Genomic DNA, 255645 nt, shown 5'->3' with positions numbered 1-255645 from the left:
GAGAGAGAATCCACGCTCTCAGGTGGATTGAACCAATGAACTGTGAGATCATGACCTGAGCCAAAATCAAGAGTCAAAGGCTCAACCAACTGAGCCACCCAGGCAGGCGTCTTTGTAAATTGTGTTTTTTAAAGTTTTTATGCTGATACATAAAAATACAATAGATTTTTGTTTAGTATTATATTCTGCACCTCTCTTAGTTCTAATATTTTTTCTATTGATTTAGATTCTCTTGGGCTTTCTATATCTTCTCTGAATAATGACAACTTCTCTTTTAGTAATCTTTCTATTGTGTCTTCTGGCCTTCCCTTCCCTTCTTCCTCTCTTCCCTTCTTCCTTTTATATTTTATTTGCTTTGCTAGAACCTCAGTATAATGGTGAATAGAAGTAGTATTGCTAGATATCCTTGTCTTATTTTGAATTTTTAAGGAAAAATAATTCTAATATGTTACACTTTAAGTATGATGTTTACTGTAGGTTTTTAAAGATAGATATCCTTTATCAGATTAAGAAATTTACACTCTTTCTGGTTTAATTTAAAAAAACAAGAACAGTTTTGAACTCCAACGAATATTTTTTTCTGAGATTCTTAATATGGTTTTTACTCTTTAAGTCTGTTAACAGATTTTTCTAATGTTAAGCTAGCCTTGCATTCCTAGGACAGACCACCTTGGTTGTAATGTGTGTATATATGTGTACAAAAGCCATATTTAGGGGCGCCTGGTGGCCTAGTAGGTTAAGCATCTGATTTCAGCTCAGGTCATGATCTCATGGTTTGTGAGTTCGAGCCCCACATCGGGCTCTGTGTTGACAGCCTGGAGCCTGCTTCAGATTCTGAGTCTCCCTCTTTCTCTCTCCCTTCCTTGCTCTGTCTCTGTCTCTGCCAAAAATAAGTCAACATAAAAAAATTTTTTTAAGCCATACTTATTTTCTAATATTTGGCTATTATTTTTGACTTTATAATCATATGACTGATATTTAATTTTCCTTTACTTTTCTCCCCATTTTTGCCTTTATGGTATTATTGGTTTTATACAGTGAATTAGCTGATGGGCATTTACTCCTATTCTTTGGAAATTTTGGAACATAAATGTAATTATTTGTTTTTTGAAAGCTTGGGGAAACTCAACAGTAAAACTGTTTGGCCTGATGTTTCTTTTTGGAGGTGTTAAAGTAGTTTTTCAAATTCTTTATTATCTATTTAAATGTTCTATTTTTTGTAGCTTTGGGAAGTTATTTTTCTGAGAAATTTTTCATAACAACTATATTTTCCAACTTATTAGCATGGAATTTTTCATATATTCTCTTATTTTGTGTATCTCTACAGCATCTCTTGTTGTGTCCCTACTTTTACTCCTAAAAATATTTGTAGCTTTGTTCTAGTTTTTAAAAACCCTGTCAACATATCTTACATAGTTGACCCTTGAACAACACAGGAGTTAGGAATGCCAACCCCTCTGTGTAGAAAGAAATCTGTGTATAACTTTTGACTCTCCAAAAACTTAATTATTAATAGCCTACTACTAACCAGAAGACTTACTCATAACATAATCAACTAACATTATTTTTTTGTAATATTTAAAAAAAAATTTAATGTTTATTTTTTGAGAGAGAGCACAAGCAGGGGACAGGCAGAGAAAGAGGGAGACACAGAATCTGAAGCAGGCTCCAGGCTCTGAGCTGTCAGCACAGAGCCCCATGCAGGGCTGGAGGTGGAGATGATGACCTGAGCTGAAGTCGGACACTCAACCAACTGAGCCACCCAGGCGCCCTTCAACTAACATATTTTTTATGTTATATGTATTACATAGCATATTCTTACAATAAAGTAAGCTAAAGAAAATTTATTTATTTCTGAGAGAGTGCATGCACGTGAGTGGGGGAGGGACAGAGAGACAGGGAGAGAGAGAATCCCAAATACGCTTCATGCTGACAGCGTAGGACTCAAACTCATGAACCGTGAGATGATGACCTGAGCTGACATCACGAGTTGGATGCTCTACTGACTGAGCCACCCACGTGCCCCAAGAAAAGAAGAAAATCATAAGGAAGAGAAAATATTTTAACAGTACTTTACCCTAGTTATTGAAAAGATCTGTGTATAAGTGGACCCATACAGTTCAAACCCATTTTGTACAAGGGTCACTATGCTTCAATAGTCTCTTAATTAAAAAGCTTTTGTCTGTATCGGTCCATTCTTGTAGCTATACTTTCTAGTTCATTAATTTTTAAACTTACTTTTATTTTCTTTCTCCTATTTTTAGTTTTCTTTAACTCTTTGGGAAGAGACACTTCTGTCAATTCTGAGTGGGCTGCTATCTATATCTAAGTGTGTTTGTGAACAGATACATACACTGAGGTCAGCAGGCCAGGATACACTTGCTGTGCTTTCCAAATTAATCCTTCCCTTGATTTTGGATTTAGCCACCTCCTACTTCAGCTTCCACTCATTCTGGTTATGGGATACTCTTCAGGGCCTGCCTTTTGTGGTGTTAATATAGTATGATGGAAGATAGTCTGAGCGGCCATTTACCTCTTTAATTTTATACACATTTTTAAAGTTTATTTATTTATTTTGAGAGAGACAGAGACCGCATGAGTGGGGGAGGGATAGAGAGAGTGAGAGAGAGAGAATCCCAAGCAGGCTCTGCACTGCCAGCACAGAGCCCAATGCAAGGCTTGAACCCACGAAATCATGAGATCATGACCTGAGCCAAAGCCAAGAGTCGGATGCTTAACCAACTGAGCCACCCAGGCACCCCTTTCTTTAATATCATTTTATATTCATTCAATCTCTCAAAGATTTCTCAGTTTTGTGAGTGGTGATACTTTGTCTTCTTGTTTTTGAGCATGACTATATTTCTAACACACTGGCCTTTACTTTCTCAAAAAAAAAAAAAAGTTTTATTTTCTGACCAGTTATTATTCCCACTGTTTTTCTAACTAGTTATTATTCCACTATTTATTATGCATATTTCTTTCCTCCAGAGCACTTCAAAAGTTGTATTTTAAATATATTTATTTGTTTATGAGGAACCTGGTCTGAAATTGAAGCTTTCTCCCTCACTCTTTCTTTCTCTTACATGGAAAAAGAACTTTGTGTATTCATTAGGCCCATAGTCTTCTCACTCCATGGTGATTTTTATATATTGAATATGGGTAAATCACGTTTAAAAACCTCCAGTAAATGACTATCAATATCTGTCTCCTGATCTGAGTAGATTCTCATGAAGAACCCATACACTGAAAATCATCCATACTCTAACACAGAGACAAATACATAGGAGGTATTAATGCTGATTAACCTGTGCAGCAAGGGAAGTGATGTGCCATTACCAGTCTGATTCCTGAATTTCAACACGTTGGTGCTGTGGAGAAGAGATAAGCAAATGCATATTCTCATTTAGTGTTTATAATAATGCTGTGAGAAAGGGATTTCATTCACATCCCTATTATACAAAGAAAAATCTGAGGCTCAAAGCTGTTCCTAAAACTTTAATACCAATTTTCAAAATGAAATACTAGAAGTCTGATGGAAAATACAAGAACAAAATTATTTTACTGCTACCATTATCTTTTGTGAATGTGATGGGATCATGTCAAGGATATGAGAGGATATTGGAATAAGGAGAAAGGATTATATAATTCTTTGAGCTGTGTTTTTGTAGATAGATAATTAGTAAACTGCTGTAAGACTTTTTAAAAATGTTTTTATTGGGGCGCCTGGGTGGCGCAGTCGGTTAAGCGTCCGACTTCAGCCAGGTCATGATCTCGCGGTCCGTGAGTTCGAGCCCCACGTCAGGCTCTGGGCTGATGGCTCAGAGCCTGGAGCCTGTTTCCGATTCTGTGTCTCCCTCTCTCTCTGCCCCTCCCCCGTTCATGCTCTGTCTCTCTCTGTCCCAAAAATAAATAAACGTTGAAAAAAAAAATTAAAAAAAAAAGTTTTTATTTATTTTTGAGAAAGAGAGAGAGACAGAGCATGAGTAGGGGAGGGTCAGAGAGAGAAAGGGAGACATAAAACCTGAAGCAGGCTCCAGGCTCTGAGTTGTCAGCACAGAGCATGACACAGAGCTCGAACTCATGAACTGCAAGATCATGACCCGAGCCAAAGAGAGACTTAACTGACTGAGCCACCCAGGCGCCTGCTGAATTGTACTTTTTAAAGGGTGAATTTTATTGTGTGTGGATTATATCTTAATAAAAGTAGATTAGAAGAAAACAATGTGCCTCATTTAAAAGTCTTACATTGGGGCGCCTAGGTGGCTCAGTTGTTAAGGGTCCAACTTTGGGACCAGGTCATGATCTCAGGGTTCATGAGTTCAAGCTCTGCTTGGGGCTCTCTGCTGTCAGCATGGGGCCCACTTTGGATCCTCTATCTCCCTCTCTCTGCCCCTACCCCATGCTCTCTCTCTCTCAAAAATACACACTAAAAAAAAAAAAAAATACAATCCAGCATTTTAAACACACACACACACATGCACACACACACACACACACACACACACACACACACACACACAGTACGGCAGCCAGGCTCTGGCAACCACTAATCTACTTTCTGAGTCTATGAATTTGCCTATTCTGGATATAAATGGAATCACAGAATATGTCGTCTTTTATGATTGGCTTCTTTCCACTAGCATAATATATTCAAAATCCATCCATGTTGTAGCATGTAACATGCAGCATTTAAATTCATTTTCCTTTGGGGCGCCTGGGTGGCGCAGTCAGTTGAGCGTCCGACTTCAGCCAGGTCACGATCTCGCGGTCCGGGAGTTCGAGCCCCGCGTCGGGCTCTGGGCTGATGGCTCGGAGCTTGGAGCCTGTTTCCGATTCTGTGTCTCCCTCTCTCTCTGCCCCTCCCCCGTTCATGCTCTGTCTCTCTCTGTCCCAAAAATAAATAAACGTTGAAAAAAAAATTTAAAAAAAAATAAATTCATTTTCCTTTTTATACAAAAATACTTTATGCTTTAGAGAAGTTTTAGGTTCAGAGCAAAATTGATTGAAAGGTACAAAGATATCCCATATATCCCCTGTCCCCATACACATGTACCTGCCCCATTATCAACATCCCCCACTAGAGTGGTACATTTGTTATAGTTTATGAATCTTCATTGACATATCATTATCATCCCAAGTACATAATTTACATTAGGGTTCATTTTTGGTATTGTTTATTCTATGTGTTTGAATAAATTTATGATGACATGTTTTTACCATTACATTATACAGAGTAGTTTCACTGCCCTAAAACTTCCCTGTGTTCCTTTTATTTATCCATCCCTGTCCAACTGACCACTGGCAACCACAGATCTTTTTACTGTCTCCAAAGTTTTGCCTTTTCCAAAATGTTATATAGTTGGAATAATATAGTGTTTTTTTTTTCAGACTGATTTCTTTCACTTAGTAACATGCATTTAAGTTGCCTCCATGTCTTTTCAAGGCTTGATATGTCATTTCTGTTTAGCATTGAATAATATTCCATTGTTGGATGCATGACAGTTTATTTATTCATTTTGCTGCTGAAGGACATCTCGATCACTTCCAAGTCTTGGCAATAATGAATAAAGCTCATATAAACACTGTAAGCAGGTTTTTGGGTGTACATAAGTTTTCAACTCCTTTGAGTAAATACTACCATATGATGATTGCTGCATCATATGGTAAAAGCTTCATACCTTTTTATTGCTAAAAAAATATTCCATTGTATGGCTATGACACATTTTATCTATCCATTCATCAATAGATGGACATTTGAATTAATTCCACATTTTGACTTACATGAATATTGCTGCTGTGAACATTTGTGTATGAGGCTCTGCATGGACATATGTTTTCATTTCTTTTGTATATATAACATAGAGTAGAACTGCTAGGTCATATGGTAATTCCATGTCTAATTTTTTGAGGAACTGCCAAGTGTTTTCCAAAGTGACCACATCATTCTCAACACCAGCGTATAATGGTTCCAACTTCCCCATATCTTCACCAACACTTGTTATTGTACATCCTTTAGAGTATAACCATCCCAGTGGGTATGAAGTGCTACTTATGATTTTGATTTGCATTTCCTTAATGACTAATGATGGTGATCATCTTTTCATGTGATCTTTTAATCATTTTTCTTATTGGCAAAAAAAGGGGGATGCCTGGATGGCTAGGTTGGTTGAGTGTCTGACTCTTTATTTCAGCTCAGGTATGATCCAAGGGTCATGGGATCCAGCCCCACATTGGACTCTGCACTGAGCATGGACCCAGCTTAAGATTCTCTCTCTCCTTCCCTCTCCTTCTCTCTCTTTCCCTCTGTGTGGGGCTCTCTGCCGTCAGCATGGAGCCCACTTTGGATCCTCTGTCTCTCTCTCTCTCTCTGCCCCCCCCAACTCCTCTCTCCTGATTGCACACGCTTTTTCTCTCAAATAAACAAAAATAAATAAATCACATGTTTATTGGCCATTTGTATATCTTTGAAGAAATGTCTATTCAAATCTTTTTTCCAATTTTTAAATTGATGTCTCAGTTCAGGCTGATATAACAGAATACCATAGATTGGGTGACTTAAACACATATTTACACAGTTATGGATATTAGAAGTCCAAGACCAAGGCCCTAGTTTGTAGATGGCCATCTTCTTGTTGTAGTCTCACATGGTCAAGAAAGAAATCATCTCCATGTTTCTTTTTATAAAAGCACTATTACATTCATGAGAGCTCTACCTTCATGATCTAGCTACCTCACAAGTGCTGTACCTCCCAATACCATCACATTGGAGGTTAGGATTTCAACATATGAATTTGGGGAGAACACAAATATTCAGTCTATAATGATTGGGTTCTCATTTTGTTGAGCTTAATATATTCATTCTTTATATATTCTGAACATACCTTCTGCTATGGTTTGAAGTTTGTGTTGCCCCCCCTCATCCCAGCCCACCCAAATTCATACATCGAATCCTAAAGCCCAATGTGATGGTAACTGGATGATGGGAGGCTTTGGGAAATGATTAGGTCATGAGGACGATCTTTCATAAATGAAATTAATGCCCTTATAAAAGAGGCCCCAGAGTGACCCCTTGCCTCTAACTATGAACCAGAAAGCAGGTCCTACTAGACATGCAATCTGCTGACATCTTGATCTTAGACCTCCTAACCTCCAGAACTACAATAAATTTCTGTTGTTTATAAGCCACCCAGCTATGGTAATTATTTTTTATTTTTTAATTTTAAGTGGACTCCACACCCAGCATGGAGCCCAACAGGGGGCTTGAACTCATGACCCTGAGATCAAGACATTGAGCTGAGATTAAGAGTTGGATGTTTAACCAACTGAGACACCTAGGTGCCCCTACTACAGTAATTTTTATAGTAGCCAGAAGGACTAAGACAAGTCCCTTATCAGATATGTTATTTGCAGACATTTTCTCCCATTTTGTAGGTTGTCTCTTGTAAACAAAAAATTTCAAAAATTTCTAATGTATCTATTTTATCTTTTGTTGCTTATGCTTTTGGTATCAGATCTAAGAAAACATTACTCAAAGGTCACAAAGATTTACACTTATATTTTGTCCTAAGAGATTTAGTTTTTGTTCTGACATATTTCTGTAGAAATTGATATGATCATATAGTTTTTCTCTTCATTCTATTAATGTAGCACATTACATTGATTTTCATAGGTTGAATGAACCACCCTCAAAGGACTGGGATAGATTCCATTTGATCATAGTATGTAATTCTTTTACTAGGCTGCTGAGTTCACTAGAATATTATTATTGCTAGTGTTATGTTGAGGATCTTTGCATCTATATTCATCTATATTCACAAAGGATACTGGCCTATAGTTATTTCCTTACAGTCATTTTTTTGTTTGTTTTTGTTTTTGTTTTTTAATTTATTTTTTGGCTTTAGTAGCAAGGTAATGTTGACCTCACAGAATGAGTTTGGAAGTGATCCCTCTAATAAAAGTTTTGGGAAGAGTTTGAGGAGTATTGGTGTTAATTCTTTAAATTTTTGTAAGAATTCACCATGAAACCATTTGAACCTGGGCTTTCCTTTGTTAGGAGGCTTTTGCTTACTGATTTAATTTCCTTTTTTGGTTATAGGTCTGTTCAAATTTCCTATTTCTTCTTGGGTTGTTTATGTAGTTTGTGTATTTCTAGGAGTATATTTCTAGGAGTTTGCCCATTTCATCAAGGTTATCAGATTGTTTAGCCTACAATTGTTTATAATATTATAATCCTTTTTATTTCTATAAAATTGGTAATGTCCTACTTTCATTTCTGATTTTAGTAATTTGAGTCTTCTCTCTCTTGTCTGTTTTCATAGTCAACCTAGCCAAAAGTTTGTCAATTTTGCTGTTATTATCAAGGAACTGACTTCTGGGTTTGCTGATCTTTATTTTATATTGTTTAGTTTGTCTGTGCTCTAATCTTTATTATTTCTATTCTTCTTACAGCTTTGGGTTTAGATTATTCTTTATTCTAATATCATATGGAGTAAAGTTAGGTTATTGTTTTGAGATCTTTCCTTTTTTTAATGTAAATATTTACAGCTATAAATTTCTCTTAGCCTGATTTGGATGCATTCTGTAAGTTTTGGTGCATTGTGTTTTTCAGTTTGTCTGAAGATATTTTGTGATTTCCTTTGTGATTTATTCTTTGATGCATTGATTAAAAGTCTGTTTAATTTCCACATATTTGTGGATTTTCCACTTCTGCTATTGATTTCTAGTTTCATTCCACTGGGTCCACTATATCCTATAAGTTTTGGTATGTTGTGTTTTCATCTTCATTCATCTCAAGCTATTTTATAATTTTAATTTTTAGAATTCTTATATAATCCAGTGTTCTTTAAAGAGTGTGTTGTTTAAAAAAAAAAAGACTCTTAAATACAGAGAAGGAACTTGTGGTTGCTACAGTAGAGGTTGGTGTGGGGATGGGCGTGGACAAAATAAAGGGAATTAAAAAGTATAAACTTCCAGTAATAAAATAAGTAAGTCACAGAGATGAAAAGTATAACATAAGGAATACAGCCAATACTATTACAATAATGTTGTATGGTTACTACACTTACCATGGTGGGCACTGAGAAATGTATATAGAATTGCTGAATCCATGTTGTACACCTGAAACTAACAAAACTAACTGCATATTAATTACACTTCAAAAGAAGTGTGTTGTTTAATTTCCACATATTTGTGGACTTTCCCTCTGTCCTACTGTTATTTCTAGTTTCTTTCCATTGTGACTGGTAAAGATATATGGCATATTTTCATTCTCTCAAAATGTATTAAGACTTACTTTGTGGTTTATGATCTATCCTGGAGGATGTTCCATGGGCACTTAAGAAAAAAATCTGTGTTCTGCTGTCAGGGGTGGAGTATTCTGTATGTCTGTTGACTCAGTGTTGTTCAAGTCATCTATTTCCTTATTGATCTTCTATTTCATTGTTTTATTCATTATTTTGTTTTGTTTTCAAGTTTTCATTTACATTCCAGTTAGTTAACATACACTGTAATATTAGCTTCGGGTATAGAATTTAGGGACTCATTGTTTTATTCATTATTGAAAGTGGAGTATTCAAGGCTGTAGGTATGATTGTATAACTATTTCTAATGTTCAATGTTGTCACTTCTTGCTTCATAATATTTGGCAGCTCTGTTGTTAGATGCATATTATAGACTGTGTGCCCCCAAAATTCATATGTTGAAGCCCCAACCCCTAATGTGATGGTATTGGGAGATGCAGCCTTTGGAAGATAATTTGGGTTAGAAAAAGGCATGAGGGACAAACCTTGATGATGGGATTAGTGGTCTGATTGTAAGAGACACCAGAGAGCTTATTCACTATTTCTCTGCACTTGGACAAAGAAGTGGTCATGTGAGCACACAGCAAGATCGCAGCCATCTGCAATCCAATAAAAGAGCTCTCATTACAAAAAAGAGCTCTCACCAGAAATTGACCATGTTGGGACCCTGATCTCCAAATTCCAGCCTCTAGAACTTTTAAGAAAAATAAATTTCTCTTGCTTAAGACAGTCTATGGTATTGTTTTATAGAAGCCCAATCTAAGACACTGTATATGATTATAATTGTTTTATTAATAATTATTATATTTACTTAGATTGAAGTTCTTTTTTTTGACTATGGGAAGTGGATTTATTTTTTTTCATTTAAATTTTAGCCAATATACAGTGCATTATTGGTTTCAGGAGTAGAATTCAGTGATTCATCACTTACATACAATACCGAGTACTCATCACAAGTGCCCTCCTTAATTCCCATCACCTATCTAGCCCATCTCCCACCCATCTCCCACCCATCTCCTTCTATCCATGCTCAGTTTGTTCTCTATTGCTAAGACTTTCTTGTGGTTTGTTTCTTTCTTTTCTCTTCTCTCACATTTCCTTATGTTCATCTATTTTGTTTCTCAAGTTTGGATGGAAAAAAAAATTTTTTTTTGAGAGAGAGAGAGAGAGAGAGAGAGAGAGAGAGAGAGAGAAGCAAGGCTCACCCAAAGTGGGGCTTGAGTGCACCCAAAGGGGGGCTCATGCTCACCTGAAGTGGAGCTTGTGCTCACCCAATGCGGGGCACAAGCTCACCCAAAGCGAGGCTTGAGCTTGCCTGAAGCAGGGGTTGAGTTCACCCAATATGGGACTCAAACTCACAAACCATGAGATCATGACCTGAGTCAAAGTCAGATGCTTAATGAGTGAGCCACCGAGGCACCCCTAGATTGAAGTTTTAATCAATATCTCTGCCTGACCTCAGAGATAATGTAACAGAAACTTTGGTGACAACATGCAACATGGGAAATACACTTTGCAAAATAAATAAATAATAAACTTTCACTAAATAAATGGATGGCTTCAGTCTGCAACATACAAAAATCAGCAATCCCCAAGGAGGGAAAAATCTGACTTCCAGAGTTACATTATACTACTCAAAATGTCTAGATCTCAGTAACAAATTACAAAGCACTAAAAAAGGAAAGCATGTTCCATTCATATATAAAAAGAATAATTTTATAAAAAATGTTTTATTTTTGAGAGAGAGAGAGAGCATGGAAGGGGCAGAGAGAGGTGGGGACAGAGGATCTGAAGTGGGCTCCGTGCTGACAGGAACAAGCCTGATGTGGGGCTCAAACTCAGGAACCAAGAGATCATTACCTGAGCCGAAGGTGGATGCTCAACTAAGCCACCCAGTGCCCCAATAAAAAAGAATTTCATAGAAACTATCACTGAGGAAACCCAGACATTGAAATTACTAGTCAAATACATTAAAGCAGCTATCCAAAATATGCTAAATGAGCTAAGTAAAACACTGGAGAAAAGACTAAAGGAAATCAAGATAATAATATATGAACAAAAATGAAGGTTTTTAAAAAATGTTTATATTTCTTTATTTTTGAGAGAAAGTGCACATGCAAGTGGGGGAGGGGCAGAGAGAGAGGGAGAGAGAGAGAATCTGAAGTAGGCTCTGTGCTGATAGCACACAGCCTGACATGGAGCTCGATCTCACAAACTGACCTGAGCCAAAATCAAGAGTCAGATGCTTAACGACTGAGTCACTCAGGTGCCTCCAAAAATGAATGTTGATCAAAAAATAGAAATTATAAAAAGGAACGAAAAAGAAATTCTGAGGCTGAACAGTATGATAGCTGAAATGAAAAACTTATTAGAGGAGTTTAATGGCAGGTATGAGGAGGCAGAAAACTTCATGGACTAAAAGGTAAGGCAATTGAAATGATCTAGCCTGAAGAGTAGAAGCAAAAAGAATGGAAAAAAAAGGGCCTGAGAGGGCTATATGACACCATCAATCATATCATTATATGCATAACAGGAGCCCAGAAGGAGGAAGAAGCAGAAAAAATATTTGAAGAAATGACTGCCAAAACCTTCCCAAACTTAAAGACATGAAATATATACTTTCAAGACCCTCAATCAACTGCAAGCATGATAAACTCAAAGAGATCAACATTGAGACATGTTACACAATTAAATCATTGAAGAGCAAATACAAGGAATCTTGAAAGCAGTAGGAGGTAATCAATTTGCTACATACAAAGGTACTTCAATAAAATTAACAGCCGACTACTCATCAGAAACGAGGGAAGACAGAAAAAAATTAGATTACATATTTAATGTTCTGAAAAAAATCCTGACAGCTATTCTGTATCTAGCCAAACTCACCTTCAAAAATGAAAGAGAAATTATGATATTCCGGTAAATAAAAGCTGGGAAAGTTACTAGCACACCTCTGTTTTAACTTTGCTAAATTAGTATTTGTAAAGTAGAGCACCGCAGTGTTGGATGGTGAGTGGGAGTTCAACAAAAGGTCAAAAAAGAATTGAAATAGAGTTTATTACTCACAGGTCCAGGAAGAGTTACACAGCATGTGTCCAGGGGCCACGAGGGAGGTCCAGGCAGAATGCAGACAGTGCAGCAGGACCTAGGGCACATGCTTTTATTAGGGGCTGCAGGTGGTGTGTTTTAGGGTCCTAATGCTAAGGGAAGATTGGTTAATTCAAATCAAAAGGGTGAGGCTTGCATAAAATTCATGGGGGTCTTATAGAAGGGTAACCCAAGGGAAGGCTCTGGGGAGCAGGGGAAACTGTTTATTACAAGGACCATTAGGGAAGTCCTATCAAGAACTTATTTGTGAAGCTATAGGCTATATTCTATGGTATGTACCAATGGAGGGACTAGTGTTTTAAGCCCTGGTTTCATTGATCTTTTCTATTTTTGTTTCTATTTACTTCTGCTCTATTATATCCTTCCTTCTGCTGGTTTGGGGTTTTGTTTTTCTAGCTCCTTTAGGTGGAAGGTTAGGCTGTTTTGAGATTTTTCTTGCTTCTTGAAGTAGGCCTGTATTGCTATAACCTTCTGCCTTAGAACAGCTTTTGCTGCATCTCAAAGATTTGTGGCTGTTGTATTTTCATTTTCACTTGTCTCCATGTATTTTTTTTTTATTTCCTCTTTGATTTCTTGGTTGACCCATTCATTGTTTAGTATCATGTTATTTAACCTCCATATATTTGTGGCCTTTTATTTTTTCTTGTGGTTGATATCTAATACCATAGTGTTGTAGCCAGAAAAGATGCATGGTAATGACTTCAATGTTTTTGAATTTGTTGAGACTTGTTTTGTAGCCTAATATGTGATGTATTCTGGAGAATATTCCTAGTGCACTTGAAAAGAATGTGTATTCTATTTTAGGATGGAATGTTCTGAATATATCTGTAGCTCCATCTGGTCCAATGTGTTTTTCAAAGCCATTGTTTCCTTGTTGATTTTCTGTTTGGATGATCTATCCATTGACAGAAGAGGTATATTAAGGTCCCCTACTATTATTGTTGTAACTCATTTGTGTTTCAAAGATTTGCCTCCTGCTTGCTCAACAAGTATAGATAGCTCTAGCCCTGGCACTCCCACCAAGATTCACCATTCAGTGGGGCTGAAACCATGCCTTCTATGATGAAATCTGAACCCCAGACTTACAGATGGGGCCCACTTTCAAAATTTATCCTTTCTTGGATACTCTCCTTCAGTCTTTGGGTACTCTTCAGAGTTCTCTTACCATAACTCTTTTACCACAGCTTCATATTTCTTTATACTCCATCTTGGTCCAGAACTGGAAGTAAAATATATCCTTTAATAGCCACATTAAATATTTATACTAACTGTAAATAATAGTATACTGGGAGTTATTTCTATACTCCTATGGAAATTGTTGAGCCTATGAGAGGGAAGTTATGTATCACTTCTGATGTTTCACTTAGTCACAGAGCCATGACTGTCAAGGGAGAATGGGAGATTTGGTACATATCAGGGCAGCTAAGCACTTAAAAAAAAAAAAAAAGAAAGAAAGAAAGAGAGAGAGAGAGAGAGAAAATTCTGGCAGTCTACCAAAATTATGGCATATCACTAAAAGAATATATAGCTGTAACAATAATATGCCACCATAAAAACAAGGCAACTTCACATAGGAGAGGATCTCTGGGACAGAATATATTTCCCCAAAAGTCCCACCAAAATATAGCCTACCCCATATGCTCTACTTACAATATGACACTCTCCCATCAAAATGTAGCTGCCTAGGGCACCTGGGTGGCTCAGTCAGTTGAGCGTCCAACTTCGGCTCAGGTCATAATCTTGCAGCCCATGAGTTCATGGCCTGCATTGAGTTCTGTGCTGACAGCTCAGAGTCTGGGCCTGCTTCAGATTCTCTGTCTCCCTCTCTCCCTGCTCCTCTCCTGCCCATGTTCTGTCTCTTTCTCAAAAATAAATAAAGATTAAAAAAAAAAAAGATGGGGCATCTTCTGAAGTCAGTTGAGCATCCAACTTCAGCTCAGGTCGTGATCTCGCAGCTCCGGAGTTCGAGCCCCGCGTCAGGCTCTGTGCTGACAGCTCAGAGCCTGGATCCTGCTCCAGATTCTGTCTCCCTCTCTCTCTGCCCCAACCCACTCGCATTCTGTCTCTGTCTCTCTCAAAAATAAATAAACATTCAAAAAAAAAAGAGAAAGATGTAGCTGCCTAAACAAGTAGAGAATGGCAGAAGCAAGATTATGTAACTTCCCAGGCTAGGTATGGAAGCATCTTTATGGCATACTGCATTTTCCAAACATGGTCACAATATATCCTATCCTGCAACCTCTTCTTAAAATGTGACACTTCTTTCATAGAGCTGTAATTGCCTCAGCTAATGGTGTATGACACAAGTGAGGTTATATGATTTCCAAGGCTAGATCATTAAAATTACATGCACTTCTACCTTGTTCTTTGGGACACACTCTTGGAACCCAAGATACCATGCTAAGCAGCCACAAAGAGATATCACATGTAGCTATTCTCGCTACCCACACTAAGGTCCAGCAAACTGCCAGACATCTGAGCTTTTGAGTCTTCACATGATTCCGGCCTTCAGCCATCAAGTGACCCCCTACCTTTCACACCACCCCATCTGAAGCTGTGTAGATCAGAGATAAGCTATTGCTGCCAGGCCCTGTCCAAATTTTTATAGATGTGTGAGCTAAATAAATTGTATCTTAAGCCAAGTTTTGGAGTGACTGTTACACAGCAATACCAACTGGAATGATTGCCAAAACATGTAAGTGAAAAAAAACCCTGCCTTACTTTTTTATTTACATATATTGGCAATCATTCCAGTCTCTATTGCTGCATAACAATCACTCCAAAACTTGGCTTAATATACATATTTTTAAAAAGCAAATGAAAAGAGAAACTATACTCTAGCTATATAGATATGTGTATATAGATACATATGTACATAGATCTATATATGTACATAGGCATACGAACATATACAGTTTTATATATATAGCCGTGGAAAAATTACATTAATGGGTCATTTCCTGATGGATTTGTTCCAACTTGGGAATTGTTTGGGGGATTTGAGTTGTAGGCTGTTGCAGGCTAGGATTGGGTTTCATTAGCGGTAGTACATTTCCTTTAAAAACTATAGGGGCTTTCAAAATATTTGTTACTGTTTAATTACAATGTCAAAGATTTTGTGGGAATAGTTTTAAGCCTAATTTCTTTTGCTTTCTGACCCCTTTGTGCTTTCATTTTTCTGTCCCTTTAATGTTGCCAGGCAATCATATTTTACATTAAATGTCTCACTTTGGTGACTATTTCTTATCTCTTTTCTTCTGAACGCCAAACTTCTCGTCCCCCATATTTTCAGCTAACCTTGTCTGTCACTCATGGAATCACTGAAGTAATCAGAACAATTCCCAAAACTTTTCCCACCTTACTTCCCAGCAGCCCATATTCTGCTGTACTATTGCCAGGAATAAACTTTTCATATCTCCCAAAACAAATCTGTCCATCTGCTAAATCTTATATCCTCTCTCACTGACATAAGGTCATTGCTCCAGTAATTCTCACTTCTTTGTAATGAACTATTCCCCCCACCCGGATTATTCCAACCAGTATACACAATTCGTATTACTTCTCTTATTCTGGAAATAAACACACTCCTTACTGCCACACTAATTATTAACCTTTTTTTTTTTTTGCTTCATTTTTCAGCAAAACACTTCCAAGTAGTTGTCTCTATATTCATGGTCTCCAATTTCTATTTTTTAAAAAAGGTTTTTTAATTCAACCACTCCAAAAAAACCAAAAATAGCCCTGCTCTACTCAAGATCAACAATAACATTGATATTGCTACGTTCAATAGCCAATTCTCAAGTCTAGTATTATGTAAACTGCTAATGGTATCTGCAACCATTGATCATCCTTCCTTTGACTTTCATTTAGCTTCTTCAATGCCACACTATCTTGGTTTTCCTTCCATATCACTGTCCTTCTTAGCATCCTTTGCTAGCCTGTCCTTTTATCTGTGGATTCTTAATATTAGAAGGCACTGTGGATCAGTCTTTGTGTTCTTCTTTCCTTTATCTATACTCAGGTCCCTGATGATCTTATCCTGCCTCATGGTTTTATTATGTAAGTATAGGAAATACCCACCAAATTAATATAATCTCTAGAACAGTACAAGCTAAAACATCCAAGTACCTAATCATTTTGTCTAAAAGACATTTCAAACTCAACATGTTCAAAATTGAATTCCCAACCTTCCCCAACAAACCTGATGGAATTGCAGCTTTTCCCATCTCAAGTGATGGGAATACCATCTTTCCAGTTAAGACCAAAACCTTTGAGTCAAAGTCATTCCAGACCCACCCCCCCACACACACCTGACATCTAAATCTTAAACAAAACTTGCTTGCTCACATTTGCCATATATCTCAAGTCCAACCACTTCTCACCACTGTTACCACTGTAATGTGAGCCACCATCCTCTTTCATCTGAATTAAGACCATAACCTCTTATCCACTTGGATGTTATTGTTTTTAACAATTGCTGTTTTTATCTAACATTATTGTTAGATAATATCCTCTGCTCAAAACACTCCAGTGGCTAAACATTTCCCTCAGAATAAAATACAGAATTCTTACAATGATTTGCAAGGCCTTACAAGATATGGCCCTGTTATCTCTCCAACTACTCTGTTAATCATCCCCTTGCAGAGACCTCAACAATAGCTTCCTTGATGTTCCTCAAGTACCACTGTCCCATTGTAGGGCCTTTGGTCTACTTTCTTCCTGTCTGGAATGTTCTTGCCTTAGATAACCACTGACTTACTCCTTCACATTTTCAAATCTTGATTCAAATCTTTCCTTATCCATGGTCTACTTCATAAACTTTCATATCCTGTTCAAGTACTTTTGAATGACCATTCTTCCATAACACTTATGTTCTAACACATATTCTACATTTTTTATCATTCTACCTCTTCCTGCTAGAATTGCTCATTACTATTATCACAAACCCCTAAGACAGTGGCTGGAATACAGCAATATATGAACTTACAGTAACCAGGATTGAATGCCTGTAGGCAGAGATAGCACCCTTTAACAAAACAATATCACTTTCAATCTATGCTAGTAGCCTCTGCAGCTAACTCTACACCAAATTCATCTTTTGCAGGACATTACCAAAAGGAGCAAGAAACACCCAATACATTCTGAATCACTCATACCATTTCTACAAATATTATACCCTTAACGGGTAAAAGATCTGCCTTTTAAGACAGACTGGAGGAGTCTGACCAAATGTCCTGTCTATAAAAGCAAAAATCTTTAGATTTCTAGCCTTAACTGGGTTCTCATTCATGATGGCACCAAATCAATGCCATACTTGAGATTTCTTTTACCCATAGGACTCCACTGCCAGATAAAAAAATTTTATGCCCTTAATACATTTTAGTGCCAGTAACAGAATGACAACAGCATGAACAAATAAGTTTATTTTAATTTTATATAAAGAAATACAGGAGGCAGGCAGACCAGAATTGGTACAGCTATTCCATAAAATCAGTATAGGTGTAGACTCATTCTGTATTTCTGCTCAATTATCCTTAGATAGCATTCTCAAATTCCCCCAAAAATCATCAGAGATGTAAATTAAATGTCCACATCATAGGCAGGAAAACAGAAATGCAGAGAGGAAAAAGGTATTCTTAAATGTCCTATATGTACAAACAAATACCACTTTTATCTTGTTGACCTGCAAGAGAGACTGAGATAATTTTTCAGCCAAGAATTCTAAAGAAGGGGAAATGGATACTGGGTAGGGAAATAGTCTCTGACAGACTGTCATCATGTTTCACTGCAAAATACTGTCAGTTTATTTTTAGTTTAATTCAAAAGCTGTACATTCAAGTTTTTAGAAATTTCATAGTAGAAAATTTTGACTATCTACTTTTTTCACTTCTAAGTAACATTCTTAAATTGTGGTCAAAAATTATAGAAAATATGAGTTTTTGGACTTTGTTACAATTCACCTCATCCCTCTTCAACAATCCACTGATTAAATCTATGACTTTTTTAACTATGAATTTCTTCTTCTAGCATATAGGATGAAATGTGAATGAAAGCTTTCTCATATTCATTACAGCATACAGTGCTCCCCAAACAGTCGGGGCCAAGGGTTAATGAAAAATATCTCCATATTCATTAGTTGTCCTCTTCTCATGCAAATTCTCTAAAATCATACTAGTAATAATGATAGCTAATACTTGTGATATAATATGTTCAAGGCACTAAGAGCTTTACATGAAATGTTTCACATAATACTTCCAAGAATCTTACAAGGAAGGTATTATTCTTAGGCTTATCTTACAAATGATTAAACAAAAGCAGAGGTTAATTATGATAAATATCACAAAGAAAAGTAGCTGGAAGAGTCAAGATAATGTTGAAAAAGATATTCTACAGCTAAAGGCCTTCCTATATTTTACTATATTAACAGAACTCTATTATAATTTGCTGAAGTTTAATAGGTTTCCAGTAACTATAGGTTTTTCTACATAGATTCCATTAACAGTATCTTTCTCCCATTAGAATTCACTGATGCTGAACTTGAAGAGGAAAATATGCTCCCATATTCACATTTTAGGAATTCTTTGATGATAATGGATTAATGACCAGAGAAGGCTCTCTATTTTAATCACAAAGAATCAGATAATTCATATATAAACTTGTGAGCTATGACTGAAGTCTATCCCACATTCTTTATATTCAAAAGTTTTCTCACTGATATGAATTCTCTGATGTTGCGTTAGCTGTGAACCACGAGTAAAGGCCTTCCCACATTCCTTACATTGATATGGTTTCTCACCAGTATGGATTCTTTGATGTCGAGAAAGATGTGAGCTCTGAGTAAATGCTTTTCTGCATTCTTTGCATTCATAGGGCTTCTCACCAGTATGAATTCTCTGATGTAGAGTAAGTTGAGAGCCATGACTAAAGGCCTTCCCACATTCCTTGCATTCATAGGGCTTTTCTCCAGTGTGAATTCGCTGATGTTGAGTAAGTTGTGAACCACGAATAAAGGCCTTCCCACATTCCTTACACTGATATGGTTTCTCACCTGTATGAATTCTCTGATGCTGTATAAGTAGTAAACCACGGGCAAAGGCCTTCCCACATTCATTACATACATAGGGTTTCTCACCAGTATGAAGTCTCTGATGTTGAGAAAGATGTGAACTCTGAGTGAATGCCATTCTACATTCTTTACATTCATACGGTTTCTCACCAGTATGAATTCTCTGATGTTGAGTAAGCTGTGAGCCACGAATAAAAGACTTCCCACATTCCTTACATTCGTATGGTTTCTCACCAGTATGAATCCTTTCATGTTGAGTAAGTTCTGAGCCGCGACTAAAAGTCTTTCCACATTCTTTACATTCATAGGGTTTTTCACCAGTATGAATCCTCTGATGTCGGGTAAGGAGTGAGCCACGATTAAAAGCCTTTCCACATTCCTTACACTGATAGGGTTTCTCACCAGTATGAATTCTCTGATGTTGAGTAAGTTGTGAGCCATGACTAAAGGTCTTTCCACATTCTTTACATTCATAGGGCTTCTCATTGGTATGAATTCTCTGGTGTTGAGTAAGTTGTGAGCCACGGATAAAGGCTTTTCCACATTCTTCACATTTATAGGGTTTTTCACCAGTATGTATCCTCTGATGTTGCATAAGTAACGAGCCACGAATAAAGGCCTTTCCACATTCCTTACATTCATATGGCTTTTCCCCATTATGAATTTTCTGATGTTGAGAAAGCTGAGAGCCACAAATAAAAGCTTTCCCACATTCCTTACATTCGTAGGGTTTTTCACCAGTGTGAATTCTCTTATGCAGAATAAGTTGTGAGAGCTGAGTAAAGACCTTTCTACATTCTTTACATTCATAAAGTTTCTCACCAGTATGAAGTCTCTGGTGCAGAGTAAGTTGTGAGTTCTGAGTAAAGGCCTTCCCACATTCTTTACATTCATAAGGTTTCTCACCAGTGTGGACTTTTTGATGTCGGGTGAGTTGTGAGCTACGAATAAAGGCTTTCCCACATTCTTCACATTTATACGGTTTTTCACCAGTATGAATTCTATGATGTAAAATAAGTTGTGAGCTCTGAGTAAAGGCCTTCCCGCATTCCTTGCATGCATAGGGCTTCTCACCAGTATGAAGTCTCTGATGAAGAATAAGCTGTGAATCACGACTAAAGGCCTTCCCACACTGCTTGCATTCATAGGGTTTTTCACCAGTATGAATACTATGATGTTGAGTTAGGTGTGAGGCTCGTCTAAAGGCCTTCCCACATTCCTTACATTTATAGGGTTTCTCAGTAGAATGACACCTAGGATGTTGAGATAAGTAAGTATGCTGATTGAATATGGACATTTTTTCATATATGATCATCCCTTGCCTGAAATATTCCTCCTGATTTTCTTGTTGCTTTTCCAATGTGCCTCTGACTTCCAAATAATCTCTGGAATTCGATTCCTCAAGATCACAGTTTTCAAGCCTGGCACTCATTTCCCATTGGGATAATTCTGTTTCATAAGTATCCTTTTTTGGAGATAAGTCTTTATTTGCACTCCTTGAAGGTAAGTCTGAAAGATAAGAGAATATCAACAATTTCTGTTGTCATTTCAGACGGAGAGTTTCCATAGTAGAAAAGACTATATATGGAAAAGATATACAGATGATAACCGACTAATGATGATTCATTCCACTTAAAATTTTTGGATCTTATGATAGTACAAAAGCAATATACATTCAGTAGAAATTATACTTCAAATTTTGAATTTTGATAATTTCTTGGGCTAGCAATATGCAGTAATATAGTACTCCTGTGATCCTGTAGCGGCAAGCTACAGTTCCCGGTAAGCCACATGATTATGAGGGTAAACTGATATATGGAAAACCATTTTGTACCCATACAACCATTCTGTTTCTTGGTTTCAGTATTCAACAAATTACATGACGTATTTGACACTTTATTATAAAATAGGCTTTATGTTAGATAATTTTGAACTGTAGACTAACATAAGTGTTATGAACATGTTTAAGACAGGATAGACTAAGCTATGATGTTTGATAAGTGTATTATAGGCATTTTCAACTTATGACTTTTTTTTTTTAATTTTTTTTTTTCAACGTTTATTTATTTTTGGGACAGAGAGACAGAGCATGAATGGGGGAGGGGCAGAGAGAGAGGGAGACACAGAATCAGAAACAGGCTCCAGGCTCTGAGCCATCAGCCCAGAGCCTGACGCGGGGCTCGAACTCACGGACCGCGAGATCGTGACCTGGCTGAAGTTGGATGCTTAACCGACTGCGCCACCCAGGCGCCCACAACTTATGACATTTTTAATTTACAATGAGTTTACTGGGACAGGAGCTATAAGGTGAGGAAGATTTGGTATAGGGAACCAATACCCATGAGAAATAACTGGCCTACATCAGTGTTTTTCAGATATTATTTAACCATGACTTATAGTAATACCTACTTACATTTCACATCATAACCTGACACATATAATTTCATTAAACAGTATCTACACTGTTTCATTTTTTCTATGTTATTCTAGTCTCTTCTCTGTCACACATACACAGACACTACACATACACACTCACAGCCAAAACCCACTAAACTGATTTCATGCTGCAGTAATATGTTGCTGCCTAGGGTTTCAAAAAATATTAGTGTAGAATGACCTTACATACTAACATGTAAAAGGAACACTAGAGATCAGAGAATAATAAAAATCTAGTGGGAAAGTAAGGGAAGAAAAAACTTTTTTAAGCTAGTGGTTCTCAAATTGGTAGGGCTCAAAACCACCTGGGGACCTTGGTAAAATTAAAGATGCCCAGATACTGCACCAGACTAACTGAAACCGAATCTAGTTCATCAGAAAAAAAGCATGGAGATCTTTAGGTTTAATACTTCCTAAAACCTGACTCTGATTCAGATCATGATTTGTTATCTCTGCCTAAACTTTTAAATACCTTCCTAATTAAACACAGAATAAAATCCAAATCCTTCCCATGACTTGATAAAGCACTCCATGGTCTGGTCCCAATTTATTTATGATTTCTCCATGAGCCTTCTTGGCTTTACTGATTATTTGCCAAACATACTAATTACTTTTAGCTCTGAAAAACTCATAGAACCAATTTCAACTTACAACTAACAGGGCTTGTCAGACATCTCTGAACCTGTCTGCATGAGATATTGCATACTTTTTCTCATTCTTCAGGTTTCAGTTTAAGTACTAGTTCATAAATCTTAAATATACATTTCTGCTAACAGAAGACTAGGTAATTTATTTATTTATTTTTAAATTTTTTTTTCAATGTTTATTTATTTTGGGGACAGAGAGAGACAGAGCATGAACGGGGGAGGGGCAGAGAGAGAGGGAGACACAGAATCTGAAACAGGCTCCAGGCTCTGAGCCATCAGCCCAGAACCTGACGCGGGGCTCGAACTCACGGACCGCGAGATCGTGACCTGGCTGAAGTCGGATGCTTAACCGACTGCGCCACCCAGGCGCCCCAAGACTAGGTAATTTAAATCAACCTTCCTGATGAGAGCAATCACACAAAACATTACAGGCATCTGACTGAAGAAGGCATTGGAGAATTACAACTGGAATAAAGAGTTGGTTGGCTAAAAGTTAAAAAACATACAAATTCACAGAAATAAGCTTATCATTTCAAGCCACTTTTCCACTTGCAGAGGTCCTACAGGTCAAGACAACTGAGATGTGGAGAAACTAAGCAGTGTTTTGGACCATTTCATAAGGCTTAGGCAATAACTGGAGAACAGGGCCCACTATAAAGTTATATTTAGGGTTGGGAACCCTAAATTGGCAAAATTGTGGGGATAGAAAATAGGTCACAAGTTGTCAAAGGTTAGAAATGGGGAAAGAGTTGACAACAAAGGGACAGCATGAGGGTGTAATGGCACTGTTGTACATTGTAACTGTGACAGTGGAGTAAAGGTTGAATAAAACATGAGAAACAACCTTCTAAAAGTATGCCAAGCTTAAAAGAAAGTAAAGAAGTTCCACAGAGTCCACAATGAAAAACCAGAAACTAGAAAGGTAAACATACTTTGAAGCCACAGCTACCCTTGGGACATCTGCTATCTTCAACTCCCTACATATGAAACTTAACGGTCTAAAAAAAATATCTGAGATAAGGCCCTGGACTTACAGTATGTCAGGAATTAGAAATAAACCTCTTCACAAAACTGTAACCATCCAAAGCCTGCAGTTCAGAGGGAGAGAAAAAATATTCCCTGGCTTCAAAGAAAATGACAAGGAAATCTTAAGTCTTAGCCATGTAAAAAATTCTGACTTTTATTCTGAGGATGAGTAGCCATTGGAGGGTTGTGAGAAGCAGCATGATAGTATCTGACTTTTGTTTAAAAATCAATCATTCTGGTTGTTTTAAAACATCAGAGAATCAATGGGAAAGTACAAAAGCTGGGTGGATAGAAGCTAGGAGGCTAAGGCAATAATCTACATGGCTTGGACCAGATGATTCTGGAGGAAGGGGTGGAGAAAATAAGATGGATTCTGGATATATTTTGAAGGTGTGATGAAGAGGATTTGATGATGAACTGGGCATGTAACAGGAGAGAAGTCTAAGAGAACTCCAAGTATTTTGCCTGGGCATCCAGAACAATACCAGTGCCATTTACTGAGAACTTCTCATTGTAGTAGGAGCAGGTTTGAGAGAGAATATCAAGAGTTTGGTTTTGAACTATTAGATATTATAAAGATGTTGAGTAGGCAGGTATATGTAAAAGTATGGGGTTCTGAGGAGATATTTAGATGAGATATGTGAATTTGAGAATTATCAATAAGTAGATGACTTTTAATTTTTTTTTCAACGTTTATTTATTTTTGGGACAGAGAGAGACAGAGCATGAACGGGGGAGGGGCAGAGAGAGAGGGAGACACAGAATCGGAAACAGGCTCCAGGCTCTGAGCCATCAGCCCAGAGCCCGACGCGGGGCTCGAACTCACGGACCGCGAGATCGTGACCTGGCTGAAGTAGTACGCTTAACCGACTATGCCACCCAGGCGCCCCAAATGATGATGACTTTTAAAGCTATGGAATTTGATAAGATCACCCAGATAGAGTTTTGGATACAAAAGGTACAGGAAAGGAAGAGAAGAAAAGAAAAAGGAAGTTTGAGGATTGAGACCTGGGACACTTGAACAGTTAGAGGTCAGGTAGATGAGAAGGAACCAGCAAAGGGAGACTAAAAAGGAAGAAAAAAAAATTAGGAGAATGTGGAATCCCAGAAGTCAAGCAAAGAAAGTGTTTTGAGGAGAAATAATTCTGTCAAATGTTGAGAGAGGTGACTTCTAATTTAACAAAGGCTTTAACAATACGGAGGTTACTTCTGATCTTCACAAGATAGTTTTGGTGGAATAATGGGGATAAGTTATTTTTTTTTGTTTTTAATGTTTATTTATTCTAAGGGAGAGACAGAGTGTGAGTGGGGGAGGGGCAGAGAGCGGGAGATACAGAATTCGAAGCAGGATCCAGGCTCTGAGCTGTCAGCACAGAACCTGACATGGGGCTCGAACTCATGAGCTATGAGATTATGACCTGAGCTGAAGTTGGATGTTTAACTGAGTCACCCAGGCACCCCATAATGGGAATAAGTTTTGATTGAAGCAGATTTAAAAGATGACCTGGAGATATGAAGCATGGAAAACTCTTTTGAGTTTTGTTGTAAAAAGTAGCAGAGAAATAGGGCCATATCCCTATTTGCTTGTTTATCAGATTTGTTTATCAATTTAAGATGGGAGAAATTACAGGTGTACAGATGCAAATGACTGTACCAGACACTGACAAATTGATGTTGCACAAGACTAACAGAACATTGCTCCAAGAATGTTACTAAACAGATGAAAAACGAGTGGAGTACAAAACGAGTACTAACGAGTACTAAACGAGTTTAGTACAAAAGTGGAGATACTAGCCTTAGATAAAGGCACATGAAGTTTATCTATCATAATAGGAAAAGAGGCCCAGTGAGTATAAAGCTGAGAGACAGACTGATGAAGCAGCAGAAGCTTGTATAAGTTCTCCTCTGATTACTCCCATTACCTCAGTGAATTTATGAATTCAGCTCAGGGCAATCATCTTAGAGTCAGATAAGAGAAATTACAAGTCATGACTATGCAACTGAAAACTTAGCTCTGAAGTAAATAAACAAAAATTGATAGACATAAAAAAAGGAACTAATAAATCCAAAGTCATAGTAGAGAACCTATGATATTGTGATACAATAAGAAATATATATTTAATTTTTGTTCCTGATTTCTCGTACAGAACTCCTAAAACTCTTGGAAACAAGTACCTTTCAACCACACCTAAATTTATGCTAAGGAAGTGACTTTTGGAAAGCCCCTAAAGAGGGTGGGCTGGTTGCCAGGGGAATCAACCATGTGATCAGTGGGTTGGAACTTTTTTTTAAATGTTTATTTATTTTTGAGAGAGAGACAGAGTGAGAGAGAGAGAGAGAGCACGAGCGTGAGCACGCAAGCAGGGGAGGGGCAGAGAGGAAGACACAGAATCTGAAGCAGGCTCCAGGCTCAGGGCTGTCAGCACAGTGCCTGACGCGGGGCCCAAACTCAGAAACGGTGAGATCATGACCTGAGCTGAAGTTGAACATTTAACCAACTGAGTCACCCATGTGCCCCTCAGTGGGTTGGAACTTTTAGCCCCACCTCTGGAGAGGGCAAAGATGCTGGACATCGAATAAATTACTCATGTCCAATGATTTTATCAATCATGCCCACCTAATGAAGCCTCCAGCAAAAACCCTGACTGAAGGGGTTCAGAGAGTTTCTGGATTAGTGAACACAGTGCTGGGAGGGTATGCTGAGAGACAGCATGGAAGCTCCATACCCCTTCTCCATACCTTGCTAGAGTATAAGTCTTGATAGTTTTTTGTTTTTGTTTGTAAGGCACGTGCCTGACTTAAGCTTTGATTGCTGAGGCATCCACTTCAAAGAGGCATCCATCAAAGATGACTATATTACAAGCCACACTAAATAAAGGAGCCAGGCTGCCTCCCCCATCTGAGATTCCTTTGTTGATTTCAGTAACTAATCATTTGGACCACTTACTAAATTTTTTCTTGCTGCCCTCTTAAGTTCCCGCTTTCATTTTAAATTCAACAATACAGAGCCCAGAAACCCTAGGCCCTCCTTCTCAACCTCAACAGAGGCAAAACCCTAGGTCTGTGCACTCTCTATACCCATGCCATCACTGTAGGGCCCAGGGTATGTTGTATCATTTCTAGGTCCTCTAAGTCATAAATCTTTACTTTTTCAAAGTCTCCCAATGGTTATTACTAAAGGGCATCTTGCAATCATAGTAAGAACCATAAAAGCTGGTCCAGCCACAGCACTGGTGGTTGCTGATAGGCTAAGACCAGCACAAAAACACTTTCCCTGTGCATCTCTTCCATTGGGCTGTCCCTGAGTTGTATGTTTTATAATAAACTGGTAAATGTAAATGTTGCTCTAAGTTCTCTGAGCTCTTCTAGCAAATTATTAAACCTGAGAAGGGTACTGTGGGAACCTCTGATTTATAGCCAGTCAGTCATAAGTACGGGGACAACTTGAGAGTTACAATTGGCCTCTGGGGTAGTAGGCTGTGGGATTGAGCCCTTAAACAGTGGGGTCTGTGCTAACTCTGGGCAGTTAGTATCAGAATTAAGTTAAATTGTAAGACACCCTACTGGTGTCTACCAGGAACTGGAGAACTGCCTCGTATGGGAAAATCCACACATCTGGTGTCAGAAGTACTGTGTGAATAAAAGGAAATAGTTTTTTCCTTTTCTGTTTTAGGACAGTTATATAAACAGACTAAGAAGAAAGTACAGACTTAGAAGACTGGAACATAATTAATAAGATAGGTATTAACTATATAGATAGATAAAACTAATAATAAAACTAGAAATTGCAAAAACATAGAAAACAAATATAGAATCCTAGAATTAAGTAATTAAGATACTTCTATATAATGTTTGATATAAAAGGAAAATAAAAATTAAACTTAAAATTTAGAGCAAAATACCAAGAGGAACTTGATGTGAAATCCCAAGACTCAACTAATGAATCCTCAGAAAACTCACAGCTTTAAATGTACTTATTAGAAAACAAGAAATAATTAAAAACAAGAGAATTAAGATGTCAACTCAAGAAGAGGGAGGAAAAAACAAAACAAACAAAAGAATTAGCTAGCTAAATGAGAAAGCGAGTAAACCAGAATTTCGAAGGAATAGAAATGGCCAGAAGTCCATTCATTTTTTCCAAAGCAAATAAATGGTACAAAAATATGACACGCTGGGGAAAAAAATCAGATTGGGCACAAATCCAAAACATTGGAAAGGATAAAGAATAGAAGAACATAAATCTAAGACAAGTGCTTATGAGAAAAACCTATACATAACTGAACAGTAAATTAGAAAAACTAGTTGAAATGGATGAAAATAATAAAAGTGATCCATGAATAAAGAAAATCTGAGAATACATCAATAACTACATAAGAATTTTAAATTTGAGTTTAATGTCTATGCTCCTAAAAGGCCACAGACACTGATGATTGATGGTATGACTGGCAAGGTTATCCAAACCATTAAAGAATACACAATTCAATTCCTATGTAATTGTTGTTGAACATACAAAAACATGGAAATCCACCCAAGTCATTTTACATAGTTAACTAAGATAACAAACCTGGACAATGAGAGCTCAGGAAAACGAAGTCAATCCTATGAACCAACATAGGTCAAATTTTTAAATAAACATTAGCAATGTAGAATATAGCTGTATTAAGGACTGAAACATCATGATTAAATACAATTTATCCCACAAATGGAGGAGTGATTCAGCATCAGAAAATCTACTTGAGACCTTGTATTAAAAATTCTCTAGGGACGCCTGGGTGGCTCAGTTGGTTAAACGTCCAACTTTGGCTCAGGTCATGATCTCATGGTTTGTGAGTTTGAGCCCCGCATCGGGTTCTGTGCTGACAGCTCAGAGCCTGGAACGTGTTTCAGATTCTGTGTCTCCCTCTCACTCTGCCCCTCCCATGCTTGTGCTCTTTATCTCTCTCTCAAAGATAAACATTCTTTAAAAATGTAAAAAAATTCTCTAAAGCCAGAATGCTCTTCTTTAACCTAATTAAGAGTATCAGAAATCTAAAGAAACATATTCAGTAAACATTAGAAATACTTCCAATAAAGTTTGGAAAAAGACAAGAATTGTTTTTCAAATTGTGAAATATTCAAATACTCAGCTCCTACTGATTACAGTTTTAAAAAACTGGCACAAATAGAAAAGAAATAATAATACATTATATATAAAATGCAAAAGTATCTACCTAGAAATCCACTATTATCCCCTGGACAATTATTAGATGTTTCTATAAGATTATTATCAACTTACAGATATCAACATTTTGCTAACCATATATAGATGTGTATTATGTGTGTGTGTGTGTGTGTCTATATATATGTATTAGCCATTCAGAAAATATCATACAATAAAACAGTCCTATACATAATATCAACATTTATAAAGTACTGAGAAAATTGCTTTAGAAGAAATGCAAAAGACCATTTAAGAAAAAACTATGAAATTTACCTAAGGACATCAAATGTAGATATAGAAGGTTCAAAGACAAAAGGATTCACAATTGTAAATATGTGAATGATGCATCAGATTTCTTGAAATCCTGTATAAAATATGACCTATATTCTTTTAAAAGCATGCCATACTTTTTTTAAAAAAGTAAAGAAGATCCAAAGGAGGTACAATGAAGTAAGAACCACAAACTAGAGGTAAACATGCTCAAAAGTCACAACTACCCTCAGGATATTTGTTGATTTCAATTGCCAAACAGTTTGTATCTATCTTAATGGTCTGATATAACCCAAGACACAAGGCCATAGGCCCACAAAATTTCAGGGATAAATACTGAACCTCTTCACAAAATCAGAATTATCCAAGGCCCACAGTTCAGATAAAGGAAAAAAAAGTCCATGTGATCTCAAAGGAAATGACAAGAAACACTGCAGTCTTGTCCTAGACTCTCAATGAAAAGGAGGGAAAAAAAATCATACTTCATCATTACACAAGAGCCCACATGAATGTAAGAAGTTGCAGAATTAGGCCTGTTCTCTACAAACTGAATTTTTTATATATAGAGCATTTATAAATGCTTGAAATATATGAAAATTAAAATATGAATTCAAAACCATGATAAAGGAACTAAATAGAAGTAAAAAAAAAATAAGATCTAGGAGAGGAAGAGAATATCAAAATTCTAGAAATAAAACGATATAATCAATTATATTAAAATCTTAAGAAAAAAATCTTAAAGGCAGCCAGAGAGAAAATACCAATTACTTACAAAAGGAATAATAATGAGACAGAAGGCAGACTTCTCAAGAGCAACAATAGAAGCCAGAAGACAGTGGAATAATATCTTCAGAGTGCTGAGAAAAAAATAATTGTCAGTATAGAATTCTATACCAAGTGAAATCATCAGGCAGAAATGAAAGTGAAGCAAGGTTACTTTACTAAAAGAACAAAAATAAAAACAGAACATTTACTAACAATAAGCCTTGCTTAATGTATTTCATGACAAATAAAATCATCTCAATGGAAGGTATAATGAAGAGGAATAGAGTGCAAATAAAAGGATAATCATATGAATAAATCTACAAGCAAACACTGTCATTATAAAACAAAAATAATGCCCATTTGGAGGGTTTAAAAGAAAACAATTAAAACATCAGACAGTAACATAATAGATGGGAAAGATGAACCATAGTTAAAGGCACTTTCAGATCCTTCATATATCTTTTATATTGTTCTGGGGAAAAAGGAAACATTAACTTTAACCATTGTTAAGTATTTAAGTGACACAAACAATAATGATAATGATTAAAGGACCAAAACAGGCAGAAATACTCCCAAAATATTTAAACTCACCAGCAATCACAGGTATGTAGTGTTGGTAAAGGTACAGAAAAAGAGTATAGTCATATACTGCTGGTATGCTCCTGATTTTTGACAGTGAAATACATTTGACACAGAGAGGTCAGTGTTTCATCTGGCTATAGAAGCTCAACTCACTGTCACAACAGCTTCCAACTTATTTCAAGGTAGACCCAATCCTTTCTGTTTCTCAGCTGGTTGCCTTGAAATCCCAGGTGTGAGGGTGGGGCATATAGTTTACTCCGGACTTTTGAAGCTTCTTGTGTTAATTGTAGTCAGTTCGGTGTGAAGTGATATCTCACTGCAGTTTTGATTTGTATTTTATTGATGTTGAGCACCTTTTCATAACTGTTAGTCATCTCTATGTCTTCTTTGGAAATATGTCTATTCATGTCTTCTGCCCATTTCTTAACTGGATTATTTGTTTTTTGGGTGTTGAGTTTGGTAAGTTCTTTTGTATACTAGCCCCTTATCAGATATGTGATTTACAAATATCTTCTCCCGTTCTGTATGTTGCCTTTTCAGTTTGTTGTTTCCTTCACTGTGAGGATTTTTATTTTTATGTAGTACCAATAGTTTATTTTTGCTCGTTTCCCTAGCCTCAGGAGACCTATCTAGTGAGAAGTTGCTACGACCAACGTCAAAGACGTTACTGCCTGTGTTCTCCTCTAGGATTTTGATAGTTTCCTGTCTCACAATTAGGTCTTCAACCCATTGAACTTATTTTTGTGTATTGTGTAAGAGAGTGGTCCAGTTTCATTCTTTTGCATGTTGCTGTCCAGTTTTCCCAACAACAGATGTTGGTCAGGATGCAGAGAAAGGGGAATCCTCTTACATTGTTGGTGGGAATGCAAACTGGTACAGCCACTCTGGAAACCAATATGGAGGTTCCTCAAAACGTTAAAAGTAGAACTATCCTATGAGCCAGCAATTGTACTACTAGATATTTACCCATATGATACAAAAGTACTGATTCAAAGGGATACATGTACCCGAATGCTTATAGCAGCATAGCCAAATAGCAACAACAGCCAAATTACAGAAACAACCCAAATGTCCATCGACTGACGAATGGATCAAGAAGGTATATATATATATATATATATATATATATATATATATATGTGTATATATATATATATATATATATATACACAATGCACTATTACTCAGCCATAAAAAAAAAAATGAAATCTTGCCATTTGCAACAACATGGATGGAACTAGAATGTATTATGCTAAGCGAAGTCAGTCAGAGAAAGACAACTGCTATATGATTTCATTCATATGTGCATTAAAAAAAATTTTTTTAAATGTTGATTTACTTTTGAGAGAGACAGAGTGAGTGCCAGCAGGGGAGGGGTAGAGAGAGCGGGAGACACAGAACCTGAACCAGGCTCTAGGCTCAGCTGTCAGCACAGAACCCAAGGCGGGGCTTGAACTCACAAACTGCGAGATCATGACCTGAGCCCAAGTTGGACACTTAACCGACAGCCACTCAGGCACCCCAAATATGTGGCATTTGAGAGACAAAATAAAAGAACATAGGGAGAGAAAAAGAAAAAGGCAAACCAAGAAACAGACTCTTTAATTATACAGTACAGATAGTTGCTGGAGGGGAGGTAGGTGGAGTAATGTGTTAAATAGGTGATGGGTATTAAGGAGGGCACTTGTGATGAGCACAGTGTTGTATGTAGGTGATAAATCACTAAATTCTACAGCTGAAACTAGTGTTGTACTGTATGGTAATTGGAATTTAAATAAAAACTTTAAAAAAAGAAAAGACTTCTGCAAAGCAGTGTGCAAACACTGTATGTGGATTGAATGAGTGCCTTAATATTAAAACATTTAATAATTAATAAAATATTTAATTTTCATTAAATGTGTATATTTTTCAAACATCATTACAATTAATAAAAAACTACAAAACTATATTTGCATTAAAAGAAATAAAGTACATGTGACAAAACATTAAAGATAACCACTAAGGATAAAAAATAGTATACATCTTCCAAATTAAACAAGGGGGAAAATGGAGTTTAAAAAAAACAAAACAAAACAGGGATGCCTGGGTGGCTCAGTCAGTTAAGCGTCTAACTTCAGCTCAGGTCATGATCTCACGGTTCGTGAGTTCAAGCCCCACATCAAGCTCTCTGCTGTCAGTGCAGAGCCCACTTCAGATCCTCTCTCCCCATCTCTCTCTAGCCTACGTCGGCTCATGTGTGTGCTCTCTCTCTTAAAAATAAATAAACATAAATAAAAAAAAAGAGATGTATCCATCCTGATTATTAGGAAAGAAATAAAAGAAGGAAGCACAGAAGATTAAGAGTAGACAAAAAACATAAAATAGGGAAGAAATAAATCCAAGCATACTGGCAATAGCAACTAAATGGAGTGAACCCTCAAATAAAAAAATAAGGGCATCTGGGTGGCTCAGTTGGTTAATTGACCAACTGTTGATTTTGGCTCAGGTCATGATCTCATGGTTCCTGAGTTCAAGCCCCCCATCAGGTTCTGCACTGAGAGTGCAGAGCCTGCTTGGGATTCTGTCTCCCTCTCTCTCTCTGCCCTTTCCCTGCTCTCTCTCAAAAATAAACAAACATTAATAAAAACACTTATTTTTGAGAGAGAGAGAGAGAGAGACACACACACACACACACACACACACACACACACACACACACACAAAGCGTGAGCGGGGGAGGGGCAGAGAAAGAGGGAGACAGAATCAGAAGCACACTCCAGGCTCAGAACTGTCAGCACAGAGCCCAACACAGGGCTCAAACCCACAAACCACAAGGTCATGACCTAAGCCAAAGTCAGACACAACGCTTAACCTGACTGAGCCACCCAGGTGCCCCAAAATAAACAAAAATTTAAAACAAAAATAAATTTTGGGGCGCCTGGGTGGCTCAGCTGGTTGAGCAGCCAACTCTTTGATTTCGGCTCAGGACATGATTCCAGGGTCATGAGATTGAGCCCTGCCTCGGGCTCCATGCTGAGAGTGGAACCTGCTTAAGATTCTCTTTCTCTCTTTCTCCCTCCCTCCTTCTTCCCCTCTCTCCCACTCACATGTATTCTCTGTCTAAAAATATATCTAAAATAAAATAATAAAATAAATACATAAACTTATTCTTAGGTAATATATTGTAGTGGTTACCAAACATGTCTGAACATTTGAACAACCTAAGTAGCTTCAAAACATAATATTTGTATCCCATGCTAAGAGATTGTGATTTAATTGGTCTGAGGTGTGGCCAGGGATCTGGAATTTTTAAATGAACTCCAGCTATGCATACAAATTTAGAAATTATTTCCATATTTTTTCCCAAAGTGTTCAAATATAATTCACATACCTACAGTTTATTCATTTAAAGTATATAATTCAATGATTTTTTTTCCAATTCAATGATTTTTAGTATTCACAGAATTGTGCAACAATGACCACAATCTAGAGATTGTATTCTTATCACCTCAAAAAGAAACCTGTGTCTATTAGCAGTCATTTCCAATTTCTCTATTTCCATTCTCCAATTCACCTTCATCTCCCACCCCCAGCACTTGGCAACCACTAATCTACTTTCTGTCCCTATAGTTGTCTATTGTAGACATTTCATATAAATGAAATAATGTAATATACAGTCTTTGCATCTGGCTTCTTTCACTCAGCATGTTTTCAAGGCTCATCCATGTTGTAGTATGTATCAGAACTCCTTTTTATTGCTAAATAATACTCCATTTAAAGATATAACAAATTTTATTCATCCATTCATCAGCTGCTAGACATCTGAGTCATTTCCACGTTTTGGCTGTTGTATTGCTAAATAGTAATCCCTTGTAAAATTTTATTTATTTATTCAGTCAATAGCACTTCATGTCTGTTGGCTATTTGTATTTCCTTTCCCTTTTTTTTAAACAAAATAGTGATATTAACCCCTTATCAGACATATCATTTGTAAATATCTTCTCCCATTCAGTAGGTTGTCTTTTCATTTTATTCATGGGTTTCCTTTGGTGTACAAAAGCTTTTTATTTTCATGTAGTCCCAAGAGTTTATTAAAAGATTAGTGCCTATGTATTCTTTTAGTTTAATGATGTCAGGTCTCAAATTTAGGTTTTAAACCCATTTTGAGTTTATTTTTGTGTATGGTGTAAGAAAGTAGTGTAGTTTCATTCCTTTGCATGTAGCTCTCCAGTTTTTCCAGAACAAAGAAAAACATTTATTCAAAAGACTCTCTTTCCCCCAACTGGCTATTGTTGCCTCCTTTGTTGTAGATTAATTATTTTAGCTTTAGTTTTATGAAAAATACTATTGGCATCTTGTTAGGTATTGCACTGAATCTGTGGTTTGCTTTGGGTAGTATGGACATTTTAACAATTACTAATTCTTCCAATCCATGAGCAGTGTATATCTTTCCAACTGTATTATCTTGAATTTCTTTCATCAATGTTTCATAGTTTTCAGAGTATAGGTCTTTTACCTCCTTGATTTGTTATTTCCTTTTCCTTGAACTGCCTATGAATGTCTTTTACCCACTTTTTAAAAACAAAATATTTCCTTTTCCTTAATCTATAAAAGCTTTTTATATTCTAGGTATTAATTTCATTGTTGTCAATATGAATTGCAAATATATTCACCCAATTCAAGGCCTTTTATTTTCTTTATGTCTTTTTATAAAGAAAACAATTTTCATTCAAACTTCTCAATCTATTGATGATTATTTTTAAAAAGATCTAAACAGAACCTTTAGAAATGTTCTTAGTTCTCTTTCAAATCTGACCCTCTATGAAAATCTCTTATTGCTTGTTATTTTTGTGATTTAGCTTATTTCTTTAAACATTTCACCAACATTTTATATTTATATCTAAAAATACCAATATGTGAAATCATTTGCCATGTAATCTGTTGTTTCTTTAGATTATCTATCACTCACCTATGACCTGTTTCCTTGGGGGTTGGATGATCTTTGTGAGCTCATCTTTTGTTGATCTTAATTTGTGAGAATTCTAAAACCCTCTTACTTTCCTTCAGAGAGGATGTGCATTTTCTTTCACCAGAAGTCAGAGGGCACCACCTCAAAGCATAAAATTTGAACTCCTTTTCTGGAGTTGCCAAATTATATTTATTTCTTAATTACTCTACCATTCACTCTTCTTTAATTATGCTTTTCTGTTCCTCCTACTAAGTTAACACCCACCCTAAACTCTCTACGTTTACTACTCCATCTGTCTGCAATACTGTTCCTGCACAGACTGGCAGGACTGGCCTGACTCCTGCCCTTACTTCAGTCAAGTCTTTGTTCAAATATTACCTCCTTAGAGATGTTTTTTAAAAATCTACCTATCTAAAATAGCCCATCCATACTCCCCAGTTAATTTGCCTACTCTCCTTTACTTTCAAATTCCTTATTGTTGCCTGCAAACTATTATATTTATTAAATAAATGTATATATGTAAATATATACACACAAACACATATATTTTTATTTCTCCCAGAGAATGTAGCAGAACACAAACTTTATCTAGATCATCATTTCTCCAATACCTACTATAGTCCTTGGTAAAGAATAGGCTCTTAATAAATATATTTTGAATGAATGAATACATTTTAAAGGGAGACAATATAAATCTAAATACAAAAAAAAAAAAATCTAGAAAGGAATTGACTCCCAAGTTTACATACCACTGGAGAAAAGGAAGAGCTCCTCCTTTGAGAGTGGGAAGGACTATCATAAGAGACCAAAAGGGAGAAGAGTAGGGATTAGGTGGGATTCCTTAGAGAGATTGTGCTGAAAAGCCATTGCTTTTCTTCTCAAGTCAGAAGTCTTTTTTCCACATGACTTGGGTCTCAAAGGCAGTGTACCAACCAGTAACTTCATAAAGCCTTCAGAGAAAAGAGGAGTGAATGGGTAAAAGACAGGGACTTCAAGAGTCTAAAGAATAAAGTGATCATTTAGGTTGGAAAATCACTTGTTAAAAGTTTTAACTGATATAGGATGTCTCTTATTTTGTTATAGGAAAAGTCCAACAAACTTTCTTAGACAATCACATGTTCTTCCTGAGCTATTTTCCAATAGAAGGTGGTTCTAGCACATTCATTCAAAGAACAGTACAAAGTTCTTAAAATGTAATATTCAACTACAAAACACAAATAGGAGCAAAAGTATTTGTTGTAATGGATTGTTTACCTGACCTAATCTACCCTATTACTATGTAAATAATATAAGCTTTTCTATTGTCTGAAAAACAATATATTTCTGGATCTAATTTTCAAAATATTTTTAACTCCTTTAGCATATCTAAATTGTAACAATGCATAGCCTGTTTTTCCTGACAATATTGTAAGTGTCCCAGAATTCAAATCTAGCCCCTTGCTTATCAAATAAGAGAGAAAGAAGAGCGATAATTACACTGGAAGATGGAGAAAGCAAATATGCCCTATGAAATATTACTATTTCCAGTAATTGAAATATTCTCATTCCTTTGAGAATAATAAGAGGCAATTCAGTTACTTAAAAACAATCGAAGAAAGCAGCCATTCCAAAGGTAGATCCTGAAATACTAGGGGTACATTTCCTTACCTACTAGTGACACCAAGTTACTATAGTTCTCCAACATCACATCTCTATACAAATCCCTTTGAGCAGAGTCCAGGCATTCCCACTCTTCCTGAGAGAAGTCAATGGCAACATCCCTGAACATCACTGATCTCTGAAACAACAAATATAATACCAGTTGTGGAAATAAAGAAAATATTTTTTTCAACAGAGGGGAAATGACAGGGTACTCTCCACAAAGGAGGTAAAAAACAGCAGAAAGCCACTGACATAAATGAGACACTAAAGAAATCAATTCTTCTGAAGTACCAACATATTCCTGTTGCTATAGGTAATTCCTGCATATAGAACATCTCATTATGCAGATAAGTCTGGAAATTAAAGATGTAAAGTCACAACTAGAAGAAACAGCACACAAAGGCAACCTGTACAATACTCTATCATTCACTCTTCTTTAATTACACTTATATCTTGTGTATCATACGTTCTCAATAAATTCAAGTTTCTCTTCCTTATTCTTTAAGAAATAAGAAAAATAACTGGGGAAGTTTTTTTGTAAAATCTCATAAAATCTGCTTCTTATAAATTTTGTGTAAAATTAAGGAATTTATTGAAACCTCAATCCATCATTGTATCAGGATATTATCTCATAAGCATTTTCCTTCTTACCAATAATTTAGTACATATTTTAATAGGCTGCAAAATAGCTCCATATAATGAATGTCTGACTTACTAAGTGTGCATTATTTACACATTTAGCTTACATAATAATCTCATAAGCATTTCTTACTTTTGGGAGTCTACAATTCTCAACAACTTTTGCGTGTGAATGATGATCTTTCTTGTACTATTTATCACTTATAAAATGTACATTTTTCCTTGTTCTAAGCAACAGAAAGGTAGAAAAGATCATCTAAACTTATATGTACAAGATTAACACATAACTTTGACTCTCAAAATTATCCGTATTATTGCTTTATGTCAATTATGGATTACCAGGGAAGATCCCTGATCTCTTTCAGGCTCTAATCATGTTCTAATGGATCTTAAAAGCTCACAAAGCATGAGCTCTGAGGCCAGTCAAAACTAATGATCTTGTCTAACCAGGAAACTTAGGTATAAAGAGAAGTTCAAAGTTTTCTCATGTGTGGTACAATTAACAACCTTCTCTATCTTATAAAATCAGGGAATCTGCTTTTGTTAAATCAGTGCTTCTAGTCAAAGATGCTCCAAGTATTTTTGAATAATTATGTGAATATAGGTTGATTAGAAAGACAAACTTAGGAAAGATCCTCATCACTTATAAGCCTGGAATGCTGGGGAGCACATTGCTGAGTGGGGTCAGTTAGGAAGGACATTTCAGAAATAAGGAATGCAAATGTGCACATACTCTGTAAAAAAAGTGACTACTTAAACAGAGCATGAAAAAACACCAATTTACCTGAGCCATGGTTTTTAGTGCTCCAAGAAATGATCAATCCTCCTCTGGATTCCTATCTTAGAGAAGCACAGAGTCTGAAAAAGGCAGAGCTAGAGACAAGAAAACCGAACCATGAGACCATGCTTTTTGCAAAGTTCCAAATGAGTAAGTTAGAATTATCTTTGTTGCTCTCTTCTTCCTGTCTCTTGCTCCCATCACCAAAAAAATACTAACTGGGACACGTACAGGTGATGGTTGTTACTCTGATCAAACTTAATGCTCTCTATATACAAAAAGACAATATTTACAACAATTTCTCTACTGTTTCTGAAAAAAAATTATAGATAATACATTTATATCCTTTATGCCAAAAATAGAGATAATGACCAACAGTTATACACATTAAAAGGCACAATTAAATGCTTGCTTGCAACTACTTAAAATAAACAAATCAGATTTATAAGATGACAATATTCAACTAAGCATATTTTTAAGTTCCATTTTAAAAATTTTAATTCCAGTATAGTTAACATACAACGTTATATTGTTTTCAGGTGTACAATATACTGATTAAACAATTCTATACATTACTCAGTGCTTATCATGTTAAGTGTACTCTTTTTTTTTTTTAATAAATTTTTAAAAAATTTTTTTTTTTTTAACGTTTTTATTTATTTTGGGGACAGAGAGAGACAGAGCATGAACGGGGGAGGGGCAGAGAGAGAGGGAGACACAGAATCCGAAACAGGCTCCAGGCTCTGAGCCATCAGCCCAAAACCCGACGCGGGGCTCGAACTCACGGACCGCGAGATCGTGACCTGGCTGAAGTCGGAGGCTTAATCGACTGCGCCACCCAGGCGCCCCTTAAGTGTACTCTTAATCCCCTTCACCTTTCATATACAACCCCACCCAACTGCCCCTCTGGTAACCATCAGTTTGTTCTCTATAGTTAAGAGCCTATTTCTTGGTTTGTCTTCTTCCTTTCTTTGCTTGCTTTCTTAAATTTCACATCAGTGAAATCATACAGTATTTGTCTTCCTCTAATTTCATTTAGCATTATACTCTCTAGATCCATTCATGTTGTTGTAAATGGCAATATTTCATTCTTTCTTATGACTAGGTAATATTCCATTGTGTGTGTGTATATGTATGTATGTGTGTGTGTGTATGTATATATATATATATGTATATATGTATGTATGTATATATATATGTATATATATATGTATATATATATATGTGTATATATATATATATATACATATATATATATATATATATATACACTACTTCTTTATCCACTCATCTATAAATGGACACTTGGGCTGTTTCTACAATTTAGATATTATTAATAATGCTGCAGTAAACATAGGGGTACCTGTATCTTTTTAAATTCGTGTTCTCATAGTCTTTGGGTAAATATCAATAGTGCAATTACTAGATAATATGGTAATATCTTGGCTATTGTAAATAATGCTGCTACAAACATAGGGATGTATGTATCCCTTTGAATTAGTGTTTTGGTATTCTTTGGGTAAATACTGGTTGTACAATTGCTGGATCATAGGGTAGTTCTATTTATAATTTTTTGAGGAACCTGCACACTTTCCCAGAGTGGCTACACCAGTTTGCATTTCCACCAATTGTGCACCAGGGTTCCTTTTTCTCTACATCATTACCAATACTTATTGTTTCTTGTGTTTTTGATTTTAGCCATTCTGACAGGTGTGAGGTAATTCTCAATGTGGTTTTGACTTGCATTTCCCTGATGACGAGCGATATGGAGCCTCTCTTTATGTTTGTTGGCCATCTGTGGGTCTTCCTTGAAAAAAATGTTCATGTCTTCTGCCCATTTTTTAATTGATTAGGGGTTTTTGTTGATTTACATAGCTTTTTTTTAAATATATATTTTGGATTCTACCCCTTTATCAGATATGTCATTTGCAAATATCTTCTCCCATTCAATAAGCTGTCTTTTAGTTTTGCTGAATGTTTCTTTTGCTGTGCAAAGCTTTTTATTTTGAAGTAATCCCAATAGTTTATTTTTGTTTTTGTTCCCCCTGCCTCAAGAGACATATCTAGAAAAGTGTTGCTATGGCTGATCAGAGTAATTACTGTGTTTTCTTTTAGAATTTTTATGGTTTCAGATCTCACATTTAGATTCTTAACTGACTTTTAACTTTTTATATATGGTATAAGACAGTGATCCAGTTTCATTCTTTTGTATGTAGCTGTTCGGTTTTCCAAACACCATTTGTTGAAGAGACTTCTTCCCATTGCATATCCTTGCCTCCTTTGTGAAAGACTAACCATATAATCGTGGGTTTATGCCTGAGCACTCTATTCTGTTGCACCAATCTGTTTTTGTGCCAGTACCACACTATATTGATTACTATAGCTTTTTAGTATACCTTGAAATCTGGAATTGTTATACCTCCAGCTTTGTTCTTCTTTCTCAAGATGGCTAATGGGGGTCTTTTGTGGTTCCATATGAATTTTAGGGTTACTGCTCTAGTTCTGTGAAAAATGCTGTTGGTATTTTGATAGAGATTTCATTAAATCTATAGATTGCTTTGGGAAGTATGGACATTTTAACAGTATTTGTTCTTCCAACCCATGAGCATGGAATATCTTTACATTTGTGTTGTCTTAAATTTCTTTCTTTTTTCAATTTCATCAATTTCAATTTCTTTAATCTTTCATTTATTTTAAAGTTTTCCGAGTATAGATCTGTCACCTCCTTGGTTAAGTTTATTCCTAAGTATTTTATTCTTTTTGGTACAATTGTAAATGGGATTATTTTCTATTATTTATTTATTTTGAGAGAGTGAGCATGTGAGCAGGAGAGGGCAGAGAGAGAGAGAATCCTAAGGAGGTTCTGCACTGTCAACATGGAGCCTGAGGCAGGGGCCCAAACCCATGAACTATGAGATCATGACCTGAGCCAAAATCAAGAGTCAGACGCTTAGCTGACTGAGCCACCAAGGTACCCCCTCCCCAGGATTGTTTTAACTTTTCTTTCTGTGTGTTTTTTTTAATGTTAATTTATTTTTGAGTGGGGGAGGGATAGAGAGAGGAGAAGACAGAGGATCTGAAGCAGGCTCTGTGCTGACAGCAGACAGCCTGATGCAGGGCTTGAACCCACAAACCATGAGTTCATGACTTGAGCCAAAGTCGGACTCTTAACTAAGACTGAGCCACCCAGGCGCCCCTTGTTCTGCTGTTTAATGGATTTCTGTATATTGATTTTGTATCCTGTGAACTTAGTGAATTCATTTATCACTTCTAGTAGTTTTTTGGTAGAATCTTTTGGGTTTTAAATATATAATATTATGTCATCTGCAAATAGTGAAAGTTTCACTGCTTCCTTACTGATTTAGATGCCTTTTACTTCTTTTTGTTGTCTGATTACTATGACTAGGCCTTGCAGTACTATGTTGAAAAAAGTGGTAAGAGTGGGGGCGCCTGATGACTCAGCAGGTCAAGCTTCTGACTCTGGATTTCAGCTCAGGTCATGATCTCATGGTTCATGAGACCTGTCCCATGTCAGGCTGTGCACTGACAGCATGGAGGCTGCTTGGGATTCTCTCTCTGCCTCTTCCCCATGTACCCGCACACCTCTCAAAATGGATAAACATTTAAAACAAAACAAAACATTGTGAGAGTGGACGTCCTTGTCTTGTTCCTGGTCTTAGGGTTTCCCAGTTTTTCCCATTAAGTACGATGTTAGGTATGGGTTTTTCATAGATGGCCTTTACTATCTTGAGGACTGTTCTCTCTAAGTCTACTTTGTTGAGGGTTTTTATCATAAATGGATATACTTTGTCAAGTGCTTTTTCTGCATCTACTGAAATGCATGAAATGATCATATGGTATTTATCCTTTCTCTTGTTGATGTGATGTATGACACTGATTAATTTGTGAATACTGAACAAGCCTTGCATCTCAGGAATAAATCCCATGTGATCATGGTGAATAATTTTTTTTAATGTATTGTTGGATGCGGTTTGGTAGTATTTTATTGAAGAATTTTGCATCTATGTTCAACAGAGATATTGGCCTGTATTTCTTTTTTTTAATTAAATGTTTATTTATTTTTGAAAGAGAGAGACACAGAGCATGAACAGGGGAGGGGCAGAGAGAGGGAGACACAGAATCTGAAGCAGGCTCCAGGCTCTGAGCTGTCAGCACAGAGCCTGATGCAGGGCTTGAACTCACAAACTGGGAGATCATGACCTGAGCTGAAGTCGGATGCTTAACCGACTGAGCCACCCAGACGCCCCTGTATTTCTCTTTTTTACTGGTGTCTTTATCTGGTTTTGGTCTCAGGGTAATGCTGGCCTCATAGAATGAAAGAAGAAGTTTTCCTTCCTCCTCTGTTTTTTGCAACAGTTTGAGACTAGGCATTAACTCTTTAATAAATGTTTGGTAGAATTCACCTGTGAAGCCATCTGGTCCTGGAATTTCGTTTATTGGGAGTTTTTTGATTACTGATTCAATTTCATTGCTAGTAACCAGGCTATTCAAATTTTCTATTTTTTCCAGTTCAATTTTGGTAGTTTACATGTTTCTAGAAATTCCTTAATTTCTTCTAGGTTATCCAGTTTGTTAGCATATAATTTTTCATAATATTCTCTTATAATCTTTTGTATTTCTGTAGTGTCAGTTATTTCTCCTTCATTTATGATTTTGTTTAGATTCCTCTTTTTTTTTTGTCTTTTTGATTAGTCTGCCTAAATGTTTATTAATTTTGTTGATCTTTTCAAAGAACCAGCTATTTCTTTTTCAAGTTTCTATTTCATTTACTTGGGCTCTAATCTTTATTATTTCCTTCCTTCTACTGGTTTGGGGTTTTGTTAGTTCTCTTTCTAGCTGCTTTAGGTGTAAGTTTAAGTTGTTTATTTAAGATTTTTCTTGCTCCTTGAGGTAGGCCTGTATTGCTACAAACTTCCCTCTTAGAACAGCTTTTGCTGCATCCCAAAGGTTTTGGATCATTGTGTTTTCATTTTCATTTATCTCTATGCATTTTTTGATTTCTTCTTTTCTTGCTTGGCCCATTCATTGTTTAGTATCATGTTACTTAACCTCCATGTATTTTGTGTTCTTTCCAGATTTTTTTCTTATGGTTGATCTAGCTTAATAGTGTTGTGTTTGGAAAAGTTGCATAATAGGACTTTAATCTTTTGAATTTGTTGAAACTTGTATTTTTTTATTTTTTTAATGTTTATTCATTTTTGAGAGACAACAGCATGAGTGGGGGAGGGACAGAGAGAGAGGGAGACACAGAATCTGAAGAAGGCTCCAGGCTCTGAGCTACCAGCATAGAGCCCAACACGAGGCATAAACTCACAGATGGCAAATCATGACCTGAGCTGAAGTTGGACACTTAACCAACTGAGCCACCGAGGTGCCACTGTTGAGACTTGTTTTATTGCCTAATATGTGATCTATTCTGGAGAACATTCCATTTGCACTTGAATAGAATGTATATTCTGTTTTAGGATGGAATGTTCTGAATATATCATTTGATCCATCTGGTTGAATGTGTCTTTCAAAGCCATGGTTTCCCTATTGATTTTCTTTTGGATGATTTGTCTATTGATGTAAGTAGGATGGTAAAGTCTCCTATTATATTACTATCAATTACTTCCTCCCTTTATGTTTGTTATTAGATGCTTTATTTATTTGGGTGTCCCATGTTTGGTGCGTAAGTATTTACAATTGATATATATTCTTGTTGGGTTGTTCCTTTTATCATTAGATAGTGTGCTTTGTCTATTTTTATAATTTTTGTTGCTTTAATGTCTTATTTTGTCCAATATAAGTATTGCTACCCCAACGTTCTTTTCACTTACATTTACATGACAACTGTTCTTCTATCCCTTCACTTTCAATCTGCATGTGTCTTCAGATCTGAAATGAGCCTCCTGTATGCAACACAGAGATGGGTCTTGCTTTTTTCCCCATTCTGTCACCCTATGCCTTTTGATTGCAGTGTTTAGTCCATGTACATTCAAAGTAATTATTGATAAGTGTGTCCCTATTGCCATTTTGTTTACTTGTTTTACATTTTGTTACGGTTGTTTTTGTAGGTCTTCTCTATTCCTTTCTTCTCTCATTAGGTTTCTTTAGTGATATCCTTGGATTCCTTCCTCTTTATTTTTTGCATATCTATTTCTGGTTTTCTATTTTGGTTACAATTAGGTTTGTGTATAACATCTTCTGCATATAGTGGTCTATATTAAGTTGGTGGTTGCTTAAGTTTCAACCCATTCTTTACTCCTCCCCCCTCTGCATTTTAGGTACATGGTGTCATACTTTACATCCTTCTCTTTTGTGAATCCCTTGACTGATTTTTATAAATATACTTAATTTTATTGCTTTTGTTCTTCCGACTTTTTTTTTTAACGTTTATTTATTTTTGAGACAGAGAGAGACAGAGCATGAACAGGGGAGGGTCAGAGAGAGGGAGACACAGAATCTGAAACAGGCTCCAGGCTCTGAGCTGTCAGCACACAGCCCAATGCAGGGCTCGAACTCACGGACTGCGAGATCATGACCTGAGCCAAAGTTGGCCGCTTAACCGACTGAGCCACCCAGGCGCCCGTATTCTTCCTACTTTATTATTACTACTTATGGTCTTTCCTTTCCACTCAGAGTCTCCTTTAACGTTCTATGTAGGGCTGGTTTAGTGGTCATGAATTTTTTTAACTTTTTTCTGGGAAACTCTTTGTCTCTTCTTCTATTCTGAATGATAGTTCTGCCAGAGTATTCTTAACTGCAGGGTATCTTTCAGCACTCTATGTATATCTTAACTGCAGGGTTTTCTTTCAGCACTCTATGGCATTCCCTTCTGGCCTGCAAAGCTTCTGCCAAAAAATAAGCTGATAGCCTTATGGGTTTTTCCCTTGTATGTAACTGTTTTGTCTTCTCTTGCTTTTAGAATTTTCTCTTTATCACTCCTTTTTGCCATTTGAATTACTGTGTGTCTTGGTGTGGACCTCCATGTGCTGATTTTGTTGGGGGTTCTCTGTGCCTCCGGATCTGGATTTGTTTCCTTTCCCAAATTTGGGAAGTTTCTGCTATTATTTCTTCAAAAAAGGTTTCTACCTTCTTTGCTCTCTCTTCTCCTTCTGGGATCCTTATAAAGTCAATGTGATTACACTTGATGGTTTCAGTTTTCTGAGACTACTCTCATTTTTTAAATTATTTTTTCTCTTTCTTATTCAGCATGATTGCTTTCCATTACTCTGCCCTCCTGTTTTTTCTGCTTTCTCTAGCCTACTACTGATTCCATCTAGTGTATTTTTAATTTCAGTTATTGAGTTCTTCATCTCTGATTGGTTCTTTTTTATGTTTTCTCTTTGTTAAGTGTCTCACTGAGGTCCTCCACTCTTTTCTCAAGTCTAGTGAGTATCTTTATGACCATTACTTTAAATTCTCTATCAGGCATATATTACTCATCTCTATTTTGCTTAGGTCTCCTGCTGTGATTTTGTTTTGTTCTTCCATTTGAGACACATTCCTTTGTCTCTTCATTTTGTCTCTTTATGTCTGTTTCCATGCGTTAGGAAAGTCAGCTATGCCTACTGCTCTTAAAAGTAGCCTTATGAAGAAGAGGTCCTATAGTGCCCTGCAGTGCAATGTCCCCTGTTCACCAGAACCTGGCACTTCAGGAGTGTCTTTTATGTGTGTCGCATGCGGTCTCCTGTTGTGGCTGAGCCATTTGTGGACAGATTTTGGTCCCTGTGTTGTTTCTGGGCCAGTCAGGGGCTGCACTGGGCTTAAGGTGAGTCACACCGGGTGTTTGCCAGAGATGCAGTGGCACCAAACTGCAGGGCACATTCCATGCACTGTCCCCTGAGAAGCTTTCATTGGTGGGCAGGGACTGCAGTCAGACCAGAGATCTGCCCCCAGCTCACTGCTGGGGCTACAGGTAGACTGGTATATGTGGTTATCTTCGCTTCTCCCCCAGGCAGGAGTCACACTGGAGTGACTGCTGGCTCATGTCAGGGCTGCTTGCACACTGCCAAGCTTGTGGCACCACTTTTGGAAAAGCTTCAGCCTAGCATATTGGAGGGGCAGGTCCTCAGGAGAATGCAGGTGTTGGGTGTAGGGTATTCACAAAGTTTGCACAGGTCTGCTGTGGGAAGGGACCTGGAGCAGAGGCCTGGCTGGAAGGGGCAGATCCACAGAAATATTCAGGGGCAGGGACATTGTTAGCAAATTATGTAACAAATATTAGTGCTGTACTGGCTCTCATAGGTGTCTGTGTGTGTAGGCTGGGGGCTGGGGAAGGAAAACTGGTACCTGTCAGCCCTTTTGTTCTTGGAGATGTCTCCCAGTGATTCCTGACCCTCCAGCCCAAGTTCTGAGATTAGTAAACAAATCCCCCCAACATACTCCAAGCATTTTTTAAACTACTGCTTTTATCTTGTATCTCTGTGGGGCTGTTTATTGTGCTATCTCTCTAAGAGCAGAGACTGTTTCCTCTCACCTCCCAACTCTCCCAGAGCCAAGCCTAGTGATTTTTAAAGTTCCAGGTGTTAAGCCCCACTGTTTCCAAGAACTTATGAAATTCAGCCACTCTGATTTTCTAAAGTTTTGGGGTTTTTTAAAGAGAGAGAAAGAAAGAGAGACAGCACATGCATGCAAGTGGGGGAGGGGCAGAGAGGGGGGGGGAGAGAGAGAATCTCAAGCAGGCTCCACACTGTCAGCGAGATCATGACCTGAGCCAAAGTTGGATGCTTAACCAACCGACAGAGCCTCCCAGGTACCCCAGCCCCTCTTATTTTCAAAGACAAATGTTAAGGGGGTTCATCTCCCCATGTGGAAGTGCTTGGTGTGAGGGTCTCTCTTTTTTTTTTCCCCCTTTCCATGCCTACAGCAGTGTCCTTCTCTCCCATAGTACTGTGGGTCTACTGAGCTCCCAACTGCATCTCTACCCTCCTACCCTCTACAATGTGGCCTATTCTCTACATTTAGCTGTGGAGAGTCTGTTCTGCCAGTCTTCAGGTTGTTTTGTGAATTATTCACACTGATGTGGGTTTTTTCTACTTGTATCCATGGTACGAGGTGAGCTTAGGTTCCTCCTACTCTAGCATCTTCCCCAGAAGTCTTCAACTAAGTAATGTTGACAACTTTTATTTATATTTGACATTTTGAAATAAGGTCTATATATGTGTATTTATGTATGTGTATATATGTATGTGTGTGATATGTTCATGTGTGTGTACAAAATCAATGAAATTTGTTATCTACAAATGCAAGCTTCTACAAGTATGTGATACTGGTAAGGAAAATATCACAAGTGGTGTTGCGATCAGTGCTGTAACTTTTTCATGTGTTTAAAAAAATCTTGATAAATTTCTGAATAAAACAAAGTATAATCTTTTCTCAATCATTCCTGGAAGATTTAGCTAATAGTAAAACCATGCAATAACAGCAACATGATGAATTCAAAAGTTTGTAAAAATCATGTAAAAATAATGTGTTATGTGAGAAGTTCTAGACCCAGTTAATTATAAACACATTCTTTTCCATAGCAATGGTCTTCATTTTACAGGTCATAGAATAATTATTTGCTGTGTACTGCAGAACATCTAGATTAGAAGTTAGCAGGGGCGCCTGGGTGGCTCAGTTGGTTAAGCCTCCGACTTCAGCTCAGGTCGTGATCTCGTGGTTTGTGAGTTTGAACCCCGCGTCGGGCTCTGTCCTGACAGCTCAGAGCCTGGAGCCTGCTTCAGATTCTGTGTCTCCCTCTCTCTCTGCCCCTCCCCTGCTCACGCTCTGTCTCTGTCTTTCAATAATAAATAAACATTTAAAAAAAAAAGAAGTTAGCAAACTACTGCCCACAAACTATTTTTGTAAATAAATTTTACTGGAACACATCTACACTCGTTTGTTTATAAACTGTCTTTGACTACTTTCACACTACAGTAGCAGAACTGATTAACTGCAACAGAGACCATCTGGCCCATAAAGCTTAAAGTATTTACTGTCTACCCCTTTATAGAAAAGTTCTCTGTCCTATAATTAAGATCCATGGCTTCAATCCTTCAAAAAGCCAGAAGATTTCACATTCAACTCAGTTATTTTAACATTCAAAAGCATCCAGATATTTCTAAAACACTTTCTAGGGAGAACCACTGCCCCTATAGAAAGTCAATCATGTAGGTATTTGATAAACATTCCATTATAAGTTCTACTTCTTCCACATGTGGAAAGCTCAATAGATAACTGACCATGTTAACAACCAAAAATACTTCAGATAAGATGAAAAATCATAACTTCAGCACAAAGCTAAAGACACAAGGAAATTTAAGGGTACTAACTGTAAAAAGTGCCAAGCACTTCTTAAGAGATATTTAGGGGAGCTCCTGTCCCCAGCAGGGATTAAACTAAATTGTAATTTCCTTAAAGGTCAATAGTCCAACCACTCCAATTAAAAGACAACGTCAAGACAAGGAAAAAAGCAAATTGCAACTATATGCTCTTTATAAGAAATGTACTTTAAGTTTAAAGATATAAATGGGTTGAAAGTAAAATTGTGGAGGAAGATACACCATATAAATACTAAGCATAAGAAAACCTACATACCTATATTAATATAAGACAACAAACACATGAAAAGATGCTCAAATCACTAATCATCAGGGAAATACAAATCAAAACCACAATGAGATATCACCTCACATCTGTCAGAATGGCTAAAATCAACAATATAAGAAACAACAGGTCGTGGCAAGGATGTGGTGAAAGGGGAACCCCTGTGCACTGTTGGCAGGAATGCAAACTGGTGCAGCCACTCTAGAAAATAGAATGGAGATTCCTCAAAAAGTTAAAAATAGAACTACCCCACAATCCAGCAATTGCACTATTGGACATTTATCCAAAGAATACAAAAATACAAATTTGGAAAAAAAAATATTAATTCAAAGGGATTCATGCACACTAATGTTTATACCAGCACTGTCAACAATAGCCAAACTATAGAAACAGCCCAAGTATCCACTGACTGATGAATGGATAAAGAAGATGTAGTGTATATGTGGGTTTACACACACACACACACACACACACACACACACACACACACACACACTGGAATATTACTCAGCCATAAAAAGAATGAAATCTTGTAATTTGCAACAACATGGATGGAGCTAGAGAGTATTACATTAAGCAAAATACCTCAGTCCAAGAAAGACAAATACCATAAGATTTCACTATATGTAGAATTTAAGAAACAAAAGAAATGAACAAAGGGAAAAGAAAAGAATGTCAAACCAAGAAACAGACTCTTAACTATAGAGAACAAACTGATGGTTACCAGAGGTGAAGTAGCTGGGAGGACTGGTAACATAGGTGATAGAGATTAAGGAGTGCACTTGCTGAGATGAGCATTGGGTCTTGTATGGAAGTGCTGAATCACTATATCATACACCGGAAAGTAATATTACACTGTATCTTAACTAACTGAAATTTAAATAAAAACTTAAAAAAAAAGAGAGAGAGAGGCAGAAAAGATATACCTCCACCATTTTGTATTGTAAGCATACGAAAGCCTGTGTAGCTGTATTAATATAAGACAAAACAGAGATCAAGACAAAGAGTAATATAAGAGAAAAAGAGGACAAATTCATCAAGAAGACAGAAATCCACAGATTTAATAAAGCATAAAAATATCTGAAGCAAAAACTAACAGAACTAAAGGAAGAAATGGACAGATCAACAATCAGTTTTAGAAATTTTAACATCTTTCTCTCAGTAACTAACAGAACAAGTAGATGAAAATGTCAGTAACAATATAGAGGATTTATATACACTATCAAGAACCTTGACAAAATTGATACCACACTCACTATCAACAAAGGAGCTGAAAATAGTTGAGCTGCTAGTTGTCAGAAAAACTAAGACAATAAGCCAAAATGAAAGTAACAGTCAAGCTTTTAATTACTTACTAGTCAAGTAAAGCACCCAAAGAAAGCACTAGCTCTCACACTGTTCTATTTTCCCCCATGGAACAGCCCCTACAGAGGGTCAGATGGATCAGCACAGATGTAGAGAATCGTTTCACTGCCAACGGAGTACCAAACAAAAGCCTTCTCCCATTTCAGGGACCAGGGCCACAGAATCCAAAAGGAACCAAATCAGAGGGGATAAAGAGGATCCCATAGGCCAAAGATGAACAATCGGAGTATGAAAAAGAACAGTAATTGCTATAGAGTGACACATGTCAAATATAATTAAATCCACAAGTCCATAAAAATAATTCTTTTAAAGTTTATTTATTTTGAGAGAGAGAGAGAAAATGAGCGGGGGGAGCAGAGAGAGGGAGAGAGAGAGAATCTCAAGCAGGCTCTGCACTGTTGGCATGGAACTTGATGCAGGGCTTGAACTCACGAATCATGAGATCATGAGCTGAGCCAAAATCAAGAGTCAGACACTTGACTGAGCCACCTAGGCGTCCCATATAATAATAATTTAAAAGGAAAACACAGGATGAACTTTCAAAGATGCTGAAAAATAATGAGAAAAATCAAGCTTTTATCCTAATATTTTTTTACATAAGTTATACTTCAGAGTAACCAAGACACTGATGACAGGATGGTTCCCTTTACAGAAGTATTCTAGCTAATAACTGCAGAAGAAATGACAGAATTACAGTATCATTTTATGACTCCTGATAAAATAATAAATTCCAAGAAAAAACAACCTGTGGCTGCTAATATCACATAAAGGAAAACAACCAAATGTTATGCACCATGTCATAGATATACGCACCATTATGTACAAAGGATTAGTACAAAGCAAACAAGCAAAACCACAAAAAAACCTCATCAAGCCTCTAGAATTAAATACCAGTTTAGAAGAAATACAAAACATGTTAAATGACACAACACATAAGCAAGCAACAAAATCCAGAATATGGGTAACTTTATAAGAAAACTCTGTTTCTGGAACAAATAAACTGTAAGAAAAGAGAAAGAAAGATCAAGAAACATATCACACTATTACACTAAATAGACTAAACAGGCATTGTTGGATCTCAATTCTAATGCATATTTATGGACAACAGGAGAAATCTTAATACTGACTGGCTATTTCATAACATTAAGACAGTAGCAAGGATTTTTTTTTTAAGTAGTAATGATATTGTGCTTATGTTCTTTAAATAAAAAGCTCTTATCTTTTAGAAACACGTATTAAAATATTTGTGGATGAAATTTCATATCTGCAATTTACTTCAAAATAATCCTTTTTTTTGTGAGGAGAGGGATCTAGAGATGAAACATGTTTAGCTATAAACTGATATTTGCTGAAGGTGAGTGATGGGTAGGGTACATGGGGATGCACTACACCATACTTTTTTCTTTCATATATGCTTGAAATTTTCTATAAACTTGAAGGATAGATTCCAAATATGAACCAAGATTCATTCTAAAGGTTTTTTTGAGTAACTGTTATTTTCTTCCTCATTTCTTTTTGTATTTTCTAAGTCATACCAACAAACATATACTACCTTGATATCAGAAAACAAGAAAATAACAGCCTCATGAAATTGTAAAAAAGGACATACAATGGTTAAAAAAAGTCTCAATAAATTGAGAAAAAAGTACAAAGATAAGACTTTTTTTAAACTTAGGTAATGAAGAAAAAGATGGGGAAGGGGAAAAATAAGGATGTGTTTCCATTTTATTATTGCTCAAGAGTTGTAATTCAGGTAGAATCTATGTCAAAAACCATAACATAAGCTAAAAGTAGGCCACTTCTAGAAATCTGAAAGATAAACCTTTACAAATAGAAACCATACATACTGTTATTGATTGCTATATTATACAATGGAAAAATATTGGGGCAAAAACCAAATGCCCACTCAGAAGACTGGGTGAATAGGGGCACCTGGGTGGCTCAGTTGGTTAAGCATCCAACATCAGCTCAGGCCATGGTCTCATGGTTTGTGGGTTTGAGCCCTACATTGGGCTCTGTGTAACAGCTCAGAGCCTGGAGACTGCTTTGGATTCTGTGTCTCCCTCTCTCTCTCTCTGCGCCCCCCCCCCCCACCACTCACACCCTCTTTCTGTCTCTCAAAAATGAATAAGTGTTAAAAAATTTTTTTTAATAAAAATTAAAAGACTGGGTGAATAAACTATTACTGCCAATCAAGAAATAGATAATTATAAAATAGAATAAGAAAGATCTCTCTGGGCTGCTAAAAATGATCTCCAGAATACATTAAACATATGAGAAAGAAAAAGATATAGTGTAGTATACATACAATACTCCCTTTTAACTACATACATATACATACAAACATATATACATAAACATGTACCATTTAAAAGAAAAATAGAAGAACAAACCAAAGAGAAGTACAGGTAGTTATCTATAGAAGGAAAAAGGGAACAGGGTGGAAAGGACAGGAATGGACACCAGACTTCTCTGAATTTACCTTGTCTGTAGTTTTTATTTTGGAAATAAATATTTTATATAATTTTAAAATAAAATTAAATCAAAGGGGGGGGGGGGAATCACTAAAAGTATAAGATGAAACAAATGAGCCTAACTGTAGGACAGGTTTTATCCTATTGAACTCCAGGAAATCTTGATTGTTTTTCTGTATTCAGATGGTTAGTAAAAATATTGGTATTGTTAGTTTGAAACTCTCTCCCCCAATCCAAAAGAAGGCAGAAAAGGAAAAGAGAATAGGGAACAGATGGAACAAGATGATGGATTTGACCCAAACCACATCAATAATCACACTAAATATAAATGGTATAAATACTTTAATTATAAGACAGAAATTGTCAAACTGTATAAAAACTATGGCCGACAAAAAATGCCCCCTAATACCAGAACACAAACAGGTTAAAAAAAAAAAGGATAGAAAAAGATATTGCATGCTAACACAAATGAAAAGAAAGCTGGAGTGGCAACATTAAATATCAGACAAAGTAGATGCTCAGAGCAAAGACTACTACCAGGAATAAAGAAGAGCATTTCATAAGGATAAAGGGATCAATTCACCATTAGGACATACTATCTAAAACATTTATGATCTAATAACAGAGTTTCAAAATACATGAAACAGAAACCCATAGAAACTACAAGGAGAAAGAAATAAACCCAAGACAGAAAATCAGTAAAGTTACAGAGGATTTAAGCAATGCTATCAACCTACCTTACCTAGCTGACATTTATGGAACATTCCACTCAACAATAGCAGAATAGTATTTCCAAGTGCACACCAAACATTTACTAAGATAGACCACACATTTTGGGGTCACAAAACCAATCTTAATGAATTTTAAAGAATTCAAGTCATACAATGTATTTCTCTGAACACAATGGAATGAAATCAGTAACAAAAAGATCTCTGGAAGATCCTCATAATACCCAAAAACTAAATAACATATTTCTAAATAACCCATAAATCAAAGAAGAAATCAAGAGGCTAATTAGAAAGGAGTTTGAACTGAAGGCAGAATAAATAAGATTGGCAAGTGATACCTTTTGAGCTGGGCCTATGATGATTCATTATACTTTCGTGTATGTTTGAAAATTAATAAATAGGAAAAGTTAAAAAAAACCCCATAATACTGCTATGTCAGAAATAACACAATATAAGGCTGCCTGGGTGGCTCAGTCGGTTAAGCGTCCGACTTCAGCTCAGGTCATGATCTCACAGCTGTGGGTTCGAGCCCCATGTGGGGTTCTGTGCTGACAGCTCAGAGCCTGGAGTCGGCTTCAGATTGTGTCTCCCTCTCTCAGCCCCTCCCCCACTTGTGCTGTCTCTCTCTCTCTCTCTCAAAAATAAACATTTAAAAAAATTAAAAAAAAAAAACACAATATTATCTCCTTTTAAAATGTAGGAATCTCAAATCCATACTTCCTCAATTTAACCACTATTGGGAAGTATCTATCATAATTAACTACACATATTCCATGCTCCCAATCTACAGAAAATTGCCTTGCCACCTCCATCATTTGAGAAAGCTTAACTAGGAAATTTCAAAAAGAAAACAAAGATTCCTATATCCTGAAAAAATAAAAGCATTTCCGGAAACTAAGAGGTAACATCTACTCACCTTAGACTTTGGTTTTGAATGTGTAACGGCCATTTTTTCCTCTTCTGGGCTCTACTCTCAGGAAAAGAAAAACCAATCATGAGATACTTGGCCTTTCTTAGGATATACTCTAAATCAGAATACACTCTCTTTCCCCTCCCCCATCTACCCTTCATTTAATGTGGAGGAAAATCAGAAGACTAGAACTTTCTGTATGGGAAAGAAGGTCCAAGATCACAGCTGTCTTGGGCTAGAATTTATTTCCGGATTCAAAACTGTCCACTGAAGATAGAGCCCTGCAGTGAAGTGCCACAGGCTCTAAAGTGTGTGACTGACTGGCTCCTCTAGCACATTCTCTGGAACCCCATTACATTTCCAAATGGCCTGTTTTGAAGGTGCTATCTGCTGTGGTTTAGAAGTAACTCATAGTCTTCATTCAGAGGCTCAAATTTCTGACTTCCTTCCTGTCATTTTTCTCCATTCAGTATCCTTAAGGCTATAAGGTGAGAGGACACCTGGAAGCCGCAGGGAACCTACATCTACAATCCCACTGTGAACTAAGGATGAATACAGAAATGAAGCAATATAGGCCATGTGTGAAGGAGAGGTGGGGATGGGGGGAGTCACTGAGGTCAGAAGAGAAAGAGGTCAAGTTCTTTAAGGACAAAGTCACAAGAGACTCATGATACAAAGGCAGACAGCCCCAGAATGAACCCCCAAAATACAAACGCCCAAATTTATCTGTGTATCTCACTAAACTCCCATAAGGTCACAGGCTATAAAATATATAAATGACTAGACAAAGTCACGCACAATCACATTTCCATAGTCACACAGCCAGAGTCACAATTGCCAAATTAATGTTATATCCTCAGACCACCTTTTGTCTTTAAAATCCAATCATATACAGAGCATGTACACACTCCAGCATATCCAAGCACCCTATCAGAGATACCCATGGCCCAAAACCCACTTTCACAACACTTTTACTCTCTTCACACAGTCATGAAAAAGTGGCACACTCACAGTCCCACAGTCACACATATGGCACGCACTCAAAGAGAAAAATACAACCGTACCAGGTCAAGGAAAACAAGTGGACACAAACACCGTTGTCACAGTATCACTCTCATAACACCTCAAAATCGCAAGGAAGCCCCAGTAATACACAAAATACACAATCGTATTAATAACCTCAAAATGACCCAAGTCCATCTAAACACCCTGTCACAGCAGTCCTGTCGCACAGCTCACGGTCACAAGCAAACCACCAGTCACACAAGAGGTACACACACAATCACACTGTCACATGGCACATTCCCCGTCAGGTAAGCACGCGGTCACAAATACACTGTGACAGCAGTTATTACTCAGAGCTGCAACTCTCACTCACGCAAACGCTTACACACAAAACCAGAGCCGCATACGTCCATTCGCCCATACCAGTATCAGGCACAAAACGGCAAGAAACCGCCACTCACACAATTCCAGTGACGCTTCCGCCCCAGCATTCCGGACATCCTCACCTCGACAGAAGCTGCAGTTCAGGATCCAGGATCTGGCGCCTGGGGTCCAAGCCCCGATTTCGGGTTCGCCCGCCCAACGGGAGCCGGGCCAAGCTCCTCCAGACGCTGCCCTCCCCACGCGAGGCCCCCAAATCGCACGAACAAACGGAAATGAAGCCGCATTGGGGACGCGGCGGCTCTGGGAAATGTAGTCCAACACCAGGAAGCTTGCGGCTCACCGGCCGGGACGCTGGGAGGCCCAGTCTACTAACCCTCCCCTCGGTTCGTGGATTCCGCCGCTCGAACCCGCTCGCCCAAAGGCCGCGCCGCGGGTGTTTCTGGGAGTGCCCGCCTGAGCTCAATGCGCAGGCGTCGGGCGCGCCCTAGTGGAGTGATTGGGCCAGGAGACTGCTAGGGTGTGGAGCAGTCTAGGGTCTTACTGGATTTGCAGAAGGCGGGACCCTCAGGCGGGCAGTTGCCGGGGGTGGGGAGCTGGAACTGAGGCGGGGACAAGCCGGAGCCTCAGACTCGCAGAGACCCTCGGGGTATCTTGACAGGCCCTTCGGTGTGTACGTGTGTGAGACCACACCGGACCCAGTCGGGCGGACTGGGAGTTCCTCGGCGGCTGGGTGTGTGGTTGTATGCTTCATGCTTTTGGGTGAGGTGGTTCGTGCTTGAAGCTGCATGGTAATGACATTTTCTAACTGTGGGATTGGCTGACAGAAGAAGGGACCTCTGCTGTTGTGGTTTGTTTTTGTCCATAATTAACAATGGTTGCGTGACTGATGATGATTTGTGTTATGCAAATATGCTTTTCTCCTGCCTTTATTTTAGTGTCTGTAGGACTCACAGAAGAGCATGTGTGTGACTGAAAAAACGACAGATGGTCAAGTTATTTCTTTCTTGAACACTAATTTGATCTGGTAAAAAAAAAAAGTTATCAATTTATCTGACAAACAATTTAGACATGATCTTTCTGTTGGATCCAATATACGTGTTATGGGGAAGAACGCAAAATCAACAGTTTTGTTTGTTTGCGAGAAACATGATTTCAAAGCCAGTCCTAGCATAACTGCCTTTTCCTCTGACACAGTCCCACGAAGTAGGCATCCATTCTTTTCTAATATTATGGGGACATTACTGGTTAAGGTTGAGAGGCTATGGACTAATAAAATAACTTTATACATAGAAAGATGTTACCGTGGTTCACGGAGAGAGAGAAACTTAAAGTTGTACGTTTTTTTGGTAAGCCTAACTTGTCTCATGGCTTTTTTTTTTTTTTTTTTTAATAAGGACAAAAGTTTGAACTTCCAGTACAGAGGCGGATAGAATTGTAAATGCACCACTCTTCCGGGGTTGGGGGAGTAGAATAATAAAACTTCCTCTTTCAGGACCTTATACTGAACACTTTGATCTCTTCCCAGTAGTGTGACTGTATTAGCAAATTTGGTGCCCAGGATTGTTGAGTGAATGAACCTGTGCACAGTAATCCACTATAAATGTGAAATAAAGATTGTCAAATTGCACTGACTTAGAGTGGGTCAAAGTGACCAAAAAATTGGTCCAAATACAAATCAAGGTTGTACATTGCACTGGATGGACCTATCTTTACACAGACACACACCCCACACAAATACTTTTATTTCTTACATTTCTAGAAGCTGGGAAGTTCAAGATCATATACAGATGGATTTGGTGCCTGGTGAGAGCCCCTTCCTTGTTTGTAAACCTTCCTATCATGTCCCTGTTTCCTTACATGGTGGAGAGAAAACATACCTTTTTAGTTTCTTTAAATGGGAGCAGTGTTCCTTTCACCTGCTTTCATGTTTCACAATGACATTTCTGATGAATCTAGAATGTTTATCTTGTAGAACAGCTATCATTCTGAATATATTTTGTCATGAACAGGTTAAGTTTAAATATATTTGGCAAGAATACTATGGGTGGTGGTGTGTTCTTCCTATTGCATGACATCAAGAAGCAGACAATTGGGGGCGCCTGGGTGGCGCAGTCGGTTAAGCGTCCGACTTCAGCCAGGTCACGATCTCGCGGTCCGTGAGTTCGAGCCCCGCGTCAGGCTCTGGGCTGGCTGATGGCTCAGAGCCTGGAGCCTGTTTCCGATTCTGTGTCTCCCTCTCTCTCTGCCCCTCCCCCGTTCATGCTCTGTCTCTCTCTGTCCCAAAAATAAATAAACGTTGAAAAAAAATTTAAAAAAAAAAAAAGAAGCAGACAATTGGAGTTTGATCCATTTTGGTGATACTAAATTTGATCCATTTGGTTCAAGTAGTGTGTGGACCTGATCTCTTTCTGGTAAGTCAAGAAGCCAGTCAAGAAGTAATTTGTCTTTGTAAGTCAAGAAGTAATCTGATGGGGATATTTTGAGACCATTTTACACATAGCCTTTTAACTAATGGTTTTAGGATTTATTGATGATCCTTGCCTAAATAAGTTCTTAAATTTGGGGCTACAATGGTGATTTTTTCATGTTATCATTCCTTCTTTTGTGTATTAGAGCTTTGCTTCCTCCTCCCCCTCTCCCTCTTCTGTTTTTTCTGTTTTAAGTATCACTATGATTCATGGATTTTTTTTTTCCATTCAGAGTATTTTAGCTCTTCGTTATCATCATTCTTTATGTTGCTCATATTGTCTCAAATTTGGCCTCTCAAGCTGGCTCGTCTATCCTCATTTGTCTTTGAGCACTTCCTTACTTTTTGACACAGATATTCCAGACTCACATTGTACAGACCTGGAATTAGCCACTTTCTTAGAATTTTTAAGGTGATATTTTCAAATGTATGTCCTTAATAAAGTTAAGTAATTTGTGGTAAACATGCAGTGGAATGTTATACACCTGATGAACTTGAGTTTATAAAGATTATAAATTTTAAATTAACAAAAATTAATCTTAAAGCTTTACTCAGCATTATATCAGTGACATATGTCAATATTATTAATGTTTTATGTCATAAATGTGAATGGCTAGATAGATACTATTCCATTGTTCAGATTTATCACAATTTATTTGAATCATTTCTCTCTGGTGAATATGTTGAAACCATTAGCTAACAAAGCCCAGGTGTTTGATTAACAAGAATCATATTTGACAATTTTACTTGAGAAGTTGCCTTAAAAGTTCCAGTACAAGGGTGCTTGGCTGGAGTGCTTGGGTGGCTCAGTCAGTTAAGTGTCCAACTGTGCCTCAGGTCATGATCTCACAGTTCCTGAGTTCGAGCCCTGCATCAGACTCACTGCTGTCAGTGCAGAGCCTGCTTAGAATTCTCTGTCCCTCTATCTCTGTCAAAAATAAATAGGGGCGCCTGGTGGCATCCGACAGGTCATGATTTCACGTCAGGCCCTGTGCTGACAGCTCAGAGCCTGGAACCTGCTTGGGATTCTGTGTCTCCCTCTCTCTCTGTCCCTCTCCTGCTTGTGCTCTGTCTCTCTCTGCCTCAAAAATAAATAAAAACATTTTTAAAAAAATAAAAATAAATAAATAAAAACACATAAAAAATTTTTTTTAAAACAAGGGTGCTTCTCTGTCTCAATTGGTGGAGTATGTGACTCTTCATCTTGGGCTGTAAGCTCGGACCCACATTAGGTATAGAGATTACTTAAAAATAAAATCTAAAAAAAAAAAAAACCACAACCCTCCATATTGTTTAAAAAAAAAAGTTACAGTACAGTGGGGAAAATTGAGTCCACTTCAGGATGACTTACCAAAAGAATTTCGCTTCCCTCCCTCTTTTGATCTGTAGCATTCAAAGGTAGTTTCTATTAAATATTGAGTAGATACAAAAAGAACACTAATGAAATGCATGTAAGGTATAATGATTCACAATACAGCAAAAAACTGTATACCAACTACCTATTTTAAGAAAGAGAATGTTACTGTTAACTTTGAAGATCTTATTCCTTTTCCTTTCTCCTCAAATACAACAATTATCTACAATTTTGTGTTAAAATTCTGTTGCTTTTCTTTATAATTTCAACTATTCAACCCCAAAATATGTTGTTTAGCTATGCATATTTTTGAGTTTTGTATAAATATTTTTATACATTCTGTGACTTGCTTTTTTTTTGTCACTATAAGATCCTGAGATTTAGCTATATAGCTATAATTCATTTTCCTTGCTGTATGGTGGTCCGTTGTATGTCTTTATCACAGTTTTTAACTGATTCTCTATTGATAGAAATGTAGGTTGTTTCAAAATTTGATATTATACAGCTGCTATAAACATTCTTGTACATATTTACTAATGGATATGCAGAGATTTCTCTAGGGCAGAGGCTGGAAAACTTTTTCTGTAAAAGGAAATATAGGAAATATATTAGGCTTTGTAGGTCATATGGTCTCTGTCACAGCCACTCAATTTTGCCATTGTAGCATGAAAGCAGCCACGGACAGTAGGCAAGAGAATGGGTGTGGCTGTATTCCAATAAAACTTTATTTACAAAGACAGGCAGTAGTAGGATTAGCTTATGAGCTATAATTTGCCAACCACTGTTCTAGGATATCTATTAGGAATATGGTATTACTGAACATAGGATATTTGGAGCATGCAAATATCTTCAACTTTACTAGGAAATATGCAATATTTTCCAAGGGAAATTTTCCAAAAAGCCTCTCACACTCTGTCTCTCAAAAATAAATAAACATTAAAAAAATTTTTTTAGGGGCACCTGGGTGGCTCAGTTGGTTGAGCGGCTGACTTCAGCTCAGGTCATGATCTCACAGTTCATGAGTTTGAGCCCTGCATTGGGCTCTGTGATGACAGCTCAGAGCCTGAGCCTGCTTCAGATTCTGTGTCTCCCTCTCTGTCCCTCCCCTGCTCATGCTCTGTCTCTGTCTCAAAAATAAATAAACATTAAAATTTTTTTTTTAATTTTTTAAATTATTTGGGATATTTATGTTTCTTAATTTTTTTAAACATTTATTTATTTTTGAGAGACAGAGCATGAGTAGGGGAAGGGCAGAGAGAGGGAGACAGAATCTGAAGCAGGCTCCAGGCTCTGAGTTGTCAGCACAGAGCCTAAGGTGGCGCTCAAACTCACAAACCATGAGATCATGACCTGAGCTGAAGTTGGACACTTTACCGACTAAGCAGCCCAGGTGCCCTGGGGATGTTTATATTTCATATGTGCCAAACATCTAGTTTATAGCTTGTTTTTTCATTATTTAGTGATCTTTTAATAAATAGAAGCAGTCTGTTTTGGGTCACCTGGGTGGCTCACTCAGGTAAGTGGCTGACTCTTGACTTTGGCTCAGGTCATGATCCCATGGTTGTGAGATCAAGCCCCATATCCAGCTCCATGCTGGGCATGGAGCCTGCTTGAGATTCTCTCTCCCTCTGCCCCTGTCCTGCTCTTGTGCATGCATTCTCTCTCTCTCTCAAAAACAAAAACAAAAAAAATTAAAACTACTCTGTTTTAATGTCCAATTTAATTTTTCTTTATGTCTTGTAATTTTTTATGTTTTGTTTAAGAAGCTCTGCTCTAGGGGCCCCTGGGTGGCTCAGTCGGTTAAGTGTGGGACTTTGCCTCAGGTCATGATCTTGCAGTTCATGGGTTCAAGCCCTACGTTGGGCTCTGTGCTGACAGCTCAGAGCCTGGAGCTTGCTTCAGATTCTGTGTCTCCCTCTCTCTCTGCCCCTCCACCGCTCACGCTCTGTCTTATCTCTCAAAACTAAACAAACATTAAAGAAAAAAAATTATCCTCTATACCAAGGTCATAATTTCAGTTTTCTACATTATCTTCCTAAAGCTTTATAGTTTTGCCTTACACAATTTTTTTTTGTTGTAAAATCTCTTAGAATGGGGGCGCCTGGGTTGCTCAGTTGAGTGTCCAACTCTTGATTTTGGTTCAGGTCATGATTTCAGGGTAGTGAGATAAAGCCCCGTGTCAGATAGCATGGAGCTTGTTTAAGATTCTCTCTCTCTCTCTCTGCCCTTCTCCCATGCACTTCCATGCTAAAAAATAAAAATAAATAAATAATAATACAAAGATAAAAGCTCTTGGAATCAAACTCTTTCTGTAAGATAAAGAAGGGGTACAACGTGTGTGTGTATGTGTATGTGTATGTGTATGTGTACCAATTGTCTTACATTATGAAAAGGCTATCCTTTCCCCTCTTACTGACAGTAATAAACTGGTCTGTTGGGGGCACTTTTTATTCAATTCTGTGGTCAATTTATTATTCCCAGCACTATATATATGCTCTTAATTAACATAGTGTTATAATAATTTTTGGTGTATGATAATACAAAGACCTATTTGGGACCTTATTAATCCTCTTCATTATATAGCTCTTTTACTGTTCGCTTTATTTCTTATTCTTATTTCTTTGCTTTCTTTCAGTTTATTCTACAAATTTTTCTCACATTTTAAGTTGGATACTTAGGTAATTAATCTTTATACTTCTAACATAAATTCTTAAGGTTGTAACTTTTCCTTTATGTACTACTTTGGCTGCATCCTACAAATTTTGGTATGTAGTAGTCTCATCATGCACTTTTAAATTCTTCTTTTTAAATTTATGATATGATTTTTTCACCCATAAATAATTTGGAAGGATATTTCTTAAGCATATGGATTTTTTTCTAATTATTCTTTGATGGCTTATTATCTAACATAACTTTTGTGAGCACTGAAGTTGGTCTATATGAAATGAGTCTGTTGAAGGGTGTCTGGGTGGCTCAGTGGGTTGAGCATCCAACTCTTGATTTAGGCTCAGGGCATGATCCCAGGGTCATGGGACTGAGCCCTGCTTCGGCCTCCACACTGAGCGTGGAGCCTGCTTAACACTCTCTCTCTTCCTCTGCCCCTCTCCCCCACTCATACTCTTTCTCTAAAGTTAAAAAAAAATAAAATTAGTCCATTGAAATTTTTTCAGATTTGCTTTGTGGCCTAATATATGTCTGTTTTTTCTGAATATTCAATATATCTTTAAAAATAATTTGTCTTCTGCAGTTATTGTGTATATATAGTATTTTTAAAAATGTATCCATTAGGGGCGCCTGGGTGGCGCAGTAGGTTAAGCGTCCGACTTCAGCCAGGTCAGGATCTCACGGTCTGGGAGTTTGAGCCCCGCGTCGGGCTCTGGGCTGATGATGGCTCAGAGCCTGGAGCCTGTTTCCGATTCTGTGTCTCCCTCTCTCTCTGCCCCTCCCCCGTTCATGCTCTGTCTCTCTCTGTCCCCAAAATAAATAAACGTTGAAAAAAAAATGTATCCATTAGATAAAGCTTATAAGTTTTTGGTCTAAATCCTCTATAATCTTACTGATTTTTGTCTCTCATAAATCAATTAGTAAAAGAAATATGCAAAATCTCCTACTATGGTTTTGATTTTATTTTTTCCTTGTAGTTTTACTAATTTTCGTTTAAATGTGTATATTTGGTAACATAAGTTTAGAATTTATATATTCTTGGAGATGTAATCATTTCATCATTATGTACTGATCTTTTTATAATAATGCTACTATTTAAGTCTATTTTATCCAATATTAACATAGCTACATCAACTTTCTTTTATATATATTTAACGTAGGTGCCCCTACATCAACTTTCTTTTCATTAGTATTTTGACTGATGTTTTTTCAGGAGTTCCCTCATTTTCAGCCTTTCTGTGTGATTCTCTTAACGTGTCTCTTGACAATAGCATATAATTAGATTTTATTTATCCAATCAGACATTTACTGACATATTTGTATTTATTTCTACCATTTTATCACATCACTATATATGTCATATGTAACCCTTTAATGTTTCCATTTTCCCCCTTTATTCCTTCTTTTGATTGTTCCCCTCTCCCTTTATTTCCTCCTCTTTTGGAAGGTATATATTCTATTTTGGTGCCTTTGCTAAAACTTTAATTTAACAGGACATACCTGGGGCACCTAGGTGGCTCAGTCGGTTAAGCATCCAGCTTCAGCTCAGGTCATGATCTCACTGTTCATGGTTTCGAGCCCCACGTCAGGCTCTATGCTGAACAGTTCAGAGCCTGGAGACTGCTTCAGATTCTGTGTGTGTGTCTCTCTCTTTGCCCCTTCCCCCCTCGTGTTCTCTCTCTCTCTCTCAAAAATAAACATTAAAAAAAAAAAAAGAAAATAAAATTGGAGACATTCTCCAAAGACGGACTTATAGTCAGTCATCAAAAGTGTCAAGATTATAAAAGGGCAAGACTGAGAAACTTTCAGACTAAAGAAGATTAAAGAGACATGACATTTCAACACAATGTGTGATTCTGAACTGAATCCTTTAGTGCAAATGACATTATTGGCATACCTGGTGAAACTTGGATGGAATCTAATATAGATGGTAGTAATGTATTAATATTAATTTCTTGATTTTGATAATATATTGTGGTTATGTAGGGACATCTTCAGGGGTGATGTGGCATTAGGTCAGCAATTTAGTCTCAAATGGTTCAGGGAAAAAAAGCTCTTTGCACTATATTTGCAACTTTTCTGTGATTTTGAGATTTGATAGATGGATTTTTTTTTTAAGTATGGTGCAGTCTTTAAAAATATCTTGTGAGTTATACTTCTAATCTTAAAATAATTTTTAAAATTCAAATTGAAGCTCCATAGGCCATATATTGGTGCTTCCAAACAGTGAGGTTATTCTTGGCTTTTGATGGATCATAAAATCTTAAGATTGTTCCCCCATAAGGTGATTGACCTTATTTACCTGGAGATTTCTAGTGTGACTTGTCTGGAGCTACTAAGTAAGCCTGATAGTTCATGGCTTCTTTTTCACCCAGGTTGGCCATTTCAAGATTCTACTTCTCTCCCAGGAAGAAATGATCAAGTCTCAAATGAGTTTTAAATAATGTGTTTCTTTTACTTTTTTATTCTGCACTGCAGATAAAGTAGGTCACAATAATCTCAACAATAAGATGAGAAACTAAATGGATACAAATATGTCAGGAAAAAATATAAATTAGTAAGACCATGCAAAAATTGCAATTAGACTATACAGAAATAAGTTAATTTAGAATTGAGCTTTAAATTTGAATCTGACCTTCAAAGGGAAAACAAATTAGGACATAAAATTAGCAAGATTGATTACATAGTTTATGTTGTCTTCCATTTATAAAGCTAATTAATATCTCAGAGGAAAATAAACAATTTTCATGGATACAAAGTAAAGTGCTTTGCATAATTTTGAAGTTGTGGCCCATAGTTAGTCTTTCCTAAGCCTTCTTTACTTTGGTCTCAAAAAATGAAGTGTTTCTCCTCTCAAAAATATTGTATTATCTTTTCCATTCTTGATCCCATTTTTTCCTGTGTCTTCTAGGACATTTCTTCATCTGTTAATACTTAAATATATGAAATAGTTCTTTCTTTACACATTCCCCTTTCTTTACTTATGTCATTTTCCATATCCTAGGAGAAAAACAATTCTTCTATGTGTCCCTATTAGTTAATTCTGATAATAATAGAGGTTAAGTGCATAGACTTTAGAGATAAAAAGGTTTCAATCCTGGCTCCATCACTTTATGTGTGACCATGAGCAAGTTACTTAAACTGTCACTACCTTAGTTTTATCACCTAAAGATGAGTCTAAATTTTTGGATGGTGTTTTTTTTTTTTTTTTTGAGAATTAATGAGTTGTTACATATAACTTGTTTAGAGCAGTGATTGGTACTATTAAGTGTTTAATGTTTGTCAGATTTTTTCTGTCAGGAATAGTACTAACTTAGATCTTGGTGATACCTTTCTATCTCATCCCATTTGTATTATTTTTGTAAGAAAGTCCTCAAAGTATAGGATGTATGAAAGTAAGGATGCCTCACTTTCTTATTTCCATTACAAATGATTTTTTTCTTATTCTGTACTCTTTTGGAAGTTAGGTTTTTGGTTTTTTGTTATTTTGTTAGTTTTATAAGAAGGAAAGTTAAAATCTGGTCTTCATGACTTTTTTTTTTTTTTTAAGAAATTTGAAATCTCAGGGTGCCTGGGTGGCTCAGTCAGTTAAGTGTCCGACTCTTGGTTTCAGCTCAGGTCACGATCCTGCAGTTCATAAGTTCGAGCCCCATGTCAGTCTCTGTGCTGACAGCTCAGAGCCTGGAGCTTGTTTTGGTTTCTGTGTCTCCCTCTCTCTGCCCTTCCCCTGCTCACTCTGTCTCCCTCTCTCTCTCAAAAATAAATAAACATTAAAAAAATTAAAGAAAAGAAATCTGAAATCTCTTCTTTAGCTTCATAAATCCTAATAGGGATCCTTCATAGATCCTAATGGGGTTGCGGGGGAGGGGCTCGATCCCATGAACAGAGAGATCATGACCTGAGCCAAAATCAAGAGTAGGATGCTATTTTGGGATGAACACTGGGTGTTGTATGGAAACCAATTGGACAATAAATTTCATATATTGAAAAAAAAAAAAAGAGTAGGATGCTAAACTGACTGAGCTAGCCAGGCACCCCAATATATGTTAATGAATAGACTATCAACTCACCAATCCAGATTTCATTTTCAAGCTGGAGCAGAAAGAAAAGCCTTGGATTGTAGAGAAAGAAATGTTAAGATGTTCAGATAAGTGACTGACACATGTGTGAATGGTACAAAGTCACATAACAGTTGTTTAGAAGATAACACCTCTGAAATGTTTTCCAATGTTATTGTCTTAAAAGTCCCAGTCTTTTGAGTGGTAGTTGCTATAACTTCTCAGATACCTAGATGGCACTTCAATATATTTCTTATACATCAGGTCTTTCTTTTTATTGAAATTTAGGGGATTATATTCTGGATACCAAATATCCCCACTTTCTTTGCACTTTGTTTTCATGATTATTTTCCTTTTTACTTGCATTTTTATTCTTTACCTCACCTGCTTTCTTATAGTTATTTGTTTATGTATTCAGTCCTTCAGAATTCTGGTCTTACCAAAACTATTTGACACACAGTTTCATTTTTCATTTCTTTCTCATTTAACTCTTTTCATACATTGTGAAATGGCTCAGAATCATAAATTTAGAGCCATAGGCATAACTTTCATTGCCCTTTTAATGCCTATACCATACTTTAAAAAACTCTCCCATTCCACTCCCATTTTGTTATATAAGTTGCTGCCTTCCTGCCAGCCCAACTCTAGCCTTACTACCCTGTGGGGTTTTTGGTTCTTTTTTTTCTACCAGTTATCTTGTGAAATATAACAAACTATCAAAAATGCATAAAACATAAATGTATGACTTTTTTTCAAGTTTTTCAATTACAGTTAGTTAACATATAGTGTAATATTAGCTTCAGAAGTAGAATTCAGTGATAAATCACTTCTATACAACACCCAGTGCTTATCGCAACAACTGCCCTCCTTAATACCCATCACCCATTTAATCCATCCCCCCCCCACCTCCCCTCCAGCAACCCTAAGTTTGTTCTCTATAGTTAAGAGTCTGTTTTATGGTTGCTTATCTCTCTTTTTTCCCCTCTATTCATCTGTTTCATTTCTTAAATTTTACATATGAGTGAAACCATGTGGTATTTGTCTTTCTCTGACTTATTTCACTTAGCATAATACACTCTAGCTCCATTCATGCCATTGCAAATGGAACATTTCATTCTTTTTATGGCTGAGTAATATTCTGAATGTATGTATATATACATACATTCATTCATCACTCAGTGGACATTTGAGCTCTTTCCATAGTTTGGCTATTGTTGGTAATGCCGCTATAAACGTTGAGGTGCATGTGTCCGTTCAAATCAGTATTTTTGTATTCTTTGGGTAAATACTTAGTAATGCAATGGCCGGATCATAGAGCGTGGGGGATAAGCTTAGGAATCCCCCGGGGCTTACACCAATGAGTTAACAAGGCATAAAGAAATACAAAGTCATAAAATGCTCACACCCGAGTTTGGGTAAATCAGATTGGCACCCCAAGAATAGGGAGGCACAAAGGTGCCAGGATTAGGGAGGTGCAGATGCACCCCAAAATAGAGAGGGGGGTGCAGAGCCCCCAAAATAGGGAGAGGCAAAGGCCTGAAATAGAAATGTTGCAAAGGTGCCCAACACATAGGTATATGAAATAAACAAGATTAGATATTCAGGATGGAAGCACCCCCAATTTAGTACTATAGCAGAAAAGCTGCTTTCACGGGAGAATAGAGCCAAGTTAGGTAAATTGGTGAATTGGACTATGGACCGCTGCGCAGCAGGCAAAGCAGCCGGAGTGGAGATGGTTAACAAAAGAAAAGGTGCCTTGTCAACCCTGAGGTTATTCCCCCTATCTGTCTCATCCCCAGGCTAGCCAAGATAAACCAAGGTGCTGCCTCATGTCCGCTGTAAACAACCTTTCTCCTGACTGCCCAGCACCTGGATTTTGTTTTGTATTAACCTAAACCCCTAACCACGGGTATCTTCAAGACTCCTTTTTCCTCATGTCCACAGGTAAATGTTCACAGATTCATTGCCTTTTGTACACGTCCATCACCATGTTTGTAAGCCTTCTGATCCTAATAAAAATGGGGTAAGGACCCTTATTCGGGGTTCATGTCTTTTCCCAGACATTAGCCGTCTCTTGCTTTCAATCCTGCGTCCCGCTGTTTTGCTAGACTTTAGACCCAGAGTCTACGACAATAGAGTAGGTTTATTTTTAACTTTTTGAGGAACCTCCATACTGTTTTCCAGAGTGGCTGCACTAGTTTGCATTCCCACTATCAGTATAAGAGTATAACATAACAAATTATTATTAAACATCCATGTAAGCAGTATCCTGGTTAAGATACAGAACATTGCCAATTCCCCAAAAGCCCTTCAACAATGCCTTGCAATCACTATTCCAACCCTTTATCCTAAATATAACAATATCCTGATCTTTATGATCATAACTTTTTCTTTTTAGTTTCCATAGAGTGTTTTTAATTTTTCCAAATCAATTTTATTGAGGAGTAATATGCTATATTAGTTTTCCAGGAGTGCCATAACAAGGCACCACAAACTGTGTGGCTTAAACAACATAAATCATTGTCTCATAATTCTGGAGGCTACAAGTCTGATATCAAGATGTTGGCAAGGCTGGTTCCTTTTGAGGGCCATGAGGGAAGGATCAGTCCCAGTTCATGCTCCTTGGCTTGTAGATGGCTATTTTCTTCCTGTGTGTTCACATCATCTTCCCACTGTACATGTGTGTCCTAATCTATGTTTTTTGTTTTTTTTTTAAGTAAGCTCTGCACTCAATGTGGGGTCTGAACTCATGACCCCGAGATCAAGAGTTGTATGCTTTACTGACTGAGCCAGCCAGATGCCCCTGTCCTAATCTATTATTTTTTCTTTTCCTTTTTCTTTTTTAAAATAATTTATTATTTTTTTAAAATTTATATCCAAGTTAGCATATAGTGCAACAATGATTTCAGGAGTAGATTCCTTAATGCCCCTCACCCATTTACCCCATTCCCCTTCCCACAACCCCTCCAGCAACCCTCTTTCTCTATATTTGTCTCTTATGTTTTGTCCCCTTCCCGGTTTTTATATTATTCTTGCTTCCCTTCCCTTATGTTCATCTGTTTTGTATCTTAAATGTCTTAATCTATTCTTATAACAATACCAGTCACATTGAATTAGGGGCCTACCCTAATCCAGTATGATCTCATCTTAACTAATTATGTCTGCAATGACCCTATTTCCAAATAAAGTCATATTCTAAGGTGACTGGGATTACGACTTCAACCTATGGGGGTGTCTAGGTGGCTCAGTCAGTTGAGTGTCTGACTCTTGATTTTAGCTCACTACAACCTGAGACCAAAGTGGAATGTTGTTTGACTTCCTGGAGAAATCTAAATCCCAAGGGAAGGGTTGACTAGTGCTGCTTTTCCATCAGCCAACAATCTCAGAGTGTATCCAGAATAAGAATGCATGAATGTTTCCCAAGGACCAGATGTGGCCCTAGGTCTAATAAAGGAAAGCCACTTAGAGAATTGAATAAACTTTAGCATAGAGAATCTAGAAGTATTATTAAAATCCTAAGGGCTGGAGATACATTTGTCTGAATCAAAGGAACTGTAGGGGCACCTGGGTGACTCAGTGGTTGAGCGTCCTACCCTTGACTTCGGGTTGTGGTCCTGGGGTTGTGGGATCAAGCCCCGTGTCGGGCTCTGTACTGAGCATGGAACCTACATGAGATTCTCTCCCTCTGCCCCCCATCTCTAAAATAAAAAATAATAAAACAATTTTTAAAAGGAACTGCAAGTTCCCAACTGCTGGCTGTTCTCCAACGAATGCACAAAAGCATTCCATTAGGTAGTCATCTATAAATATCTGCCAATTGCAGATAATCACAATGTTGAATCACAGTTTCAGTCAAGTAAGAAATTACCTGAACCCTTTTGCTTATTTTAGGTCTAATCTTGAAGAGATCAGAAATTAACACCATTTGCAACATGATAGATCTAGAGAGTGTTATGCTAAGCGAAATAAGTCAGTCAGAGAAGGGCAAAAACCATATGATTACACTCATATGTGGAATTTAAGAAACAAAATAAACAGTCATGGGGGAAAAAGAGAGGAAAACCAAGAAACCAACTTTTAGTAACTATAGAGAACAAACTGATGGTTGCCAGAGGGGAGGTGGAGGGGGTAATGGGCTAAATAGGTGGTGGGGATTAAGGAGTGCACTTGATGATAAGCATCACATGTTGTATATAAATGTTGAATCACGAAAGTGTACACCTGAAACTAATACTCCACTGTATGCTAACCAACTGGAATTTAAACAAAAACCTAAAAAAAAAAACAACTAGTTAGCCAACTAAGTGATGAGTAAAAGTACTACCATGGTAAAGACAAGTTATTTCTATCACTCTCCTTCCCTGATGGAGACTGCAACAGACTGAAATATAATTAAGGAGAAGCCTCAAAAGATAAAGTTTTGAAGTCTTCATATACTGGATTGCCTAAGAATGACTGAAACCAATGAGTTCCCATGTTTCATCTGTTGGAAGAACCAACCTCAGTGAATTCACTGAATAAATTTAAGTGGGCACCAGGCAATAAAAACAGTTGCCAAGGATCCAACCTATTAATTAGCTGCACACAGTAAAGAGGCAGTACAGAAAAGTGGTTAAGTGTACAGACTTGAAGCAGACTACTCCAAGTTGAACTATAAAAACTTCTATTTTCTCAGATCCAGTAAGACAGTACTATATGTGGAAAAGTATTGCCAGCAATATTGTGCTTCATTACGAAAACAGAGTTGCTATCATTTTCATAAGTATCTCCACAGTTTGGTCTGAATCATGGCTCTGCCACTGTAGCTTTGCAAACTTGGCCAAGTTATTTTATTTCCTTGTGCCTCACTTTCCTCACCTAAAATGGAGATAACAATTTCTACATACAGGTGGTGTGAGGATTCAGTAAGTTTATATACAAATGGTAAGTAGACATGTTCTAAGGAATATTGTCTGGCACTATAAACATTCTATAAATGATAACCATTATACATTCCAGGATATCTTGTGGTAAGAATTCCATACATGATCTCTTTTTAACCAGATTCAACTACCCAAAACAGGAAACTAGTGTGCACTGTGAGTCACACGTAGGGAGATTACACCTATCAACACAGTGGCAACAGTCTCTGATTCTCATTGGCTGAAACCCTGGTAGAGCCAGTTCTCAGAATCATGGGGACTGAGTGGCAGGGGTAGAGACAATGGTTTTTCCACTAGCCCAATGATATGTTCCAAGATTTCTCTTGGTTTTACTGTCCTTGATCCTTTGCCCTCACCTTCACACCTGAGATTCTGAAAACTATCCTTTAATAAACCCCTTTCTACTTAAACTAGCTATAACTCTGCTGTGGATTAAAAACTTTGACAGGAGAAACAGATAAACTGTAACACATATGTAATGGAATATTAGTCCAGACACAAAAATAAAGTTTATTTGTATATCTCAGCCTGAATAGGTCTCAAAAATAAATAAGGAAATTTATGGAAAGGTAGTATCATTTGAGGAAATTATAAACTATGCAAAATAACATGTTGATAGGTACACATACATTATCTCTCATGATTTGAACATGTATTATCCAAATATTCAGTGTTTAAAATTTTTTACCCCACATGCACCATCTGAATAAAAAACCTCTCAATAATTAATCTTAATTCTCATACTATGTAAAAAGTTTAAATTGAAGCAAGTCTGGGTGATAGGATGGAGAGTATTGTGGTCACATCTCGGCCAACCTAATTGATTTTGTTTGTTTCAGACTTCTATTTCTGTTTAAACTTGTTCACTATCACTATCATTTCTCCAAGCATGTAGCCCTTTATAGGTTTCAATTCACTTCCACTATGTGTTCAGGAGCACTACCAACATTTAATTTAGAGTATTTTTTACATTATATCTTTGTTGGGTTTCATTAGAGAACATGCCCCTTGTGTTATAAAAGAAAAACATGATTGAATTTCTTTTGTTAAAGAATTATATGTTTAGGGGCACCTGGGTGGCTCAGTTGGTCAAGCGTCCGACTTCGGCTTTTGTCATGATCTCAGTTTGTGAGTTCGAGCCCTGCATTGGGCTCTGTGCTAACAGCTCAGAGCCTGGAGGCTGCTTCAGATTCTGTGTCTCCTCCTCTCTCTGCCCCTCCCATGCTCATGCTCTGTCTCTGTCTCTCAATAAGAAATAAATGTTAAAAAAAAAAAAAAAAAGAATCACGTGTTTAAATGCTTTATGTTCATGAGAAGTTTTTAGTGGATTATTTTATAGATGATAAAGAGTATCTTAGTTGCATTAAGAAAAGTGGAGTTTGGGAATGAGATAAATACACAGTACTAAGAAATGGCTCCTACCACTTCAAAATTACCCATCCAGAGGCACCTAGGTGGCTCAGTTGAGCATCTCTCTCTCTCTTTTTTAAAAGTGTTTATTTATTTTGAGAGAGAGACAAAGTGTGAGCAGGGAAGGGAAGAGAGAGAGGGAGACACAGAACCCAAAGCAGCATTCAGGCTCTGAGCTATTAGCACAGAGCCCAATGCAGGGCTCAAACCCACATACTGTGAGACCACGACCTGAGCTGAAGTCAGAGGCTTAACCATCTGAGCCACCCAGGCGCCCCAAACATCTGATTCTTACTTTTGGCTCAGGTCATGATCCCAGGGTTGTGGATTGAGCCCCACTTTGGGCTCTGCACTGAGCATGGAGCCTGTTTAAGATTCTCCCTCTCTCTCTCTCTCCCCCTTCCTCATGTGCTCTCTAAAATAAAATAGTTTGAAAAAATAAAAATTAGCCATCCAACACATTTAGGGAATAAATTAGATCTGGAAAAGTGATAGATACCTGTATATGGGCTAGAATTATACACACTAAATCTATAGGGGTACCTGGGTGGCTCAGTCCGTTGAGCATCTGACTTTGGCTCTGGTCATTATTTTGCAGTTGGTGGGTTGGAGACCCACATGGGGCTCACTGCTGTCAGCATGGAGCCTGCTCTGGATCCTCTGTCTCTCTTTGCACCTCCTCCACTCATCCTCTCTCAAAAATGAATAAACATACATACATACATACATACATAAATAAATAAATAGATAAATCTATAATAGGGCTGCCTCAGGAAAAGGTTTGAGAAACAATGGGTCTTTGACATTCGTAGTTAATGTTTCATATATTTACTATAAAAATATGAAGCAAACATATATGTTAACATGTATTAATTTTACATAATACATGAGAACCTTGTCGCATTTTCTTAACTATTCAAAAGAATTTATCCATCCCATTCATTGCATACTAATCAGAAAGTTAAAAATTATTATATATACCATGGAAAGGTCTAGTAGTCACTACCTTAATCAGTGAACAAATTTAGCAGTACCAATACTAGGACAACTTATTTTACTTATATAATTATATTTAATACTTTATATTCTACACAGTGTATCTTCTGCTATAGTAAGTACATATCATCATTCTATTTATTTTTTACCAAAACTGCTTCTCCTGCATTTATTCATGAGGAAATAGACAAATTTTGAAAGTTGGACATTCTGCTAAGCCTAGATTCTAAAAATGGTAGTGTCTAAAAGAATGAGATGAGATGAGAGCCTCGATCAGATCCTTGTTTGGAAAAACATTTCATAAGCCAGTTTTGAGATAATTTGGGAACTTATGGAATTATTTTTAATTTTCTAATATAGTGCTCTTATAATTAAGACAATCTCCTTATTTTTAGATTATGCATGAAGTATTTAGGAGTGAAATGTAACTCCTAATAAAGTAGGAGTAATAAAATAAAAATAACTCCATATAAAATTAATAAAGATGTGGCAGGATGTTAACAACTAAGTCAACCTAGGATGTGATGGATAGTCATTGCACTATTATTTTAGCTTTCCTGTAGTTTTATAAACCTTCAATAGAAAAATTTGGGGGGAAATTTAGCTTAAAAAGGCTTTAAAATACAAAAAATATTAGAAGATATTTAGGAAAATGTGAATAATCTTGGGGTATATGTAGGAAACACTCTATGTAGATTATATTTCATTCCATAAAAGTAAAAATAAAATCTATTACAAAGGATATATTAAAAAACAAGACAGACTGAAAAATTATTTTTACAACACATATAATAAAGATAATAGTCATAAACACAAAAAACTTCTACAAATTAATGAAAGAAAAAAATACAATAGAAATTGCGCAGACTATCAATAGGTAATTTACAGAAAATTCATATGGCTCGTAAGCAGATGATATCATGCTCAATCTACCCAATATTTAAATAAATTCAAATTAAAGCAATGACATATTTTTCATCAGAAAGACTGACAAAGAGCACCAAATGCTGTTAAATTGTGGGAAAATGAAAATGGGCAACTCAAACAGTGTTGATGGACTGAATGTACTATATCTGGAAAGTAATGTTACTAGCTATTGTAATAAAAAAAAATACACATACTACCTGATGTAAGAATCTATCTTACAGAAATAAAAACATATATATGCAAGTATTTATGTATAAAGGTATTTATTGACAATTGTCTAACGCAACAAGGAAGTGGAAACAATATAAACATTCATCAATAAACAATATGAACATATAATACTTCTACATACGTAGTATTCTGTAGCTACTAACACTAAAATGAGTAAGTTAGATTTATATGTACCTGGAAAGATGTCCATGATGTATTTTATAGGAAAAGTCACAGTTTGATGTCCATATAGTGATCCTTTTTAAATATATAAATATCCACAAACAACCATGAAAAAAAGAACCATATATAAACATGTACATTTCAGCATACAGAAAGCTACAGAAAAGTATTAATGAGGCTTCTAACATGTTAGTTTAGGAAGCCATATTTTCTTTTTCCTTTATGTATATTTGCTATAATTTCTCATTTTGGAGGTAATTGCATTATGTAATTTCAGAAGGCAATTCAGTCCAATATGATAAGAAAAACTACATAAAAATATAAGTTTAATTTCTAACATTTCCTTTGAGAATAAGTAAAAAAGCATTAGAAGTAGAGAACAAAGTAATGGCACCATGGTCCACTTGACCATCTTTATTCTTCTATTTGTTATACCATTTACCTCAAAAAAAAACCCTCTAATTCTGAAAGCTTGATTTATGGACTAGATATATCAGTGATAAAGCCATTTATTTTATTACCATGCTTCTAAAATCCCACAAACCTGTTTTCTTGTTTTTTGTTTTCAATATCTCATTAAGTTGAACTAAGAAGTGGGGTATAGGGAAGAGTAAGAAAGGACTGTGAAGGAAGATCATTACATAGAGGGATTTCCCTTTTTTAAAAGGACAAGGGTCCCATATGTAGAAGAAGAATGTGACTGGTTTACCGAGAAAGCAACTTGCTCTCTCATAAACTTAGTGGGCCTCAAGCTATAATGTTTTAGAATTTCCACCCCTGAGATTATTTCTTTCAGCTAGAGCAGTGTTTACAAAAATAGTTCACATGCAAAAGATATTAATAGGCATTATAAGAAGGGACTTATGGTCAAGTAAGTTTGGCACATGATGAGTTGAAGTTTTAAAAAGCTGCTTTACTACAATATTTATTACAGCCCTGATGAAATAAAATGAACTTATTGCTTCAAAAAGACCTTGAGAAACTTAACAGAAGACCATGGGGGAAGGGAAGGAGAAAAAAATAGTTACAAACAGAGAGGGAGGGAGGCAAACTACAAGAAACTCTTAAATACAGGGAACAAACTGAGGATGGACAGGGGTGGGGGGAGAGGGAAAATGGGTGATAGGCATTGAGGAGGGCACTTGTTGGGATGAGCATTGGGTGTTGTATATAAGTCAATCTGACAATAAATTATATTTTAAAAAAGTGATGTGAAATATGCCATGATTTACAGGCTTGTTTGATCACACAGTCTTTCTTTCTAATATCATCTGAGTTCTAGCATTACTTGAAATGACTACAGGAAATTTTAGGCTAACATATTATCTGTGGAATTAAATTAACATAGAGATATGGTCCTTAGTAAAAGGATTCAAAACAAATCGTTTTAAAGTAGCACATGCTATATTACTTTTACATCATTATAAAAATATTTTTCATGAGACATCCTATAGAGGCACCTGGGTGGCTCAGCTGGTTAAGCTTCTGATTCTTGATTTCGGCTCAGGTCATGATCCCAGGTCATAGGATCAAGCCCCATGTTGGGCTCCACACTGAGCACGGAGCCTGCTTAAGATTCACTCTCTCTCCATCTGCTCTCCACCCTGCTCATACACTCTCTAAAATAAAAAAGAAAACACATCCTATAAAATGACAATAATCAAGGTAGTGTAATATTGGCAGAGGGATAGATACATAGATCAATGGAATAGAAGAGAAAACCCAGAGGTAAGATATACACAAATACACTCAATAGATTTTTGACAGAGGCACAACGGCAATTTAATGGAGGAAACACAGACTTTTCAGCAAATGGTGCTAAAGTAAATGGACATCCATAAGCCAAAACAAACTAAGAAAGAACACCTAGCTAAAGCATACAATATACATGAAAAGTTAACTCAAAATGTATCACAGACTTATGTGTAAAACATAAAATCATGAAAAATTTATGCAAAAACATAGGAAAAAAGTCTTCAGGATCTGGGCTAGGCAAAGAATCCTTAGATTTGACAGCAAAGCAAGATCCATAAAAGGAAAAACTGGTAAAGCAGACCTTATCAAAATTGACAACTTTTGCTCTCCAAAAGACCCTCTTAAAGGGGTGCCTGAGTGGCTCAGTCGGTTAAGTGTCTGACTCTTGACATTGGCTCAGGTCATGATCTCATGGTTTGCAGGATCAAGCCCCACGTGGGGCTCTGCACTGATAGTGCTGAGCCTGCTTAGGATTCTGTGTCTCCCCTCTCTCTGTTCCTCCCCTGCTTGCACACACACACACTCTCTCTGTCTCTCTCAAAACAAATAAACAAACAAAAACCCTTAAAAAAAAAAGGAAAAAAAGATAAGCTACGCACCTGGAAAAATATTTGCAAACCACATAACAAAGGACTACTATCATCTAGAATACAGAAAATACTCTTTCAAAACCTAGGAGTGAAAAATAAAACAATTCAAAAATGACTAAAAGACACAAACAGGCATTTCACCAAAACAGATATACAGATGCCAAGCACATGAAAAGGTGTTCACCATCATTAGCCATTAGGGAAATTCATATTAAGACCACAAAGAGACATCACCATACCTAACATGAGGGCTAAAACAAAAAGTGATGACAACACCAAATGCTGAAACACTGGGTTACTCATATGCTCCTGGTGTAAATGTAAAATGGTAAAGCAATTTTAGAAAATACTTTGTCCATTTCTTGTATGAGAAAACGTGACTTTTGTGTAAGGCCAAGAAATTGTACTCTTAGGCATTTATACCAGAGAAATGGAAATTTACATTCACATAAAAATCTATACACAAATGTTCATAAATAGCTTCATTTGTAACACCTAAAAAGTTATTTTTTTCCTTAAGGTTTCCTTCTAGTAAGAATTTTAATGTTCAGAATGAGGTACAACCTCACATTAATTATATGAGGAAGTTCTGCTCCAAAATCATTTATCTGATGATTAGTAAGAATGATAAAAGATTTACCTTATGTACTGTATTTGAAAAGTCTTCCTCTCATTTGAATTCTATAATAGTATACAATTAAAATACTGAAAAAAGGAAACCTCCCTGCACTGTCGGTGGGAATGTAAATTGATGCAACCACTGTGGAAAATATATGAAGTTTCCTCAAAAAATTAAAAATAGAAATACCATACTATCTAGTAATTCCACTACTTCAGTATTTACCCAAAGGAAATGAAAACACTGATTTGAAAAGATATATGCACCCCAATGTTTATTGCATTATTTACAATAGCTAAGATATGGAAGCAACCTAAATATCCATCAACAGGTGAATAAAGAAGATGTAGTATGTATATACAATGTAATATTACTCAGCTATAAAAAAAATGAGATCTTGCCATTTGCAACAATATGGATAGACTTAAAGGACATTATGCTGAGTGAAATAAGTCAGAGAAAGACAAATACCATCTGATTTCACTTAATCTGGGATCTAAAACACAAAAATAGAAATATAATCATAAATACAGAGAACTGGTGGTTGCCAGAGGGGAGGGGGTTTGGAAGATGGATGAAATAGGTGAAGGGGATTAAGAGGTACAAACTTCCAGTTATAAAATCAATCTATCAATAAATTAATTAAATAAACAAATCATAGGGATGAAAAGTACAGCATATGGAGTATAGTCAATAATACTGCAATAATGTGGTATTGTGACAGATGGTAATGACACTTATTTTGGTCAGTATTGAGTAAAGTACAGAATTGTCAAATCACTATGATATATACCTGAAATTAAAATAACATTGTATGTCAACTATACTTCAATTAAAAAAAAAAATAAAATGATTCTTGAGCCCAGAAGGAAACAATTTTAAAATACTGAAAAAACACAATTACAGTAATAACTAATATTTATTTAATATAAACTATGTATTACACATTGCTTTAAGTCTTTTTATGTATTTGCATCTTTAAATCATTATAATGAGAGTGATTTTAATGTTTTATAAATGAAAAAACTAAAGCAAACAGGGGTTAACTAGCTTTTTCCAAAGGAATACATGTGTAGTAAATGGTGGAGTTCAGATCATGCTGAACAAGAGAATGATGCCAAACAAGAAAACCCTACATTTTATGGTTGTGCTCTTGTATAAATTCACCAATGTCTAACAAAGATTGAAAAATGATGGAAACTGATTCTCCATTATATTACACTAGCCTCTCTCTGTTTGAATTTTCTGATAGAGTTACCTATGGATGAAAGTAAAAAAGGATTCCCACTTTCATAATCTGAATTTTCTGATATTCCAAAGCTGAGTATCAATGAGCAATCAAAGGATTTAATAAATTTATATTTTCATAAAGTTTTTCTCAATTATGAAGTTTATGATGTTGAGTGAGGTGTGAATTACGTCTGAAGTCCTTACCACATTCGTTACATTTATAAGGCTTCTCACCAGAATGAATTCTCTGATGTTGAGTAAGTTGTGAGCCACGATTAAAGGCCTTCCCACATTCATTACATTTGTATGGTTTCTCACCAGTATGAATTCTCTGATGCTGAGTAAGATGTGAACCACGAATAAAGGCTTTCCCACATTCATTACACTCATAGGGCTTCTCACCAGTATGAACTCTCTGATGGTAAGTCAGCTGTGAGCCACGAATAAAAGCCTTACCACATTCTTTACATTCATATGGCTTCTTACCAGAATGAGAAATCTGATGTAAAGTAAGTTGTGAGGCACAAATAAAGATCTTCCCACACTGCTTACATTCATAGGGATTCTCACCTGTATGAATTCTCTGATGCTGAGTCAGTTGTGAGCTATAAATAAAGGCCTTCCCACACTCTTTACATTCATAGGGTTTTTGACCAGTATGAATCCTCTGATGCTGAGTAAGATGTGAGCCACGAATAAAGGCTTTCCCACATTCCTTACATTCAAAAGGTTTTTCACCAGTGTGAATTTTTTGATGTTCAGTAAGTTGTGAGCCACGAATAAATGACTTCCCACATTCTTGACATTCATAGGGTTTCTCTCCAGTGTGAATCCTCTGGTGTCGAATAAGCTGTGAGCCATAGTTAAAAGCCTTCCCACACTGCTTACATTCATGTGGTTTCTTACCTGTATGAATCCTCTGATGTTCGGTAAGTTGTGAGCCACAAATAAAGGACATTTCACAGTCTTTACATTTATAGGGCTTTTCACCAGTATGAAGTCTGTGATGCAGGGTAAGCTGTGATCCATAACTAAAGGCTTTCCCACATTTCTTACATTCATAGGGTTTCTCACCCGTATGAATTCTCTGATGTTCAGTAAGTTGGGAGCCACGAATAAAGGCCTTTCCACATTCTTTACATTGATAGGGTTTCTCTGCAGTATGAACTCTCTGGTGGTAAGTAAGTTGAGAACCACGAAAAAAGGCCTTACCACATTCATTACATTCATAGGGTCGTTCACCAGTATGAATTCTTTGATGCTGGGTAAGGTGAGAGCCACGTATAAAGGCCTTCCCACACTCTTTACATTTATAAGGTTTCTCCCCAGTATGAATTCTTTGATGATAAGTAAGCTGTGAGGCACAAATAAAGGCTTTTCCACATTCCTTACATTCATAGGGTTTCTTAACAACATGAACTCTCTGATGGTAAGTAAGTTCTGAACCCCGAATAAAGGCCTGTCCACATTCTTTACATTCATAGAATTTTTCATCAGAATGAGCTTTCTGATGTTCAGTCAGTTGAAAGCCATGGATAAAGTATTTTCTGCATGCTTCACATTCATAGGACTTCTCAGGAAAATTAATTCTTTGTTTTAACATAAGGGATGCAGTCTGGCTAAAATTGGGGATTCCTTTACAAGTGATTAGTAGTTGCTTGAAAAATCCCTCTTTATTTCCCAATTGGCTTTCAAACTGGTCTTTGCATTCCCTATCATCTTGAAGACTTTTACAATCACACTTAAGTCTTGTAAGCTGTTCTATGATCTCCCACTGAGATGATTCTATTTCATAAATTCCTTTTGTTGAGAACAGCTTTTTGGTCTCACATCTGGATTCCCAGGCTATAAGGTAAAAAGAAAGAAAATGTTATTTTCATATTCCTTGAAAAATGAAATTTCTAAGGTAGAAACAGTAGACTCAAATTGAGTATCATAGTCATAAGATGTCAATGGAACCAATGGAACAGAAAAGAAAAATCCAGAAACAATTATAAGTGCAAATTTAGTACATAATAAAAGCTGGCAGCTCAAATCAGTAGGAAAAACATGAACTCTTTTTAATAAATGAAATTGGTAAACATACAGATAAACACATCAAAAAAAGAAAACTGGATTAATTCTGCATATCTTACAGCTGGATAAATTCCAAATGGATCAGACATCCATATTTACAGGAATGAAAACATACATATATTGGAATAAAATTTGGGGGACTTCTTCTATAAACTAGGAATGGGGAAGACTTTCCTAGTCATAATTTGATAAAAATGACTGCACTATGGTTAAAGAAAAAAGAAAGGTTGGCATGTCAAAAACACGGTTAAGGTTAGGTTAAGTAAAATGACAAACTTGGAAAAAATATTTGCCAGGTTGCAATATCCCTAATATATAAACAGTTTCTAAAATTAGACTAGAAAAAAAAGACTACCATATAAAACTGGGCACCAACACTATGTAAAAATAGTCTAAGAAAATGGGACAGTTGATAGAAAAGTAATGTAAGTAGCTTTTAACCATATGAAAATATACTCAACTTTGCTCATAAGATAAATGCAAATTAAAGCTAAACAGAGGTGAAGATATGAAGAAATTGGAATCCTCACAGCTTGCTGATGGGAATGTAAAATGGTACAGCTGCTTTGTAAAACAATTTTGTACTTCCTCAAAAAGTTAACATAGTTTCCATATTACCATGCAATTTTACTCCCAGTTATATGCCCAAGAGAAGTGTCCAACATAGAGTTCCCACATAACCCAAAAATCCACTCATAAGTATAGAGCCAAGAGAATTGAAAACATATCTATATAAAAACACAAAAACAATGTCCATAACAGCATTAATCATAATAAGCATAAGGTGGAAACAAGTCACTCATTAATTGATGAATGGGTAAAAATGTGGTGTATCCTTACAATAGAATATTTGGCAATAAAAATATTGACACATGCTACAATATGAATAAACTTTGAAAATATTATGCTTAGTTAAAAAAGCTAGTCACAAAAGACCACATATTGTATGACTTCTTTTATATGAATTATCCAAAGTAGGCGAATCCACATAGACAGAAACATCAGTAGCTGAACAGGGCTGGGGGATGGACAGAGACACAGAGTATCTTGCTACTACAAGATATTGGATTTCTTGCTGGAGTGATAAAAATGTCCTCAAATTGTGATGGCTATATGAGACTGTTAATATAATAAAAGTCATCACTGTTTACAGAAATGGGTAAACTGTACAGTATGTGAAATATATCTTAATAACGTACTTTTAAAAAACTACAGAGATGCTATTTCTTACCTCTTGGAATAGGGCATTTCCAAATGTGACATCAAATACTATTAGCAAGACTGTAAGGAAATTGGTACTTATAGACATTACTAGTAAGAATATGAATGGTACAAAGGAACCTATGAAAGGAAATACAGCAGTATTTAGCATAATTACATATATCTTTTGATCTAACAACTCCACTTCTGTGAAATCAATCCCAAAATTGCCCTAACAAAATGTCAAAAACATGATGCACAAAAACTGAAGCACAATGTGTTAAAGCAAGAGATAAAAAATAATCTAATTGGGGGTGCCCGGGTGGCTCAGTTAGTTGAGCATCCAACTTTGGCTCAGGTCATGATCTCACAGTTTGTGAGCTCAAGCCCCACGTCGGTTCCGGTGACAGCTCAGAGCCTGGAGCCTGCTTTGGATTCTATGTCTCCCCCTCTCTCTGTCCCTTCCCCACTTGTGCGCACGCTCTCTCTCTCTCTATCTCAAAAATAAATAAACATTAAAACAATTTAAAAACTATAACCCAATTGTCTATTAGATGACTGATGGAAGTAATTCATGGTATACCCACATCACAAAGTACTATGCAGCAGTTAAAAAAGGGGAATATATTAATATGAAATGCTGTTTACATACATTATTAATTGCGAGAAAATGTGTATGCGAGAAAAGCATGTATAGTTATGCCTTTTCTCTTAGGAAGAAAGGGAGAAGAGTAAGTATGCATGTATAAAGTACATTTGCTTTTATTTTTTTAAAGGGGGGATGGATTGCAGGGTGAAGAAGGAATAAGTGGGGGGGGGCAAGGATAGAAGACCTCTTTCAATACAACTTGTTTTGTAAATTTCATTTTGGAGCTACATAAATATTTTCTGTTATTATAAAACAAATTATAACAACCACAGCGTAAAAGTGGAAAATACTGAATTAAGAAAACAACACTATTTACAATTGTTGGAATAACCAAAGAAATTATTTCAAAGAACTTTCAAATATAGTAATTTGACTGAAATATACATGGGGGAAAAAAAAGAATTGCCAAAACAATTGACTCAAACTGTTTTGAGTAACCATACTATTGGTAGTAATGCTGATCTTCTTTTAGAGACTTATATTTATAAGGTAGGATAAAATAAGTAATTATATGATATTCCAATCCTATAATTTTTAGTGTTCACGATAACTGGGAGTCTTAGCATGGGAGAAAATGGATACAGATATAAGATCATTAAAAGGGTTAAATAAAAACCCTATAATTAAGAATCTGAGGGGTGCCTGGGTGGCGCAGTCGGTTAGGCGTCCGACTTCAGCCAGGTCACGATCTCGCGGTCCGTGAGTTCGAGCCCCGCGTCGGGCTCTGGGCTGATGGCTCAGAGCCTGGAGCCTGTTTCAGATTCTGTGTCCCCCTCTCTCTCTGCCCCTCCCCCGTTCATGCTCTGTCTCTCTCTGTCCCAAAAATAAATAAATGTTGAAAAAAAAATTTAAAAAGAATCTGAATTGGAAATACTGGTATGAACTCATGCTATAGTTTACTTTGTTTTTTTTTTTTTAATTAATGCATTTTCTTAGAGCAGTCTTAGGTTTTAGGTTTATAGAAAAACTGACCAAAAGTCAGAGTTCTCTCTTTCCTTGCCACTCTCTTATTATTAATATCTTAATACTTTGCACTGGTGTAGTACATTTGTTATAACTGATGAAGCTTTATTGATATATTATTAACTGAATCCAATAGTTTACATTAGGGTTCACTCTTTGTGTTATAAAGTTATATGGGTGTTGCCAAATGCATAATGTCATGTAGTCACCATTACAGTATCGCACAGAATAGTTTACTTAAAAATCCCCTGTACTCCACCTAGTTATTCCTCCTCCCTCCCCAAATCCAGGCAACCACTGATTGCTTTCCCAACTCTAATATTTGCCTTTTCCAGAATGTGATGTAGTTAGAATCATAATATATGTAAACTCTTCAAACTGGCTCCTTTCACTTAACAAGACACTAAGCATTTTCATGGTCTCATGGTTTGATAGTTATTTTTCATTTCTGAATAATATTCCTTTGTATGGATTAACTACATTGTTTATCCAATTACTAAATGAAGGGCATCTTGGTTGCTTTCAAGTTTTGGCAATTATGAACAAGCTTCTATAAACTTATGTGCAGGTTTTTGTATGAACAAAAGTTTTCAATTTATTTGGGTAAATATCTAGGAGCACAATTGCAGGATCATATACCAAAACTATGTTTATTTTGTTTTGTTTTGTTTTTTTCAAGTTAGTTAACATACAGTGTAGTTGGCTTCAAGAGTAGAACCCAGTGATTCATCTCTTACATATGACACCCAATGCTCATCCCAAAAAGTGCCCTCCTTAATGCCTGTCACTCACTTAACCCACTCCCATCATCCCACAGTTTATTCTCTGTCTTTAAGAGTCTCTTATGTTTTGACTCCCTCTCTGTTTTTATCTTATTTTCCCTTCCCTTCCTCTATGTTCATCTGTTAAGTTTCTCAAATTCCACATGAGTGAAATCACATGTCTTTCTCTGACTGACTTGTTTCGCTTAGTATAATACCCTCCAGTTCTATCCACATTGTTGCAGATGGCAAGATTTCATGATTTTTCATCACCGCGTAGTATTCCATTGTGTGTGTGTGTGTGTGTGTGTGTGTATGTATGTATGTATGTATGTATGTATATATCACTATTCCATTGTATGTGGGTATGTATGTATGTATGTATGTATGTATTATGTATTACATCTTCTTAATACATTCATCGGTTGATGGGACATTTGGGCTCTTTCCATAATTTGGCAATTGTTGATAGCGCTGCATGTGCTCCTTCGAATCAGCATTTTTGTATCCTTTGGATAAATTCCTAATAGTGCAATTGCTGGGTCATAGGGTAGCTCTATCTTTAGTTTTTTTGAAGAACCTTCACACTGTTTTCCAGAGTCGCTGTACCAGTTTACTTTCTCACCAACAGTGTAAGAGGGCTTCCTTTTCTCCACACCCTTGCCAACATCTGTTGTTTCCTGAGTTGTCAATTTTAGCCATTCTGACTGGTGTGAAGTGATATCTCCTTATGATTTTGATTTGTATTTCCCTGATGATAAGCGATGCTTTACTTTTGTGTATGGTGTAAGAAAGTGGTCCAGTTTCCTTCTTCTGTATGTTGCTATGCAGTTCTCCTAGCACCATTTGCTAAAGAGACTGTTTTTTCCATTGGGTAATCTTTCCTGTTTTGTTGAAGATTGGTTGGCCATATATTTTGGGGTCCACTTCAGGGTTTTCTATTCTATTCCATTGATCCAGGTGTCTGTTTTTGTGCCAATACCATAGTGTCTTGATGATTATAGCTTTGTAGTACAGGTTAAAGTCCGGGATTGAGATGCCTCCAGCTTTGGTTTTTTCAACACTACTTTGGCTATTCAGGGTCTTTTGTGGTTCCATACAAATTTTAGGATTGTTTGTTCTAGCTCTGTGAAGAATGCTGGTGTTATTTTGATAGGGATTGCATTGAATGTATAGATTGCTTTGCGTAGTTATCGACATTTTAACAGTATTTATTCTTCCGTTCCATGAACATGGAATGTTTTTCCACTTGTGTCTTCTTCAATTTCTTTCATAAGTTTTCTACAGTTTTTGGTGTACAGATCTTTCACCTTGTTGGTTAGATTTATTCCTAGGTATCTTGTGGGTTTTGGTGCAATTGTAAATGCGACTTATTCCTTACTATCTTTCTGTTGCTTCATTATTGGTGTACAGAAATGAAACCGATTTCTGTACACTGATTTTATATCCTGTGAATTTACTGAGTTCCCATATCAGCTCTAGTAGTTTTTTGGTGGCATCTTTCAGGTTTTCCATGTAAAGTATCATGTCATCTGCAAAAAGTGAAAGTCTGACTTCTTTGCCAATTTGGATGCCTTTTATTTGTGTTATCTGATTCCAACACTAGTTGAACAATAGTGGTAAGAGTAGACATCCCTGTCATGTTCCTGATCTCAGGGGAAAAGCTCTCAGTTGTTCCCCATTGAGGATGATACTGGCTGTGGACCTTTCATATATGGCTTTTATATTAAGGTATGTTCCTTCTATCCAGACTTTCTTGAGGGTTTTTATCAAGAAAGGATGCTGTATTTTGTCAAATGCTTTTTTCTGCATCTACTGACAGGATCATAAGGTTCTTATACTCTTTTTCATCGTTGTGATGTATCACACTGACTGATTTGCAAAATTGAACCTGCCCTGCAGCCCAGGAATGAATCCCACTTGATCATGGTGAATAATTTTTTTTTAAGTACTGTTGAATTCAATTCATCCAGATTCATCAGGGATATTGGCCTGTAATTGTCCTTTTTAGTGGGGTCTTTGTCTGGTTTGGGAATCAAGGTAATGCAGGCTTCATAGAATGAGTTTGGAGGCTTTCCTTCGATTTCTATTTTTTGGAACAGTTTGAGAAGAATAGGTATCACCTCTGCTTTAAATGTCTGGTAGAATTCCCCTGGGGAGTCATCTGGCCCAGGACTCTTATTTGTTGGGGGATTTTTGATAACCAATTCAATTTCTTTGCTGGTTGGACTACATTTAGTTTTGTAAGAATGTGTCAAACTGTCTTCCAAAGGGGCTGTACTATTTTGCATTCCCATCAACAATGAAAGAGAGTTTCTGTTGCCCTACATTCTTGACACTATTTGGAGCTGTCAGTGTCTTGGATTTTAGTCATTCTAAGAGACCTGTAGTTACATCCCATGGTTCTTTAAAAATGTGATACCCTGGGGTGCCTGGGTGGCTCGGTCGGTTAAGCGGCCGACTTCGGCTCAGGTCATGATCTCACGGTCCGTGAGTTCAAGCCCTGCTTCGGGCTCTGTGCTGACTGCTCAGAGCCTGGAGCCTGTTTCAGATTCTGTGTCTCCCTCTCTCTCTGTCCCTCCCCTGTTCATGCTCTGTCTATCTCTGTCTCAAAAATAAATGAACGTTAAAATAAATAAATAAATAAATAAATAAATAAATAAATAAATAAATAAATAAAAAAAAATGTGATACCCTGATGACATGATATCTGAATATCTTTTCATATACTTATTTGCCATGAGTTTATCTTCTCTAGTGAGGCATCAGTTCAGATCTCTTGGCCACATTTAAACTGGGTTCTTTTGTTATTGAGTTTCAAGAATTCTTTGTATATTTTATATATAAGTCCTTTACCAGGTACTGTCTTGCAAAGATTTTTCTCCCATTCTGTGATTTGCCTTTTCATTCTCATAACTGTCATTCACTCAGAAGTTTTTAATTTTAATGAAAACCAACTGTATCTTTTGTGTTCATGATTATAGTTTTAGGTGTTTATATAAAAACTCATTCTGAGCCCCAAATCACCTAGATTTTCCCCTCTGTTCTGAAGTTTTATAATTTTCATTTTACATTAAGGACTATGATCTATTTTGAGTTAATTTCTGTGAAAACGTATGACATCAATATTGAGATTTTTTTTTAAGTGTGTATGTTCAGTTGTTCCAGTAACATTTGTGAAAAAGACTATCCTTTCTCCATTGGATTGCCTTTACTCCTTTGTCAAGGATCAGCTGAGTATATTTGTATAAGTCTGTTTCCGGGCTTTCTATTCAGTTCCAAGGATGCATTTATTCTTTCACCAATAATACAATGCCATCCTGATTCCTATAGCTTTATGGGAATTCTTGAAGTCAGGAAGTTAAGTTTGTCTCTCATTTCCTGCATACTACAGTCTTCTTTTTATTCTTTTCACTTCTTTTAGTTGACTTTTGTAGAGAAATATTTATATTCCTTTCTCATTCCTTTTATGTACAGTTGACCCTTGCACAATAAAGGGGTTTAAAGGTAACAAATGCCCAGTCAAAAATCTGCATATGACTTTTCACACCCTCAAAACTTAACTAATAGCTCACTGTTAACCAAAAGCTTTAATGATAACATAAGCAGTTAATTAACACATATTTCATGTTATATGTATTATATACTCTATTCTTTGTTGTTTATTTATTTATTCTCAGAGAGAGAGGGAGAGAGAGCAAGAGCGGGTGAGGGGCAAAGAGAGACGGGGAGAGAGAATCCCAAGCAGGCTCCATGCTGTCAGTATGGAGCCCGACATGGGGCTTGATCCAACGAACGGTGAGATCATGACCTAAGCTGAAATCAAGAGCTGGACGCTCAACTGACTGAGGCACCCAGGGGCCCCAATATACTCTATTCTTACAATAAAGTAAGCTAGTGAAAAAAAAATTATTAAGAAAATCATAAGGAAAAGAAAATACATTTATGGTACTATACTTTAAAAACTACACATATAAATGGACCTGCACAGTTTAAACCCATGTTGTTCAAGCGCCAACTGGATCTTCTTTTGTGTATGGCTATTTTCGTTGTTATTACTGGGGGAGGGTTACATTTAATGTCCTAAAGTTATAACTCTTTTTTTTTTTAATTTTTTTTTAACATTTATTTATTTTTGAGACAGAGAGAGACAAAGCATGAACGGGGGAGGGGCAGAGAGAGAGGGAGACACAGAATCGGAAGCAGGCTCCAGGCTCTGAGCCATCAGCCCAGAGCCCGACGCGGGCTTGAACCCACGGACCGCGAGATCATGACCTGAGCCGAAGTCCGACGCTCAACCGACTGAGCCACCCAGGCGCCCCAAGTTATAACTCTTTAATTTGAATTTATACCAGCTTAATTTCAATAACATACACTTAATTTCAATAACACTACTCCTTTATGTCTCAGTCCCCACCCCCTGTGATTGTCAATGTCACAAAATTACATCTTTATACATTTGTGCCAAAAAACAAACTCAGTCTCTTAAAGTATTAGTTACTCCAATTAAGTAGAAAACAAGATTTGGAGCTACAAACCAAAGTTACCAATAATACTAGCTTTTAGACTAACATTGTGGGGTTTTGTTTGTTAACTTTATCAGTCTCTTAAATGACGCAGAAGAGAAAAAGTAGTTACAAGCTATTGTTACAATAATAGCTTTTATAATTGCTCATCTATTTACCTTTATTGAATTCTGTATTTCTCTATATGGCTTCTAGTTACTGTCTAGTGTCCTTTTATTTCACCTTGCAAGAATCCCTTAAACATTTCTTGCAGAGGAGGTAAGGTAAAGTGGTCACAAACTCTCTTGGCTTTTATCTAAAAATGTCTTATTTTATCCCTTTTGAAACACAGTTTTCTTGGATATAGGATTCTTGGTTCACAGTTTTTGTCTTTTAGCACACTGTATATATATATATATATATATATATATATATATATATATATATATAGGCCCACTACCTTCTGATCCCTAGTGTTTCTGATGAGAAATCTGATCATCTTACTGAGGATCACTGTGTATAATTATTTGCTACTCTCTTGTTGCTTTCAAGATTGTCTTTGACTTTTGAAAGTTTGATTATAATGCATCTTGGTACAGATGTCTGAGTTCATCCTACTTTAGTTTGTTGAGCCTGTATGTTTATATTTACATCTTTCATAAAATTTGGGAAGTTTTTCAGCTATTGTTACTTCAAATGTTGTCTCTTTCTGCTCTTTCTGCGACTCCCAAAATACATATGTTTAGCTGCTTGATGCTGTCCCACAGGTCCTATAGGCTCTGTTCACTTTCCTTCTACTTTTTTTTTCTTTCTAATCCGCAGACTAGATACTTTCTATTGTCCTATCTTCAAGTGCACTGATTCTTTCTGCCTTCTCAAACCTGTCTTTGAATCCCTCTAGTGAATTTTTCATTTGGGTTCTTGTACTTTTTAGTTCCAGAACTACTTCTTGGCATCTGCTTAGGTTTTCTAGTTCTTTATTGGTTTTTGTTTTGTTCATATACAGTTTTAGTGACTTTATCCACATCTTCCTTTAGTTGTCTATCTTTAAGACGGTTGTTTTACAGTCTGTCTGGTATATATGCCATCAGGTCTTTTTCCAGAACAGTTTCTGTTGGTTTATTTTTTTCCTTTGAATGGGCCATATTTTCCTGTTTCTTTGTATGCCTTGCGATTTTTTGCCACAATACTGGACATTTTATACAATTCTTTCTTTTTTACGTTTATTTATTTATTTTGAGAGAAATAGAGAGAGAGAGAGGGAGAGAGAGAGAGGGAGAGAGAGAATGGGTGGGGTAGGGACAGAGAGAGAAGGAGAGAGAGAACTCTAAGCTTAGTACAGAGCCTGACACAGAGCTCAAACTCACAAACTGTGAGATCACGACCTGAGCCAAGATCAAGAGTTGAATTCTTACCCACCTGAACCACCCAGGTGCACCCATTTTATACAATTCTAAGTAACTCTAGAAATCAGATTCTCTCCCTCCCTCAGGGTTTGACAATTTATGTTACTATTGTTGTTTTGATTGTTGTAGGCTTCTGTGCTGAGGACCACACGCAGGTATAAACTTAAGGTCTTCTCCAGTCTTTTCTGGGCTTTTCTCTGGGTATGCATGGTCACTTTCTAATTTTCTCTAGATATGCCACTGTTTTTGAATGTCCTAGTCTTTAATATCTGGCTCCCAAATGGGAAAGAAAAAAATGAACAAGGTGAAAAAATGGTGCCAGCCCTTCAAGCCGTCCCCTGGAAGTCACTTCAGCCAGAAGGGGAGGGACTTAGAGCAAATGGGGAGGTGCAACAATGGCCACTTCCACTTTGTCTACAACTCTGTGATCAGGACATTGTTAGGAAACATGTTGGGGAAAGTCAATATTGTAGACTTGTCAATTTTCTCCCAAAATGATTTGTAGAGTCAATGCAATCTTAATCAAAATCCCAACACATTTGAAGGGAGAAGGCTGTCAACCTAATTAGAAAGACATAAGACCATGAATGGTCATACCATTCTTAAAGAGAAGATGAAAATATTTTAAAAGCAACTATAATTAAAAGCAACTATAATTAAAACTATGTGGTATTATCACAGGGCTTAAATATACGAAGTCCAGAAATATGCCCACATAAAAAAGGAAATTATATTTGATAAAAGTAGCATTTCGTGGGGAGAGAAAATAAACTTTACAATCAATCTTGCCAAGACAACTAGAAAAACTAGACCCCTATTTCACACACCATGAGAGAAGTCAACTATAGGTAGGATGAAAACCTCAATGTGAAAGGAAACATTAAAAATCTTTTTAAGGGGTGCCTGGGTGGCTCAGTCGGTTGAGGGTCCGACTTCGGCTCAGGTCACGATCTCACAGTTCATGAGTTCAAGCCCTGCATTGGGCTATGTGCTGACAGCTCAGAGCCTGGAGCCTGCTTCGGATTCTGTGTCTCCCTCTCTCTCTCTGCTCCTCCCCTGCTCACACACTGTCTCTCTCTCAAAAATAAATAAAGGTTAAATTTTTTTTTAAATCTTTTTAAAAATAATTATATAGAAGAATATATTAATGAATTAAAGGTATAGAAGGATATTTTTTAATAGCTCACAAAAAATATCCATCATAAAGGAAAAGATTGATAAATTCTACTACTTTAAAATTAGGAACTTTTATTCATTGAAAGATTCTAGAAAAAGGGTGAAAAGTCAAGGCACACAGCAGAAGATACCTAAAACACAAATATACTACCTATAAAAATAAAAAACCCATCTAATCAGTAACAGAAAGATTAACAATCCAGTAGAAGAATAAGCCAAAAATACGAACAGGAATCTACAAAAGAAAAGTTCCAAATGGCCAATAAATATATTAAAAAACAGCCCATTAGCAATCATTAGTAATCAGGGAGATGGAAATAAAATTCTAATGACAGATACAAGCTGAGTAGATAGGCAGATATTTTTAAATCTGACAACATTATGTGTGGTCAAGGATGTGGTACAGACTCTCATATACTATTGATAGGGACTGGGCACTGGTACAATTACTTCAGAACACAGTTTGGCAGTAAAATCAAAGATACACATATCTTTTGACCCAGCACTTTCACTCTTAGAATATCTATCTAAGATAGAGATTCCAGAGAACCTCATGCTCAGGTATATGAGTAAACATACCAAGTGACATTTATAGCATCAATATTTATAAACAGCCCAAATTAGAAATGACCTACATTTTAGCCAAGAATATACTAAAAATTAATAACCAAGAGTTAATTCTGGTATATTCAAACAATGGAATTCTTATAAAAATGAATGAACTAGAGCTACCTTTGGATGACTCTCACAAATACAGTATTGAATAAAAGGAGCCTGACACAAAAGAATATGTACAATATGACCCCACTCACCTAAATCCTAAAATGGGCAAAACTAAACAATACATTTTAGACCTGTATACCTAAGTCACAAATATATATACTCCTAGGGTGTTTCTGGAGTGATGGCAATGTTCTGTTTCTTGTCATGGGTGGTTGTTAATCAAACTGTACATATGTTTTATGTACTTTCCCATATATTTCACTATAAAAATAGGTTTTTTAAAGTTTATTTATTTATTTTGAGAGAGAGAGAGAGAGAGAGAGAGAGAGAGAGAGAGAGAGCGTGCACATGCATGCAAGCAGGGAAGGGACAGAGAAAGGGGGAGAGAGAAAATCCCAAGCAGGGCTCTATCTCATGAACTGTGGTATCATGACCTGAGCCCAAATCAAGAGTTGGATGCTTAACCAACTGAACCACTCAGGCACCCTTAAAAATAGATTTAAAAAAATCATATGGCTGATAGTGTTACTTGTTCTAAATGTTAGCAATATTCCCTAAATAAAAATTCTATAAGTAAGAACACTGGATTCCCCTAATGCTCCCTGTGAGGGTCCAGGGCAAATTTGGAACCTGACGCTTATATTCTTCTCCTTTCAACTAAAACAGTTTGAGTTGGCCCAGTGTGGTAGAACAATAAGTGAAGGGATGCTAATCCATACAAAGAATTAGACTAAGAGATAACAAGACTATTAAATGAATCTGGCACCAATTAGAGATCAAAGGGATTATTCTATGTCTAAAGTATGAAATGTGTTATAATCTAATTTTTTTTTAATTTTTTTAATGTTTACTTATTTTTGAGACAGAGAGAGACAGAGCATGAACGGGGAGGGTCAGAGAGAGAGGAAGACACAGAATCTGAAACAGGCTCCAGGCTCTGAGCTGTCAGCACAGAGCCCAATGCAGGGCTTGAACTCATGGACCTCGAGATCATGACCTGAGCCGAAGTCGGACGCTTAACCAACTGAGCCACCCAGGTGCCCCACGATCTAATTTTTTAAAATAAGACATTTCTGGTTCACATGGCCTGGGGGTTGGACTGCAGGTCTCCTTGCAGTGGCGGCATCTCCAGAGCAGAGTAGGAACTGCGGCAGCTGGAGTCATGGCAGGACAAGTGTTTAGAAAGTTTCTTCCCCTTTTGACCGAGTTTTAGTTGAAAAGAGTTGCAGCCAAAACTGTAATCAAAGGTGGTATTATGCTTCCAGAAAAATCTCAAGGAAAAGTTTTGCAAGCAACAGTAGTAGCTATTGGATCAGGCTCTAAAGAAAGGGTGGAGAGATTCAACCAGTCAGTGTGAAAGTTGGAGATAAAGTTCTTCTCCCAGAATATGAAGCACCAAAGTAGTTCTAGATGACAAGGATTATTTCTTATTTAGAGATGGTGACATTCTTGGAAAGTATGTGAACTGAAATAAATCATTATTGAAATGGCATAAAGTGAAGGCACCCATTCCAGTGAAGCTGTGAAATCTTTCATCATGTAAATAATTTTCATGTCTCTTTTTTATAATAAACTAATGGTGTCCAAAAATAAATAAAATAAGCAATTTCTGGGGCATGCTATAAAACTATCCAGGGAGGAAGAGAAAAGGCACTCAGCAATGGCTATAACTGTAGCTGAAGAGGCAAGGGAGAATGGGAGGTAAGGAAGTATAGGTAATTCATGGCCATCAAGGAGAGCAGAGTAAAGGAATGGAAAATGTAACATCAAGCACAATTTTTTAAAAATATGGAAGACATTACACTATGTGGGTTGAAGTGGTAGTATAAGAATAAGTCAGTTGAAAAGTTTAAAAAAAGCTGTCAGAGAGAGTGAATGTTTGAAACAGATTTTGGGCTGGTTTATGTATCAAGGTTTGTATACAAGGTTTATGTATCAGGGTGTGAATAAATGAAGGAATTTGGAAGAGAAAGATAATTTGAAATGAGATTAACGAATTGAGAATTAAGATGTATTATTATAAGGATGCTGAGATCACCAACAATGGTGACCGGTGTAGTGGAGGAGAGAAAGTTAGTGGGCAAAGTGTTTTGATCTTTAGTCTACTCAAGGAGAGGAAATTGGTAAATAATAGAACAAGAATACCTGGTGGGTGGTTCAGTCTTTAAAGTGCTTTAAAGGAGCTGGGGGCTTTGATAATGGAAAATAATGGACTGTGAGGGAAGAAAAAACAAGAACCATTAGCAAGTGCTTTAAGGGAAAGCTGTATATTCATGGCATGGCTAAAGTGTTCATTTGAAGACAAAAGGTGAAAGGAATATTAAAACATGCTGAGGATAATATGGGATATTTCTTATAAAGTTTCAAACAGTAAGGTGGAAAAGATTTGGGTGTTAAGAAAAGAGTGGGGAATGAAATCCAATTGGGAGACATATAGATCTGGATGAGATAAGAGTTCAGCTGATGATTGATGCCCTGGAAAGACTGGACTTCTGGACCTGAGTGAAGTAACTGAAGATGTAAGACAAATTGGAATTGGTCCTAAATAACCTCTTAGGAGAAGGTGGATAATTTTGCTAATGGAAATTGGTTTCTATGAAGACAGTTCTAGTGGTAAGAAAAATATTGCCATGTGAGTACAGGAAGTGATCTTGTTTCTCTTAAATTCTGCTGGAGGCCTGTATGGAGGGGATAATTTTCTTAAAAGCACATGAGATTTTTTTTAATATGAAATTTATTGTCAAATTGGTTTCCATACAACACCCAGAACAGCACATGAAATTTTGAAGGTTCACTTAAGTCAGAGGCACATAGAGCTCTGCAGATCTCCTTTACAGACAACAATGTATGGTGTTGCAGCCAAAGAGTTATGATCTTACTAGGATTACTATATTATAGAATTATAGCTTGGAAATTACCGTAAGAAAATCTGAAAGATCATTACTGAGAATGAGGTCAGGAAAGAATTCTCAGGATATAATGATATATAGGTTGAGCTCTAAAGAAGCATAGGAGTTAGGTGAGCAGAGTGAGTGATGTAAAGAGGTAGAGCACAGACACTAGATACATAGATACTAGATGTATCTGAGATAATGAATGAAGGCTACTGTGGCTGGAGTCTAATGAGAAAGGGGACAGGTAGCTAAGGAAGGGTTGTAAAACCTTTCAGGAGCTAGACTAGGTAGGGCTTTCTAGTTTTGATTTTATTGTTATGTGATCTGATTTATATTTTTTAAAAACATTACTCTCGGGGCGCCTGGGTGGCTCCGTCGGTTGAGCGGCCGACTTCGGCTCAGGTCACGATCTTGCGGTCCGTGAGTTCGAGCCCCGCGTCGGGCTCTGTGTTGACAGCTCAGAGCCTGGAGCCTGTTTCAGATTCTGTGTCTCCCTCTCTCTGACCCTCCCCCGTTCATGCTCTGTCTCTCTCTGTCTCAAAAATAAATAAACGTTAAAAAAAAAATTAAAAAAAAATAAAATAAAATAAAAACATTACTCTCTTGTGTCAAAACCATTTAGAAGGGTAGTGTAATACCCCAAATTAGAGACACTATAGGTTTAAAGTGTTGCTAGTGGATATTGTGAGAGCACACAGAATCAAGAGATATTTAGTTAGAAGAAATCTTCAGGAAAAACTTGATTGTATGGTAGTCACAGCATAGAGTAGCCCCTAGAATGTTTTCTAGCCTTCTGACTGGAGCTATTCACAAGCTTCTACTTTGAAATCTTCTGTCTGCACTTCAAAATGCAGCAGTGTAGTTTTTTCATTTCTCCTAATTTTCCTTCCATAAAAATGATCTCTTATTGAGAACTTAGTATAATGTAATTGTATTCAGTATTCCAAATCTTCTCAACAATCTTATCAGTCTGGTAAAGTAATGTGCTTAAGACAAAAGCTGGCATTAAAACTGTGGTCTAAGTGATTCCAGTTCTTCCAATCATTCCGTATACTAAATTCCCTCCCATTTCCCTTCTCTTCCCTTCTATCTGAACCAATCTACAGCTTTCTTTTCCCTCATTACCAAATCCAGTGATCAATTCTGAGTCCTCAACTTACTCATGTTCCCTGATATGAAAGATGCTGCCCTTTCGTAAATACCTTTTTCCACTTGGCTTCTGAGATACTACATTGTCTTTATTTTCCTATTAGCTCACTAGCTATTCCTTCTCAGTCTCCTTTGCAGAATCTTCCCCTTCTTTCTAACTAAAATACAGAGTGGATTAGGGTTTTTCTCTTTTTTAACTATTATATAACTTCATAAATTATTTCTCCTAAGTTTTAAATTCTATTTATATGTATATTATTTCTTTCCAGGTCATTTCTTGATTTCTTCCGATTTCTAATAGATATCCCTAAAGTATCATGAACAAAACAGAACTCTTGAATACCTGTCTTTCCTAACAAAGAAAAAGATGTTCAGTTGCTCAGGCATAAATCTAAGAAGTTATTCTGGATTTCTCTTTCATCATATACCACTTCCAATTAATTAGCAAGAGGTACTACCTTTAAAATCTGATCAGAATCTGGGGTGCCTGGGTGGCCCAGTCGGTTAAGCGTCCGACTTTGGGTCAGGTCATGATGTTGCAGTTCTTGGGTTCAAGCCCCATGTCAGCTCTGTACTCACGGCTCAGAGCCTGGAGCTTCCTTCCGATTCTGTGTCTCCCTCTTTCTCTGCCCCTCTCAGCTAACTCGCTCTCTCTCTCTCTCTCAAAAATGAATGAACATTAAAGAAAACTTTTTTAAAAATCTGATCTGAATCTGACTCTTTCATGTCACCTTTACTTATAAGCTACTGCCCTCATCTAAACCACCATAATTTCTAATGTGGACTAAAAATGGCTTTCCAACTGGTCTTCCTGCTTCACTCTTGCTCCCATTTTATTTTCTATACAGTATCCAGAGTAGTCTTTGAAAATAACAAGTTCAGTCACATAACTCCCCTGCTCGAAATAATTCTTACCGTACTTTCAACATAATCCCAATTCTCCATCATGGCATACAAGTCGCTGCATGACCCAGCCCCACCTCCTCTCTCAGCTCATTTTCAATGTTTATGCTCCCTCACTCATCCCAGCCACACCTGTTTATCTGCTGATCCTTAAAAGCATCAAACTCATTCCTACCTCAGTTCCTTTGCAATTGCTAGTCTCTCTGCCTTACACACTCTTCTCTCAGAATTTGCACGACTTACTCCAGCACTTTAGTCATTTCTCTCCTCAAATGTCAGCATCTCAGAGGGCCATCCCTGACCACCCTCTACAAAACACCTCCTCCCATTACACCATTATTCTCCTCTGCTTGTTGTTTTACTTCATAACACTTATCACTCCTTCCTTCTACATTCTTATTTGTAACTATCTCTTCTGCTAGGAAAGAACAGATCTTTCCTAGGGATGGGGATAGGGAGTTTTTCTTGTTCACTCAAAACTTAGACCATAGAGGGTATTTTTAAAAAAATATTTGTTAGATAAAGGCGCATACAGGTTTCACTGGATCAAAAATACAGGTAAAATTGTTATCACAGGAGAAGAAGGAAGGCTTTTCCCTGTTTGAAAATATAGGTGAATATGAAAGAAAAGCAAGGAAGTGGTAATTCGGGTAAAAAAGGGGTTTCCTTTGGTAACTGATGCTAAAACAGTTTTACCTTCCAGCGTTCAAGCTTTTACTCCACATGCCTTGGTTTGATCTTTGAGGAGAACTGTTCAGCTAATATCTCAAAGTTGTAGCCAATGAATTAAGCGATTTGACTGTTCTCCACAATGGCCTCCCCTTGTTTGACCATCTCTTACTCACCTGAACTCTGACTTCTTGTCACATCCTGTACAACCTTCCAGGGCTCTTTCCCTTGTTTCAATAAGGAAAGTACATCTGTCTTAGAAATGGAAAATCCTGCTTATAAGAATGGAAATAGATATGGTTATACTCTGCTCATCCAAAATAAAATTGAACCCCTGTTCATAAAGGAAGAACATCTGAAGAATACAGAAAGATTCACAGGAAGATTATCTGAAGAATAGAGATGATTAAGGTACTCAATGGAGCTGCCCATTTTAAAGTCTACAAGCAATAAATTACTTAGTTGGGAACAGGGATCTGAAATTCATCTAGGTACTTAAGACATTTCCTGAATTTCACAAAGATTGAAGTTGAATTATTGGGACCAAACTTACCCAGTGAGACCAGATTGTTATAGTTTTCCAACATCACATCTCTGTACAAATCCTTCTGTTCCAAGTCCAGGCATTCCCACTCCTCCTGAGAGAAGTCTATGGCCACATCCTTGAACAACACCAACCTCTGAAATGACAAGTCCAAGTGTTAATGGCAAAATAAAGAAAGTTTTTTTAGAAGTAATTGAGAGGAACACACACACACACACACACACACACACACACACACACACAAGTAATGAGAGGAAGAGAAAAGTATCACATAAAGGGGCCAAAACAGTGAGCAAATATATTACAGTTGGAAGCTTTCAGTGTGGGTAAGTAATAGAAAGGAAGTGAGTGTGAAATACAGAGTATTTAAACAATTCTGAACATTCCTATTACTTACTCTTATTCATAGCCTCTTGGGAATAGCAATGGGAATGAACAAAACCCAGGTAAGTACAGTTTTCTGATTAAATAGAATAATGTATGCTAGCACATAACACATGCAAATCCTCAAATAAACTCAAAGTTCCTTCCTCCCCTTTCCCTTTAAAGAATGAAAACAGAAAGAAAAGAAGAGAGGGAAAAAGAGAGGGCTGGAAGGAGAGGAGGAGGAAGACAAAAGAAAAAATAAATCTGATGGGCACATTCCAAAATGTCTTTTAAAATGTTTACCTTAGAAAATAAGATTTATATATAATTTCAGAATTTCTTTCCAAGTCAAGTTTCAGAATAATTTCGTAATAATATTCTTTCTTCCTAGCCCTGGAAAATCCTTTCATAGATAACATTTTTAGACTATGTAATATTCCATATTAAGATTGTCATCATTTTCATATTTTGCGGTAGTTTGCACTCTTCCTCTAATGATCTTCACAGCTATGTTTCTGAAATTCTCAATCATTTAATCATCTGGCTGATCATATTTACCACTTATCATTGCTCACTGTACACTTCTGCTTATTATAAGCAACAGAAAGCTAATGAAAGATGAGCTACACTCACACAGATGTGGCCCTTGGCTTCTACATACTATTTAATTCAAAATGGACCCTGTCAATGGTATTAATCACTGAGGTATTCCCTTACACAATTCTCTCTCTGTCCTCAATCCTACATTTGATCACATTACCAATCTTAAAATCACAGATTAGAACTCACCACATTCTGAGACTAACACCAATTTCCGTCTTAATCAATAAGAACATTCAGGTCAATGAGAAAGACCAAATTTTTCATGTGTAGTACCATCTCATCAAACCACATCCTGACTGGAGAGGTTCTATGCTTTCCTCAAATACATTTCCTGATTTGCAAATGTATCCCTAAAATATTGTTAGAGAAGTGGGGGGCAGTTGAGAAACACCTGGGACCCATTCTCATCATTCACTAGAAGGGGAGTGAGCAGGAGAGCACTCAGTAAAGCAGAAAGTCTGGAGATAAGGATACTGAATATTCATATCCCAAAAAACAGTGATTGTTTGAAATAAAGGGGAAGAAGAAACATGAACTCACACAAGGCATGACTTAGAATTTCAATTTATGAGTCCTCCTCTGGCTTCTTCTCATGGAGAAGTGCAGTCCTGAGAAGACAGGGGAGGGGAAAGGAAACCATGAAAAGAGGCCTACTTCTAAATGACTAAGTGAAGTATTTCTTCCCCTTTTCATGGCACCTGGTCCCTTCCACACCCCAACTTATATACTGAGAAGATCTTCAGAAGTTTTTTTTTGTTTTTTTATAAATATGAAATTTATTGTCAAATTGGTTTCCATGCAACACCCAGTGCTCATCCCAACAGGTGCCCTCCTCAATGCCCATCACTCACCCTCCCCTGCATCCCACTCCCCATCAACCCTCAGTTTGTTCTCAGTTTTTAAGAGTCTCTTATGTTTTGGCTCCCTCCTTCTCTAACCTCTTTTTTTTTTTCGTCCCCTCCCCCATGGTCTTCTGTTAAGATTCTCAGGATCCACATAATAGTGAAAACATATGGTATCTTTCTCCGTATGACGTATTTCACTTAGCCTAACACTCTCCAGTTCCATCCACGTTGCTACAAGAGGCCATATTTCATTCTTTCTCATTGCCATGTAGTATTCCATTGTGTATATAAACCACAATTTCTTCATCCATTCATCAGTTGATGGACATTTAGGCTCTTTCCATAAAAAGATCTTCAGAAGTTTAAACAATCTCATCCCTTCCCTAATTCCAGATAACAGAAATGTAGAAGAATTAATTTATGCTAAAGCAGTATCCAATCCCCATGATGTTGTTAGGGTTCTCTGACCTGGCCTGAATGGCTCATCTTTTACAGCCTAGGGAACCCTGATGCAAATTTATCTAAGTAGTACCCACCTGAAGGACACTGATGGGGCCCTCAGGCCTGGAAATGGTTATCTTTGTAGGCCAATTCCTTGAAAAAACACTTTCCACGACTAAGATCTGCCTCTTCCTCCCAGGTCTCAACACAGTAAATACCTCAGGTGCTTCCCTGGCACATTCTCACATTCATGTGCAAGAAGCATTCTGAATCCAAAGCATAGGTTTCATCCAGGCCACAGAAAGTGACATTACCCTCACCCAGTAACCAAGGAACAAATCCAAAGCATTCTCTAGCAGAAAACAACAGCCTGTTGCATGGAATCATGGCCTTAGCTGAAGTCAGGAATTCTGGAGGCAGCAGCTCTCTGTTATCTTGCCTAACATCATCCTGTCTCCCAATGTCAGACTAAAGATGGTTTGAAAAAGTACCTGTACAACAAATAATTTCATCAAGTGAAAAGTATGTGCTCAATGCCTTATACACATTAACACTTAATTGATCAGCAAACAGGTCTGTGAATTTAACCACCACTACAACCATTCTCCACCCCTATTAGGTCTAACATCTTTCTTGTATTCGTTTCTTTTTCTAACAGCTTTATTGATATATAATTCACATTTCATAAACTCATCCCTTTTTTTAAAAAATTTATTTGTTTTGAGAGAGAGCAAGTGGGAAAGGGGCAGAGAGAAGGAGAGAGAGATTGCCAAGCAGGCTCTGCTCTGACAGCATGCTCGAACCCACTAACTGTGAGATCATGACCTGAGTTGAAATCAAGAGTTGGACACTTAACTGAATGAGCCATCCAGGTGCCCCATAAATTCATCCTTTTAAAAATACAAGCTATAGGGGCGCCTGGGTGGCGCAGTCGGTTAAGCGTCCGACTTCAGCCAGGTCACGATCTCGCGGTCCGGGAGTTCGAGCCCGGCGTCAGGCTCTGGGCTGATGGCTCAGAGTCTGGAGCCTGTTTCTGATTCTGTGTCTCTCTCTCTGCCCCTCCCCTATTCATGCTCTGTCTCTCTCTGTCCCAAAAATAAATAAACGTTGAAAAAAAAATACAAGCTATAGGTTTTTATTATATTCACAGAGATGTGCAATCATTACCATTATCTAATTTTAGAGTATTTCATTATCCAAAAACAAAACCCATATGCATTAGCAATTACTTCCATTCTCATTTCCCCAGACCCTGACAACAACTAATCTATTCTGTCTATAAAATTGCCTACTCTAGATAGACATTTTGTATAAATTAAATTATATAATATGTGGTCTATTCTGGCTGGCTTCTTTCATATTATACATAGTATAATGTTTCAAGGTTCATCTATGTTTAGCATGGATGGGTACTTCATACCTGTATATTGCCAAACATTCCGTTGTATGGATACAACATCTTTTTTCCCCATTCATTAGTTGATGGACATTGCATTGTTTTCACTTTTGTTACTATAAATAATGTTATTAAAAACATTCAGGTACATGTTTCTGTGTGGAACACATTTCATTTCTCTTAGATATATACACTTAGGAGATTTGCTGGGTCATATTGTAACTGGTAACTCTATGTTTAACATCTTCAGGAACTGCTAAACTCTGTTCCAAAACAACTGCATCATCTTTCAATTCTGACAAAAATATGTCAAGTTTCCAATTTTTCCACATCCTCACCACTATTTGAGGTTATAGCCATTCTTATGAATTTGAAACAGTATGTCATTTTGATTTTGATTTGCATTTCCCGAATGATAATGAACACATTTATGTGTATATTGACCATTTCTATTCCTTCTTCAGAAAAATATGTATTCAAATTCTATGCTCATTTAAAAAATCTGATTGTCTTTTTATTGTTGCTCTGTAATAATTTCTCATATATTTTAAGATACAATGTTTTAATGAACATATAATGTGCACATTTTGGGCACCTTTTGTGGGCTATATTTTCACTTATTTCATGGTGTCTTTTGAAGATCAAAAGTTTTTAACTTTGATTAAGTCCAATTTATGTTATTTTTTCTCCTTTGGTTGTTTGTGCTTTTAGTGTCACATGAAAGAAACCATTGTCTAACCCAAGCAACAGAGATCTCCTTTGTTTTCTTCTAAGAGTTTTAAGGTTTTAGCTTATTGTTTTCTTTTTAAGCTTTTATTTAAATTCCAGTTAGGTAACACACAGGGTAGTATCAGTTTCAGATACAGAATTCAGTCATTCATAACTTATATACAACAGCCGGTGTGCATCACAACAAGTGCCCAAAACACCCATCACCCATTTACCCATCCCCCAATCTACCACCCCTATAGTAACCCTCAGTTTGTTCTCTATTGTTAACAGTCTGTTTTCTGATTAGCCTTTTTTCTTTTATACCCTATGTTCATCTGTTTTCTTAAATTCCACACATAAGTCAAATCGTATGGTATTTGTCTTTCTCAGACTTATTTCGCTTAGTATGATACATTCTAGCTGAATCCATGTTGTTGCAAAAGGAAACATCCCATACTTTTTTATGGCTGAGTAATATTCCATTGTATACATACACCACTTCTTTATCCATTCATCAGTGAATAGTCATTTGGGCTCTTTCCATAATTTGGTTAACGTTGATAATGCTGCTATAGACATTAGGATGCATGCATCCCTTCGAATCAGTATTTTTCTATACTTTGAGTAAATATCTAGTAGTGTACTGCTGGATGATGGTAGGGTAGTTCTATTTTTAACTTTTTGAGGAACCTCTACACTGTTTTCCAGAGTGGCTGCACCAGTTTGCATTCTCACCAACGAGAGTTCCCCTTTCTCTGCATCCTCGCCAACACCTGTTGTTTCCTGTGTTGTTGACTTTAGCCATTATGACAGATGTGAGGTGATATCTCATTATACTTCAGGTTTGTATTTCCTTAATGATCAGTGATGTTGAGCACCTTTACACGTGTCCCGCTAGCCATTTGTATCTCTTCTTTGGAAAAACGTCTATTCATGTCTTCTGCCCATTTCTTAACAGGATTTTTTTTTGGGGGGGGGGGAGGTGTTGAGTTTGGTAAGTTCTTCATGGATTTTGGATACTAAACCTTTATGAAATATGTCATTTATAAGTATCATCTCCCATTCCTAAGCTTGCCTTTCAATTTTGTTAATTGTTTCCTTCACTGTGTAGAAGCTTCTTATTTTGATGAAGTCCCGATAGTTTATTTTTGTTTCCCTTGCCTCAGCAGACATATCTAAGTAAGAAGTCGCCATGGTCAACATCAAAGAGGTTTCTGCCTGTATTCTCCTCCAGGATTTTGATGCTTTCCTGTTCCACATTTATGTCTTCCATTCACTTGAATTTATTTTTGTGTATGGTATAAAAAGTGGTCTGGTTTCATTCTTCTGCATGTTGGCATCCAGTTTTTCCAAAACCATTTGGTGAAGAGACTTTTTTCCATTGGATATTCTTTCTTGCTTTGTTAAAGGTTAATTGACCATATAGTTGTGGGTTCATTTCTGGTTTTTCTACTCTGTTCCATTGATCTACGTGTCTGTTTTTGTGCCAATATCATACTGTCTTGATCACTACAGCTTAGTGACAGGGTTTTCTTAGTTTATTTATTTAAGACAGAGTGAGCAACAGAGTGAGCAACAAAGAGAGCGCACATGAGCATGAGTAGGGGAGAGGCAGACACACACACACACACACAGAGAGAGAGAGAGAGAGAGAGAGAGAGAGAGAGAGAGAGAGGAGAATCCCAAGCAGGGTCCACACTGTCAGTGCAGAGCCTGATGCAGGGCTTGAACTCACATTCAAGAGTCAGACGCTTAATTGACTGAGCCACCCAGGCACCCCTGTAATATAATTTGAAGTCTTGAGTTGTGATGCCTCCAGCTTTGCTTTTCTTTTTCAAGATTGCTTTGGCTATTTGGGATCTTTTGTGGTTCCACACAAATTTTAGGATTGTTTGTTCTAGCTCTGTGAAAAATGCTGGTGATATTTTAATAGGGATTGCATTAAAGGTGTAGATTGCTTTGGGTATTATGGTGATTTTAACAATATTTGTTCTTCCAATACATGAATATGGCATATTTTTCCATTTCTTTGCATCATCTTCAATTTCTTTCATCAGTGTTCTATAGTTTTCAGAGTATAGACCATTTACTTCGTTTAGGTTTATTCCTAGGTATCTTATGGGTTTTGGTCCAATTATAAATTGGATCAATTTAATGATATCTCTCTCTGCTACTTCATTATTGGTATGAAAATGCAACAGATTTCTGTACATTGATTTTGTATCCTGCAACTTTGCTGAATTCGTATAACAGTTCTAGCAATTTTGTGTGTGTGGAATCTTTTGGGTGTTCTACATAGAGTATCATGTCATCTGCAAATAGGGAAAGTTTTACTTCTTCCTTGCTCATATGGATGCCTTTTATTTCCTTTTGTTGTCTGATTTCTGGGGTTAGGACTTCCAGTACTATGTTAAATAACAGTAGTGAGAGTGGACATCCCTATCTTGTTCACGACCATAGAGGAAAAGCTCTCAGTTTTTCCCCATTGAGGATGAGGACTCTGTGTCCCGCACATAGTGTAAAACCCTGACACCTGGGTTAAATTACTGAAAGTTACTAGTAAAACAGGGCAGTTTTATCCTTGACACTGTCAAGAAACCACAGTTAGGGGTTCCAGTCCAAGATGGCAAGGTAGGAAGAAGACCCTGAACTCATCCCTTCCACAGAATACATCCAATTACACCTATCATAGAGCAATTCCTCCTGAAGAAGACCTGACAAACAACTAAACAGATTCTGTACAACAAAATGCAGAGAGAACAGCACAAGAGAATAAGATAGATAGAGACATGGTGACAAAGGGAACTCCCACCCCTGATGCTGTGAACTGCAGTGGGAAGGGATAACACTGAAGGGCCAGGGAACAGATCCATCTGACGTTGCGCACAGGATAATCCAACTGCAGTTTAAGGGAAATGCTGTACTTGTTTTGGCAGCACATATACTAAAATTGGAATGATATAGAGAAGATTCAAATGGCCCCCACACAAGGATGATGTGAAGTTTCCATATTTTTAGTCTTGTTTCCTCTACTAAATTTACTGCAGTGAGAAAGAAGAGCTACATCAATAAATGCCATCTGGTCACTGTGAAAAAAAATAATAAAAAATAAAAGAGTAATGGGGCACCTGGGTGACTCAGTCGGTTGAGCGTCCGATTTCGGCTCAGGTCGTGATCTTGCGGCTTGTGAGTTCAAGCCCCGCGTTGGGCTCTGTGCTGGAAGTTCAGAGCCTGGAGCCTGCTTTGGATTCTGTGTCTCCCTCTCTCTGCCCCTCCCCTGCTTACACTCCGTCTCTCTCTCTCTCAAAAATAAATAAACTTAGGGGCGCCTGGGTGGCGCAGTCGGTTAAGCGTCCGACTTCAGCCAGGTCACGATCTCGCGGACCGTGAGTTCGAGCCCCGCGTCGGGCTCTGGGCTGATGGCTCAGAGCCTGGAGCCTGTTTCCGATTCTGTGTCTCCCTCTCTCTCTGCCCCTCCCCCGTTCATGCTCTGTCTCTCTCTGTCCCAAAAATAAATAAACGTTGAAAAAAAAAATTATAAAAAAAAAAAAACTTAAAAATAATAATAAAAAAATAAAAATAAAAGAGTAACTACTTTATAAAAGTAAGACCCAGAACACCAACAAATGGTAGAAAATCTTCTGGAACTCTCTCTGGGTCAAAGGGACTGGAAAGCAATAGGGTTTACACTCCCCTACGCACCTTGAAAAACTGGAGGAGGGTCCAGACACCAGAGCCAGCCTCCTTCAGTGAGCCCTGGGTGCCCTAGTCCACACCAGCCCCAGTTGTACTGGGGCACAGGGGGAAAAAAGCCTGGTTTAAAAGAACTAGCAAATAAAAAGTCCAGCCTTAAAATTCTGCCAAAAGGCAAGGATGCTGCTGGAACTGTCCCCACGTGGGAGGAGCTAATGGACAGTCTAAGTGCCCTACCTGTCTGCCACCTCAGTAAGCCCTAGGTCCCTAGCCCACACCAGCCCCAGCCATTCCACCAAGGTGGCCACAGAGTAATGCACACTAGGACACCAGTTAGTGCTCCCTACAGCTCCAGCCTTCATGCCAAGGTGACACAGGCACAAAGTACCCCAGAACACTGCAGGCCCACACCACTTTTGCCTCGGATGGCTTACCTACAGCATCCCCAGGGCAGAGAGCTCTGGAAACTCCTACCTGAGTTCGCTTTAGATTCAGCCAACCTGCCAGGGTGCCCCCTGCATAGTGTACCCTGGGAACTCCTGGCCCATGCCTGCATTGGTTCCCACCACTGTGCCAGGGCAAACCCTATGCTGCATACAGTGAGACACCCTAGCTTGCACCTAATTCAGGTTCAGTTATCCTGCCAGGTTGTCCTTAGTATGGAGAACCCTGGGACACTCCAACTTGTGGCCACGTCAGCTTCAACTGTTCTACCAGGACACATTTTGCATGGAAAGCCCAAGGACCCCATTGGGCTATGACTTGCCTTAACTCCAGCTACCCCTCTGGGGCACAGTCTGTACAGATTCCTGGAACACCCTGGTTTACACCCACATCAGCTTCAGCTATCCTGCCAGTATACCCTCTGCACAGAGCCCAGGGACCTCCCAGCCCACACACTGTCTCAGCTCCAGCTGCCCCACCAGGGCACCCCCAGCCCAGAGCACACTGGGATTTACTAGCCTGAACCCATTTCAGTTTTAGTTGCCCTGCCAGGACGCCCTCAGTGCTTAGAACCCTGGGAACATCTGGGCTGCACCCACTTTAGCCTTAACTGTCCTGCCAGGGTGCCCTCAGTTCTTAGAACCCTGAGACCCACCCCCACCCAGCCTGTACCCACTTCAGCTTTAGCTATTCTGCCAGAATGCCTGCTGCACAGAAAGCCCCAGGACCTTCCAGCCTGCACCCTGCCTCAGTTCTAGCCACCCTGCCAAGACACCCTCCCCACAGAGAGCCTTGTGACACCCTAGCTTGCACCCACGTTAGCCTTAACTGTCCTGCCTGGACAAGAGCTGTGTGGAGCATCCAGGGACCACACTGATCTGCACCCACTTCAGCCTTAGCTGTTCAGCCAGAATGCTCACTGCATGGAGGGGACTCCCAAGCCCATGCAAGCCACAATTCCAACCAGCCAGCAAAAGTCACCAAGCACACACAATCTATAAAGGGGACAACCATACACAAGACCATTCCTTCAAGTTTAAGTAGCTGTTCTGCCTAATCCATAGAAACAAACACAGAAAGTCAAGCAACATGGGGAGATAGACGAATATGCTCCAAAAGAAAGAACAAAACAAAACCTCATACAAGGAACTAAATGAATTGGAGATAAGCAATATGCCTGAAAAAGAATTTAAAGTAATGATCAAAAAGATGCTCACCCGGCTGGAGAGAAGAGTGGAAGAACTCAGTGAGATCTTCAATAAAAAGACAGGAAATATAAATAAGAACTAATCAGAGTTAAAGAATAGAATAAGTGAAATGAAAAACACACTAGAGGGAATCAACAGATTGGCAGATGCAGAAGAATCTACCAGCAATCTGGAAGACAGGCTAACAGAAAGCACTCAACTGAACAGCAAAAAAAGAATGGGGGAAAAATGAGGAAGTTTAAGGAATCTCTTGGATAACATCAAGCAAACAAACATTCACATTATAGGGGTCCCAGAAGAAGAGAGAAAGCTTATTTGAAGAAATAATAACTGAAAACTTCCCTAACACAAGGAAGGACAGCCACTCAGGCATCAAAATTAGCAAAGATGAAGTCAAGCTTTCACTTTTTGCAGATGACATGATAATATACATGGAAAATCCAATAGACGCCACCAAAAGTCTGCTAGAACTGATACATGAATTCAGCAAAGTTGCAGGATACAAAATCAATGTACAGAAATCAGTTGCATTCTTATACACTAATAATGAAGCAACACAAAGACAAATAAAGTAACTGATCCCATTCACAATTGCACCAAGAAGCATAAAATACCTAGGAATAAATCTAACCAAAGATGTACAAGATCTGTATGCTGAAAACTATAGAAAGCTTATGAAGGAAAATTGAAGAAGATATAAAGAAATGGAAAAACATTCCGTGCTCATGGGTTGGAAGAATAAATATTGTCAAAATGTCAATACTACCCAAAGCTATCTACACATTCAATGCAATCCCAATCAAAATTGCACCAGCATTCTTCTCGAAGCTAGAACAAGCAATCCTAAAATTCATATGCAACCATAAAAGGCCCCGAATAGCCAAAGTAATTTTGAAGAAGAAGACCAAAGCAGGAGGCATCACAATCCCAGACTTTAGCCTCTACTACAAAGCTGTCATCATCAAGACAGCATGGTATTGGCACAAAAACAGACACATAGACCAATGGAATAGAATAGAAACCCCAGAACTAGACCCACAAAAGTATGGCCAACCAATCTTTGACAAAGCAGGAAAGAATATCCAATAGAAAAAAGACAGTCTCTTTAACAAATGGTGCTGGGAGAACTGGACAGCAACATGCAGAAGGTTGGAACTAGACCACTTTCTCACACCATTCACAAAAATAAACTCAAAATGGATAAAGGACCTGAATGTGAGACAGGAAACCATCAAAACTCTAGAGGAGAAAACAGGAAAAGACCTCTCTGACCTCAGCCGTAGCAATTTCTTACTTGACACATCCCCAAAGGCAAGGGAACCAAAAGCAAAAATGAACTATTGGGACGTCATGAAGATAAAAAGCTTCTGCACAGCAAAGGAAACAATCAACAAACCAAAAGGCAACCAACGGAATGGGAAAAGATATTTGCAAATGACATATCGGACAAAGGGCTAGTATCCAAAATCTATAAAGAGCTCACCAAACTCCACACCCGAAAAACAAATAATCCAGTGAAGAAATGGGCAGAAAACATGAATAGACATTTCTCTAAAGGAGACATCTGGATGGCTAACAGGCACATGAAAAGATGCTCAATGTCGCTCCTCATCAGGGAAATACAAATCAAAACCACACTCAGACATCACCTCACGCCAGTCAGAGTGGCCAAAATGAACAAATCAGGAGACTATAGATGCAGGAGAGGATGTGGAGAAATGGGAACCCTCTTGCACTGTTGGTGGGAATGCAAACTGGTGCAACCACTCTGGAAAACAGTGTGGAGGTTCCTCAAAACATTAAAAATAGACCTACCCTATGACCCAGCAGTAGCACTGCTAGGAATTTACCCAAGGGATACAGGAGTACTGATGACAGGGCCACTTGAACCCCAATGTTTATAGCAGGACTCTCAACAATAGCCAAATTATGGAAAGAGCCTAAATGTCCATCAACTGATGAATGGATAAAGAAACTGTGGTTTATATACACAATGGAGTACTATGTGGCAATGAGAAAGAATGAAATATGGCCCTTTGTAGCAACATGAATGGAACTGGAGAGTGTGATGCTAAGTGAAATAAGCCATACAGAGAAAGACAGATACCATATGTTTTCACTCTTATGTGGATCCTGAGAAACTTTACAGGAACCCATGGGGGAGGGGAAGGAAAAATAAACAAAAAGAGAGGTTAGAGTGGGAGAGAGCCGAAGCATAAGAGACTCTTAAAAACTGAGAACAAACTGAGGGTTGATGGGGGGTGGGAGGGAGGGGAGGGTGGTGATGGGTATTGAGTAGGGCACCTTTCGGGATGAGCACTGGGTGTTGTATGGAAACCAATTTGACAATAAATTTCATACATTGAAAAAAATAAAAAATTAAAAAAATAAAAATAAAAAAAAAAAAAAAAAAAGAACTAGAACAAACAATCCTACAATTTGTATGGGAACACAAAAGACCCTGAATAATCAAAGCAACCTTGCAAGAGAAAAGCAAAGCTGGAGGCATCATAATCCTGGACTTCAAGTTATGTTACAAAGTAATCAAAACAGTATGCTACTGGCACAGAAACAGACACATAGATCAATGGAACAGAATAGAAAGCCCCCCAACTATATGGTCACTTCATCTTTGACAAAGCAGGAAAGAATATCCAATGGGCAAAGAACAGTCTCTTCAACAATGGTGTTGGGGAAATTGGACAGCTACACATGCAAAAGAAAGAAACAGGACCACTTTCTTACACCATAGACAAAGCTAAACTCAAAATGGCTTGAAGACCTCAATGTGAGACCTAAAACCATAAATATCCTAGAAGAGAACACAGGCAGTAATTTCTCTGACACTAATAACTGTAGCAACTTCTTTCTAGCTACATTTCCTGAGGCAAGGGAAACAAAAGCAAAAATAAACTTGGGACTACATCAAAATAAAAAGCTTCTTTCTGCACAGCAAAGGAAACAATCAACAAAACTAAAAGATAACCTACAGAATTGGAGAAGATATTTACAAATGACATATCTGATAAAGGGTTAGTGCCCAAAATATATAAAGAACTTATACAACTCAACACCTCAAAAAATAACCCAATTAAAAAATGGGTAGAAGACATGAACAGACATTTTGTCAAAGAAGACATCCAGATGGCCAATAGACACATGAAAGAATGCTCAACATCACTCATCATCAGGAAAACGCAAATCAAAACTACAATGCAATATCACCTCATACCTGTCAGAAAGGCTAAAATCAGCAAGACAAGAAACAACAGGCGTTGGTGAGGATGTGGAGAAAAGAAAGCCTTGTGCACTGTTGGTGGGGATGCAAACTAGTGTAGCCACTGTGGAAGACAATATGGAGGTTCCTCATAAAGTTAAAAATAGAACTATTCTACAATCCAGCAATCACAGTTCTGATATTTACTCAAAGAATAAAAAGACAATAATTCAAAGGGATAAAAGCTTTTTAAAAGAATGTTCGTTTTTTAGTTTTTTTTTAGAGAGAGAGGACATGTGTGCGCATGAGTCAGGGAGGGGCAGAGAGAGAGAGGGAGAGAGAATCCTAAGCAAGCACCTTGTTGTCAGCTCAGAGCTGGACTCGATCTTTGTAAGATCATGACCTGAGCCAAAATCAAGAGTCAGATGTTTAACCAACTGAGCCACCCAGGCATCCCAAAATAAGCTTTTGCACAACAAAGGAAACCATCAACAAAACCAAAAGGCAACCTACTGCATAGAAGATATTTGCAAATAATATATCCTGTAAGGAGTTAATATCCAAAAACAACCTACACAACTCAACACCAAAAAACACAAACAACCTAATTATAAAATAGGCAGGAATGCCTAAGTGGCTCAGTTAGCTAAGTGTCCAATTCTTGATTTCAGCTCAGGTCATGAGCTCATGATTTGTGAGATTGAGCCATCGTCGAGTTGTGCTGATAGCGTGGAGCCTACTTAGGATTCTCTCTCTCCCTCTCTCTGCCCCCACCTTGAAATAAATAAAACATTATAAACACTTTTAACGTTTTTTTATTTTTTAGAGAGACAGAGACAGAGTGCGAGTGGGGAAGGGGCAGAGAGATAGGGAGACACAGAATCCAAAGCAGGCTCCAGGCTCTGAGCTGTCAGCACAGAACCCAATGCGGGGTTTGAACCCACGAAACACAAGATCATGACCTGGCCGAAGTCAGACGCTTAACCAACTGAGCCACCCAGGCACCCCAAAATAAATAAACATTTTAAAAACAATTAAATGAGCAGAGGATCTGAATAGACATTTCTCCAAAGAAGACATAGAGATGGCCAAGAAACACAGGAAAAGATACTCAGCATCACTAATCATCTAGGAAGCAAATATAAACTACAAAGAAGATGTGGTATATACACACAATAGATTATTACTCAGCCATCAAAAGTAATGGACAGGAGGAGGTCAAACTTTCACTCTTTGCAGATGTCATGATACTCTATATGGAAAACCCAAAAGATTCCACCGATAGAATTGATTCGTGAATTCAGCAAAGTTTCAGGATATAAAATCAATGCACAGAAATCAGTTGCATTCCTATATACCAACAATGAAGCAACAGAAAGAGAAATCAAGGAATAGATCCCATTTACAGTTGCACAAAAAAAACGTAAAATACCTAGGAATAAATCTAACCAAAGAGGTGAAAAATCTATACACTGAAAACTATAGAAGGCTTACGAAAGAAATTGAAGAAGACGCAAAAAAATGAAAAAAGATTCCATGCTCCTGGGTAGGAAGAACAAATATTATTAAAATGTCAATGGGGCGCTTGGGTGGCGCAGTCGGTTAAGCGTCCGACTTCAGCCAGGTCACGATCTCACGATCCGGGAGTTCAAGCCCCGCGTCAGGCTCTGGGCTGATGGCTCAGAGCCTGGAGCCTGTTTCCAATTCTGTGTCTCCCTCTCTCTCTGCCCCTCCCCCGTTCATGCTCTGTCTCTCTCTGTCCCAAAAATAAATTAAAAATGTTGAAAAAAAAAATTAAAAAAAAAAATAAATAAAATGTCAATACTACCTAAAGCAATCTACACTGACAATGCAATCCCTATCAAAATAACACTAGCGTTCTTCACAGAGCTAGAACAAATAATCCTTAAATTTGTATGGAACCAGAAAAGACTCCAAATAGCCAAAGCAATCTTGAAAAATAAAACCAAAGCAGGAGGCAACACAATCCCAGACTTCAAGCAATACTACAAAGCTGTAATCATCAAGACAGTATGGTACCGCACAAGAACAGACACTCAGATCAATGGAACAGAATAGAGAACCCAGAAATGGACCCACAAACGTATGGCCAACTAATCTTTGACAAAGCAGGAAAGAATATACAATGGAATAAACACAGTCTCTTCAGCAAAGGGTGCTGGGAAAACTGGACAGCAACATGCTGTCCAGAATGAACCTGGACCACTTTCTTAAAACACCACACACAAAAATAAACTCAAAATGGGTGAAAGACCTAAATGTAAGACAGGAATCCATAAAAATCCTCAAGGAGAAAGCAGGCTAAAACCTCTTTGATCTTGCCCGCAGCAACTTCTTACTCAACACATCTCTGGAGGCAAGGGAAACAAAAGCAAAAATGAACTACGGGGACCTCATCAAAATAAAAAGCTTATGCACAGCGAAGGAAACAATCAGCAAAACTAAAAGGCAACCAACAGAATGGGAGAAGATATTTGCAAATGACATATCAGATAGAGGGTTAGTATCCAAAATCTATAAAGAACTTATCAAACTCAACACCCAAAAAACAAATAATCCAGTGAAGAAATGGGCAAAAGACATGAATAGACACTTCTCCAAGGAAGACATCCAGATGGCCAACTGACACATGAAAAAATGCTCAACATAACTCATTATCAGGGAAATACAGATCAAAACCACAATGAGATACCATCTCACACCTGTCAAAATGGCTAACATTAACAACTCAGGCAACAACAGATGTTGGCGAGGATGTGGAGAAAGAGGATCTCTTTTGCACTGCTGGTGGGAATGCAAACTGGTGCAGTCACTTTGGAAAACAGTATGGAGGTTCCTCAAAAAACTAAAAATAGAACTACCCTACGACCCAGCAATTGCACTGCTAGGTATTTATCCAAGGGATACAGGTATGCTGTTTCAAAGGGGCACCCAATGTTTATAGCAGTACTATCAGCAATAGCCAAAGTATGGAAAGAGCCCAAATGTCCATCAATGGATGAATGGATAAAGAAGATGTGGTATGTATATACAATGGAGTATTACTCGGCAATCAAAAAGAATGAAATCTTGCCATTTGCAACTACATGGATGGAACTGGAGGGTACTATGCGAAGTGAAATTAGTCAGAGAAAGACAAAAATCATATGACTTCACTCAAATGAGGACTTTAAGAGACAAAACAGATGAACATAAGGGAAGGGAAGCAAAAAGAACATAAAAACAGGGAGGGGGACAAAACAGAAGAAACTCATAAATATGGAGAACAAACTGAGGTTACTGGAGAGGTTGTGGGAGGGGGGGATGGGCTAAATGGGTAAGGGGCACTAAGGAATCTACTCCTGAAATCATTGTTGCACTATATACTAATTTGGATGTAAATTTTAAAAAATAATAAAAAATAAAACAAGTTAAAAATAAATAAATAATAAAAATTTTAACAAATAAAATAAATAAAATGTAAAGTGGTACGTGGTACTAGATACATGTGTTAAACTCTTATCAATAGGACTAATTAACAGAAAAGACATTTTAAGTTAGTGAAAACTCTATATTGGAGTTTTTTCAAAAGAAACTCAACTTCTTTAAAATATACAAAATAAATATCTGGAGTCTGATAATAATAATATACATTTAGGAAGTAATGCCTTTGAAGGGCTTAAACAGTTAGCTTGTGTATTTTATAGATTAAAGTGTTTCCGTACAAATGTGAATGGAGCTAGAATGTATTATGCTAAACAAAATAAGTCAGTCCAAGAAAGACAAATACCATATGACTTCACATGTGGAATTTAAGAAACCAAACAAATGAACATTGAGAAGAGAAAAGGCAAAGAGAAAAAGAGAGAGAGGCAAACCATAAGAAACTCTTAACTATAGAGAACAAACTGAAGATTGATGGTGGGGCAGTGGGTGAGGGATGTGCTAAATGAGTATTAAAGAGAGCACTTGTTTTGATGAGTGCTGGGTGTTCTATGTAAGTGATGACTCACTAATCTCTATTCCTGAAAGCAGTATCATACTATTTGTTAAGTAACTATAATTTAAATAAAAACAAACAAAATAAAAATAAATAAATTTATTTTAAAAACTACAGTGAGATATCATCCTACACCTGTCAGAATGGCTAAAATCAAAAAGAGAATAACAAGCACTGAGGATGTGGAGAAAAAGGAACTCTCATGCACTGTTGGCAATGCAAACTGGTGCAGCCACTGTGGAAAACAGTATGGAAGTTCCACAAAAAAATTCAAAAGAGAGATATCATATGATCTAATAATTTCACTACTGGGTATCTGACCAAAGAAAATGAAAACACTAATTCAAAAATATATTATGTACCCTTATCTTTGTTGCAGCCTTATTTACAATAGCCAAGATATGGAATCAACCTAAATGTCTGTCGATAGATGAATGGGTAAGGAAGATGTGGTGTACACACACACACACACACACACACACACACACACAGAGGAATATTATGCAGCCATAAAAATCAATGAGCTCGTACTATAGATGGACCTTAAGCATATTATCCTCAGTGAAATCAATCAGACTGAGAAAGATAAATACCATATGATTTCACTCATATTTGAAATCTAAAAATTAAAATGAATAAACAAACAAAAAGCAGAATCAGACTATGAATACAGAGAACAAACTGATGGTTGCCAGAGGGGAGGGGGGTGAGGCTGGGCAAAATGGGTAAAAGAGAATGGCAGATACAGACTTCCAGTTATAGAATGAATAAGTAATGGGAATAAAAGGCACAGCATAGGGAATATAGTCAGTGATATTGTAATAGTGTTGTGTGGTGACAGATAGTCATTATACATGTGGTGAACATAGCATAACCCAGAGAAATTAAACCACTAAGTTGTACACCTGAAAACATGTGTGTCAACTATACTCAAAACATTTTTTTTTTATTCAAAAACTAAAATTAAATCTCTCAGTACCATAATGTCTTTTAGGCTTATTTGGGTTCTGGAGGCAACATATCCTCATTTACAAATTCTACTTAATCTCACGGATGCTAATACTTACAAATTGTCTCAACATGAAGAGGGCCCCCTCCAATGAAAGGCTCCACAATCTATTCAAATTAAAATCAACAGTCACTCCTGTTAGTGTCCTCAGAGTCTCCTTCACTGGAGAGGCTATAGTTGCCTCCTCTCATATCTCTGGAGTCTGTGGATCACCTATGATGGCCACAAACTGCCCATAGGCTTATAAGACAAGAAACTGCCCTTTTTGGCCCTGCCACACACCATTAGTGACAATTACTGGCCTTCTACTGAGATCTCTTGAAAATAAAGGCTTTCACAGACCCTGAGCATGGGACCCTCTGAACCCAACTGCTCATTATGCCTTGAATCATAGAAACAGCACGCCCACAAGCTTGGCAAAGATACTGAGGCCTCCTTGATTCAATCCTATAGGATGGAGCCAAGTCTAGAGGAACACTCCACCTGCAAAAAAGGAGTGTTCTTCCCTGTTCTTAGTCCCTTGCCAGATGTCATAGCACTAGAGGAGATCACCTCTTCCCCAAGCTCCTTAAACACCTCAGAAGGCCCTTGGTATTAACTCAGTAAATAACAATGGAAGTTCACAAAACAGTATGGTAACACTGCCTCTTGTCACAGGTGACAGAACTCAGTGACATGCTTTTGCTTTGAACTAGAATGTCTTCCTCAATAAGGGATGAGATTCAAGGGTCAAAATAAGTGGTCAAACTTCAGGAAGTCATCTTAGCACTGAGTGTCCTTTCAACAAATGGCCCCATCTGTATCCTTTAACAAACTCTTGGGTCACTGCCTAAAAGTTTCCCCCTTTAAGGGTAAAGAACTCTGGGAATCTCTGGCCTCACAGTTACCCCCAAAATAAATCAAAACCACATGTCTCTACATATATTAAGGCTATGATACAAGGCCTCATCAGGATACTCCTTATTCCCCTCAGAGTTCCAGACATTACTGACAATGACTTAGGGCACACATTTCACCTCTCAAAATATACAGTGCTGGGCTCCTGGGAAAGATATTCAATGGAACTTTCATCTCCCAATAGGTACCAGACAGCTGGTTTAATTAAGAGACATATCTTCTCTTCAAACAATTCCCTTTTAAACACTAATCTGGCAAAAGGGCCCCTTAATGTGCCTCTCTTGCCCCAAACCTTAATCTCAGTTTGAGTCCTCCTGGCTGACATTTCTCACAGAAACTTTAAGAAACCCCCTATCACCATTTCCTATATGTCTTGCCCTCCATGTGTATGAAGATTCAACAAATATGAGGCCTTTTAATAATGTCTCCCTCAGGGTGCCTGGGTGGCTCAGTCAGTTGAGCATCCAACTCGATTTTGGCTCAGGTCATGATTCCAGAGTCATGGGATTGAGCCCCACATTGGGCTCTGCACTGAGCATGGAGCCTACTTAAGATTCTCTCTTTCTCCCCCTCTGCCCATCTCTCCTGCTTATGTGCTTTCTCTCCAAAATAAAAAAAAATAAAATAGGGGCACCTGGGTAACTCAGTCAGTTAAGCATCCAACTTTGGCTCAGGTCATGATCTCACAGTTTGTGGGTTCAAGCACTCCAGACTCCATGCTGGCAGTGTGGAGCCTACTTGGGATTCTCTCTTTCTGCCCCTTCCACAAGCTCATGCTTTCTCTCTCTCTTGATCTCTCTCAAAATAAACTTTAAAAAAATAAATAAAATTTAAAAATAAAATAAAATAATAATGTCTCTTATCCTAATGGATTTTTTTTAGTTTATTTATTTATTTAGAGACAGAGAGGGCATGAGTGGGGGAGGGGCAGAGAGAGGGAGAGAGAGAGAGAGAATCCCAGACTCCACACTATCATATCAGCACGAGCCCAATCTCAAGAACCATGAGATCATGACCTGAGCCAAAACCCAAGAGTCAGATGCTTAAATGACTGGGCCACCCAGGCGCCCCCTACTGGATTTTCAATTCTGCCACCACTTCACAAGGGCTAGAGGTCAGATCAAGGTCACACACTTTCCTAACACCAATTAACCATAGATTATTATAAACCAGACACATATCCACCTGGTATGTGATCCATATGAATCTGAACTTTCCCTATCTAAGACACCATCCCAACATTTGGGTTACAGGGGTTGAAAATTAATCTGGGCTCTCCTTCTGATCCCTTTCAGGAAATTAAAATTAGTATTCTAGGGCTATTCCCATAGATAGTGTGGACAACTAAGAAGGGAGATAGAAAACTCCACTTAGTAAGCAAAAATCACATTCAGAGATAATAGTGAATAGCATATCCCATAAAATGAAATCAGAGGACTCCTCTTTGATAATAACACATGCCAGAAGAAAATCAATATCAGGTGACAAAAGCCTGTCAAGTAAAACTGCACATCATTCTGTTGACTATTGGTCTGGGTGTTTTCACTAATTTGCTATCTGAAGGCCCAAACCCTCCAAAGCAAGCCATTTTTCAACCAAATATGGGAAACGATGAGGCCCACAGGCCATTGAGTATGGCTACAAGCCCTACAGCACAAAGGCCCTATTGGTTTGCCCAACAGCAATCAAACGAGTACTTAAAACAGAGGTCCATAGGTTGAAAGGCCTGCCTACATGCTAGTGGTAGGACTCCAATCTCATCTACAGAGATCTTAATTGGAAATCAATCAAAAACCTTACTGACTGCGCACACGCAAATCAGGTGACATGATCTAAAACCCATTTGAAGCAGAGCCACCCCTCATTGTTTACTTGGCCAAAACCCTGGAAAACCAGGAGCTCTTAGCTACCATCAGTGGGATCTCAATTATGTTAGTCATGTCCCAGCTACTCTGGTCCGCCTATGGCAACATCAAAAATAATAGCAATGTTTTGTTAACTGTGCACCAACAAAACCCCTGAAATTAAAAGATATTTATAAATCGAGCTCTAACACTGCCTTCAAATTTTACAAAAGATTCAAAACCAATATATAACCATAGAGCCACAAAAAAACATGACCCACAGAAAACTCAACAGATTCCTGCATGGGAAGGGTTCCCTGGGCCTGCAGTAGAGACGACTTCATCCCAGGCACTGACACCACCTTGCTTTCAACACTCATGGGCTGCCCCTCCTAAGGTGCTGACAAACTGGACATACAACTTTTACTATTTTTCTTCCTTTTATATTACGTATCTTATTACATTTCCTAAAGCTTACTGTTTGCTTAATTCACAACTTGTTATATTTCTTGTTCTACACTGAAATATAAGTCCCCATCCCCATGAACCTGAAACTACCTTAACCCACTATAAATTCATTTGGGATCACAATGTCTCCTTAATGCCTTTTTCATTTCACCAGCTAACACTCCCACATTCCCACAGTTAAAGGGAAATCTTGTAGGGGCGCCTGGGTGGCTCAGTCGGTTAAGATTCCGACTTCAGCTCAGGTCATGATCTCACAGTCCATGAGTTTGAGCCCCCGTGTCAGGCTCTGTGCTGACAGCTCAGAGCCTGGAGCCTGCTTTGGATTCTGTGTTTGTGTCTCTCTCTCTCTGCCCCTCCCCTGCTCATGCTCTGTCTCTCTCTGTCTCAAAAATAAATTTAAAAAAAAAAAAAAAAAACAGGGGCGCCTGGGTGGCGCAGTCGGTTAAGCGTCCGACTTCAGCCAGGTCACGATCTCGCGGTCCGTGAGTTCGAGCCCCGCGTCAGGCTCTGGGCTGATGGCTCAGAGCCTGGAGCCTGTTTCCGATTCTGTGTCTCCCTCTCTCTCTGCCCCTCGCCCGTTCATGCTCTGTCTCTCTCTGTCCCAAAAATAAATAAAAAACGTTGAAAAAAAATTAAAAAAAAAAAAAAACATTTAAAGGGAAATCTTGTAGAAGTTACTATTATCTATGCCACTTTAAAAATTAATAGAGAGGGGCGCCTGGGTGGCGCAGTCGGTTAAGCGTCCGACTTCAGCCAGGTCACGATCTCTCGGTCCGTGAGTTCGAGCCCCGCGTCAGGCTCTGGGCTGATGGCTCGGAGCCTGGAGCTTGTTTCCAATTCTGTGTCTCCCTCTCTCTCTGCCCCTCCCCCGTTCATGCTCTGTCTCTCTCTGTCCCCAAAAAAATAAATAAACGTTGAAAAAATTAATAGAGATTATTGCTCCCCCCAGAAGGTAACTACCTCCTATATCAATCAACTCCTCACCCCTATAAAGAGAGGACTTCCCATAGCATGGCACCTTCTTCTACTGCCCCCTCTTCCTCCAGCTTCCCACCATAACCTCCCACCCTGCCTCACCAACCTTGCCCACTATAACTACACAGTCCTTTTGGTTTTAAACGAATACCACTAAGTTTTACATGTCTTACTTATAGTTCATACCCTTCAACCACATAGCTATTGGACTTACCATTTATATTATTGTCATGAAAAATATAACCCATAACTTTTTTTTTTTTTTTAATTTTTTTTTTTTTTTTAACGTTTATTTATTTTTGGGACAGAGAGACAGAGCATGAACGGGGGAGGGGCAGAGAGAGAGGGAGACACAGAATCGGAAACAGGCTCCAGGCTCTGAGCCATCAGCCCAGAGCCCGACGTGGGGCTCGAACTCACAGACCGTGAGATCGTGACCTGGCTGAAGTCGGACGCTCAACCGACTGCGCCACCCAGGCGCCCCTAACCCATAACTTTTAACATATTTTACAACTCCACCAAGACATTGTTAGAGACCCCAGAAATTTCAAATGTTTCCTTGGGTAATACCATGTGAATGGAAAATTTGGTTACAGGCCAGCCTACAAGAACTTCTATTTCTCCTTGTTTTCCTCCTTTTTACTCTCATAATAAAATGCTGTCTTTTTTATATTAAAGGGTGACATTTGCTCTATCATCTAGACGTTGCATTCACCATTTGGGCCATCCAAATATCTCAAATAGCTGAGCTCAAAACTGATGTCAAGAGATCAAGGAATCAATTGTAATGTTTTACAAGTGATTTCCTGCCCCAGGTTTGAAGTCATGGCTAAAATCTCTTAATTACCCTTCACAGGCAGTTTGCTAAACCTCACCCTAACTTGCTTCATCAGGCTCTAACATTTATGGGTTATAATACACATCTAATCCAGTAGGCAAAGGCCTCCAGATACCTAACACCCAGGGACGGCCCCTTCTTCCTTGGGCCCATAGAATTATACAAAATACCCAATCTGTAGGAAGCCCATAAAACCTAGCTAACGCCACCCCACTTGCCATACATAACAGGCCTCCTACTGTTCCAGTTTGCTGTTACCGTGTTCCTAGGTTCAATTACCTGTGTGGCAGCCTTCTAGTGTTTAGAGCTACAAATAACAAAGGGCTCTGTCTTTCATCTATTCAAGTGCCTTTATGATGTATCCTATTATCAAAATAAGCTTGGAATGTTATACAACAGAGACCAACTTCATTCCTTTGCACGTGGATATCCAGCTGTCACAGCACCACTTGATGAAAGGACAATTTTCCTCCATTAAATTATCTTGAAACCCTCCTTGAAAATCATCCACAAATGTGAGTTTATTTCTGGACTCTATTCTATTCTCTTGACCTGTATGTCCAACTATCCTTATGTCAGTCCCAGGTTGTCTTAATTACTGTAGCTCTGAAATAAGCTGTGAAATAAGGAATTATGAGACCTCCAACTTTACACTTCTTTTTCAAGATTGTTTCAGCTACTTCAATTTTCATATGAAATTCAGAATCATCTTGTCAATTTCTGCAAAGAAGCCAGCTGTGATTCTGATAGAAATTGCAGGGTATTTGTAGATCAGTGTGGGGAGTACTGCCATCTTAACAAATCCATGAACATGGGATATTATTACTTTATTTAGGTCTTAACTTCTTATAAGAATATTTTGTAATTTTCAGTATACAAATCTTGTATTTTTGTTAAATTTACTTCTAAATATATTTTTATGCTATCATAAATGAAATTTTTAATTTCATTTTCAGATTATTAATTGCTACTGAATATAAATTTATTTTTGCATATTTACCTGTATCCTGAAACTTTGCTGACCCCATTTATTAGCTCTAATAGTTTATTTTTAATACATTCCTTAGGATTTTCTTTTCTTTTTTTAAAGTTTTTTATTTATTAAGTAATCTCTATACCCAATATGGGGCTCAAACTCATGACCCTGAGATCAATAGTTGCATGCTCTTTCAACTGAGCCAGTCAGGTGCCCCAATTCCTTAGGATTTTCTATAGAGAAGATTATGTGATCTGCAAATAGAGACAGTGTTACTTCTTTTCCAATGTGAGTGACTTTTTATTTCTATTTCTTACCTCAAAAACAATGTTAAATAGAAATGGTGACTGCAGACACCCTCATATTTTTTCTGATCTTAGTATCCAGTGTTTTAACTATTAAATAAGACAGTAGCTGTGGATTTTTGAGAGATGTTCTGTATCAGGTCAGACTGCCTTCTACCGCTGGTCTGATGAGTATTTTTATCATAAAAGGTTGTTGAATTTTGCCAAATGGTTTTTTTGCATCTATCGACTTTTGCCCTTTATTCTACTATTATGGTATACTATGTATACATATATTTTTTCAAAGTTAAGCCAACCTTACATTCCTGACATAACGCTCACTTAGCCATGGTGTACAATCTCTTATATTTGCTGGATTCAGTTTGCTGGCATTTTTGTGTGTGGATTTTTGCTGTGTAATCTTAAATACTAGTAATTTTCTTTTGTAATGTCTTGTCTAGTTTTGATTTCAGGGTGTTACTGGTCTCAGAAAACTCACTAGAAAGTGCTTTCTCCTTTATTTTCTGGAAAAGATTGTGAACAAGTGATGTTAATTATTTTTTTCTTAAAAATGTTTAATGTTTATTTATTTTTGAGAGACAGAGAGTGAGCAGGGGAGGGGCAGAGAGAGGGAGATACAGTATCTGAAGCAGGCTCCAGGCTCTGAGCTGTCAGCACAGAGCCAGATGCAGGGCTCAAACTCACAAATTATGAGATCATGACCTGAGCTGAAGTCAGCGCTCAACCGACTGAGCTACCCAGGTGACCTGAATGATGTTAATTCTTTAAATGTTTGATAAAACTCACCATGAAACCATCTAGGCTTCATTTTTCTATGTGCAAAGTTCTTTGATTACTAAATCAGTATCTTTGTATAGGTCTACTTAGATTTTTTTTTTTTCGAGTCACAAGCTTCAGTAATTTGTGCCTAAGTATTTGTCTATTCATCTAAATTATCAAATGTATTAGCATACATATGTTGATAGTTATTTCCTTATAATATTTTTTATTTTGGTTAGATTGGTTTTGAAATCTGCCCTTTCATTCCTGATGTTAGCAATTTGAGTCTTCTCTCTTTGTAAGTTAAGCAAAAGGTTGTCCATCTAGTTGATCTTTTTAAACAACCAAGTTTTGGTCTTGTAGATTTTTCTCTACTGTGTCTCTATCCCCTAGATTATTTATCTTCAATTCCAATCTTCAGTATTTCCTTCCTTCTCCTTGCTTCCGGTTTAATCTGCTCTTCTTTTTCTAGCCTGAGGTAGAAATTTAAATTATTGTTTGAGACTCTCTCTTTTTATAATATGGGAATTTGTAGCTATAAATTTCCCTGTAAACAATGCTTTTAGCTGCATCCGAATTTTGATATGTCATGTTTTCATTTTCATTCATATCAAAATATTTTCTAATTTCTGTTGTGATTTCTCCATTGATTCATTTGTCATTTATGAGAATGTTGTTTAATGTTAATATATTTGTGAATTTTTCAAAGTTTGTTCCATTGTTAATTTCTAATTTAATTCCACGTGGTCAGAAAACATAATTTTATGACTTCAATTCTTTTAAATCATTTGAGACTTATTTTATGGCTAGCATATGGTCTATCCTGAAGAATGTCTCATGTACATATAACAAAAATGTGTATTCTGTAGTTTTAGGTGAAATGTTCTATAGATGTCTGTTAGCTTTAGACAGTTTAGAATGTTGTTCAAGTTCTCTATATCCTTATTTTTTGCCTAGTCTTCTATCAATTATTGAAAGTAGACTTATGAAGTCCCCAACTATTCTTGCTGTTATCTGTTTTCCATTAAATATGTCCATTTTTGTTTCATGTGTTTTGCAGTTCTGTTACTAGGTGTTGTATCTTCTTGATATTGTCTTTTTATCATGATAATATGCTCCTTTTTATCTAATACCAGCATTTGTGTTAAAGTCTATTTTATCTGATATTAATATAGCCAATCCTACTTGCTTAAGGTTGTAATTTACATTCTTTTCTCTCTCATCCTTTTCAACCTATTTGTGTCTTTGAATCTAAAGCGAATCTCCTGTAGGCAGCATATAGCTGGATCTTATTTCTAATTTTTAAAATGCAGTCCAAAAAATCTGTCTTTTGGCAGATTGGATTGCTTAAGCCTTTCACATTTAATATTAATATTGATATGGATGAACAGCATCTGCCATTTTGTTATTAGTTTTCTTTAGATCTCATGACTATGTTCCTTAGTTTCTCATTTTTTACCCTCTTTTGTCTGAAGTGGATGTATGTTAGTTTATCAGCTTAATTCTTTAAATGACTTAAAGCTATATATTTTAAAGTGCTTTTCTAATGATTGCTCTTAGGCAATCATTACAATATCCATCTTATTAGAAGCGACTTAGATTATTACTAACTTCATTCCAGTTTGGGGGAAAGTCTTTACTTTCAAATTTGAAAGATAGCTTTGCTGAATACAGGATTTTGGTTGTTTTTTGGTTTCTGTTTTCTGCACTTTAAATACATTGTCACACTGCTTTTTAGCTTCTATTATTTCTGATGAGAAGTTGGCTGTTAATCTTATTGTGGTTCCATTGTACATGATGAGTTAATTTTCTCTTATTACTTTCAAGATTATCTATTTTGGGCTGTCAACATTTTGATTATGATGTCTCTGGGTATACATTTCTACATTTATCCTACCTGGTACTCATTTAACTTACTGGATGGCTAGATTAGTGTTTTTCATCACATTTGAAAGTTCTTTGACCATTATTTCTTTGAATATTTTTTCATTCAAATGTAAAATCTAGCCTTGATACATTACAATATAGTCTTAGTATCAAGGCTGTTTTTGGCTTTTGCCTCAATATCATTAGTCATTCACTCAATTCTTGTTTTACTCTTGCTGGTTTTCTGTTCCATGTGTTTTATGAAGTTTTGAATTTCTGATTTAGATGTTGTTTCACATTGTCAAAGCTTATTTAATGAATTAACTCACACCAGAACCCTGTTACACTTTTCCTCTGTTTTCATGTTTAGTTTTGTATACAGTATTAGCTAAAATGGTTTAATTCTCACTTCTGTTTTCTTTTAGTAACTTTGCATATATGTGTATGTCCATATATATATGTGTGTGTATATATACATACACACATACATTTCCTACCATTTTCTGTTAATTTTTTCAAGTATTAGATTTGTGTTAAAGTCTATTTTGTCTGATATTAATATAACCAACCCAACTTGCTTAAGGTTGTAGTTTTTACATAAACAGGTATCATTAAAGAAGGATGTGAGATTTGGGGTAACTTAATAGAATTCCCAATTCAAGGGCATTTTCTTTTTTTTTTTTTCTTTTTTTATTTGAGAGAGAGAGAGAGAGAGAGAGAGAGAGAGAGAGTGTGTGTGTGTGTGTGTGTGTGTGTGTGTGTGTGAACACGGGAGAGAGAGAGGGAGCGAGAATCCCAAGCCAGCTCCACGCTCAGTGCAGAGCCTGACATGGGGCTCAATCCCACGACCCTAGGATCATGACCTGAGCTGAAATCAAGAATTAGATGCTCAACCGAGCCACCCAGACGCCCTGAGAGCATTTTCTTCTTTGATACTGTGATCTGCAATGTTCTTAGTAATAACAGCATAAACAGGTATCATTAAAGAAGGATGTGAGATTTGGGGAAACTTAATAGAATTCCCAGTTCAAGGGCATTTAGTTTCTGACACTTGATTCCGTTTTTCCTTTCACTATCATCCTTGAAGGCATGCCTCCCCTCCAGGAGTGGGCATTTCCTACGACTGCCAACTTCCAACTCACCATTTTCAAGAATCTTCCTTTCAGGGCGCCTGAGTGGCTCAGTTGGTTGTGTCCCACTTTGGCTCAGGTCATGATCTCAAGGTTTGTGAGTTTGAGCCCCACACAAGGCTCACTGGTGTCAGCACAGAGCCTGCTTTGTATCCTCTGTCTCCACCCTCCCACCCCCCCGCCTCTCTCTCTCTCAAAAATAATTAAAAAAAAAAAAAAAAAAAAAAAAAAAAAAGAATCTTCCTTTCAACCAAAAGGCAATGCTCTGGTCTAACAGGCTGTGAGTCATGTTGTATTTTCCCACTCAAGGTGGACCTCTATCTTCATGGGATTAAGTTATCCATTTTCCAACACTGCCAGCACTGCAATGTTTCCCTCACTTTTCTCTCCCTAACTCTTCAGTCTAGGATGGACATCAGAATTGGATCTGCCTGTTTGAGGAATGTATTTCCTCCACTTACATAGAAACTGAAGTTTATAGTAACCTCTAGCTCTGAATAAGGCTGTAGGCACAGACTGTTACATGCAGTTTTAATTGTTTTCCTTGTTGATTCATACTGCTTTTAAAGGGTATGTGGGAAGATACAAATTTAGGTATCCTATGGGAATCTTCAGAAGCTCTCCTAATTTCTTTCAATTATTTCAAAATTATAGAGAGAAAATCCAGTGAAAATTGTGAGATCTAAAAAACTGACCCAAATATTTGGAAATTTCATATTTGATAAAGGTGGAATCTTTAATCAGTGAGAAATATATGGACCTTTAAAAAGGTGATGAAGGGGATGCCTGGATGGCTCAGTCAGTTAAGTGTCCAACTCTTGATTTTGGCTTAGGTCATGATCTCACAGTCATGAAATCAAGCCCTGTGTTGGACTCCACACTGGGTATGCAGCCTGCTTAAGATTCTCTCTCCCTCTCCTTCTGCCCCTCCCTTGCCTGCACACAGGCTCTCTCTCAAAAAGAAATAAATAAAAAAATAAAAATAAAATAAAAAGGTGATGATGAAGTAAAATGAAAAATGAAAAAATTGGACTACTCCTCAGAATATATCAGATTAAGTTCCAGATGGAGGCCCTTGTGAAATGTAAAAATTTAAATCACGTAAGAGGAAACAATGCCTGAATTTTTCTAAAATTCAGGAGTTAGAGAAACTTATCTAGCTATGAGCCAAATCTATAGATATTAAAGGAAAGATGGATATTTAACCACAAAAAAAAAATTGATTTTAATTGGGAAAACACCGTTAGTAAAAGAAAAGATAAGTGACAACCTAGGAAAAGACATTTGGAACTTATATTACAGAGAAAGGGCTAACATAAATAAGATATAAGATGGCTTTAAAAGCAGAAAAAGAATAATACTCCTATAGAAAAATGGACAACAGAAATGACAGTTCAAAGAAAAACAAATGCAAATACACTAAGTATGTAAAGAGATGCTCAACTTTGCTCACTATAACAAAAATGTTAATTAAAATTACAATGAGACCAATATCAATGGAAAATACCCAAAAGTTTGCCAGTATATTCTTCTGGAAGATCCCTGAGAAAACCAGTAGTAAAATGTTGATTGAGTAAATGTACAGTTTCAAAGGAAGGAATTTAGCAATAACTAGGAAATTATAGAAGCATTTTACCAGTGACCCCACTCCTAGTAATTCCTTTCAAAGATAAGCTAGCAACATTTCAAAAAGATAAATGCTGTTGAACTTGGTTTTTTATTTATATATCTTGTTGATTTTTCATTTCTTAATAATTGTTAGAATACTTCCACATTTTTTTGTATCCCTATAGACAATCATTATCTGCTAATCAATTTTTGGTTGCTTTTCAATGGTTACACTTTTTACTTTTCCCCCCAGGCTTGGTGAAGTGCCTACAATCTAAAGTAAATGTTGAATAGAAGTAGGGACATTACTCATTTTTCCTGATTTTTATTTATGGTCATACATTTTAAAACAATTCTGTTGAGATTTAATCCACACACCATACAATTCACATTATTAAGTGTACGAATCAATGGTTTTTAGTATGTTCACAGAATCCATTACCATAATCAATTTTAGAATACTTTCCTTATCCCTGCAATTGTTAGTCATCACTCCTCCAGACTATTTTCCAAAGCAGCTACACCATTTTATATTCTCTTTATATTTAAATATTATATTCTCACCAGTTGTATATGAGGGTTCTAATTTCTTCACATCCTTCTTAACACTTGTTATTATCTGTCTTTTCTATTCGAGCCATTCTAGTCGGTGTGAGTGATATTGCATTGTGGTTTTGATTTGTATTTTCCTGATGGCTAATGATGTTGAGGATCTTGTCACACGCTTAATAGTAATTTGTTTATCTTCGAAGAAATGCCTACCCAGATACTTTGGCGATTTTTAATTGGGTTGTTTAACTTTTTATTTTTAGATTGTAATATATCTATCTGCTGGACATAAGTCCCTCATCAGAAAAATGATTTGTAAGACTTTGGCCCATATTGTGTGTGGGCTGTCTTTGACTTTCTTGATGATGTTCTTTGAAGCACAAAAGTTTTTAATTTTGATGAAGTCCCTTTATCTACTTTTTGTTTTGTTGCTTTTGGTATAAATAAATACAAATACCTATAATACATATACACTCATGTGCTTCCTTATAGTATATTTTAAAAGATGGAATAAACTGCAACACAGAAGAAAGTGACTACTTATAGGTAGAAAGTACAATGGAGGAAGAGATCAAATTAAACCTTCTTTTGCATATTTGACTTTGGGACCAAGTACTTTATATAATTATAGGACAAAATTAAAATTTTAAATTTTTAAAAATTAAATTAAATTTTAAAAGACAAAATTAAATTTTAAAAGAGCAATCTCTAAAAATTAAAAAGTGAAACAAACAAATGTGATTCCAATTTGTGGCATAGCCTCTCAAGAGGCACTATTCCAAATGACTCTAGAACACACTAATTTGATTCCATATTCCTACTAGAATATACCCTAAAAAAACAAAAAGATTAAAATAAACAAAAAAACACCAAAAATGGAAAATTGGTTTCAGTAATCAAATCACTATTATTATTGAGTGTTCTTTATAAAGTGGGGAATAAAGAATCAGAATATTTTTTCCACACTTTATAAAGCAAGGAATAAAGAATTGTCCTTTTTCTGTTTCATGATCCCATCCAAGATACCACATTACATTAACTCATCATATCTCTAGGCTCCTTGGGATTGTGACAGTTTATTTTTTAATCTTTTCTCTTTTTTTAGTGTTTATTTATTTTTGAGAGAGAATGAGCCCACAAGCAAGGGGGGGGGGGGGTGGGGTGGGGGGGGAAGACAAAGAATCCCAAGCAGGCTCCATGCTCAGCGGGAGCCGGATGTGGAGCTCCATCTCACAATGGTGAGATCATGACCTAAGCCGAAATCGACAGACACTCAAATGACTGAGTGGTTGTCACTGAGCCACCCAGGCGCCCCTATTTTTTAATCTTTTAAAAGATACGTATATATTAGCTTTGTAAAGCCATAGAAACAATGATCAACCCAGTAGCAATGAATATCCTAGCACCTAGAATATCGTCTTAAAATACCATTTCCCATTAATATGAAGGAGGCCTGAGTTAGGAAACGTACAAGAGCCTAGAAGAGGGTAATAATGGCGTGTTGGCCAAATCAGCCTACTGCTTGATTTCTGGTTTTGTTTGCAATTTATTTCAATTAAATATAATTCATTACAACTCAATCACTTTGGATCCCTGCCATGAGACAAGTCCTATTTGGGGCATTATTCAGCCAGTAACCTCACAAACAAAGGTAGAAATGCATAACAATAAAATAACACATATTAATATGAGTCTTCTACTTTTCCTTTTCTCTCAAATTTAACTCCAATAAATTCCATGTATCCATTTTTCCCCCTAAACACACTATCGAGTTTATAAGAGGCCTTTTCATAAAAGGTGAGGTTCTGATTTGAAACATTACCAGAAATCTGACAATTGCTTCTTAGAAACAGAGTAATAGCATTTCTCTTTCATGGGTGTTACAGGGAATTTGATTTCCATTAAGTGTGTGTTCAGAAGGTGTGTATGTGGGAGGTGTTTGCTTAAAAACTACAGCTGGTACCTGTTCTTTGTAACAATTTAATCATCTCTATCAGCATTCACTAAACTAGATACAAAATTTCACCCTTTAAATTCTTTTTTTTTTAATTTTTTTAAGTTTGTTTATTTTGAGAGAGAAAGAGAGAAAGCATCAGCAGGGGAGGGGCAGAGGGAGAGGGAAAGAATCCCAAGCAGGCTCTGCACTGACAGTGTACTTACAATGCAGAGCCTGATGCAGGGCTTGAACTCATGAACCATGAGATCATGACCTGAGCTGAAATCAAGAGTCAGACAGTTGGGGCGCCTGGATGGCTCAATCGGCTAAGCATCCGACTCTCAGTTTCTGCTCAGGTTATGATCTCGCGGTTTCATGAGTTTGAGCCCTACATTTGGGCTGTGTGCTGATGGCGCGGAGCCTGCTTGGGATTCTCTCTCTCCCTCCCTCCACCCCCCTCTCTGCCCCTCCCCTACTCATGCTGTCTCTGTCTCTCTCAAAATAAATAAACTTAAAAAAAAAAAAAAGACACGTAACTGAGTGAGTCACCTGGGTGCCCCTCACCTTTTAAATTCTGCTCCTATTTGATATACCCATTGTCTGTTTTTGGAAATAAAGTTTCATTGGAACTCAGCCATGTCCATTTGTTTATGTATTATATATGGCTGCTTTCACTCTACAACAAAGTTGAGTGGTTGCAACTGAGAAAGTATGACCCATAAACCTAAGAAACTAACTATATGGTCCTTAGCAGAAAGTCTGTCAACTCCTGACAGAGAAGATCTACCAAAAAGCAAGAAAGCTATCAAAGCCTACTAAGATCAAGTCAAAAAGACCCATGAGCCAATCTGAATAGGCTCCAAATGGTCAAATATGACACAATATGAATTTAAGTATACATAAATAAAACGACAATAGATTGAAACATTTAAGTGTATCAAAATCCATACCTTTATAATAATGGTAAAAAAGAAAATCAGTGGTCCCCAGAAGAGAATGCTAGCAAAACATCATTTCATTATCGTTCATTATTTCCTCATTTTGAAAACTGGTAAGTTATGAGAAAAAAAAATCTGTCCTGCCTCCCTTGAGCAATCTGTACCTCAAGATAACCAAGAAGTTGATATGGAAAATTTTCACTTTCTATAATTATTCCAGTTAAAGAAAGAAGATACAATTAATGAATTAGACTATAACTATTTAGCAATCTCTAACGAAATAATAGAAAATATCACCAAAAAGGCAGACATTATGTGCCTCTTCGTGGAAATATACATTAGCATCAGTGAAATCATTTTGCCAAAGAGGTGGGGAAGAGGGTGGAAGGAAGCCTCTAGATACAACTTCTTGATCGAGCCTCTAGATACAACTTCTAAGAAATACATAAAAACACGTTAATGATGACAAATTGTGGGAAATTTTACTGGACAATCACCCAGTTTCTTCAAAAAATTCATTGCAAGGAAAGAGACAAAGAAAGAATGAGAAACTAAAGATTTTAAAAAAGACTTTATTAAAAGACTTATGAATCATCACAACACATGGATCCTATTTGGGCCCAGATTCAAAGAAATCTTAAAAACAAAGTTATCTGCCCTGTGGGGAAATCTAAACTCTAAATGAATATCTGATATTAAGGAAATATTATTATTTTTTCAGTGAGGATAATGGTATTTGATTATATTTTTAAAAGGCTATCATTTATGGGGCACCTGGATGGCTCAATCAGTTAAGCATCCGACTTTGGCTCAGGTCATGATCTCATGGTTCATGGGTTCGAACCCCACATCAAACTCTGTGCTGACAGTTCAGAGCATGGAGTCTGCTTCTGATTCTGTGTCTCCCTCTCTCTCTGCCCTCTACCACTCACGTTCTGTCTCTCTCAAAAATAAATAAACATTAAAACAATTTTTTTAAATAAATAAAAGACTATTATTTATACACACATTTATGAATAGAATGATACTTCTGGTATGTACTTCAAAATACTTCAAAATAATCCTAGGTGGGTAGATTAAAGACAATTGGTCATGAGTCAATCACTACTGAAGCCTAGCAAAGTGGTACATAGAGGTTCATTGCTATTTTTTTTTAATTTTTTTTAATGTTTATTTTTGAGACAGAGAGAGACAGACCATGAACAAGGGAGGGGCAGAGAGAGAGAGGGAGACACAGAATCTGAAGCAGGCTCTAGGCTCTGAGCCATCAGCCCAGAGCGCGACGCGGGGCTCGAACTCACGGACCGCGAGATCGTGACCTGAGTTGAAGTCGGACGCTTAACCGACTGAGCCACTCAGGTGCCCCGGTTCATTGCTATTTAATCTATTTTTGTACATGTTTGAATTTTTCACAATGAAAAGTTAAAGAAAATGCTGGTCAGGACTTAGCAAATTGATTTTACCACACACAAAAATCAGGTTAACAACCCCATAGTTTGAAAAACCCTACAATAGCATATTAATAATTTCCTTAAACTTTCCAACAACCAGCAAAATACCTTGACTGAAACACAAAATCAGAAAATACTGGTTAGAAAAGTGACAATATAGCCTTTATGAGGGAAAAGATAGCAAAAACTATTAAAATTTAAAGTCCACATAAAAGTTACCCAAGAAATTAGCATTCATTCTACCAATAAACTCATTGATAAGCTAGATGTTATATATTCAAGGAAAGTTATCCCACCATTGTTTATAATAGTGAAAGACTGATAGCCATCTGAAAGTACAGAGAATTCCTTTGGCAGTCAGTACTCAAGAAACTAGTCACGCTGGCTGCCTCTGAAATAGGAAAAGTATGAGACTAGAGGCAAGGCTGGAAGGAAGAATTCACTGTATACTCTTCTGAACCTTTTAAATACTTAAACAATAAAAAATAAAATTGAGGGGCACCTGGCTGGGTCAGTGGTGGAGCACACGATTCTTAATTTCAGGGTCGTGAGTTCAGGCACTACACTGGGCGTGGAGCTTACTTTAAAAACACACATACATTAAAAAAAAAAAAAAAGAGGGGCGCCTGGGTAGCGCAGTCGGTTAAGCGTCCGACTTCAGCCAGGTCACGATCTCGCGGTCGGTGAGTTCGAGCCCCGCGTCAGGCTCTGGGCTGATGGCTCAGAGCCTGGAGCCTGTTTCCGATTCTGTGTCTCCCTCTCTCTCTGCCCCTCCCCCGTTCATGCTTTGTCTCTCTCTGTCCCAAAAATAAATAAACGTTGAAATAAATAAATAAATAAAATAAATAAAATAAAAAAAAACAAGAAAATTGAAAACTAAATACTCAAAATCAAGGCTTTTGAATTTTACTCAGAGATGTGTTCTAGTCCTTAAAAAATCTTAGAAAAAGACTAAGTATAAAAATGGAATTGAAATATTTATCAGGTGAATAAATGTACCTTAGGTCAAAAGGAGCAAAATGGAGTGGAATAACTTCTTTGGGTCCATTCCTTCTGGCCCCATTATTCTATGGAATAGCCAGGCCTAAAGACCAGAACACTAAAAGGATCCCTTTTATGGAGTTTCAAAAGAAAAAAAGCAAAAATTCCCACACCATGAAAAAACAGAAAACACTTCAGAGACGAAAGAATGATTTACCTTGGATAAAACTCTCAGTTGTCCAATAGTGGCTCTTCCTTTAGTCTCTGGTGACCCGTGTAAGTTAACTTACAAAGTTAAGACAAAGCCATTAATTGGTAAGGAATAAAGAATCTTGAGACACCAAGTCTTTCTTTCTTTCTTCGTTTTTTCCAATTTTTATTTAATTTCTAGTTAGTTAACAGTGCAATACTGGTTTCAGGAGTAGAATTCAGTGATTTATCACTTGCATATAACACCCAGTGCTCATCATAATAAGAGCCCTCCTAAATACCCATCACCCATCTAGTCCTTCCCCCCCCCCCCCCAACTTCCCTCCATCAATCCTCAGTTTGTTCTCTATCTTTAAGAGTCTCTTATGGTTGGGGCGCTTGGGTGGCTCAGTCAGTTGAGCGGCCAACTTTGGCTCAGGTCATGGTCTCACATCTCCTGGGTTCGGGTCCCATGTGTTCGGGTCCCATGTCAGGCTCTGTGTTGACAGCTCGGAGCCTGGAGCCTGCTTCGAATTCTGTGTCTCCCTCTCTCTGTCCCTCCCCCACTCACACTGTGTCTCTCCCTGTGTCTCCTCAAAATAATTAACATCAAAAAAAATTTGTTTAAGTATCTTATGGTTTGTTTCCCTCTCTCTCTCCCCCCTCCCATATGTTCATCTGTTTTGTTCCTTAAATTCCACATATGAGTAAAATCATATGTTATTTGTCTTTCTCTGACTGACTTATTTTGCTTAGCATGTTACATTCTAGCTCCATCCACGTCGTTGCAAATGGCAAGAGTTCATTCTTTTTTATGGCTGAGTAATATTCCCTTATATATATACCACATCTTCTTTATCCATTCATCTGTTGGTGGACATTTGAGGACACCAAGCCTTTCTTTGAGCCCAGACTGACTTGTTAGAAACAAGCAACTACTTCCACTCCCTCCATTTACTCAGAAGTAAACATTCAAAGGAAGGTTAGAAAGAGACTGAGAACCAGAGAGTCAGAGAGTACCACAGAGTGAAGGTCGAGAATTCCCACAGGTCTCCCCAGGTGATTTCCTGAGGGAAGTGATTGGAATCTTACAACCCTGGCTTTTTTCTCAGCCTTCCCCCCGCCCCAACCTGGGACTATTTCTGGTTCTTAAAGTCTCAATCTGAGATCAGGTTTGTGACTTAAAAGATAAATTTATCTGGAATCTTTAATCTGGGACTCATCTTTCTAAGTTCCCAAATCAGGCAGGGACATTTCCAGGGAACTTGGGCCCCCATGGCTACAAGGAGAGGGAGCAGCTGTTAATGGCTGACTCTAGCTGGTCTTAAGAGTTAACTTCCTTCAAGTTAACACACTCCTTGCTTGCTGACTCAAGGCCCCTGATCTGTGACAGAACTAATTTGCTTCCTTTGAGATATGCAGACCACTGACCTTCAGGAATAAAGGACCAGAATGTTCCCAGGCCACAGAGGCAAGCCTGTTTGAAGCTCTCTTAGCTTTCTGATTAGCCCAGCAATCTTTTAGCAAAATGTTTTTCTCGTTTAAGGTCACACAAATGACTTTACTGACCTCCCTCTGTGCATCTGTAGACCTTGCCCTCCTTTTCAGAAAGAACAGAGTACTCTTGCACAACCCCCAGGTACCAAGGAACAAGACTTTCTTGCACAACCCGCCCAAACTCAGAGTACCAAAGAACCAGAACTTCTTGCACAACCTCCAAGCACTGAGATAACTCTATAGCTAGCATCAACTAGTCTACACATAATCCAGAAATGTCACAGACCACTGCACTCCCTTAACTGATTAAACCCCTTTAAAATTCTCTGGGCCGGGGGTGCCTGGGTGGCTCAGTTGGTTAAGTGTCCGACTTCAGCTCAAGTCATGATCTCGCAGTTTGTGGGTTCAAGCCCCCTGTGGGACTCTGTGCTGACAGCTCAGAGCCTGGAGCCTGCTTCGGGTTCCTGTCTCCCTCTCTCTCTGCCCCTCCCCCATTCACACTCTGTGTGTGTGTGTCTCTCTCTCGCAAAAATAAACATTAAATTTTTTTAAAAAAATCTCTGGGCCAAAGATAAACAAGAAAACAAAAACAAAAACAAAAACAAAAAAAACCACAAAACTAAATAAAAATGTCCGGGCCAGGGAAAAACCAGAGAGCTGGCCTTTGGACAAGAGTTGGCCTACCCAGCTAGCTGACCCGCCTCCTGAATAAAGCTCATATTGCTTTTCAATCAAAACTCATCTCTTGTATTGGCCTTTCCAGCTGGTAGCCCAGCTTGGATTTCCGCAATGCAGCAAGCCACAGAGACCCCACAACCACAAGCTTCCAGAAACTGTCGAACCTCCAAATAGCCTCAGTGTGAGCATATCTCTATCCATGCCTGCCCGCAGTCGGCTCCCGGCTAGGCACAGCTGAGAGGGAATAGACACATAAAAAAGCAACGACATAATTAAAGAAGGAGTCAATCTCACAGCTTCGCACAAGTACGCTCACAGCTGGAGACACAATCAACACTCCTTCAAGTGGTCACACATAACCATGCAGTCTCACAGGCACATTACGTCACACATTCACACACATACACTGACGTGTGAAGGCCTAGGGCTCCACACACGCCGGTCTCCGACGCCGGGCTCTGACACGCCTCACCTTCAGCTTCCCCAGCGTCAGGCTCACGTCCCCCAGTCCCGGAAGAAACCAACGGCCTCGGTCGCCGCGCTGTTCCACTCGCTCCAGCACTACGGAGCTGACCACCTTAGAAGGAAGTGACGTTACACCCGGAGGCCTCTGGAAAGTGTAGTCCAGAACACGACAGACCCCAAAGAGCGGACAACCCGAGTAATCCTCCCCGGGCTCCTAACGACAACCTGCTGCTCCTCCGCTCACTACCGACGAACCACGCAACCTGACAGTCCCAGTTTCCCACCGGGGTCACTCGCAATCGCAATCCCCGTTGCTTCCGGCTAAACGCCGGAAGTTTATTTCCGCCCCGAGGACTTCTGGGACTTGTAGTGTGGCCTAAAATCCCCCCACCCCCACTCCCCCCCGGAGAGCTGATGGGACAGTCTTGAACCCTCAGCCGCAGATTGAGCCTTGCTGCGGGAGGTGACTCCGCAGAGTTTGGAAGACCCGCGGTTGGAGGACACGATAGAGCGGAGTCTGTAGAGGCTAAACATGAGGAATACTTGGGCCCTAATGGCAGTCAGGCTTGTGGGGAAGGAGAGGGAGAGTGATGCTTTAGTGCTGGTGTGCGTGCGTTGGCTTCAGTTTATGACCTCGGGTGTGATTATGCTGCTGTGCCCGAGACTGTATTTTACGGTTAAAAAAAAAAAATGTTGAATGTTTAAAGTACAGTTTTTGAATGTAGCATAAAAAACTGCCCAAATCAGCTGGGTAAGTTTTCAGAGATTTCTCAGACCGTATAACTAGCACCCCAGAAGTCCCCTACCTGCCTCCTGTAAAGTCTCCATCATCTAACTTACAATGTAGATTAGTTGTGCCTGATTTTTTTTTTTAATTTTTTTTTTCAACATTTATTTATTTTTGGGACAGAGAGAGACAGAGCATGAACGGGGGAGGGGCAGAGAGAGAGGGAGACACAGAATCGGAAACAGGCTCCAGGCTCTGAGCCATCAGCCCAGAGCCCGACGCGGGGCTCGAACTCACAGACCGCGAGATAGTGACCTGGCTGAAGTCGGACGCTTAACCGACTGGGCCACCCAGGCGCCCCTAGTTGTGCCTGATTTTGAAGCTTACATAAATGTTATCATATTGTATGCACACTCTTTTCCCCCTTTGGTCTGACTTCTTTCCGCCAATTATTGTTTGTGAGTTTAATCAATAAAGTTAGTTCATTCTCATTGTTGATGGTATTTGGCTTGTTTTCAGCTTGGGGCTACTAAGAATAGTGCTCCATAAACATTCTTGTTTGTAGTCTTTTGCTGTATATATGTGTCATCTTGGTTACATATATTTTTAGGAGGAGAGTTGCTAGGTCATAGGTTACATATATGTTTAGCTTTAGTAAAACTAAACACATTGCCAAATGGTGTTCCCAGGTGGTTTCCCAATTGGAATTCCACCAGCTCTGTCTTGTAGTTCTAATTGTTCTGCCTTTTAACATACTTAATATTGTATGCCTTTTCCTTTTTAAACTTTCTGGTGGATGTATGGTTGTTTTCCTTTGAATTCCCCTGATGTGTACATTTGTATACCTTCCATAACAGGCAAAGATACCCAATCAACTTTAGCATTTATTGTGGACAAACAAGAGGAGCAGCAAGAAGATTTATGTCCCCTTGCAGAGGTGTGTGTTGTATGTATTGGTGTTGATCCAATGCTTTCAATATTGCCTCTTTCCAAACCTTATAAGGACAAATAGGACTGGAGTAAAGGCAAAGGTCCGTTCTTCCTGAAGAGCGACCCAAGGCCACATGCACTAGTCAATGTTGGGAACTTGACAGTGACCAAGGTTGCCAAATATTTGAAGCCCTTTTGGACGTTGGAACATAAGTTACTGTGATTCCAGGAGTTTTGGGGGTAGGGGAACACTGTACTTTTGAATAGCAGGGGAAACCTGTACTCTATTTCAATTATTTTCACAAATGCATTCCATTGTCTTTAGCTATTTCTGTGTTTTTTCATAGTTTATTAAAAATATAGATTATAAAAGTTTCTAGTATTCTAGTACATGCATCAATGTAAATTTTCTTCCATGTACTTTTGTCAAGCAACATTTTCTATACAGAATACCCACTATTATTTATTCCTAGAGCAATTGTAACTTGTGTTGATTTTATCCTTAACAAAAGGGTGATGTCGATAAGAATCAAGTCAGTATTCAGATAGGTAGCTACCCTATGTGTTCTCTTATCAGTCAGATAATGTGTTCTGTATTATACATTTGGTAATAAACCTCTTCTCATTATGCCGTGACAGTTGTGATCTCAACCACCCCATACCCATTTATATACACTTTCTCTCTGATACGAATGTCATGATCAGCATAAAGATTGAGTTCTGCAGGAAGAGCTTACTACATCTTAACATCTTTATTTGATTTTGTTTTTTTCTTCCCAATATGGAGTGTCTGTTAGTGAGTAAAGTGTACATTATGGTTCAGTGTCGAAGACTCTTAAGTCTAAAGTTCTTTTTTGGCCAGCAAAAGAGCAGATGCAGGATTAAAGCGAGACATGGCTAATGTCCAGGAAAAGACGAGAGCCCTGAATAAGGGTCCATGACCCATATTTATTCAGATCAGAAGGCCTACAAAGGTGATGGGCGTGTACAAAGAGACAAACTGTAAACATTAACTTGAGGCTGTGAGGGGGAAAGGGAGGTTTTGAAGATATACCATGTTTGGGGTTTGGGTCAGTATAAAACAAAATCCTGGCGCCAGGCAGATGGGTAGATGGTTCTTAACGGCAGACAGGAGGTGCCATGCCTGTTTATCTTTGCCAGCCTACGGGGGATGAGACAGATAGGAGAAATAGCCTCAGGGTTAACAAGACACCTTTTCTTTTGTTAACCATCTCTGCTCTGGGCTGCTTTGCCTGCAGCGCAGTGGTCCATAGTTCAATTCACCAATTTACCTAACCTGGCCCTATTCTCCCATGAAAGCAGCTTTTCTGCTATAGTACTAAATTGGGGGTGCTTTCACCCTGAATATATTTGATCTTGTTTATTTTACATACCTATGTATTGGGCCCCTTTGCACCATTCCTATTTTAGGCCTTTGCCTCTCCCTCTCTATTTTGGGGGTTCTGCACCCCCTTTCTATTTTAGGGTGCATTTGCACCTATTTCTGGCACCTTTGCGCCTCCCTATTCTCAGGGTGCCTTTGCATCCCATATTCTTGGGGTGCCAATCTGGTTTACCCGAACTCAGGTGTGAGCATCTTATGACTTTGTATTTCTTTATGCCTTGCTAACCCATTGGTGTAAGCCCGGGGGATCCCTAAGCTTATCCCCCACAGCTCAACACCATTCCATAAATAAAATAGATGAAGATAATAGTGACTAACATTTACTAAACAATTCACTAGTTATATTCATGCATTCATAACTCATTTACTCATAACATACCAATGACAGTTATGTTAGTCACCTCAATTTTGCCATACTTGAAGCAAAACATATACGATTGAAAGCAATATATATATAACGTGTGTGTGGAGTTGCATTTAAAAAGGCTCTTGAGGGGTGCCTGGGTGGCTCAGTCGGTTGAGTGACCAACTTCAGCTCAGGTCATGATTTTGCAGTTTGTAAGTTCGAGCCCCGCATAGGGCTCTGTGCTGATGGCTCAGAGCCTGGAGTTTGCCTTGGATTCTGTGTCTCCCTCTCTCTGCCCCTTCCCTGCTCATGCTCTGTCTCTCTCTGCCTCTCAAAAATGAATAAACATTAAAAAAATTTTTAAAAAGTCTCTTGAGGGGCATGTGCATAGCTCAGTCAGTTGAGCATCTCACTTCAGCTCAGGTCATGATCTCGTGGTTCATGGATTCAAGCCCTGCATTGGGCTCTGTGCTGGCAGCTCAGAGCCTGGAGCCTGCTTCAGATTCTGTGTCTCCCTCTCTCTGCCTTCCCCTGCTCACACTCTGTATCTCTCTCTCTCTCTCTCTCTCTCTCTCTCTCTCTCTCTCTCTTTCAAAAATAAATAAAACACTTAAAAAATGTTTTTAAAAAGGCTCTCGAATGAAACTGCCAACAGTGGTAACTTTAGGGGAGAAACTAGAGGAAGGGAAATAGTCAAAGGGGAGTTTAGCTTATCTGTAATATTTAAAATTTTTTAAGTATAAGACATTCACAGATTGTTTCAGAAATAAAAAATAAAGCAGGCAAGTATACGAAATGCAAACAGGATGTTGAAAGGAGCATTGTTTATAAAGACAAAATTTAGAAGGCAAACATTTTATCAATAGACTAGTAAAATAATAGTAGAGCCACACAGATAAACATTAGCTCTATTCAAATAAGGATAATGATATACTATTTACTGACTTGGAAAACTGTTCATGCTATGCTCTACCATAGGAAAGGCAATTTGTGAAAAGGAGTTTCTTTTAAAATTTTCTGAAAGAATTTGCTTTGAAAATTTTGAGAGTGGTTATTATAATAGTTTCTTTTGCGCTCTTTGAAATTTTCTGAAAAAATTACAATAAAATGTTAATATTAAAAGTAACACTTCAAAAAAAAAGTAACTCTTCAAAAAGGCAGTACAGTTCTATTTGTATTAAAATATATAAAAATAAAAATAATGAAGAAAAGAAGGTACAGGTATAATTACAGATATATAAGTATGTATATACATACACATATATAAACATATGCAAATGAATGATAAATCATTGCCCTGAAACTTAAGCATATATATATGTATATATATATATATATATATTTTTTTTTTTTTTTAAAGCTTATATAAATAAGACTGTACCGCCAAAACAGCAGGAAAAGCAACTGGAAAGAATAAGTAGTGATGGGTTCAAAATCTTGGAGAAAAATAAGTCAGCCCAGAACTGTAAGCGCAATTAACAATTTTAATAATCAGCAAATATACATAAGACAAAAAAATACCTAGAATTATTGTAGGAAAAGTAAAATAAAATTCTAGAATTATTCTGTAATAAATTGTCTGACATTTAAGGTTGACATGCACCAAAGTTTTCATTTTTTTCATTCAAATTTATAAATTCCTGATATTAAGTAAGAAGTGAACTGTTGATGGTCTTCTTTTTTTTTTTTTTAATTTTTTTTTCAACGTTTATTTATTTTTGGGACAGAGAGCATGAATGGGGGAGGGGCAGAGAGAGAGGGAGACACAGAATCAGAAACAGGCTCCAGGCTCTGAGCCATCAGCCCAGAGCCCGACGCGGGGCTCGAACTCCCGGACCGCGAGATCGTGACCTGGCTGAAGTCGGACGCTTAACCGACTGCACCACCCAGGCGCCCCTGTTGATGGTCTTCTAATATTTACTATATCCTTGGGCAATTTCAGCTGTCAATACCAAATAAAGGGCTCCTCATATTAATTACAGGATCTAATCAGCATGAAGTCCTAACTCAAATTAAGTGAATGCCTTTCCCACAAATTATTTTCAGAGCTTCTTACCAGCATGACCTTTTCTACGTTGATTGAGATTTAAACTACGTACAAAAACCTTCCCATATTCTTTGCGTTCATAAAGTTTCTCACCCTTGTGAATTCTCTGATGTTGAGAAACGTCTGAAGAATGATAAAAGGCCTTTCTACATTCCTTACATTCAAAGGGTTTCTCACCAGTATGAATCCTCTGATGCCAGATAATGGCAGAGCTACTACTAAAGGTTTTCCCACATTCCTTACACTCATAGGGTTTCTCAACCATATAAATTCCCCAATGTTGATGAAGGTCTGAAAGTGATAAAAGGCCTTTCCACATTCTTTACAGACATATGGTTTTTCACCAGTGTGAATTCTCTGATGTTCTGTAAGTATAGAACTGTTACAAAAGGTCTCTCCACATGCCATACAAACATAGCGCTTCTCACCTGTGTGAATTCTCTGATGTTCTGTAAATTTTGAACTGCTACAAAAGGTCTTTCCACAGTCTTTACATATATAGGGTTTTTCACCAGTATGAACTCTCTTATGTCGATTAAGGGTTGAGTTACTTCCAAATGTCTTAGCACAATTTTTACATTCATAGGGTTTCTCACCACTACAAATTCTATGCTGTATAAAAAAATACGATGCACTCTTAAAGGCCTTGCTACATTCCTTACATTCACAGGGTTTTTCACCAGTCTGGATTCTCTGATGTCTTTTAAGATCCAAGGAATAATGAAAGGCTTTGCCACATTCTTTACATATATAAGGTTTCTCACCAGTGTGAACTCTCTGATGTTCTATAAGTATTGAAGTGCTATGAAAGGCTTTTCCACACTTCTTACATATATGTGGTTTCTACCAGCGTGAATTCTCTGATGCAGAGTAATGGCTGGTTTGCTACTAAAGGCTTTTCCATATAACATACATTGATAAGTTTTCTCATTGGCAAGAAGTATCTGATGATAAATAAGGTCTGAGGAATGATTTAAAAAAAAAATCCCACTTTCCTTAGCTAGACAGGGTTCCTCACATGTGTAAACTCTCTGATGTGATAGAAATATTGAAAGGCTTTTCCACATTCTTTACCCTCATAGATTTTCTCCTCAGTATAAATGCTCTGGTGGACACGGTCTAAGACTCTACCACATTCCTTATGCTCACAGTTTTCATTAATAAACATGATCTGATGCTGAAAATGTTTTGAACCCCTACTAATGGCCTTCCCATATTCATTATGGTTCCTGAATTTCTTACCAGTATCAATTCTCTGATGTGTAGTTAGTTGGAAGTCACATACAAAACCTTTCTCATAGTTCTCGCATTCCCAGGCTTTGTCTTCAATATAAGTTTTTTGATATGGAGTAAGAGATGGGTGCTGACTGAAAGTGTATACATTTTCATAGTTGAAAATAACTTGTTTAAAAATTTTCTCACAAGATCCTTGTTTTTCATCAGTTTTTCTTTTCATTCCCAGTCATTTCTATAACAGGAACACTCAAGTTCATGTTTTGTAAGACTTTCCAATATAAACTATTGGGGTGATTCTATTTCATAAACTTCCTCCTTCAGAGATAATTCCTTGGTTTACACCTAGATTCGTGGTCTGAAAGAAAGCATAATAGAAAACATTTGCTCCCCCCCCCCCGGAAGAAATGAAACTTTTATGGTATAAATAGGGGAATTAAATTAAAATTAATGTATATGAGATGTGAATGATTTATACAGTGATCAAATACACTCTTGGAATTTGACAAATGCACAAAGCATGTGAATTGATAGGAAGTCATACGGGATCATGAGATAACTAGGAAATTTTAAATGAATAGTTTTCAATTTTTGACACAAATTAAAACTACACAGATAATATTTTGCAACTGTCCGAATGGCAAAAGTCTAAGTGTTTGACAGCATATTCTTTCAGGAAGCTATGGAGAAATGGACTCTCTCACTCATTACTAGCTGGATGACAAAATGGTACGCACCCCCTTGTGGGGGAGAATTCAGCAACATTTAGCCAAATTATATACTTACTTATCCTTTTATAAACCAACAATATGAGTGACATGACTCAACTCTAAACATATACTGACATAAATTTTAGAAGATTTACTCACAATGCCCTTCAGTGCAGCACAATTTATAATAGCAATGACTGGAACTAACTCAAATGTCCATCCTTAGGTAACTGGTTGAAAAAACTATGGTGCATCTACTAAGTGGAGTATATTTTCCAACCGTAAAAAGGAATGATGAAAATCTTCAGACCTCCCTGAAGTTATCTCCCGAATATATTGTTAAGTGAAAAAAGGAAGGTGGACTAAATTGTATATAGTATGCTGCCATGAAAGTAAGAAAGGGAGATTTTTAAGATATACACATTGCTTTTATTTAGGAAAAAAATGGAAAGGTAAAGTCTTGCTGGGGGGGGGGAGTGGGTGGGTGGGGGATGCAGAACAGTGTGGAACAGACTGGGATAAAAGCTAGACTTCCCTGAATATACCCTATTTTATGGATTTGCCATTGAAATCTTGGAAATATTCCATATAATTATTTTAAAATGGAATTTTACATTTTAAAATGCTTATTTATTCGGGGACAGAGGACACATGCACAAGCAGGGGAGGAACAGAGGAAGAGGGAGAAAGAGAATCCTAAGCAGCCTCCATGTCCAGTGTGGAGGCTGATGTGGGACTCAATACCACAACCGGGAGAGCATGACCTGAGACAAAATTAAAGGTCAGATGTTTAACTGACTGAGCCACCCAGATGGCTCCAAATTGAATTTTACAAAGACACCTCCAACTACCAAAAGCAAATTAGACAAATGATTTTAGTTTTATAATCAATTTTGGCATAATCAGAGTAGAACTATTGGTGATCATTTTAAAATTCAGTAATCTACCTGTGTATCACCAGTGGATCATAACCCATACTTCTAACAAAGAAGCAAGGATGTGAGAACCTGCATGACTAGATACCAAGATGTGTACCACATTTAGTCTCATTTCAAACCACACAGTGAAGGGAAAAACAGTGGCTGTAATTGGGCACATAAGGGGCCCTGAAGGTACTTGCAATGTTCTATTTCTTAAACTACATAGTAGCAAGATGGGTCTTCACTGTGTTATTACTCAGACTGTGCAACTTGGTTTCAAAATTTTTATATGTATGAAAATGTTATGGGGTTGAATTGTGTCCACTACAAATTCATACGTTGATCTCCTTACCACCTACCCCCCTGTACTTCAGAATGTGACCTTTGTGAAAACAAAGTCATTGTAAATAGAATTAATTAAATTAAGACAAGATCATACTGGAGTAGGATGAGCCCCTAATGTAATATGACTAGTGTCCTTGCAAAGGGAATCTGGTAACACACACACACACACACACACACACACACACACAGAGACAGAGAGAGACAGAGAGAGACACAGAGAGAGAGAACATGTGAAGCTGAAGGCAAAGATCAAGGTGATTCAGGAAAAGACAAAGAATGCCAAAGATTGCCAGCAAGCCAATGGAAGCTAGGAGAGAAGCACAGGAAAGCTTCTCTTTCACAACCCTGGCAAACAAATACAACATATTTCCCTAAAATCTTTAAAAAGGTTTTTTAAAAGGAAAAAGATCTTTAAATACATTTTTGTACCAAAAAGTAAGTGAGCACTTAAAAAATTATGTTAGCATGTCAGAAAGACTCAGAGCTAGCTTGAAGAGGCTCTGACTTGCCAAACCTGGGATGATTTAAGCACTAAAATAATTAATGAATAATAAACCATTGCAAAGAGTACAAATCCAGGAGTCCACATCAGTGAGGAATAGAAACCAAAATAAATCTGATAGCTAGACAAATAGTGAAGATATTTCCATACAATAGAAAACAGACTGAGAAATACAGAGGGAGTGCTGGAACTGAAAAATGACTGGGGCGCCTGGGTGGCTCAGTCGGTTGAGCATCTGACTTTGGCTCAGGTCATGATCTCACGGTCCGTGAGTTCGAGCCCCACGTCGGGCTCTGTGCTGACAGCTCAGAGCCTGGAGCCTGTTTCAGATTCTGTCTCCCTCTCTCTCTGAGCCTCCCCCATTCATGCTCTCTCTCTCTATCTCAAAAATCAATAAAGGTTAAAAATAAATGACTATAGTGGAACCCTCATAGTTAAGACTGGTATGAGCAAGAACCATCAATGATGTTAAATCTAGTGGTGGGGGGCATTTGATGAGGAATACAATTTTCGTGGTGCCTTCCCATAGATGACTGTCTTAGTTGCAGGAAAAAATAAAAACTATACAATAGAGAAGGTGGAGAGTATCGAAGCCAGGTAATCAAAATTAACATTATCAACGAGGGTCAGAAGCAAATCATATACTTTTAGATATGATGCCCTAAGAGGGACAAAATATCACATCTTTCGTACCCTGGCAGGAGAAACATAACTTGAACTTAATCATGAGATAATATAGAAAACCTAAATGAAGACCATTCTATTAAAATAAAGAAAGCGAGGCTCCTGGGTGGCTCAGTTGGTTAAGCATCCAACTCTTGATTTTGGCTCAGGTTATGATTTCACAGTTGATGAGATCAAGCCCTGGGTTGAGTTCTGTGCTGCTCTTTATCCCAAATACTCTCTACAGAGGTGACTGCAATCACTCCCAATGCATGAGCTATCACATCTCTGTAGGGGCTGCAATGGACTGAATGTTTATATTCCCCCCAAATTCATATATTAAAATTCTAACCCCTCAGGTGACAGTATTAGGAGGGGGGGGCTTTGGAAGGTGATTAGGTAGGTAATGCAGGCAGAACTCTTATGAATGGGATTAGTGTCCTTATAAAGGAGACCCCAGAGAGACCCCCCTTCTGCTCAGGTTACAGTGAGATGATCAACTATGAGGAAGTAGACTCTCATCAGACACTAGATCTGTAGGCGCCTTGATCCTGAACTTCCCAGTCTCTGGAACTGTGAGAAATAAATTTGTGTTCATAAGACACCAAGTCTCTGGTACTTTGTTATAGCAGCCCAAATGAAGTAAGACAGGGGCTTTCCACTTTCCCATCATTAGCCCTTTCTTCTGACTTCCCTATTTAACCCCTCTTGTAGTAGATTCTACTTTAAAAAATATTATTTATGGACTTATTCATAGGTTCCTTAGTCCATAAACTTCTTAATAGCTTATAAGTCTTATAATCTTTCCATCACTTAATAATGCATCTTATGCAAATTATAAAATCAGTAACTGTTGATTAGAAGAATAAATGAATAAATACACACACAATAATGAAGTAAAAAGAAAACTGTTTCAGGGAAGAGAAGTGTCAAAAATTTTAAGAGATACTGATACACAAATCTAAATGCAAAAGAAAATGTGGAATTGTATTAGAATTGTATACAAAATAAATGTAGAAATTGGTCACTGAAAAGGTACAAGGATTATACTTCCCACTTTGAAATGGGAAGGAAGCATGAAAGAGAATGATGGAAAGTGAGAGTTGGAGGTAAAGGTAAGGGACATTTGGACAGCTTGGTGCACAGGTCTTACTTTTCTTTACAGGTTTTGACTGTTGACGAAAACTTCCCAGAAAATATCTCGCAGAGGTCTTTCCTCTGTAAACAGCTGGGTTACATCCTTCAATGCCCTCTCCTTGCCTGACTATCCCACACTTACCTGGAGCAGGTCCCTTGTCAGCTTTCTGCCAATCATCCAGGGTTCTTTCCCCTGCCCCAGTATGGATACCATATCTGGCTTAGAAATGGAGAGAGAAACGGTATATAGTTTTGCTATGGGAAGCCCAGAATTCAAAACTAAAGAGGAAAGGTCATTATTTAGAGAAGATGGGGCTTCAGTCTCAGCTTCAGTAGAGCTGCACATTTTCAACTCTATAAAACTCAAGCTATCTCTTTGGGAACAGGGAAATGGAATATATAAGATATCTGAAAGGAGCTGAGAAATTCACAGTGAGAGGATCAAATATTCCAGAGGAAGACTGAATTTTTAGAGATAGGTTTGCTTACCAACTGAGATAAGGTTGTTATAGTTTTCCAAAATCACATTTCTGTACACATCCTTCTGATCAAAATCAAGGCATTCCCACTCCTCCTGAGTCAAGTCTATAGATACATCCTTAAACACCAATCCCTGAAAAAACAAATCAGTGTATTAAGGTTATAATAAAAGTAGATGCTTTAATTCATTTATTTTTAATGAACTTTTTAAATAAGTTTATTTATTTTGAGAGGGGGGAGAGGCAAACAGAGGAGACAGAGAGAGAATCCCAAGCAGGCTCCCCACTGTCATTGCAGAGCCCAATGTGAGGCTCACACCCACGAACCGCAAGATCATGACCTAAGCCAAAGTCAAGAGTCAGATACTTAACCGTCTGGTGCCCCTAAAAACAAATGCTTTGAAATGAGAGAAAAGAAAAAGGCGAAAATATGGGTGATAAAGTCAGTGTTTACAGGAAAGGATAGATAGAATAAACAGGCTGGGTCTAGATACCTGGATGTCAGTATGATTTAATTTATGTACTTAAACATTCCAGTTCCTGAAGATAGATCAAATCACCCATTCACAGTAAGATATTTACAGGATCTAACCAGGTTTGGGATGTACAAAGGCCAGCTAAGTAAAGTCTCACTATTACATGAAATAGTATAAGCATCATCTAGTCTAATAATGCCTGGTATATAATTGTCAGTAAATGGTAATTCCCTCCACCTACTGTTTACCCATTTAGCTCTAAGGAAGAAAAAGTAATCACCTTTACAAAATATCTTAGAATAAAATTTGAGAATAAAAGAGATAAAGAGAAGATTCTTAAAAAAAATGAGGACAGAAAAAAATGGTCATATATGAAATATCAGGAATCAGAAATGCAATGGGCTTCTAAATATCACTATTAGAATCAAGAAAATGGTATAAAGCCATGTTTATAGGAGAGTTTTTCAACCTTAGCAATGTTGACAGTTGGGGCTGGATAATTCTTTGCCATGTGGGGTGCTGTCCTATGCATTATTTTTTGGATGTTTAGCATCAACTCTGACCTCCACAGATGCTGGTAGCACTGGCTGGTCCCAGCTCTGATGACCAAAAATACCTCCAGACATTGGCAAATATCCCTGGAGGGAGTGAGGATAGCAGCAAAATTGTTCCTGGTTGAGAATCAGTTAAGAGTCTAGAGAAGAAAAGGCTCGAAATATTCACCTCCTGCATCCACGCATCTCTGCTTGAAAGTAACTGGTTGTGCTCTATAAACATAAACCAGGGCGCCTGGGTGACTTAGTTGGTTGAGTGTCTGACTCTTGATTTCTGCTCAGATCATGTTCCCAGGGTCTTTGGAACCAGCCCCTGTGATGGACTCTGCACTGGTGGTGGAGCCTGCTTGGGATTCTCTCTCTCCCCCACTATGCCATTCTCACCCCGGTTGCACTCCCTCTTTCTCTAAAAGTTTTAGGGGCACCTGGGTGGCTTAGTGGGTTAAATGACCGACTTCAGCTCAGGTCATGATCTCTCAGTGAGTGAGTTTGAGCCCAGAGTCTCGTAGGGCTCTGTGCTGACACCTCAGAGCCTGGAGCCTGCTTCAGATTCTGTGTCTCCCTCTCTCTCTCTGCCCCTGCCCCACTCGTGCTCTGTCTCTTTCTCTCAAAAATAAATAAACATTAAAAAAATAAAATAAAATAAGATAAAATAAAATAAAATAAAATAAAATAAAATAAAATAACCCTTGAAAAAAGAAAAGTCCTGAGCACTGGTTGCCAATCAGAGGAGGCACCTAGGCAACACAGCTGAGTAGAGGGAATGGAAGGAAATGGCTAGAAGGACCTGAAAGAGATGCTCCTACCTAGAAAAGGTCAGGATAAAGAAGCCAAATGCTCACTGTGTTTCAGGAAGCAGAAAATTAGCATTACCTCACCTGGCTTTCAGTCTTGCAGCTAATGCCCATTCCTCTTCAAGGCTCCCCTTCTGGAAAAGGGCAGAGTCCTGACACTGCAGGGCTGGCAGGGCAACGCTGGCCTCAGTTCCCAGAACAACCCGCAAAGGGTAGTTCCATACCCTGCTTCCCCATTGTCCTCTCTCTCCACTTCATACAAATACACTCACAGGGATGGGAGAGAGAACCGACAAATTCCGCTCCAGCAGGCTCCACCTGCAGCAGAATGACCTTTGGGCGGCTGGCAGTGTCTGGAGACACGGACGCAAATGCCCCCTACCCCGTGCCACCTTACTCCTGAGCATTCTTCTGTCTCCCCTACACCTGGGAACAGGACTCCTGGAGACAAGACCCGCAGGAGAAAAACCCACTTCAGTTAAGACCCTGAGCTGGAGACGCGCCCCAATTCAGGCCCCATATCAAAGACCCCGTGGCGCTTCTGTCCCTGAAAAGGCCATGGCTTCCAGAAGCACAGCTGATCAGAATCAGTCCCGGTAGTCCTCACACGTGAATCAATCTCCAGATGTTAACATCCCAACTTGCTAACACCGCGGCGACAAATGCACAAACTTACCTGATATAAGGCCTCCAATCGCAAGGCTATGCTTATGTCCATTCGAGCCTGTGAGCCTTTCAGCCCCAAGAAGTCCGGCGCCAGGGTGTGAAGAAGGGATTGGAGCTCGGCAGATGCCACAGTAAACGGTCCCAACAAGGCCAAAGGCTGAAGCTCACTTTACCAAATAGCATCTTGCGCCTGCGCAACTCGGAGACGTTTCGGAGGCCTGAACTACAATCTCCAGAATCCTTTGAGTGCACTACACCCTTGACAGCACCACCCGGGCTCTAACCTCCTGTGCCTAGGGCAGACTGCCCTCCTTGGTGAACCAGCACGGTGGGGTGGGTGGGTACCCTCCAGACTGCTGTTGCTATTCAACAGCTAATATTATATAGTGACCACTGCCTCAGTGGCAGAAGGGTGCCAATGCCCTTGGCTCACTTGATCCCACCTGGGGAATCATTACTCTGTTCAACAGACTTTGGAAACCAAAGTCAAAAAAGTTCAGTGACCACTAGTAAGTAGAAAAGGGTTACAGGGGCGCCTGGGTGGCTAAGGGGGTTAAGTGTCTGACTCTTGATTTCCGCTCAGTCACAATCCCAGTTAATGGGTTTGAGCCCCGCATTGGGCTCTATGCTGACAGCGCAGAGCCTTCTTGTGATTCTCATTCCTCTCTCTCCTCTGCTCTCGTGCTCTCTCTTTCAAAATAAATAAACATTAAAAAAAAAAGGAAAAGAATTGCAACCCAAGTTTGATTTTTTAAATGGTTTAAGGTTTTTGTTGATGGTATAAAATTGGTTGACTAATTTTGCATATGCTAAATAAAATTAAAAATATACAAGGTGAAAAATGAACACCTTGTGCCCTTGTCCCCAATATTGACACCCAAGATTCTCCAAGCAACCAGTGCATTCACCACTCTCACACCACAACAATATATATGTGGGTGTTTGTGTGTGTGTGTGTGTGTGTGTGTGTGAGTTCATATGTATAGATAAATATAAACTTCAACAAAAATATTAGCTTGTAATATACGCTTAAAATATTTGTAACTTCAGGAGCATCTGGGTTGGTTAAGTGCCCCACTCTTGATTTGGCAGGTCATGATCTCACCATTGTGATCTCACCATGCTAGGTATGGAGCCTGCTTAAGATTTTCTCCCTCTTTCTGCCCCTCCTGCTGTACACTCTCTCTTTCTTTTTCTCTCAAAGTAAATAAAGTTTAAAGAATATTTTAATTTCAGATTAATACACATACTGCATTCTTTTAATTTGCTATATAGTCCATTGAATAGATGGATGATAATTTATATAACCAATTTATTACTGTAATTGATCCTCACTCCCTACCTCTCACCCTCTTCTTTTGCTATTACATCAGTGCCAAAAAATATATTCTTGTTTCTTGTGGATATGTTGAAAACAGCTGTTACATAAATTTCTCCATAAATTCTAGGGATATATGTACCTGTGTTTTAAGTTTTGATAGGTATTTGCTACTGCCCTCCTTTAGGTTATGCCAATTTAGCTGTCCAACAGCAACATGTATAGATCACCATGTTCCTACTCTGTGGCTAAAAGATTAGATACCAAATTTATTTTGTCAATCTGATAGGTGACAACTACATTTCTAAATGATATCTATCATATCGGGACAGGAGATAAAAATCTTTCCAAAGGAGCAAAATTCCTTTGCAGTGTCTCTTATGTGACGTACTTTTTCATACTCACTTGTTTTGTTAGATCGTTGTTTACATCTTCTCTTAATGATTTGTATTCCCTATTTTTGTTATTAAGCAATATAGACAGTTTTCTGTTTAAAAAATGTACCGGTTTAGGAATTATATTTTTTCAATAGTGTTTCAAATATTTTGCCGTGAAAAAGTAGACAAATATATTTTCCTACAATGACTTCATGGTTTTGAGTTAATTTCACATTATTATTTTCTTCCATGGTTTTATCATATTTTTTGTTCAATTCTTAAGTCAATTCTTAATCCATATCTTTGATGCATTTGCATTTTAATTTGCTTTGAGCGTGGCATTAGGGATCCATTTTTTTTCCTCTCTCCTAGGTGGCTGTCCAATTACATAAGGCCATTTATTGTATAATCTATGTTTACAGACATGTCCATATTCTACACATGTCCTATAAATTGGTATATTCTCTAATATAACCACAATAAATACACTTAGGAAATTTAACAATGGATCACACAATATCATGATCTAACATATGGTACAATTCAAATTTCTCCCAATTACCCCAGCAATTATTTTATTTTACTTTAGGTTTAATTTATGTATTTTAAGTGATCTTTACACCCAATGTGGGGCTTAAACTCATGAACCCAAGATCAAGAGTTGCATGCTGTACCGACTGAGCCAGCCAGGCAACACCCCTCCCCCCAACAATGATTTTAAAACTTCTTTTTAAATCCAGGATTCTAAGGTCATGCATTTAGTTGGCATATCTTATTAGTCTGCTTTGACTTAGAACAGTTCACAGATCTCTTGTATCTCAAAAATTTCATATTTTTGGTACCTAGACTGCTTTTCTTGCCCAGAATGTCCTCCTACATATTTAGGAAAATTATTTCCCCTTGTTTAACTTTGGGCTAAATATTTCTTGAAAGAATACATGGGTGATATTGTATCTTTCTTAATGTATCCTATCAGGGGCCACTTTGTCAGTTCTTCCCATTCCTAATGTTAATTTATTACCCTAAGAACTATAGTCAACAGTCTTATCTACTGAAAACTGTATTTTCTTTTTATTTTTGAGTAAACTATGGAGTGATGCTTCAGACTATTTGAATAAATATGGATACAAATTTGTCCTATCTTTGCCATATGGCTACTAAAAGCATTTGTTGGGGCACCTGGGTGGCTCAGTCGGTTGAGCGTCTGACTTCTGCTGGGTCATGATGTCGCAATTCGTGAGTTCGAGCCCCGCATCAGGCTCTGTGCTGACAGCTCAGAGCCTGGAGCCTGCCTCGGATTCTGTGTCTCCCTCTCTCTTTGCCCCTCCCCACTTGTGCTTTCTCTCTCTATCAAAAATAAATAAAATATTAAAAAATTTAGGGGTGCCTGAGTGGCTCAATCGGTTAAGCGCCCGACTTCGGCTCAGGTCATGATCTCACGGTTCGTGAGTTCGAGCCCCACGTTGGGCTCTGGGCTGACAGCTCAGAGCCTGGAGCCCGCTTCAGATTCTGTGTCTCCTTCTGTCTGCCCCTCCGCTGCTTGCACTCTGTCTCTCACATTGTCTCAAAAATAAATAAACATTTTTTTTTAATTTGAAAAATAAAGCATTTGTTGAAAAATCTAAATGCAACCAATGTATATATATATGAACTAATACATTCAAATCTTCAAGATTTGTAACAATTCAAAGGATATTAAATGATCCAAAACGGCTTCATTATCATATACTACCTTTCCTATGTATTTGGATCTATAGCTGAACTTTTAAGTAGTTCTAGTGACCCATTACATTTTTGCTGAAGCTATACTCTTAGTTATTAGAGTTATATCTTAATAGTTGATGGTTCTACTTATCCAATTCCTCTCCTCCTCCTTCAGAATTTTACTGGTTATTTTTCCATTTAGACTCTCGAACTAGCTCATGGTGTGCCTGGGTGGCTCAGTCAGCTAAGCGTCCAACTCCTGATTTCGGCTGAGGTCATGACCTCATGGATCACAAGATCCAGCCCCGCATGGGGTACTGTGCTGACAGTGCAAAGCCTGCTTGGAATCTCTCCCTCTCTCTCTGTCCCTCCCCTGCTCTCTCGCTCTCTCTCAAAAATGAATAAACTTTTTGAAAAAATAGAATTAGCTCAAATGTTTTAAAAAATTCCTGGGTATTTTTAATTGATATTGCATCACATTTGTAACCTAAGGAATTGTGATTTCTTAATGATATTAGTACTGCAATCCCAGATGTTATATCCATTGATTTTTCCATCTTCTGATTGCTTTGGTAATTTTTATTTTTTCCATAATGATTATGGATATTTCTATTTTTTTTAATATAATTTATTGTCAAACTGGTTTCCATTCAACACCCTGTACTCATCCCAAAAAGTGCACTCCTCCCTGTCCATCACCCACTTTCCCCTCCCCCCCCCCATCTACTCTTAGTTTGTTCTCAGTCTTTAAGAGTCTCTTATGGTCTGCCTCCCTCCCTCTCTGTAACTTTTTTTTTTCCCTTTTCCCTCCCCCATGGTCTTCTGTTAAGTTTCTCAAGATCCACATCTGAGTGACAATATATGGTATTGGTGTTTCTTTTGGATATTTCTACTTAAGCCATGCCCTGACACATACCCATGAAAATTTTGAGATAATAAATGTGTGTTGCTTTAAGCTGCCAACATTGTGGCAATTTGTTATGCAGCAATAGAAAATGAATAAACCCTATTAGTGGTCATCCTTCCAAGTAGAAGGTGTTGATTCTACTTCACAGTTGTTCCCAAATCCTCAGAACCACCTATATCATACCTCCTCAGAGATATCAGCACTAGCCAAGCTAAACCCCACTCTTAAGGCAGTCTGAATCCCAGATACATGGAAATTTCCTCTGTGTTCCTGTGGCATCTGTACCAGATTTCAAGTATTAATTATTGCAATACATGTCTAGATTTAGAGCTGTAAGTTCTGTAATTTTTCCTACCTCCCACATGTTTTGCTGTGTAGGATACTCAGTGTCCTTTATGTTCAAAGAAATTCTATTTTGTCAGTATTTCACCCTTAGCCAAATGTTGGTTTAAACATGCATTGTATCAAGAGTCAGATGTTCCTAAAATCCAATATTATTTTTTAATCACCCAGATAATGTGGGCAATAATATTATCAGCAATGTTTCATGCTGATATAAATTTTAGGATTCAACATAAGAGGTTGAATTAAAGGCATTATTTATTATATTTTTATGGTTCTCTTCTTCAGGATGGATGCATCTTGCGACCAAGGAGGAATGATGATGACTTCAGTATATTCACTAGAGGTTTAAGATTTTTCTCCAATACTAAACTTAGGCAAATATACACCATAGTAGAGTTTTTTCATAAATAATAAAATAGCCAAAGGAAAAAATAATTTTGACAATGGATTATATTTACTGAGTATGTTACCGCCTTAATTATAAATATTTGTGTAAATTAACTCATTTGATCCTTACCAAACCCAAGTATGCTAGTGAATATAGCCATGCCCACTTTACATAAAGTATACTAATACGTATAAATATGTTTTTAATATAAATACATTGAAATGGAAATAATTTTTAAAAAATCAAAATGTCCCCACATTACATTTGGGCAAAATCATTAGGAAAAACTCTGCAAGGATAAGTAACATGGAGGGGAAGAGAGAAAAATAGCATAGCATAGTATGGTCAAAAGGGAAGCCAGCTTACTCTGTCATGTTAGGGGCACCTGGGTGGCTCAGTTGGTTAAGTGTCCGACTTCAGCTCAGGTCATGATCTCACACTCCGTGAGTTCGAGCCCCACGTTGGGCTCTGGGCTGACAGTTCAGAGCCTGGAGCCTGCTTCAGATTCTGTGTCTCCCTCTCTCTCTCTCTGCTCCTCCCCCACTTGCACTATCTCTCTCATTCTTAAAAATAAACATTAAAAAAATTAAAATATGTACATGTTAAAAGGTATGCATGGATTATTTCAACAATGAAAAGCAGATAAGCAAATACAATATGCCAAGTAGGATGCTACATGTGACATTCCTTATAAACACAAAAAGTGGAGTTAATCACAGTATTTAGCCATAGATGTTTGGTAAAAATGATGGTACAGTCATATATATTAACATTATTAATACACTTAATCACATGGAATGTTCTGTATGACATATCTTGTCATTAAAAAGGCAATTTATGAGACAATTTGAGTAATGTCATTACATTTGCTTTTAAAAATTTATGAAAAGATCTGTTCCAACAATGTGACAGTAGCTATAGTCCCTTGGGAGGATGAAAGGTAAATTTATTGGCTTCTTTGTAGAATTAAAAAATTTAGAAAAAATTATCACAACAAAATATCACTTTTATAAAATAAAAATATTAATTTATATATACAAATAATGATATCATTTTATCAATATTAAAATATATATCTTAAAGTGATGCTATTTTAAATAAAATGGTACAGATGTAAAGATATGCAGGTAAAACTTTATTCTAAAAAGATCAATTGAAGAGTTCCCAAATTGGATGTTGGGGTATAAAAAGACTGTCATTAAATACAAGCTTATAACACTAAAAATATAAAATATCATGAAACTGTGCATAAATAGCATCAAGAAATAGGTACTGAATAAGTTGCACTGGAATAAGAATTTTGGTGATGGAGTGCCTGGGTTGCTCAGTCCGTTAAGCGTCTGACTTTGGCTCAGGTCATGATCTCGCAGTTCATGAGTTCAAGTTCTGCTTTGGATTCTGTGCTGACAGCTCAGAGCCTGGAGCCTGCTTCAGATTCCATCTCTCTCTGTCTCTCTCTGCCCCTCCCCCACTCGCATTCTATCTCTCTCTCTCAAAAATAAATAAACATTTTAAAAATTAAAAAAAAAAGAATTTTGGTGAGAACAAAATAAATTCAAATTTTTAATGTACAACTTATAATAGTATAGTATTTTAGCTATGCATAAACTAAACAAATTATAGCTATATAAAAAACAAAGTTGATTTAACATATTTTAAAATATGAAAAAATACAACAAAAAAGATTTTTTACCTTCTCCACTCAAGATTAGAAAGTTTTAAAAATTGGGGCACCTGGGTAGCTCAGTTGGTTAAGTGTCCAACTTCAGCTCAGTTCATGATCTCACAGTGCATAGGTTTAAGCCCCACATCAAGCTGTGCTGACAGCTCAGAGCCTGGAGCCTGCTTCGGATTCTGTGACCCTCTCTCTCTCTTGCCCCTCCCCTGCTCATGTTCTGTCTCTGTCCCTCTCTATCAAAAATAAACAAACATTAAAAAAAAATTAAAATAAACAACAAAGTTTTTAAAACTTAGAAAGGAATGAGTTGTTGATAGAGGCCTTCCAATATTCATTTTATTCTTATGGTAGTTAAACTGTGAAACACATAAGTCATTCTCATATCAATTATATTTCTACATTTTCTCACCAATAAATTCTTAGAATTTCTCCTATTATGTTTCTAGGGTTTATCTTCCATGCCATGTTACCTAAAAGATATGCTTAAATACAAAGCTTCCTTTATACTATTTCTTACTATTATGAACTTTTTGATGGCGATTAAGATTTGAACCTCTTGCAAAAGCCTTCCCACATTTCTTACACTCATAGGGTTTCTCACCAGTATGAATCCTTTGATGCAGAATAAGGTCTGAAGAACGAAGAAAAGCTTTCCCACATTTGTTACAAGTGTATGGCTTATCACCAGTATGGATTCGCTGATGCCGGGCCAGGTATGTTGCACAAGTAAAAACTTTCCCACATTCATTACATTCCCAGGCTTTCTCACCTGTGTGAATTTTCTGATGTTGTATAAGTATTGAGTCCCTACTCAAGATCTTTCCACATTCTTTACATTCATATAGCTTCTCATCAGCATGAATTAACTTGTGTCGAGAAAGTTCTGATGAACGACGAAAGGCCCTTCCACATTCCTTACATTTGTAGGGTTTCTCACCAGTATGAATCCTCTGATGTTGAGTAAGATCTGAAGACTGACGAAAGGCTTTTCCACATTCCTTACATAAATATGGTTTCTCGCCTGAGTGAATTCTCTGATGTGCTGTAAGTATTGAGCCAGTACTAAAAGCTCTTCCACATTCCTTACATTTGTAGGGTTTCTCACCGGTATGAATCCTCTGATGCCGAATAAAGGCCGAAACATTACTAAATGCCCTAACACAATACTTACATTTGTAAGGTTTCTCACCAGTATGAATTCTTTGGTGTTGAGTAAGGTATGAGGAATGACGAAAGGCTTTTCCACATTCTTTACATTCATTGGGTTTCTCACCTGTGTGAATCCTTTGATGTACTCTAAATATTGAACTTGTACTAAAAGCCTTTCCACATTCATTACACTCATAGGGTTTTTCACCAGTGTGAATTCTCTGATGGCGAATAAAGGCTGTACCATTATTAAATTGTCTAACACAGTACTTACATTGAAAGGGTTCCTCACTTGTATGAATGCTATGATGTAGAAAAAACTGTGAAGCATTAGTAAAGGCCTTCCCACTTTCTTTAAATTCATTAGATTTCTTCTTAGTAAAAATTATCTGATGTTGTATTAAGTGTGGGCCACTATTCAAAGACTTCATACATTCCTCACGTTCATAGGATCTCACACCAATATGCACTGTATGATGTGAACTAAGTTTTGAAGTTCTACCAAAGGCCCTCCCATATTCCTTATAGTCATAAAATTTCTTGGCTGTATGACTTTCTTGATGTGTAGTAAGTTTTGAGTCCTGTTCATAGGCATTCTTATATTTTTTGCATTCATAAGATTTCTCTTTGGTATTAAATGTTTGATGTAGAGAGAGAGATGTATGCTGAATGAAAGGGGACATGTCTTCAGAGGTACACGAGACTTGGCCAAAATGTTTTTCCTGAGATCCTTGTTTAAGTCCATGCTTAGTAAATCCTTCCATTATAACCCATTGAGATGAATTTATTTTATAGTTATCCTTTTTCAGAGATAATTTCTTGCTCTCACACCTAGATTTATATTCTGAAAGAAACCACAAATAAGACATTCACTTTTTTTGGTGGTGGTGGGGATAGACACAAAACTTAGAAAAGGCAGAATTACATTGACATTAATCTATAAATGTAAATGTAAATTATAGTTCTTATATGGTGGTACAATTTGAGAGATAAAGTATAGAAATTGAAAAGTGATAGAGAAAGGCATGGGGAAAGGGATCAGAAAAAGATTAAGTCAATGATTCTTAAAGTTTGGAATAAGTTCAAAGTATACTTCGGCAAAAACCCAAAAGTCTGATAACCTAGTCTAGGTTATTTAATAGGCAAGTAACTTCTCTCACACATTCAGTGTAGCAAATATCATAGGAGGATATTTGCCAGTTTCTAGCAAAAATTATATAAGTATTTATCCTTTGAGCAATCCCAGTTCTAGGAACCCAAACATAATTTTAGGAAAGAATCTGAAGAGATTTATGCAGAAAGTTATCCACCACAGATAACTTTGTAAGAGCAACTGACTATAACCAATCCAAATATCCACCAACTTGATACTACTTGAACTCACTGTAGTGTATGCACACAGTTGACTTCTATGTAATTGTATAAAGAAATAAGAAGTATCTATATATTCCTATTGAATGATCTTCATCACTTTTTTAAGTTAAAGAACAAGGTGGAGTAAACTGTATCTAGGGTATGCTGCTACCATTTATGTAAGAAAGAGGATATATAAAGATATGTGCATAGATGCTCACATTAAACAAAACAGAGAAAGGATAAATCATGAAGTTTATACAAGATATACTATGGTGGGGGAATAAAAAAAATGGGAGGGGTAAATTCAAATATATAACACAAATGTAGTAGAAATTGATATTAGGTGAGGAATATGCTATTTTTGCAACTTTTTGGTATATATAAAATTATTCCAAAACTTAAAACAAAAGAAAAAAGAAGTCATGCCCATAAAAATCATGAAAAAATATGTACTACTTCTATTGAACACTTTCTGGAAGATGTAGGAATAGTGATGAGACTAGAAAGGAGTATCAGTTACAAGCATAGGAAAACAAAAAACAAAACTGAAAATATTTGCAAATTTTGTGACTGTCTGCATGGAAACTCTACTAACTACTGGAACTATTATTTCTAATAATTAATGAGCTATGGCAAAAATAAACATATAACACCAAGAAAGATAAGTCAGTTTTATATGTCTTTTTTTTTTTTTTTGCCACTGTCTATATGGAATGATTTTCACAACTTGTTAACAATTATTGAAAGAAAACCAGGACAGTATGGGGCGCCTGGGTGGCGCAGTCGGTTAAGCGTCCGACTTCAGCCAGGTCACGATCTCACTGTCCGGGAGTTCGAGCCCCGCGTCAGGCTCTGGGCTGATGGCTCAGAGCCTGGAGCCTGTTTCCGACTCTGTGTCTCCGTCTCTCTCTGCCCCTCCCCCGTTCATGCTCTGTCTTTCTCTGTCCCAAAAATAAATAAACGTTGAAAAGAAAACCAGGACAGTAAAAAAGAGTGCAGAGAGAATAAAATGTAAAATGTAAATCATGTAAAATCAGGAAGGAGAATTAAGAATATACATGTGAATGTGCTTTATTTCTGAAAAAATAAATGCAGAAAGGATTAATCAGACTACCCTAACCCCCACCCTCACCCCCCAAAAACTTTTTACCTAGATTGAGAGGGGCAATGAATGAGAGGCAGAGAGAGAGGAAAAAGAGCAGAGAGAGAGGGGAAGAGAATCCCAAGCAGGCTCCACACTGTCAGCATGGAGCCTGATGCGGGGCTCAAATTCATAAACTGTGAGATCACGACATGAGCCGAAATCAAGAGTCAGATGCTTAATCAACTGAGCCACCCAGGCGCCCCCTAAGTATATTTTTATATTGACTTTTGAAACATGTAAATGTTTTATATATTCCAAGTATAAGTTAAAAAAAAAACTTAAACTCAACAATTAAAATAAACTGCATATTAAGCTGAAAATGCACAAAAAAGAATTAATCTAGCAATTTTTCAAACTGTACTCTGATTAGAAATCCTTAGTGTAACATATTCTAAGGGAAAACAGGAAAAGAAACAAAGTGTAATAAATCATGAATATGGCTTCAGGTAGGTTTTCCTGTCAGTAGTTGTACGATATTCTAATTTTGAAACCGTTCTGTAGTATTGGGACAGAGTCCCAAGTCTTGGGACAGAAGACTTGAGTAACTATACTCATGTTGGAGGAAATAGGGTTTTTTCACTGTTCAAGAAAAAGTTACAAAACTGAAATGCAGAAAAGTGAGACAGAATCTCACCTTTGGACTTCAATTAGAGTTATTAGTATTCAATTATGAAAGGTAGTTTCCTGGGGCACCTGGGTGGCTTAGTTAGTTAAGCGTCTGACTTCGGCTCAGGTCATGATCTTGTGGTTCGTGAGCTTGAGCCCCGTGTTGGGCTCTGTGCTGACAGCTCAGAGCCCAGAGCCTGTTTCGGATTCTGTGTCTCCCACTCTCTTTGCCCCTCCCCAGCTCACACTCTGTCTCTCTCTCAAAAATAAAGATTAAATAAAGAGAAAATAAATAGAGAAAATAAAGAGAGAGAGATAGGTTCCTGTCTCTTTCCATTTAATGGATATAAAAGCAATGGCAATCCAGTAGTAATAAGCACACTACACACTCATATTGGTCAATCAACATCATTCCCTATTACAAGAAACTAAGACTTTTAAAAAAAATTTTTTTAAATGTTTATTTATCCTTGACAGAGAGACAGAGCATGAGAGGAGAGGGGCAGAGAGAGAGGGAGACACAGAATCTGAAACAGGCTCCAGGCTCTGATCTGTCAGCACAGAGCCCGACGCGGGGCTCGAACTCACACTCACAGACTGCGAGATCATGACCTGAGCCAAAGTCGGACGCTCAACCGACTGAGCCACCCAGGCACCCCAAGAAACTAAGACTTTTAATGAATGAGCTGGCTAATTCCAAGTTGGGAGCAAGAATAATACAAGATGAGACTGGAACATATTTTTGTTCCAGGAAACAAGAAGGTCATTAAAGATTCATGCACTCATGAAAAAAAAAGGATGCAGAAGCTAGCTGTAAGGGGCTTTCAATGGCCAAATATGAATGATAGTTTAATATCAAAAAAGAATGATTACAATGGGTTATAAGATACTGATTTTTTAATTTTTTTTTTCAACGTTTATTTATTTTTGGGACAGAGAGAGACAGAGCATGAACAGGGAGGGGCAGAGAGAGAGGGAGACACAGAATCGGAAACAGGCTCCAGGCTCTGAGCCATCAGCCCAGAGCCTGATGCGGGGCTCGAACTCACGGACGGCAAGATCGTGACCTGGCTGAAGTCGGACGCTTAACTGACTGCGCCATCCAGGCACCCCGATACTGGTTTTTTTTAAAAGAAGCAATGAATCTGTAGTGTTTCTCAACAAAAGTGGAAAGAAAAATCTCTTTTTAACAAATCAAGGCCAACCAATAAATGCAGAAAGAAAGCGATAAAATTAGAACTTTTCTAAGCTCAATGTAATAACTGTTTTGAATAAGAATGAATACCAAACATTTTGGGTGAAAGATTTCTAGAGGATAGTTATACAGTCTTCAAGTATTACTGCACTAATTATTTAGTATTTATAAGGGGGGAAATGTACCTTTCCAATGGAAAGTTCTGGCAGTCGTCTCCAATCACCTTGACTTTACCTCCTGATATGATGAATTAAGAAGTACACAACCCCGGGGTGCCTGGGTGGTTCAGTCGGTTAAACGCCCGACTTTGGCTCAGGTCATGATCTCATGGTTTGTGAGTTCGAGCCCCATGTCAAGCTCTGTGTGTCTCTCTCTGTTCATCCTCTGCTCTGTCTCTCTCTCTCTCTCTCAAAAATGAATAAACATTAAAAAAAATTTTTAAGAAGTACACAACCCCAAGTATCAAATCAGACAAAATTGCTTAATGTGAATTCAATATTGGGGTTGTGCTTAGATAAATCCTGAATGTAAAACATTATAGGACAATTTGACATTCACTGTTAAAAATATTCTTGTTTGAAAAAAAATGGGCAAGATATTGTTCTTGATTCCAAGACTAAAAGAAACATAGCATAATTTATTTTTAAAAAGATACACATTCCTCAAGATGATGTAATAAAATTGAACATATGCATTGTATATATTGCTGGAAAAAGCTTTAAAAATCGTCTACTTTTAGGGGCACCTAGGTGACTCAGTCAGCTGAGTGTTTGACTCCTGATTTTGTTGTGGTTGTGAGATTGAGCCCCACATTGAACTCTGTGTTGAGCGTGCAATCTGCTTAAGACTCTCTCTCTCCCTCTCCCTCTGCCCCTCTCCTGCTCACCTACTCTCTCTCTCTCTCTCTCTCAAAAAAATTGTCTACTTAAAAAAAATCGATCATACTGGGCACGTGGGTGGCTCAGTTAAACATCTGACTTCAGCTCAGGTCATGATTTCGCGGTTCATGAGCTCAGGCCCCGTGTCGGGCTCTGTGCTGACAGCTTAGAGCCTGGAGCCTGTTTTGGATTCTGTGTGTCTCTCTCTCTGCCCTTTCCCCGTTCATACTCTCTCTCTCTGTCTCTGTCTCTCTCTCAAAAATAAATAAAACATTAAAAATTTTTTTAAATCAATCATAAAAATATGGGAAAAAACTATTTACAAAAGAAAGTATAGAAGAATGGAAGTTTCAATTAGAAATTAAAATTGGAAGAATCTGAAAGACAACCTCATTATGCAAGTATATCTCTATTATTATATATTAATATTATATCTAAAGTTTATTAAGAAAGGAAGGCATATGATATAGTGTTTTAGAGGAAATCCATGATGAATTTGTATATATGTGTATGAGTTTGTGTGTGTATATAATATAAATGCATGTAATATGTGTGCTACAGTTATCTATTTATGGGATGTAAAAACTCATTTTAAAAATTGATTTTGAAAGTTAACTTCTATCTGTTCATCAGCAATTCAGATGAAAACATGTCCACTATATCTAAACTTCTTTGATTTGACTTGGAGAGGCAATGTAGCTTATGAGCTAAGAAGCATGTACAGCTTGGGTTTAAACCTTATCTCCAACACTTACTAGTTGTTGACCTTGGACAAGTTACTTCAAGTCTCTGTGTCTCAGTTTCCTCTTCTGTAAATAGGAAAAAATAGTATTTTTGAAAAATAAAAATCTAATTATGTCATAGCTCTGCTTAAAATCTTTTACTTATTTCCACTTCAGTCAGAAAAGGTTCAATCATAATTTGCAATGTCATCATAAACTGACTCTTTCCAACATACACATCTCTGATCACAGCTCATACTCTTCTCTTTGTTTGCTCTATCCCAGACATTCTGGTCACCTTGGTGCTCCTTATACACAATGAGCCTGCTTGCCTCAAGACGTTTGTACTTACTGTGCCTTCTGCCTTGAATCATCCATGTTCATGACCTTCTCCCTCACTCCCATTCTATTTTATGCTGATTGCATGCATCATGCAATGCTTGATCATCCTCCCTCACCTCAATCTCTTCTTGTCTGCAACCTCTACTATCCTATTCCAAGCACAGGACCTTTACACCCAAAACTCTCTACCAAGGTGACTGCAGTCACTCCTAGGGCTCCAACTATTACAACTCTGTGAGGCTTTTCCACCATTTAGTCTTTAGCCATTTTCCCTGGTTGTGGTATTTGAACCGCAAATAATTCTACAATTATAATTAATTCTACATTTTGAATGATTTTTATGGATTTTTAAAAAAGTTTTTATTCAAATTCCAGTTACTTAACATGCAATGTAATATTAGTTTCAGGTGCATAATATAGTGATTCAACACTTCCATACATCACCCAGTGCTCATCACAGCAAGTGTACTCCTTAATCCCCATCACCAATTTTTCTCAATCCCTAGGCTATAAGTTTCTTAATAGCTGATATATTTTATAATGTTCTAGAAAAATATTCTCCACAACACAGAATATTAGGAAGTGTTGGCTGAAAGAATGAATACATGAATAAAATAATGACTAAAAAAACTGAATATATTGAATACCAAAATGTTTAAAGGCATGACACATGTATAGACCAAAGGCAAGAGAGAGTGAACTAATTGGAATTAGATCTCACATAAAAGTAGAAGCTTCTCATTAGAATTACCTACTAGGAATAGGCAGAAAACATGAGAGAAAAGAAGCATGGAGAGTATTAGGTTGAAGATGGAGGTGTGGGCATTTGGAAGTTCATAGTGTAGTTTACTTTTATTAATAGTTGTTGGACTTTGAGAGGAGATTCCTCTAAACATCTCAAAGATGTGGTCTCCTCACTGAGCAGCTGGTTTATATCCAGCATTCCTTTTCCCTTACATAATCGTCAATCACTTACCTAGGTACGGGTCCCTTGTCAGCTCACTGTCAAAAACACTCCAAGGCTCCTTCCCTTGCTCCAGTAAAGAAATCACATCTGGCTTGGGAATGCAAAGTCCTACTCACAAGAGAAGAAAGGAGATTTTTGTTGTAGGTATCCCAGGACTCAAATCCTGTCCTGTGAACAGCAAATAAAAGGTGATGCCACTATTGGAAGGGCCACAAAAAAAGCAGAGAAGATGGAGTTGGCCTTGGGACCAATGAAACTACATATTCCTGGGGTGCCTGGGTGGCTCAGTTGGTTGAGTGTCTGACTCTTGGTCTTGGCTCAGGTCACGATCCCAGAGTCATGGGATCAAGCCCCACATCAGGCTCTACACTGAGTGTGGAACCTGCTTGGGATTCTCTCTCTCTCCCTCTGCCCCTCTCCCTTGCTCTCTCAAAACAAACAAAAACAAAACAAAACAAAACAAAACAAAGCCATACATTCCCAACTCTACAAATCTCAAGCCATTTCTTTAGGAATAGGGAAAGGAAATACATAGGATATATGAGAGGAGTTGAGAAATTCTTCTCAGGGAAAGCAAATATTCTAGAGCACTCTAGACTTTTTGGATAAAGGTATACTTACCAACTGAGACCAGGTTGCTATAATTTTCCAACATTACATATTTGTACAAATTCCTTTGAGTCGAGTCCAGGCATTCCCACTCTTCCTGACAAAAGTCGATACACACATCCCTGAATATCACAAATCCCTGAAACAAAAAACCTGAGTTATTCTTGTGTAATGAAAATAAATGACTTCATGGTAGAAGGAGAGATGAGAAACAAAAGGAGAGGAAGTAAAGGAGAGTTTTGGAGAAATGGAAAAGAAAGAAATGGAGAGCAAATAGGGTGGGTTCAATACCTGTGATATGAGTGAAGACTAAAGTTAGTGTTAATCAAAGAACAGGACTCACACAACCCAATTCCTACAGATAAAAACTGTGCCCAGTGAGTGAATTCCAAGGTCCATTCTGGTTTTAAAATATACTAAATCCAATTAAGAGGAACATCCCAATTAAAAAACGAATGAGTATGTAGTATATTCTCAATAAAGAGGAGTATGCTCCTGCTTCCCCTTCCTCCTTGAAAACTCAAATTATAAATAATTGGTAAAGTCTTGAAAGGGTATCAGAGGATAACATTTTAGAATAATAGGAATATAAAGAAGATCTTAACATTTTGGGGGTGCCTAGGTGGCTCAGTTTGTTAAGCATCCAACTCTTGATTTCGGCTTGGGTCATGATCTCATGGTTGGTGGGTCTGAGCAGAGCGCACTTGGGATTTTCTCTCTCCCCTCTCTCTCTGCCCCTTCCCTCCACACCCTCTCTCTGAAAATAATAAATAAACCTTAAAAAAATCCAAAATTTTTCAATAATCAGAAAGCAGGTCACATGAAACATACCAGAAAACAGAAACACAACGGCCTGCTCAATATTGGCCCAAAATGGGGTGCATGGGTGGCTCAGTGGGTTAAGCATCTGAGTTCAGTTTAGGTCATGATCTCACAGTTCATGAATTCGAGCCCTGCATTGGGCTCTGTGCTGACAGCTCAGAGCCTGAAGCCTGATTCAGATTCTGTGTCTCCCTCTCTCTGCCCTTCCCTCACTCATGGTCTCTCTGTCTCTCAGACAAAAAATAAATAAACACTAAAAAATGCTTTTAAAAAAGTAGTGTCCTAAAGTGACAAACAAAACAAAATTTAAAATGTTAACAAATTTAGGGCTGCCTGGGTGGCTTAGTCAGTTAGGTGTCTGACTCTTGGTTTCCGCTCAAGTCATGATCTCACTGTTTCATTGGTTCAAGCCTTGCATCAGGCTCTGTGCTGGTGGCACGGAGCCTGCTTGGGATTCTCTCTCTCCCCTTCTCTCTCTGCCCCTCCCCCACTCATACTGTGGCTGTCTCTCTCAAAAATAAACTTAAAAAATTTTTTTTAATGTGACAAATTTTGCAATACTGAGATATGAACTCTCAACTAGAGTCATTTATTCAGTCAAAATTTATACAAATGTGAGGTTGTATAAGACATTTCTGCAGAAGCAAAGGATCACATATGTTATCTCCTCTGCACCATTACTCTTTTGTTGTTTTTTATTCTTTTATTTAAAACAAAAGTTTCTGGCACAAAAACAGACACATAGACCAATGGAATAGAATAGAAACCCCAGAACTAGACCCACAAACGTATGGCCAACTCATCTTTGACAAAGCAGGAAAGAACATCCAATGGAAAAAAGACAGCCTCTTTAACAAATGGTGCTGGGAGAACTGGACAGCAACATGCAGAAGGTTGAAACTAGACCACTTTCTCACACCATTCACAAAAATAAACTCAAAATGGATAAAGGACCTAAATGTGAGACAGGAAACCATCAAAACCTTAGAGGAGAAAGCAGGAAAAGACCTCTCTGACCTCAGCCGTAGCAATCTCTTACTCGACACATCCCCAAAGGCAAGGGAATTAAAGGCAAAAGTGAATTACTGGGACCTTATGAAGATAAAAAGCTTCTGCACAGCAAAGGAAACAACCAACAAAACTAAAAGGCAACCAACGGAATGGGAAAAGATATTCGCAAATGACATATCGGACAAAGGGCTAGTAACCAAAATCTATAAAGAGCTCACCAAACTCCACACCCGAAAAACAAATAACCCAGTGAAGAAATGGGCAGAAAACATGAATAGACACTTCTCTAAAGAAGACATCCGGACGGCCAACAGGCACATGAAAAGATGTTCAGCGTCGCTCCTTATCAGGGAAATACAAATCAAAACCACACTCAGGTATCACCTCATGCCAGTCAGAGTGGCCAAAATGAACAAATCAGGAGACTATAGATGCTGGAGAGGATGTGGAGAAACAGGAACCCTCTTGCACTGTTGGTGGGAATGCAAATTGGTGCAGCCGCTCTGGAAAGCAGTGTGGAGGTTCCTCAGAAAATTAAAAATAGACCTACCCTATGACCCAGCAATAGCACTGCTAGGAATTTATCCAAGGGATACAGGAGTACTGATGCATAGGGCCACTTGTACCCCAATGTTCATAGCAGCACTCTCAACAATAGCCAAATTATGGAAAGAGCCTAAATGTCCATCAACTGATGAATGGATAAAGAAATTGTGGTTTATATACACAATGGAATATTACGTGGCAATGAGAAAAAATGAAATATGGCCTTTTGTAGCAACGTGGATGGAACTGGAGAGTGTTATGCTAAGTGAAATAAGCCTTACAGAGAAAGACAGATACCATATGGTTTCACTCTTATGTGGATCCTGAGAAACTTAACAGGAACCCATGGGGGAGGGGAAGGAAAAAAAAAAAAAAAAAGAGGTTAGAATGGGAGAGAGCCAAAGCATAAGAGACTGTTAAAAACTGAGAACAAACTGAGGGTTGATGGGGGGTGGGAGGGAGGAGAGGGTGGGTGATGGGTATCGAGGAGGGCACCTTTTGGGATGAGCACTGGGTGTTGTACGGAAACCAATTTGTCAATAAATTTCATAAAAAAAAAATAAATAAAATAAAATAAAATAAATAAAAAACAAAAAACAAAAAACAAAAGTTTCAGCTTATTGAGGTATAATCAACACATGAATTGCATATGTTTAAAGTGTACAATGGGATTATCTGACATATGTTTATTTTATGAAATGATTACCACAATTAGGTTAATTAACATATTCATCCCTTCACATAGTTACTATGTGAGGTAACATAAGTGAGAACACATAAGTTCTACTTTTTTAGCAAATTTCAAGTACATAACACAGCATGATTAACTATAATCACCACGATGTACATCAGATTCCCAAAGTTAATTCACCTTATCACTGAAGGCCTATATCCTTTGACCAGCATATCCCTATCTTTTCCTCCAACCCAATCCTCCTTTGTAACCACCATTTTATTCTGCTTCTGTGAATTGGACTTTTTTTTTTTTTTTTTTTTAGATCTCACATATAAGTGAGATCATTACAGTATTTGTTTTTCTCTGGCTAATTTCAGTTAGCATAAAGTCTTCTAGATACATCCATATTTTCATGGCTGAATAGTATCTCATTATATGTTGCTGTATTTCTTTCTATCTATCTATCTATCTATCTATCTATCTATCTATCTACTTACCTACCTACCTACCTATCTATCTAGATGTCTATAAAGAGAGCTCACATCTATTTTATCCAGTCATCTATCAGTGGACACTTAGGTTGTTTCCATATCTTGACCATTGTAAATAATGCTGCAAGAAAATGAACATGGTAGTGTAGATATATCTTCAGGATACTGATTTTGATTTCTTAGGATATATACCCAGAGATGGAACTGCTGAATCATATAGTAATTCAATTTTTAATTCCTTGAGAAATCTCCTTACTGTATTCCCTAGTGGCTGTACCACTTTACATTTCAACCAACAATGTACAAAGTTTTCTTTTTCTCTATTTCCTCACCAACACTTATCTGTTGTCTTTTTGGCAACAGGTCTGAGATGATATCTCATTGTGTGATCTTCAGATTTTCCCTAGTGATTAGTGATGTTAAGTACCTTTCTCTTAAAAATTTTTTCATGTTTGTTTATTTTTGAGAGAGAGAAAAAGAGCACACGACTGCAGGAAGGGCAGAAAGAGAGACAGACACAGAATCTGAAGCAAGCTCCAGGCTCTGAGCTGTCAGCACAGAGCCTGACACAGGTCTTGAACTCATGGACCGTGAGATCATGACTTGAGCCTGTCAGAGGCTTAACCGACTGAGCCACCCAGGCACTGCTAAGCACCTTTTATATACCAGCTGGCTATTAGTATATCTTTTTTAGAAAAATTCTATTCAGGTCCTTTCCCCATGTACAAATCATGTCATTTGTTTGTTTGTTGTTTATTTGTTTTGTTTTGTTTGCTACTGAGTTATATAAATCCTTATGTATTTTGGATATTAATGGTTTATCAGATATATGGTTTGCAAATATTTTTTCATTCCATACATTGCCTTTTCATTTTGTTGACTGTTTCCATTGCTAGACAGCTTTTTAATTTGATGTGGTCCTGCCTATTTATTTTTGCTTTTGTTGTCTGTGTTTTTGGTGTCATATCCAAAAAATCATTGCTCAGATGAATGTCAAAAAGCTATTTATTTACATTTTCTTCTAATAGTTTTATGGTTTCGGATATTACATTTTCTTTATCTTGTCATTCATTTTTTCTTTGCTCCTATCTGACTGGGTAATGTCAAATGACTTGTCTATGACTTCACAGATTCATTCTTCTGCTGGGTTAAGTCTGCTGTTGATGCATTTTTCCTTTCACTCATTGTATTCTTCAGCTCCATATTTCCTGTTTTTCTTTTTTATGATTTCTATATCCTTGTTAAAATTTTTTTGTTTGTGCATTGCTTTTCTGATTTCATTGAATTATCTTTCTATATTTTCTTCTTACTGAGCTTCCTGAAACAATTATTTTGAATACTTTATTGGACAAATTGCATGTCTTCATTTATTTGGGGTCGGTTACTGTAAAATTATCATGTTTCAGGGCATCTGGCTGGCTCAGTCAAACATCTGACTCTTGATTTCAGCTCAGGTCATGATCCCAGGGTCATGGGATCAAGCCCTGCCTCCGGGTCCTCACTGAGCATGGAGCCTGCTTAGGATTCTTTTTCTCTCCCCCTGTGCCCCTCTCCCCTGCTTTCACTCGCTCTCTAGAATAAAAAAAAATTAAGGGGCACCTGGGTGGCTCAGTTGGTTAAGTGTCCAACTTTGGCTCAAGTCATGATCTCACAGTTCATGGGTTTGAGCCCCATGTGGGGCTCTGTGCTGACAGCTCAGGGCTGGAGCCTGCTTCGGATTCTGTGTCTCCCTCTCTCTCTGCCCCTCCCCTGCTCATGCTCTGTCTCTCTGTGTCTCAAAATTAATAAAACATTAAAAAATTTAAAAAATTGTTTAAATTAGTTTTCTTTATTTTTGAGAGGCAGAGAGAGACAGAGCGTGTGGGGGGGAGGGGCAGAGAGAAAAGGAGACACAGAATCAGAAGCAGACTCCAGGCTCTGAGCTGTCAGCACAGAAGCCAATGCAGGGCCTGAACTCACGAACCATGAGATCATGACCTGAGCCAAAGTCAGACGGTCAACCGACTGAGCCACCAGGCACCCCACATTAAAAAAATTTTTTTAATTTAAATCATCATGTTCCTTTGTTAGTGTAATGTTTCTTTGATTTTTTGGTGTTCACTGAAGTTTTATATAGTGTGTTCACATTTTCAGAAGCAGACTCTTCCTCCTGTCTTTACTGATTTGCTTCAGAGGAGAAATGCCTTCTTTCAGCCTTTTCTGTGGACTGAAAGGAGGTAGTAAAGGATGTTTTATATCAGGACTGGGGAGCAAAAGAGCAAAGAGTTACATAAGAGATCAAGAAAGAGAAAAAAAAAAACATTAGCACAGTGGCAAGAGAATATTCTGGTATAAACATAAAATGGAAAATCTAGGACAATAGATGGTAAGTAGACATGAAGACAAAACTGTCCAGATGGGCTCACTAGGCAGATGGAAGACCATGGGACACTCTCCAACTAGCAATGTTCTATACCTTGTGAAAATTGTATGGTGCCATTAATGAAAATTGACATTGTTTCTAAAGTTGGGGTCAGTTACTATAAAATTATCATGTTTCAGGGCATCTGGCTGGCTCAGGCTATAATTATACAAGCAATGTTTCCATGAATAATATCCTTGTGCATATGCCTGACACCAGTAAGATAAAGTCCTAGAATTGGAATTGCTGCTGACCAGACATGAATTTTAAAGTTTTGAAGAAAATTCCAGCTGGCCCCTATTGAGGCAGTACCTACTGATTCAACTTGCCTACCAAGATGGTGTGAGAATATTATTTTCCACTCTGTGCCCAACATTTGCCTCTATGAGAAGTAAAAATGGAATTTCTCATTTATACTTCAAATAATATTGATAATTATTTTTACATTATAAGAATGAGTGCTTCTGCCTAGTTGTTATTGCAGTTCATATTCTATGAATTATTTTTTCATATTCTGGCCACTTAAAAATTTTTTTTAATTTATTTTTTTAATTTAATTTTTATTTAATTTACTTTTTATTTTAGTTTTGATTTAATTTTTAATTTATTATTTTTGAGAGACAGAGTGTGAGTAGGGGAGGGGCAGGGAGAGAGGAGACACAGAATCTGAAGCAGGTTCCAGGCTCTGAGCTATCAGCACAAAGCCCAATGTGGAGCTCAAACTCACGGACTGTGAAATCATGACCTGAGCCGAAGTCAGATGCTCAACTGACTGAGCCACCCAAGTGCCCCTGGCCACTTCTTTTTAAAAAATTTTTAAATGTCTATTTATTTTTTGAAAGAGAGAGAGAGAGCAGGGGAGGGGCAGAGAGAGAGGGAGACACAGAATCCAAAGCAGGCTCCAGGCTCTGAGCTGACAGCACAGAACCCAACATGGGTTCAAACCCATGAGATCATGACCTGAGCCAAAGTCAGAAATTCAACCAACAGGGGCCACCCAGGTGCCCCTATATTTTGGCTACTTCTTAATGTGTTTAGTAATTTTCCCTTATTGAGATTAGTAGTAAGTTTGCATTTGCAACTTACGTTGCAATATTTGCAACAAATGTATCATAGTTTATAAAAAAAGGCAAAAAGTCATACTTGTCAATCTTTTCCACAAGGGACTCCTGGTTTTGCATGATTTAAAAATATCATCTTCTTTTCAAGCTGGCATGGAACACTCACCAAGATAAACCACATTCTGGAACATAAAATATAGCCTAACACTGAAAAGAATAGAAATCACGCAATGTCTACTCTCAAATAACAATGGAATTAAAAGAAGTTAATTAACAGGAAGATAACCAGAAAATCACAAAATATATGGAGATTAAACAACACATTTCTAATATATAGGTCAAAGAAGAAATTTCAAGAGAATTTAAAAATATTTTAACTAAGTGAAAATGAAAATACAACCTATCAAAATTTATGGGATGCAGCAAAAGCAGTTGCTCTAGCAATTAATGTATATATATTAGAAAAGAAGAAAAATCTAAAATAAAAAGTCTAAGTTCCACCTTAAGAAACTAGACAAAGAACAAATTAAATCTAATGGAAGCAGAAAAAAAAAAAAGAAATAATAAGAATTAGAGCAGAAATCAATGAAATTGAAAATAGGAAATTGGGGCGCCTGGGTGGCTCAGTTGGTTAAGCTCTGACTTTGGCTCAGATCATGATCTCATGGTTCCTGGGTTAGAGCCCCGCGTTGGGCTCTGTGCTGACAGCTTAGAGCCTGGAGCCTGCTTCGGATTCTGTCTCTCCCTCTCTCTACCACTCCCCCACTAGTGTTCTATCTCTCAAAAATAAATAAGCATTAAACATTTTCTTAGATGTTTAAAGAAACAATGCACAATCTTCTCAAGCACACGTGAAACAATCTCTAGATCATATGGTAGGCCATAATATAAGTCTTAATAAATTTAAGAAGACTGAAATCATATCAAGCATCTTTTCTGACCACAATGATATGAAACTAGATAACAATTACGAGAAGAAAACTGGAAAATTTACGAATATAATCAAGTGGGATTTACTCCATGGATGCAAAAAAAGCTCAACAGCCACAAATGAGTGAAAAACGCCACATTAACAAAATAAAGGATAAAAATCATACAATCATCCCAACAAGGTTCAGAAAAAGCATTTGACAAAATTCAACATCCATTTATAATAAAAACTCTTAAAGAAGTGGGTATAGCAAAGAAATGCCTCAACATAATAAACACACCATACATATATACATAAAATATAATTTCTCCCAGCTTTATTATTTAATCACAGCTTTATTAATATAATTGACTATAATACCATAATATTGTGTAAGTTTAAGGTGTACAATATGTTGATATAATACATATCTACTGCAAAATGATTAGCATCAGAGTGTTAGCTAACACTATCATTTAAAATAATTACCATTAAAAATTTTTTTAAGTTTATTTATTTATTTTGAGAGAGAGAGATCATGCGAACAAGGGAAGGGCAGAGAGAAAGGAAGAGTCAGAGAATCCAGAGCAGGTTCCACACCGTCAATGCAGACCCCAATGTGGGGCTTGAACCAACGAACCGTGAGATCATGACCTGAGCAGAAACCAAGAGTCAGAGGCTTAACCTAATGAGCCACCTAGGTGCTCCACCCCTCCCCCCCCATTTCTTTCTTTCTCTTTCTTCCTTTCTTTCTTTTCTTTCTTTTTTTTATGTTTATTTTTTTTTGAGAGAGAGCGAACAAGAGGGGGAGGGGTAGACAGAGGGGGACAGAGGATCTGAAGTGGGCTCCGCGCTGACAGCTTGACAGCAGCAAACCCAATGCGGGGCTTGAATCCATGAACCCTGAGATCATGACCTGAGCTGAAGTCACTTCACCAACTGAGCCACCCAGGCACCCCAAATAATCACCACTTCTTTTTTGCAGTGAGACATTTAAGATCTACTCAGCAACTTTCAAGTATATAATATTTAGTCACCATGATATATATTAGATCCCTAGAACTTATTCAACTTACAACTAAAAGTTTGTACCCTTTGACCAACATTTCCCCACTACCCCCACCATCCTGTGGTAATAATCACTATACTGTTTTTGTGAGTTCACCTATTTCAGATTCCACATATGAGTGATATCTTATAGTATTTTCCTTTCTCTGACTTATTTCACTTAACATAGTGCCCTCAGAGTTAACCCAACTTGTCACAAATAGCAAGATTTCCTTCTTTCTCACGAATGGCATTCTATTGTATATATACCACTTCTTTATCCATTTATCCACTGACTGACTTAGTTTATTTCCATATCTCGGCTATTGTGAATAATGCTGCAAGAATATGGAAGTGTATGCATGTGGAATTTAAGAAACAAAACAGATTAATATAAGGGAAAGGAAAAAAAGGGGAGAGAAGCAAACCATAAAATAGACTCTTAGCTATGGATAACAAACTGAGGGTTGCTAGAGGGGAAGTGAGTAGGGGGATGGGCTAAATCGGTGATGGGTATTAAAGAAAGCACTTCTTGTGATGAACGCTGGGTGTTATATGTAAGTGATGAATCTCTAAATTCTACTCCTGCAACTAATATTACACTATATGTTAACTAACTAGAATTTAAATAGAAATAAAATAAATATAGCATTAAAAAAAACATACCATTAAAGAAAAAAAGAAAAAAGAATATGGACTTATAGATGTCTCACTGATACCTGTTTTCATTTCCTTTGGATATATACTCAGAAGTGAGATTGCTGAATCATATGGAAATTTTATTTTTAATTTTTTTTTAAATTTTTTTTTCCAACGTTTATTTATTTTTGGGACAGAGAGAGACAGAGCATGAACGGGGGAGGGGCAGAGAGAGAGGGAGACACAGAATCGGAAACAGGCTCCAGGCTCTGAGCCATCAGCCCAGAGCCCGACGCGGGGCTCGAACTCACGAACCGCGAGATCGTGACCTGGCTGAAGTCGGACGCTTAACCGACTGCGCCACCCAGGCGCCCCTATTTTTAATTTTTTAAGAAACCTCCATATTGTTTTCTATAGTAGTTATACAAATATACATTCCCACCAACAGTGCACATCCTCACCAACACTTGTTAACTCTGGACTTCTTGATAATAGTCATTCTAACAGCTGTGAGGGAATATCTCATTGTGGTTTTGGTTTGCATTTCCTTGATTAATGACATTGAGCATCTTTTCATGTACCTGTTACCTATTGTATATATTCTTTTGAAAATTCTTTTGAATTTTTTTTAGATTTCTGCCCACTTTTTAGATTTATTGGGGTTTATTTTGCTAGTGAGTTGTATGAGTCTATATATTTTGAATATTAACCCATTTTTGAAATATGATTTGCAAATATTTTTTTTTCATTCCATAGACTGCTTTTTCATTTTGTTGTTTCTTTTGCTGTGCAGGAAACTTACTTATTTAGTACCACATATTTATTTTTGCTTTTGTTGCGTGTGCTTTTGGTGCCATACCCAAGTAATCATTGCCAAGACCAATGTCAAACAAGTTTTTCCTGTTTTTTTTCTAGGAGATTTAGGGTTTTAGTTCTTATGTTTAAATCTTTAATCCATTTTGAGTTAATTTTTTTGAGTGGTACAAGATATGAGTCCAATTTCATTTGTTTTCCATGTGAATATCTAGTTTTCCCAACACCATTTAATGAAGAAACTATCTTTTCCCCCACTGAAGAATCTAGGCTCCCTTGTCAAATATCAGCTGACTATATATTCAAGGGTTTATTTCCGTGTTCTCAATTCTGTCCCATCGGACTGTTTTTATGCCAGTACCAACCAGTCTTAGGTACTATAGCTTTGTAGTATAGTTTGAAATTAGGCAGTATGATGCCTTTAGCATTGTTCTGCTTATTCAGGATTACCTGGGTTATTCATGGTCTTTTGTGCCTCCATACAAATTTTAGTATTGCTTTTCTATTTCTGTAAAAACTGCCAGTTGAATTTTGATAGAGATGGCATTGAATCCATAGATGGCTTTGGGTAGAATGAACATTTTAACAATAATTCTGATTCACAAACATGGGGTATCTCTTATTTCTGTCTTCAGTTACTTTAACCAAAGTCTTGTAGTTTTCACTACACAGATCTTTCACCTCATTGGTAAAATTTATTTCTACATATTTTATTATTTCTGATGCTATTATGAATTAGATTATTTTTAAATTTCTTTTTCAGATATTTTGTTGCCAGTGTATAGAAACACAACTCATTTCTGTATCTTGTTTTTGTACCCTGTAACTTTATTTTTTGATTCACTCTTACAGCTTTAAGGTGGAGTCCTTCAGATTTTCTATATGTAAATTCATATAATCTAAACAGACAATTCTACTTTCCTTCCAATTTAGATGCCTTATACTTATTTTCACATATGATTGCATTGGCTAGAAATTCCACTAGTATGTTGAATAGGAGTGGTGAGAGTAGACATCTTGGTGTTATTCCTGAACTGGAAGAACTGTCACCTTTCACTGTCAAGTATGATGGTGGCTGAAGGTTTGTCATATTTGGCTTTTATTGTTTGAGGAAGGCTCCTTTTATACCCAAATTTGCTGAGTGTTTTTATCATGAAAGGATGTTGTATTTTGCCAAATGCTTTTTTGCACCTGTTGAAACGATCATATGATTTTTATCTTTCATTCTATTAATGTGGTATATCACATTTATTGATTTCTATATGTTGAACTATCCTTGTATCCCAGGGGTAAATCTCACTTGATTGTGGTGTATGATTCCTTTAATGTCCTGTTGAAATCAGTTTGCTAATATTTTCTTGAGAATTTTTGCATTTATGTTCATCAGGATTATTGACCTGTAATTTTTTTTTTTTTCTTGTGGTGTCTTCATCTGGTTTTGGCATCAGGGCAAGGCTAATCTTGTGAAATGAGTTTGGGAATGTTCCTTCCTCTTCAATTTTTTGAAACAGTTTGAGAAGAATTGGCATTAATTCTTTAAATGTTTGATAAAATTCAGCAGTGAAGCTTTCAGTGCTGGGCTTTTCTTCATTGGAAATTTTTGATTACTGATTGAAGCACCTTACTAGTATAGTAGTTGGTCTAGATTTTTTTATTTCTTCATAATTCAGTCTTGATAGGTTATATGCTTCTAGGAATTTATCCACTTCTAGGTTATCCAATTTGTTAGCATATAAGTGTTTATAGTAGTTTTTTATGATCCTCTGTATTGCTGTGATATCACTTGGAATGTTTCCTCTTTCATTTCTGATTTTATTTGGGTCCTTTTACCTTTTTTCTTAGTCTAGCTGAATGTCAATTTTATCTTTTTGAAAAGATTTTAGCTTTGCTAATCTTTTCTATTGCTCTACTAGTCTCTATTTCATTTATTTCAGTTCTGATTTTTGTCACTTCCTTTTGCTAACTTTGGCCTTAGTTTGTTCTTTTTCTGGTTTCTTAACATTTAAAGTTGTTTATTTGAAATCTTTCATTTTTCCCACTATACGCATTTATGGCTATACATTTCTGAGAACTGCTTTCACAACATTGCATTTGTATTTGTCTGTTGAATCTCCATTTTCATTTGTTTGGAGATTTTTTTTGTTCTCTTTTTGATTTTTCCCTTGGCCCAGTGGTTATTCAGGAATGTGTTGCTTAGTTTCCACATATTTGTAAAATTTCCAGCTTTCCTCTTGTTCTTGATTTTTAGTTTCATACCATTGTGGTTGGAAAAGAAACTTGGTATGAGGTCAGTATAAATTTCCTAAGAATTGTTTTGTGACCTATCATATGACCTATCCTGGAGAACATTCCATGTGCACTTGAGAAGAATGTGTATTCTGCTGCTGCTGTTGAATGGAATGTTTTATATATGTCTGTTAGGTCCATTTGTTCTAATGTATGATTGAAGTCCAATGTTTCTATATTGATTTTGTCTGAATGATCTATCCATTACTTAAAGTGAAGTATTAAAGTCCCCTACTGTTCTTGTATTGCCTATTTCTCCCTTTAGATCTGTCAGTATTTGCTCAATATATTTAGGGCTCCAATAGTGGGTGCATAAACATCTTGATGAATTAACCAACTTATCATTATATAATGACCTTCTTTGTCTCATTATAGTTTTTGGCTTAAAGTCTATTTTGTCTTATGTAAGTATGGGCTAACCCTGTAAGGCCAACCTCACTTTCTGTTGGTTTCTGCTTCCATGTAATATCTTTTCCATGTCTTCACTTTGAGCCTACGTACGACCTTAAAGCTGAAGTGCCTCTCTGTGAAGACAGCATGTAGTTGAATCTCATCCATCCAGACATTCTATGCGTTTTGATTGGTAAATTCAATTCATTTACATTCAGGGTAATTATTAATATGTAAAGACTTACTAATGCCATCTTATTACTATCTCTCTGGCTGTTTTGTAGTTCCATTGTTCTTCCTCACCCCACCCCCTCCCTCTTACTGCCTACCTTTTCCACGGATGGTGATATGCTCTGATTCCCATCACTTTATCTTTTGTGAATCTAATAGGTTTGTGCTTTGTGGTTATCACGAGACCTACATAAAACATCTTCTAGATAAAATAGTCCATTTTAAGCTGATGAATAGTAACTTTAATCCCATACAAAAGCCCCTATTCTTTATTGCCTTCTTTTATGTTTTTGATTTTACCATTTACCTTTTTTTTACTATTCTGAATTCATTAACAAATTACAGTTCTTTTTTTATATTCTTATTTGTTTTATGGTGTCCCATACATCTTGTAGGCTTTTTTCACTCTCTTTCATTCCTTTTTTCTTGGTTCTCCTCTGACTGGGAGTCCCTACCCTTCATTTCTCTGATTTTATATTTGCTTGGTCTATCCTTGTGTTGATGTTCTCTATTGCATTTTTCATTTCATTCATTCTTCAGCTCCAGATTTCTGTTTGGTTTGTTTTTAGGATTTCTCTTTGTTGGATTTCTCATTTTATTCATGTACTATTTTCCTGACTTGCTGAGTTCTGTGTTTTATTGTAGCTCATTGAGTTTCTTTAAAATGGCTAATTTGAATTCTTTATCAGGCAAACCACATAATTGTGTCTTTGAATCGAGGATTATTGAGATCTTGTGATGTCATATTCATGGATTCCTCATGTTTCTTGGAGTTTTGCATTGCTGTTTTCTCATTTGAAGTAGTCACCTCCTTCAATCGTTACTAGCTGCTTTCAGGTCGGAGATACTTTTTGTTGGTCCTGCTTATAACTAGGTCTTTCTCTGTCCTTGTAGGAATACATGTGCTCCATGCTTCTTGCCCCCTTGTGGCTTCTTTGTCTCCTCTCAAACTTACAACTCACCAGGCTGGCTGCTGGAAACCTCTTTTGTCTTTCTTAAGATAATACTATAGCTCAAGTTTGTGATTTCTCCCTTGCCACAGACTCTGGTTTGTTTTCTGCATGCTCTCGGTCTACCAAAACTGGCTCTTAGTACCATACTTGGGAGCTGAAGGATTGGGGGAGCTGTGGGTTTAACATTTGGGGCTTTAGGGGTGCCTGCAAGCCAGATGGAGGTTCCTTGGGCAAGGCTTTCCCAGTGGCTTGTGTTGAACTTCCTGCTTGAGTCCTGAATGCAGCCAAGTAAGAACTGTGTTTATTTTTGCTGTTTTTTTAAATTTTTTAAATGTTTATTTATTTTTGAGAGACAGAAGGCAAGTGGGGGAGGGGCAGAGAGAGAAGGAGATACACAATCTGAAGCAGGCTCCAGGCTCTGAGCTGCCAGCACAGAGCCTGCCACGAGGCTTGAACTCATGAACCTTGAGATCATGACCTGAGCCAAAGTCAAACACTTAACCGACTCAGCTGCCCAGGCACCCTGAAACTGTATTTCTTTAATGCACTCTGATATTCTTATATCCTGATATCAGGTACTGCCTCAATACTATGGGTGCTGCAGCAGAGAAACAAGTTTCTTGAGCAGCATTCTATACAGGTGGGGAAGCTGGGCAATCACCCACTATTATCACTTGCAGAAGTCATTGCTGGTTAGTTCAGCAACATGGTGTGCTGCCTTGGGGAACAGGTAGCACTGGTGAAGTTCATCTTACACCCCCCACCCCCCACCTTTTTTTTTTTTTTTTTTGCTCTAACAGAGTGCTAAAATCTTTCCTCAGGAAATCTGAAGTTCTGCAAAGGCTCTCTCATCTGTGAATGTCTGCTCAAATCAGCACTCTCCAGATTTACCCTGAATGCAGCCAAGAGGGGCTGGGGCTGGTTCACAGACTTCTGCTGTTTCCCCAGTCTGTACCAAGGACTATCAGCTTATTACTTTATGTGGTGGGTGAGACTCCTCTCAGGTCCTTTAGCTTATGGTGTTGGATCTCACAACAACCACAGAGGCCCTTTTTCTTATAGGTGGATGCTGAATTTTAGTTGTTAAACTTGGAGGCCAAATGAAGGCATGCATCTTATGCTGTCATTATGCTGAGGTCATTACTCAAAGTTCAAATTTCTATGAAGGAGCTACCCTCTTTATTTTTACCTCAGTATGAATTTTGCCTTCTCACACATTACAATCTCATATTTTTCTTTATCAAGATGAATTATCCCTGTTCTATAAGAAACAGATGTTAGTCAAAATTTTCTTATATTCACTTACATGAATATCTTTTTTTTCCCATTATGATGTCTTTGATGTTGAATAAGACAAGGATACTAGCTAAAAACTTTTCCCTAAAAAAAACAAAATTGAAAGATAATAATGACGAAGGCTAATACTATGCAAGTTTTATTATGTGATAGGCACAATTGTAGAATCCACATAACAAGCCTCTGAAGTGAACGAATTATGCCCACATTACCAAAAGCACATTATATATGCATATAAAATGACCTGGAAGAATAAGTCGGTTAACATTTAGGAAATAACTGGGTCAAGAATGTTGGCCAAAGGGAAGCAGAGCTTTATAATATATAAATCTTTAAAAGTAGAAGAGATCCCACACATTTTCTCTGAAATGAATAAAAAACAAAGCAGACACATTCAAAAGGGGCCATCAAGATAACTCTTTATAATGGTAAAATTTTCAATATTTGACAAAATAGGGGCTTGATAAAGACAGATGAATACTTTGAAGCCAATAAAAGTAACCAATATATTTACAACAAATATTAAAGGCTGGTTATAGTATAGCACAATCACACTTTCTGTCAAAAACAATGATATGTAGTTTTAAAGAGTTTGCTCCAAAAGTTTGATAAAGATTGTCTATGACTGGTATGATTACAGATAACTATCTATTTTGTTCATATCTACATTAATATAGAGAAAAATTATTTTGCAAAAAGAGAAGTATAAACTTTATAAAAGGAAAATAAAGCAATCTTCCAAAACAAAAGATACAGATCCACAAGATATTAAAGGGTACTTAAAAGTAACAGTAACTTAACACGAACAAAATGGAACACAGATACAAACACAGATATGCAAATTTAGAAACAAAGACTGACCCGATATCCATGCTTTATATGTATAAAAATATAAATTACCATCAAACAAGCAATAAAAAATACAAAAATATAGTTATTAAATAAATGGCATTCAAATGAGAAACAGGAAGAAGACTAAATTTAGACCCTCAATAAATAATTTAAAATAATTTTGAGATGGATTAGTAATTCTGTATAACGCACAAAAAATTAAGAACATAAAAAAAAAAACAAAGGTAGCAGGATTAGTCCCCAAGTGAATTTTTCAATGTTTAAAATAAAGGCAAAATACAATAAATGGTTTTTTAATTTTTAATATTCACAAGTATGAATTTTCCAAAAGTAATGAAAGAATGAATATAGACAGAGATCTTCAGAGTGGTTTTCTTTTCCTGTATAAATTCTTTCAGACTAAGTGGTAAAGCATAAGTAAGGCATTTGTACCTTAATTACATTTGTAGTGACTCTCACCAGTATGAATTTTCTTTTCTGCCCTGTGTCCTTCCTTAACCACATAATTCTAACTTATAGAGTTTCCAATTCACAGATCTACTACTTACCAGTATGACATTTTTTATGTTGCTGAATCTCTGAACCTCTCCCAAAAGCCTTTCCACATTCCTTACATTCATAAAGTTTCTCACCAGTATGAATTTTCTGATGTTGAGTAAGGCTTGAGCCTGTACCAAAATTCTTCCCACATTTCTTACATTCATAAGGTTTTTCACCAGTGTGTATTCTCTGGTGCCGATTAAGAGCTGAACCACTACTGAAGGACTTTCCACATTCTTTACATTCATAGGGTTTTTCACCAGTGTGAATTAGCTGGTGTTGGATAAGTTTTGAGCCACTACCAAAGGCCTTGCCACATTCTTTACATTCATAAGGTTTCTCACCAGTATGAATTCTCTGATGTTGAGTAAGGTCTGAACCACTACTAAAGGCTTTCCCACATTCCTTACACTCATAGGGCTTCTCACCAGTGTGCATTCTTTGATGCTGAATAAGTTTTGAACCACTTCTAAAGGCCTTCTCACATTCCTTACACTCATAGGGTTTCTCACCAGTGTGAATTCTTTGATGTTGAGTGAGATCTGAGCCACTATTAAAAGCCTTCCCACATTCCTTACATACATAAGGCTTCTCACCAGTGTGAATTCTTTGATGTCGAGTAAGGGCTGATCCAAAACTAAAAGCCTTCCCACATTCATTACATATATATGGTTTTTCACCAGTATGAATTCTCTGATGCCGAGTAAGGGCTGAACCACTACTAAAGGCCATTCCACATGCTTTACATTCATAAGGTTTCTCACCAGTATGAATCCTTCGATGTTGAGTAAGGTTTGAACCACTGCCAAAGGCCTTTCCACAGTCCTTACATTCATAAGGTTTCTCACCTGTGTGAATTCTGTGATGCCGAGTAAGGGCTGATTCAAAACTAAAGGACTTCCCACATTCCTTACACTCATAGGGCTTTTCACCACTGTGAATTATCTGATGTCGAATTAGGCCTGATCCAAAACTAAAGGCTTTCCCGCATTCTTTACATTCATATGGTTTCTCACCAGTATGAATTCTCTGATGATGGGTAAGGTTTGAGCCACTACCAAAGGCCTTTCCACATTCACTACATTCATAAGGTTTCTCACCAGTATGAATTCTTTGATGGTAAGCAAGGTTTGCACCACTACCAAAGGCCTTGCCACATTCTTTACATTCATAAGGTTTCTCACCAGTATGAATTCGCTGATGTCGAATAAGGACTGATACAAAACTAAAATCCTTCCCACATTCCTTACATTCAAGGAGTTTCTCATCAGTATGTATTCTCTGATGCTGGTTATTGAAAGTGGGCATGTCTTCAGAAGTAAATATCATTTGACTGAAATGTCCTTCCTGAGATTCCTGTTTTCTCTCAAACTGGCTTTTACATTCCCAATCACCTCTGAAACTTGAACACTCAATGCTGTTTTTTAAAAGTCTTTCCATTATCTCTCATCAGGATGATTCTACTCCATAAATATCCTTTTTCAGAAATAATTTCTTGGTCTCAACCTTGATTCACAGTCTGAAAGAAAATATAAAAGCAAACATTCACTTTTTTTGTGTTCTGGGAGGAAAAAAAACTTTTATAATAGAAATGAAAAGACTTAACCGAAACTAATTTTCATAAAAAGTGAGTAGTTTATACAGTTCTCAAATATGATGGGGCAACTTGACAAACCGATAAGGAAAGTAAAAAGAATGAGAAGTCACACTGGAAGGTAAAGAGATATTTAGGAAAATAGATTAGTCAGTTGTTCCTATAGTGATCTAAATAAAAAAAAAAAAAACCTTCAAACATGGGACCTTGATAAATATAAAGATGTCTAGGCTCTACCCCAATTTTGTAAGAGAATAAATCTAGCATCATATACATTTTAAAATGTGGGTAATTACCAATTAACCCATTTCTTAGGGTTGTTTGGAACACTAACTACACCTAGGAAAAAATCTAGGATAAATAGGTAACAAACATAAATTGCATAGAATTTGAAGGAAATAAAAGAGAATGTTACTTCAGATACAGCAGTATCCTGATGAAAGATTAATGTGATAAATGAACAATGAAGAAGGAAGAATCTATTGTGGTTAGAATGTGGCTTACTTATGCCATTTGATAAAATCCATGTTTGTGTAGGAAGTCTATGAATCTAAGCTTGGGAGAGCAAAAAAGGGGATACAGCAAAAGCTACTGTAATTGAGAATCTAGTTTTAAAATCTGAGAGAAAGGAATAGCAGATAGAGGTAATGTGGTACTATTGGCAGATTTCAAAGATGCAGATAAGTATTCTGAACCCCAGCTCCAATGATTATTGAATAATTCTGAAATCACACATAATGTATATATGTAGTTGTATTAAGTAACTGCACAGTGTTTAGTAGCTATTATTTTGTAAGACTTCTATGCCAGAAAAGAAACTAGGAAAATGAATGGATTTAAGATATCAATTAAGTCCCTGAGCAAATATGTCAAGCCCCAAAAGGTGAAAACATCTGAGCTCCATTCTCTTCCTATAACACTCATACAGCAATCTTGTTTGAGGTTGGCCTAAATATGTCTTGAAATTGTTCTTTCCCTCTCTACTGTCAATAGATGATCCAGGCCAAAATTATCTTTTATTTGGACACAAAAGTAGCATTTTATCTAGCTGTCCGCCTTGCTAGTTTTCCACCCCTAACAGCCAGAGTGATATTCAGCCTGGCACTTTCATGTTCAAAATGCTTCAGTGGTTCCCACCGTTCTTAGGAAAAGACCCACAGTCCTTAACTTGGTCTTAACAATTCCTTAACAACCTGCCTCCTGCATGCCTCTTCAACTTGCTACCTATTTCCTTTTAACAATAAACTACAGCTACATTGGTCTTCTCAGTTCTTCAAATGCACTAAACTTTAACCACCCCCCCCCCCAAACACACATGCCATGATTTCATCTGCCCTAAATAACCATCCATACCACCGTCTCCACTGCCACCTCTTTTGGCCTTACAAGCTCCTGGCCATTGTTCAGGTCTCTGCTAAGTGGCATATCCTAATAAAAATCTTTTCTGAATATTCAATCTTAACTATGCACATCTCACCATTATCTCACAAAGCACTTTGTTTTCTTCCATTCTTTGTGTTTGTTTGGTAATGGGTGATTACACATTTGTCTCCTACAATTGCAAATTTCATATTTGAATGTTTGCTTAATGTCCGTCTGCTACAGTACAGCCAAACTTCAGGAAGGAAGGATAACCAACGTCTGTTACTTTAATCAACTTGAACCCTGGCACATACAAAAAGAGCAAAGTACATTTAGTGAATGCCTAATGTAGTAAGTTAGTTTCAAAATTCAAAATAAGTTAGTTTGATAAACTTCTAAAAACAAGATTTCTCTAGAAAGAGAATACACTTTTCTCTCAAAGAGAACAAGTGGATCGCATGCAGTTTTTCCTGTCCTTTTAACAGACTCACTGAAATGAATGAAATGGATTTTTTTAAAAAAGGACCAAACCCACAAGGTCAAAGACAAGTAAAGAGGAGGTAGCAGCAACAAAAACTTTTGAAGTGGGAAAGCATGAAGACAAATTAAGACTAGCTTAACAAACCAAAAAATGCCAGGAGCCTCTGAAATATTCTTTCAAGTTTGCTGTATATTAGAAATTTTTCAAAGAAAACAGAAATGACAGATTGTTTTAGAAAATAGCATTTAAGAAATTTTCCAGACCTGAAGGACATGAATCTCCACATTTAATGGACTTACTTGATACCTAGCATAAAAAATAAAAATGATTCACACTAAGATATGTTTTACATTAGGTTTCAGGACACTAGGAACAAAGAAAAGAACTTAAAAGGCTCCAAAGAGTAAAAACAGGGCATCAATAAAAGAGCAGGAATGAAAATGGCTTTGAAGTTCTCAACCATATTCTATTTTTTTTTTAATTTTTTTAACGTTTATTTATTTTTGAGACAGAGACAGAGCATGAACGGGGGAGGGGCAGAGAGAGAGGGAGACAGAATCCGAAGCAGGCTCCAGGCTCTGAGCCATCAGCCCAGAGCCTGACGCGGGGCTCGAACTCACGGACCATGAGATCGTGACCTGAGCTGAAGTCGGACGCGCAACCGACTGACCCACCCAGGCACCCCTCAATAATATTCTAAACCAGAAGTCATAACCTTAAAATTCTGAAGAAAAATATTTCAAGTAGAATTCATGTCCTGTGAAAGAACAAATATACTGGTTGAAAAGCCCTTTTCAGATATACTAGAATTCACAAGTTTAACACATTTATCCATTTTTACATGCCACTTACACAAAAAAAACAATTTTGATAATTTCACGTTTTCTTAGAGTAAACCAAGAAACAGGAAGGCATGAAATCCAAGAAATAAAAACTGAACAAAGAAGAAGGGAACAGAATTCAAAAAGTAGGCAAAATGTAGAATAATAGTGGGCAGAGAAGGACAAAGGATTGTAGGAGGGCTGTCTAAACATAGGAAATGCCAAATTTCCCAAAAATTTGTTTTCTAAAAGACTGAGTATGAATTAGTGATAGCTAAATGGACAACCACATACAACAAAACAGGCAACATTACATAGCAAATAAAGTTGTACAGCAAAGTAAACATGACTCATACCTCAGTTATGAATAAATTCATGATAAAGAGTAATGAGCTTTAGAATGAGAGAAGATATTTATTTACATTTATTTATTTTTGAGAGAGAGAGACAGAGCACAAGCGGGGGAGGGGCAGAGAGAGAATGAGACACAGAATCTGAAGCAGGTTCCAGGCTTTGAGCTGTCAGCACAGAGCTCAACGTGGGGCTTGAACTCACAAACCGCGAGATCATGACCTGAGCCAAAGTCAGACACTTAACCAACTGAGCCACCCAGGTGCCCTGAGAGAAGATATTTATAAAATATTTTTTTATCAAAAACCTAGTATCCAGAATATAAAGATCTTTTTCAAATCATTAAGTTAAGCTAAAAGATCCAAGAGAAAAGGAACCACTAATAAATAAGAAGATATCTGTTATCTAATAAAGAATTAGTCTTGTATTTGTCCCAGGTTTCTAGATCATAGTTTCTAAAACTCTTGGAATTTCCTAAGTGATATAAGTGTCTTTCATATTGGATCACACTTGAGTTTATGCTAATGAGGTAACTCATGTTGTGCCTGTATAGGTAGCTTCAGCATTGGAGGCGGTCATCAGAAAGACTGAGCCAGCCCAACCTCTGGGACAGCAGAATGAAGCTAGAGACAGAGATCAATTATGCAGGCAGTAATTAAGCATTCATGTCACAGTGGAACCCCAATAAAAAGCCTGGACACTGAAGCTCAATATAACTTTCTGGCAGATAAACACATTGATGAACCAGAAAGGTAATGTACCCTAATTCCACAAGGAAATTCTACAGAAACCATAGTTGGGTTCCTTCCAGATTTTGCTTATGTATCTCTTCATTTGGCTATTCCTGATTTGTATCCTTATGGTTTATAATAAAACTTTAATTCTGAGAACAGTGCTCTTCTGAATTCCAAGAGTCATTCTAGTAAATTATTAAACCTGGCAGCGAGGGTGGTCACGGGAACCCTTTCCCCATAACAAGATTTGTAGCCAGTTGGTCTAAAGTAGGGAGAGGTAAACATTTAGCTAAAACCTGTGGAGTCTGACACCAACTCAGGGTGGTTAGTGACAATTCAACTGCAGTTCACCAGTTGGGGTTAAAAACAGAATAACATCCCATGTGCACAGACTGGAAAACTTAGGAGTATTAAAAGATAGCAAAACTCCTCAAAGCAATCTGCAGATTCAATGCAACCTGTATCAAAATTTCAATGGCCTTTCTGGAGAAATGAAAAGCCAATCTTCAAATTCATATGGAATGGGCAGGGAATAGCCAAACAAAATTGCAAAAGAAAAACAGAGTATGAAGATCTACCTCCCAGTTCCAAAACTTACAAACAAAAAGCTACAGTAACCAAAACACTGCACACTGACACAAGGATAGATCTATGGACCAATTGGATAGAACTGAGAATCCAGAAATAAACCTAAACTTCTATGACGAATTGCCTTTCAACAAGGATGACAAGTCCATTCAATGGGGAACAGAAAAATATCTTTAACAAATGGTGCTAGGACAACTGGATAAATATATGCAAAAGAATGAAATCAGATCCTCTATCTCAATTCACATAAAAAATTAACTCATGAAAATGGACCTACTTCTTTACACTACACACAAAAATGAAATCAAAATTAATTAAGGACCTAAATGTGAGAACTGAAACCATAAAAATCCTAGAAGAGAGCACAGGCAGTAATTTCTCTGACATCAGCCATAGCAACATTTTTCATAATGTCTCCTGAGACAAGGAAAATCAAAGCAAAAACAAACTATTGGGACTATATCAAAATAAACAGCTTCTGCACCGCAAAGGAAACAATCAATAGAAATAAAAGACAACCTACTGAATGGGAGAAGATATTTTCAAATGACATATCCAATAAAGGACTAGTACCCAAAATATATAAAGAACTTTTATAACTCAACACCCAAAAGATAAATAACCCAATTTAAAAAATGGGCAGAACCCATGAAGAGACATTTCTCCAAAGAAGACTTACAGATGGCCAACAGATGCTCAACATCACTCATCAGCAGGGAAAAGTAAAAAAAAAAAAAAAAAAAAAAAAAAAGTAAAAACCACAACAAGATATCACTCCACACTTGTCAGAATGGCTAAAATCAACAACAAAGAAACAAAAAGTGTTGATGAGGATGTGGAGAAAAAGGAACCCTTGTGCACTGTTTGTAGGAAAACAAATTGGTGCAGACACTGTGAAAAACAGTATGGAGACTCCCCCCAAATTAAAAATACAATGATCCAGTAATTCTGCTAGTGGGTATTTACCCAAAGAATATGAAAACACTAATATGAAAAGATATATGCATCCCTATGTTTACTGCAGCATTATTTATAATAGCCAAATTATGAAAGCAAGTCAAATGTCCACCAATAGGTGAATGTACAAAGAAAATGTGGTGGGATATCTGGGTGGCTCAATCGGTTAAGTGTCCAACTCTTGATTTTGGCTCAGGTCATGATCTCACAGTTCGTGAGTTCGAGCCCCAAGATGGGCTCCGTGCAGACCATGCAGAGCCTGCTTGGGATTCTCTCTCTCTCCCTCTCTCTCTGCCCCTCCTCTACTCATGCTCTTTCTCTCTCCCAGAAATAAGTAAATAAACTTACAAAAAGTTTATTTATATGTATATATACATATATTTATATGTATTTTATATGTATATATACATATTTATATTTATTTAGTTAGTTTATTTATATGTATATGTGTACTTATGTGGTACATATATATACAATGGAATATTACTCAGCTATAAAAAATCTTGCCATTTGCGACAACATGGATGGATATAGAGGATGTAACACTAAGCGAGTTAGTCAAAAATAAATACCATATGATTTCACTCGTGTAATTTAAGAAGCAAAACAAAGAAACAAAAAAGAGACAAACAAAAAAACAGACTCTTTTTTAAAAATTATTTTTAAGAGAGAGAGAACACAAGCAGAGGAGGGGAAGAAAGAGAGAGAGGGAGACACAGAATCTGAAGCAGGCTCTAGGGGAGAGGCAGAGAGAGGGAGGGAGACCAGAATCTGAAGCAGGCTCCAGGCTATGAGTTGTCAGCACAGAGCCCAATGTGGGGCTCAAACTCACAGACCATGAGATAATAACCTGAACCAAAATCGGATGCTTAACTGACTGAGCTATCCAGGTGCCCTTGGGTTATTATTTTTAAGATATATTTTTTTGGTCAAATATTGTGGAGTGCTTCTGTGAGGGTGGTTTCAAATGAGTTCAACATTTAAATAAGTAAACTGACTGGTGAGTAAATGACTGAATATAGCAGACTGCCCTTCCTAATGTGTGTGTGGGCCTCATATAATCAATTGAAGGCCTGAATAAAACAAAAGTCTGGGTGAATAAAGGGAATTTCTCCTTTGTGACTGCTTTCTAGCTGGGCGATATATTTTCTTCCTGCATTTAGAATCAAACTGAAACATTAGCTCTTCCCAGATCTCAAGTTTGCTGGCCTTTGGACTGGAACGACACCATCAGCTCATCTGGTTCTCTAGCTTGTGGACTGTAGATCTTGGGGCTTACCGTTCTCCATTACTGCATTAAAACGATTCCTTATTATAGCTTTATGAATTTCCTATTGGTTCTGATTCCCCAGAGATTCTAATCTTCCTCCCCTTCATCCATCTATCTATCTATCTATCTATCTATCTATCCATCTATCTATAAACACACGTGTGTGTGTGTGTGTGTGTGTGTTGTTTAAGTAAGAATCATTGCACATGTACAGCACTATCTAGAGAGACTAACCTTTTTTGGCTTTTCTTAATACAACTGAAAAGAAGAGTTTGAGAACATTCAAGAAAATTATTTTCCCTAAGTGAGAATAAACTTCCACTTTTTCCATGATATCATTGGCTAATTTTATGTTTTTATATCTACCCTGTAGACTTAACTCCAAACTATTTTGGTTAAGAACATTAGCTCTGAAGTCTGACAAATCCAGCTTTCAATCCAGGTCCTAAAATCCAATTCCTAACACTTACGTCCTTGGGTAAATTATTTACCCCACTAAAACTCTATTTTCTCATCTTAGAATATTGGCAAGAAATTATCAGTTTCTAAGGTATTATATACAGACCCTTATACACAATAAAGCTCAAGAAATGGTATTTTAATTTTTCAATCATCCTTATCTTATGCTATGTGGTTATTTTGTGTAAGTCCACAAAATCATAATAAAGAGTGTTCTGTTAGACAGTCTATTCAGTGTATTGTCAGATCACCTATTACTTTTTTGCTTTTGATTCTCTATTATAATTGTATTGGAATTTCATTTTAAATTTTATTGTTTTTAAGATACAACTTTAAAAAATGATTTAATATATACATAAGTGGCAATATATGACAAGCATACCAATGTACTGAGGAAGGGAGTGCTACATTCTTGTTTTATGTTCAAAATCTACATATGATTTGAGGGGTGCCCAGGTGGCTCAGTTGGTTAAGTGTCTGACTCTTGGTTTCGGCTCAGGTCATGAGCTCATGGTTCGCAAGATCAAGCCCTGCTGTCAATGCAGAGCCTGCTTGGGATTCTCTCTCTCCCTCTCTCTGTCCCTCCCTCGCTGGTTCTCCCTCTCTCTCTCTCTCAAAATAAATAAACATTTAAAATCTACACATGATTTGAGTAATAGGCACACAAAGTCATCTGTAGGTAAGTCATCTTTCTTGGATGTCTCTAAACTCCTCTTTTCAACAGCACCAACAAGAGCTAAAAGAGGTTAATCTCTATAAATAGTGATGTATCCCTAGAGTTAAAATACATTGCTTGAAGTTGTAATGGGTCATCACTGTTGGCTTCTGTCCCAGAGACCTAGATCTATATAACTCTTTTTAAGTTTATTTACTTATTTAAGTAATCTCTACAGTCAACATGGGGCTTGAACTCACAACCCCAAGATCAAGAGTCATCTGCTGGCCAGCTGAGCCAGCCAGGCACTCCTAGATCTATATAATTCTTAGAAAGAGTTATACCAATGATGTTCATTTCTTCAGCCTGTAAGGCTCTTAAATGTCTTATCCTTCCCAAAAATCCCATCTGATCATAAAAGAATCAGTGAACAGAGATTGATCTAACTTTAAATTAGCATCATATCATGATGTTTTTTTTAGCTTTATTTTTCTTTGATCTTTCCTTTTCCGAGAAAAGCACAACCAACATAACCCAGTCTATTTCTACAATATATACTAAAGAGTCATCCTTTATTTGAAAAGAAAAAAAAGGGCAAGGTGAGTATTTAGAAAATTGTTAGAGCTTACTCTACTTTCCTTTGTATTTTCGCAAGAAAAAGTCATGTTATATATAAAGGACACCCTTCATGGACATATTTCATGGTTTCCTGGACATAGCGCTGTGTCACTGAAGGTGCTAACGGGCAATATAGTGTTTCATACATCAATTTACCTTCTCATCTCTTGGGAGACCTGGGGAGGGGATACACTTTACTAAATTCAAACCTAGAATATATTTTATACATGCCTGAATGTACAAAATTTTAAATTTTAAAAAAGAAACTGTACTTTCTCCAATTTATCTGATAAAACTAATATAGCCATGATGCCAAATAAGAAAATGCCTATATGTAAAAGAATAATTTCAGGCTGATCTAACTTATGAACATATTTACAAAAATTGAAAACAAAATTCTAGCAAACCAGATACAACAAAAAAAGATTATAACTAAGTTTATTTTAGTCAAAGAAGATAAGATTCCTCCAACATTAGAAAATATGTTAATATAGGGACACCTGGGTGGCTCAGTCAGTTGAGTGCCCGACTCAGGTCATGATCTCACAGTTCATGAGATTAAGCCCTGAGTCCTGCTCTGCAAGGACAGTGCAGAGCATGCTTAGGATTCTTTCTCTCCCTCTCTCTCTGCCCCTCCCCACTCACCTAGCACTCACTCTCAAAAAAATTAACATAAAAAAAGAAAATATATTGGGGTGCCTGGGTGGCTCAGTAGGTTAAGCATCAGACTTTGGCTCAGGTCATGATCTCATGGTTCCTGAGTTCGAGACCCACGTCAGGCTCTATGCTGACAGCCCAGAGCCTGAAGCCTTCAGAGTCTGTGTCTCCCTCTCAGTCTCTGCCACTCCCCTGCTCACACTCGGTCTCTCTCTCTCTCAAAAAAAAAACATTAGAGAAGACTTAAAAAATAAAATATGTTGGGGCGCCTGGGTGGCGCAGTCGGTTAAGCGTCCGACTTCAGCCAGGTCACGATCTCGCGGTCCGGGAGTTCGAGCCCCGCGTCGGGCTCTGGGCTGATGGCTCAGAGCCTGGAGCCTGTTTCCGATTCTGTGTCTCCCTCTCTCTCTGCCCCTCCCCCGTTCATGCTCTGTCTCTCTCTGTCCCAAAAATAAATAAACGTTGAAAAAAAAAATTAAAAAAAATAAATAAATAAAAATAAAATATGTTAATATAATTAACTACATTAACAGATTAAAAAGAAAAGGCACAATTTAATAGGCAGAAAATAATTCAATGAAATTCAACATCCAATTATTAAAAAGAAAAAAAACTTAAAAGCCTGTGAGTAGAAGGAAATTTCCTTATACAGATGAATGGTACCTATAAAATATAGGAAAGAATATACCAAATAATGAAATAGTAAGTGCAAGTCCTTAAAATTTGTAGCAAGTAAAATATATAAAGCATTGGAAAACAAGAAATGAAACTAACATTTGCAGATCTTATGACTGCCTATAAGGAAACAATGCAAAAGATTCTCTAACAGACGTTATATTTAGAAAGAGATTTTGCAGAAGTCTCAGAAATAAACCAGAAAACAAAGGCCAACTTCATCTCTACAAACCAGCAACAAAATTAGAAAAATACAGTTTATTTAGGGCATCTGACTGGTTCAGTCAGCAGGGCGTGTGACTCTTGATCTTAGAGTCATAAACTGAAGCCCCATGTTGGGTGTAGAGAAGAAAAAAAAGAAAGAAAGAAAGAAAGAAAGAAAGAAAGAAAGAGAGAGAGAAAGAAAGAAAGAAAGAAGAAAAAAAGAAAAAATACATTTTATTTATAAACAGCATCACACAAAGTACTGAGAAATGTATAATATATGGACAGAATTATAAAAGTGGACTGAGATATTAAACAATACCTAAATATATAGAATGTCATTTCTTATTAAAAAAGGAAGCATCAATTTTATAAAGCCACCAATTCTCCTAAGTAATCTATGTATTTAATGCTATTGTAACCAAAATCACAAGTTTTTCACAGACCTTTACAAGATGATTTTCTAAACTATATACAGAAGACTAAGGGGCATTCCTTAAAAATAAGTTGGAAGGACTTGCTCTATCAGATATCAAGATTTACTATCATACAATACTAACTGTAGCAGTGGCACAGAGAATAAAATAGAGAACTATGTCACAGAAGACTGAGCCAAGAATACACTCATACACAGAAACTTATGAACCTGGCACGACAACAGTGAACAAAAGATGGATTCTCCAAAAAAAAGCTGTTTAAAAAAATCAGATATCCATATACAAAGGGATAATATCTCTATCTCACACCATACATAAGTTAAAATTAACTTTAAATTTTTTTAATGTTTATTTATTCTTGAGACAGAGCATGAGTGGGGGAGAGGCAGACACAGAATCCTTAGCAGGCTCCAGGCTCTGACCTGTCAGCACAGAGCCCAATGCGGGGCTCAAACCCACAAACTGTGAGATAATGACCTAACCTGAAGTCGAACGCTTAACTGACTGAGCCACCCAGGTGCCCCTAACTTTAAAACTCTTTAAAGACTATATGCTAGTTATCAACTTATTGCCTCTCAGATCCCCAATTCATCCTTTACTGCCTACTTTGTAAATGGAGACAGATCAGGTCTATTTGAATATTTTCCTTTGTCAGCACAATGTTAAGCTTTGTCAGTAAAAGATGTTTGTTTTTAATTTTTATTTTTGAGAGAGAGAGACAGAGCGTGAGGAAAGGCAGAGAGAGAGGAGAGGCAGAGACAGAGGGAGACACAGAATCCTTAGTAGGCTCCAGGCTCTGAGCTGTCAGCACAGAGCCCAATGCGGGGCTCGAATCCACAAACTGTAAGATCATGACCTAAGCCAAAGTCAGAGATTTAACTGACTGTGCCACCCAGGCGCCCCAAAGAAAAAGATGTTAGAAAGACACTGCAAGTAGACTATTCCCTCTAGATTCTGGCGTGCTTGCCTGTCAGGCTTGTCCAGTGCCCTCGTGCAGCACATGAAGCTGCCCACGTGCCCAGCTCCTGCAAGTTGGATGGCTTTACCTGGTTCTCTCAGTGTAAGCAACTCCTCTAGCTCCCAGCTCTTAAAGCACAAGGTGGCCAATAACATCCATTAGCCAGCAGTTTTCTTTGGCAGTTTTGTAGCACATGCTCCTGGTAAGACTCCACACCCTACCCTAGAGGGCAGATTTCCAGCAAATTCCAGAGGAGGTACTTCCAACAAGTGCTGCTAGTGCAGCATCAAGGCAGGGATAGGACCTTAGAGGCAAATGAGGTATCTAGAACACAAAATTTAAGCAAACACTCACTCAGGTGCCAACCCTGCACTTCTATGACCCTGAGAATGAGTACCCCCTTACGAATGAGGCAACTAGGGTGCCAAATTTGAGGCACTCCTACTCAGGGTCATGAAAGTGTAGAGCTGATACCTGAGAATGACTGCTTCCTTAACTTTCCCCCCCTGATACCTTAGTGGCCTCACCTTAGTCCCAACCCTATACCACTGTGACTACTCTGTCATTTAGTGAACCACAAATGTGCCCTCTCCAACAAGGTCTGGATTTCAGCCCTGGGCTTCCTTGGGAACTCCATTTCAACCATTAAAGTGATGGCAGCTTTTTATATATGCTATTCATATGGTCTTTAGTGTTCTCTTTACAGATTACTAGGCAATCCTATGTTACTCCAGTCTCATTAGTTAATAATTCTTCATATTGAACTTCCCCAGTTCAAATTATTATGTGTTTCCTGTCTCTTGATGGGATCCTGACAGCAACAGAATTGCTACCTAAAGTGGTCCCAGGAGACAGGCCTGTAAAGATGGGATTTGGGGATTAGTTAGGTCATGCCTTTCAGCCATTCCTTACATCTTTGTTGCACTGAACTATTCTATCCTTTTCCAAATGTTTACTAATCCTTTGGGCTTGACTACAGATAAAGCTCCTTGTGGATAGCATTTGGGATGCTAAAAATCCATGGCATGCAGTGGGATCACAATTAATCAAGCTGTGGTTGATCGTGATAAAATGCCGACTAAAGCATATATCTTGGGAGCCATATATCTTGACCTTTATTGTAGTAATGATGACTTATAAGGGCTGTGGTGTGAAATGTGAATTCATATGAGTTCATTCCAGTGCTTACAAAGAGAAATTGACAAGATTGGGTCTGTTAACTCTGAGTTCAAGTCACACTCTTGAGAACCAGAGCACGTCCATGCAAATCCAAAGAGTCTCCATTTCTTGAAGTCACAGGGCTGATATTGCGGAAAATCAAACATAAAATTATGCAGGCTGCTGACTTATGATAATAGTTGAATTCAGTCTTGCCATATTTTTCATGTAAAAGTTAGAGGACTAATTGGTAAAAAATTTGATCCTTAGGGGCTCCTGGGTGGCTCAGCCAGTTAAGTGTCCAACCTCAGCTCAGGTCATGATCTCACTGTCCACAGTCTGTGGGTTCGAGCCCCACATCAGGCTCTGTGCTGACAGCTCAGAGCCTGGAGCCTCCTTCGGATTCTGTGTCTCCCTCTATCTGCCTCTCCCCTGCTCGTGCTCTCTCTCTCTCTCTCTCTCTCAAAAATAAATAAACATTAAAAAAAATTGTTGCTTAAATATGGAATGGGGACATCTAGTTGGGACCCAGATGAAACCGACAATCTTGAGCCCCCCCACCAAGTCTTTTGGGGACTCTCTTAACAGTGGAAGTAACTTGCAATCCAGTGTCTGGGAAAGTAGCTTTCCTCTGATTGAAAATCCTATGATAGCATCACCTGGAGCAGTAACTTAAAAGGTCATGCTCATTCTCCTCAAGATACAACAGAACCATTCTGTTGCCATTAGACCTATAACAAGGGTCCAACCTCAACATGTTCCAGGGAGACAGATTTATGCTATGAGCCAGGAGGAAATAACATACTATTAGTTTGCTAGGGCTTCCATACCAAAATACCACAGACTGGGTGGTATAAACAACAGAAATTTATTTGCTCACAATTCTGAAGATTAGAAATCCAAGCACAAGGTGTTGGAGAATTTGGCTTCTTTTGAAGCCTCTCTCCCTGGTTTGCAAATAACCACCTTCTCACTGTCCTCACATGGTCTTTCCTCTGTACATGAGCATCCCCCGTGTCTCCTTTTGTGTCTAAATTTCCCCTCATAAAAGGGTATCAGTCAGGTTGGTTTAGAGTCCCCCCTAACAGCCTCATTTTAACTTAATTATCTCTCTAAAAGACCTATCTCCAAATACAGTCACATTATAAGGTACTGGGAGTTAGTGCTTCTACATATGAATTTTGGAGGGACACAATTCAGTGCATAATATTCACTAAAACAAGGGTTCTGGGAGCAGAGTGACACGTTCCAGCTGTACCTTTCTGTGTAGTTTTAACTTTTGGAACCAAGTTAATGCTTTACCAATTCCTATAATCAAATCAGTCAGACTGAACCGATAATTTTTGAAAAGTCAAACACATACAAACAGGAACAAATAAATCTAAATGTATTTCAAATGAATAATACAACCGCACTGAAGGAGGGAATAAAAAAATGAACCCAAGTAAATTTGAACACAGTATTTTAACTATTATCCTTACTCTAAACAAAGAGAACTATAAACAAATACTGAACTACACTTAGTATTTGATATTTGTTATTGTATAGGTTAGCAGTTCCAAAACTATTTTTGTATATTCTAGAATTGAACAAATTAGTAAATATAATGAGCATGTGAGAGTCAGGTTTTTAATTATTGGAGAAGAAAGATACAAATGTGGAACAGGATAAAACTAGAATGAATACTATAGTCCTAGCAACCAGATCTTGGTTTCTACACATTCTTTACTGCAAGGAACCAGGCTCTTTAGAGAAATGGTTCAATTCTGGCTGGAGCTAAGAGAGTATCTGGATATGAGCCTATTGCAACTTGTTGTACCAGAAAGTAAGGAAAGTCTCAAAGAATCATATAGAAAGTTAAAAGGATGCAGAAGTCACCCTGAATAGGCTACTGGTGGCCAAATCCAGAACAATTAGAGTATCAGACTAAATAGTAAAAGATTATACCTCATTGAGCAAAATAAAAATCTATGAATTTATACTGACATAACAAATGAATAAGTAAGTAGTGAAGAAGGGACCACTCTTCTTTATGATAAAATGCCAATTAATTAATATAGACAAAATGATGGAAGTAAAAAAACCAAAAACCAAAACAAAACAAATAAAACAAAAAAAATCTTGAAAGCATCATAGTAATAATGGATCCAGAAAGTAATACCAATGGATGCTAGAAGTAGTATGTGAAAGTTTGTGGAAAATCATTTACACTTTTAACATATCTCCCATATGCAACATAACATTACAGAGACAACTATTACCTTTATAGTGAAAAAACATAGTAGATACTACCTTAACCAATTATCAAAGTCAACATCTCCAAATACGGGACAAGTCAACATGAGGTATCCCGATAGGATGCACTGAGAAGGATAGAATCACTTTTGTTGTATTCCTGCCATAAATTTTATAACCTGAATATAAGTATTAGGAACCATAAGACAAACCCTAACTGAGGGACATTTTACAAAATAACTTGCCTACCCTTTTCAAAAATGTCAAGGTCATGAAACACAGAGAAAGAGAAACTCTTCTAGGTAAAGAAGACTAAAAAAAGACATGATATTAAATTCAATAATTCAATGTGTGATCCTAGACTGTATCCTGGACAGTGCCTGGGGATGGAGGATGAGGGTAGGGTGAGTTGCTACAAAGAAATTAGGACTAGTGAAAAATCTTGAATATAGACTGTTAAGTAACTGTATTGCATAATTGCTAAAATTTCTTACTTTAATAAGTGTACTGTGGTTATATAAGAGAATGCTCTTGTTCTGAGGAAATAACACACTGACGTGTTTAAGAGTAAACAAGCAAACATCCACAACTTATTCTTAAATAGTTCAGGTAAAATGTGTGTATTGTGTAAGTGTGTGTGCACATGTATATAGAGAGAGAACAACTGCAAGCACATATAGGAATGATAATGTAGATAGGGCAAAATAAAACTATTGGTGAGTCTGAGTAAAGAGTACACAAGACTACTTTGTATTATTCTTGTAACTTTTCTACAAGTTTGAAATTTAATCAAAATGGAAAAGTTACCCAAAACAAGACATATTATCAATAATTCTCACGTTAAATATGAAACTAAATAGAAATACAAGATACTAGAAATGAAGTAAAAAGGAGAGCAATATAGATATAAAAAAAAACCTGGACATGGGAAAATTACAAACATAAAAATTAGTAACACTGAACGTTAAAAAATAAAATAAAACTGATCAGAATTCAATATTCTAACAAAAGAATCTCAAAAAACAGCAGGAAAGGATTAATGAAGATAAAAACAGACTACAAAAAATTTAATAAAGTATGTAAGATTCACAAAACTCAAGGCTTGCTTTTGAAAAACATGAAGACTGCTGATTAAGCATGTGTGTATACTATATGCTTTAGGTTTTCTCCCAAAACGCTGCTAAAATGACCAATGACAGTTTCATATTAATTGCTGGCAAGAGCACAGGTATGGCAGGCATTGTTGACTGCCTCCTTCAAAATCATCCCTCCTCTACTTCCTTGCTACAAGACTGGTTTTGTTTTAATTTTTGATAGCTACAGTACCCAGCAGCTCCAGAAAATGAATCATGATTTGCCTAAGTCAGTGATTAACTCTCACTGCAATCAGAATCAATTGGGTAGCTTTTTAAAAATGTTTATTTATTTTTGAGAGAGAGAGAGAGAGAGAGAGAGAGCGCACAAGCTGGGGAGGAGGCAGAGAGAGAGAGAGGGAGACACAGAATCCAAAGCAGGCTCCAGGCTCTGAGCTGTCAGCACAGAGCCGGACACAGAGCTCAAACTCACAAACTGTGAGATCATGACCTGCGCTGAAGGCAGATGCTTAACCAATTAAGCCACCCAGGCGCCCCAATTGGGTAGCTTTTAAAAAATTCCAGAGCTTGAACCCCACTGCAGACAAATTGCATCTCAGTGTTTTTGTTGTCACCTTGTATGAGCTTTTAAGTCATTAGTTCTCAACTGTGGATAGCATTCTAGAATCATCAGTGCTTTTTTTAAAATGATGATGCCTAGGCCATATCCCAGATGAATTAAAATCAGAATTGCTGTGGGTGGGACCCAGACATCAATAACCAAGGTTAAGAATAACTAGATTAAATTAAAAGAAATCATTAATCCTCTGTCCCTATTTGTTGCAAGTGCTTTTTTTTTTAATTTTTTTTTTCAACGTTTATTTATTTTTGGGACAGAGAGAGACAGAGCATGAACGGGGGAGGGGCAGAGAGAGAGGGAGACACAGAATCGGAAACAGGCTCCAGGCTCTGAGCCATCAGCCCAGAGCCCGACTCGGGGCTCGAACTCCCGGACCGCGAGATCGTGACCTGGCTGAAGTCGGACGCTTAACCGACTGCGCCACCCAGGCGCCCCTGCAAGTGCTTTTTTACACCTTATGTAGCCATAAGTAAACTAACTAGAAGTGGAGAAACAGGTTCTGTCAGAGACAGCTAGGAGTACTGTGAAGTGAACAAGCTATTGTGAAGTTTAACTTGGAAATATTTACTGAAGTTTAAAATATGTGTACTCTATTGTCCCCATAATTTTACTCTTAGTATATACCTTAGAGAATGCCTGTACATAAATATTCACTGGAATAGTGCTTGCCACAGTGATAACTATATAAAATCTAAATGTTTAAAAACCAAAGAATGATTAAACATACCACAGTACTACAAAATATGGCTTTACGTGAAGCAATTAAAGTGAGATAGTTCTATACTTATGTGAACAATTCTCCACACAGAATAATAAAGCAAATTTCAAAATAGTAACAATAATTACCAAACAACTCACACTAAGTGGAAGTTCTAAGTGAATGTGCTAAGAATCCTGTTCTAAGGATTTTACATGAACCAACTTAAACCTTGGACCAATTCTATAATGCAGTTACTTTCCACATTTTGCAGGATACACTTATAATTCTTTTCATATAGATAAACTTTTAAGTGACAAAACATTACCACATACGTGTGTCCATATATTTAAATGTATAGGATAAAGGTAAAAAGGATAAATAATTTTTAACAGTAGCTACCTTTGGGAACTTTGGATATACAACTGGGATTGAAGACTGTGGTCACATGGAACTTGAGCTCTTCCATAACATATAAATTATTTGTATAAAAAGATATATTCATTGACTATATATATAATTATTACTTAACTAAAAATAAAAGTTAAGAATTTTAGCCATTCAGGCTAAGAGGATACTTGTTTACAAAGGCAACAGTTTATAAGCAAACCACATTCAACAAAAGAGGCTTGATAAAATGGTAACACTACCAGACCATTACAACTCACGACAAAGATAAATGTGTAAAAACACGACAGCTATTCATAAGGTACTTAGGCATGATAAACATGGGTTAAAGGTCAGTGACCATAGTATGATCACATTAAAAAAAGAATTCTAAGTATTTGCTCTAACAATGTGACAGCAATCGTTAATTGGTAGGACTACAGATGACCTTTGTTTTTTTTATTTCTGCTTCTCTGCATTTTCTAAATTTGTTGTAATAATTATTTTGTAATGAAAGGAACAGAGAATACAGCTATCTTCAGAAAAAAGTGACATATTTGATTGGTATTCAAAGATTTGTAAAAGGAAATGATCTAAACATGGCATAGGTACAAGTACAGTTTTTTAAATTTTAAATTAAAAAACTTTCAAATAGAGGATACAGCCTATTTAAATAATATAACACCAAGAAGGTAATGCAAAGTAATGGAAAAGGAAATAAATTATTACTGGATAAAAGACACAGGAACAATACTGAGTAAATGAAAAATAATTGAATTTAGATCCTCAATACACAGCAAAACAAACTTAAAATGGATTAAAAGTTATATATATAAGAGAATTGAAATGCATAATCCTGGCTCTCAATGATTTACAAGGCATTTGGGGAGCAAAATTTGCCTGTAAGATCCTTCGGAGAATAAGGCTGGATACATCATGCTCCCGGATTTTAAAGTACTGTATATGATTGTTTTGATATAGGAATCAAAAAAGTATGGTATTGGCATAAAAACAGACACACAGATCAATGGAACAGAATACAGACCCAGAAATAAACCTATGCACCAGAAACCCAAAAATAAACTATGGTCAAAAAGTTTACAACATAGGATCCAAATATATACAAAAAGGAAAGGACAGTCTCTTTAATAAATGGTGTTGGAAAAACTAGACAGCCACATGGAAAGAGTGAAACTAGATTATTATCTTAACACCATATAAAAATTAATTCAAAATTATTTTACTGGAATGTAAAACCTGAAACCATAAAACTCCTAGAAGAAAACAGAGGCTGTTAGCTCCTTGACATTGGTCTTAGGTATTATTTTTTGGATATAACCCCATAAGCAAAGGCATCAAAAGCAAAAATAAACAAGTGGACGGGCACCTGGGTGGCTCAGGTTAAGGGTCTGACTCTTGATTTCAGCTCAGGTCATAATCTCACAGTTCGTGGGGTCAAACCCCATGTCAGGCTCTGCAATGAGCATGGAGCTTGCTTGGGATTCTCTCTGCCTCTGCCTCTCCCCCATTCGCGCATGAGAGTGCACACACACACACACACTCTCTCTCTCTAAATATTTTTTAAAAGTGGACTATATCAAACAAAAAAAATCTTCTGAATAGTAAAGGAAATAAAAAGGGGAGAATAAAAAGGGGAGAAAATATTTGCAAATCATACATCTGACAAGGGTATATGATAATATCCAAAATATATAAAGAAAGTATAACTCAATAGCAAAGAACCTATTTTATTTTAAAAATGGGAAGAGAATCTGAATAGACATTTCTCCAAAGAAGACATACAGATGGCCAACAGGTACATGAAATGATACTCAACATCACTAACCATCAGGGAAATGCAAATCAAAACTACAGTGAGATATCATCTCACAATTGTTAGCATGGCTATTATCAAAAAGACAAGGAATAACATGTTGAGGAAGATACGGAGAAAAGGGAAGGAACACTTACTTATACACTATTGGTAGGAATGTAAATTGGTGTAGCCACTACAGAAAACAGTAAGGACTCAAAAAATTAAAAACAGAATTCCCATATGAACCAGCAATTCCACTTCTGAGTATCCAAAGAAAATGAAAACACTAATTCAGAAAGACATATGAGACCATGTTCACTGCAGCATTGTTTACAATAGCCAAGATAGTTTACAATCTGAGTGACCCATGATGGATGAATAAAGAGATTTTATATTATTATTGGGTCATAAAAATGAGTGAAATCTTGCCATCTATGACAACATGGATGGACCTCAAGGTCATCATCCTAAGTGAAGTAAGTCAGACAAAATAAATACCATATACTTTCCCTTACATGTGGAATTTATTTTTTTTAATGTTTGTTTATTTTTGAGAGTGTGTGAGTGGGGGAGGGGCAGGGGGGCACGGACAGAGGATCAGAAGCAGGCTCCATGCTGACAGCTGAGAGCCTGATGTGGGGCTCGAACTCATGAACTGGGAGATTACGACCTGAGTCAAAGTCAGACACTTAACTGACTGACCCACCCAGGCACCCCCTCACTTACATATGGAATCTGAATAAAGGCCAACCTTGTAGACACAGAAAATAGTTGATAGTTGCCAGAGACCAGGGGTGGGGGATGTGAAATGGGAAAAAGGGGCTCAAGAGGTACAAACTTCCAGTTGTAAAAGAAAGAAGTCATGGGCGGTTAATAATATTGTATTGCATATTTAAAAGCTGCTAGTGGCGTAAATCTTAAAACTCTTCATCACAGGAAAAAATTATGTATGGTGATGATATTAACTAGACTTACTATGAGGTCATTTCAAGATATATACAAATACCAATACACTACGTTGTACATCTGAAACTAATATAATGTTACATGTCAATTATACCTCAATTTAAAATAAAAGATCCTTTGGGAACCACCAAAAGGCCTTTAGTTAAGGACTTTAAACTGTAATTGATATAAAGTTCCCAAGAATGAGAAATAGAGAAATGGAGCTAACATTTACCGAACTTCTGATGTGTACCAAGTGTTCCACACATATCTGATTTCATTCTCGACACTGAGTGAGAATGAGAGCCTCTCATTTGCAGGTTAAACAGTTCACAGGTGGTGCAGCTGAGATCAGAAGCTACATCTGATACCAGAGCCCATACTTTTTACACCGTGTTATTGAGAGAATAGCATAGGTAAAATAATCTGAGATATGGTGTTTCTTTCTTTTCCTGAAGGAGCCAATATTTAAACTAAACAGTTAGTGAGAACAGATGGCAAAGATGAAGAGGCAGAAACTACCTGACAAAGGATAGTGGAGGGTAGTGGGAAGAGGTAAGGGCAGTTATAAAACATAATATGAAGAGAACAGTAAAAGTACCATACAAAACAGAATTGATTGGACCAAAATGTTATTAAAATAAAAATATTAGACAGTAAGCATCTATCTGTATCTAAGTCTATACCTACTTTTTTTAAGATTTTATTTTTAAGTAATTTCCACACTCAACGTGGGCTCAAACTCATAGCTCTGAGATCAAGAGTTGCATGCTCCACTGACTGAGCCAGCCAGGCGCCCCCTTCCTAATTTTTATATCCCTACTTCCTTTCTCTCTCTTTTTTTAATGTTTTTATTTATTTTTAAGAGACAGAGCGCAAGCACGAGTGGGGGAGGGACATAGACAGACAGGGAGACACAGAATCTGAAGCAAGTGGAGCCTTCAGGATCTACAGGATCTGAAGCAGGCTCCAGGCTCTGAGCTGGCAGCACAGAGCCCAACGCCAAGGGTCGAACCAGTGAACCGTGAAATCATGACCTGAGCCGAAGTCAGATGCTTAACCGACTGAGCCACATAGATGACCCAATGTCCCCAGTTTCAAAAATGTATTTGAGGAGACTAAGAATTAAAGAAAAAAAAATGTTTTAATAACATACAAAGGTCATAGGTAATAGGTACTCAATATCAAAAACCCAGGCTAAAATTATTACTAGGATTGATCATTATTTGAAGTGCTCAGATTCCTGGCACTCAATGCAAAAAGGAAATACTATAGAATGGATTATGTGATTCCTAATTGCCTGGGAATATTTACAGGAGATAAGCAAGACCTTGTTGAGAAATAATAAGAAGACCTAAGTCAATTGAGAGGCTTGTATTATTAGAAGATTCCCCAAATTTCTTTTTTTTTTTCAAGATTTTAAAAAATGTCTTGGGGTGCCTGGGTGCCTCAGTCAGTTAAGCATCCAACTTTGGCTCAAGTCATGATCTCATGGGTTATGGGTTTGAGCCCTGCATTGGGCTCTGTGCTGACAACACAGAGCCTGGAGACAGCTTCAGATTCTGTGTCTCCCTCTCTCTGTGCCCCTCCCTTGCTCGCTCACTCTCCTTCAAAAATAAACATTAAAAAACTTAAAATGTCTTTTATTTATTTTAAGAGAGAGGGAGAGAGAGGGCAGAGAGAGGGGAGAGAGAGAATCTCAAGCAGGCTCCACACTGTCAGTGCAGAGCTGAATGGGGGGTGCAATCTCACAAACCATGAGATCATGACCTGAGCCGAAATCAAGAGTTGGACATTTAACCGACTGAGCCATCCAGTCACCCCAAGATTCCCCAAATTTCTATTTATACAATTATAGATACAATGCAATTCAATCTAAATCACAAAAGATGCCTGAGTGCAACCAAGCTATTTCAAAAATTTATATGGAAATGCATAAGAACACAAACAGCCAAGACACTCTTGAGGAACAAAAGAGGACTTGCTCTAAATATTATAAAGTTACAGCGAATAAGATAGCATGATATTGCTGCAAGGAGAGAAAAATAGAGCAATGGAACAGAATATAATCTCCCAAAATACATGTAGACATAGGTGGTCACTTGATTTTTTTTTACTAAAATGGTATTGTCAATCAGTGTAGAAAGATGAACTTTTCAATAAATGATACTGGAACAACTGGATACCCACATGGGGAATAAAATGAAATTAAATCACTACCTACAGGAATCAATTCCAGGTAGTGTACAGACCTACATGTTAAAACGAACAGCTAGAAAGCTTCTAGAAGAGAACATGAGAAAATCTTCATTACCTCTACGTAGCAGAAAATTTCTTAAACAAGAACTAACTACGAAAAAAGATTCCTTACATTTAAATCCAGAACCTCTATATTCATCAAAAGGCACCAGAACCTCTATATTCATCAAAAGGCACCAGAATGAAAAACTAAGCCAGAGCAGAAGAAAATATTTAGTCACTATTATACAGAAGATATATACACATATATATATCAATTGCTATAATCAGAGAAAAACAACCCAATTAAAATTTGGCAAAACATTTGAACAAGCATTTTACAAAAAAGGATGCCCAGGTGGGCAAGAATTGGTGTTACATTTCATTGATAATAAAGGAACTATCAATTAAATGTGATAACATTAGACAACCACCAAACTGTCAAAAATTTAAAAGTATGATGATGCCAAGGGCTGGCATGGATGTGGAGCAAAAGGAACCTTTGTGAACTGCTGATATAAGTAAAACACTTGCACAGTATCTTTAGAGAACAGTTTGACATTGTCTAGTAAAACTGAAGATGTACAATTTCTATCCCTCAGCAACTTAACCACAATTTTAGTATATATGCTAAAGAAATGCAAACACATGTGTACCAAAATATGTGCACAAAATACTAGTGGTCACAATGCTTGTTATGACCAAAAACTGGAAGTCAAATATCCATGAAAAACAGAAAGGATAAATAGTAAATTGTAGTAAATTGTGATGTTATCATACAAGATAATATATATATATAGCAATGGAAAAAATTAACTGTAGTTACAGGAAACATGAATGAAGCTCACATTTTTTTATTAAAAAAACACAAAAGAATGTCTACTCATACAAAGAGAGAAAATAGACATAAACTAAACCTATATGATTTTGGAATGCATACATAGGTACTAAAATTCTAATGTAAGGCAAAGAAAACATCACAGTGGTTATCACCAGAGGAGCACAGTTATTTGTGATTGTGGAGGGGTACATCAGAGGTTTCTTTAGAGATAGTTGTATTTTATTTCTTAGGTACTCCCTACATGAGTCTTTACAATTATATATTAAACAATACAAATAAGTAGGATATGCTATTTCTGTATCTAATTTAAGAGCAAAAAAAATAAGCCAGAGGCATTCAAAAAAAAATACACACTTCTAAAAATGTTTCAAATATTAAATCATGTGGGAAAAAACTTAAATTTAATTTTATGTAAAAAATGTAGGCCATAATGGTAAATGCTGAATGAATTCAATTTTTAAAAATCACATTTTATATATGTACATAAAACATAGTGGGGAGAAAATACAAAAAAGTAAGCATTGGTTTTTAACTGGGAATGGACATTTTCTTCAAAAGATGTACTTCTGAAATTGTTTAAAATAATCATATTTTACTTTTACAAGTAGGAGGAAACAGTATTTTTTTTTAAGACAGCACAAAGGAAAATTAAACCATTTGACAACTTAGTAAGAGAAAATCAGGTGTGTGAGGGGTTAGGGTGTGCAGTCACTCACATTTTATCAAAGGGGAAATTCCAGGGATCAAGTCACCTGATGGACAAGAATTTTCAAGAGGAGGAAAGCAAGTCAAGTCCTGACAAAGAAAAGGGGATTCCAGGGAAAAAGGGGAAACAACACAACAAACTACCTTGCAGGAGCCTTGTGGATTTTCAACAGCCATTCTTTCCTCCACTCTGGAAGCGTCTGTGCAAGCAAAGCAGAGCTGGGGAAAAAGAAAGAAGTCAGGAAACACCAGGCTCTTCTGGGAGTCCAGGTCAGCCAACCACCCGTCACCTATACATGTAGGTCAGGCAAGGCTAGGGTGCCTGTTCAACACCAGCATCAAGACAAGAGCAGGGTGACTGTAGTTCTGGGCAGAATCTGTCCCTGAGCTCACAGAGGTCTCCTGGGAACAGAGCGCTGGAGTCACAAAGGCACACAAAGGCGCCCCACAACTACAGTGCTATACGGACACATATTCCCACAAACTCACTCACGCCACGAGGACACAGGCACCCCAAACCTAAACACAACTGGCTGCACATGGTCACACGAGCATACACACTGCAGGAACAGACACAGTCACAATCGCAGTCATAGGCACCCCACACTCTCACATTCCGACTGCCACACTTCATGGGGACACAGTGACAATAACGAATTCACACGCACCCTACACTAATAATATCACAAATACACACACCTTGGGTAAACACAATCACCGATCTCACAGTTAAGGCATCCCATACCCACAGTTCAGCAAATGGTCATAAACACACACACACACACACACACACACACACACACACACACACACACAAGAAGACACCCAGTTTTACAAACGCGGTCAAAGAACGCTACACGCGCAAACACCCGGTCACACAATTACCTCATTACACATGAACAATCATAACCGCAAATCAAGCCCCCCTTCCCCGCCCTCACAGTTCCGTACACGCTCACACTGGCACACAGTCACATTCAGACACACACCCTCCTCACAATCTCCCCCTCTCAGTTGGCTCCCCACACACCCTGCACAGGCCAGAGGTTCCAGACACGCCGGCCCAATCCCGGGCTCCGGGCCACCTCACCTACGCCTCCTTCGGTACAGGTAGTACCTCTCTACTCTACTTGGAACAAGTCGAACGCAGGAGCTCCCGCAGCGCCCTGGGGCCGTTTGCTCCAACCCGCCAGAAGATCCCGCCCACTGCTCAGGAGACGGTCCAGTTCTCGCGGGAGGGAGCACTGAGCCTAGAGGCCTCTGGGAGATGTAGTACGAATGCGACAGGTTTCTGGAAAGCTGTCGCCTGGATATCCCAATTTCCCCGAGGCGTGGAGCTAGCCAAAACGGACCTAGCCAAAACGGCCTTCCCGCTGAGCCGCTCTCCGGGGGCTTCCGCGAGCGTCAGCTAAGGACTCCGTCGACCAAACTGTAGACAGGCTCCTGTGAGCACTCCTGTTGACCATGGCTGGTCCTTGATCTGCAGACCCTAGTTCAGCAAGAATCCCCCTGCCCTTGATACTTAACCACGCTCCTCTTAGTAATCTTTTATCCACTGACTCCCTCATGCTGTGCATTGGATATAAATCCCTGCTATGTTATATACTGACTTGAGTTCAATATCTCTCTCTCTATTGCAACAATCGTTCATAGAATCTTCCTTACCTGTTTAACTTGTCTGGTGCAATTTTTCGTTGACACAGCCCTCAGAGCGGCTCTCTCCAGCTTTGGTAGTTCACCTGTAAAATACTAGGTCCTACAGGCATCCTTCTCAGGCATCCTGGGAATCCCAGTCCTGGCCTTCGCCAATGGCCAGATGGACCAGGCCAAGCTGCCTAAGGTGCCTCCTCTAGAAGCTGGCCACAGTTAAGTGCCCTGATGGTGCTCAGAATTCTGCTTTGCCCTGAGTACCAAGATGTTCTTGAGGCAGACTGCTTCGGAACTTGTCGGGGAGCCAGGAGAACGAACCTGAATGTGGACGGGAGCATCTGTGACCAAACCAGCCTGGGGAGTTTGAAAGGGAGAAATCTTCAAGCCCAGTTATGTATTTGAAGGTAGGCAAAGAAAGTGTGAGACAGCGGTGAGATTACATGTGTGACTGGTTGGAGGAGGATAGTTGAGTGTAAGAGAAACTGCATGTGAGTAAAATTGGTGAGTGTGAACAGAGTGGTGGGATCAAGACTATGTGTGACTTCGTGAGGCTAGAAGGTCATATCATGGGCGTGTGAGGTTGGAATAATTGTGTGCATGTGGTGGGGCAAGATTGTGTGTGGATCTGTGGGTAAGTGTATGAGTATTTGTGTGATCACCTAAATATGGGTCATCTCAGCATGGGTGGCTGAGATGGTGGAGGAATCTGAATCCTGCAAGCCTCATTTCCTGTTCAAACTAATAATAAGGGCATGTCTTCCTGGAGTTTCAATTTTAAGAGGGAAAAGCTACATAATTTATATAATAAATAACTTGCAGCATTCTTATATAAACACTTAGGATTCCAAACATTTGTTCTGGAACAGAATAACAAATCAGTATGACATTTTAAACAAGGTACATTTTGCTATAGGGGTACCTGTTTTGTCCACAATCTTGCCCCCAGACATTTACTCTTCTCTGTTCTTTGGGAGTCATTGGTAGAGTAAACACTCAGAGACGTGATTGTTCAATTCAAACAGGAGCATCAGCCACAACTTAAAGATGTTCAGATGGGGGCACCTAGGTGGCTCAGTGGGTTAAGCGTCTGACTCTTGATTTCAGCTCAGGTCATGATCTCATGGTTCATGAGATCAAGCCCTGTGTCTTGCTCTATGCTGACAGCATGGAGCCTGCTTGGGATTCTCTCTCTGCCTTTATCTCTCTCTCAAAATAAATCAATAAACATAAAAAAATAATTGATGTTCAGAGGAATCTGTACAGCAATGTGATGCTGGAGAACTAGAGCAACACAGCCATATTAGGCGTGGATAGCTCTCTGTATAATCCAATTTCTGAAAGTAAAGTGCTGTCTCTTTTCCATTTATGAAATACTTAGAACCTTTACACGGCATAGTAGATTCAGCTTTGAGATGCAAGCTTCAAATATTCTCAACCCTCTGCTATATCATTGTATATGCTCAACCTTTAAGGTAAAATGTTATTTCTTTCGTTCCTCTTTATATGGTAACGTCCTGAAAGGCCCAGGCTCAGTCTGAGTTTGGGGATGGTGCTTGAATTAAAGTCTTGGGTCATTTTCCTATATATGGACTATCATATCACCAAACTGAATGAAATCTTTAAGTTGGAACAAGAAGAGAGGCCATGGGTGGTGAATAGAGGAAAGGTAAAGGAGGTTGTGTCCAAGAGAGTGAGTGGAATAAGGCAGAACATAGATGTTTAGTGAGAGAGCTGACGGCCCTGAAATGTTTTTCAGGATTTCCTTCATAGGCCTTACTCTCCTTGAGTTTCAGTTGACATGAACCCTTCTGTCCTCATTGTTCCTCTATCAGTGCCCTCTTTTATTTAAGTAATCCTAGAGGACCATATTCTGTTCATTTTCAGAGTCTACATATGCACTCAGCCCTTCATAAATCTGCAGTCTTTAGAAACTATTATTGTTGCACACTGCAGTTTCTTTTTATTACATTCTGCTTTCTATCTTTCCATTGCTAAAAGCTTCAGGGTTATACTTTACATCTGCATTTCACAGTCCTATTTCAGCAACCTTCATCACCTCTCAAAGCTACTAGCTTAGGAACTTAGTAACTTTCCTCCTGGCTCTCCTTTCTGTCAACTTTTTTTTTTTCACAATTGTTTTTATTTTATTTTTATTTTTTTAATGTTTTTTATTTTTGAAAGAGGGAGAGAGTGAGCATGAGCAGGGGAGGGGCTGAGAAAGAGGGAGACACAGAATCTGAAACAGGCTCCAGGCTCTGAGCTATCATTACGGAGCCCCACATGGGGCTTGAACCCACAAACCATGAGATTATGACCTGAGCTGAGGTCAGACTCCTAAGCGACTGAGCAACCAAGGTGCCCCGTTTCACAGTTGTTTTTAAAGGAATCATCTCATTGATCTTAAAAATGTAAACAAGGTTATAGTGAAAAAAAAAGAAGTCTCCCTTTCACTATTTCTCTTCTCTACATGTATCTACTGTGGCTAGTTTCTTATGTAAACTACTTTGAGTAATTCTATGACTATACCAACATATCTATGTATATAAGGCCCCTTATCTTTATTTTTCACAAATTTTAATATAAAGCATCTTATTTTTTACTATTATTTCTTAGGAGACATCCCATATTAATACATATTCCTTGTTCTTACGGTGGCATAGTATTTTGTGGTGGGGGAAATGTCATACTTTCATACCATTTTTTAATTTTTTTAACATTTATTTATTATTGAGAGACACAGAGACATAGAGCATGAGCCGGGGAGAGGGAGAGAGAGGGAGAGACACAGAATCTGAAGTAGGCTCCAGGCTCCGAGCTGTCAGCACAGAGCCCAACGCAGGGCTCAAACTCCCAAACTGTGAGATCATGACCTGAGCCGAAGCTGGTCGCCTAACCAACTGAGCCACCCAGGTGCCCCTGTGTTGTTGTTTTTTTTTTAAGTTTTATTTATTTAGGTAATCTCTACACCCAATGCAGGGCTCAAACTCACAACCCCAAGATCAAGAGTTGTGTGCTCTTCTGACTGAGCCAGTCAGGAACCCTGGGAATTGTCCTTTTAAATAGAATAGTTAGGAGAAGCCTAAAAAGAAAATATTTGAGCAAAACCAAAAAGAAGAAGCAGTGGCATTTAAAGGTATTTAGACAAAGTGAATTATAAACAGAGAAAACACCAAAATAGAAATGCCATAGGTTGGCTACAAGCCTGGTATATTCAAAAGCAGCAAGTTGGTCATAGTGACAAAGTGAAGAATAGTAGATGAGAAGAAGGAGCTAATGAGGGGACCAATTATGGAAGGTCTTAGCATTGTAAGAACTTTGCTTATTTTTCTCAGTGAGATGTGAAGGCAATGTTGGCTCTGCACAGAGGAGTGACATGATCTGACTTGCATTTAAAAGAGATCACTTGGGGGTGGGGGTGGGGTACCAGGGTGGCTCAGTCATTAAGTGTCTGACTCTTAATTTTGGCTCAGGTGATGATCTCACGGTTCATGAGTTCAAGTCTCGCATCAGGCTCTTCACTGACAATGAGCAGCCTGCTTGGGATTCTCTCTCTCTCCTTCTCTCTCTGCCCCTCCTGAGCTCTCTCTCAAAGTAAATTGATAAGCTTAAAAAATAAAAATAAAATAAAAGAGATCACTCGGTGCATGGCTGATTCAGTCAGAAAACTGTGCAACTCTTGATCTTGGGGTAGTGAGTTCAAGCCCCACATGGGGTATAGAGATTACTTAAATAGCTAAAACTTTAAAAACAGAGAGATAGACCAGGGTGCTGATTAGAGAATACAGTGTAGGGGAACCAAAAAAAAAAAAAAAAAAAAAAAAAAAAAGGAAGCAGGGAAACTAGCTAATGAGCTGTTGGAATAATCCAGGTAAGAGATGATGGTAACTTGGTCTTGGGTGATTGCACTGGTAGTCATGAGAGGAGTTGGATTTCAGATATATTTTGAAGATAGAGCTGAAAGAATCAGGTAACAGATTTGATGTTGGAAATGAAAGATAAGAACCTAGGCTCATGCGAGTATTTTCAGCTTGAGTAACTGAAAACCAGAATTGTTATTTACTGAAATAAAACTATGGAATGAGCAAATTTTGAGGGGTAGATGAAGAATTTTGTCTTTGCTCTCCTAAACCACTGAGTCCATGTTAAAGAGAAACATTTATTTGTTGTCAGTATCTAGATGTCATTTATAACAGTAAGAGGATGAGGGGTGCCTGGGTGGCTCAGTCTGTTAAACCTCTGACTCCTGATATTGGCTCAGGTCATGATCTCATGGTTCATGAGTGCGAGCCCCAACATTGGGCTCTCTGCTGTCAGTGCAGAGCCAGCTTCAGATGCTCTGTCTCCCTCTGTCTCTGCCTTCCCCACTCATACGTATGTGCATGTGTGCGCTCTCTCTCAAAAATAAATTAAAAAAAATAATAGTGGGAGGATGAGAATTCTAAGGAAATCTATTAGGGTAAGAATAAACATAGTAACAGATTGCAGTGGGTTAAATTGTGGCCCCCAGAGATATGTCCATATCCTAACCCCGAGACATGTGAATGTGACCTTACTTAGTAAAAGTAATTTTCTTTTCAGGCATAATTAAGAATCTCTAGGTGCGTTCATTCTAGATAATCTGGGTGTGACCTAAATCCAATGACAAGTGTCTTTATAATAGAAGATGAAAAGACATACAAGAGAAGGCCATGTGAAGACAGAGTATAGATTGAAGTTACACGGCAACAAGCTAAGGATACCTGAGTCTAGTTAGGATTTTTTTTTTTAATCTCTTGGGAATATCTTGATTTTTTTTTTTTTCCTTGTATTTTCATATGCCTTTTAATTTTTGTTGTTTTGAAAGTCAGACATTTTGTTTAGGACACTGGTGTGCAGAAAAGTCTTAGCATAGCAGACCTGAGAATTCTTATCCCTGGAAATGTCTGCTTGCACAGTTGGCCCTTGGCTTGCACCTAGAACTTAGATTTCCAGAGGGGATTCACACTATCCTATTTGACAAAAATGGCTCACTATGCCTGTTTGTGTAAATCATATAATTTGTTAAATATCTGCTTTCCTTCTGAAATTCTAGTATGTGCCTGGCAGAGGCTCCCTATGTGACCAGCACACAATAAAAACTCTAGGTACTGAGTCTCTAGTGAACTTCCCTGGTTGGCAACATTTCACATGTGTTGTCAAAACTTGTTGCAGGGGAAATTAATGTCCTCTTTGATTTCACTTGGAAAGGATCCTTGGAAACATGTGCTGGTTTTTCCTGGACTTTGTTCCATGCACCTTTTCTCTGCTAATTTCCCTTTGTATTGTTTCACTGTGAGTTCCTCTAGTGAATCGTTCAACCTTGGACAGAGTGTTGATCTTGGGGTCCCATGACACAACAGTAATGAGGAAAATAATTTTCACCCTGAGTGGGCATACATTTTCTTCTGCAAAGTCTTTAGTGTAGAGTTTTGAGTTAATTCAGTTAGGATTTTAAGAACTAAGCAAGATAAATTCATACGATATGTGCTTATGTAAGTTTTAAAGATAGATAACTGACAAGCCAAGATATTTGTGGGGTCCCCTGATTCGATGGGAGCCACCAAATGTGGGGTGACAAGATCTGGTAGAAGCTGACAATGGGGATGGTGAAAGAATTCATCCAAGGCAGAACAAAGGAGATAGAAGTTTATCGAATAGACCGCAAGAAAGCAGTGGGCACAAAGGCAAAGCAGAGACTGTCTGCAGTGCGGCAGGGGTGGGAAGCTGTAGTTAATTAAAGAGGGGAAGTGAGGAGGTGTGGTAACTAACTATGGCTTCCCACCCCTTAATTTTCCTTTTATGGTCCCCGTGTCCTGATGTAAGTAACCCATTGGTCAGCTGGGGCTTATGGATATTTTGAGGTGGGTCACCTAAAGAGCATGTTTATATTCTGCCAGGGGGTTACTATGGGCCCTTCTACCTTACTCAGGTTTCCATTGTTAAAGTTAATTGCCCAAAAGCAGCCTTCACAATATTATTACCCCACCAGCCAGGCAGGATAGTTAGTGATCAGCTGGGGCCTGGGGATCAGAAATATTATATGCATAGGCTGTTTCTTCTTGAGATACCAAATATACTCTTCATTACTATTGAGTTACACTGAACATACACATTCTATGCACTTGTCTTCAGGTCTTTCCTATTTCACAATAAAAATATTTTAAAGGCAATTATTTTTAAAGGTTGAATTTGAAAGTACTGAAAAAAGTCACTCCATCAGAAAGTTTAGACATACTGTCCATCTACATAATGAGCACAGAGAAAGGGAAGCAAATTTTAAAAGCCAGCAAGTATTAACTTCAGGGAAAAAAAAGGCTAAGACATGAACAACATTTACAAAATACTAATGTAAGCTTGAATATTAATTTAAACCAAACTCTCTAAGGGTAACTGGAGGATGGGAATAAGGTATTTGAGGATGTAAGGGATACTACACCTCATTAAAGAAGCAGCTCCCATGACTTCGCAGATAGGGGACCCTCCTGGGGCCGGGCCCCTTCATCCTACCCCCAGGTCGAGCCTTGTGGGATAAGAGATATCCACCACACCTGGCCAATGCTCAGACGGAGATAGTAAGGACTCGCTGGTCACCGAACCATTCTGTCACACCATATCTATCAGATGCCCAGATAAAGAACTCAACCTGCAAAGAATTACATCCTTCCTCTGAGCGCTGAACTACGTTTCCCAGGGGCCATCGCGTCCAAAGCTACTTCCGGTGAGAGGCCGCGTTGGTTTATTGTCCAGGTTTCCAGACTGGAGCATCCATTTGTGGGGAAGCAGCGTGGAGGCCTGGGTTGAGTCTTGCATTTTAAACGCGGCCTGGAACTAATAGCTCCTGGCCACGGATGTGAACAACTGTGAAGGCGATGATTTTTGCCCAGGGAAAGGATGTGGGCCCGGGGCCAAGGCCTGTGAATTGAGATCGTGAGATCTCTGAAAGGCTGTCCATGCTCTGACTGCATTTTCCAATGTCCATCATAGCCGAAGCAGCTTCCTGTCCGCACACTGGCCCTTTCAGGACCATAGGAAGGCTTGCGCCCGAGTCCCTGCGGAACATTTTTGAAGGGACCGCAGGGTCAGGTAAGTCTAAGATCCGGAAGCGGAATGACCCTGAGGAGTGCAGTGAGGGCTTAAATGTTTTCGGAGTCTCAGGCCTTGCTAGCAAGAGGGTTTGGGAAGGCAGACGGTAGGGAGCTGTATTTGTGTGTGTCTGCTTCCGCGCCAGCGATCTCGATGGGATCTGTGGGTGCCTGTGTGAAATTGGTACGAGATCGGGATATGGGTAATCGCTCAGGAGCGGTAGGGGTGGGGTGTGTGTGTGTGTGTGTGTGTTTGCGTTTGCATGGGCACGATGGTGACGGGAGCTGTACCGGATAGTAATGACGTATTTACTAAATACGTATTTACACACGTATTTAGGTGTGACTGTGCATGTATATGATTGTGACTACATCACTCTGTGCGTGACCATGTGTGTAAGTGTAGTAACAGCAGCGGTGGAGCCAGAAACAGACTATTGTGTTTAGTAACAGTCATTCGTAAATGTGTGGAGAGCAGTTTCTGTGGTGGCCGTTAGGTGGATTGGGTAGGGTAGTGTAGAACGAGGGGAAAGTAATAGGAGACAGTGTAGAGAACACATTCCAAGAGTTTCTCTGTAAATATGAGCAGAGAAATGGAGCAGCAGCTGATGGGGGCAGAGACCGGGAAATAACGCCTCAGTATGCTGGTGGTAATGAGCCACGAGGGAGGGAAAAAGTTTTAAGGGCAAGTAAGAATGAGTGAGCCAAGCCCAAGAATAAAGCAGGGTACTGTAGTGTTGCAGAGAATGAGCCATGAGCTCACGTTTTCAAAAAACAAGGGGAAATATCCTGAGATGTGGTGAGTTACATGTAATCGCAAGGCGTGAAATTCCAACTTGGAGATTTTCTAGAGGAGGGAGAAAGGTCTGAAAGTAATAAAAGCAAGGAGGATACCTGCCCTGCTTCCATACCCAGTGGCAAGAGTCTGGGGGGGTGGGGGAAGGGGATGTTGAAAGCCTTCAGAGTCCTCTGGGGAGAGCCAGGTTTCCCTTAGACCCAAAGGTGAAGGGAATATTCAAAGTGGTTGGAGATAAAAGAGGAGTTTGTTATTAATGAATTATGAATTCCAGAGAGCTACTAGAAAGTGTCAAGAGTTAGAGAGGGATGGGAAGAGGGGACATTCAGCCAGTGGGAGTGCACTGTCTGAAAAGAGAGATTATCAGGGAATCTAGGGCTTCTTATGATGGACACAGGGACAACATGGACACGGGATATTGGTGCTGATATTCTGCTTGGATTCAAGACTGTTGGACAGGAAGTGATGGGGTAGGAAGAGGTGGATTTTTGAGTATCCCTCAGAAAGAGGGGAGCCAAGGATAGAAGCTTTAAAGATGGTTGGGGTAGGCAGAGTAATGCCCCTGCATAGGGTATAATCCCTGGAACCTGTGAATACTTTGCTTTACAAGGCAACGAAATTAAGTTAAGAACCTTGAAATGAGGGAGTTATCCTAAATTATCCAATTAGGCCCAATCTAATCAAATGGATTCTTAAAGTCAGTAAACCTTTCGGATCAGAGGGAGATATGATAAAAGAAGAATGGTCAGAGATATGCGAAATTGCTGACTAAAGGCAGGGAGCCAATGCCAGTGGCCTCTAGAATCTGGAAAACATAAGGAAATAAATAATTCTCCCTTAGAGCCTCCAGAAAGGAACACAGCCCTGCTGACACCTTAATTTTAGCCCGGTGAGAACCATGTCTGTCTTGTACCTAACTGCCTAACTAACTGTAAGATAATAAATTTGTATTGTTTTAAGCCACTATGTTTATGATAATTTGTTACTCAGAAAACTCATATAATGGTATAGTGTCTTAGCCTTTAGTACTGTGGAGGAGTCTTGAGCCCTATGACATGAAGGGAACTCAGTCCCTATTGATAAAGTTGAGGAATTCAGGTAAAGCACATAGGCCCTCTCTTCACATGTAATTTCCAGTTTTGCTGCATTGTGATTTCTTTTAAGTTTTTAAAAAATATTTATTTTGAAGGAGAGAGCAAGTGAGCAGGAGAGGGGCAGAAAAAGAGGGAGAGAATCCTAAGCAGGCCCCACACTCAGCTTGAAGCCCGATGTGGACTGAATCTCACCATTGTGAGATCATGACCTGAACTGAAATCAAGAACTAGATGCTTAACCAACTGAGCCACCCAGGCACCCTTGGATTGTGCTATTTTTTAACTTTGGAATTTAATGAACTTTTCTTTGTGATCTAATATATGGCCAGTCTGTAGTTACTTACTTGTTTTCCACTTTATTTGTCTTTGATTGATTAAAATGTATTAAAATACTCTATGAATGAAATTTTATCTTATATAACCTGTAACTTCTGGTTTAAGTTGCTTCTGTGAGTTGATATATGAGATATTCATATTTATTTTTATCATGAATTTTAGGCTTTTGTATTTTAGAATGCCCAAGATCATGGCCCCTGCTTATTACTTTTTAAATTTTTTTTTTCAACGTTTATTTATTTTTGGGACAGAGAGAGACAGAGCATGAATGGGGGAGGGGCAGAGAGAGAGGGAGACACAGAATCGGAAACAGGCTCCAGGCTCTGAGCCATCAGCCCAGAGCCTGACGCGGGGCTCGAACTCACGCACCGCGAGATCATGACCTGGCTGAAGTCGGACGCTCAGCCGACTGCGCCCCCCAGGCGCCCCCCTGCTTATTACTTTTTATTTGCATTTGCCTTTTCTATATTTCTCCATAATTTGTACAATGAACTTAAAAAAAATTTTTTTAATGTTTATTTATTTTTGAGAGTGCACATGAGCATGGGAGGACAGAGAGAGAGGGAGAATCTGAAGCAGGCTCCAGGCTCTGAGCTGTCAGCACAGAGCCCAATGCAGGACTCAAACTCACAAACTGCGAGATCATGACCTGAGCCGAAGCTGGATGCTTAACTGACTGAGCCACCCAGGTGCCCCTGTAAAATGAACTTTTTATTCGAGTTTATCATATATAGTCAAGTGTATACATGATAATATAATCAAAACTGTACAGCTTAAGTGAATTACCACAAAGGGAACACCCATAAAATAAAAGCTCAGATGAAGAAGTAAAACATTACCTGCACCCCAGAAATCTCGCTTGTGCTTCTGTTCAGTCAGGAGCTCCGCAAAGTAACCACCATATATTGTCTGTTTTTTAACTTACACATATGTAGAATCATACAGTATGTAACCTTTTTTGTTGGCTTCCTTTGTTCAACATTTTGTCTGTGAGATTCATCCATATTGTGTGTTCACCTTTCTAGGTGCATGTTCCAGTGCATGAATACACCAACTGTATTTGTCTGTTCAATAATTGTCATAGTATTGATGCACATATGTTTTGTTTCATGAATAATGATGCTAGGAGCATTCTTACACTTGTCATTTGGGGTTCATATGTATCCATTCTTTTGAGTCTATTTCTAGGAGAAAAATTGCTGGGTCATAGTGTAAGCGAATCTATTTAAGCAGATAATCTCAGTTTTCCAAAATAACTGAACTCATCAACAGCGTGTGCAAGTTCCAACTGCTCCCCTTTCTCATTAACACATAGTATTGTCAGACTATAAAATTTTTGTCAGTATGGTGGCTATATACTGGCATTGCAGTGTGGTTTTCTTAGACTAATGAAGTTGAATGCTTTTGTTTTAATGTCCATGGACCATTTGGATATCTTGGGGAATGCTTGTTCATGTCCTTTGCCTTTCCTTTTGGGGAGCTGTTCAAATTTGGGGGAGCTTATCTGTCCTTTTATTGTCGATTCGTGCAAGTTCTTTATTTAGCTTGGATGTGAATCCTTTGTCAGCCATTGTATTGCAAATATCCTCTAATCCATGGTTTGATTTTCACTAGTTCTTTTCTGATTAACAGAAATTGCTTTTTAAAATGTAGTTTTATTTAAAAAATAAATAAATACAAATCAAGAAGTAAATTGTAGTTTTATTTATTATCTTTCCCTTTGTGGTTTGTACTCTCTGTACCCCATTTAAGAAATCTTTCCTGGGGCACCTGGGTGGCTCAGTCGGTTAAGTGTCTGACTTCGGCTCAGGTCAGGATCTCACAGTTTGTGAGTTTGAGCTCTGCGTCATGCTCTGTGCTGACAGCTCAGAGCCTGGAACCTGCTTCAGATTCTGTGTCTCTTTCTGTCTCTGCCCTCCCCTGCTCATGGGCACTCTCTCTCTCTCTCTCTCTCTCAAAAATAAAATACACATTAAAAAAAAAAAAAAAAAAAGAAATCTTTGCCTATCCCAGAGGCATGAAGATATTTGTATCTTCTATATTAATATCTTTCACATTTAGGTGTACAAACCTTCTAGAATTGATTTTTGTGTATGTTGTAAGGTAAAGATCAATTCATTTCCCCCTTATAGATATTCAATTGACTTGGCATCATTTGTTGAAAAGTCTATCTTTCCTCCCTGATAATCTCTGCTCTGAAATCTACCTTGTCTCATATTAATGTAACCACTCTAGCATCCTTTTGATTATGATTTCCATGGTATATCTTTTGCCATCCTTTTACTTTTAACCTTTTTATACCATTATATTGCAGATAAACTGACATCTTGAAAATAATCAGCCTTTCATCTCATAAATGTGATAAATTCCTCCACTCATTTAGATGTTCTGCAATTTCACTCTATTGTTTGTAGTAATTGATGCAGAGGCCTTGTACTTATTTTGTTAAATTTATAAGTATTTGAAAATGTTGTTGCTATTGTAAAAGCTGTTATTTAAAAAAAATTTTTTTTAATGTTTATTTATTTTTGAAGGAGAGAGAGCATGAGTGGGTGAGAGGCAGAGAGAGAGGGAGACAGAATCCAAGGCAGGCTCTAGGCTCTGAGCTGTCAGCACAGAGTCCGACGCGGGGTTTGAACCCATGAGCAATAAGATCATGGCCTGAGCTGAAGTCAGACACTCAACCGACTGAGCCACCCAGGTGCCCCAAAAACTGTCATTTTAAATCTAACTTTTAATTTCCTAATTTTTACTTGTAAGTTGAAATGTAGTTGACATTTTACTCTCTCTGACTTCATGTTTTTGTTCGTAAATATTTATGTATTTCTACTAATGACTTGGCTGCTTTAAATGATATCCTTTCTCTCTCAGTTATTATAAATGAGGTAATCAGTGAACTTGTCTCTTTTCCATTTTGTAAGCTTTATCTCTATATTAGTTATTGCTGTAAAACATACTACCCTAAAAATCAATAAAACTGTATTATCTTAACACCATTTTTTCAGATCAGGAATTTCGGAGTGGCTTAGCGTGGAGTCTCTGGCTTAGTGTCTCACAAAGTTGCAGCCAACTCTTGGCCAGGCCACAGTCACCTGAAAGCATGACTGGGGCTGGAGGATCACGTTCTAAGATGATTAAGATGATTCCCTCACTTGGCTATTGGCAAAAGACCTCAGTTCCTCTCCATGTGGACCTCTGTAAGGCTGCTGTAGTGTCCTTGTGACAAGTCATACAGCTTTCCCCAGAGCAGAAAGACAGCAAGAGTACCTACGGTTGAAGCCATAATGTCCTTTTTGACCTATCCTCCTCCATCGTTCCCACAATATCTTCTTGGTACATAAATCTGCTCTATTCAATGCAGGAGGCAACTACACAGTGTTAATACCAAGTAGTAGATACCTTTGGGGGCCATTCAGCATACTGGTACCATAATCTCCATCTTATTTTTTTAATTTAGATTTGCTTTTATTTTTTTTTTTATTTAAAAAAAAATTTTTTTTTTCAACGTTTTTATTTATTTTTGGGACAGAGAGAGACAGAGCATGAACGGGGGAGGGGCAGAGAGAGAGGGAGACACAGAATTGGAAACAGGTTCCAGGCTCCGAGCCATCAGCCCAGAGCCTGACGCGGGGCTCGAACTCACGCACCGCGAGATCGTGACCTGGCTGAAGTCGGACGCTTAACCGACTGCGCCACCCAGGCGCCCCTAGATTTGCTTTTAAATGTGTTCGGCAGTAACGCCGAATATGTCCTCCAGTAATTTAGAAAGCACTCCTGGGAACAATATTCCTTAAGTTCATGCAGCATAAAACTTTTTATATCCTTTATACTTGAAGGACAGGTTGGCTGCATATAAAATCTTTGACTCTGGGGGCCCCTGGGTGACTCTGGAGGCACCTGGGTGGCTCAGTTGGTTAAACGTCCGTTTTTTTGCCTTGGGTCATGATCTCGCAGCTCCATGATCACGCAACTTGTGGGTTCTGGCCCCCTGTGGGGCTCTGTGCTGAGAGCTGGGTGCCTGGAGCCTGCTCCGGATTCTCTCTTTCTCTCTCTCTCTCTCTCTCTCTCTCTCTCTGTCTCCCTCTCTCCCTCTCTCCCTCTCTCCCCCCCCCTCTCTCTGCCACTCCCAACTTGCACTCTGCCTCTCTCAAAAATAAATATACATTAAAAAAAATGTTTTTAATTCTTTGATTCTATCATTTATTTTCCCACAAGTATACTGGAGAGACTAACCTCACTATATGGGGAACTGAATTTAGTGGAGAAATCTAATGACAACTGAATTTCCTTTTTCTCATGGGTAACTTGATATTTTTATCTTGATTTCCCATGGGTTTTAGCCTAATAATTTCATTAAGAAATGTTTATTAAGAAATTTTATTAAGACTCAAAATGAACATTTTGAGTCCTTTCTCTCTGCATATGGGGTGTCTTTTCATTATGTATATTCATGCTTTATTTCAGGAAATTATTTTTTAATGTTAAAAATGTAGTTTTTAATATTTGTTCTCTTCCTTGATTTGGATTTCATCTGTAGGGATCTGCTTAGTTACAGGTTGGATTGTCTCTGACTTTCATTGTTTTCTTCCAATAATTGTTATCTCTTTCTTTGTTTCATTTTGTTCCATTCACTAATTTCTGTATTCTTTGTCCATGCTACACTTTCTATATTTGTCATACCTTGTGCTTCTTGTAGTTTATTCTTTGTTCCTAAAGTGGTTTTGCCTGTGTTCTCTTTCATACTTGAATTCTACTAACTCTTGTATATAGTCTATTCATCATTTCTTCCCCATTCCTGAGATCATTGTAACATTTGTGCATGTAGTCTTGCCTCAGAGCTGTGATTGTATCATCAAATATTTTTTTACTCATAGTGGAATGTTAGGTAATACTTCTAATATTCTCTGATTTTTTTTAGGCAGTTTTCTTTATGCTAATGGGAATTCTGGCATTCATTTCAAACTTATATCTAACAATATCTTTGGACACAGTACTTCTAATTTTTTGTGTGTGTTTGTTTGTTGGAATGTGATAGATTACCTCAGAATAGCTGTCACTGGTACTTTCCCCTGAAAAGGTAGGTTTTAGGTTCTTCTGTTCGAGAGTTCCCTCCTCTGTTACTGCAGTAGAAGACAATTTCTTTAAAATATGGTTCCTCTGAACAACCAGGTTTTCTTTGTTGTTCAGAATGTAACCTGGTTCAGGAGGACTCCTACTATCAGTTCTGAGTTCCCCAGTGCCTTCTCTGCTGCAATTAAAGAATACAGCCAATCCCCCAACTTATTTGATGAGGCCAGTATTACCCAGATACCAAAACTAGGCAAAGCATATCTCATAAGAATGAGTTTAAAAATCCTCAACAAAATACTTGCAAACCAAATCCAGCAACATATAAATGCACTCATACAATATGACCAAGTGGAATATATCCCAGCATTGTCTGAACATCCAAAAATCAATTAATGTGATACATTAAATAAATAGAATAAAACCCAAAAATTACAGGGTCATTTTAATAGATACAGAAAAAACATTGGACAAAAGCTAGTACCTTTTCATTATAAAAATACTCTATAAACTAGGAATTAAAGGGAATTTCCTTGACTTGATATAGGGCACCTACAAAAATTCCATACTTAGTAGTGAGTATCTGAATGTTTTCCCCCTAAGATCGGGAATAAGAAAAAGAATGGCTGCTTTTGCCACTTCTATTCAATATTGTAGAGATTTTACAGGGCAGTTAGACAAGAAAAAAGAAATAAAAAGCATCTATATTGGGAAAGAAATAAAACTCTATATTTACACATGACATGATTTTTTAAATATAGAAAATCTTAAGGAATCCATATACAGAAAAACCATGAGAACTAATAAAGGAGCTTAGAAAAGTTTTAGGATACAAAGGACGCCTGGGTGGCTCAGCTGGTTAAGCATTCGACTCCTGATTTCGGCTCAGGTCATGATATCACAGTTTCAAGATTGAGGGTCAGGCTCTGTGCTGGTTGCTAAGCCTGTTAAAGATTCTCTCTTTCCCTTAGGGGCGCCTGGGTGGCTCAGTCGGTTAAGCATCCCCCTTCAGCTGGGTCATGATCTCGCGGTTTGTGAGTTCAAGCCCCACGTGGGGCTCTGTGCTGACAGCTCAGAGCCTGGAGCCTGCTTCAGATTCTATGTCTCCCTCTCTCTCTGCCCCTCCCCCACTCATGCTCTGTCTCTCTCTGTCTCTCAATAATAAATAAACGTTAAAAATTAAAAAAAAAATAATTCACTCTTTCCGTCTTCCTCTGCCCCTCCCCTGCCCCTGGGGTAAAAAAAAGGTTTTGGATACAAGATCAATAGATAAAAATCAAGTGTGTATTTATAAACTCGCAATGAAGAATCCAAAAATGAAATTAAGAAAATAGTTCCATTCACAATAGCATCAAAAAGCATAAAATGTTTAGGAATAAATTTAATTGGTGAAGTGTAAATCTCATAGTCTGAAAACCATAAAACAGGCATTCAAACAAAAACTTGTACATGAAAGTTCAGAGCAGCATATTTATAATAGTCAAAAGGTGGAAACAGCCCAAATGTCCATTAACAGATGAATGGGTAAACAAAATGTGATCTAGGTCATACAATGGAATATTATTCAGCCACAGGAAGGAATGAAATACTGATACATGCTACAACTTGGATGAACCTTGAAAGCATTATGCTAAATGAAAGACATTAGTCATAGTAAGTTCACATATTATAAGATTCCATTCATATGAAAGTCCAGAATAGAGAAATCTACAGAGACAAAAAGTAGATTAGTGGTTACTTAGGACTGAGAGAGAGGAGGAGGGAGAATGAGGACTTGGATTTTGGTTTGGGCCAGGATTTCTGCAGACTCCCTCTGACCTTTCTTCAGGGAAGAAAATGGAATTCTGAGTCCATTTGAAAGCTCTGAGGAAAACCTGACCTCTCACGATTCCTTCCCTCTAGCTCTGCTTTCTCAAGACTGTGCTTCACCAGGAGAGGAATCTAGAAGACTGATTGAGTCTTAGAATTTTAAGTCATGGCCCATGTGAGTTGGAATTGCCTCTTTCCAAAAATTATAACCATCTATATCACATCATATGAGCATTTTTATTTCTTATCCTTAAACTGCTTGCTTAAGTCACTATTCAGTGTGGTAAGTGATAGCTGGGAAACAGTCCACTGCCTTCCCTAGGTGTCCCTCTTCTGTCCAACATGGCATTCGGCACCTCCTGCATCCTAATACTTTGACAGAGCACTGAAGGAGGAGAAATATTTTGCCTTAAAGGAAATAGTAGAGACTTTCTTTTCAAATCCGTGGCTTGACAAAGTGGAACTGAGTGGCTAAACAGGATACACTACATGAAAGCTTTTATTTACTCTGTAGAATGGGATATATCGATTATTAAAGGTGAGAGTTGGTAATGGTTGGTATTCATTTTAGTATGTGGCACTTTATCATGGCTTTTAAATAGAGGGTATGATGGAAGGTTAATAAGTTCAGAGAGATCAGGGATCTTGCCAGGAAATCAATGAGAGATTAATATTAATAAGACATGTGCTGATTGTCACTACTTAGCCTAGAGCCCAGAGATTTTATACATTCCCACAGAAAATGGTATTCTCCACAGAAAATGATACTCAGTTAGGGAGTGTATTTCTTCCAAGAATCCTTTCAATTTCAGCTAATAGAAAATTCAACTAAAAATAGCCTAAGGAGGAAGGGAAACTTGGCACATAATAAATCTGGAGTTAGTCATTTAAGCCTGGTGTGGCATCCCTGTGGTATCAACAAAGAACTCATGATTCTGGGCTGCCATCCTGTTGTCTGCTATTTGTCACGGAAAGGTCATAAGGATGTTGTGACTGAACAACAGGAGATTTTAAGAACATATAGGCATTCAGCTTCCATGTCTTTTCCCCCCGTCCCCCATACTACAGGCAGCCAACTTCAGTTTTTTGCTCAGTGAGTGTCCCACTTCCTACAGTGCCCTTTTTCATTTGTGTCCCTTCTACCTAAAAGATTTCTTTTAATTTCACCATTGGTGCTTGGGTTTGTTGTTTCAGCAGTTGATGATGTTCAGGGATATAGCTGTAGACTTCTCTCAAGAGGAGTGGGAGTGCCTGGACTTGGAACAGAGACATTTGTACAGAGATGTGATGTTGGAGAACTACAGCAACATGATCTCACTGGGTAAGATTCACAAACTGACCCCAGAACTTTCTGCTTTCTACATTGTGAATTTTTAAATTGTCTTTCAAGTGTCTAGGGGAATGTCTGACTTCTTTTTGGAAAAATGGCTTACACTTTGTAAATTTGGTTCTAGTGATCCTCAGTGGGAACATCCACCCTCTCCATCCTTTGGAAATACTTTATGCTTTTTTCTTGCTCTTCCTATAAGTGTTTTTCTTCCTTCATAACTAAGGGACTAGATGCAAACTTTGAAACCTCTACCATTTGGTCATGTCTTGTTTCTTATCTCTAATCAGGACTTTGCATTTATCAGCCAGATGTGTTCTCTTTACTGGAGAAGGGAAAAGAGCCCTGGATATTTTTACAGAATGAGACAAGAGGACATTGCCCAGGTGAGTGATGGTTGAGCCAGCACAGGAACACCATCATTGCAGCTAAGAGCCTAGATGTTTATTGAGGCAGCACCATCTCTGAAATATTGGTCTCAGGTTTCTTCCTCAGGGAATAAAAACCCATGGACAAAAGCCTGAGACTTAGAGCCAAAAGTAACCTTTTCAGCATGAATTTCCAAATGACCCTTCTCTTCACCTCCAAATTCCACTCCCAATTCAGTCCTCTTCATTTTCTTTTCCTCATATTATAAAAAGGTTTCATTCTTTTTCTCCAGTAGTCAACTTATTAATGCTTTAATTGAATTTCTTTCTTTTTTTTTTCATTTAGATATTTGTAAATGTCTTCATTTAGATATTTGTAAATTTCTAAAAAAAAAAAAAAATTTTTTTTAAAAATTTTCCCTACTCAATCTTGTATTTTTCTTACTCTGCCTAAATTCTCCTTGGTTCTGTATTTCTTGCACTCATTAATTCGTTCTTCTAACTAACATCTATTAATTTTCCAGTTTCATTTTAGGATAAGAAAGGTTAACAAAGAGTATATAATCTATTAAGAAATTTGTATTTTTTTTTTTACTGGAATATGTCCATAAATTTAAGCAAAATAGGCTCTAAATTAAGAGAAGATGTAATAGGCTGCTTAGTTGAAAATCAGGAATGTAGGGGAAAATGGCTTCTGGCTATAGTGAATAGGAAGTGGCAGAAGAGAGGTTAAGGCTAATGGAGGACAACAAAGAGAATGCAATGTCATAAAAGTCCTAGCAGTCAAGAGGAAACAAGGGGTATATTTGGCAAGTTGAGGTTAATTAATGAATTTTCTATTATGAGCAAGACTCAGATTGAAATAACATACTCTTGGAGCTTCTTTTTTATTTGAAATACCGAGGAAAGAAAATAAATTTTATTTCCTTTCTGGACTCATGTTTGTAAATTCCAGAAACTATATTTTGTGTTTTAAAATTGTTCTTTTTCTGAACTATTGATACTGTAACAACTTGAATGAATTTCAAGGACATTGTGCTGAATGAAAAATGCCAACTCCAAAGGTCACCTGCCAAATGAATCCATTTATAGAACGTTCTGGAAATCACTAAATTATAACCATTGAAAACATATTAGTGGTTGCTAGTGGTTAGGGATGAGCATGGGAGAGTGATGGTGGTGATTATGGCTATAAAGAGGGAGCACAAGAGGTAAAATCGGTGTAGTAATGGTCTTGGTCTGTGTCTTGATTGTGGTGGTGTTTACAGGAATCCACATATGTGATGAAATGATATAACTATACATATGCGTTGTGCCAATATCAGTTTCATGGTTTTGATATTGTGCTTTATGTAAGATGTATTCATTGGACAAAACTGGGTAAAGGGTACTCTTGCAACTTCTTGTGAACTTATAATTACAGTTGACCCTTAAACAACTCAGGGTGTTTCGGGGCACCGACCCTTGCACTGTCAAAAATTCATGTATAAATTTTGACTTTCCAAAAACTTAACTACTAGCAGCTTACTGTTGACTGGAAGTCTTACCAATAGCATAAATTAACACATACTTTATATGTTACATGTGTTACATAATGCTTCCTTAAAGTAAGCTAGAGAAAAGAATATGTTATTAAGAAAATCATATGCGGGGCGCCTGGGTGGCGCAGTCGGTTAAGCGTCCGACTTCAGCCAGGTCACGATTTCGCGGTCCGTGAGTTCGAGCCCCGCGTCAGGCTCTGGGCTGATGGCTCAGAGCCTGGATCCTGTTTCCGATTCTGTGTCTCCCTCTCTCTCTGCCCCTCCCCTGTTCATGCTCTGTCTCTCTCTGTCCCAAAAATAAATAAAAAACGTTGAAAAAAAAAAAGTTAAAAAAAAAAAAAAAAGAAAATCATATGCAAGAAAAGTTAATTTACAGTACTGGAAAAAAATCTACATATAAGTGGATCCATGCAGTTTAAACCTGCATTGTTCAAGGGTCAACCATATTTCACAATAAAAGCTTTTGTAACATATTCTGGTCCCTAAGATCTATGCAATTTTATTTTATATTTTTATTTCCTAAACACTGTTATATGCTTTTAAAATTTTGGTTAAATTATAAAATTTTCCATACTATAAATGTAAAATTTTCACATACTATAAATGTACTATTATTTTTTTTTTTTTTAATTTTTTTTTTTCAACGTTTATTTATTTTTGGGACAGAGAGAGACAGAGCATGAACGGGGGAGGGGCAGAGAGAGAGGGAGACACAGAATTGGAAACAGGCTCCAGGCTCCGAGCCATTAGCCCAGAGCCCGACGCGGGGCTCGAACTCCCGGACCGCGAGATCGTGACCTGGCTGAAGTCGGACGCTTAACCGACTGCGCCACCCAGGCGCCCCTATAAATGTACTATTATATATTAAGGTTATTCTGTATTTCTTGTTACTAAAGTTATAATTCTTAGTACACATCAATTATTCATGGGTTTTTTTCCACATTGGATGATGGTTGTGTCTCAGATATGAAATTCCTTGGCCAAAAGATTTAAAGTTAGAATACAATGTGCCCAATTAATTTAAGATAGTTAATTGATTTGTCATTAAAAAAGTTACTTTAAATCATAGAAAATTATGTGAATACCTTAAACTATATTTATTTACAACCCATAACCATTTTACCCGTGTTTCATTATAGGGCCAGGGCATGCTCTCCCTAATTGGAGTTCTGCCTATTCTTATATTAACCACACTAGTAATTCATTCTCCTAATTTTTTGATTTCTGTTTTGAATAAGAATTTAGTTAATCTGACTATGGAATCTTTTCCCCCCAGTCTTTATAATTGACTCCAAACTACTAAAATAAAATTTGTAGCCTTCTTAAATGAGTTTTTTTTAGAGTATTCACTTAGTTTTCATAAAAAACAATCTTTCTTTCATGTTTCTTTATATAATGATACTAACATATACAAGTTAAAATGTCAAAAACAGTTGGTATAAACAGATTTGGAAACAAATAGCAGATTCATGGTAAACACATGGGTATCTGGGAGGTAGCTATGACTTGGATGTATTTGTATATTGTGGAAATTAATACTTATGTTTTCAGAAGGATCAGAGGGCATTGGTTCACATGAAGGTCAGGGATGGTATCAGTTTCAACGTAGTCTCCCTACAAATGAGCTATTTTTTATTTTTTTTAATGTTTATTTATTTTTGAGACAGGCAGAGTGCAAGCAGGGGGAGGGGCAGAGAGAGAGGGAGACACAGAATCTGAAGCAGGCTTCAGGCTCTCAGCTGTTGGCACAGAGCCCGATGTGGGACTCAAACTCACTAACTGTGAGATCATGACCTAAGCCACAGATGGATGCTCAACTGACTGAGCCACTCTGGTGCCCCCAAGTGAGTGATTTTTAAGTAGAGACTTCTAATAATTTAATAGTTTAAAGGCTATTGATTTCTAGGGAGGATGGATATTTCTTGTTTACTGAATTACTGGTTGTATTTATTTGATAAATGTCTGCTGTGTGCTTGATCTATCCTTACCATTTGTTGGCTTAATATTTTGTATTTTTGGTGTGAGTAGGCATTCACATAAAAGAAACACTAATATACTAATGCCTAGTTAGGGTGGCCAGAAGAATATTTATCTTTATTTTCTTTAAGACTTTAGTTTTATTTTGGTCCTAAAATTTTTGCTTTACAACTTAAGATAAAACTGAAAAATAATAAACTGCATATATTTGAAATCTGCAGTTTGGTCTGTTCTGACATTATGTTATATACATGAAATAATCACCATAATCAAGAAAAATATATTTCAGTTATTGCCAGATTTTCCTTGTGCCCCTTTGCCATTCATTCCCCTTCTACTCCCATCTTTGAGAGATCACTACTTGCTTTTTGTAACTCTAGATTAGTTTATATGCTCTAGAGTGTTACATAAATTGTTATACAATGTATACTTTTTTCCTTTTTGCTAGCCTTGTGTCCTTTGCTAGCATGATTTTGAAATTCATCTGTGTGGTTGCATGTATCAATAGCTTATTTGTTATTTCTCTGTAGTGTTCCATGTATGGTTATACTTTATTCATTCATTCACCTGTTCATGGAATTTGTTCTGAAAATTCTCAGCCATTATCTTTTCAAATATTGCTGCTTCTCCCATTCTTCCTCTCTTCTCCCTTTAAGCTTCCATTTACATTTACATTTAATCTTCTAACTGAATCTGTCATAATGCTTCTGTTAGGACTTTTCCAACCTTTTTCTCTTAGAGTTTTTCTTTTGACTTGTATTGGTTTCTTTTTCTTTTTTTTTTTTTTTTACTTGTATTGGTTTCTTGTTCTCTGCTAAAATGATTAATTTTGTTTTTAGCTTTTTGAGCATAGTTACTTTTAAACCCTGTCTCATAACTCCAATATCTAGAGTGCTTTTAGGTGTATTGTTTCTGTGGTCTGTTTACATTCATATTGTCTGGTTATTTATTTAATTTGGTGCCAGACAGTGTTTTCAAAATGGTAAAACTAATGCCCAGGATACCTTCCTTTACAGAGGATTTCTATTTGCTTCTCTCAAGTACCTGAAGGCATTAACATTTTGGTTGATATCTTAATCCATCACCCTCCTTAGATAGTTTGAAACTGAACTATAGTTCCTGTGTAGGTCTGCCTCTGTTTTACTCAAGTTTCTTATTTCTAGCCTTTCAGTTTTAACAGCATGAGGAATGCAGACATACCCTGGATACTAATCTCTGCCACCTTAGCCCTGAGATGTCATAAATTCTATCAGTCTCTAAGCCAAATGCTAGTGCCAGTACAATCTGAATAGTAAAAATTGGCTGAGCCTTTTCAGTATATCATATAATGTCATAATATTTTCTTATTTTGTTCATCTAAAATATTTTACCAGTAAGTTTGACAACACATAGAGATTTGGTTAGAGATGTTTGTTTTCTTGTATAAGTTTTAAAGGTTTTTTTGCCATTGATGTCTTTAATTTACTGGTAGTTTTTGTTTGTATATAGTATAAAGAAGAGTTATAATTTTTTCCCCACACAGTTATAGTGAAACACCACTTGTGGAATAATCGTATTCCTTCTGTCATAATCTTAAGTTTCTGCGTTGTTTCTGAGTCCTTGATTGTCTTCCACTGGGTTATATGTAGAGATACTATTTGACCAGAAATATGTAAAAATTCTTGACACGGCTGAGAACCTACTCATGGGTGTTTTTTTTTTTTTCTTTTTTTTTCTCCAACGTTTATTTATTTTTTGGGGGGACAGAGAGAGACAGAGCTTCAACAGGGGAGGGGCAGAGAGAGAGGGAGACACAGAATCGGAAACAGGCTCCAGGCTCTGAGCCATCAGCCCAGAGCCTGACGCGGGGCTCGAACTCACAGACCGCGAGATCGTGACCTGGCTGAAGTCGGACGCTTAACCGACTGCGCCACCCAGGCGCCCCTTTTTTTTTCTTTTTAATATAAATTAGAAGTGATTCTAGTAGGCACTATTTTATTTTTTCCAGCTATGTTCACTTGTTTAGTTCAGGCTCAGGATAAGCAGCAAGTTAGGTTTCACCAAGAAGAGATGTATAAAGAGTCATAATTAAGGACCTGGAATGTAAATGGAAGTGAGAAAAATCGGAGGGTGATACAGAGTAAAAATGTAGTAGGATCATTATTTCTAACTTTCATGTTTGTGCTGTGTTTGGGGTGTCCCATAGCTTGTATATTAAATTAAGAATATGCAGATCGTGACCTGCTTAATGAGGAGGCACAAGCCACCCACACAGGGTTGGCAGGTAGCTCCCTCAGCATCCAAGCTTCTACTTTGGAGAAGTGAAAATGCTGGAGTCATTGTGATTGAAGGCACAGGTTTAATACATTTACACAAGGGAAGTTAAATCATAAGATTTATTACTTATGAATTGTAGAAATTGGGGCAGGGGCACACAGTGAGCTGTGGGAAGGACAGTCCTCCATCCCAGGTCATGAGCAAGTGGGAGATAAGAAAGCAGAGTAGCAAGCACCTTACTTAGAAGGTAGTTGGGGTAATTTCCCAACATTTCCCAACATTTCACTAACTTTTTGTGGGCTTAATGCTATGTGGCTATTTTTAAAGTGACTGGGAAAAACCACGCAGGAACTCATGGTGGGAATCCTAAGCTCAGATCTTTATCTAAATGCTGAGGTTCTGGGTGTGGGCAGGGTTGTCATACTGTAAGATGCCTAGGCAGCATCTCAAAGTAACTTTTCTCATCACATTCTATTATGTGAGGAATTTATTTTAATGTCTTTGATTTATAATCATTTGATATTTCATTTATCTTAAATGCCTTGCCTGTAATAATTAGCACAGTAATAATAATCATTTTCTAGTAGTTGTTTATGTGTGAGATACTGCTAAACCATTTCCAGTCCCCTCCGTTTTTCTTCTCTAATCGTTAATCATCATCATCATTGTCATCATCATCGTCATCATCATCATCATCATGTACTACTTGTGTGGTGCTTTTTCTGTGTTAGGCACTTTATAAAAATAGTATGTTTTCCCAACCCTCTCAATAAATCTCTTTAAAAAATATATTAATGTCCCTATTTATCATATGGAAAAATAAGAGCTCAGTGAAGCTCAGTAATTTTCTCATAACCTAAAGATGGTGTTAGTGAACAGAACTGAGCCTGAAACTGTGGTCTGTCCTTTTTCCACTACAATACACTACTACTTATACATGTAACTGAACTGCCTCTCAACTTCTTCAGTCACTGCTAGAGTACTTGCTCAGTTCTCACCTCTCTCCTCCCAAGAAAAATTTGTAGCATAACCACATGACAATTTCATCAAATCCTAGCACATATCAAAAATGAGTCACACAGGGGTCCTACTTATTCTTAGCTCATGCCAGACTCCTTGCCCTTGACAAAACTTCTCAAAGTATTTTCCTTTTTGAACTATTACCCATAATTATGTCCTTTAACCTAAATGTAACATACCTGTGTTACTGAGTTCCTGCTCTTCTGTTAACTCTAGACCAGACAACTTCCCACATATAAGACTGATACTCTTATTTCCCAACATTACTGTTTTTAAGCTCGGAATTATGTAAGATATTCATTGTAGTATCTTGCATAGTATTTGAAATTTGTAAATATTTTGTGAAATATTTTCAGTGGCCTTGGATAGAAGGGAAAGGAAGAGAAGACCTGTTGGAAGGGCCTGAAAGCATAAAGCAGAATGGTTGAGCAATACTATAAACTCAAGAATAAAGAAAACAAAAGCACCTTGGTTGAAGTCATGTGACAAAAAGATGGCTTGGTTATATACAGTGGAGGAAATGAGCAGGGTGAAGTCTTTAAGTGTGCAAAGGCAAATTGAAGCATAATTAAGTAGCTGTAATTACATTTCTGCATATTTGTCTTTGAGTTAGTTTAGATATGCTCTTGTTTCATCCTATTTGTACAGAAAGTAATATGGAAGCAGGATATTCAGTAAACATGGAAGGGATTAGACAGTGCGATGTGTTATGTTGTTCTCACATGACTAAATGATCCCAGTTGTGCTTCCTGGTACCTGGTTTTTGTAATATTATCCTTTATTCCATCCTAAATTCCCCCTACTCAACTTTTTTTGTTTGTTTTATAGTGTATTTTTTACAGAATTATTTTTTTAATGCCTGACATATGCTGAGGGTTGATTTATCATACTGAGTGAAACAGTTTTATCTTTACATTGGCTTTCCATGATTGGGTGGTACCCGAATAATTATTTTCTTAAATTGAATTGCTCAGGTGAATTTGACCAAAACAAAGGTTTTGGTTTTGTTTTTGTTTTTTTTCCTTGAGAGAGAGAGTAGGGGAAGGACAGAGGGGGAGAGAATCTTAAGCAGGTTCCACCCCCATCATGGAGCCCAATGCAGGACTCAGTCTCACAACCATGAGATCATGACCTGAGCTGAAATCAAAAGTTGGACGCTCAACCAAATGAACCACCCAGGTGCCCCGTTTTTAAAACACCCACCTCAACTTTTATTAGTTCTCTTAAATTTCAATTTTTTTCCACCTTTTTTTCATATCACCCAGAATTTGAGAATTTCTTAAGCCATTCACTTCTTGTGTGCTTTATGTATTTTAAGATTTACTTCTTATATCTACATTGGAGGTTTTATTTCTTTTTGAACAGTAAAACAGTAGGAATTTACCTTCTTATCTTTCAGACATGCCATTCAGATGTCAAACCAAGGAGTTATCACAAAAAAGTGTTACTTTTGAGAGAGAATTATCTCAATTGGAAATCTGTAAAAAACACAACCTTGAATATTCATGTTTTAGGGCTGATTGGGAAAGCAAAGGTCAGTTTGAAACACAACAGGAAAATCAGGAAGAATGTTTAAAGCAAGTTATACTCACCAATGAAAAAATGTCCACTTTTAACCATCACACAGCTCACAGACTTGATACAGGAAAGAAACTGAATGAATTTAAAGAGTGTGCGAAAGCCTTTTGTTCTGGCTCGGACTGTGATCAACATCAATTAATTCACACTGGTGAGAGATTTTGTGAAGATAAAGAATATGAGAAGACCTTTCTTTCTGATTCAGAACTTACTCAATATCAGACAGTACACTCTGCCAAGAAAACATATGAATGTAAAGAATGTGGGAAGGCTTTTAGTTTGCGTTCAAGTCTTACTGGTCACAGGAGGATTCATACTGGTGAAAAACCTTTTAAATGTAAGGAATGTGGGAAGTCCTTTAGATTTCATTCACAACTTAGTGTTCATAAGCGTATTCATACTGGTGAGAAATCTTACGAATGTAAACAATGTGGGAAAGCCTTTAGTTGTGGCTCAGATCTTACACGACATCAGAGAATTCATACCGGTGAAAAACCTTATGAATGTAATGAATGTAGAAAGGCCTTTAGTCAGCGATCACATCTTACTAAACATCAGAGAATTCACACTGGTGAAAAACCTTATGAATGTAAGCAGTGTGGAAAAGCGTTTACTCGTGGTTCACACCTAACTCAACATGAGAGAACTCATACTAGTGAGAAATCTCATGAATGTAAGGAATGTGGAAAAGCCTTTATTCGTGGTTCAAATCTTGCTCAACATCAGAATGTTCATGTTGGTAGGAAACCCTATGAATGTGAGAAATGTGGAAAAGCCTATATCTGGAGTTCGCACCTTGCTAGACATCAACGAATTCATAATGGTAGGAAACCTTATGAATGTAAGCAATGTGGGAAGACATTTATTTGGGCCTCCTATCTTGCTCAACATGAGAAAATTCATAATGAGAGGAAACTCTATGAATGTAAGGAATGTAGAAAGACCTTTCGTCATGGCTCAGAGTTTAATCGGCATCAAAAAATTCATACTGGTGAAAGAAACTATGAATGTAAGCAATGTGGAAAGACCTTTTTTCGTGGTTCAGAACTTAATCGACATCAGAAAATCCACACTGGAAAGAGACCATATGAATGTGAAGAATGTGGAAAAGCCTTTCTCTGGGGTTCACAACTTACTCGACATCAGAGAATACATACTGGTGAGGAACCTTATGTATGTAAAGAATGTGGGAAATCTTTTATCTGGGGTTCACAGCTTACACGACATAAGAAAATTCATACTGATACAGAATCATATGAATGTAAAGAAAGTAGCCAGATCTTTAGTCCCCATCCATATTTTACTGAACAGAAAATTCACAATGGTGAGAATCTCTATCAATGGAAAGACTATAGGAACACCTTTAGTCAGGACTCAGACTTTGCTCAACATCAGGATATTTACACTTTTGAGAAATCCTATGAATGTAAAAATTTTGAGACATTTTCTCCAAGCTCTCATCTTATTTCACTCTTGTGAGGTCTTATAATATAAAAATATAGGAAGTCTTTATTCATAACTCCTTAATTGATGTCAGTTAATTCCTTCTTTTGAGGAACTCACAAGTATAAGTAATATTGGAAGAACATTTGACAGAGCACACAACACACTAAATAGCAGAGAATTCATAATGCAATCTATATTAATATAGGAAAGCATTTACTGATTGGTTTTCCATTTGGAATATCAGGGTAAAACCCTATGAAAAAGATGACGCTGTGATTCTCTTGAATCATTCTTAAAAGCATTCTCCACATCATTGATACTACTCTGCATAGAATTTAAATCTAACTCACATAGGGAAACCTTCCATTCCTATTAAATTTTGTTATAGTTCCACAAAATTATACCAAAGGTGAATTTCTGTTACGTAATTAATCTTGGAAAGCTTTGAGCTGTGTCATGCAGTTTATTTGGCATGTCTTAGTTTCAACACCTCTTATCTTTGTATTTTTTGGAAAGTAACTTGAATCTGTGTTTCCTTATTTGATTACAAGGGTTAAATGAACTTGATTACTTCAATGACTTAATAACCATCATTAATATTAGTGTTAGACAACTTCTATGAGAGGAAGACCTTAACAATATAATGAATGTAGACAAATATGCCATTTATATGTGTGTCTTATTGAATAGCAGGATGCTAATTCTGAAGAAAAACCAGTCAAACGGAAGGGAAGAAAGCTTTGAATCAGTATTAAATTCATTTGCTGCATAAAAAAATTCATACTATAAAGAAAGCCTTATGGTTTTAATGAAAGTGGAGTTGTTGAATGCTCACCAGTGGGTTTTTTTTTTTTTTTTGGTTTTGTTTTTAAAGGCATTTAGAAATGATTTGTCCCTAACAGATTTCTAAAGCCAAATATCATATCCATTTTATCACCACAATGACAATTTATTTTTTTTAAGTTTATTTATTTCGAGAGAGAAAGCATGAGCAGGGTAGGGGCAGAGAGAGAGAGAGAGAGAGAGAGAGAGAGAGAGAGAGAGAATCTCAAGCAGGCTCCCCACTGTCAGCAAGAGCCCAATGTGGGGCTCAATCTCATGAACTGTGAGATCATGACCTGAGCGAAAATCAAGAGTCAGATGCTTAACTGACTAAGCCACCCAGGTGCCCCTGAAATTCAGAAATTAGAAAATAGCCAAATGAATTCTGATCTCTTGGAAATTTAACACTACATTTATAAGTTATCAAAGTAACGAGCAAATCAAAAGTGAAATTACAGGCTTATTTAGATGTGAATGATAACAAAACTCCTATATGTCAAATCCTATGAACATGACCATGGCAGCTCTCGATGGAAATTACTCTTATGTATATAACAAAGAAAATTGAGGGAAGTTTACTTCTTGTCACCACTGTATTTCCAGTACTTATAACAGTGCCTGTCATATTGTAGAGTATAAGTATTTGTCAAATTAAATAATGATTACTTAACAAGCTAAAGTAAGAGCTGATGCCCCAATGGGCATTTGAATTGATAGAAATGTGTTTTTTTCTTATTTTTTTTAATGTTTATTTATTTTGAGAGAGTGTGTGTGAGCAGGGGAGGGGCAGAGAGAGTAGGAGAGAGAAAGAATCCCAAGCAGTCTCTGCACTGCCAGAGCAGAGCCTAAGGTGGGGCTTAAACTCACGAACCATGAGATCATGTCCTGAGCCAAGATCAAGAGTCGGATGTTTAACCGACTGAGCCACCCAGGTGCCTCTGATTTGATGGAAAGCTTTATTTAACGAAAATAAAGAAAAATTCATGGAATAAATAACAATACAGAAGGTTTTTTATTTTAAGTCAAAATGTTTCTTGGTAGCAATGCCTTAACATTATCATAAGAAAGGAGAAATGTGGTACATGTTTTAGAGGGTATTTTTAATGACAATATGAAGAGATATAAACCTTACTAGAAACAAATTTTAAATAGAATATAGTTTGTTTTCTAGGAAAATAAATTATTAAATTTCAAGAGTAACTAAAAGGGGCCAAAAAATTTAAGTTAGAAAAAATAATCTTTATAACTCATGTAGGAGTACAGGCTGCTCCCTGAAGAAACAAAATCCTATGGAAAAATTGCTAGCAGATGCTAAAAGACTAACGTAATTCTGATAACAAACTTAGATGTGGAGTAGCCCTTGAACAACAAATTCCAGAAGAATTTTACTCATGAACATACATGACAAAAACTAATACAGGGGCACCTGGGTGGCTCAGTCAGTTAAGCATCTGTCTTTGGCTCAGGTCATGATCTCACAGTTCAGAAGTTCAAGCCCCACATCAAGCTCTGTGCAGAAAGTGTGATGCCTGTTTGGGATTCTCTTCTCCCTGTCTTTCTGCCTCTTCCCCACTTGTGCTCACTCCCTCTTTCTCTCTAAAAACAAAAACAAAAAACTAATACAATAGTCAAATGATGTTTACCCAGAATGTTTAAACTCTGACCTGGATAGGTGATAATTCTGTAGTTTATGCATAACAGCAAGGTGTATCTTTGATGAAGATGTACTTTACCAGTTCAGCACTTAATTTATTCTGAGAGTATTTTCTTGATACCTTTTAGTATTACATAAGTTAAAGAATATTGAGTTTATGTACATGTATGTAGCACATAATTCAGTTCTTTAACAGTAGTTAAACAGTATTAGGGAACATACTTCCCTCTGAAATTATTGTCTTCTGTGGAATTTCTCAACTCATGTGGGGAAAGTGAAATTTTTTTGTTATATTACTTTATTGTAATAAACCAGCCATTTTCATTCATGCTGACTATTTTTGTTAAGGTGATGATTACACTGAGAAATGTAACAGCTTTCTGGACGTCCATATACAGATAACTATGGCCATTCCTTTTTCTTTTGGCCTAGACTTCTGTGTTGAGTTTAGTATCAGTGTGCATATCTGGTGCTCTTGTCTCCTTCATTGTGAATTCCTGGATCTCCTTGAATGCCTGAGGTACGTGTTTCTTGCACCCCTTTCCATTGGTATGTTTGTGAATTTTGATAATGTCTTCTCTAGTCTACCATAGAGATAACAGAAATTCTTTAGTCATTCCCTAACCACCTTTCTTTGCAGGAACCATTCTGCTAGATTCATTTTGGGAAAGAATTTTTTAATCATTAGTATTAGCACAATTGGATGAAATTTATGGGAAAAAAAATCAGTTTCCTCTCTGACAGTGTAAAGTAGGATGAATTCCCAATAAATCCAGATATCTAAATGTAAAAACTAAAAATAAAACAGAAAGAAACTTTACAAATACTACATGGGTGAATTTCTTTATAACCCTGGAATGGAGATATTAAGAAGTATGACTCAAAAATCCAAGTAGAAATAAAGAAAAAAGTAAATAATTTTTATAGGACTCCATGTTAAAGATAAAGGACAATGAAAAATTGGAGATATTTGCAAGTATATCACAGACTAATATCCTTAAAGATTCTAAAATTTGAGATGAGAATGCAAGTTACACTACATTGAGATACCACTTCATCCCTACCAGATGCACAGAAATCCTAAAGGGTATTAATATACTTTATTGTCAAGACTGAAAAAACAAGAACTCTGAAATTGCTGATGAAAATGAAAAAATATAGTACAGTCCATATAGGAGGGAATTAAGCAATGTCCAGGTGTAGTCTCATGCATTTACCATAAGACCAGCACCCTTATTTCTATCCCAAAGATACACTCATAAAATTACAAAATATGGTATACACTAAGGAATTTTTTAAAAACATGATTTGTAAATGCAGCAAATTAGAAACCTTGATGTCCAGCAATAGACTGGGTGAATTAACTATCATATGAATGTACACTGGAGTATTGTGCATCTGTGTTTTTCTAGGGAGTGATCTTCAGAGTATCTTAAATGAAAAAGAGGTAAGTGCAGAATATGTTTATTATACTAATATTTGTGAAAGAAGAGGGGGATACTATATATACCTGTACTTTAAAAAAGAAATCTCGGGGCGCCTGGGTGGCTCAGTAGATTAAGTGTCCGACTTCAGCTCAGGTCATGATTTCATGGTTCATGAGTTTGAGCCCCACATCAGACTCTGTGCTGACAGCTCAGAGCCTGGAGCCTGCTTCAGATTCTGTGTCTCCCTCTCTCTTTGCCCCTCCCCTGTTCACACTCTGTCTCTGTCTCTCAAAAATAAATAAACATTGAGAAAAAAAAAAAAAGGAATCTCAAGATGAAACAACAGGGGAGGGCAAGGGTGAAAGGTTTATCTTTGGTTATACCTTGTTTTTTGTTTTGACTTTGGATCCATGTAGATATTTTACATATCAGCTTTTATTTTAAAAATTAAGTCAAAAAGGAAAATAAACCTATTTCAAAACCAGTGGATTTGATTCTACATCATGTTCTGGTATAACAACATAAAGAATAATAATTTCAAACGGTGTTAAAATATTTTGACTTACCATTAGGAGAATATCTCAAAGATATTCTGTATCTCAAGCACAAAGAGAAATATGAAGAAATCTAAACTGCCTTTATTAGTCTTTTGTTAGTGGTAATATTGGTATTATTTTTCTACCTAAGGGGTTTATTTATTTTTTGAAGTAGGCTCCATGCCCTATGTGGGGCTTGAACTCATGATCCTGAGATTGAGAGTTGCATGCTCTACCAACTTAGTCAGCCAGGCACCCCTACTAAGGGGTTTAAAAACATTAGTGACCTAGAAGCTATGAGTTGCCCATGTATCCAGACTGTAGTTTTCAAATTCCATTTTCTATAAAAAGAAAAAGTTCTCCTTAGAGAAATGGCATAAGACAGGTCAACAGTAGAAAATGTATATATAATTATCATAAAATGTCTTATTGTACCTAAAAGCAATAAAGCTATCAAAGACTACAGGATCATTAACCTAAAGGAACTGACCAAAGATAGGATCAGTTAAGCATCAGAAACTATTGCAATTGGTTGAAACTGTGTAGGTAAAACTGCCTAAATTCAAAATGAAAAAAAAAAGGGGGGGGGGGGCTTTATGGAGTTTGCCAGAGTACTAGCATATTCTGAAATTTTGGTAAGGAACAGAACAGAATTTTGGTAAGGAACCAAATTTCCTTTGGTAAGGAACAGAACCAAGTATTTATCATGATTTTTCTGTACAAGCTGTAATCAAATAGTTGGCAAGAGGAGGTTCAGAAATGACAGACTTAGAAAGTTACATTTGGCATCATTTAATAAAATAATGGAATTGGCAACAATTCATAATAAATTCGTTATTGGGAATTTCAGAAGATAACAATAAGGTTGACAACACTTCAGTTGGCCAATCTTAACACTAAATTGGAACAACATGGTATTAATATGCCTCGTGTGATGCCATAGGAAGTAGGAAGTACTACCTAAGTTATATTTCCCAACACTGAATCTTAATCTAATTTAACCTCCAGATCTAATTACCAATTTATAGGAAATAAAATGAATAAAAACTTGTGAGTGGTATATGAAGGTCACGAATTGGCCAAATCAGAATGTGGAAAATTCTATGGGACAAATTACCAAGTTTCTTCAGTAAATGAGTGGCATGGTAAGGAGGGAGAAAAATGAACTGCCTTAGTTCAAAAGAGACTTAAAGGTAACTTATCAACCAGATTCAGAGTGTGGAACATTCTTGAATCCAGACTTGGAACAAATAACTGAACAGATATTTTGAGGAAATCATGAAAAATTGAACATGGATTGGGTATTAGATACTAATTAATTTTGTTAATTTGGTTGGATGTGGTAAAGAGACTGCATATGTCCTGGTGCACATGCCTGGGGCGGGAGGGGGAGGGGAGCCAACCCCAGGCTTGGTAGCATTCTCAGGGGTGCGCTTTGAGAAAGCCCCCTCCCTTGAGCACTGTGGGAAGAAGGTTTATTGCCCCTGCAAAGACAAAAGACCCTGAAGGCGCCAGCCAGAGGCCCTTTGTCAACTGAGCAGAGTGTTATTTCAGAACTGGGTGTCCACATGGAGCAGGATCCTTTAAGACATTGGGTTTTGGATCCCAGTCGAGCACTGGGGAGTCAGGGGAGACTGTAGAGCAGGGCAAATCGGCCACTGAAGTCTGTGCTGCTCTGTCAGGGCAGCATAAACAGTGTGGTTTGGGACACCTGGTAGGAGGAGGAAAGATTGGGGTGTCGCCATTTTCCTCCCCATCACTAACACAGTGGGGCTTCAGGGAGCAGCACAGCCACCTCCAGTGGAGGTGGGACCCACTTACACCAAACGTTGCCCTTTCGAGGCCAGGAACTGCTTATTTACCAGGGTGAGATTGACATTCACTGAACTAGTTGGTCTCTCCTCCAGACCAGCACAACCACTGCTTCCAAGGCACCAACAGACAACTGTCCTGCAGTTTTGTATGTTAGTCTGGTTTTTTTTTTCTTTTTAAATTATTATTTCTTCTCTTTTCCCTGCATTACCTTTCTACTCTCCTTCCTCCCCACCCCCACCTTAGAATCAGCCTTATAGTTTCTGATTTGATTTTTCGTCAATACTTACATATTTTTCTTTCTTTTTTTTTTTTTTTTTAATTTCTGCTCTGGTTGTTTAATCCGGCATTTTTACTCTATCCTTTTTTTACCTTTTCTGTATCTCCTTTATTTTCCTCTCTGTCTTTCTGGATTAAGCCCAATAGTTTCTTTGATTCTCTCTGCCTGGTCTTCTTTCCCTCCCCTATCATTTTTCTCTTTGTTTAGGATAAGGTTTCTTCCCCCCCCCCCCACCCCGCCAACTCCTCCTCTTTTCCAGGGTTACCTCAATGAACAAATCAAAGCACACCTGGTGGACAGTCCAATCCACCACTATGAGTAGTTAGATAAAGCAGCCAAGACACAATAATAGAGTGCATGTAACACACTCCAAAAACACCTCCTAAAGTGCCAGGCCCTGAACAGTGTATGACACCCCCCCCCCCCGCTTTTTTTAAAGATTAAAAAAAATTTTTTTTAACATTTATTTATTTTTGAGACAGAGAGAGAGCATGAACAGGGGAGGGTCAGAGAAAGAAGGAGACACAGAATCGGAAGCAGGCTGCAGGCTCTGAGCTGTCAGCACAGAGCCCAACACGGGGCTCGAACCCACAGAGCGCGAGATCATGACCTGAGGCAAAGTCGGACGCTTAACCAACTGAGCCACCCCGGCGCCCCACTCCTTTTTAATATAGTAGTACTTACAGGTGCAGGACACATGACAAGCTATTAGAAGATGTAAAGGACAGAAAACTAGCCAAAATGATGCAACAGAAGAATTATCCTCGAAGGGAATCCCAGGAAGAAATGACAGAGAATTGCTCAGAACAGATATAAACAATATATCTGATCAGGAATTTAGAATAATAGTTATGAGACAAATAACTGGGCTTGAAAAATAGCATAGAAGACAGCAGAGAATCTGCAGAGATCAAGGACCTAAGAAATAGTCACAGTGAACTAATAAATGCTGTAAATGAGCTGCAAAATAAGCTAGATGCAATAACAGCAAAGATAGGTGAAATAGAAGATAAAGTATGGAAAATGATGAAGCTGAGAAAAGTAGAGAAAGGAAGTTACTAGATCATGAGGGAACAATTAGAGACTTAAGTGATTCAATGAAATAATATCCATATCATAGGAGTTCCAGAAGAGGGAAGAGAGAAAGGGGAAGAAGATTTATTTGAACAAATTATAGCGAGATGTTCCCTAATCTGGGGTAGGAAACAGGCATCTAAGTCCAGGAGGCACAGAGAACTCCCAGATCAACAAAAATAGGTCAACACCATGACATATCATAGTGAAACTGGCAAAATACAAAGATAAAGAGAAAATTCTGAAAGCAGCTAGGGACAAATGGCCCTTAACATACAAGAGTAGACAGAAAATTCTGAAAGCAGCTAGGGACAAATGGCCCTTAACATACAAGAGTAGACAGATCTGTCCACTGAAATTTGTCAGGGCAGAAGGGAGCGGCAAGAAATATTCAATGTGCTGAATAGGGAAAATATGCAGCCAAGAATCCTATATCCAGCAAGGCTGTCATTTAGAGTAGAAGAAGAGATAAATGTTTTTCCCAGACAAAAACTAAAGGAGTTCATAAACCAGCCCCGCAGGAGATCTTAAGGGGGTCTGTGTGAATGGAAAGCAGAAAAGACTACAAAGGACCAGAGACATCACCACAAGCGTGAAACCTACAGATAACACAATGACGCTAAATCCTTATCTTTTAATAATCTGAATGTAAATGGACTAAATGCCCCAATCAAAAGACATGGGGTATCAGAATGAATAAAAAACCAAGATCCATCTATATGCTGCCTACAAGAGACTCATTTTAGACCTGAGGACACCGGCAGATTGAAAGTGAAGGGATAGAGAACCATCTATCTTTCTATGGGATGTAAAAAGAAAGCCAGAGTAGCCATACTTCTATCAGACAAACTAGATTTTAACCAAAGACTGTAACAAAAGATGAAGAAGGTCATTATAATTGAGGGGTCTATCCATCAAGAAGCGCTAACAATTATAAATGTTTATGCCCCAACTTGGAAGCACCCAAATATATATATCAGTTAATCACGAACATAAATCAATGTATAGATAACAATACTGTGATTGTAGGGGACTTTAATACTCCACTTACAACAATAGACAGATCATCTAGGCAGAAAATCAGTAAAGAAACAATAGCTCTGAATGACACATTGGACCAGATGGGCTTAACAGATATATTCAGATCTTTTCATCCAAAAGCAGCAGAATGCACATTCTTCTCGAGTGCACATGGGACATTCTCAAAATGGGTCACAAAACAGACCTCAACAAATATAAAAGGATTGAAATCATGCCATGCACCTATTTTCAGATCACAATGCTATGAAACTTGAAATCAACCACAAAAATAAATTTGGAAAGCCTCTAAATACATGGAGGTTAAAGAATATCCTAAGGAATGAATGGGTCAACCAGGAAATTAAGGAAGAACTTTAAAAGTATATGGAAGCAAATGAAAATGAAAACATAACAGTCCAAACCTTTTGGGATGCAGCAAAGGCAGTCCTAAGGTGAAAATACAGCATGATCCAGGCTTATCTCAAGAAACAAGAAAAATCCCAAATACAGAATCTAACCTTACAGCTAAAGCAATTAGAAACAGAGCAGGAAAGAAGCCTCAAAACCAGCAGAAGAAAAGAAATACAGATTAGAGCAGAAATAATATAAAATAATACTTTAAAAAAGAACAGAACAGTTCAGTGAGTCTAAGATCTGGTTTTTTGAAAGGATAAACAAAATTGGTAAACCCTTAGCCAGACTTCTCAAAAAGAAAAGAGAGAACCCAAGAGATACAATCACAAATGAAAGAGATCACAACACCACAGAAATACAAACAATTATTATAGAAAACTATGAAAAATTATATGCCGACAAACTGGATAATCTGGAAGAAATGGACAAATTCCTAGATACCCATCCACTACCAAAACTCAAATGGGAAGAAATAGAAAACTTGAACAGACCCATAAGCAGTGAAGAAACTGAAGCAGTTATTTTAAAATCTCCCAACAAATAAGAGTCTTGGATCAGATGGCTTCCCAAGGGAATTTTATCAGACATTTAAATCAGAAAGAGTTAATTCCTATTCTTCTCAAGCTGTTCCAAAAATAGAATGGAAGGAAGGCTTCCGGACTCATTCTATGAAGCCAGCATCACCTTGATTCCCAAACCAGACAAAGACCCCACTAAAAAGGAAAATTACAGGCCAGTATCTCTGATGAACATGGATGTGAGAAATCTCAACAGGACACTAGCAAATTGAATTCAACAGTATATTAAAAGAATTATTCAACATGATCAAGTGGGATTCATTCCTGGGTTGCAGGGCTGGTTCAATATCTGCAAATCAATCAACGTGATACACCACATTAATGGAAGAAAAGATAAGAACCATATGATCTTGTCAATAGATGTGGAAAAAGATTTTGACAAAATACAACATCTTTTCTTAATAAAAACCCTCAATAAAGTCGGAATAGAAGGAACATACCTTAACATCATAAAAGCCATATATGAAAGGCCCATAGCTAATATCACCCTCAATCAGGAAAAACTTTCCCCCTGAGATCAGGAACATGACAGGGATGTCCACTCTCACCACTGTTGTTTAACATAGTGTTGGAAGTCCTAGCCTCAGCAATCAGACAACAAAACAAAATAAAAGGCATCCAAATCGACAAAGAAGTCAAACTTTCACTTTGATACTCTACATGGAAAACCTGAAAGACTCCCCCCCAAAAACCTGCTAGAGCTGATACATGAATTCAGCTCTGAGCCTGGAGCCTGCTTTGGATTTTGTGTGTCTCTCTCTCTGCGCCTCCCCCACTCACACTCTGTTGCTCCCTCAAAAATAAATACACATTAAAAATTAAAATATATATATTACAAAGAAAGAATTGAAATCATACTGTGTTCTTTGATTGCAAAGGAATTAAACTAGAAATTGTTTAGCAGAAAGATAACATGAAACTAAACAATACACTTTAACTCTTGGGTCAAAGAGGAAATCTCAAGGGATGTTTTTTAAAAAGGTTACACTGAGTGAAAATGAAAATAGAACACAGGAAAACTTGTAGAATGCAATTAAATCTGAATTTACAGAAAAATTTATAGTACTAAATGCTCATCAAAAATGGGGTAAAGTTCTCAAAAAAAAAAAAATACCGCTCAAATTCCTTCCATAAGAAACTAGAAAAAGAGCAAAACAATGCAAAGTGAACAGAAGGAAGGAAATAAATATAAAGAGCTTAAAATCAATAAATTGTAAACAGAAAAACAATACAGAAAAATAAACCAAAATCTCATCTTTTGAAAAGATCAATGAAACTGATAAACTTCTAGCAAGGTTGTCATCAGAAATGTAAGAGAATATTAGTAAAAATCCAGCAAACAATGATAGGATAATAAGGGAGCATTATGAGCAATTCTACTCACAGAAACTCAACAACTTAGAAGAAATGGACCATTTCTTATAAACCATGAACTAACTAATGCATCCAAGATTAAATAAATAATATGAATAGTAAAGTACAACTACTTAGGTTAAAATTCATAGTTCATTTCTAACTTTGAAATAGCTTTATTGAGATATAATTTACATTCCACATACTTTACCCTTTTAAAATGTATTATGTAATAATTTTTGGTAGGTTACATTACCAACTTTTTACAAGTTGTAAAATATATACAACATAAGATTGCCATTTTCACCATTTTTAAATGTACAATTCAGCAACATTAGTTATATCACATTGTTGTGCAACTATCACTGCTATCTATTTCTAACCTTTTCGTCACCTCAAACAGAAACTGTAGCCATTAGGCAATAACTCCTAATAACTTCTAATCTACTTTCTATGAAAATCTATTAATTTGCCTATTCTTGATATTTCATATAAGTGGAAACATACAATACTTGTTCTTTTGTGTCTGGCTTATTTTACTTAATGTAATGTTTTCAACACTAATCCATGTTGTAGCATGTGCAAGAATTTCATTTCTTTTTGTGCCTGAATATTATTCCATTGTGCATATATGCCACATTTTGTTTATTCTGTTGATGGATACTTGAGTTGTTTCTACATTTTGGCTGTTACATATAATGCTGCAATAAACATTTGTATACAAGTATCTATTCAAGTCATTGCTTTCAATTCCTTTAATACCTGAGTGGAATTGTTGGGTCATATGGAAATTCTATATTTAGCTTTTGAGGAACCACCAAGTTATTTTTATAGGAACCGCACAATTTCTAGCAATATCTGAGCGTCCCAATTGTTCCATATTCTCATCAACAGTTGTTATTTTTTAATTTTTAAAGTAGGGATCCTAGGGGGCCCCTAAAAGCCTCCAACTTCAGCTCAGGTTGTGAGATTGAGTTTTGAGTTCATGAGTTCGAGCCCTGCATTGAGCTCTCTGCTGTCAGCACAGAGCCTGCTTTGGATTCTCTGTCTCCCATTCTTTCTGCCCTTTCCCCCCACCCCCTCAAACATAAATAAAAACATTTAAAAATAAATTTAAAATAGGCATCCTAGTAGGTGTTTAGTGTATTTTTCATTTCAGTTATTGTACTTTTAAGTTCCACAACTTCTTTCAGCTTTTTCAGCATATTTAGGACAGTTGATTTTGTTTCTTCATTCATCTGGTGATGGACATTTGAGATGTTGGCTCAGGTGCATATATCCTTATGATTGTTATGTCTTCTTGATGGATTAGCCCTTTTTGATGATAAAGTGTACCTCTTTGTCTCTGGTAATTTTGTCTTAATGCCTGTTTGATCTGATAGTATAGCCACTCCATTTCTCTTATGATTGCATTTTGCATGGTGTATCTTTTTCTGTCCTTTTATTTTGAAATTTGATATTTGAATCTAAAACGTATATCCAGTATATAGTTGAATCATATTTTTAAATTCTCTGCCAATCTCCACCTTTCCCTGGAGACCTGTATATACTCTTTCTCACCTCCAGGATAAGTAGGCAGCCTCTTATTTTTGCTCACTCAGTCTGTGCTGAGCTGGGAATGGGGGGTTGTGGCATCTATCAGTTGAAACCATTGGTTCTGTTTTCCCAAAGGTGGATAGACTGTGCCAGACCTCTCAGAGCTGTAAGACTAAGTCAAATGCCAAGTCGTTGGATGGCCCTAGCAACACTGGAGTGTTGGACACACAGATCAACTCTTTTCTTCCCCATGGGAAAGCTGAGGGCTGAGGGCTTGCTTTGTGTTGAATAGAGGTAAGGATTAATGGTATCTACCAGCCCAACCCACCATCTCTGTTATCTACCCAGTGACTAGATTTTACTGGACCTGTCAGAACTCCACAACTGGCAAGACCTAAGTCAGTGTTCTGGGAGCTCCCAGGAAATTTAAGGTACAGAATGTGTAAAATATCCCCTTCCCCACCCCACCCCACCCCCAGGTGAAGCTGGTAGCCAGGAGTCTCTCACTAATCATATGATGTTGTACCATGTGCCTGGACTCTGGCGGAAGGGTGTCCCATATCTCCCTGTGGGTTTTGATGAGTCTGGCTTTGCGTTCTCCCTAGGTGCAGAGGCTTTCACTCAGTTTTTGGATTTCTCACAAAGGGAATTTTTCCATGAATTGCTGTATCAGTGTGTTTGTTAGAGGAGAGAGGGCCTAGGACATCCAATTCTACCAACTTGCGGACATCTCATTTACACAGAACCTGCTTTAATTTGTCCACAGGTCATTGAGGCTCTTTTCTTTCAGTCTTTTTCTCTCTGTGCTTCATTTTTCCAAACATATTTTCAAGTTCACTGAATTTTTCCTTCCTCTATGTTTAATCTCCAATAAAACTTTCTTCTCAGATATTTTTCTTTTATAGAAGTTCCATTTGTATCCTCTATATCTGTCCTCATTATGTTGTGGATTTTAAAAAATTTTTAAGCAGAGGCACCTGGGTGGCTTGCTCAGTTAAGCATTTGACTTTGGCTCAGGTCATGTTCTCGTGGTTCATGGGTTTGAGCCCTGCATTGGGCTCTGTGCTGACAGCTCAGAGCCTGGAACCTGCTTCAGATTCCGTGTCTCCCTCTCTCTACTCCTCCCCCATTTGTGCTCTGTCTCTCTCTCAAAAATAAACAATAAAAAAATTAAAAATTCTTAAACATATTAAGCATAATAGCTTCTTTAGTAATTTTGTACTGATACCATTTCCCCTGCCATTTTATTTGACCAACCAATTGATTTTTTTCTGGTTTCGTGTCACGTGGTGGAGGGCTTCTTTATACAGATAATGAACATTATGCAATTTACATTGTTGAATGTGGCTATTGTTACATTTATTTTAGAGGGTGAAGCTTTGCTCTGTAGGCAGCTGGGTTACTTGCTTGATTCTTTTAAAACTTTAAAACAGTTTAGGACAAGTCTAAAGTGCTTTAGAGATGGTTGACCTCTGTTCGTTATGTGTGACTCTTCTGGGCTATCTACTAAATGGTATGGGTGATCATCAGGGTCAGAATTAGAAACACCTCTGCCCTGTGTCAGCTCTGGGCATTTTACAACTTGCAGCTCTCTGATTACACTTTGCTCAGACTTGTAGAATCACAACCTACACATGTACTACTTAATGTTAGGAAAGACCGAAGAGGACCCTTTCACACATTTCTGAAATTCTCTGCACAGCTTCCTTCTCTCTGAAACTGCTCTGCAACTTCCAGGAACATCAGTCTCTTTGATCTCAATCTTCTCAACATAGACCAGCATGCTCAGTTTGCGATAAACCTTTTTCATTATGTAGAATGTATCTCCAGGTAGGAAGTTGGTGTGATCATACTGCTCACTTAATTTGTATCTTTCTTGTTGAGGATCACAGTTGCTGTTTAAACCTGTTATTCCATCATGGCTCCTTTTGGCTTTATTTTTTGTTCCTGGTGATGGTATAGGGAATGAGCACTCTCATACTTTAATGATGAGAATGTAAACTGGCTGTTTCAAAACAGCATAATCTATTAAAACAAATGTAAAATGTATACATATTTTGACTTAGCAGTCTAATCTGTAGGAATATATTCTGTAGAAATAAAAACACAAATATGCAAGAATAAGCATATAAAGACATTTATTGCCTGGTTTGCAGCAACAAAGAAATAACCTGAATATTCAATCTGGAGAAAATAGGGAGGATATATCATGGCATTGCTGTTACCATGTTTCTGTTTTGTTCTGTAGGCATTTTTAAAAAGACAAAAGCAAGTATACAAGAGACACAGCAACCAAATGTAATGAGCAGATGTCTTTTAAATCCTGACTCAAATAATCCAACTATAATCAGTAATATCTCAAAAATTACTAGATATTAATTAAGTCCTTATCTGTTCAAGATACATACTGAAATATGTAGAGGGGAGATGATAAAATATACTGGTTTGGGTACAATAGGGAAGATGGTGGCGTAGGAGGATGCTGGGCTCACCGCGTCCTGCTGATGACTTAGATTCCACCCACACCTGCCTAAATAACCCAGAAAACCGCCAGAAGACTAGCTTGGCTCTCCGGAGCCAAACGTAGACAAGAGGCCCACGGAAGAGGGTAGGAAGGGCGGAGAGGCGGTGCATGCTACATGGACTGGCGGGAGGGAACCAGGGCAGAGGGGCAGCCTGCCGGCAAAGCAGAGCCCCCGAGTCTGGCTTGCAAAAGCAGAGGGGCTGGACGGAGTATATTCTGACAGCAAGCGGGACTTAATATCTGGGAGGTTATAAATTAACAGCTCTGCTCAGAGAGTGGGAGGGCTGGAGGACAATGCGAGGGAGAGTTGTTGAGCCCCGGATGACAGAGCACAACTTGGCAGGGAACAAAGGCGCTCACCAGCGCCATCTCCCTCGCCCATCCCCCAGCCAAAATCCCAAAGGGAACCAGTTCCTGTCAGGGAACTTGCATGCACCGTGCAAACACCCAATGCTGTGTTTCTACAGATCCATCCCTCTGGCGGTGGGTCTGACTCCCTCCCGGTGCTGCAGGGCCCCTCCTGAAGTGGATCACCAAAGGATAAACAAGCTGAGCCTGCTCCTCCCGTCCCTGTGCACCTTGAGGATCCACCCCAGCAAATATGCCAGATCCCCAGCACCACAAGCCTGGCAGTGTGCAAGTAGCCCAGATGGGCCACCACCCCACAGTGAGTCCCGCCCCTAGGAGAGGGGAAGAGAAGGTACACACCAGTCCGACTGTGGCCCCAGCAGTGGGCTGGGGGCAGACATCAGGTCTGACTGCGGCCCGCCCACCAACGCAAGTTATTCAAGACAGCACAGGGGAAGTGCCCTGCAGTTCTGCACCACTCCAGGGACTATCCAAAATGACGAAACAGAAGAATTGCCCTCAAGAGAATCTCCAGGAAATAGCGACAGCTAACGAACTGATCAAAAACGATTTAAAGAATATAACAGAAAGTGAATTTAGAATAATAGTCATAAAATTAATCGCTGGGCTTGAAAACAGTATAGAGAACAGCAGAGAATCTATTGCTACAGAGATCAAGGGACTAAGGAACAGCCAGGAGGAGCTAAAAAATGCTATCAATGAGCTGCAAATAAAATGGGGTCGACCACAGCTCGGATTGAAGAGGCAGAGGAGAGAATAGGTGAACTAGAAGATAAAATTATGGAAAAAGAAGAAGCTGAGGAAAAGAGAGATAAAAAAATCCAGGAGTATGAAGGGAAAATTAGAGAACTAAGTGATGCACTAAAGAGAAATAATCTATGCATAATTGGTATTCCAGAGGAGGAAGAGAGAGGGAAAGGTGCTGAAGGTGTATTTGGAGAAATAATAGCTGAGAACGTCCCTGATCTGGGGAAGGAAAAAGGCATTGAAATCCAAGAGGCACAGAGAACTCCCTTCAGACGTAACTTGAATCGATCATCTGCACAACATATCATAGTGAAACTGGCAAAATACAAGGATAAAGAGAAAATTCTGAAAGCAGCTAGGGATAAACGTGCTCTAATATATAAAGGGAGACCGATAAGACTCATAACCGATCTCTCTACTGAAACTTGGCAGGCCAGAAAGGAATGGCAGGAAATCTTCAATGTGATGAACAGAAAAAATATGCAGGCGAGAATCCTTTATCCAGCAAGTCTGTCATTTAGAATATAAGGAGAGATAAAGGTCTTCCCAAACAAACAAAAACTGAAGGAATTCGTCACCACTAAACCAGCCCTACAAGAGATCCTAAGGGGCATCCTGTGAGACAAAGTACCAGAGACATCGCTACAAGCATGAAACCTACAGACATCACAATGACTCTAAACCCATATCTTTCTATAATAACACTGAATGTAAATGGACTAAATGCACCAACCAAAAGACATAGGGTATCAGAATGGGTTAAAAAAAACAAGACCCATCTATTTGCTGTCTACAAGAGACTCATTTTAGACCTGAGGACACCTTCAGATTGAAAGTGAGGGGATGG

The 255645-nt window shown here is 37.6% G+C and overlaps 4 protein-coding genes, 1 long non-coding RNA gene, 1 other non-coding gene and 1 pseudogene across 13 annotated transcripts; 3 read left to right on the top strand and 4 right to left on the bottom strand.

Annotated features, from left to right (window-relative positions):
* Positions 1-17857: 17857 nt before the first annotated feature.
* On the bottom strand, positions 17858-56385 carry ZNF420 (zinc finger protein 420). Of its 5 annotated transcripts, XM_047836775.1 has the most exons (5): positions 55984-56384; positions 54479-54529; positions 38409-38497; positions 36992-37121; positions 17858-20979 (listed from the first exon to the last, which is right to left on the bottom strand). In XM_047836775.1, the coding sequence occupies exons 3-5, from the start codon at positions 38415-38417 to the stop codon at positions 19049-19051; spliced, it is 2070 nt and encodes a 689-aa protein (XP_047692731.1). In that variant the 5' UTR covers positions 38418-38497; positions 54479-54529; positions 55984-56384; the 3' UTR covers positions 17858-19048. The 5 variants fall into 5 exon arrangements, with proteins under 5 accessions (XP_047692731.1, XP_047692730.1, XP_047692732.1 ...); XM_047836774.1 differs by lacking the exon at positions 38409-38497 and having other exon boundaries at positions 55984-56385; XM_047836776.1 differs by lacking the exons at positions 36992-37121; positions 38409-38497 and having other exon boundaries at positions 55984-56383.
* Positions 56386-58464: 2079 nt separating this feature from the next.
* LOC125153636 (uncharacterized) lies at positions 58465-76103 on the bottom strand. The gene is made up of 3 exons (XR_007147531.1): positions 75191-76103; positions 73828-73836; positions 58465-58476 (listed from the first exon to the last, which is right to left on the bottom strand). It is a non-coding gene; the product is annotated as an uncharacterized LOC125153636 (long non-coding RNA).
* A 2513-nt stretch (positions 76104-78616) lies between these two features.
* Positions 78617-137424, bottom strand: LOC125153539 (zinc finger protein 420-like). 2 transcript variants are annotated; one of them, XM_047836790.1, is made up of 5 exons: positions 137155-137424; positions 100374-100441; positions 98874-99000; positions 98497-98592; positions 78617-81091 (listed from the first exon to the last, which is right to left on the bottom strand). In XM_047836790.1, the coding sequence occupies exons 2-5, from the start codon at positions 100380-100382 to the stop codon at positions 79395-79397; spliced, it is 1929 nt and encodes a 642-aa protein (XP_047692746.1). In that variant the 5' UTR covers positions 100383-100441; positions 137155-137424; the 3' UTR covers positions 78617-79394. The 2 variants fall into 2 exon arrangements, with proteins under 2 accessions (XP_047692746.1, XP_047692747.1); XM_047836791.1 differs by lacking the exon at positions 98497-98592.
* LOC125153612 (10 kDa heat shock protein, mitochondrial-like) lies at positions 93868-94601 on the top strand (annotated as a pseudogene).
* LOC125153869 (U6 spliceosomal RNA) lies at positions 106147-106253 on the top strand. Its single transcript, XR_007147610.1, has one exon. It is a non-coding gene; the product is annotated as a U6 spliceosomal RNA (small nuclear RNA).
* A 20578-nt stretch (positions 137425-158002) lies between the features above and the next one.
* LOC125152565 (zinc finger protein 850-like) lies at positions 158003-210901 on the bottom strand. Its single transcript, XM_047834645.1, has 9 exons — positions 210378-210901; positions 209432-209506; positions 183740-185250; positions 182233-182299; positions 181191-181317; positions 166779-166905; positions 166167-166265; positions 164882-164935; positions 158003-159791 (listed from the first exon to the last, which is right to left on the bottom strand). The coding sequence occupies exons 3-9, from the start codon at positions 185169-185171 to the stop codon at positions 158305-158307; spliced, it is 3393 nt and encodes a 1130-aa protein (XP_047690601.1). The 5' UTR covers positions 185172-185250; positions 209432-209506; positions 210378-210901; the 3' UTR covers positions 158003-158304.
* A 6706-nt stretch (positions 210902-217607) lies between these two features.
* ZNF790 (zinc finger protein 790) lies at positions 217608-239732 on the top strand. 3 transcript variants are annotated; one of them, XM_047836798.1, is made up of 5 exons: positions 217610-218038; positions 227233-227314; positions 228337-228460; positions 228757-228852; positions 237028-239732. In XM_047836798.1, the coding sequence occupies exons 2-5, from the start codon at positions 227306-227308 to the stop codon at positions 238683-238685; spliced, it is 1887 nt and encodes a 628-aa protein (XP_047692754.1). In that variant the 5' UTR covers positions 217610-218038; positions 227233-227305; the 3' UTR covers positions 238686-239732. The 3 variants fall into 3 exon arrangements, with proteins under 3 accessions (XP_047692755.1, XP_047692754.1, XP_047692753.1); XM_047836797.1 differs by having other exon boundaries at positions 217611-218038; positions 228334-228460; XM_047836799.1 differs by lacking the exon at positions 227233-227314 and having other exon boundaries at positions 217608-218038; positions 228334-228460.
* The last annotated feature ends 15913 nt before the right edge of the window (positions 239733-255645 follow it).

Source organism: Prionailurus viverrinus, chromosome E2 (genome assembly GCF_022837055.1).
Source record: "Prionailurus viverrinus isolate Anna chromosome E2, UM_Priviv_1.0, whole genome shotgun sequence".
In the NCBI taxonomy this organism is placed as follows: Eukaryota; Metazoa; Chordata; class Mammalia; order Carnivora; family Felidae; genus Prionailurus; species Prionailurus viverrinus.
This window is presented reverse-complemented; position numbering and strand designations above follow the sequence as displayed.

Coding starts and splice junctions, on each gene's coding strand:
- ZNF420 (XM_047836774.1), bottom strand. CDS start 54,511: ATGGCCGTTACACATTCAAAACCAAAGTCTAAG. Junction 37,122..54,478: donor ATTCAAAACCAAAGTCTAAG/GTGAGTAGATGT, acceptor TTGTTGTTTCAG/AGATCAGTGATGTTCAGGGA. Junction 20,980..36,991: donor TAACTTGGTGTCACTAGTAG/GTAAGGAAATGT, acceptor CTTATCTTTCAG/ACTTACCTTCAAGGAGTGCA.
- LOC125153539 (XM_047836790.1), bottom strand. Junction 98,593..98,873: donor TAACAATCTGGTCTCACTGG/GTAAGTTTGGTC, acceptor TCTTATAAGCAG/GATTTTCCATTTCTAAGACA. Junction 81,092..98,496: donor GACAAGAAGTCAGAGTTCAG/GTGAGTAAGAGA, acceptor TTTACCTTATAG/CCTGGGAATCCAGATGTGAG.
- LOC125152565 (XM_047834645.1), bottom strand. CDS start 185,171: ATGGAAAGACTTTTAAAAAACAGCATTGAGTGTTCAAGTTTCAGAGGT. Junction 166,906..181,190: donor CCCAATCCTTCAGCTCCCAA/GTATGGTACTAA, acceptor TTTTTGTTTCAG/GGATTTGTGATATTCAGGGA. Junction 159,792..164,881: donor TTGTCCAAGGTCAACAACTA/GTAAGTGTTGGA, acceptor GGTTTCTTTCAG/AATATAAATCTAGGTGTGAG.
- ZNF790 (XM_047836797.1), top strand. Junction 228,461..228,756: donor CAGCAACATGATCTCACTGG/GTAAGATTCACA, acceptor ATCTCTAATCAG/GACTTTGCATTTATCAGCCA. Junction 228,853..237,027: donor GACAAGAGGACATTGCCCAG/GTGAGTGATGGT, acceptor CTTATCTTTCAG/ACATGCCATTCAGATGTCAA.